The sequence below is a fragment of the Emys orbicularis genome, chromosome 1 (genome assembly GCF_028017835.1).
Source record: "Emys orbicularis isolate rEmyOrb1 chromosome 1, rEmyOrb1.hap1, whole genome shotgun sequence".
In the NCBI taxonomy this organism is placed as follows: Eukaryota; Metazoa; Chordata; order Testudines; family Emydidae; genus Emys; species Emys orbicularis.
Window position 1 is genome coordinate 252863230 of NC_088683.1, and position 271392 is coordinate 253134621.

At 42.5% G+C, this 271392-nt stretch overlaps 1 protein-coding gene across 1 annotated transcript; it reads left to right on the top strand.

Moving 5' to 3' along the window:
- Nucleotides 1-19583: 19583 nt before the first annotated feature.
- NCK2 (NCK adaptor protein 2) lies at nt 19584-193106 on the top strand. The gene is made up of 5 exons (XM_065416012.1): nt 19584-19642; nt 86012-86085; nt 135987-136228; nt 167312-168033; nt 192072-193106. The coding sequence occupies exons 3-5, from the start codon at nt 136003-136005 to the stop codon at nt 192264-192266; spliced, it is 1143 nt and encodes a 380-aa protein (XP_065272084.1). The 5' UTR covers nt 19584-19642; nt 86012-86085; nt 135987-136002; the 3' UTR covers nt 192267-193106.
- Nucleotides 193107-271392: the final 78286 nt, after the last annotated feature.

Genomic DNA, 271392 nt, shown 5'->3' on the forward strand with positions numbered 1-271392 from the left:
CTGCGCACTCCGGTGTATCAAAGCAAGTTCAATATAACGCGGTTTCACCTATAACGCGGTAAGATTTTTTGGCTCCCGAGGGCAGCGTTATATCGAGGTAGAGGTGTATTAACTTCTGAAGAGCCGCTTGCAGCTCCGGAGCCGCCGGTTGGCCACCCCTGATTTAAGCACTTAATGTGGGATACACAAAAGATACTTGACAGGTTTCAGAGTAGCAGCCGTGTTAGTCTGTATCCGCAAAAATAACAGGAGTACTTGTGGCACCTTAGAGACTAACAAATTTATTAGAGCATAAGCTTTCGTGGGCTACAACCCACTTCTTCGGATGCATCCTGTTATTTTTACAAAAGATACTTAAGTATCTAAATCCCAGACTTAGGCACCTAAGTCCCAGATTTAGCTCCACTTTGATTCACAAAACTCCTGCCAAACCCTATAGGTGCCTAAACTGACTCAGTATCTATTTCCAGGGTACAAGTTCCTTCAGTGCATAGGTTTTTGCTTCTTCTCTGTCTAGGTGCCTATCTCCTACCTAAGCGGCAGAGCGATCCACAAACCAGGGGGAAGACAAGTGTTTGACTACCTAACTTGTGTGCAGAGCTCAATCCAGTAAGTGGCCTCTGAGTATGCCTACTGTATTGAGTCACATTCAAAATTGAGGAGGAGGAAGACGTGGTACCCACCTTATAACTTTTAGCTCAATGATTAAAGCACTCACCTGGGATGTGGAAGACACAGGTTCAATTCCCCCCTCTTTGACAGAGGGGGAGAAAGAGTTTGAACGACGCCTCTCAAGGGAGTGCTCTAACCACTGAGTGGAGGGACATAGTGTGATGTGGGGCTCCCTTAATCTCTCCTTTTGCAGTGGTTCCACTATGGATAAATAATGAAAGAGTGATTGGAGCAGTGGGACTGGACTGTGGGTCTCCAACCTCCCAGGTGGGTGTCCTAACCACTGGACTACAGAGTCATTCCCCCCTCTTTCTCTGGCCCACATTTTAGGATTCACAAATATTTTCCTGAGTACAAGCAGTTGTCCAAATATTCACATACAGGCCTAGACTGTGGCTTTTCCACAAGCCCTGAGTGAGGATTTGTCTACTCTAGAGTTTGAAGTGCTCTTTTAACATGAGTTAACTGTTGTCCCAGGGCACAAACATTTGTGATTTACCCTAGGACTTGGCCTCAGGTAAACCGCAAATGTCTAGACTAGCACTTACAGGCATATGACTTGACATAGTTGGTAATCAATGAATGTGAATTAAAAAAGGACCCCAGACTCTAATCTAGACAAACCATAGAGCTGCACTGCCCCAGGAGCAGACATGGGACTAGCATATGACTCAGAGAGTTCTCCTTGCTCCCTATCCCTGGCACACGTTATTTCCTCCTCCATGTTGGTTCAGCTGAGTTTGCTGGCACATTTGGAGGGCAAAGCTCAGGAGGGAGAGCAGCAGCCCATGGATGCTCCTCCCCCCATTACGCAGTGTCCCATGTTATGGAGGGCTCCTTGGGAAGGCACATAAAGCAGCTCTCATCTGGCCCATAGATACATATTTCTGCAAATAGCATCAGTTATCAAATGTGAATAATTTCTTTGAATATATTCACTAATCTGTTTTATTCTCTTCTGTTAAGGTTTTTATGCCATACTCCACACCATGATATCTGAGTGCCCTTCAGCCTGCTCTTTCATTATTCAACTAGCACCACTAAAAGATGTAACTAGGAAATAACTTGGAAATTACAGCTGAAAGGGCAGATGGGCCTCTTGTAGACAGGGCCGTCGTTTCCCATACGCAAAGTACGCAGCTGCGTAGGACACCAGGAAATTTGGGGCAACAAATTTCCTGGTGCCCTGCGCAGCTGCGTGCTGCTCCAGCCCCTGCTCTGGCTCTTCCCCATAGGGCCGGCTCCAGGCACCAGCCTGGCAAGCAGGTGCTTGGGGCGGCCACTCCAGAGAGGGGCGGCAGGTCCAGCCATTCGGCGGCAATTCGGCGGACGGTCTCTCACTCCCGCTCGGAGCGAAGGACCTTCCACCGAATTGTCGTCGCAGATCGCGATCGCGGCTTTTTTTTTTTTTTGGCTGCTTGGGGCGGCCAAAACCCTGGAGCCGGCCCTGCTTCCCCAGGGCCCCCACCCCTGCTCCGCCCCACCTCTTCCCCGCCCCAACCCCGCCTCTTCCCCGCCCCAACCCCGCCTCTTCCCCGCCCCCACTCCCCTGAGGACTCCAGAAGCAGTCAGGCTTGCACTCACTGGTAAGCAGAGGGACCCGGCCCCAGCCTGCTCCGCTCCCCTGGCTCCCAGCCACGCCGCTGGCGAGTGCTGGGGGGCAGTACACCCCTCCCCCCAAGCCTGGGAGCCAGGGGAGCAGAGCAGGCTGGGGCCGGGTCACTCCACTTCCTACAGAAAGTGGCCAGCCCCCCTCCCACCATCCCGGAGGCCTGGGGCCAGCCCCCCCCCCCCCCGTGGAGGCCTGGGGCGGGGCCCCACACAGCCCCCCGTGGAGGCCTGGGGCCAGCCCGCCCTGCTCCCCCCGCAGAGGCCTGGGGCAGGGCCCCACACAGCCCCCCCCACGGAGCCTGGGGCCAACCCCATCCACGCGGAGGCCTGTGGCGCCATACAGCCCCTCCACAGGGAGGGCTGCGTAGGGCACCAAAATAGCTAGGGATGGCCCTGCTTGTAGATATAATCTTAAATTACAATTGAAAAGACATATGGGCCTGTTGTCGATATAAAGATGTTGTAATGTTAAAAGAGAAAAGGTCCTGACAAGAGTTAATTCTACTACCTTTTCCCCTCCTCTTGTGCTGGCACTAACCATAATAGCATTTCCATTATGTGCCGTTTCTGGTATATTGCTATCAAAGCACACAGAAATTTTCCATTGAGTGGAAAATTGGCACGGCTTTCTTGTTTACAACTGCAAAGGTAACAATTTTGATAAAGTGCTTTTCTATAATTATACTTCTATTCGCTGAACTGGGGGGAAAATACCTACTATTCAGTTAACCTGGCCAATACACCTGTGTGTAAATTTTATCCTTAAAACCAGTACTGATTTTGTTTTTCATAAGCATCTCCATTCAGACAGGGCTGTCTCACAGTTTCTTCACTTCCTGGCATCAGCAAATGAAAAAGAAAAAGGTTAAAGGGCTCTCCCACTGCAAACTCAGTTTAAGGCTTTTCACTTCATGCTCTCAGTAGGTTCAACTTTGGTGGGCTAGTGAGATACATTGCCTTGATTTCTGTCCAACAGGTTAGAGGCAGAGTGTGAAACTATGGGATGGAAGGTAATCAGACAGTTGTTATGTTCTCAAAAGGTTCCCACAGGAGTCCTTTCTGGCACCATGTGGTGTGTATTCTATTCACCAATAGCCTCTGAAAGGATTGTGTGAGTTCTGAGGCTGGAGAATAAACAGACCCTGCTCTGTTGTTATTCATGATCACGTGATAACTGTTGTAAAGATTCACACCCAGAGCAATTTAGTGCAACACTGGTTAAAAAAGTAAACTTTTAATACGGCTGAGAAGCAAATGTATGCTGTCTAAAAGCACCTGGAACACCCCAGAATAATTAGCTATAACTATGGGAATAATATTTTGCACTTCTATAGTGCTTTCCATCTGAGGACCTTAAAGTGCTTTACAAACATTAATTAAGTCTCACAATACCCTTAAGAGGTAGGTATTATTATAATATCTGTTTTCCAAGTTGGTAAGCTGAGGCACAAAGATTAAGGCTCACATTTTCAGAAGTGCCCACTGATTCTGGGTAACTCAAATTTTGGATCCCCAAATTGAGACATTTGGGATTTTCAACCCAAGGCATTCAAAAATCTTAAATCACATCCCCAAATACCATCAGATTTAAATAATAACAAATGGGTTGTTTTTATTTGCTTTCTAGTATTGGAAGGTTTAAGGTTCACATTTTAAAACTTTTCTCCACAGCCTTGAGGGCTAGAAACTTGATTACTTTAATGAAAGTTGACTTTGTTGGGTAATAGCCTGATTCTAGCTGTTGAGGATTTAAAAAAAAATCCACACAGTACTGCAAGACACAATACAATGGAGAGAGTTGTTAACACTGAACACCTACAATTCCAGTGAGTGCTGTGAATGTCCAGTTCTTTTGAAAATTAGGCCTAAGTATCCCAGGTTAGTTACCCAAGATTAGTGGATCTAAATGTACAGCATCATGCTGGTCACTTCCCCTACGGATACTTCTTCCAGGAGTATTCCTGTGAATGAGGTGCCCCTGGACTGCAGGATTGGGGAAAGAATAGGGAGAATGCAACCACTCCCACCATCATTCTTCCCCCTGCCCTTCCCACCAAGAATACCCCTTCATGGAGTAGAACCTCTCCCCTCCCCTCTGCTTTAGAAAGAGTTCCAGTGCCAGCAGCTGTCAAGGGAAGCCCTTTCAGCTTGGGCCCAGATCCAGAAAGGGACTTAGCCTTTGCGACTTAGGCACCTAGGAAATCACAGGAACACTGAGATCTACAAAGCCCAAGACTCCCCCTACAATGCATGGGGAGAGATAGGTGCATTAGAATGGGTTCCATGAAAGCCGGCATGCAAGGTGGGGAACTGCCTAAGCTAGCTAATGGGAGATGTCAACAGGAGGGGTGTGTCCTAAGCCCCACCCCTCTCACAGAGATAGATGCCTGTCTCTGCTAGCGATCCATGAACGGGAACCCCTCTCCTGGAGTCAGACGATTTAGGCGCCTACATCATTTCTAGTAAGAAAGAGTTAGAGGCCTACCTCACTCCATACAAAATGGTGATCTTATAACGTTTAGCCCAACGGTTAGAGCACTCACCTGAGAAGTGGGAGACTCAGCTTCAATTCCCCCCAATCCCTGAGTGGGAGAGAAGATTTGAATAGGGGTCTTTGACCACTCAGTGATGTGGGGCTTCCTCTGTCTCTCCTGGTGAAGCTGTTCCACTATGTATAAATAATGAAAGAATGATAGGAGAAGGGGCCCTTGGTATCCTACCTCCCAGGTGGGTGCCCAAACCACCTGGATCTAGAGTCATCCTCACTTTTTCTCTCTCTCTCTCTCTCTCTCTGGCACAATGACTCTTTACAGATTTATACAAAGTGGAACAGCTTTCACAAGAGTTTGAGAGAGCACCACATCAGAATAGCCCACCATAACTCACTCTCTGTAGAGGTGGGAAAACCCTTTTCAGATCTTTGCTCTCCCTCAGGCAGAGGGGGGAATCAAACCTGCAATCCCCATGTTCCAGGTAAGTGCTTTGACTGGTGGGAAGAAAGTTACAAGGTGGTCACCACTCCCTTTGAGTAGGAGTTTTGTGGATTGCACCCAGATTTAGGTGCCTCTGTATCTTTGTGGATCAGAGTCTTGGTTCTGTCCTGATAGGAGACTGATGGAGAACTGCAGAGACATAGAACCTCTACACTGACAGCCTGGACCCCCAGCAAATTCCCTGTGATCCACATTTTTCTCAAGGAATCTATGGCTTATGGTAGTCAAACCTGCTGAGGAGAAGGGCAAATCCCCCTCTTTCCCCTGATGGAATGATCTCAGAGAGAACTATCAAGGATAACCAATATTAATATAAAGTAAATGAGATGCAATTAGTGCACTGGAATAATTAGTTGATTATGTAATCCATGAGGGCCACTAGGCCCATTCACCGTGCATACTGAATTTACCCAAGGAAGAACTTAGATGCTCTGGTGATGGCCACTGTCGAAAACCCTAAAATAAATAAACAGAAAAAAAATCACAGTGTGCAAAAATGTGACAAGCTACTCTACTTGTGTATAGTTAAATGTGAATGCATAGGTAACAGTATTGTGAAAGTTAAAATCAGGAATATAACTTATTGTTAGTACTGAGTCGGGTCTATCCATGCAATAGATGGCTAGACTTCATTTCCATTCTTTTTTATGTCACACCTGAAATGAGTATGGTTGTCTCTACCTAGTCCCTGTTGTCTACATCCTGAAATTCTCACACTTTGGTAGTATTAAGCAATCTCTGTTCAAGAGAGGTTTGGCATTGGAAAAAACATGATATTTCAAATCAGGAATTTGCAGAACTATGTGGATCATTGTATGGAATAGTACATTTCATCTTCATTTGCAGTATGGGACTGAATCAAGTATAAGCCCTGATTCTTTCTTTTACTCTGGGGTAAGTCCCTTGACATCATTGGAGCTACTTTTGATTTACACTTAAGATAAGAATCAGGCCTAATTGATGTAAAACCTATAAATTCAACAAATCCACCCAAAAACTAAACAAATAGCAGTTCACATATTTCTGTTAAGAGCTGGAGTTTTGCAACTGAATCAGAACTGACTTGACTACTCGGAGTCATAAAATTATAATATATCACACATATATAATATCTTTCATCTGAGGACCTCAGTGCTTTACAACCACCAATTTGCCCCACAACAGCCTTATGAAGTAAGTATTATTATAACCATATAACAAGTTAGGAACACTAAGCTACAAAAAGCTTAAATGGCTTAGCCAAGGCTAGCAACCCAGTGACAGAGCCAGAAAAAAACGCCACAGGAGTCCTGATTCCTGGGTCTCTTCTCCAACCACTAGGTAATACTTGCCTGTAAAGAAGAGCAAGTAAAAGATGGGTATGGGTAGTGGAGCAGCGCTGACATTATATATGCTCTAACATTTGCTGTAGTAGAGCTGCTCTACTTGCATCAGCTCTTTTGAAGCAGATCAGTGTAAAACTCTAAAAATCAATTCTGTAACCATATTGTACAACCTGATTGTTTTATTCAGCTCCTGTGTGTGACAGCTAAAATTAAATTTATATTAATGTACTTAAAATAATAACTGATGGACTCTACTGGTTATCAGTTTCACTTATAAAGCTATTACCTTTTAAAGTAAAAGAAATCTTACTTTATCTTAATTTCATTTAATGACTTACATTAAATCTTTTCATATTGTTACACAGGAGGCAGATTCCTAGCATCAGGCTTTACAATCAGTATTTCCACTGTCTTTTCAATAATATTTATATTTGACCCAATGATTTTATAGAACTCCTGTTATTTTGATTTTCTATTATACATAGTAATTTAGCAATTTGAATTATAATTGGTAGAGTTACAGGACAATCTCAATTTCAATCATATATTATTTCTTGACTATTTTTTTCTTTCAGTTAATTCCACTGTTAATTAGTTACAGCTGTAATTGATTGTACGGATGCACTATTCATTAATTCATTAACAGTGGTGACCAACGTTATTTTTTGAGTGACAGCAAAATACCATAGTGCACAATATTTTGCAGTAATTATGTGCTGGCTCCATTGGAAACAATGGTTCGTCACACTGTACACCTGATTGGATGTCTTTACACTTTTTTTTAAATGAAGTTAATTTATGCTGAATGGTTTGCCTATGTAACAAAACTTGTTTAAAAAGAATACCCAAAGGAGAGTTTATCATACATTACTTTATAAAGTATGTCCCTGTACCCAACACTACAAAAAAAAAAAAAAAAGAGTGGAGTTTTGTTTCTGTGACAGAATGCTGGGAATCTGTAATTAAACCAGCAGGCTGGTCACTGTTTAACTAGCTAGACCACAGGGAGGGCCTGATTAAGGAGAAGAGTCCCTGATTACCAGGTCAGATTGGGGCTGGGAAGCTAATGAGTTAATAGCCCCCTTAACAACGAGACTGGATAAAACAGCACAGGGAGAAAGTAGAGGGAAGCAGGGCCCAAAGAAAGGAAGGAGAGCAGGGCCTGACATAGGATTGCCTGCCAACTGTCTAATTGCACAAACCCAAACATCCTTGCCCTCCCCCTTCCCCACGTCCACGCCCCTGCCCCACCCCTTCTCCGAGGCCCTGCCCCCACTCACTCCAGCCCCCCAACCTCAGTCGCTTGTTCTCCCCTATCCTCACTCACTTTCACCAGGCTGGGGCAGGGGGTTGGGGTGTGGGCTCTGGACTGGGGCCGAGCGAGGGCTTCAGAGTGTGGGAGGAGGCTCCGGGCTGAGCTTGGGGCAGAGGGTTGGTGTGCAGGAGGGGATGTGGGCTCCAGGAAGGCGTTTGGGTGCGGGAGGGGGCTCAGGGCTGGGGCAGGGGGTGGGGTGCTGGAGGGTTTTGTAGTGTGGGCTCCAGCCGGGTGGCGCTTAGCTCTGGTAGCACCTGGAAGCAGCGGCATGTCTGGCAGTGGCTCATGGCTGCCAGGAGGCTCTGTGCGCTGCCCTTGCCTGCAAGCACCGCCCTCGCAGCTCCCATTGTCTGCGGTTCCCTGTTCCCGGCCATTGGGAGCTGTGGAGTCGGCGCTCAGGGTGGGGGCAGCGTGCACAGACACCCCCCCCCGGCCACGCCTCCTCCTAGGAGCCACTGCCGGACATGTCGCCGTTTCCAGGAGCAGATTGGAGCCAAGGCATGTAGGGAACTTGCCTTAGCCCCACTGTGCCGTCGGACTTTTAGCAGCTTCAAATCTCCTGGATTGGCTTCGGTAGCCTCCGGGAGCTTGAGCCTGATTCTGGGAGACTCCCAACCAAACTGGGAAGGAACAAAAAGAGAGGAGACATGTTTAACCACCCACCCTTTTAGAAGGTCTAGTGAAGCTAGATAACATTGTGAATACTGTAACTTCACTACTCTGTAAAGGTGGTGGAGTGAAACACTATAAATAAACTTCTCTGTGGTATCTACAAAAGGGAATATCTCCAAGCAGTCTGTGTGGAGCTAAGAGGACAGGAGAGGTGACACCCCATCACAATATTCTATAATGTTAAAAAAAATTAAAAACTGTGTGACCTTGTGAAATTTATTGAAATTGGATTCTTTATAATGAGTACATGGCAGGTTTGATTCTGACAATTTCCAAATAGCATTGTTTGCCAGATGAAGAAAGGTAGAAAAAACCTGACTTCTTTGATACCTCCTCCTGTTTAGATTTTGAACATAGCTGCGTTTCATTACTTTTTTTTTAAATTGTTCCCTCTTGAAATGTGAAATACAGGTTATGTTTTCAGTCTGTCTCCTGTGCTGGACAAAACAGATGTGGATGTGATCCATGTAGGATGCAGATTGAAGCTTAGTTTACTGATAGCTGGCAGCCTGAAATATGTATTCTAATATAAATTGGTGCAAGGAATGAAGCCCATAACAGTGCTGGAATTTAATAGTGGTGGATTTCTTAAAATATCCAACGTAATTCATTGCCAACCCCAAGCGTCCAAAAATCATGAGTCGGGACTCCAAAAATCATGACTTAAAATCGTGATTTTAAAAAACATTGGGTTCTTTTTTATCTGCATGCTGATTTCTAAGCCATGATGGGTCAGGTTTTCAAACTTTTCTAAAAAATAATTGGTACTAGAAACATTTTTTTAAGAAAAATTGCATTTCTCATGTAATCACATGACTCCAGGAGCTGATGCTTTACAATACATACCAAATATCATGAGATTCTTGATAAAATTGTGAGTTGGCAATGCAGAACCTTACAGGAAATATAGGCAGAGGCCATTTCCATGATTAGTCATCACTCTTTGTATGGGAGTTGTAAAGGCTAATAAAGGAGTATATGTTCCCCTCTAAATCTGTGTATTTCCCATTAATATTGACTAGAGTTACTCAGGCTGAAATCCACCCCAAATGCATAAAGTTGATTATTGGTGCCTTTTTAAAATATAGTTCATGCAAAACAGTTGGGGAGATGAAATCCAACCCAAGCTCATTGTGCAGGGCTGCTGTGTTGCCCTGTCGCCACATCGAGCTATACGCAAACATATAGACTGGAATAGTGGTGCCTCTGTGCCATTAGCATAGGATCCTGTGGCCACTGGATCCATATCAATGTGGATCTGTGGTTCCTCTCCAGCCCCACTCTCATTATGGCTTCCTACACCAACCTGTCACAGGCCAGAGCACAAATCCTTTCAGTGGCATGCAGGGGCTGGATAGGCACCCTTGTGTAGCTGCTCTGCCAGTAAGTCCCCCATGAAGCCTGTATCATGGCTTAAGAAGTGATACAGATTTATTCATGAGTGAAATGTAGCTGGCCCCTTATTTTCCTGAGCATATGTGATCTGTAACTCAGTTGAGGGCACTAACTCTATGTAGTCAAACAAAAGTAGGGGCATTGCCAGCAGATCGAGGGACGTGATCATTCCCCTCTATTCGGCATTGGTGAGGCCTCATCAGGAGTACTGTGTCCAGTTTTGGGCCCCACACTACAAGAAGGATGTGGAAAAATTGGAAAGAGTTCAGTGGAGGGCAACAAAAATGATTCGGGGGCTGGAGCACATGACTTATGAGGAGAGGCTGAGGGAACTGGGATTGTTTAGTCTGCAGAAGAGAAGAGTGAGGGGGGGATTTAATAGCTGCTTTCAACTACCTGAAAGGGGGTTCCAAAGAGGACGGATCTAGACTGTTCTCAGTGGTGGCAGATGACAGAACAAGAAGTAATGGTCTCAAATTGCAGTGGGGGAGGTTTAGGTTGGATATGAGGAAAAACTTTTTCACTAGGAGGGTGGTGAAGCACTGGAATGGGTTACCTAGGGAGGTGGTGGAATCTCCTTCATTGGAGGTTTTTAAGGTCAGGCTTGACAAAGCCCTGGCTGGGATGATTTAGTTGGGGATTGGTCCTGCTTTGAGCAGGGGGTTGGACTAGATGACCTCCTGAGGTCCCTTCCAACCATGATATTCTATGATTGAAAATGTTATTGACCTCTTTAAATTACTAGAAGAGACCTGTTGTATTCTGTTGTCATGGGTAAAGATCTCATATAACTGTTTTTCTACTAGTAGGGATGTTAGCTTGGAGTCCTGAGCAAATTCCTGATCTCAGAGGTACATCTTATCCACCAGGAAGTATCAATAACTTAAGATCTAAGAAATATTCATGTATAATCTCTTTGTGGCAAGGCCCATATATATGCTGTGTTCTGTGAGGAACCTAGAGATCAATAAAGAACAATCAGTAACATTACATATTCTGCCTACCTACATTTCCTTCTGCAGTTTCAATTGGATTCTGTGTTCTTCGCTTCTTGTACTAAACTTTTGTGTAGTGTTGCTGTGTGCTAGACAATTATAGTGTTCCATCTATGAGGTGGCTGCACTTCTGTGTTGGGAACTGTGATTCTTGAATCTTTATAGTTAACCCAATGATACTCAGACTGAGCCTCAAGAGCCGCAAGTGGCTTTTTAATGTGTCTCCTGTAGTTCACTGCAGCACATGACATTAAAACGGTGTCATTTAATTATTAACCAATTTAAGTTAATAACCAATCAGGAGGCTTTTACTATGTTATTAACCAATTGTAGTTGATAAAATAATAATACTTGGTCAGTCATTTTGCTGTGAGAATTATATATAAAAATAGTAAATGAAACAATGAATTCACGCTACTGTGGCTCTTTTGGATAATGTTGGTTGCTAATTTGGCTCCTGAACCACTGAGGTCTGAGTATCACTGAGTTAACCAGAAGGATCCTAATGTGCTTGGCAGAAAGGTGCTATAAGTGTAAGATCATACTATATTATTATACCAGTCTGAGTCATGTCATTGAGCAACAGTATCTTGAATTCCAAAACAATGGGAAAGATTAGTTATGAGCTTTGAACAAGGTTCAAAAGGCATATTTCGCGGGGCTGTCACCTTCAGATAAACGAATGAGTCAAGGGCCTTGACATTTCTAAAGCCCAAAAGACAAGGATGTTTTGCTTACAGAAACACATTGAATTTTAGCACCTGTCTGAAAAAGATAGTGATATAAATTATCATAATAAAATATCATCTGCTGATAGATTTAACTCACAGAATTATAGCATCTTTGGGTTGTTTCGTAAACTGAATATAAAAATTTGGAAATATTTCCAGCTCTACGGACACTCTCCTCCCCAGTGGTTTTTGTAAATGTCATTGAAGATACAACAGTCATGCAGCAAGTGAGAAAAGCAGCTCTGTTACTGTCAGGCTGAATTAGAATCATTGTACAAGTATACTTAAGTGACTCAGCAGTAACTAATTGAGTATTACAGATATGTTCTTCCCATGTAGTGCCCACTTAATTCCCCGTAGTGTTAGTGGGAGTTAAGCAGGAATGTATTAAGCAGGAATTATGTACCATTGGAATTAATATTTGGTAACATATTTCATCTAAGGTCCAGATTTTTCTTTGGAGAAAAAAGAATAGGCTTTCAAAGTTTTAGTTCATTTCATTGACAATTATGATGTTTTCTGCAAATGAGTTTCTTTTTTAGATTAGGCAAATTAAAATTTACTCCTCTAAAATTTGTTCAAAGTTGCCATTATTTGAAACCTATATGTGATTTTTTTGTGTGTGTCAGTGATGCCAATAGACTAAAACCAGACAGAATGGAGACAGAATATGTTTGTTGTCTATATGTAAATTGGATCAGGATGCTTTTCAAAATTGAAAAGAAAGTTTGGGATCTGGTAAAATGACTTCTTCCTGAAGTCCACACCAAAACCTCCTATTGGCCTATGGGGAACATGCACTAGGTCATTTTCCAGATGGAATGGTGTTAGTGACTCAACAAAGGTAAAACAGGCAATTAGTGGCAGAGCTTGGAAAAGCTCCTGATCTCTGAGGTGGTAGCCATGTCTTATCCATTATCAAATATAAATAAATTAATATGTCTTAGATCTTAAATTAGAATCTCTACATGGCAGGGACCACATCTATGCTGTTTTCTGTGAAAAAACTAGCACAGAACAATAAAGAGCAATAAGTAACATTATCTATGAAGTAGAAAACAGTTAAAAGAAAGAAACATCTATAAATTTTGCCTGCTCACTGTTAGAATTAGAATTTAGTGTAGAAGGCAGTCAACAGCTCAGAAAGTTTGAGAAACCCTGCTTAAGTGTAAAACGAATACTCACCATAGTGAACACACATTATTGTGTATAAAAATGCAAAAAAAAAAAATCTCTGCACATATATAAGAATGGTGCAAACATCTATAAAGAAAGACAAGGAGGGAGAAAAAAGAAGTGAAAGGAAAAAAGAGAAAAATATGAAGACAATTAAAAATAACTGTACTATGCAACTCACAAATTTGAAAATGGGTTTACTGTTTTCATGTAGACCAGGAAGATGTCCATATGTTGTGCAACCTCAGCCTGTTTGGAAGTAGCCATGTCCAGTAGTTCATTCTTTTTACAAAGTTGAAGATAGAGCTTTCTAATGCCTACTGGGTTTTCTCTTTTATTCTTACTGTACAGTTATAACCAGACGCTAACGGTAATATTTATACTCTTTTCTCTTTTGTATATATTATTTCATAATGATTGCACCATTCTTATATATGTGCAGGGATTTTTTTTTTTGCATTTTTATACACAATAATGTGTGTTCACTATGGTGAGTATTCGTTTTACACTTAAGCAGGGTTTCTCAAACTTTCTGAGCTGTTGACTGCCTTCTACACTAAATTCTAATTCTAACAGTGAGCAGGCAAAATTTTTAACAATAGCCATTTCAGAAATAACAGCTAATTATAATGTTTCAGAAAGTGAACTTCAATTTTCAAGAAGATGAAACATTTTAAATATAATTAAATATGGTGGTTTAGCCTGCCTTGCTAATGAAACATGGACCATTGAATTGGAGATATTTTCAGCAGACAGGCAATTGAAATACTTCATTGTTATCGCCCCCATCAGAAGAGAAACTTGATTTGTAGAGATATCAGGATGAAATGGGATGAGAACTTTCAAACTTCTGCAACTACAGCTGGCTACCTCTCCTTCAGAGGCAGTCAAAGAAAATAAGTTTACATTTATTGATTTTTTTTAAACTAAATTTTACATTTTTTACTTATCCCACTCCCCTTCCACAACCCTTTTGTGGGTCATAATAACCTACAGTTTGGAAAACCTACTTTAAAGAATCATTTCTTAATAGAATTAAATATACCTTAATTTTGTCCTTTGCATTAAGACAATATATTCATTTCAATCCCTCCTTAAAACACTAAAACAAATCATATGAATATTAATTCACCAAAACTAAATGTGCTTTTTAAAACTGTATTTTAAAATATCTATGATATCTATTTAAATATCTAAGATATCTATAAAAAGCAACAGAGGGTCCTGTGGCACCTTTAAGACTAACAGAAGTATTGGGAGCATAAGCTTTCGTGGGTAAGAACCTCACTTCTTCAGATGCAAGTCACTTGAGGTTCTTACCCATGAAAGCTTATGCTCCCAATACTTCTGTTAGTCTTAAAGGTGCCACAGGACCCTCTGTTGCTTTTTACAGATTCAGACTAACACGGCTACCCCTCTGATACTTTTATGCCACTTTTAACCATTATTTGGTGTACTGTATATCTGAACTTTATAGTCTGTTTAATTTAGATTGTAAATTCCTTGGTGCAGGTTTTATATTCCTCTGTACAGCACCTAACACACTACAGCACTCAAAAATAATAATGTGAAGGATTGGGTGCGGTGGGAAGGGTCAAAACTGAGTTTATAATAGGCAGCTTAGCTTCAACCTTAACTACAGCAGAAATGATCCATCTCTCTGTAACAAAAGCCCTTACACAACTGATTCCATTGAAATAGTAAGGGTATGCAGGATCAGTCCCTAAGAAGGAATGCTGTCCCAGGTCATCGTTGGTCTAAAGGGTAACTACTCATTATTCTTTTCCATTTCCTGGAACCTTAAGCATTGTCTCAGGCGAGGGAGCTGCACACTGACTGATACTTAGAAGGCAGGCAGCTGGGCTAATCAAATTCCAATGTGAGGGCGGAGAATTCAGTCAGGTAAGAAAAGGGTCTTTTTGCTGCTTCCTGGTTCATGTAGACAGAGCCATAGTTGAAAGTAACAAGGAGCCAACTGACTTCTATGGAGTCACATCAGGGAGGAATTAGGTCTAAAGTATTCAGAAAGTTAATTAAAAGTAGAAATGAGTAGGATAAGGGAAGAAACTAACAGATGTAAAATGGAATTATCCACATATTTTAGGAATAATTATAAGACACCTAGTTTAAACAGGAAAAGGATTTAGATTCGTGAAGCAGAAAGATCCTAGGAAAAGTAATAATTTTGAAAAATTGGCCTGTTTCAGAAGCTGAAAGCCCCTATATGGTAGATAAGTACTAAGTTCCCTCTACTGTTTTTTCCTGATTAGGGAAGAGTCCGTGGAGGTTTTTCATTATCCCATGAGTTTAGTTTGGAGCTGCCTGTGACAGGATTATGTATTATTGTCTCAAGAGCCAGGAAAAATGAACTGGTGAGAGAGAGACTGAGCCAGTATTGGTAAGTGCAAGCCCTCTTTCCTCAGAGCAAAATGTAAATTTAGTTAAAATTGTGTAGTTATTAAGTTATTGTAGCATTCATAGGAGTACTACTGCATAGTTGCAAAATGACTTTTATTATAACTTGGTTTTTACTTGCTAAGCACCCAGTCCTGCAAATTACTCCACAAGGCCAGACCCTTCCACTGCAGAGAGCCCCAATGACTTACCAAACAGGCAGAGGGGTCTGCCCCCACAGAAACAGTTCCAGGATCAGGTCCCAAATCATACCTTTTCGAAACAAATCTTCTAGGGTGAAATTTTCCATGTTTTGCTTCTGTCCAAATATGGTGGGTTTTTTTTCCATTTTATTTTATTTTTAGTTTGTGGAAAATTCCTTCAGCAGTTTCTGAGTTATCAAAGCTTAACAAAAAATCTATCCTGATACATTTGTTTACAAAAATGTGCCATTGAATATGTATGCAACATACCCGCGTGCTACTTGTTATGAATGCATCCCTACCTTAATACAGGTTGTAATGCAGAAAATGACAGAACTTTTCTTTAAACTTCCAGCTTATGCGTAAGTAGTCATTACTGAGGAATGCAGGTTTTGCTAAGTTTACAAACTTTCATTTTAAAATTAATAATAGCATCTATCACTTACATAGTTCTCTACTTCTTACTGCATAAATATTAACTAACTAATCACCACAGTCCCCTAATGAATAAGGCTGTATCATCACTATTTTTCAGATGAGAACATTGAGACACAAAAAGATTGTGACTTGCTCATAGCTAGGGCCCTACCAAATTCACAGTCCATTTTGGTTAATTTCATGGCCAGGGTTTTAAAATTAGTCAATTTCACATTTTCAGATGTTTTTATGTGTAATTTCACAGTGTTTTAACTGTGGGGAGTCCCAATCCAAAAGGCAGTCAGGGTGAGGGTGTGTGTCACAGGGTGGGAAGGTTGAGCCGTGCCCTCCCTGTGCCAGGGGGGGCTAGCAACTGAAGCTGTCAGCTGGGGGGGTGGGGGTGGGGCTGACAGCTGGAGCCAGGGGAGATCCCGGATGTGGGTCTGACCCACCCTGGGAGTGGCCCCTGCAGGGGAAGAGGAAGTTTTTGTCCCTCCCCATCCCTGACTGGGACTAGCAGCAAGGTAGGAGCCCCCAACTGGGCACCAGATTTCATGAGGGGGATTAGATTTCACAGTCCATGATGCGTTTTTCAGGGCTATGAATTTGGTAGGGCCCTACCCATAGCCCAGGAGTGATCAGTACCTAAGATTAGAACTAAGGGGTTCCCATCTTCTAATCTTGTATGATCATTTTATATAGATGCAGTGTTGCCAACTCTCGTGATTTTGTCATGAATCTCATGATAATTACTGTTTTTTTTAAAAGCCCCAGCTCCTGGAGTCAAGTGGATATGTGATGAATTCAGCCTTCACTCTTAAAGAAAAAGTAAATTTTCTAGCCCTCGTGGCTGTGGAGATAGCTTCAAAATGTGACCCCAGTGGACCCTAAAGGCTCAAAAAGCGGAAGGCAAATAAAAAGATCAAATCTATTGTTTTTACATAATCTCATGATTTTAAAGCCAATCTCATTATTTTTGAACATTTGGGGTTGGCAATATTGTGAGTCCTGCCAACCCCTTGGGTACCACCACCAGGAAATGGTGCATACCTCACCAGATAAGGCCAAAAAATTCTTGGGTACCAGGCATAGTTTGAGGATAGAGAAAGGTGCAGTTCCTTTTCTTCCCTCCCATTGCTTGCTGGTCCACCTCTAAAACTAACACTGGAATTTTTCCGTCTCCCTCCCACCCCACAGTAGCCCCCTACCTAGCAGTACTAGCAGCCTCAACCCACAGTACCCAGGCATTATCAACCCCCACCCACCTTCCAGTAGAGCCAGCCTCCCCTACAAGACTCCAACCAGCAGCTCCTCCTACCCTGTTATCACCTACTCCCACAAAATAGCCCCTTGCTATTCCCGCATAGGGTGGGTCATTGATGATTTGCTGGTATTTTGAGAACTACAGACCCCAAAAGGTTGAAGACCACCGTATTAGACCGTGCTGCCTCTCATATGTAACAATGAGTTCTACTACTACTACTACTACTAACCCCTCTGGTGTTAGTAGTAAAACACCCATTGACTTCTATTGAAGGAGGATTCGCCCATAGTTATTAACATTAAAAAATACTGAACTGAGCATGGGCAATAGACATTTTCATGATATGTTGCAGCATGCATTTAAGATTTGGCCTAAATTTTCAATTATTTTAAACATTTATAAAATATAAGACCAACAGACATTTTTTTCCATTTAAAAGTGTATATAACATTGTTTGTTTAAAAACATTCTCCAAACAAACATATTTGAAACCCCAACATTGCTTTACTAAGAACATTAAAGTGAAAATGACTCTTAAGGCAAAATGAAACTGATATGGTAGTGTTAATGATGTGGGCAAAGACATTTGTTTTATTACAATATATATAATTGTTAGTGTCAAACAATTAGGAGCTAAATCCTGCCAATGCCTCTACCTGGGTGGAGCCCCACTGACTTCAATGGGGCTGAGTGAGAGCATGTTACTGAACCTACAGTCAGTGCATGCATTGACAAAGGGGTTGCTTGACTCATTTAAGGTGTATCTGGCATGAGCATTTCTACCTGGCACACTTTACTCAGATAGAGATGCAGTCATAACAGGACGGGTGTGTTGCATACTTATGCAGTGGTATGTCTTTTGTGGAAAATGTCTCAGTGATTTCAGAAGTTTTCCTGTCTTCCACACAGTTTTTTGTTTTTGTTTTGGAGAGGGGAAGAGCAGAGGAGAACCTAGGAAAATTAAATACAAAAATCTGTTAACAAAATATAGAAGTTGAATGTTTACAATGGCAAAAAAGCCAGGAAATGCAAAATTTATGGTTCTCATGGGAAGCAGCAATGCTTATTTTCTCATACTATGCATGCTTTAAACGTTATTACTTTACTGTAGCATCCCAACATAATCCAAAATACTAGATGTGTAATATGGACACATTAAAGTGATGAGGATTTAACTTGGGCATTTCCTATTTTTGTGCTCTTAAAGTCACAACTGTGCTATTGCAGTAACCAGATTTTACATTTAATTTCTTGCACAGAGGCAGCACTCCCATTACCTTTTAACTAAGGAGCTCTCTGAGCTGGTGTATTCCCTCCGCTCCAGTCCTGCCTCCAGGAGGCAGAGCTTCTGCAAGTGACCTCACAGCTTTGGCCAATCCGCTCGATTAGACGCTGTGATGCTATTCCTGAAAGTTCCCTTCCCTAGGGTGGCACTTCGGGGAATAACATTGAATGCTTTCTATTTTTAGTGGGCAGGCCAAGCGCTTTGTCCCCAGCCCTGCCAGCTAACCCCAATTCAACTTGTCGGGAAGGAGAGGGAAACATTTGCAGGTCGGCAGGAGAAATGACTGAAATCCTCTCGAGTGAATCCCTGACAAAGGATGTGTTAGGCAGAGAGTCCCTTGCGAAGGACGCCTTAGGCACATATCACGCTGCAAACTCTGTAGCGCTGCTAGAGTCAAATGAGGGTGGGTGGGGGGAACGGCTTTGTGCGGCTCCATCTTTTCTCTCTCACACCGTCTCTCTCAGTCGCTCCAGGTCAGTTTTGCTCAGTTTACAGTCAGAGCGACCCGCTTTGGCTCCCCTCACACCGGCACACGCAGCCTGGGCTCGGCGAGGCTTGGCCCACACGCCTAGGGCAGCACAGCCCTGGCGACCCAGCTCCTCCTGAGTCCTGGCCCGCCCCGGCTCACAGAGCTCAGGTATGCCCAGCCGTGGGCCCGATCCTTGCCGTCCTGCAGCGTTAGCGGCTCCGCCCTTAGGAGCGGGCCCGGACACCCCAAACTTTGCGGATTGGGGGGCAGAGGAGGGAGGGAGCCGGCCCCCGAGCCAGCCCAGCCCCGCTCCCGGCCGGAGCGAAGGGGAGTCCAGGGGTCCGCCCCTCCCGGCCGATCCCGGCCGCTGCAGGCAGGAAGGGAAGGGGAGGGGTGTGTAGCGGGGGGAGGGGCTGTTGCTGCTGCTGCCGCCGCCGGGCTGAGGAGAGGCAGGAGCGCCGGGGCCTTGGGCACGTCCGGCTGGCCCGGGGGAGGGGTGAGGAAGAGGAAGGGGGGGGACTCGGCCCCTCACGAGGACGCATCCGCCCGGGAGGGGGCAGAGCGCGCGGGGGAGCCAACCGCCGCCGCCGAGACAAAGAGCGGAGCCCGCCTGGGAGACCCCCCCCTCCGCCGCCGCCACTGCTGCCATTACTGCTCCGCTCCCGCCCCGCGGCCGGAGAGCGCCGGGCCCCCGCCCGCCACGAGCCAGCGCTGCCCGGCCCGAGGTGAGAGCGGGGCCAGCCGGGAGGGGACGGCACCCGCCGCAAACTTGTGGCGGCCGCTGCTGGGGAGTTGGGCGGCCCCGGGGGGCGCTGCCGGGCCTAGAGCCCCTTTCCCCCTCGGTTACCGGGCCTGGAGCCCCGCGCTGGGGGGAGCCCCAGGGGGCGGGGTGGGTGGGACTCGGCTGGGCGGGGGCGGCGAGCCCGGGGCCGCAGGAAGCCGCGGGAAGGCGGCGGGGGGAGGGTGTTTCGCTGCCACGTTCGGTCGCTGGGGCTGCGGGGAGGCCGGTCCGGGCGATGGAGCCGCACAAGCGCCTTGTCCGCGCGGAGTTGGGTTTTTTTTTGTCTGACAGCTGCTGCTGCTGTTTTGTAGCAGGGTCCGTGCTGGGGAAGGGGCAGAGCAGAGCCGCGCGGCGGCTGCGTCTCTAGCCGGGGTCTGGGACTCCGCCGGGCTCGCCGCCTCACCCTGCTCTGCGGGCGGACACGGGAGGCGAGCTACTTCTAACATGGCTTAAATTAAGTGCAGCCCAGGTCTTGCTGTGTAGCTCAGAGCCCGACAAGCAAAGGGGCAAAAAACAATGCTCAGCTAGGACTCAAATGATAACCCCGTCAATAAAATAACCAGTCTTAATATGTCTAGTTCCTGATGTGATAATAAATCCCGAATAAAGATGGTATGAGTATAATAAAAGCAAATTGGCAAAGGCAAAACGGATTATTTGCATTTCTGTTTTTAATAACTTAATCATCTGCAATTTACTAGGAATATTTACGTCAAGTAGCACCTAGTACTTATTTCATCTTAAATGTTATAGTTTACTTTCTAGTGGAAAGTTGGTATCGTATAAAGTTTTCAGAAGAGTTTAATGTGGTATTTGAAACATTGACACACATTAGTATTCAAAAATTAACAACTGTGATTTGTTTACTAGGGCGTGGAACTCCGTTTTTATATGTGGTAATACATGTTTATAAAACATGTTTAGAGATTAGACCCTTTGTACCTATTTAATAAATCAAACCCAGCACATGACACAATTAAAACAAACAAACTAACAAAGCCAAAACAACCTTCAGATGCTACAACATAGGAATATTCTGATGTTTATATATGGTGAGTTTTAACTTTGCATATATATCTAAAACTGTATTTCACTTTTGTAGAAATCGTGTTACATTTAATGCCATTAAAGTCAGTACATTGTGGTAGGCTGATACTTCCCATTTATATTAGTGTTATGGTAGCCAGACTAATAATCCGTAATATTGAGCAATCTACAGGGGCTGGGGACGGGGGATCAAAATAATACCTCAGTTATTTGATTTAGGTTAATAAAAAACAATCCAAAAACAAACCTACAGATAGCCTTCTGTGAGACTCTGTGTGGGCAGAATAGGTTAGTAATTCAGGTTAGAATTGCAACTTTGATTAATCTTCATGTAATGTAGTTTGCATGGTATTTCATGTCTCCTGTTAGAGGACCATTGCACTGTAAATAGCTGTGTATATTGAAATGAAGTTGTGAACTAAATATTGAATTTAACTTAAAATTGTTCTTTTTTTTCCTGTGTTGGTTTAAAAATTTGAGTGCCATATACACTTTTTATTTAATTTTGCCCTTTGTGTATCTGGATTCCATTTCTGTTTCCACTTTCTTGTTTGGGCTGGAGTGGTAGTTGTCTCTGAAGGCCATACTACTGCTGTAGCAGCTTACTGTACAATAGGAAATCAGACTTCTTTTCAGTGATGGCACAGTAGTGTTGTCCTAATGCCATATATACAAGTTAGCTCCGCCATGTTTGGCTTCTGTTCTCCAGAACTTGGGCCAGTAGCTTAGAACGGAGGAGAAGTCTAGGTTTTTAAGTGCTTACCAGATGAGAGCTTCTTAGAAAAGGTCTCTTTTTAGCTTAACAATAATTCCTCTGGGACATGTCATTACCCTGCTGTCTGCTGCAACTGCTCTTAAGCAATCTTAGCCTGTCATCACTGCTTAGGAACTATGATGCCAATACATCTTATATTTGGATTGTAGACATAACTGTAACTACAAAATAAGAAAATGTAGGTAGCTTAGTGATTTTAGTGCTTCTGAAAGATATTGTCTTTACAACTCTGAAAACTGAAATCTTCTGTCTGACCCAAGCAATCAGGTTTTTAAGTTTATATTTCAAGTTTTGCTATCCCACCAGCATGTCCCAATGGAGAGCGTTTCAGTCTTCATAACTATTCCTTGTTTTCTTTGCTGAGACTTCCAACAAGGAGGCCAGTTGTGCAGAAGATATTTGTGAGTAGGGGTGGAGATTGGAGGCACTCTTGCCTACTATCATCAAGACTAATATTTGCAACTAATTGTTTATAGGTCAGTGGACAGCCTTAAGATGGTAAACATTTTGACACTGCCTGTGTTAGCTGTATTTGAATCGTTGCCCAGAGGTGAAAGGCATATTCCAGCTTCTTGAGCCATATAATAATCTTCCAAATCTTCTTCCCCTTGCTCTCCTGCAAAAGAAACACAAAGGTTGTAATTAGACATCTACCTTCTGCATGGTTCCTTATATTGACCTCTGGGTAGTAGGTGTCTGATAAATTTGAAACTCCAGCATCTCACTGGCTGCTGTAACAGAGGGAATTTACTATCTCTTCTTCTTTTTCCCCCTTCATTTCCCTTGAAAGCCTCCTGATAGCTCTGTGTAGTTGGGTGAGGAAAGGTCTGCACCAGTCTACACCTCTCCCAGCATCTCCTGGCTGCTGCAAGGGGAGAGAGCAGGACAAAGGTCTGCTATTCTTTTCTTCCCTATAATTTATTCTTCTTGCGTTCTTTTCCACTGTTGATAACTGTTGTATGTTCCTTTGCTGATATCCATGGCTTTCCTCAGCAGCAGCCTAAAATTTGAGATTCCAGCAGCTTCCTTTTTGGCTTCAGTTCTCAACAGCAATAGTGAAACTGACTAGAGTTGTCTATTTTTTAACACTGCTGCTTCTTGGTGGAGTTACTCAGGGTGCTGCTGCTTGGCAAGTTATGAGCTGCAGCAGCATCAGAGCTGCCTAGAGACTCATGGAGACAATACTGTATTAGTGTATATTTGGCTCAGGGTTGAAAGGCTGTCTTTAGGCCCACTTATCAGGGAAAACTTTCCACTTAACCTGATAAATGGATTTTTCAAGGCATGGCTGTAATCATTACTTTTTCTATGTTAGGAATTTTATTTGTGGAACTAGTCAAAAGATTTGAAGTAATTTCCCAGTGGTTTGCTATAAATTTAGTTTCTCTAGTGTTTTTAGTTTGAGTTCAAAATGAATTTAGTAGTGGTGAAAGATCCTGGATAGGCCTCATTGGACATGGTGCTCCATCAAAATAGCTCAGCCTGGTTTTGGAGGGCTAGCCTCTGGGGATGAGCCAAGTTGCTGTGGAGGAGAGCTGCTTTTTCACTTTCCTTAAAGGAAAATACCTAAAGAGTGCATTTTCTTTTTATCATATTTAAGGTATGCATAAATACCACAATGCCTTCAGTTTCCATAGGGTGAGATGTTGTTGTAAACCACTCACAAGTTAAGTAGGGTGGTACCTCTATCAATATTTGGATGGAATATCTCCATGGAAAACTCAGCTGGTCTTGGTCATTTAGTAGGTAGCATTATTTCCTCTAAGTGCTCACCTACATGGCGAGTTGCTACATGGCAAGCCAGGGTGAGACTATAGCACACCAGCTTGCTGTTCAGTAATGTGTCCTGTGTGGACATTATTGCAGCACAGTGAAAGTCCTGGAGTTCAGCTTGGCTTGAAACTATAGTTTGCCAAGTCTCTCACTTCAGGATTTTTGCTTGGCTAACTATGCTTTCAGGCCAAGTTGCTCTCCAGAACTTTCAGTGCACTGTAGCAGTGTCCGCACAGGATGTTACTGTGTGGGAAGTTGATGCGCTATTCACAACCTGGCTTGCTGTGCGGTAACTTGATGTATAGAAAAGCCAGTCAGCTAAACCAATTTCCCATGCTGGTACGGCACTGTTATGAGATACCATCTTCTGGAAGAGATATTAAACAAGGTCCCAATGACTTGTGGTCATTAAACAACCCATAGCACTTTTTGCAAGACTGAGTGTTGACCCAAGTGTTCCAAGCCAATTTCCATTTTCGATAATTCCATTTTATCTACGAAAATCTGCCTGCAGTTGCTATTAGATACATTAACCAGTTTATCATAAATTATTCTGTAGTGGTGGTCTGTATAGGTAAACTGATGATATATTTCACTTTAATAGTGGGTGAAGCAATTCTTTATGGTGTTTAGTTTTTTTAAGTGATTTGAAATTTCTCATGGTGAAGGGGCTACAGAAATGTATGATTTGTTATTTTTAATTAATACAAATGAAAAGAATTCATTTACAGTGCATGAAAACATGAAATGGAATAGAAAGTTGAATTACAAGAACAGATCTGTGTAAAGTATTCATCTTCCACATAGTGGATGAATTTGTTTCCATTGTTAACAAAAGAATGGATCCTAAATTTTGAACCCATGAGAAAAAACACTTCTTGTATAGTGAGTTGGTTCAACAGAGTGTATTTTTAAGATTTAGTAGGCTTTATTAAGTGTATAAGCTCAAGTGTGGATAAAAAAAAATCTTGATTTAAATTAATAATGTTGATAATTGCTAAACTGTTCTAAATATGCATAGAAACAAGAAGAGTGCACCAGCCACTTTCAGTAAAGTGTTGAATTTGAAAAATACTGAATGTTATGAAAAATTTTTGGTTAGTTACCTAAGTATCCACTGTATTTGCTAGGCTGTAACAGAGTGTTTTGTGAATGTCAGAAATAAGCTTTATATGGCAATGTGATTTTCTTTCCTGCCTGGTGGATGAGGTCAGCGTCAAAACTGACATAGGTTTCAATGTGGTGATATTCAATTTGTATGTATTTATACTGTGAAGTAGGTAAACCTCAAGATGACCATGCAATGGTCTAGGAAGGACAACTTTCAAAGTCTTCTAAGGAATGTAGATATAAATATATATTACATTAATGTAGTGTCTGAGTTGGAAAATTTAAATACATAGAAATCAGAAAAGTGATTTCTTCAGCAACTTTAACCTCAGCCATGTTGCACCTGTGAAGTATTTTAGGTAATTGTTTATGTAGTGCAATGCAGATATTGAGGTATACAGTATGTCGAGTATGGTCAAGATCCATTGATATAGGAAACATAGTATAGGTCTGCTTTCAAATCGGGAAGGGCCCTTTGAAGTGAATGCTTTTATTTTTAAATAAATGTCTTTACTCCTGCTTGAAAAGCAGGTTGGGAGCTAGGATATGGTCCATAATCTGTCAGAAGCACAGTTAGTCTCCTAGCTTGGATACTGTGGTGGGCAGCACACCTTCTCCTTTTTGCCACCTTGTCAAAGGATTCTACTTGGATTATTTTTTAAGCGCTCATAATGGGTTGGATGCTGTACAAGCATCCTATCCCAAATATCTTAGTTTGAACTGATCAACAATAAAAGAAAATGCACTGGCAGACCTAAAGGGACGTTTTGTTTTACAAATTTATTTTATTGTGTTTTTTTTAAGAAGGGGAGAGTGATAGCATTTTTCCTGATGCGGGTTAATATTTTGGGGATGATGAAAGGTCCAGATTATTTGTGGCTGTTTTTTATTTTAATAGAAAAAGGGATACAGGTGGATTTAGAAGCTTTTTAAAGGGACAGAGCTTGAGGACTGTGTTCAGTAAAGCAAGTGCACTAAATCCCATCCTTTGTTATAGTACGTGGGTAGGTGCTTTTCATTTTCTCAGCTGCTAACAGCTTCTGCTTTACGCAGGAGTTGGCTGCTTTCCTTAGTAATGGCAGCAGTCTTCTTACAGTAGCTGTGGGTCAGGCTGACACAAATATGGGTTTTCAGTCCAACTTGGAGCCATCAATGGGAAGATGGATGGGGGGCAGGGGCTGGTAAAGGGAAGTGTACTGCTTCTTATGCTGTGGCAAGAAGCTAGATTCTACTAGCACTGGAGGTTGCTAGCTGCTTAGTGCTGAAAGTTACCAACACTGATCTCCACAGAAAAGGACTGAGTTTGTTTTTGGAATGATTGCATCTATCAGCTATAGTGTCTTTTATTTATTTTTAAAAGAGGTCATTAAATGTTGAAGAGCAGCTGGCTGTTCATAATTGGCTTAGATAATTTTGAGAAGAAAACATTTTTTAAAAATTATATTAAATATATCAAATTAAATGTATTGTTATAAAGATCTGAACAGCAAAGAAATACCATGTTTTAAAGCCTTCCATTCCATATGATTCCCAAAGTACTTTAAAAACTATACAACAGTTACTTCAGTCATCACTGAAGTTTTAGCCACCTCTGTGGTAAAATATATCAGTTTAACAGCCCTCAGCTACACTACACTAGGAGTATAAGGCAGAAAACGAAGATCGCTAAATCCAGTTGACATTACAGGAGTAATTTAGGAAGGCAGAGTTTAACTTACCATTTTAATAGTAATTTATTTTGAACTTCTATCTAAGACTATCAAAGTATCTTAGAGACATTAATGAATTAAGACTGCCACTTGCTGAATCATAGCACCACTTCTTAGAGGAGAACTGAGTACAGAACAGAATGTATCCTCTTTAGCTTTAGTTCTGATGAGATGACAACCCAATGTAGTATAGATGTAGGGTCTTCCCCTTCCTTTCTTCAAATTGCAGTGTGTTTTGATTTGGTGTTTTCTATTTCTCATCTTCATTATACATCTTGGTTGGCATCCAGTGTCAACCTAAATGAATGCTGTTCGAAAGAAATTCAGTGCTTAGTTGAAAAGCTGGTGCCATTTTGTATAGTGACCAGGGAAGGATTTTTCAACTTTTCAGTGCAAAAAGCAGTGCAACATATCTGTAGACAACATTTTGGGGCTGCACTTTGTTAATCTGTCATAATGACAAACCACATGTTCATTTTCCTGGACGTATGATGTACTTCCAAACATACTAAAAGGGTTATTAAATTTCACAACTATTGCATGATGAACTGGCAAGGATTCTGGATTCTATGGAGTGGAAATACAGACGGCTATAAGTTAATGTAGCCCCACAACTTAGCAAAATTTATTGTAGAATTCTTTCATCTCTTCAGTGGAGCAGAAATACAAGATCCCATTGTAATTTAAAGTTCGCATTTGTCCAACAACTAACGTATAAAATTGGATTGGCTGGAAAAAATGCTAAATTCAATAAAATTGGCATTGAACATTTACTTTTACCAATTAATACCACATTTGTTTCATTTTAAGACTCCCTTTTAATCAGTTTATAAATTTATAAACTATTGCAAATGTGTACAATATTTACTTAACTCCCTTTTAGAAAAAGTACGAAGCAGCAAAAATTTGAGCATATTGTGTCAGAAGAAAGCATTTATTTGCTTTATTTAAAATTTTTGAAGCGTTGGCAACTACTAGTCAATGTATCAACCACACTCTTCAGTTTTGCAATTGAGGGAGGAGCATGAAGCTGACACGTGGAGGTCATGGGAAGGAGAGGAGAAGAAACCCAGCAGTGATACAAAAGTTCCTATTTTTTGTTGTTTCGCTTTGACTAACATTTATCAGTAAACTTGCAGTTGCAGTTGGGCATCTCTTTTGGCTTAAACCAAAACTCAGAAGTTTTGTAAACCTAGAAAAGAATCTATACATAACGACAGTGTAACTTGAAGGCATAGTACTTCAGTATGTACTATTGCATGGCAACTCAGTTTAAATAAGATGAAACTGACAGTAGTATACAGGTTTTATGGTACAGTTGTGTATTCTCTTATCAGTGAAAAATGTTGTCTATGCACCTTCTGTAGCATTAAAGAATTAGAAATTGGTGGCAGCTAGTTGTTGCAGTTACCCTCTTCCCATTTGTTCTGTTTTATGGTACCATATCCTTTATTTAGTCAGCCTTACACAGATTCCCCCATAATCCTGTTTAAGACTTACTTTGTCTTTGTAAAGAAAATATTTAACAATAAGCGCTTACTTAAATATTTTTGTATTCAACCTTTATGCTTGAAATTCTCACTGTTTTCCTTTAGTAGCCATAATATTGTATCCATTTTGTCATTATTTTTAATTAAAAAACATAAGCCTGTTGAAAAGAGACAAGAAAAAATAACCATTGACAAATTTTATTTTTGATAATATATTTTATTTGACAAATTTGACAAAGTAAGTCAATGGTCAATGGTTATTTTTTCTTGTCTCTTTTCAACAGGCTTATGTTTTTTAATTAAAAATAATGACAAAATGGATACAGTATTATGGCTACTAAAGGAAAACAGTGAGAATTTCAAGCATAAAGGTTGAATACAAAAATATTTAAGTAAGCGCTTATAGTTAAATATTTTCTTTACAAAGAATGTGAATCATTAAGAATCTAATTTACCAAGTGCTCAGTTTTTTCCTGTTTTTAATTTTTTGATGACTTGTCACTGCTTAGCTCTGTCAGGTTTTGTAGTCACTCTGACTCTGTTAACAGTGCTGCGATTGTACAAAATATTTCTATTGTGGACTTACTTTTACATGAAATTTTGAATTCCATTTAACATCTGTAAAGAGGAAAGTTAACACTATTATCTCAAATAATAAACATTATAATAAGGGATCTGCCCTCCGCTTGACACTGAATGATTAACATTTTCTTACATCAAAAGACTTTGTTTTATAATATTAAGGATTCTGAATGACCTAATTTGAGAATATTAGGAGTTTAATCAGATATCTGTGTAAGGGTTATGTAATTTGTATTTGTTTTAAAATTGGGATGTAATCAAGCTTGTGTTTAGCACAAGTATCAGAAGATGACCCATCTTAATAAGCACTCAGGCTATTAAGGGATGCATGTGGAATCTTAATGATCTGAAATTATATAGTCTTACTTTAAAAGAACACTAGCCTGTCCATTAAGCCGTGATGAGTAAAGTTGTTTGCATGGCCGGTGTGTATTTTTTACCTTTACTGTCGTGTAATATCATTGTTAATAGCCATTTTATAACCGTTTACTCTTTTTCTGTTTTAAAGATGTGGATGTTCATTTTGCTAAATTTTTAAACTTTTTTCTTTCCCCTCACAGAATTGGGGAATCAGAAAGATAGTCTTACTGTGATTTAAAAGCAGTATCAAAAACATTCTTAATTTTTCTTTATCATTTGCATTCTAACTAGCACATTGTGACACTGATCTGCGAAAACGTAGGCACTTTATGCCTGGTGAGTAGTCCTATTGAAGTGAATGGGACTACTTATAGTGCAGGGGTCGGCAACGTTTGGCACACGGCTAGCCAGGGTAAGCACCCTGGCGGGCCGGGCCAGTTTATTTACCTGCTGACGCGGCAAGTTTGGCCGATCGCGGACCCCACTGGCCGTGGTTCGCCGTCCCGGGCCAATGGGGGCGGTGAGAAGCCGCGGCCAGCACATCGCTCGCCCGCGCCGCTTCCCGCCGCCCCCATTGGCCCGGCGACGGCGAACCGCGGCCAGTGGGGGCCGCGATTGGCCGAACCTGCCGCGTCAGCAGGTAAATAAACTGGCCCGGCCCGCCAGGGTGCTTACCCTGGCTAGCCGTGTGCCAAACGTTGCCGACCCCTGTTATAGTGTGTAAGGTTAAGAACATTTGAAAGTCTTTGCAGGATCAGGGCCTAAGTTGCATTGTAGATCAGATGTTCTCTAGTCATGCATTCTTTAATTTGTCAAAGTGCATATGCAAAATTGTATGATGAACTTTTGGTAGCCATGCAGTTTAAGTAGTCAACTTATATTTACAGCCAGATTCTGTACCCCTGCATAGTACCTTGCGATTGATTTAATGGGTCTGCTTGTGGAGTGAGAATACCCTTACTCATTAAGTACTTTCAGAATCCATTAAAGAACATGAATGGATCAAAGAGGGCTTAATCCAATGCCTGCTGAAGTCAATAGAGAAAGAGAAGGATTGATAATTGGGGGAAAAATAGGAAAAGGAACATACTTTCTGTACTATAAGGATGATTTAAAAAAAAAAAGGAAAACTAGGCAAGGGCAAAAAATAGGCAATAGATTAAAAAGCAGAAACATTAATTTGAAAATAGGTATCGGGTTTTAAAAATTGAAAAATAGAAATTAAAATAAAATAGAGCATGGGTTAGAACAAAATAAAAAACCATTTAAGTTGACCATTCAGTTGTCCTCTTAAGTCAATGGGATTGTTCAGAATGTACAGTATAAAGATATAAGTATGTAAATCTTAGCGGGATCAGGGCTGAAGAAGTTTTATGGTCTTGAACACTGACCTTCCAAAGGGTACCCAAATCTTTTTATTTTCTAAATGGGATATATTAAAAAAAAACCACAATAGATATTTTAAGTAGAGTACAAAGACTTCTTTCCGATCTCCAACAATTGTTAAATTCCTTTAATTTGCCTTTCAGAATAGGTCTGGTCATGATTTATTTTTGTTCTTTGATTTCCTTTTTTTGACTACTGAAATAGGGGTTAGATACTTGGGAATTTGGATTCTCCTGAAATTTACTTTGGTTTAAGGAAAAAAACAAACAAGTCTGTTGTAGCACAATGTAACGCAGATGATGAAAAATGGTTGTAGCTTATAGTGTCATGGCTGGGAAGGATTAATTAAAATGGATATAGTTTAATTTTTATATGTATTATATAATTTTACCTTTAATATAATAGAGACCACTTTTGCAGAATTGCATTCAATCATTAATATGCTTAATAGATAACATTAGAAGCAGCCTAGAATTCAATAGGCTATATTGTTGCCAAGTAAGAATGAAAATCTGGTATACCTTCACTTGAAATTATCTGACTACAGCAGAGCCTCAGTTTAGCATAGTTTCCCACATGAGGAAGTAGCTTAATGAAAAACATTTAGGTATGGGGATTCTTTTTCTTTGTTGCAGAATCATATTTTTGTAACTTAATACCTTTCATGCATTGTTTATGCACATTCGATTTGGATGTGGGAGGAGTACATTATTTGGGCCAGTTTCCATTTATTCTACTAGTACAGGGGTCAGCAACGTTTGGCACGCGGCTCGCCAGGGTAAGCACCCTGGCAGGCCGGGCCAGTTTTATTTACCTGCTGACGCGGCAGGTTCGGCCGATCGCAGCCCCCACTGGCCGCGGTTCGTCGTCCCGGGCCAATGGGGGCAGCGGGAAGCGGCGCGGGCGAGCGATGTGCTGGCCGCGGCTTCCTGCCGCCCCCATTGGCCCGGGACGGCAAACCGCGGCCAGTGGGGGCCACGATCGGCCGAACCTGCCGCGTCAGCAGGTAAATAAAACTGGCCCGGCCCGCCAGGGTGCTTACCCTGGCGAGCCGCGTGCCAAACGTTGCCGACCCGTGCACTAGTATATGATCTGAACTGTTCCATTGGTCATAGATAATGATTTTAAGTGTAAGGCACTCAGGGTTGTGTTACAATTGTTTGGATTATATTACAGAGAGGATCGCAAAAGTCTTAATGGCAGTGTTAGGCCAGTTTCCTAGACTCTGTTTTTTTATTTTTACTTTCAGGTAAGATTGCTTTTCGGCCTGAAGGTTGCATAAAATCTAGGGGCATCATGACCACCTTCTCTTTCTTTATTACTAGATGGGAAAAGACTCTCAAAACTTTTTGGTTTTATAAAATGGGGTTAATAGTGTGGAAGAACCTGAGAGCCACTGGGAAGAAAGATACTGTTTTATTCCTCCCTCCCCTCCCCAGGGACTATGCCCTGTTTGCTTCTGAATCTTCAACCCCACGCCCCCGAACTAAAATTGAGCAATCATTGAATATACATACGTTTCAATACATTCATCATATGAACTAAAGGGACACTGACAACTATGCATTTTTTAAAAAAACTAATTAAAAAAACACTTTTTCTGATAGAGCACCTTTTTACAGAGTTTGTCCTGAAATTAGTGCTTGCAACTTTTTTTTTTTTTTTTTAAAATAGGGTTTTTCTGCTTTCCTGATATTTACAAAGAGCCTTTGGTAAGCTTTAGATAATTAAGTTCAGACCTTCTCAGGTCCAGCTTTTCTTTGTGCATGCACCTGCCTGCTGCATTTTTAGTTTCATCAGTGCATTGTTCCTACTTAACACGTTATTGAAGGGCTTTGGTGGAGAGTATCCATATGAGCTGTTTCAGAGCAGTGCATGAGAGTGATAGTGTCATTTTAGTGCATGACATGGGAAGTGTACGTGCCCATCAACAAAATAGTGAAACTGATTCTATAGAGTGCTATCAAATACCAAAGTAAACAAGCTGGAAGTTTTTTCTCCCTCCAGTCTTTCAGTTTCAGCAGTGTTAAGTATTAATCTGCTATTGGTACAAAATTTTCAGGTTGCGGTATGATTTTTCAAGCTGACAGTGTTTCTTGTAATGTGGATATGGCTGTGCCTTACAAATTGTCGTTTGAAGCTTATCTGAAGAAGATGGGGGAGCTCTCAATATGCTGTCACAGGAGGAGAGATTTAGTTTATAGACTTAATCGTAAGATCTGTCGCTTCCCTACATAACAGCATAAGTAAGACATTTTGGAGGGAGGAAAGTGCAGGTTTTCGTACCCATTTTTAAATGTGGCTTTTTTGGGAGGCTATTAACTCTAAAATTACAAGACTTGGGTAATTCATACTACTTCCACTACACTGGACTTGTAGATTGCTTACGGTTTGGGAGAAACAATTGGCAAATCACATGATATATATATATACAATCCATTGTGGAAAATAGTTGTGTGAGTTTTTTAAATTATTAGTACAGAACTGATATTAGAATAAACCATTTTGGGATATTGCTTCAGGTTACATAGTGAAAATAGATTTGATATCTTACTCAAATTGAAGGATATTTCATAACTTTTCTAGATGCCCAAACTAGTATTTATATAGCTATATACCCACAAAGATTGAGGTAATTTTTGTATGATTCTGAGGATTCATATAAACTTTATTTTAGAGGGTTTTTTATAGTAAATGTAAAAGAAACAATAGCATACAAAAATTTTGTGTAAAGGTAAATATTTGTCAAAAGGCTGACTTCCCCCCTCCCCCCAGAGGTGGAAACAAATGAAAGCTTGACATATGAGGGATGGTGTGTGGTGGGGGCTGTGAAAAAACTGCACTCAACAGAAACTGATTATTTTAATGATTTATCTAAGGTACTACTGCCATATTATCTAAACACCATATTTTGATTAACGATGGTACTAGGTGTAGATTTAGTGTGCTGTGGCAGTGCTTCCATTAAGGCTAAACTTAGCCTGGTTTATACAGATTTATGTATGACTAATTTTTATAGATGTAACTTTCTTAATTTTAAAATGCTTAACTTCTATGTACTATAAAAAAAATGCAGCATATTTATATAAGTTATTAGTGGTGCTGTTTCTGTACTATATGTTATTTCTGGAACTTAAAAATTTAAACATCTTTTCAAAAGCTATTCAATTAAAAATAGTCTTAAAACTATTCCACAACCTTCAAGAATATTTTGTTTTAAGACATTAAAATCTTTAAGATTATAATCAGATTTTTACAAGTTGATCAGCACACTATGTTTTACACATTGTTCTTCAGCTAAAGTATATAGTCCTAAATCTATATAAAAACATTGTTGAGTAAGAAGGCATATGTATTTCCTATGTATCTGAATTACTTGCTTACTATAGAAAGAGAGCATGCCATTACATCTGTTAGATGTATTTTTGCTTCTTACATCAACAAGAATATCTGATTGCTAATATCTGATTGCAGATATTGTCAACTAATATCTGATTGCAAAATCTTTCTTGCTATTGAATATATAAGATACCAAGAACACAGCTTGATATTTCAGATGCCAAGTGGAGTTTACAGTTCTGGCAATTGAAATGAGTTTGACAAGTAAACTGTTGCGAGTGGATAAATATAGAACCTCCCAGTGCCACTTCTAGGAAATTTCTGCCCTACAAGCATTACTGTTCTGTAGCGTATGTATCTGTGACAGTTTAAGGCATCCATGCTCTAACAGGGTTTTTTAATTGCTGATATAGATTGGGAGCAATATGGTTGTATAATACTATTCTATAACAGGGTTATAGTCTAGTCCACCCTTACAATGTTTGTCCAGTCCACCCTTATAATATATAAAAAAAAAAGAGAGAGAGCGAAAACTGATACTGAGAGCCCTGGCAGACACCTGTCTTAAGGCACATTTCTCTCATGTAGATGCACCCTTACAGTTGTTTTGGCAAATAACATTTTATTTTAACAGCACTGAAAAATTATGCTCTACACCTAAACTTTCAGCCATTTCAAACCCAGTTAAATAGATTAATAATTCTTTTGGAGATAGATCTGCTGTAAATAATTTCTTAAATGATTAGTTGGGGGTGGAAGGAGATTCTACCACCAACTCCATAACTACTGGTAATGCAGATCTCTTTTTCTTCTCTCTCTGTAGCTCCTGTTATTGTCTCCTCACTATCCTTCGACATGGAATTCTTGTAGTAGAGAATGGGTCAGTTTCCTTAGCAGTTTAATCTTTGAAATGTGGAGATTGGCTAAGGTTATATCTTAGTGATAACTACAACATGTCTACATAAATAAAAACACTTCATAAATATTGACTAGTGCCAATATTATAAATCTGTAATTGATTCTAGAAGCATTTGCTTTTATTTATGGTAGAATTTTAGTAGGCATGTCATTTATTTATTAAGAGAAAATTGAAAAACTACTACTTGTCCTTAGATTCTGGTCATTGGTCAGTCTTTTCCCACCACCGTTTTTCTTCTGCAGCATTTTTTGCATAGATATAACTAGGAATAGTGTCAGTCTGGTGAGGACCACTGAATGCCTTGACTCTGAATGACATATTTTGGGATCACATCTAACTCCATTGACATACAAGATAGGGAGGACTAAATCACCAGTTAAAAGAAGAAAACATTAGATTGTAAACTTTGGTCCAAAACCTATTTCTTATTTGAGAAGTTAGTTCCATTGACTTAAATAAGAATAACGTGAGCATGATTTGACCCTACAGATGAATGCTCACTAAGTGTACTTTCTATACCAGGGCTCTCAAACTCAATTTACCTTAGGGCCAGTGCCAGTCCTCAAATCCTCCCAGTGGGCCAATAATGTCACTGAAGATGGTGTTCAGAAAAGAAAACGTTTATATTATATTTTTTATTTTGAATTTCTTAGAAATAATAAATCTGTCATACAACTTTATACAATTCTTCGCCTGCCAGAGAGTTTAGTGTTTGCCAGACACCTGGCAACGCTTCAGTTCTGTCAGTATGTTGATGTTTGGCCTCAGTGACAGAGCAGTTGAAACCTTCAGGATTGCAGCAAGGTGTGCATCAGATAGTTGTGTTCGGTATTTTGACTTGTTTATATTAATTGTGGAAAAAAGTGACGCTGCCTCCATGGCTGACTCTGCCTGGCGACTAGAGATGCTGTCTTCATGGCTGACGCTGCCTCCATGGCTGACTCTGCCCGGTGACTAGTGATGGTGTCTCTGTCCCTCTCCCCCAGCCAATGGGAGCTGCGGGGGGCAGCACCTGCAGCAGACATTGCCGACAGCATGTCTGCATGCGTCTCTCCTCCATGGGCCGCAGTGGGGAGGTTCTCGGGCCGAAGATGAGACCCCTGTTCTATACACTTAAATGATCAGAATGCTCAGAGGTGTCTGAGAGTATTGAGATGAGGATACATTTAGCTCCTCTATGAAGCAGAGGTACAAAAACAATTATACAGGTGTAAAACTTGTTTTCTTTTTTCATTAACACATATTCTGTCCTGGCATCAAGGTATTAGGTTGGGCTCAGCTAGAGACTAGTTTCCCAAATATTTCCTGCTATTAAACCTTACCGAAATACTTTCCATTACATATAGTAACATTTTCACATTTAGAAAAATCATAAATGTTTTATACTGTTCTGTATTAAGTAGTACATTTTGGGTTTACTGCAAGTGGTTTTAAAACATCTAACTTTAGAGAATCTAAAATGAATGCCATGTTTTATAACATTCCTGTGGAGAGTTTTCTATGCTTCCACAACTAATTTTTATTCTCTAATCCCATTGTTCTCACACTTTGTCCTTTCTCCTTTACTAATTACACTGTACAGCCTGTTATGCAAACCTCTTTTGAAGCCTGGTTTCCTCTTTCATTTTCTCAGCCCCAAGTAATCTCCCTTCTGCCTTAGAGTGGTGACCAGTATTAGGTTGCCACTGTAAATTGCCTTAGAACTACATGTGCTCTCATTAAGCCCCTTCTGAAGTTATGTTGAGGTCGATAGGCAGTTGAGTAAGTCCTGCCTGGTGCTGCTATGGAGTACCCTGTTAAAAACGTGCATTGTAGGGTCACTGAAGCGGCTGTTGTACGTGGATCCTTAATCTGGAAAGAGCCATTCCATTAAAATAACTGAATGGCACAGAATATTGGGATGAAGGTATATTTATTTTACCCTGGTTTTAGTTTCTCATTTTTCTATGTGGGATAGTGCTTTAGTGATCTTTAGATGATTGCTTGTTTTATTAATTTAAAAAAATAAATAAAATAAATAAATAAAAAAATAAATTAATGGAGATATCCCATCTCCTAGAACTGGAAGGGACCTTGAAAGGTCATCGAGTCCAGCCCCCTGCCTTCACTAGCAGGACCAAGTACTGATTTTGCCCCAGATCCCTAAGTGGCCCCCTCAAGGATTGAACTCACAACCCTGGGTTTAGCAGGCCAATGCTCAAACCACTGAGCTATCCCTCCCCCCACCACTGAGCTATCCCTCCCCCCCCTTTAAGCTATGGGTGCTCATGGTGCGCTGAAGCCAATAGAACCAAGGGCCTTTGTTCTTTAGCAATTACGTTTTATGGGCTTCATCTTGCAATCTGTACCCTGGGTGGAGCCTTGCATCTGTAATGGACCTTATATCAGGCAAATCTGCACCACTGTGGAGTTCCATTATGTGGAATAGCTTGCAGGATAGGAGCCTGAACTAGACCACTACACAGAAATAACTGCATGGTGAATAAATAGGGATAATGAGTGGAGTTTGTGTCTGTGGGAGGGGAGACATCAGTAAACACAAGGATGGAAGTTGCCATTGCATGAAATTTACCCTGTTCAGAGGGCTAGGATCAGACCTATGAACCACTTATGTGACATATAAATCTGGTGCGGGCCCTCTGCCCTGGGGTGAATTTCACTTACAAAGAGCAGGAGCGATGGTGAGCAGCAGCTTTCTGTGGTGGCCCCTCCTTTCTTCCCTTCAAAAGACTTGTTGGTTTCTTAGAACTGAGCCAAAATTTAGATTTCCATTTCATTGGAAATTTCAATATTCTTCAAGTGATTGCACATGTCCATTCCATTATAGGTGTTTGTGTGCTCCAGTGCACAGTTGTCAGAGAGGTTTTTTTCCTCTTAGTGATACCCGTCGGAGTGGCCCGAGTGTCCTCTGCTGCCTTGTGCATGCATAAAGGGAAGACTTGCCCTTGACCCCTCTTCCTTCCTTCCTATTGCCCATGATGGTTGCTGGAGCTCCCTGTCCTTGCTTCTGCAAGTCTTTAGGCAAGTCCTGTAAATATTACATGTTGTGTAGTTAATTAGTCGTTCGTAAAATAATTGTTGTTTTGTGTGGTTCTGGCACCCGGTCTGGGTAATGGCCTTGGCACTGGAGATGTTCTGCGTTCTCTGGATTTCAAGCCCTGCCACTCTTGTGGTAAGGCAATGCCTAATAGTGACCCTCTCCTCAGCTGCCTTAAGTGCTTGGGGAAAGGCTCACTAAGGGCAGGTCTACACTACAGCCGGGATCCACGCTCTGAGATTGATCCACCGGCGGTCAATTTAGCCGGTCTAGTAAGACCCGCCAAATGGACTGCAGATCGCTCTCCAGTCGACACCTGTACTCCACCCCCGATGAGAAGAGTAAGGTAAATCAACGGGATATTTTCTCCCGTCGACCCCAGCGGTGTAGACCCTGTGGTAACTTGACCTAAGTACGTCGACTCCAGCTACGTTATTCATGTACCTGGAGTTCCGTAGCATAGGTCGACTTATATGTAGTGTAGACATAGTCTGAGTGACAAGTGTGCCATTTGTAAGGGCTTTAAGCCCCATTCTAAAAAAGATAGAGCAGCCAGACTAAAACACCTGCTGCTCAAATCTGCACCGTGTCCTCCATCTGAGTCATCTACCTTGGTCAGGGTACTGAGCGCCTCGCCAGTGGCTGCTGGTACCAAGACACAGCTTGGCATTGCTGATGCCAAGGAAGAGGCATCAGAAATACGATTTGGTGCCAGACTCATCAAAAGACACATAGAGGTTGACCTCTCTAAAGATTTGGGAGTGCATTTAAGGGGGAAGCACTCCCCAGACTACACCTCTAAATAGGGGAGTTCGTTGATTCTTCAGCCCACTACAGGCCGGTCAAGATTGGCTCCTAAAACACCTTTGTCAGCATCTCCTTGTGCCATGGTTCTACAGACTGTCTTCCCAGTGAGAAACTGTTTAAGGCTGCTCCGGCACATGACAGCATGCACTTATGTGGTCTAGTACACCAGATTGTGTCTCAAGGCTGGTTGGCAGATGTGTATTCTCCAAAAAGGCACCACATAGATACATTAATGTACATACCAAGTTACATCCTGTCTTCTATAGATTTGTGGATAGACCCAACCAATATCTGCAAGGGAGTTGCTTTCACCCTCAACAATCTCTTACCTTAGTCATGGATGCCTGGGTTGCGGGAGCTCACTTGGGGCCCCTACAGACGCAAGGTGGTTGGTCTTCCCAAGATCTCAGTCTACACACACACACACACACATCAGGAAGTTGCGGGCTATCCAATTAGCTTGAATAGTGTTCCGTCCTTGCGTCAGAGGGCGGGTGTATTGGTGCTGACCAATAATATGACTGCTGTGTTTTATATAAACAAGCAGTAGGGAGACGGGTCTGCTCTACTTTGTCAGGAAACAGTACTATTCTGGGACTCCTGCAATGGCAACTCTGTTTCTGAAAGTGGCCTACTACTTGGGGGTTCAGAAATATGCTGACAGATCGCCTGAGCAGGATATTTATCATCACCTTGGTGAGACATAGAAAAATCCATTTTCCAGCTTTGGGGAAAGCTGTTTGTTTGCAGCAAAGGACAATGCAAAATGTTACCAGTTCTTTTCTGGAGCGGGACACAGCCTGGGTTCATTGACAGAGGCTTTTCTACTGGTCTGCTGTATGCTCTTCGCCTTAATCTGTCTTCTATCCAAAGTTCTGTGCAAGGTTGTACAGGACAAGGCCTGTCTTATACTGATCGCCTAGTTAGCTGTGTCAGCATTCCACCCTTCTGTGGATAACTGTTCCCTTTTTTCCAACCCAATCTCACTATAAGGGGTTGAGCAGACTGTTTCCACATGTACAGAACTCTATTGCAGTGGTCTCCAAAGTGGGGTGCGTGCAAGAGGATCCTTCGGGGTGCACGGCAGGAGCAGCAGTTCGGGCGGCTTCTTTTTTTTTTTTGCTTGGGGCAGCAAAAATGGTAGAGCTGGCCCTGCAGCACAGCGGGGGGGTGCGTGCTCAAAATTTTTTTACTGATGGGGTGCGCGATCAAAAAAGTTTGGAGACCACTGTTCTATTGCACCATGGAGCCTGAATCTAGTCTTAACAAAGCTGATTAGTTCCCCCTCTCAAGCCTCTGATGACCTGCTCTGTGGCATCATTCAGTGAAGGTAGAGCTTTTAGTAGCCATTACATCAGGCAGAAGACTGGTAGAGTTGAGGATGCTAGTATCAGATCCTCCACATACCGTTTTTTTATGCAGATAAAATCAGTAAAAAAGCTTTCTTACAAAAATGGCTTCCTCTTTTCATATCAACCAAGCAATTTTCTTACTAACCTTCTTCCCAAAGGTAATAAATGGGAGGAGAGAATGCATACTCTAGGTGTTCTTCTAACACTGCTTTAGCACTTTTATCTGGAACGATTACATTTTTCAGGTTTGTCTCAATTGTTCATTGCTTTTGTGGACAAAATGAAGGGCAGTCCTGTTTCCATGCAGAGGATTTCATCGTGAATATCTGGTTGTATTTGCCTGTATTACCAGTTAGCTAGCGTGAAGCCACCGGATTGAGTGTTTGGCTAGATTCCAAGCAACCTCTGCAGAATTTCTGGCTAACATGCCAATATGAGACATTTGCAATGCGGCAACTGGGTTGTTATGTAATACGTTTGCCTCTCACTGCACAATCTCTCAACAATCTAGAGATGATGCTAAATTTTAACGAGTGGTCCTTAAGTTCCTGTTCCAAACCCAGCTCTAGTTGGTACTGCTTGTGAGTCTCTTACAATGGAATGGATGTGCAATCATTTGAAGAATCAAAAATGATTACTAACCTTTCTGTATCTATTGTTCTTGAAGATGTGTTGCACATGTCCATTTCATGACCCACCCTCCTTACCTCTCTATTGGAGTTTTTCCAGTAAGAAGGAAGTGGGAGGGCAGGTGGATGACGGGTTCCTTGGCCCTTTATGCCTGTGCGTAGTGCATGAAGTAGCAGAAGGCACTAGCGCTGCCCTGACAGGTACCACCAAGAGAGAAACTTTCTGACAACACTGCACTGGAGTGCACAAACACCTACAGTGGACTAGACATGCGCAAGACGTCTTGAAGAACAATAGATATGGAAAGGTTAGTAACTGAGGTTTTTTTCACATTTGTTTTTCTTCTGAATCAAGGCAAAAAACCAAAATGTTGCATTTTTTTGACTGAATGACAAGTTCTGTAAAATTTTAATTTGTAAAAAAAAAAAATAATTAATTTTGACATTTCCATTTTTGATCAGAACAAAATGTTTTGACATTCCTAAAATGAAATGTTATGGTATGTTTAACAGAACTGAGATGTTTTGTTTTGTGTTGGTTTGACGTTAAACTGCATCTACTAATGGTGCTGCAGTGCCTCGTGTGTGTTGTAGTTCTGATGCCTTGTGCTGTCACTGTTGACTATGGGTTGGCTACCTGGCCTGACAGCATCTACCATGAGGCACCACACTGTTAGTAAGTGAAGCTCCAGTCTACCTTGGGAGATATAGGCTGACCAGGGAGCCCTGCCCAAAGGATAGAATGGTGGCGTGAATCACCGAACTACAAATGTAGTTAATGTCAGATTGACTCCAAACAAAATGCATTGGTTCAATTCAACAAGCCAAATTGTTCTTGATTTGGGCTGAATCAAGAAAATCTAAACAAATAATTTCAGCAAAATCAAAATTTTCCCATTGCAAATTTATATTTTGCAGAAATTTCATTTTATATCAAAATCACTTTGACAGTAAATATCTGACCAGTTCTATTTGTGATCTTCTATCTACGTCCCTCTCAGTTTAGTGTCCCTCTTTAGTTATTTTCCTCACCCAAACCCTTCTTCCTATTATTAAGAACTATCTTTAATCTTTTGGCAGTCACTTAAATGTAGCCTGGAATTTTTACCTCCCAGATGTTCTTCAGTATCTTTAGCTACAGCTTCTGATTGTGAGGCTCATGTGTAAGATTGGAGGTTTCAAGCTGCAATTAGCTGAGTGGAAAAAGGAGGGCAAGTTGGAGATCAAGAATCCTGATCTAACACCTCTTAGGAAGGAGAGACAAGGATATATAAATTGTACTCCATAACCCCATGTGTGTGTGAGTGTGAGAATGGTTCGTAGATCTTGTTTTTAAAGTAATCTTACTGTCTTTGTATGTGTTTCTGATGAAAAGTATGCACAATGTAGGTTGCTGAGTCATTGTCTCCTCCCATCAGCTATTTACGTCTTGACCCCTCCCATCAGCTATTTACATTTCTTCAGTTTGTTTGTCCTTGTACCAAAAAGCAGCATAAAAGTCATTTTCACATAAACTCACAGGGTGAGTAAACTTGCTCATGGAGGAAGGGCTTTAATTTTCCTTTGGTATGTAATTTTTTATAATTGTGTGGACTAACAGAATGTGCTCAGCTAAGATTGATCACTGATGTGTGAAATGACAATTATAGCAATGGAGAGTTTTCTGAGGTGAATAATATATTTTCATGTATAGCTCACAGCAGTGAGTTTAATATGCTGAAGGCCACATTTTCTGTTCCCTGTTATTGAAATTTAGTGCTCTTGATCACTTTGCTTAACTTAATCCAAAGCTTTATCTGGAAAATGTTCAAGAAAAAAGCGTCAAAACAAGATAGCAATAGTCTTGGAATATGGGAAGAATTATCTTTAAATATAAAATATATGTGCAGAGGCTTGAAAAAAATGTAAGGAACACCTGGTAGCTCAGTGGCCCCCAAACTGTGGGGCATGCCCCCCCAGGGGGGCACAGAGGAATGTTCGGGGGAGGGGGAGTGATGGAGCCTGGGCCAGCCTCCATGGAGGGTGGGGAGGGAGCAGTACCCGGCCCTGCCACGCCCCCACCCACAGGTGCAGCCCCCGCCTGGGTCCCCGGATCCCGGCCCCTGACCACGGCCCCACTCCCGGCCCTGGCTCCTGACCACAGCTCCTGGAGAGACGGAGGTGGTGGACAGATTACATTACAAGTAAGGGGGGGTGTGACATAAAAAGTTTGGAGAACACTGTGGTAGCTTGAGGCTAAACCTGTTAAGAGTGCAAAATAGCTTTGTCACCACATACTTTGAGATTTAAAGGAATAAAATAGCTGTGTATCATGTCTAATTATAACATTGACAATTTTTTAAATTTAATATATGGTTTTAAATGAAATTTCCTGCTTCTTTTCCACTGGATACAGGATATTTATCTTCTACTTAGACAGCATTGCTTATCTTTCTATCCATATCTTGCATGAATCTCTCATTAGAGGATTGCTACCAAACTGACGTTAGGTGCTTAAGGATTGAGTGTATTTCCATTATTCTGCATTTATGGGACTGATTTTGGTTTTGCTCCAGCTCAAGGTCACCAGTGGAATTCTTCAACCATTCTGTGAACTGAATTAAAATATGAATCAAGACAAGCATGTGTGCGCAAATTCACTTGAACTACCCTTCTTAGAATTGGATTTAATGCTACAGTAAGAAAAGTACTTCTCTATGGATGGGAATAAAGAAAATATTGGTTAAAGTAAAAGCAGTTATAGCTGAGAATCAAGCTTCCTACAAATCCTAACATAGGAATTGCCATCCTAGTGTAACCCTTCTGCCAGGTGGAGTTGGCAGCAACGAGGGCTGGGTTCAATATCTAGGGGGCTCTTTTTATTAATACAACACAGAACTGGCTCAAGCCCAACCAGTAGTCTGGGACAATTGCACACTACCTCTGGGCGCCTCTACGAGGCAATACTTCCCCTCTTACAAACACTGAGTCTGTGTATAGAAAAGAAAACTTTTAATAAAAAGGAGAAAGGTACCCGACATTCATTTGGGAAAACACCACAAGCATGATTTGAAAACACGACCATGAGCAAAAAACCCACTCCGAGTATGTTGGGCAGTGTCCTTTTGCTCAGTTTCTCACGTTCAGGTGTGAAAGCCTACTCACAGTTGTCGTCTCTGGTCAGCGAAGACCCAGAGTTAAGAGTTGCATTTGTGTGAGTTCACTTCCAATGGGTGGGCGTGGAGGCATCACTATGCCTCAGTTGCTGCTGCCATGCCATTCACTCTGCATCTGCATTGCTGCCTGCCGTCATTCCTCCGCTGTGTCGGTGTGCCGTGAGTTGCTGTGTCGTCATCATCCGTTCTGCCACTGGCTGCTGTGTTGTCATTCACGCCGCCACCGGTCTTTCTATTGCAATCTCTGCTGTGTCTTGAAGTCCTACCACTTAACACAGCTCTCAGTGGGAGAGCCTCACTGCTAGTGCAGGCTGGGTAGTCTTTCACTGTAGACACTGTCCCATAGCAGGCTTATAGACTTGGGGCTGGTCCACACTAACCCCCCAGTTCGAACTAAGATACGCAACTTCAGCTACGTGAATAACGTAGCTGAAGTCGAAGTACCTTAGTTAGAACTACAAAGTACTTACCGCGGGTCTACACGCGGCAGGCAGGCTCCCCCGTTGACTCCGCGTACTCCTCTCGCGGAGCAGGAATACCGGCGTCGACGGCGAGCACTTCCGGGATCGATTGCTTACTGCCGAACCCGGAGGTAAGTATAGACATACCCTTGGTTATCAGTGATTTCAGCTCTAGTGATCTGTAACAAAACAAAAGACTCTTCAGTTGAGTCTAAGCAGCTTTGTCATTAAACAGGGGAGAGGGGGAGGGTCAGATGGTGTCTAGGACTTTTAGGTAGAGCCCATATCACCAGGTGGCCCCCTCACCCAGGGCAGGTCAAGCACAGCCCTGCCACTCCCACTCACGCAACAAGGGCAACAATCTTTCATCACTCCTACACCAAAATGATTGTCAATCCAACAATAGCCAAAAGTGATCACTTGGGCAAAGCAACTCCGTCATGCTGTGCACCTAGGCAGAGTAAGCATGTCTGTGCAAACAAGATCGGTTCCTGAAGTCTTTTTTTCCCAGCTCATCATTATATGCCAGGGGAGAGCACATTCAGAACCTGCTTACACTAGATCAGCCCAGTTGTCCATCCAATCCAGTATTCAGTCTCTAAAAGTGGCTACCACTAGTGACTTCAGAGAAAGGTGGAAGAAACCCTGCAATAGGCACATATGAAATAATCTGCCCCCAGGGAAAGCTAGTTCCTAACTCCCATTAGCTAGAGGCTGGTTAATGTCCTGTAGTGTGACTCTTTAAGTCCCTTTCAAAATGCTTTTTTGTTTCTTAAAAACATTATTTTATATCTCTGGAAATCTGTTTTGCTGGCACTGATGCAATTACACCCATGAGAGCCTTAGGCCTTGTCTACACCCAGCCGCTAGTTCGGCGGCTGGGAATCGAAGTTCCGGGTTCGATTTATCGCGTCTGGTCTGGACGTGATAAATCGATCCCGGAAGCGCTCGCCGTCGACTGCGGTACTCCAGCTCGGCGAGAGGAGTACCGCGGAGTCGACGGGGAGCCTGCCTGCCGCGTGTGGACCGCGTCTGAACCGCGGTAAGTTCGAACTAAGGTATGTCGACTTCAGCTACGTTATTCACGTAGCTGAAGTTGCGTACCTTAGTTCGAAGTTGGGGGTTAGTGTAGACCAGCCTTAGTGTAGACAAGACACACACATTTTTACCATTGTGACTTCTAGACTTGTCCTGAGCAAGGTTAGATAACACAGTAGTAAAAGCACTTGTATTCTATCTACACTTCTGCTCCCACAGTTGCTACTACCAGTGGAGCTGTGCCAATGGTAATGCAGTGGTGAGAGATTTCCTGAAAAGCACAAGGGTAGACATAGCTTTAATATCCACAGGGTTTTTCCTTTTGCAGATGAGATGAAGTACAATTTAAAGATTCCTTGAAGTACAAATTAAAGATTCCAAAACACTAACTCTGTGCAATGGTGGGTAAAGAGGGAAGAGATTTTTATGAGTATCTACTTCCATGCAGACTATAATGATCTTGCATGACAAGATTGGAGAGCTTTGTCTTATCTAGGCTTGCCATTCCTACAGTGGATTTTACCTCTCTGGAGCAGGTCTAGACCTGTCCAACACTAAACAAAGGCTTGGCTTCCTCTATATGAAAAGTCTCCAGTTCCATGTGCCTCCTGGCAGCAGCAACAAGTGGTGTCTAGACATGGTCCTTCTCAAACTAGAGTATATAGGAAACCTTTAAAACTGCTAATTTGACTCAAAATTTTCTTCCTTTTGTTTCCTCTTGCTAGGAAGCTTAAATGGGTCAGACTTACAGGGGTTTTAGCTTACATTCTGACTCCAGTGGAATTTTGCTTTACAGAGTACAATAGCCTTTCCTCCTCTCCCACTTACCTCATCCCCAAGCTCAGCATGCCTGAAAAGCCCAGTAAGAATGAAAAAGGTACTTTCTCTGCTCTCCTCCCCAAACCTTACCAGGTAGAGGAGTGTTCTGTATTCTTTACTCTTGGAAGCCTCTTCCTGACTGTTTCAGCTTCTAGATTCCGCTCCTCTGGATTTTAGCATCTGCATTGGTAGCACAGTGCATATCGTGCCTGGGGACAAGAACACTGGCTGTCTCCTGGTGGCTTTTACAGCAGTCCAAAAATGAGCTGACACTCTGGCATCACCCAAGGAGATTCAGGCAGCAGCTCCACTCTGGGTTGACTGGAGGACTCAGCAGCTTAAGTGGCTGGCTCTCAGCTTTGCAGTAGACACTGGCACTACCACCTTTTGTGGAATCTGGACAAGCACTATAGCAGTTCCTATGGATCAGTTGGTGTGCTGCCTTTTGGCATCCACCTCAATTGCTGCTGACAAAAGTTTGTTCTTCAGCTACTCACCAATGTTTCATTTCTGCTGGAGAGGAAGTGCTTTTCCTCACTGGTACACTTCCGTTTTGCTACCTAGCAGCCCCATCCATGGAAGCCCTGCAATAGCTCATGGTGGCCTCTAAGGATATGGCAGTACAGTGAGCAGCAATGAATCTCTGAGCCCAGGTCGACAGATTTGGGTTTAGGGGCTTGGGCTACCGCTCTAAAAACAACGGTGTAGTCATTGCAGCTCCGACTGGAACTGAGGCTCTGAAGCCTAGGGAGAGGGCGGATTTCAGAGCCTGAGCTCCATTCTGAGCTGCAGTGTCTACACAGCTATTTTTAGCACGATAGCCTGAGCCCCAGTTTTTCAACCTGAGTTCAGACACTTGCTGCCGCAGGCTGCATAAACATACCCTAGTAGACCCCAATACATTTGTCTGTGGCTTTCCATCTCAGACTTCCCAGCCACCTTCTGTCTTGGAGATGATGCAGATATAACCTGTTTTCAAACAAGCTGCCTCACAGAACCTGCCCAGTTGGAATCAGACCATTGCCTTGACTAGTTTTCCTTTGAAAGCTGAGGGCCCAAAGTGTGTCAAGTAGCACCTCTCTCAATCTCTCCTTAGATGAGCCTTTCCCAAAAACCTATGCCAAAACTAAGCATCTCACCCAGAGGAGTCCTTGTCAGGAGAGTTCTCACTCACTGCCAAACTCTGTTCTTAGGGTGCCAAGACTGTTCCCAGCTCAGTCCAAAGAAGCAGCCTAAGCAAGTCCTATGGTAGGAAGCTTTTATCCCTTGGAAAAGGGAATAACTATTGCACAGTAACTCAGGGTGTGCTTCTATTGGAGACAAGACAGATATGTAAATTTTTTACTGGTGCAGCTTTTGAGTGTAGGCCAGGCCTAAAGCCAGAGGGGCTTTATTCACCACTGCTTTACACCTTGTGAAGTCGTTTACACCTGTGCCAAGTGAATGTGAAATCGGTGAAATTGTTGTCCTGTCAGAGTGTTAGCATTTTACATGCACTTTGCACCTTTGAGCATAAGATAAGTGACTATAAGGCAGTGGAAAATCAGGCTCAAAAGTTTTGTTTACTTTCATGAGAAATCTTAGGAGGGGCAATTACTTCTAACCATCCCTGTATAGATGATTTCATGATAATGTTATATTGTAATATTTAAAAGACAGGGAGACTGGCATACAGATATTTTAAACGGAAAGAAAGTGAGCTCTTTTGCTGGCTGAAATAATCATCTATAGTGTCTCAGCTCAGTCATTTGATCTACAGTCCTACTTTAATGGAAGACTGTAGCTAGAGAGCAGCCTCTTCATCCTCCCAGAAGAATTTCTACTTGTAAGCAACCTTTCAAATACAAGTATCAAGTGATTTATGATAAAGCAAAATGATCCTTTCTATAAAGTTTAGATTTTTCTGCACGATGCAGGTCGATAAAATGGCAAATTACAGTCCATTAAGAGAGAAAGCATTGAAAAGCACTTTCTGGAGACAGAAAATTCCCAGAAAGCACATCTTGTATGGATATTTGAAAATATCTGAATAATAGGTATTGGGGGGGAAAGGAAAGATTTCTACATATCACATTGTCCTTCACATTCTATACCTAAGAGCTCCAATTATTCTGATTAGCAAAGTATATTTACGGAAGGAAGGTTCACTTTCAACTACTAAATTGGTTCCTAATTGCACTATTTGGGGCTGTAGATGTTTTATATTCATAATCATCTCACAATTTAGTTTATATAACTAAAGATAATTTATAACATGATTCTCTTTTTTCCAAACAGGAAAAACTGATAATTGTAAGCAGCAATGTATACATGGTTGATGGCCAGCTATTTGATAGACATGAGGAGTGGGTGGCAACTAGATTATGCAAACAAGCTATTTTGGAAAACAGAATGGCAGAAATAAACGAAGTAGTTTAATAAACAGTGTTAAAGGGACATCTTTCACTGCACAGGGCTTGGATATGGCTTTTCTAAACTGAAGTGTTCTAAGCGATTTATTGCATTATAAACAGATAACTTAGCTGAGTGTCAAATGTTCCTCAGTTGTTTCATCAGCAGGAAAATTAAATGTGGTCCAGGTAGTGAGATTATAATGGTTCAGTATAGCTGGGAACCCACTCCCCCAGTGCAGAAATGTTGAGGGGGAAAATGCCTCACTACATCACCCAGTAAAATAAATACTATATAGAGGTGTATGATATAGCAGTGACTAAAGCCAGGAGAAAAAAATAAGAATACCATGAAGTTCATGTTCTAATTACAGCTTTTGCAAAAATACAAAATAAATACCAAGAACAATAAGCAGTTTGATTAACTGCCACTCATGATGCAAGTTGAATAGGAAAAGGCAAGCCTATATATATATTACCATAAGATATATGGAATTTTAGAATATTTTTACATGTGTAAGGTTTGTCAAATATTGTTAAACTATCGATTAGTAATTTCTTAATTAATTTTACTGTTTGGTACAATGGTAACTGTTTAGAATATAGATATTCAGGCCTGTCTGTAAAGGTCTATACTTTAGGAACTTGGGTGTATTTTTATCACTTAGCTAGTTACAGTGGTATAAAAACAAAGAGTCAAAATCACAGTCCCCTGTGTAGAGGCCTTCTCTCACTAGGATAGTCTGAGGCCTTGTTCTTAGGCCAAGGCCTTTGGCTAAGCAGCAGGGGCAGCCATAAGCTGGGAAGCGAACGGTCACATCCTCACATTCCAAACCAGTCACCGTGAAATAAGGTAGTATTGGGCTGTTAGGAAGACGATCCTGTCCTGATAGTGCCCATCACCACCAGATAAAGAAACCGATCTTAAGATGGTTAAAGAAAACTTAGTTTGATAGCATTCTGTCTGGCAAGAAATCACTTACCAATGGTTGTGAAACCCTCATTTCTGTATTGTTTTATCTTTATGGCCCCCACTTTTCTATTCTTAATCTGTCTGGTTCTCTAATTGTTTCTGTCTGCTGTATAATTAATTTTGCTAGGTGTAAGTTAATTAGGGTAGTAGGATATAATTGATTAGAGAATTATGTTACCATATGTTAGGATTGGTTAGTTAAATTTCAGGAAACTGATTGGTTAAGGTATAGCTGAGAATATTACTATATAAAATATGGTCAAACAGGAAGTGGGGGGGGGGAAGAGAAATTGGAATCTTGTTTGCTAAGGGGCGGGGAACGGGATTGGAGATTAGGGACACAGGCAAGGCTCTGTGGCATGAGAGCTGGGAAGGGGTACACGGGGTAAATACTCTGCGGCATCAGAGCTGGGAATGGAACACTGGGGAACAGACTCTATTGGTATATAGAGATAAGCCTGACTGGTGTGAAAGGCTTCGGAATATGCTTGCTTGGAAACTAACCCCAATAAACATCTCATTGTTTGCACTTTGGACTTCTGGTCTTCTGCTTTCTGTCTACGTGACAAGAACCAAGGGAGAGGGTGAAAGGAAAGCCCTCTAACAGTAACATTTAAAAATAAATACCATTTTCATCATTCTTGTTGACTACCACATTTTCATACCATATATTACCGCCTCATAGTTGTGCTATAAAATTGACTCCGTTCTGCAATCAGCAGGTTCTCTCAGGTCTCCTGAGGGAATCCCTAACTCATTTAAGGATGGTATTGTGGTTAAGGCATTGGACTGGGACTCAGGAAAGCTGAGCTCAATGTCCAGTTCTGCCACAGAATTCCTGTATGACCATGGAATACTCTCAAAGCCTCTGTGCTTCAGTTCCCCATCTAAGAAATGGGGATAATACTTCCCTACCACGTAATGGTTTTATGTCCAGGTAAAGAGCTTGAAAGATAGGTAGATTTACCAGGTTGGCAGTGGTCACATCAAGCACAGGAAGCATGATGGAAAGCAATTTAAGTTTAGATACACCTCTACCCCGATATAACGCTGTCCTCGGGAGCCAAAAAATCTTACCGCATTATAGGTGTAACCGCATTATATTGAACTTGCTTTGATCCACTGGAGTGTGCAGCCCCGCCCCCCCCCGAGCGCTGCTTTACCGTGTTATATCCGAATTCGTGTTATATCTGGTCGCGTTATATTGGGGTAGAGGTGTAATAGAAATATTATCAATGCTTGGAATCTCACATTTATTCAATTGTTCTCACTGTGACTTAACATTCTTCTTAACTGGATGAAGGAGGGTGCCATGAATATCCCAGGAAGCCATAGCCTTGCTGATTCTGGGCTCAGAGCAGCTTGGATGGATGGGCTTTTTTCCCTAGGGTTGAAGTCTGAGAGCTCACCCTCCTCTGATGTGGAAGATGACGAGAAGAGTTGGTGACTAAGAATGTCTTGCACATTATCCTGTCTTGTACTTCCTTCAGTACAAGAACCTCATATAGTTACAATATGTTGTACAGTAAATCCACTGAGGAAACAAACTAGTCATATGTCCGTCTCACCTCCCAATTCATTGATACAACCGCTATTTTCATTCATACCTATCCTTCTAAAAATCTGCCTCCATTCAGAATGAAATAAACCGAAGTATTTTTGGAAAATCTTCTTAAATAAATGGATAATAAATACTTTGAGTAGCAGCTTGCTGACTCCACGACTAGTTCCAACGTTTTCAGAATTCATGGATGCTGGACCTTCCGACCATGTGATTAAAAACATTCTTTGATTATGTTGGATGGTTTAAATTCACTGAACTGAGTATCTCACAAGTATTTCAGGCCAGGTATTTCAGGAACTTCTTTTAAAAGTTGCTAAACACAAATGGAGTCAATTAAAAACATCTGACCGCTTGGGGTCAAAACTCATTTAGAACTCTTGGTGTAAAAACCTCATTTAAATAGTTTATTTTTTAATAGTGTAATCCAGGATTGAAAAAAATAACAGAAGTTTACCATCCTGAGGCGTTGGTCCATTAGCCAGCATAGAAAGTACCTGTGCTGCTAGCCCTCTACAATTTAGAAGAATAAGACATTTGTGGACTGTTTTTTGTGTAATATATTTAATGGTTATTTATTGTCAATCAACTTTAATTAAATTAACAAAATGTAACTTTGTATCTTTCTTTTCTTATACATCTTTCCCTGGCTGCGCTGTGCTTTTTCTTTCCTGCTCAAGTTTATAGTGTTTCTCTTCATGCTACTTCTGCAGTGTACATTTTCTCCTCCCTCCCTTCTATCTCCATATGCCCTGTTATTTATCTCTCCCCTACATTGTGTGCTACATCTTTCCCTATGTTTTGTTTCTCCTTTCCTACTTCTCCTACCAAAATCTATCTCCTTTGAGTTATCACATTCATCTCTCCACCTACCATTCCCTCTAGCACAAAGGGTTTGAAAATATTACAAGATACCTAATAGCCAGACGACTAAACCTGCTCTCTGAGCAAACATTGATATGAAAGGTGGGGATGGGTAAGTGCTTTTAGAAGCAATACTCAATTGAGAAACTCAGCCCCTCTCACCCAGAGGTGCTGGAGTTCCTGCTAAGGTGCTGTTCTTAGACTCCTCCCGAACAGTGTTCATCTTTCATGTTGGCTTCTGGATAGTACTGTAGTTTTCTGACACATTTTACACACTGAGACACATGTCGTTCTGGAAGGAAGAAGGAGCTTTCTCTCTTTCTGTTTAGCATGAATCTGTAACCCTGCAGCTTTTTGGATGTTGTTAGTGTTCATCTATTACTTCACCACTCCCAGATGCTAGATGGTGAGGTGTGTATTTCTACTATTTTAATACCTTTTAACTTTTTGGCTAGTCCAAGGAAGAATGTATTCTCTGCTTTTACCTCTCACCTTCCCTCCATTTTATAGCTCCACTGCTGCTCAGAGTGAAAACAGCTGTGTTTTTGTTTGTCATTTTTACTGCTGCACACAGGGTTACAAATAGAGGCAGTGAAATGTGACAAAACTGGTCAGTTTTCACTTTGATGCAGTTTGGAAAAATTTTGAGGAGCAGAAGCAGCACTAATACTGTGTGTCTTCCAATACTATATTGGGTTACACTTGGTTTAAAAGGTTTTCTTTGCACCCATAAGGATTTGAAGCTTTTTTGGGGGGGGGGGGGAATGAAAGATTATTCAGTAGAAGCCAATGACACTTGTTCAGGAACTTTAAAGACCTTCTCTCACTTATGACAAGTGTTAGTGTGAAAGTTTTGCCATTGACTTTAGTGGGTCAGAATTTTGCCCTCTCTGTAGTCACTTCAAAGAAGTTGTTGTTTTATATAAATATGCATGCAGGCAGTCTTTGAAGTTTGTGTCTTGTACTTATTACTCTATCTGCTCCTTCAATACATGTGTATACTTACAAAAGGCATATTATTTACTTCATAATTTGGCATAATAAACTAACAATTACTGTAGCTCATAACAGTTGAGTCATGTAAGTACATATTCAGATACTTTAAAACACTCATATTGCATACTTTGATGCTGGCCAAGGATTGTGCTATTTCAACAGCTTTCCAGAAAGTCCTCTCACTATGTGAATTAAAATATCCCTCGGCAGAATACTCTCAAAGGGCAGATGAAGAAACAGTACTTGTCCTCTGTTGAGGTGATTCTCCCTCCCCGGAGGTGCCAAAAAGCTTTGCTTGTTCAAGCAGAAGAAATTTGCACCTTATTGTATCAGCTGTATTGAATTTCGCCCTTGAACTATAGATGCTTATTTGGATCTGTTAGTATATTATTTGGATCTGTAATTATACCCTATTAATTTGCAGAATGGAGATCTCATGTTAATGTGTTAATTTTTCTTTTAAAGGCAGACACAATCAGCTATTAAACTACAAAACTGAAATCAGTATGAGAAGCTTAGCTTTTGTTTTTTAAAGTTTCTGACTTTTAGCTTTGCATTATAGATATGTAGCTCTATCTTCATAAAATGATACTAATTGTCAACAATAGGTGCATAAAATTCATCGCTAAGATAATTTTGTGTTGGAATTTTTTAATGGATTATTGAGACAAAATATTAAGATCTCCTTTTTTTCATTTCAAATGGGAACCTAATATGGATGAATACGGTCTGCTGAAGAAATCCCTGTATCATTCATCACTGTTCCAGAAAACTTGAAATACTGAACGTTGATTGACATTTCAGAATCTGTTGTTAATTCGGTTGATGAGCAAGGAAGATAAGATATTTTAGTTGAACAAATGGTAGTTCATATATTTAAACACACAATCTTTTATGTAGACTTTGTGACATTTCAAGGCTATTTCTTTCTTTAGGACTTTGTATTGAATTGGTGGCCGTGGGTGAATGATAATGAAAGGTAGCTCATTGGAGCTCATAAGGAGGCAAAACTGGAATTTACAATAACAGGTTCTACGGTACACATTTTACACATAAAACATTGAATAAAATAATGGTGAACCCTATTAACACTGTTCAAACACATAGACCATTTTAATACAGTAAATACAGTACAGTAATACAGGATAACAGTGTCAATTACACTAAACTTAGGTAAGGGTGGCGGCTGGCTTTTCAGTGGCTGGCTTTTTGGTTGCTGAAGTCTTAAAAAAGGATTTTATTGACCTCTGTTCTTCTGCATGAATATTTGAACGATAGATCTCCCTGTAGCAAGCCACTGCATCATTGAGAGCCCTGGAGACTTAGGGCAGGAAGCCAGGAGACTGCCAGTGTCATCCTCATCGTTGTCCTTGCTTTCTTCGGATATTCGTTGTTGGTCCAGCTCAATCAGTTCCTCATTTGTCAGTTGCTCAGCATGAGACTCCTCAACAACTCCTGTACATCCTCCTCCTCCTCCACCTCCTTGAAGCCGACATACTTCTCCAACTTGACAATTTCTTGCTCGAGAGCAGGAACAGCATCAAATCCCATGAAGCTGTGGACAGCATCTGGCCATGCATGGCACCAAACGCCGTTCATACATTGTGAAGTGACCTCTTCCCACGACGGATCAATGTTTTCCACGCTGTTTAAGATGTTATAGGACTTCCAAAACTCCTTTACACTGGGCTTTCCTTCATCTTCCGTCTCCTTAATCAGCATGGAGAATGTCCTCCATAGGTAATAAGCCTTGAACGTGGCCGGCGGATGCAAGTACAGTACTGTACTGTACGGTAGGGGAATGTGTTCCAATTCACGGCGGTCTTGATCTGTGGATCAAGACCAGCATAAATCAGAACATGTTCCCCTATTGATTAGCGACGGATATCCAAAACAACAGATAAGGGGGGATGTGTACCGGGGACCTCCTGTTATCCTATCAGGCGAGGATGGATGAGCCTGGTGAAGGGGAAGGGAATTCGGGTAACTATGTGGATGCGTTTTTCTTTAAAATATTCAAATTTAAAGATAGTGTGTGGCCGATCCCCAAATTAACAAGACAAAAATATTGCCTTTTCATTATTCTACTTATATGAGAAAGGTAGAGGTAGAATAAACAGAGGTAGAGTTAGCATCTTCTTTTCATTTCCTGTTGGGCTAGGCATGGGGAGCGGGGTATATGCAGAGCACTTTGTTTACATGCATAGGGATGTCCTTTTTATCCTCCTGAGACATCTCAATGAAACTTTCATGGGGAATACTCCACAATCCTCTTCTAAAGGTTTCTATGAGTGGCTGCCTTATTTCTTCCTCTGCTGTAGGACATTTTCCCACACTACTCTGGAATGAGTTTGGCTGGCACCATGACAATCAACAAGCTAGCAGCGTACAAGCTGGGGTAGCTTTAGGATACCAGTAGCAGCTGTGTTCTCTGTGCCTTTGGGATCCTCAGGAGAGAGATATTAGCTAAAATCACCACCGTCTGTGGAAAATAGTGCCACTATTCAGTGCCATTGTCCATACTCACACCATGAAATAGGGACCAAAATGTTATAGCTTCAAGCAATAAAAAATCCTTCTCTCACTCCTTCCCCCACCCCACTCCTAGCAGTCCATACTCTCCATGGCCAAAGCACTTCAAAGCTGAAGTGTCAATAAGCATTTCTTACTAAAAGTGTTTGTGGGAATAAGGGAAGGGAGTTTTGAAACTTATCTTCATCTTCCCTTTGTGTCTGTAAATCCAGTGATACACTTTTTTTTATCAGCAGCAGCTTCTGGTGCCCACTCTTTGCCTGCAGAAATACCTGACACTGATGGGGGAAGAAAGAAGAGGACAAAGGAGGACATGTACTGTGAAATCCTGCAAGCCAGTGCTGCATTGGACTATGAACAAAGGGCTTAGAGGGACAATATGAGTGACAGCATAAAGACAGAGAGGACAGGAAAAAAGCCCAGCAGTCCCAGCAGGACAGGAAGCTGGAAATGCATCAGGACATAAGAGGTCTTCTCAGGCAGCAAACCCAAATACTGCATACCCTGGTATGGACCAACAGGTCCAAAGATCCCAGACTTCCCACCCTTTGCAGTCCTTAGAGAACTCCATGGTCTCTGCTACATACACCCACCCTCCAACATACTACACAGCATTATGGGGCATAATTACCCTACCACTCCATACCAGGGGACAAGCTTTAGTGATATGTGAGGAACGTGGTTGATGTACATGTAGCCACAACCAAGTCCATTTGAGTACACAAATGTAGATAAATGTTTACTACCTTCCTAATTTTAAATTTTCACTCTGTTTGTCAAACATTTGTATAACATTGACTGACTGTGCTGGTTTTTGCACATTGATTTTCTGCACCGTTTCCCCCCCGCCCCCTCAATAAAGTTCAGTTTCTGGAGAATCAACTACACCGCTACCTCGATATAATGCGACCCGATATAACACGAATTCGGATATAACGCGGTAAAGCAGTGCTCCGGGGGGGGGGGGGGGGTGAGGAGGGGCTGCACACTCCGGTGGATCAAAGCAAGTTCAATATAACGCGGTAAGATTTTTTTGGCTCCCGAGGACAGCGTTATATCGGGGTAGAGGTGTATTGCAGAATGCTTAGTGGTAGTCAAAGTAAATAATACTTGTTAATGTACACTAAATACAGGACACAGGATTCATAGCTTCAGGAAAGCATCCAGTCATTTTTATAAATGTATAACAAGCACTACACATTTCTTAGTAGCTCCTAAAGCTCCAGGCCCAGAGAACACTCCAGCAGAAAACACATCTGTGACTGACTGTTAAAGTGCACTTCCAAGTTCTCCTTCAACTGCATAGTTCTTGTAATCGCCTTCGTGTCTGGCTGTTCAAAGTTGACAGCTGCTCCACCCTGGTGGTAGCTTTTCCCCCTTTGCCTCACAGATATTGTGCAGTATATAACAGGCAGTTATAACCATTGGAATATTTTTCTTATAGAGATTGAATCTAGTGAGTAAGCACCATCAGCATCTCTTCAGTCAACCAAAAGCACATTCAACAATCATTCTGCACTTGCTGAGCCACAGCTGAATCTTTCATTGATGCTTTTGAAGTATCCACTGGTACAGCTACATGAGCAAGGGATAGGCTCAGAATCATTATTAGCATTTCAGTATTGCTAATATTAATCTGCCGGTTGTGAAGGAATGTCCCTGCTTGCAGCTTTTTGAACAGTCCTGTGTTCTTAAAGATGCGAGTGTTATGCACCTTCCCTGACCAACCCGATTCAATGAAACATCCCCGGTGATCAACCTGCTTGCATAACCATAGAAAAGTAGCACTTTCTGTGGACGTTTGCTGTAGCAATGTTGGCTTGGACCAAAATAAGGATATGTGTGATGTCAGTTGCTCCACCACAGTTTGGGTATCCCAGTACTGCACCATTTCCCGTATGTTGCTGACAGTCACTCTCCTGAGCAGCAGGAGATGATTAATGGCCTACACACTTGAATGACAAGAGTTCCCATTGTGGATTCTCCAACTCCAAAATGATTGCCCACTGACTGGTAGCAATTTAGCATTGCAAGCTTTCAGAGGGTGATCGCCACTCTCTTCTCCACTGTCAATGTAGCTCTCATTCTGGTGTCCCTGCGCTGGAGGACCAAGACAAGCTCAGCGCACAGATCCAGGAATGCAGGCTTTCACATCCAAAAGTTCTGCCGCCCCCATTGTGCCAAAACTGCATTACATTGTGATCCCCCTACTCAGAAGTGGTACTCTGCTGTCTGCAGCTGCTCCATGAACACCATCAACAACCTTGAATTGTTTTTCATTGTGTCCCTCAGCAAACCATCTTTGGGGACATCCTCCTGTCCCTGGTTGTTGCAGTACTTCCTTGGTGGAATAGAGGAGAATGATGCAACTTATTTATACTGTCTATGAGACTAGCGCAGTTATCTGTGGGCTCCATGCTTTGGTCAGAGATGGCAGACACTGAAAAGTGCCATGCAGATTTGTGGGATATTTTTAAAAGGGCATGAAAATTATGGGATAGGGATGGCATTATGGAATGGAGAACGTTGAAGGCTGGGACCTTGATCCCTGGCTCCCAGAGGTCCCTGGACAAGTTGTTGTTATCCCACAAAACGTTGCTAAAATGTCTGAAAAGTCATTGAGCCAGATGGTGCATGTGTTACACTTGGATGTATACCTGTGGTGCACTGCAATTTACATTGACACAAGCACTCCTGATGAGTATGTGCAGCACTGATGCAAGCAGACAAGTATGCATGCTCCTGAGCCATAAACGTTGGCAGCTGTAACTTACGTTGACATCATGGCCTATGACAGGTTGCAGAACTGTATGGTGCTATAGAGGAGAAGAGCAAACACAATTACAAGCTGTGCTAAAGGATGACAACTCCCCTCTTTTTTTTAAAAAAGGGAACTTATTTTTCAAAATTACTTTTATTTTCTTGAGATGCTCCTTCCTTATTTAGCGCTTTGTACCTTAAATGCAGTGTTTTCAGTCCTTTAAGTTAAATAAAATTAAAAGATACTATCCAGTTTTAGTTTTTAAGCCTAATATGTAGATTTAAAAAGCAAATAAACTTGGTTATTATATTTTTTTTAATATATTTGTAAATATGATTTGTCATCCTATGGGCTATCATGTTGCTTGCGTTTGGAGGTTGAGCCGGTTGAGAATTTGGATGTGGAATTCTTCAACTGTTATAAGATTACTTGGGGGGTTTGAAAAAGGGGAAAGAAGACAGGGCACGGAAATGTAAGAGAAAACAAAGGGGATTCAAAATCAACCAGGAAGAAAGAAAGCAGGGGGCAAGAGGAAGAGGACAAAGTAAACACTTCATAGAACATGGGAAAAAGAGAGAAATTAGAGGGAGAATATGTTGGAAAAAGATGGATAAAAAATGTTGATACTAATTTTTTTCAGTTTATTGTCACACCATATGTAAGTGAGACCTAGTAGAGAAGTAGTCGGATTTGCAGTGCATTTGTGACACAAAACAAAATGCATGCTGCTGCTGCCGTGTGTGTGTATTGTGACCAGATGCAAAAATGAAATCTTTCATAACATTGAACAACTGTAACAAATAAAATTCCTTAACTGTATTATTTCTCATTTAAAAATCTGAAGCTTCCAGAAGAAGTTTGTGTTTGTGGTTCAACCTTCCTGCTTGCAGGTTTTTGGTTTTTTTTAAAGTCTCATTAGTTGTCCTTTTAAAATTTAATTTTGCAAGCTACTTTCAAGGAAGATGTTTTTGATTGTGCAATTTTTTTCATGGCAAATAAATGTTTACTGGTAAATTTACTTTAATTTTGGCAGAATTTTATTTGTTTACATTGATTTTTGGTAGCCCTAGTTATGATATAACTTCAAAGAAATGGAATAAGAAACTTTTGTCTGTCCTGGTTCAAATCTGGTCAATGGTGGCAGAATCCATCAGTTGTCAGCTGTCTAATGACCTGTGTGTGAGTTGTTAGTGGCGTTCTGGTGGTTCTTGGACAAGTATGCTCACCTCAATAGAGCCATCATCACAATTCAGGCTGGCTGGGGCTCTAAGCACAGCCCTTATGGGGGCAATGATGCCCTGCCCTCCTGCTGTGGCCTTTCTACTCCTTGAGGTAGTAGCAGTATTTGACAGTTCATACTATTTAGCAGTACTGTTTCAGGTTGTCTGTAGACTCAGGCATCACTTATACCAGGGGTCGGCAACCTTTGGCACGCGACTCGCCAGGGTAAGCACCCTGATGGGCTGGGCCGGTTTCTTTACCTGCCGCATCCGCAGGTTCGGCCGATCGCGGCTCCCGCTGACCGTGGTTCGCCGTCCCAGGCCAATGGGGGTGGCGGAAAGCGGCGGCCAGCACATCCCTGGGCCCGCGCGGCTTCCTGCGACCCCATTGACCTGGAGCAGCGAACCATGGCCAGTGGGAGCCGCGATCGGCCGAATCTGTGGACGCGGCAGGTAAACAAACTGGCCTGGCCCGCCAGGGTGCTTAACCTGGCGAGCCGCGTGCCAAAGGTTGCTGACCCCTGACTTATACACTCAGTTCATGTGTTAAACTTTTGTTTTCATACACAGTGGCGAGGAACCTAATTTTGTAAATGAAAGCAAAGATTCTGTTTATAATAATCACATCACAGTAGTCTGGGCCCTAGGCCCCATGGAATAGACCCATAACCTATGCTTAATCCAGGCCTGATTGGATTTCCTGTTGATAGTTTGTAGAAGTACCAAGTATATATAGAATGAACTATCCACGAGTCTCTAGAGGTGGTCCCTCCAAGACATGGTTGAAGCAGGATTGGAAGCTTTCACTGATGTAGTCTGTACGTTAATTCACAGATTGGCTAAAGAACATTCAAGCCTCCTGAGCTGATATTATTTTTATTAGCATTCAGTTCATTTTTAACTTACTTAATAATTTATTTATATATTTGTAAGTGGTATGAGATTTTCTAGCTATATTTAAAAGGAACAGCATCAACAACCTTGAATTGTTTTTCACTGTGTCCCTCAGCAAACCATCTTTGGGGACATCCTCCTGTCCCTGGTTGTTGCAGTACTTCCTTGGTGGAATAGAGGAGAATGATGCGACTTATTTGTACCGTCTATAAACAGTTTATATGGCTTCAGCAAGTTAGAATCTGCCCTTTACATTTGTGAGGCAGTTGGATGAGATTTTTTTTCTTTCTTACTCACAGTGGCTGAGATGCATGGAACATAAAAATGTTTAAAATTACCTTTTGAAAATAAGTACTTTAAATAGACTTTTAAAAATGGTAAAGTCACTTCGCCTTTGGAAGCATGTTTTCTTATAGGTCCTTAAACGAAACCGCAATCCTTTGAGATCACAATGGTTTTGTTATGCAGAGTTAAATAGCTGGCTTTTGCACTGTTGGGTGTTTTAAAACAGCAAGTAAAGTGAGAATCCTGCAGCAAAGTTTGCAAGCTGAGATTGCCATATAATTGAGCGCTAATACAGAAACATTTAAGAGGAGAAAGTTGTGTTTTTGTTTTTTAACTCTGAGATCAGTGGTTTCAAAAATTATTAGTTTATAGGGAGAAGGTTTATGTAAAACAGTAGCTAATATAAGCACTAAATATTGTGTCACTGTTCCCTTATACTTGGGGAAATTTTTAGGTGTTGCAGAATATTATTTTTTCTAATAATATCAATAGTACTAATTAGAAATCTGTTTTCCCTTTTTATTTATATTGCTGGCATATACTGTGTCCTCCTAATTTTCTACTAACAGTATTATTTCATTTGTGCTTGCCACTAGAACAGCTTTCTAAAAGTTGGGGTTTGTGTATTAATATTGTGAAATGACTATAATTTGAAATAAATTGAGCTATATTGTGTGAACATGTAGTCCAGTGCTGCTATTTCCTATTAGAGGTTAGTGTTGAACAAACAAAAATTGGTGAACGTAGAACCCTAAAGAAAAAAGAGAGGTTTATGGTGCAGAAACTAATTTTAGAATGAGAATGTAAATTTTTGTAATCAAGACATTTTACATTGAGAGGTCCACCTGATAAGAGCTAACTAGAGGGACAAATTTGGACAAGGTATTAGTTTTGCCTTTTTGCCAGCTGAATGCCAAAATGCTTCTCACCTCCCCCTTCACTTACAGATAAAAGGCCATGCATGTAGATTTTAGCGCTCTAGTTCTGGTTTCAGTTTTGGAACTGGTTATATATCTAATCTGCACTTACAATTATTTCCACTTCTAACTTCGGCAGTTAGAATTCAGGGATATTCAGACAAAAATGACATCATTGGATTTGTGCCCAGACACAGTATTCAAATAGCTTTGGAGATGTCATTAATTTGACAGCTGCCATAGGAAATAGTGTTTCATTGCATTGTTTTAGGGTTGCAGTATTTCTCTCGCCATTTCTTGCCACTGACTTGGTATGATAAAGATTGGTATGATAAGATTTATAGATAAAATGTCACCAAAGTGCACTGAGTCAAATTTATACAAGCCAAATCAAGGAGATAAAATTGTAGTGACAGTTGTGATTTATTCATCATCATCATCATCATCATCCAGTCTCTATATTTTTATTTGGGTATTTTATGGGTCGTGGAATATTTGGTGGTGGTACAGTCAGTGCTGATACCAATGCCTGTAGCAAAGGTTGCCTTTCCATTATAACTCAAATTATGCTAAACTTTTCCATGCTTGCTCTCAGCCTCCCTATTTTTGGGAAAGTTTAGGCAAAAACAGTTCAGCCATTTCTGGTAGTGAGTTGGGGAAAAACAGGTAGATCTTCTAGCGCCTCTGTGTGTTCCTACTCAACTAGTGTCCAGGTACCACAAGCTTGTTAAAACCCTTTTGAAAGCAGTAGAAGCCTCACGCCTTATTCTGGATCTGAGAAACCTGAATAGGTTCATCAAAACCTTCAAGTTCAGGATGCTGATCTTGGGAGCCATCATCCTTCCATGTCCAAAGGAGACTGGTCTATATCATGAGACATCAATGATGCCTATTCATTAGACAGTCATGCCACAGTATCTCAAGTTCTGAGTGAAAAAGACATCTTTCAGTACAAGGTGCTGCCCTTCACTCTATCCATGGCTCTGAGGGTACTTACAAAATACCTAGCTGTCATGGCTGCACTCCTAAAAATCAAGGGAGGTATGCCATCCCCTCCCTGTACAACTGGCTCATCGAACAAGATCCAGCCAGGAACTCACAGAAGCCATTAATCTGATATGTCAGCTGTTTCAGACCCTTGGTCTACAGACAAATTGGGACAAATCTATCCTTGTCCCATCACAAAAGATAATATTTATAGGAGCAGCACTGAATTTCATGACAGGACAGAGATCTGTGCATATTTCTTGTACTCTGTATTGTAAACTCCAACCACATTTAACACTGTTTTTTTTTTTTCTGGTGGCCATCACCTGTGATATGATATGCCCATCTATGCATGAATCCTCTGCAGCACTGTGTGTCTGTGTCACATCCTGTATGTGCAGAGCTTGAGCAAATTACACATAATTCCCAAAAATGCTCTTAGGGTAACTCAGCTGGTGGGAATCCTGAGACAATTTCCTTCAGCCTGCAGCTGCCTCACTGTGATCCAGGCTGGGTGTCAGAGGCATGCTTGTAGAGGTTAGAAGCTCATGGTCTCTTGCTCATGGAGCAAGCACATAAACGAGGCTAGATGACAAAGTCCTTTCTATCATCCCTTTAAGACCAGCTGGTTCAGGTATTCGCAAAAACACCATAGATATATACTACCTGAACAAGCAAGTTAGAGCTAACTCTAAACAGTCTGCAGAGAAACCATGGAACTTTGTTAGTAGTGCCTGGACCATCCCATATACCCAGTTAGTCTGTATCTGGTAGGAGAGGAGAATGCAAAACCAGGGTAATTCAGAAAGGCTCAAGACCAGAATAATCAGTCTCTGCAGCTCTCATTGGTAAACTACTTTTTCAGCAGATGGGAAAGTGTCAAAACCAGATCCCTTTGCCTCCAGAGAATGCCAGGTGTCCCCTCCACTGCTTGTGAGCCAGTAAGGACCAAGTGTTCTTTGACAGATGCAGTCCTCCTAGTGTTGAGCAAGGATCTGCTGGATGCATTTTCTTCCATCCCCTTCATTTGTTGTGTGGGTTCAGAATACATGCTGGGATAGGACAAACGTCATCTTTCCAGCAGGGTCAAGGCAGCATTGGTACAATAACTAAGGCTGCGAGTCTGTCACGGAAGTCACGGATTCCGTGATTTTCTATGACTTCTGCAGCGGCCAGCAGCAGCAATTTGGGTGTGTAGGAGGGGACAAAGGGCTGGGAATGGGGGCGGGGGGGGGGGCGCTTACCTGGGGTGGGAGGTCCCCCTGCAGCTCCTAGGTGGCCTGGGTGGGGGGGGAAACTCCGCTGCCTGTGCCCATAAGCCCCACCCCTGCTGCTTCCATTGGCTCCGGATCCTGGCCAATGGGAACTGCAGCAGCCGGCGCTTGTGGTGGAAGCAGCAGAGGAGCCCCTGCCTCTGCTGCCTAGGAGCTGCAGGGATGGAGCTGGTAGGAAGCCTCCCCCCTCCCCCCCCCCGTGGGGGTCCTGGGCTGCGTGTCATGGCCCGGTCCCCTCCTCTCCCAGTACCAGCAGGGGTCCTGGGTCACCCCCCAGCACCTCCAGTGCCCTGAAACCCCTCCCCCCCCCAAGCACCCCCAACCCCATGCCCAAGTTTTAGTCACAGCGGGTATTTTTAGTAAAAGTCATGGACAGGTCACAGGCCCATGAATTTTTGTTGACGTCCGTGACCTGTCCATGACTTTTACTAAAAGTACCTGTGACTAAAATGTAGTCTTAATAACCTTTTAAAGCTGTCTAAGAAGCATGTCTAATTAAGGCATGTTGCAGTCCAGGATACTCCTGCACCCTCATTCAGATACCAGAGACAATATTACTCACCTTTTTTGTCATCTTTCTACTCTCAAAGAAGACCTAAGTATCAATAACAGCATCCTCCTAATTTCTGAGGCTAGGTCTACACTACAGCGGGGGGTCGACCTAAGATACGCTACTTCAGCTACATGAATAGCATAGCTGAAGTGGCGTATTTTAGGTCGACTTACCTGGCTGTGAGGACGGCGGCAAGTCGACCGCTGCCGCGCCGCCGTCGACTCCGCTGCCGCCTCTTGCCGCGGTGGATTTCCGGAGTAGACGGCAGAGCGATCAGGGATCGATTTTATCGCGTCTTCAGTAGACGCGATAAGTCGATCCCCGATAGACCGATTGCTACCCGCCGATCCGGCAGGTAGTGAAGACGTGCCCTGAGTGTCAATATATGAAAAGATCCTCCAAACCCAAGGTGAGTCCAAAGAATTCTTCTCTGACTCCTTCTTTGCCTAATTTTAGACCTCAAGTTTGACATTACAGCCTAGAGCAGCAAACGAGTTTAGACTTTTATTCTCTACACTTTGGAGAAGTTTATTATTATTATTATTATTATTTATTATTAAGACAAACAACAAATGGCAAAACATCAATATGGACAGAGGGGTGTTGGATGTTATAAAAGAGGATTACACCGTTACAGGTCAAGACCATTCCTCCATTCCACCATCTCTTCCCTTCCCTTTTCAGGGACCCATCTCATGCCAGTTTTCTGAGGGCAGAAGTCCATTCTCTGCTATTACAGGGCGATAAAGGAGGTTCTGGAAGGTCTCGGGAATCAAGGTTTTTACTCTAATTTTCTAGTTCCAAAAAAGGATGGAGGCTTCCAACCAATCCTTGATCTGAGAAAACTAAACAAATACATCAGTAAGTTTCACTTCAGGATGCTGACTATCAGTTTAGTCATCCATTCTCTTTCTTCTCTAGATTGAGAGTGGCGTACCAATCTCAAAGTCGCTTACTTCCATATTTCCATTCAGCCATCTCATGGTAATTACCTTCATTTTGTTCTAGGGCAGAACCATTTCCAAGACAAGATTTGACCTTTCGACAGCACCTCGGATTCTTATAAATGCCTTTCTGTAATAGCAGCCTTCCTGAGAAGACAAGGAATTTTCATGTTCCTGTATCTTGACCACTGGCTTCTGTCTCACTCCAAAGACAAGTTGAACAACAACATTCTCTTTACATATTTTGTATTTCAAAATTACGTTTTCTGATAAACAAGAAAAAAATCTATATTGTGCCCAACACAAACAATTCCCTTCATAGGAGGAGTTCTCAATATTCTGGAGTCAAGAGCGTACCTTCGAGAGGAAAAATTCCAAAAAACCTGAAATCCAGCATACAGTGCTTACTCCAGAAGTACTGGTTTTCCTCATCTTTCTGGGTCTTGTGACATCAAAAACGTATGACATACACCTTATGCAAGGCTCAGAATGAGATCTTTTCAACAGTGGGTTTCAAGAAATTTCAGACCCACTATAGTTCCAAGGAAAGTTTGGAATCCTATTCTGTAATGGATGAACACTGAGAATACACTGAAAGGAGTGATGTTCAGTGCCCCACCTCCTTCAGTAATAATGACAACAGACTCTTCCAAGACAGACTAGGAGGTGCATCTCAACAAATTAACAAGAGATCTCTGGAATTTGCAAAAATTGCAACTTTACATCAGTGTTTTGGAATTAAGGGATATCAATTTAGCACTGAAATCTCTCCTTCCTCAAATTCAGAACTGTGTGGTTCAAGTCACAGTAGACAATATGGTGACAGTATATTATATAAATAAAAAAGGAGATGTCTGTTCATCACAATGTTGCCCAAGAAGCAATAAAACTGTATGGGGATGGTGGTGCATACATCACAAAATTTACCTGATTGCATTGCATGTAACAGGATCTCACAACCAACTGGTAGACCAACTGAGGAGAGACTCCTCTCAGGTTCACGAATGCCTCTGAAGGAATCAGTGATTCAGGACATGTTCCATCTCTGAGGATTTCCAAACATATAGACCTCTTTGCCACTAGCCTCAATACTACATTCCCCTGCTTATGTCTGAGAGCAGGGGCAGACATTCATTTGTTGATGGATGCTTTTCTCATCAGTTGAGGGATGTATGCTTTCCTGCCTTTTTTTTTTTTAATTAACATTGAAGGTGGTAAAAAAGATCAGACAGGACTCAGCCAAAATGATACTAGTTGCTCCAGTATGTCTAAGACAGCAACAGGACACAGACTTGTTTCTCCTCTCCAGAGGGAAATGCAAATGCTTACCGGTATCACCAGATCTCTTATCATAACAAGGGGGAAAAGTGTACCATCCAGAACCTGAAGCGCTACGTCTCACGGCATGGGCGACAGGACTCTGACAACTTTTGAGAACTCTTTCTCTTGAGCATGTACTACATAATTAAAAAAAAAATCATCTATAAAATGGTATGATCTAAAACAGGGGTTTTGAAACTGGGGTTGGGACCCCTCAGAGGGTCCTGAGGTTATTACATGGGGGGTCGCAAGCTGTTAGCCTCCACCCCAAACCCGGCTTTCCCTCCAGCGTTTATAATGGTGTTAAATATATAAAAAAATGTTTTTAATTTATAAGGGGGTCACACTCAGAGGCTTGCTATGTGAAAGGGGTCACAAGTACAAAAGTTTGAGAACCACTGATATAAAATAAGGAGATTTCTCCTATGAGTATCAGGGTATGTCTACACTACGAAATTAGGTCGAATTTATAGAAGCCGGTTTTATAGAAATCGGTTGTATACAGCCGATTGTGTGTGTCCCCACATAAAATGCTCTAAGTGCTCTAGTCGGCGGACCGCGTCCACAGTACCGAGGCTAGCGTCGACTTCCGGAGCATTGCACTATGGGTAGCTATCCCAGAGTTCCCGCAGTCTCCGCCGCCCATTGGAATTCTGGGTTGAGATCCCAATGCCCGAATGATGCAAAACAGTGTCGCGGGGGGTTCTGGGTACATGTCGTCAGGCCCCTCCCCCTCCGTCAGAGCAACGGCAGACAATAGATTCGCGCCTTTTTACCTGGGTTACCTGTGCAGACATCATACCACGGCAAGCATGGAGCCCGCTCAGCTCAGCTCACCGTCACCATATGTCATCTGGGTGCCGGCAGACGTGGGACTGCATTGCTACACAGCAGCAGCAGCTAACTGCCTTTTGGCAGTAGACGGTGCAGCATGACTGGTAGCCGTGGGGCTGGCAGCCGTAGGGCTGCATTGCACCAGCCCCTTGCCTTTTGGTAGAAGATGGTATATTACGATTGGTATCCATCGTCATCATACTGCAGTGGCTGTCGATCATGGGCACCTGGGCAGACATGCTCAGTCCTATTGAACTGTCTTGACGATGATGGCTATCAGTCGTAGTATGCTATTTTCTGCCAAGTGCCCAGTATTTTCTGCTAAGCACCCAGAAAAGGCCGAGGGCGATCTGGGTGCTGGCAGACGTGGGGCTGCATTGCTACACAGCAGCCCCTTGCCTTTTGGTAGAAGATGGTATATTACGACTGGTATCCATCGTCATCATACTGCAGTGGCTATCAGTCATGCTGCACCGTCGGCTGCCAGCTTAAGATGTAAAAAATAGATTTGTTCTGTATTCATTTGTTTCCCCCTCCCGCTGTCAAATCAACGGCCTGCTAAACCCAGGCTTTTGAGTTCAATCGTTGGGGGGGGCCATTCTGTGTGACAGTTGTTTGTGTTTCTCCCTGATGCACAGCCACCTTTGTTGATTTTAATTCCCTGTACCTGTACGCCATGTCGTCACTCGCCCCTCCCTCCCTCCCTCCTTCCCCTGGTCCGTCAGATACTAGTTTCGCGCCTTTTTTCAGACCAGACGCCATAGCTAGCACTGGGATCATGGAGCCCGCTCAGATCACCGCGGCAATTATGAGCACTATGAACACCACGCGCATTGTCCTGGAGTATATGCAGAGCCAGAACATGCCAAAGCAAAACCAGGAACAGCCGAGGAGGCGATTGCAGCGCGGCGACGAGAGTGATGAGGAAATTGACATGGACATAGACCTCTCACAAGGCACAGGCCCCAGCAATGTGGAAATCATGGTGTTACTGGGGCAGGTTCATGCCGTGGAACGCCGATTCTGGGCCCGGGAAACAAGCACAGACTGGTGGGACCGCATCGTGCTGCAGATGTGGGACGATTCCCAGTGGCTGCGAAACTTTTGCATGCGTAAGGGCACTTTCATGGAACTTTGTGACTTGCTTTCCCCTGCCCTGAAGCTCCAGAATACCAGAATGAGAGCAGCCCTCACAGTTGAGAAGCAAGTGGCGATAGCCCTGTGGAAGCTTGCAACGCCAGACAGCTACCGGTCAGTCGGGAATCAATTTGGAGTGGGCAAATCTACTGTGGGGGCTGCTGTGATCCAAGTTGCCAGGGCAATGAAAGACCTGGTGATATCAAGGGTAGTGACTCTGGGAAACGTGCAGGCCATAGTGGATGGCTTTGCTGCAATGGGATTCCCAAACTGTGGTGGGGCCATAGACGGAACCCATATCCCTATCTTGTCACCGGAGCACCAAGCCACCGAGTACATAAACCGCAAGGGGTACTTTTCAATGCTGCTGCAAGCCCTGGTGGATCACAAGGGACGTTTCACCAACATCAACGTGGGATGGCCGGGAAAGGTACATGATGCTCGCGTCTTCAGGCACTCTGCTCTGTTTCGAAAGCTGGAGGAAGGGACTTTCTTCCCGGACCAGAAAATAACCGTTGGGGATGTTGAAATGCCTATCGTGATCCTTGGGGACCCAGCCTACCCCTTAATGCCATGGCTCATGAAGCCGTACACAGGCAGCCTGGACAGGAGTCAGGACCTGTTCAACTACAGGCTGAGAAAGTGCCGAATGGTGGTGGAATGTGCATTTGGACGTTTAAAAGCGCGCTGGCGCAGCTTACTGACTCGCTCAGACCTTAGCGAAAAGAATATCCCCATTGTTATTGCTGCTTGCTGTGCGCTCCACAATATCTGTGAGAGTAAGGGGGAGACATTTATGGCGGGGTGGGAGATTGAGGCAAATTGCCTGGCCGCTGATTACGCGCAGCCAGACACCAGGGCGGTTAGAGGAGCACAGCAGGGCGCGGTGCGCATCAGAGAAGCTTTGAAAACGAGTTTTGTGACTGGCCAGGCTACGGTGTGAAACTTCTGTTTGTTTCTCCTTGATGAACCCTCCGCCCCCCCCCCACCCGGTTAACTCTACTTCCCTGTAAACCAAGCACCCCACCCTCCCCTACCCTCCCCCCTTCGAGCACCACTTGCAGAGGCAATAAAGTCATTGTTACTTCACATTCATGCATTCTTTATTAATTCATCACACAACTAGGGGGATAATTGCAAAGGTAGCCCGGGATGGGTGGGGGAGGAGGGAAGGAAAAGGACACACTGCAGTTTAAAACTTTAACTCTTATTGAAGGCCAGCCTTCTGGGATGCTAGGGCAATCATCTGGGGTGGAGTGACTGGGTGGCCGGAGTCCCCCCCACCGTGTTCTTGGGCGTCTGGGTGAGGAGGCTATGGAACATGGGGAGGAGGGCTGTTGGTTACACAGGGGCTGTAGCGGCGGTCTCTGCTCCTGCTGCCTTTCCTGCAGCTCAACCATACGCTGGAGCATATCAGTTTGATGCTCCAGCAGCCGGAGCATCGACTCTTGCCTTCTGTGTGCAAGCTGACGCCACCTCTCCTCTTCAGCCCGCAACTTGCTCTGTTCATCCCGCGATTCAGCACGCCACCTCTCCTCTCGTTCATATTGTGCTTTTCTGAAATCAGTCATTGACTGCCTCCACGCATTCTGCTGTGCTCTGTCAGCGTGGGAGGACATCTGTAGTTCTGTAAACATGTCATCACGCGTCCTACGCTTTCTCTTTCTAATCTTCACTAGCCTCTGTGAAGGAGAAACATTTGCAGCTGGTGGAGGAGAAGGGAGAGGTGGTTAAAAAAGACACATTTTAGAGAACAATGGGTACACTCTTTCACGGTAAATTTTGCTGTTCACATTACACAGCACATGTGCTTTCGTTACAAGGTCGCATTTTTCCTCTTATATTGAGGGCCTGCCGGTTTGGTGTGAGAGATCACTCACGCAGTGCCAGGCCACAGATTTCAGCTTGCAGGCAGCCATGGTAAGACAGTCTTTTGGCTTTTTTAACCTTCTTAACATGTGGGAATGGTTTCAAACAGTAGTGCTCTCATTTCCCATACCAAGCACCCGTTGGGTTGGCCATTTAAAATGGGTTTGCAATGTAAAAGGAGGGGCTGCGGTTTCAGTGTTAACATGCAGCACAAACACAACTAACTCCCCTCCCCCACACACCCAATTCTCTGGGATGATCACTTCACCCCTCCCCCCCACCGCGTGGCTAACAGCGGGGAATATTTCTGTTCAGCAGAGCAGGAACAGGCACCTCTGAATGTCCCTTCCCCTTAATAAAATTGCCCCATTTCAACCAGGTGACCGTGAATGATATCACTCTCCTGAGGATAACAAAGAGCGATAAGGAATGGATGTTGTCTGCATGCCAGCAAACACCGGGACCATACGCTGCCATGCTTTGTTATGCAATGATTCCAGACTACGTGCTACTGGCCTGGCGTGGTAAAGTGTCCTACCATGGCGGACGGGATAAGGCAGCCCTTCCCAGAAACCTTTTGCAAAGGCTTTGGGAGTTACATGAAGGAGAGCTTTCTGGAGATGTCCCTGGAGGATTTCCGCTCCATCCCCATACACGTTAACAGACTTTTCCAGTAGCTGTACTGGCCGCAATTGCCAGGGCAAATTAATCATTAATCATTAAACACACTTGCTTTTAAACCATGTGTAATATTTACAAAGGTACACTCACAAGAGGTCCCCTGTGTGCCCTCAGGGTCTGGGAGCACGCCTTGGGTGAGTTCGGGGGTTACTGGTTCCAGATCCAGGGTGACAAACATATCCTGGCTGTTGGGGAAACCGGTTTCTCCGCTTCCTTGCTGCTGTGAGCTATCTACATTATCTCCCTCCTCATCTTCCTCGTACCCCGAACCCGCTTCCCTGTGTGTTTCTCCAGTGAGGGAGTCATAGCACACGGTTGGGGTAGTGGTGGCTGCACCCCCTAGAATGGCATGCAGCTCCGCGTAGAAGTGGCATGTTTGCAGCTCTGCCCCGGACCTTCCGTTTGCTTCTCTGGCTTTGTGGTAGGCTTGCCTTAGCTCCTTAATTTTCACGCGGCACTGCTGTGCGTCCCTGTTATGGCCTCTGTCCTTCATGGCCTTGGAGACCTTTTCTAATATTTTGCCATTTCGTTTAGTGCTACGGAGTTCGGCCAGCACTGATTCATCTCCCCATATGGCGAGCAGATCCCGTACCTCCCGTTCGGTCCATGATGGAGCTCTTTTGCGATCCTGGGACTCCATCACGGTTACCTGTGCTGATGAGCTCTGCGTGGTCACCTGTGCTCTCCACGCTGAGCAAACAGGAAATGAAATTCAAACGTTCGCGGGGCTTTTCCTGTCTACCTGGTCAGTGCATCTGAGTTGAGAGTGCTGTCCAGAGCGGTCACAATGAAGCACTGTGGGATAGCTCCCGGAGGCCAATAACGTCGAATTCCGTCCACACTACCCCAATTCCGACCCGCTAAGGCCGATTTTATCGGTAATCCCCTCGTCGGAGGTGGAGTAAAGAAACCGGTTTAAAGGGCCCTTTAAGTCGAAAGAAAGGTCTTCGTCGTGTGAACGTGTCCAGGCTTAATTCGATTTAACGCTGCTAAAGTCGACCTAAACTCGTAGTGTAGACCAGGCCTCAGATAAGGGTTTTAATCCTGTATTTGCTGTTATTCACTGTATTTTAGAGTACTTGCTTGTCCTAAAGAATAAGGGATTATCCATTGCATCCCTTAGAGTGCCTTTAGCTGTAATAGCCACTTTTCATAATCCTATAGATGGAAAATCAGTTTTCTCATTATATTGTAAAAGGTTTTCAAAGGGTCTGTTGACTATCTGCCAGTAAGAGACACTGTTTCTCTTTGGGACTTAAACTTAGTTTTAACACACCTTGCTCTCTATTTCATCTTTCCGTTAAAACAGCCTTTATTATAGCAGTTACATTGGCTAGAAAAATTAGTGAATAGCATGTCTTGATGGCAGACCTTTCATTTACAGTTTTTTATAAAGATAAAGTAGTGCTCCTGCTGCCTCCCAAGTTTTTACTTCAAGTAACTTCTGATTTTCATGTTAATATGTTAACTTGCCAGTATACTTTCTAAAACCTCACACTCATAAAAGTGAATCAAAGTTACATTTCTTGGATGCTAAGTGTTTTATCTTATTATTTAGATAGAATTAGAGAGTTCAGAATCTCACATAAACTGTTCATTTCCTATGCAGATAACTGTAAGGGGAAAGCTGTTTTTGTTCAAACTTTAACTAGATGGGCAGACAGTGCGTAGAAGTGAGTTACAAGAATGTTTCACATTCTCCGCTTACTGCTATTAAAACACATTTTATTAGTGTAGTTGCTATTTCAGCAGCATACTTTAGACATGTTCCAGTAATTTAAATGTGTAAAGCAGCTACATAGAGCTCAATAATTTTTTACTAAACATTATGCATTAGGCATAGCTGCTAGGTCTCATACTCAATTTGACAGGACTGTTCTGTAATCTGTTTAATTAGGACACCTTGTCCCACCATCCACTTAATATGCACTGCTGACCAAACTGCCCCAAAAGTTGGATTATGCAGAGGTCTCTAGAAGAAATGAATGTTTCTTGAGGTTCTTTGAAATGGACTCTGCATATTCACACACACCACCATCCTCCTTCCCCTTTTCTGCGGAGTCCTAATTATTCTATGTTTTGCATTAGTGATGGAAGGAATTAAGGTGGTAGCTACTGCCATGCCCTTTTTATAGCCACACCCCTCAGAACACTCTAGAAAGCTGAGGCGACACGTGTGCATGTCAGCACTGACATTCTAACAGACACTACTTACAGAAGTTTCCACCATTCAGCGGTGCCAGTTGTCGCATATCCCAAAAGTACATCTTGAAGAACCTCGGTTACAAGTAACCGGCCTTCATTTCACAACTTCATCTCTAAGTCATTTGAAGTCCTAGAGTAGGAGGTGGAAAGAGACAAAGAGCCAGACAGTGATGATCTGCTGGCACAGTGATTCTTGTTAGTGGGCCTCATTCAGGTGTAGGGAGAGGCTGGTCAAAGGCGGAGTGGCCTGTTAGTTGTTTTCATGACATCCTCTCCCCAAAGTGATCAGTCTTGGGGATTCTGAAATGCCAGTCTTCCCTTATGTGGCTTGTTGAATTGAAAAGAGAGGCTTCTTAGCCTTGTCCTTGATGCTTATGGCTTACAAGTTTTGCTTGCTCCACCTTGTAGTACCTCCTTCCAACATGCACAGATAAATCAGATGCGAGGAGCATCTTGGAGCCATGCAGCTTAGTTCAGTCAAGTTTGAATTAGATCACTATTTATTTTTTTCAAGTTGAGGCTCACTAACATTCTAATTCTATATCACAGAGACTGTTTATCTGTGATTCCTACCCCCTCATCCCCAAATGTAAGAAATCCAGATGCAAAAGATATATTTGAGGAAGCTGGTATAATCTCATCTATGTGAAAGGTCCTAGAAAGACATTGTTGCCAGTTCATGAAAAATTCATTATAAAATCACTATAGAAGAAATTAATGAGCAAATATTAGCTCAACAAAAACGTCCCATGATGCATTGTTTTCTGTCCCAGCATTCTGTGGGCTTCCAACTGCGTTTCATGGCATTTTTCAATGGCCCCTGTTTACTGTGTGCCCACCATCTCTGTGCGAAAGGATAGATCGTGCACTGCTCTCTACTGTTGTGGTAACTGTCATTAACGCTTCATGGATGGTCATGCAGTATATCATGAGCTTGCTATCTGAACAGGAATGAGAGTTGCCTGACCTGTTGCATGCCATAGAAAGAAACAACACCAGATTACTTTTGGCATTCATGGAGTAGCTGAACACGGGGGACTGCCACTTTTGGGCTCGGGAAACAAGCACTGAGTGGTGGGATCGCATTGTTATGCAGGTCTGGGCTGATGAGCAGTGGCTACAGAACTTTTGGAAGCGGAAAACCACCTTCCTGAAACTGTGTGCAAAGCTTTCCCCAGCCCTGAGGCACCAGGACACCAAAATGAGAGCAGCCCTATTGGTGTAGAAGCATGTGGCAATTGCTGTGCAGAAGCTGGTGATTCCAGACTGCTACCGATTGGTTGCGAATCGGTTTGGAGTCAGTAAGTCGACCATTGGGGTAGCTTTAACGCAAGTGTGCAGGACCATTAATGGCATCCTTCTCTGAAGGACTGTGACTCCTGGCAATGTGTGTGGATGGCGTTGCGGAAGTGGGCTTCCCTAACTGTCAAGGGGTAACAGATGGAATGCATAATCCAATTTTGGCCCCAGACCATCTTGCGACAGAGTACATCAATAGAAAGAGGGTATTTCTCCATGGTATTGCAGGTGCTTGTGGATCACTGCGGGTGTTTCACTGACATCAACACGGGGTGGTCCTGGAAGGTGCATGACACATGCATCTTCAGGAACACCGGCCTGTACAGAAAGCTGCAAGCAGGGACTTTTTCACCAGATCAGAAGATTCCAGTGGGGGATGTTGAAATGCCCATAGTGATCCTGGGAAACCCAGTGTACCACTTACTCCTATGGTCCATGAAGCCTTACATGGGAAACCTGGACAGCAGCAAGGATGGCTTCAACAATAGGCTGAGTAGGTGCAGAATGACGGTGGAATGTGCATTTGGCAGATTAAAAGCGCGCTGGAGATGCCTTTATGGCAGGTTAGATCTCAGTAAGGAAAACATTCCAATGTTCATAGCTGCCTGCTATACACTGCATTTGCCCAGGGGTGGAGTGCTGAGGCAGGTCACCTGGCTGCTGATTTTGAGCAGCCTGATTCCAGGGCTTTTAGAAGTGCACAATGGGAAGCAATTCGAATCAGGAAGGCTTTGAGGCGACATTTTGAGACAGAGAACCAGCGAAGTGTATTTCTTTCACAATTTGTAGAACACAAAGCTTTGTTATCTTTCAGAGATTTTGTTTTTATTAAACACCAGTTAACACACACAGTGTCTTGGTTGGAAGGGAGGTACCAGTATAGGGAAGTCTCTCATATCTGTGCCTAAATCCAGATATTTTGGAAGCTGTCCAAAGGGGTGGAGTGAACAAGAAACCGAGAAGTTCCAGAAAGTTGAAAGGAACGTGTGGGAGGAGTTTGGAGAGGGCATAGAAAATATTGCTGTATGGGCTGTGGGAGGCGAGGGGGGGTAAGCACGCATCTGTTCTGACTAATATGATTAGGGACGTTAGCATCGCTGTTTGCTCCTCCATTACTTTTATCATCAGTGGCCTTTTGAACGTTCTCCTGATTTTCTTTTCTGTCCCATCTTTCCATTTCTCTCCACTCCCTGCTTTCCCTTTTTTCTGCCTCAGAGAATTGCAGCACCTCCTGGAACATGTCCTCCTTGCTCTGCCTTGGTCGCTTCCTTATCGGGCGGAGGCACTCCGCTGGTGCGTAGGGGGTTCCCCTGAAGGCCACTTCTTCAGAAGCACAAGAAACAATATACAGAAGCATGATTGTTAGTGCATGCATAGCGTTGAATCATTATTGTAAAAAATACATCTCTTTATAAAATATCAAGCACTTTCTCACTGATCCTTGGCAAGCGCATGTCTCAGCTAACACCCTAAAAATGGTGAGTTCTGCCCGGGTGGGTGGGGGTTGTTGAAGCTGGGGTAAAGAGAGACTTTGGTGATTCCAGGGTAGCAGTGCAGGCACCTAGGGACATTATTGTAAATTCTGCCACCATTTTTCTACGGGGAGGGGAGGGTTCATTGAATCAGATTTCTCACTCCTGAGGGTATGCAAGGGTGCATCTACTGTATGTGTGCGGCTTCAGACTTAGTCCCTGTGCTACTCCCCTGTGTGCCAGTTTGGTCCCTGCACAAGTAATTGCAGAGTGGCGCAGGAAAGTTTCCTACAGTGGGGGGAGCTCTGCCAAGGAACCTTTGGTAGAGGATTGGCAAGTACCTCCAGGAAAGCTTCTTAGAGATCTCTCTGGAGGATTCCTGTGAAATCTCGGAGTGCATCAACACACTTTTCCACCACACAGCTTAGTTTCACAGGGTGATTTGAAGCACACTCAAACCCAGCTAATCTTCCACATTTCCATCCCTTCACCCAATCCTACAGTATACAAAGCAAAGAACAGCTGTACATCATATAACTGAACAGCATCAACACAAATAAATCATTTACCAGGGGTGTCCTCTCCTGCTTCTTGCTTGCCAGAGAGGGAATGCTGGGACTGGCCGAACACCTTCCGAGTGGCGAAGAGTTCCTGACTCGCCGCCACACCGGATGACCCTGACGTGGGTTCCTCATTGTCCTTCAAGTTCACCTTCTTGTCCACGACTTTGAAGTGCTGACCAGAGTGGTCCAGATGGGTATTCTGGGACACCTCCTGGAGGCTATTTATGGCAACAATACCATGCACGGTGTCTACACTGACACTTCATCGATAAAACTTTGCAGCAAAAAGTCCTATGTCTCTCGTTGAGGTGGTTTTATTTTGTCGCCAAAATAGAAGTTTTGGGTTTTTTTTGCCAAAAGTCGCATTGTAGTATGTACATCTCCACTGTTTTGTTGAGAAAAGCTGCCTTTTGTCGACAAAACTCTGTAGTGTAGACAAGGCCAAAAGTAAGTAACCTCCGCCTTTAAGTACTAAAAGAACTTGGCTATTTCTGTATATCTTTTGTTACATGGTGACACTCTGACACCTTAGAGTATTGCCATTTCTCCATATAAAAATGCCTAAACCAATTTAAATAAATTTTGTTTTAAAAAATATGTTCTGTCTGGATTAAGTTACTTTGACAAGTTGCAGTTTGATGCAAATTACAAAACAAAATTTATAGTGGAAATGTTAACATTTAATTATAGTCCATATCAGTATAATTTATAAAGGAATTCATTTAGGTTTCTTCTGGTCCTGTTTTTCCGCTCGAAATAGTTTTGTAACAACACTCCAAAGAGCACGCACAATATAGGGTGCCTCATCTCACTGATTCAGCTTGTCAGTATAGTGAATTGTCAATTTCCTTTGAAGGTAAAGGAAGTCACGTTTTTAATGAACTTAAAACAACTCATTCAGACCCTAATTATTTAAAAAGTTACTTGTACTATATATGAAGTTAACACTTATATTTTAGTAATGGATGGGGGTGGCATATTGTGAAATGGATTTAAAAACATCTACTGTGTTTTTCGAAGTGCATGGCATCATGCACAGGCCAGAGTTTGAAGAGAACATGAGTTCACGTGCAGGAGTAAAATGGGAGAGTATAGGCCAAATGCACTTTTTGTCTCTACTAATTAGGCCAGCATTCACATTTTTCACTTTTTTCAGTAATCTAAGGAACCAGCAACTGTCTGTTTGCTCAGCAGTGAACTCTTTTTTGTGCTGCAGCTCACATCCCCGCTTTTATTTTTTCCTGTTACATAGTATGAATGTTTTAAAAGAAAAATTAAACTGACTTTTGTAGACTATACAGTACATGGATGGACTTCCAAATTTGTTTCTTCCGATTATATCAGAGGATATATAGCAACATGGCAATTAATGACATTTCTGCCTTTTTTATGTAAAATAAGATGCAAAAATATTATGTAAATTGAAGTTTTTGCCTCTTGCTGCCTTAAGTTGTATGTTCTTTGCCCAACTTTTAAAAATAGTATTAAATGAATGAAGGGACATTTTTTTAGTTCGCAGATGCATGCTCTCCCCCCAACCCCCCGCTCATTTTCATAAAGGATTGGCAAAGAAACATTGGATAGCTCCATAGACATTCTTCATTTTAAAGGGAAAATATTCAATATATATCATGTCTTGAGTGAACTTATACTTAAATAAAACAATTTCCCCCCCCCCATCTATTGGGCTCCAAACTTTGTCACCTTTTGACTGACAAGTGTTTATCTAGGTACTGCTTTATGGACACTAGTTATGTTTGCCACAAATGTATGGATAGCTCCCCTATTCAGATACACCTCTACCCCGATATAACGCAACCCGATATAACACGAATTCGGATATAAAGCGGTAAAGCAGTGCTCCGGGGGGGGGGGGGGGAGGGGGCAGCGCACTCCGGCGGATCAAAGCAAGTTCGATATAACGCGGTTTCACTTATAATGCGGTAAGATTTTTTGGCTCCCGAGGACAGCGTTATATCAGGGTAGAGGTGTATATTTGAAATGCCTGTCTAGCAGGGAGGTTTTACTGGAATGTTTGTAATAGCCTTAGACTAGAAGTATAGTTGATTAGTAGTATATTTCAGTCAGTTGCAAAGAAGGTAATGTTTAATAGGGATAATTGGCTTTCGTGGTGCAGTGAACTGGCAAACTGCCCACATGATCATCCTTGCAGGAAGAGTGCATGGTAAAATGTTGCTTTACAGTTGCTCCCCAGAAAGCTACTGGTTATACGTCAAGCACTGAATTTTACAATAATTATCAGTGTCACTTGAACTAATTATCCTTTGAATTGAAATCCCTAGGCTACACAATATAGGTTTATGGGTAGGCTATTGATACTTAATATTAATACACCACAATGAGATTATTTTAGTTTGTGTCAGAGAGGTTGAACGAGGAGAATCAAGAATTGTGAAGGCCTGAAAAGATGTCATTTAAAACAATCCTTACAAGAGGGAACCTAGATTTTTAGCAGTGGGGATAAAGAAGGGGCAGATTTTAGATCTGTTAATCTATCTCCTTTCTCACTGTCTTTTTTTAATGTACTTTGTAAAGTATAATTACAAAAATGCTAATTCAATCTTAAACTGTACCTCCTAAAACCATTATGAACTGTGTAAATTTAGCTATTTTAAGTTTATTATTGAATATTTATTTCTTGATGCTTGGAGTACAACAGTCATTTTATGTCTGATACTGTTAGCTGATATTGTATCAAAAACTATTCCTGCCTCTTTGACTGTGATCCTTGCCTCAAGACGGTTCATTAAATCCTGTTTCCACAAAATAAAGTTCAAACTCCTTATCCTGGCTTTTAAGATGTTGCAAACTGAGTGCTCAATACTGTAAAAGATGCAAACAATAGTCTTTGCCCTGAATATCTTAAGTTTGAAAGAGAAACGAGACAGTGTGAGATTGTGTTTTAAAATATATATTACACCTGCCCTTCCTCCTCCTTCCACGTTTGTACCTTCGCTTCCATCTGATGCCCTCCTCTGTGTATGCTGCTCAACTTGTTGTTCTCTTATTTGTATCCTCAAGCCTTCACAGTAAATAAAAACAATTTTATTTGAGTCCCATTACCTTAATTTGTGAGGCACCTTAACGTGTTGTCTTATATATCTTCCTGTATTAGATTTTCCTCATTTCCTAATCTTTGTTTTAGAGTAATGCCAGTGGTATGCATTTGATTCTGCTATTGGCATCCTTTGAGAAGCAGGTAAGTTTTGCAGTGTTTCAAGGGAACTGTTTAATCTCTCTTATGAGTCAATAGAAATACAATTCACAAAATCCTTACCACCTTTGAATAATACTGTTCAGGAAACTTAGAAACAATTTAGAAAATTAAATGTGTAATGTGAACAAAAGAGTGGCTATACTGGGTCAAACCAGTGGTCCATCTAGCCCAGTATCCTGTCATCTGACAGTGGTCAATGCCCGATGCATTAAAGGAAATGAACAGAACAGGGCAATTATCAAGTGATCTATTCCCTGTCGTCCAGTCCCAGCATCTGGCAGTCAGAGGCCAAGAGACACCCAGAGCATGAGGTTGGCTCCCTGACCATCTTGGCTAATAGCCATTGATGGACCTATCCGTCATGAATTTATTTAATTCTTTTTTCAACCCAGTTATACTTTTGGCCTTCACAACATCCCCAGGCAATGAGTTCCACAGGCTGACTGTGCGTTGTGTGAAGAAGTACTTCCTATGATTTGTTGTAAACCTATTGATTTTATTGGGTGCCCCCTCGTGTTATGTGACAGGGTAAATAACACTTCCCTAGTCACTTTATCCACACCATTCATGACTTAAAGACCTCTATCATATACCCCATTAGTTGTCTCTTTTCTAAGCTGAACGGTCCCACACTTTTAAATCTCTCCTCATAAGGAATTGTTACCTGCAAAAATCTAGGGCACCCTGCCTATACCCTACCAAGGGGTCAAGGTGGGACCTGGTCAATTTTAGGGCACCCCACCTATACCCCACCGAGGGCTCAAGGCGTGACCCAATCAATTTAGGTACCCCCACCCTTTCTCTTCCGAGGGCTCAGGGTATAAGGCACCTATCCTTACCTCCGGGGCTCAGGAAGAAACTTGGTCAATTTAAGTACCTGCCCTTTCCCTCGGGACTCAGGGCTCTACAGGTCTGTGGAACCTTTTCCCAGTGAAAGAGCTTTAAACAGCTGTGCTCTAAACATCTATTTATTAGCAACACACAGAGAATACGGATACCAAGCAAATCTCTTATGCTCACCACTCCCAATATACAGACAAATTTCACCCGATGGCCAGTCAGGATTGACTCATCTGGGGGTTCCTGCTGATGCCTCTGCACATAACGGTCGTGCGGAGGGGTCAGAGTTCCAGCAGCTTGATGTTAAAGGTAAAAGTAAAGGTAAAAGTATAGGTAAAAGTATAGGTAAAACTAGCTACCTCCTTCAAATTGACTAAACCTATCTCATTATCCCACACTTCTAAATAACAAAAATTTTAACCAGTTATGCACTGGGACCTATGTGTCCTCCTTCCTACCCAAGTTCTTTACATTTTGTCTTTCATGCCCAAATTGTAACTTAGTTGTGACCACCTCTATTTGTGCAGATGGTCAGCATAAAATGCTGGTCAGAGCTTATTTTACCATTTGTTGAGTATCTTTCTATATTCTCCCTAATTTCCCAGCACCTTTACAACCTTAGTGGTTATAACTCTCCTTAGGGACATTCCTGAGGTGGGGCTGCTTTAGCAGCAGCAGACCATTCCTTTTTTCTTCTTTTCATTTCAGTTTTAATGGTGAACTCCCTGAGTTTCAACCAAGGCTGGTTTAGTATGTGGGGGTTGATCAAGTCTCAGGCCTACAGAATCTGTCCCATACCCTTAATTATTTTTGTTACCCTTTTCTGTACCTTTTCCATTTCTAATATAACTTTTTTGTGATGAGGCGACCAGAACTGCATGCAGTATTTAAGGTATGGGCGTACCATGGTTTTACATGATTATGATATTTTTGTCTTATTATCTATCCCTTTCCTAATGGTTCCGAACATTTGGCTAGCTTTTTTGACTGCTGCTGTTGCATATTGAGTGAGTGTTTTAAGAGCGCTATCCACAATGAATCCAAGATCTTTCTTGAGTGATAACAGCTAATTTAGACCCCATCATTTGTATGATATTTGGGATTATGTTTTCCATAATGCATTATTTTGCATGTGGCTTATGTCCAGAATAGGAGAATAAAATGGAAACATTAACGTTTTAAATCCGTTCCCTATAAAGATTTTCTTGCTTTCCATTGTCAGCATCTCCCGCTTTACTTCTGTGTGGACAATAAGTGTTTGGCTGGCAAAACATATCTTAACCGTGCAAGATATAAGAAAGAATAAGTAATATCCTCTTTGGATCTTCATACTTTTTTTATCCCGAGCCAAAGGATGGACTGTTAATTATGATATTTAAAGTCCCAGAAATTTTGAACTATTAAGACTTTTTCTCCTTAGCCCCAAATACTTCTTGAAATATTAGGACTTACCCTTTTCACAGATGAGAGCACAACTTATCCCATATCATTTTCTCAAAACAGGAGTTCATTTTATTCATGAGGAGAAAAGGTTTTCCAGGTCATCCTGAGTTTTCAAAGCCCAGCTGCTCATGTCTTGTCTTATGGCTTTTTATCCTATTTACAATTAATATTTTAGAGTTCTGTAAGTGTTATTAAACCTTGTATCGAGGTAGGTATTCTCCAGTCCAAACCTTTGTTTCTATATTCTGTAATCCTGGGGAAATAATTTTTTTCTAGTCATTGAAATATTCTTGTAATGAGTATTTTATTAGTAAGTTCAATGCTTCTTTATTCATCTTTTTTTTAATCCAAATTCCCATCCTTAAATTGCCAGTAGTTTTGCAGCTCACACATTTCCCATCTCTGCCTGTGAAGATTTTGGTTGGGGGCAAAAATTGGTCATTTGAAGGAGGTGGTTCTGAGTTTAATATATAGCAGGGTAGCTTCCCATGTCCAGCAAGCTAAAGATTTTCACAGGATACAAAAACCAAACTAGAATGGAGTCAAGAGAAGATGGTGACCAGCCTCCATCTTGTGCTTGTGTGCCTTTCCCTCTGTTGTTTTTTGTGTCAGTGTTAGGGGGTTGTGTATACTTCTGGCTAAATCGGCACTGCTGCAATCGGTGCAGCGGTGTCGATTTAGTGGGTTTGGTGAAGACAAGCTAAGTCGATGGCAGAGCACTCTCTCGTCAATGTCTGTACTCCACCTCCCTGAGAGGCGGAAGGTGAGTTGTGTCTCCTGTCGACGTAGGTCGATTTACAGTGGTGTAGACCAGACCTTACTATCAAATTAGTAATAGCAAAGAGGTTTTTGTGTCGTATTGTTTTTCCTTTGAAATGTTTACACTATCAGGTGGTCTTATTATTTTGACCTGTTTTTCTGAAGGCTGATTGAGGTGTAGAAAATGGAACTACGGTTGTCAGTTAAAAATGCTGGATTATTTTCCTTTTAGATATTTGGAAAAAATTAATCCAGTCCCCTCTAGGGTTGCTAACCCTCTAGGGTTGGTCTGGAGTCTCCAGGAATTAAAGATTAATCTTTAATTAAAGATTGTCATGCGAAAAAACCTTCAAGAATATGTCCAACCAAAACTGGCAACCCTAGTCACCTCTCTGATCTAAATTACTTCTTTTGCAATCAAAAGTGAGAAACAAACAAAAAACGGCCTGGGGATGTATAAAATAATCAATAATACTGTTTTTGAAGCAAAATTTCACACACACACAATTATATCTGCTAACAGATTTATCAATGAACTGGGATACAATAACTGGCAAAAGAAAAAAGAAACCAAAGTTAGTACCAAATGGGCACAATATTTTGTGGAGACATATTAATTATCTAATAGCTACTTAGATTTAAAGTATGTGGAGGACTGGGAAAAAAGGGCTAGGATTAGAGGGAGAATTTGTGAGTAAAAATAAACATGTTTTTTCCATGTTATCCAGGGTATACTTCTGGTACAGACCTAACAGGATGTTACCGAATTTTTAGCCAGTAAGGGGTGTGTGTGTATTTCTGCCCACTCCACAGCACTAATTAATATTGCTTCATTTATTTCCTCCCTTCAAGATCGCTCTTAATCTTACAATTGCGAATAGAGAGTGCTAATTTCCAGTGAGAATTACAGTAAATCCAAAAAAGGGCACAAAAATCCTCTGCTTTTCCCCTTTGTCTACTGAATCTCAGAGCGACAAGGTGCGTGAGGTAGTATTGGACCAACTTCTGTTGGTGAGAGAGACTTGCTTTTGATCTACACAGAGCTCTTCCTCAGGTCTGGGAAAGGTACTCGGAGTGTCACAGCTAAATACAAGGTCAAAGAGATAGTTTAGCATAAGTAGTGAGCACATATTCTAAGGGACCATTCAAGGTGAAGTGACCTGTTAGCACCTTTGTACTCATAAGATAAAAAGAGGCGTTAGTGTGTTACAGATGGTTATAAAACGCCATAAATCTGATGTCTATATTAACACCATAGAATCATAGGACTGGAAGGGACCTCGAGAGGTCATCTAGTTCAGTCCCCTGCACTCATGGCAGGACTAAGTATTATCTAGACCATTCCTGAGAGGTGTTTGTCTAACCTGTTCTTAAAAATCTTCAATGATGGAGATTCCACAACCTCTGTAGGCAATTTATTCCAGTGCATAACCACCCTGACAGTTAGGAAGTTTTTCCTAATGTCCAACCTAAACTTCCCTTGCTGCAATTTAAGCCCATTGCTTCTTGTCCTATCCTCAGAGGTAAAGAAGAACAATTTTTCTCCCTCCTCCTTGTAACAACCTTTTATGTACTTGAAAACTGTTATCATGTCCCCTCTCAGTCTTCTCTTTTCCAGACTAAACAAACCCAATTTTTTCAGTCTTCCCTCATAGGTCATGTTTTCTAGACCTTTAATCATTTTTGTTGCTCTTCTCTGGACTTTCTCCAATTTGTCCACATCTTTCCTGAAATGTGGCACCCAGAACTGGACACAATTCTCCAGTTGAGGCCTAATCAGCACAGAGTGGAGCAGAAGAATTACTTCTTGTGTCTTGCTTACAACTGCTAATACATCCCAGAATGATGTTTGCCTTTTTTGCAACAGTGTTACATTGTTGACTCATATTAAGCTTGTGGTCCACTATGACCCCCCAGATCCCTTTCTGCAGTACTCCTTCCACGGCAGTCATTTCCCATTTTCTATGTGTGCAGCTGATTGTTCCTTCCTAAATGGAGTACTTTGCATTTGTCCTTATTGAATTTCATCCTATTTAGTGCAGACTATTTCTCCAGTTTGTCCAAATCATTTTGAATTTTAATCCTATCCTCCAAAGCACTTGCAACCCCTCCCAGCTTGGTGTCGTCCACAGACTTTATAAGTGTACTCTCGATGCAATTATCTAAATAATTGATGAAGATATAGAACAGAAGCAGACCCAGAACTGTTCTCTGCGGGACCCCACTTGTTATGCCCTTCCAGCATGACTGTGAATCACTGATAACCACTCTCTGGGAACAGTGTCTAGCAAAGTAATGAATTTAAGCTCTCAGGCTTGTCTTTTGAAAGGGCTGTTCAGGTTTCCTTTGAGGATGAGCACTGATAGGACAGATATAGTGGAATCACTTTGTGAAAAGTGTTCACCCACAGGTGGCATGGGGTTTTTGTCTTTTATCATTTTCCTGTGTCAATTCATTAGAGAGCGTGGTAATTGTCTGGCTTCACCCACATAGTTATCAGGGCATTTAGTGCACTGGATGAGGTACACCACATGATATGATAGGCATGTGTAAGACCCAGAGGTCTTGAAAGGAGTGTTATGAGGGGTGTTGATCATTGTAGGAATGGAGATATGTCTGCAGGTTTTACATCTGTTGTTCTGGCAGGATCTGGTGCCCCTTTGAGTTGGTGTGGCCTGGTCTATGGGGAGCTTGCGTCTGATGATGAGCTTGGAGAGATTGGGGGCTTGTTTGAAGGCCAGAAAAGACGGTTCAGAAAATATTTCTTTCAGGATGAGGTCCCTCTTGAGTATGGATTGTAGTTTGATGTTACGACTTATGGTTTCCAGTTTGAAGTAGTAGGTGACAACTAAGTGTGTTCGGTCAGAGCGGGTTTTATTTCTGTATTGAAGCAGGTTCTCTTGTGGTATTTGGGTGGCCCGTTCCATGATGCAATCTATGCATCCACCAAACAAGGGGACTCCGCCAGAGAAGTAATTTTCATTAGCTAAAAATTACACCATAAAAGAAAAGAAACCAAACAAAACTGTCATTTTCGTTCCTTGCTTGAATTGGATTTTTTGTTTGTTTGTTTGTTTGATTAAAACTGGGCTAGCTATTTCTGTGGGTATGTGTTAGCATTTTGGGAGCACAGTACTACCAATCATGAATTAATGGATTTGCAATATGTGAACTGTCAGACATCCTACAGGGTTTGAAATGTAATTAAAAAGGGCAATGACTGTTCAAGCCCTTCATAGTCCCTTCTAAAATATTATTCTATGACTAAAAATATTTACTCAGGTATAATTAATACTGTTTATTATATGGCATTTTTAAACATGGTGGCAAATTAATATACTATTGTAAAAAGGAAAGGGTAGAAGTTAGTTGCTTTGACAAATTTGGTCATCTTAACTTACTGTATTTTTACTTCAGTTTATACACAGATGGCCTCTCACAGTATGCTGTTTTTATTATTTGGATGGACTACAATTCTTCACAATCCTTCTATATATAGCTCTTCTTGCTGAAAATGAATAATTTTTTGGTGTATCGGATCATACCAAATTAAGTCTAACGAATTAACTTAAATAAATTGTGCCACACTATACTTGCCCTGCTGTACAGATTTCCTTATGAAAATTTCATACAACTTAATCCAAATTGCATAGATAAAAATCCCGAGGTAAATTTATTGCTAGAATTGAAATGTCTGCATCTTTGCTGTTTCAGTGACTTCTTGTGAACATAATTTTATTGGAGAATCCTGCCTTTCGCTGTCTGGATCCTTTAACAGTGTGCCAAAGGTGAGTTGACTCTGGCCTCATTCTCATAATTTAAGATGATAGGAAGCTAATTGGATGAATTAGTTGGTACGCTGTTTATTTAATGCACTTCAGTGCTTATAAATTGTTAAGCTACCAAAAAAAGTGTTAAAGCTTTTTCCTCCACTAATTTGAGCCAAGTACATTTTAGCTCTCTCTTTCATAAGTGAAGAGGGTCAGATTTAAGAATTAGATATTGCTGAGAGCTGTATTTGGCTCTTATCCTATATTTTCTGTTATCTTGCTTCAGGATTTTTTTTTACAGTGCTCAGCCATAGTTTGTTAGCTTTGCTTTATTAACAGGCTCAGCATTGATTCCTCATGGTTTCCTAAAAACTAGCTCCATAAAATAAATACTATTGTATACAATGTTTAAAGACAAATAGAATTTTGTTTATCACTTGCTTAATGTACATGGCCTTCTTATAAAGGAGGAGCAGAACTGTACTTGGTACATTTTAAGGATATTTTGGGGGACAGTCTCCAAAGACATGAGGTTGCCTGATTAAATTGTGTTTTATACAAGATTCATTGTACAGAAGAATTTTGTTAATTTCTATTTTCGTAATCCACACACCACACCATTTGTACATGGCAACTGTACTCTGTCACCATGATTTGGCAGAAATTTATTACCAGAATGCTGTGTGAAGAGGCTTCATCTTACTAAGACCTCGGCTTTACAAAAAAATACGACAGAACACTGAATAGTCTTGTGGCTGCTGTACAGAGCTGGGAGTCATAAGATCTATGTTCTGTTCATGGCTCTGCCATATATTTCTTAAATTATTGAGAAGAAATAATTTAATCTCTCTGCTCCTTAGTTTCTTCATCTATAAAATGAAGAGGGATGTTGTGTGAGACTGAGTTCTTGAAAATGTATATAGCATTTGAAATCTTTAGATGGAAAGTAATATGGAAGTACTGAATGTGCTTTTAATTTGTTTTGAGTTCTTAAGAACCTGAATAATGATAGAAACTAAACATCACTTGTTAAATAAATACACAAGTGTACTTAGTAATGCATTATTTTTACTTTTTTATGTTTGCTTGTTTGTAGTGGCTAACTTAAACATAGTAATTTGTTATGCGTTTTTAGCATAAATTTAGTGACATTTTACTGTATGTGAATTGGCAAAGATGCATCATAACAAAAGGGAAAGCAAAAAAATACCACTGACTTTACCAAATCTTTTTTAACAATACGTGTTGTTTTTCATATGAAAGATGAAATGCCACTATTTGTAGTAGTATACTGTTACATAATAGTCAAGGATTCACACACCACTTGCCATTTCCTGGTAGACCTTGTGCGTCGATGTTAGGTGAACCACTTAAAATAAGAACAAAAACAAAACAATCCTTGTGAAATTAAGAAGGGGTATGTGTATGTGCCCACATAAGTACATTTTTGGGGGGGGGGGGGGGGGGGGGATACCGCTAGACTTTCTTCTTATAGTACTGGTAGAAGTACTTGAACTAGTTTGGTAGAAGACAACATTAGAAGCTTTTTCTACACAAGGCACTGACTCATGTTTAATCTTAACCTGTGACTAGTACAGTTGCCATTTATGGGATAATTTACACAATTAAAGTTAAGGACATGCTTAAGTGCTTTGCTGAATCAGGTCCAAAATATGTACTTAATTCAAATTTGGGTTCACATAGGCAAAAAAAATATTTTGTGATATACATGGTATATTTTTTGTAGCCATGTGTGGTTTTTATGCTTTTCATAAGTAATGTAGTAACTGCACATGTTCTGAGAATATCTACTTTCATATTTAATACACTAAGTGTCCTAGTTTTAAATGTAAGTTGTAACATATACATGGTCAAAATAGTCTGTTACATTGAAGAACACAAAGTTTAATGTATAATGGTTTTCAGTAAATTTTATTGTATACAGATACTTGTTTGTCTAAGAAATTCAATTACCATATATACTTGTTCATAAGCCGAATTTTTTTAGTAAAAAAGGGAAGCACCAGAGACGGGGGTCGGCTTACGAACGGGTATAGAGTGGGAGAGGTGGGACACAGCCCTTCCCCCCAACAGAGGGAGCAAGGAGAGGCAGCACAGCCAGAAGGGAAGAGGTGGGGCCAGAGTCTCTCTGCTTCTGGCCACACTGCTCTCCCCCCAGCCTCTGAAGCAGCTGCAGCTCCAGGGCTGACAGGCTGCAGCCATGCTGCTCGGCCCCGCCCCCCAGAGCAGTCTGTGGCCACGCTGCCGGAGCACACTGCAGCCATGCCACCCGGCCCAGCCCTGTGGAACATGCTGCGGCCGCGCCACCCGGGCTGGCCTGACGGAGCAGGCTGCGACCGTGCTGCCCAGCCTGCCGGAGCAGCTCCAGCCACAGGTCAGAGACATCCTCCCCTGGCCCTCCCCAGATAAGGTGGGAAGGGATGGGATGGGGAGAGTGTGGGGGTCCTGGGCTAGGGGTGGGGTCATGTGGGGGGTGGTCATAGGGGTTACTCCCCTGACTCCCAGCTTCTCCCCGCTCCCCCCCCCAAAAAAATTTCCCCACCAGTTGCTATCCCGGCCTGTCAGGGTAAGCAGCTGGCGCGCCGGGACACTTTGTTTACTTAGGTTTACCTCCATGCCTGTGGACGCTCGAGGTAAACAAACCATCTCGGATCACCAGCGGCTTATCCTGATGGCCCGGGAGCCAAAGTTTGCTGACCCCTGAATTATAGGGTCATTTTATGAACGGGTTCTAAAAATTTTCCATTTTTACTTATCCATCTTGGGAGGGTTGGCTTATAAACGAACCGGCCTCTGATCGAGTATATATGGTAATATCATTTGAAGTACAGAAGTAGAATAATCTTCATTTTTCACTTGTAGAATTATTTCTGTCTTATTCAGAGAAATTCTTAAATGCCACATTAAAGAACATCTTGTGATGATAACATCACTAAATTCTAATCTAAGATTTTTGAGAGAGACTGATTTGCAATAATTTGTTATCCCAGCATGAGGGTGTAAATATAGTCTGTTTTAGAATGTAATACTGCCAAGACTATTACTCTGCAGTTTTAAACTGGGAAGACTTGTTACTAATTTCTTTGAATCAAAAAAAGGGTTACATTTTACAGTTTTACGATACAAGATACTTGCTAAAGTATTTTGGATAATAGTCATATGTATACTGGCAAGGATAATTTGGTTATAGACACAGAGAAAATGGATATATGGACGAATATTTTATAGGTAGGTTTTTTTTTAAGAGCATCTTTCTTCATAATCCTATATGCTAAGTAGGTCATTTAATGATATACATGTGTGGAGAAGAGAGAATTTAAGGCCATGTCTACACTGGTACTTATGTCGGCAAAACTTTTGTTGCACAGGGATGTGAAAAAACACACCCCTGAGTGACGTAATTTTCATTGGCATAAGTACTCGTGTGCACAGCGGTATGTCGGCGGCGGAGAGGTTCTTCCACCAATATAGCTACCACCACTCACTGCGGGTGGTTTAATTATGTCAATGGGAGAGCTCTCTCCTGTCAGAATAGAGCAGCTACACAAGAGATCCTTACAGTGGCATGGCTGCGTTGGTACAGCTGTACTGCTGTAAACTCTCTAGTGTAGATTTAGCTTAAATTGGACAAGATTAGGTGTAAACAGGTACAAATGAAAATAGTCACAGCCTCAAAATACTCAACAGGCTTACCAAAATGATGTCACGTTGGGTTGTGATCAAACATCTTCAATAAGTATTTCTCCAGGGCTTGTGTAGGACCAGTCAGTAAAGTGCTGAAGTAACTCTAAGTAGAGGTTACTCAACACCTTGTGGGATCAGGGACTTATTATAGTATCTTAAATGTCAACTCTGTAGTTCATTAAAGGAGAAGAACCATAAATAACATTTAATAAAGCTAGCTGATGGCAATGGATGCTGGAACGCTTCCTGGAGCTTACTATGTTTGGGCATCAAGGTGGCTGAGACTGCTTCAGGATTTATATTAAGTTAAAACTTTTAAAGAAAATATTATGCACTCTTCCAGCTTGATGCTATACACATTTTGGTGTAATACAAATTGCTAAGAGGATAAAGAGTACAAACCAAATAGGTACATGGTGCCATGTCAAAAAAGAAAGATTCAGGTCAGGTCTACACTAAAAAGTTAAGTTTACCCAGCTATGTTGCTCAGGGGTGTGAAAAATCCACATCTCTGAGCAACATAGCTAAGCCAACCTATCCCCCGCCGCCCCGCCAGTGTAGGCAGTGCTAGGCTGCCAGAAAAATTCTGCCACTGCCTCTCAGGGAGGTAGATTTGAAGCACCACAGCTGTGCCGCTGTAGCAGTTTAAATGTAGACATAATTTCAGTCAATTATGTCAAGCAGCACAGATGTACCTGGTGTAAATCTAATCCTTAAATGCAGCTCTAGGTTTATATGAAAAAGATTTATTGAAATTTAATTCCTTTTATTGATTGAAGTTAAGAATACTGCACTAAACCTCTCACTGTGACACAGTATTTTTAAACCACTGTTTTAGGCAATGAAAATTTATTAACAAACTATAAATACACCTGAGAAAAGAGTTGACAGTGTGTTATACATTACATAAATTATTTAATTCTTTCTCTTGATCAAAACAGTTAGCCAGTTTAAACAGATTTTTGTGTGTGAGTGTAATAATCAGAGAAGTCCTTATTTGAACATCAAAACCATGTTTGTTTTTAAGTAGTATCAGAAATGGATCATTCAAGAGCACTTGTTTGTACATTCAGTGTTTGCACATTTGGCCAATCCTCATTACATTTGTAGAACTATAACATTTTCTGTCATTGTCAGAACCAAGTCTAGAACTTATAGTTATAATTTGATATGGAGCCTTTTCACTCTAAGTATCAGCATCAAATGCAACCCTGATCTGTTGTGACAGATAGTACCCTCTTATGGCTCTGAAGTGGTTTCTGTGATACACTGTTGTGATTTCAATCCAGTTTCTAATTATCAGATTCCACAAAACCGCCATACAATTGAAATTAATTGTTGAGAATTCAGTTCATTTAAAAAAAGGTAAAAGGGGAATTGTAATTTTTTCTTGGTGAATACAGACACCCTGTGTGTAGCTTACTAGCCAAAGTTGCCTTTGTGAACTCTATAGCTCTTAAATGGATTTATCAGATTTCCTAGTTCTGAGACATACAGAAATTATGGGTTTATGCCTGTAAAGTGCTGAGTACTCTGGCCAACCCAGCAAAGATTTAAGCATATACTTAACTTTATTCATGTGCTTAAAAATTAAGCATGTGCTTAAAATGCTTTCCTGGATAGGGGTCAGAGTGTTTAGCACCTTAAAAAATCAAATCTTAACTGATTTCACACAGGGAGCCAGTTGCAGAAGTGGGAGCTGGACCTAAACTCATGGTCTAGACTTATTAACATCCTAATGTACCAAATTGATGGGGATTTTGTTCCAATTTTATAAGGTGATACTCTAAGTAGGAACAACCCAGAATTAAAGTAATCCCATTTAAAGCATGTAACTGTGGCAGGTTTTGTGAGTTGATTATAGATACACTTATGTCATGGGACAAGTGATTTGGCTTACAGTGTGATGGATATCTCTAAATGCTGCATCACTACTAGATATCTGACACAGTTAAGTAACATCAGAGGATGAGTGTCCCAGAATGCTGAAAGCATCATGATTGGTCTGGTAAATAGTTTATATCTTTGCTTTATCCAAAGGATGGGTGACTGTTTACACAAGCTGAAGATTTCAGGTTGTAAGAATTGGGCTCACAACTTTGTGATTGGGGATTTTGGGAGAATTAATTGGTTTCTAAGTTGAAGGTGTTAGCCACTCTGGGTCCCTGGGGTTTAAAGTGAAAATGCAATTAAAAATAAACATGCACATTTTCAGTTGTGCTTTGAACGTGCAGTCTACATTTTTGTAGTAACATTTTGCATAATTAGACTATATAGTGGGGTGGGGGGGGGGGAAGAAGTGAAGCTATCATCATCTCACTCATTTCATTTAAGCCAGCAGTGGTACGAAATGTAGATGTAGCACATGTGTGTGTGTATACATACATACACTTTCCAAAACCAGGAGACTCAAAATAGAACCTCAAATATATATGTAACTTGTCTATTAGGAGCAGTATTGAGGCCTCAGAACAGCTGTCAGAGGGTAGCTATTTTACATGATTCTCAATTTAGATCAGATTTGAACAATGAGGTTGCCATTTGTACTGATTCACTGCCGGGAATGTTATCAGTAGGAACATGGATTTTTCATAGCTGGAAGGATTGAGAACATGTCAGTTGACCTTTGATTTATTACTCACATTTTGTTATCAGGATTTTAATATTGATGCTAGACACCATAGTATCTGAACAATTTTCTTCCCTCTGAACAGATGGTAATTAAAATCTTAAGTGTATTCACACTTCTTGTATGTGTGCAACAGTGAGAATGTGCCATCTCTTCAGTGACTAAGAGAAAGAGAAAATATAATAATTTCTAGGTGGAAGGGAGTTGAAGTAAGCAGTAGCCAATGCCAAATAGCCAGATTAGGATTGCAGCTACATGTCACTGCCAAATTGTAAGGATCAACATTCAGAAAAGTATGCTATGGAGAGTTTCTTGTGAAAGACTATCCTGTACTGGTTAAGGTCAGTATTGATCCAGGTACATGTATTGAAAGGTGCTTGTAGGGAGGATTTGACTTCCCACCTTCTTGAGGTCACATGATCTGTTTAAGACATCCAAAGGTTATATAAGGAATAATTGTCTTTTCATCGATATTATGTTTCTGTAATTGAAACTGACTCAATTTTAAACCTCAATTAATTTTTGGTTAATATCTCCTATGGAAGAAAATTTGATATTTCAGGTCCTGCTCCAGCAAAAGTTCTGTCTTCTACATGCATAAACCTTCCACTATTTGGCCAACAATTTTATTGTTCCAATGGAATGTCATGGAAGATCATGGTTGTGGAGGAAAAGGGAATTTTTTAGGTAGCTAGGGCAAATTATCTAGATGACTTTTCATATCACCTCATGAAAGCCTCTCTGTGTTAGTGGTGTTTAGTGGAGAGTTAAAAAGGATCTCTGTTTTAACTAAATTGGTGCATAGCATCCACAAATGCTCACCTACGTGGCTGAGAAGCTCATTTGGAATGTAGGAAAATATCCAAGAGATGGTGCTACTAAGAGAAAAAAATAAATGCCAGTTTGCTAGAACCAAGGGCCATGAGGAAAGCACTCTGAATTTTTAAGAATCCTTTAAAAACAAAAGTTAATGTCAGGTAGGAAAGACCGTGTAGTAGTTTTTATTTATGTTGGCATGCAAGGATGGAGATTAGAATATTCTTATGTGGGGGAAAAAAAATCTCCTGGCTCCAATGGCCAATTATATTGCAGGAAATCAAATCACCTAGTGGGAAGTCTGAACCACCTTCCCCTAGTGCTTGGGGATCATGGTTTCCACAAAGTGATGCCCTTCTTAAACCAGTTCTTGTCTTCCTTAAAAGCCAGACAGCCTCAGTAGTGCAACCAATGACCTTCTGGTGACCTGTGGAAATATAATCACCATTCCATATATTCTTTGGACATTCTGCCTTATAAGTTTGTTTGCAATATCTAGGTAGACACATTCTCTGATAATAAATCTCATCCATTTCTGGCTCATATGGGTCCTGTTTGTAGAGCTAGCTAAAATGCTTTGTGTACCAAATTGTCTTTCCCAAAAGATGGTTCTACATCTCAGTTTGAGGACTGTTCTACTATCCAGATGATTAGAAGGTAACACTATTTGTTGCAGAATATATAAAAAAGGTTTCCTTTCAGTGGTGTGCAAGGCCATTTCCCGTTCCCTTAGAAAATCAAGAATGCAACCACAATAATGCGTTGACAAAGGCATCATCATTTTGACTGCTGAGCTTAAGACTACACACTTAGTCCTACCCAGGAGAAAGATTCAAGACATCTGGTTGATTTGCAAATTTTTCTTTCCACTTCTTTGGGGCAGCATACATCTTTAAGTCTGCAGTTAAAGCAAAGCATAGTATTTCCACATAGAACCTAAATCGAAACCGTAGCTATCTGTGAGTTAGGTGTCATTAAAGTACCTTTGCCTTGAAGCCATAATATAACACGTGGTTACTGAGCCTATGGCTGTCTTTTTCACACCATTTTTATCTCTCTCATATGTGTGTGCACATGCACGCACACGCTTTCCTTGTGTTCTCCAGCAGCAGGACTGTGTAATAGCGTCTGTTCTACCTTAATCAGAAAATGGGGTCTGTCTAGTTTTTTCTTCCCTTTCAGGCCTTTGGCGTATCCTGAATGTTAATAGAACTATAAAATTCTACCTGGAAAAACCCTAAGGATTTTTTGATCCTCTAACAGATTAGTCATCCTGTGGGACAGGCCTAGGAACAGTGTCATAGTCTGTTATCTTTGCTCTCTGTATTTTTAATTTGTGAGTGTGAGAATTTACATGAAAAGTGCTGAAATGACACTCCTAGATACTAAAGTCTTGGGCCTGGTCTACACTAGAAAATTAGGTTAGTTAAACTATGTCGGTCAGAAGTATGAAAAATCCACACCCCGTAGTGACATGGTTAATCTGACCTAAATCCCCATGTAGACAGCACTAGGTCAATGAAATAATTCTTCTGTCTACCTAGCTACTTGCCTCTCTGGGAGGTGGATTACCTATACCTGCGGGAGAACCCTCCCATCGGCGTAGATTGTGTCTACACTTACATTTATTATCTGCATAAGTATAGAACTGGCAGCCCCAACTTTTTCACTCTTCCCTGCCAATGTACTTTGACCATCCCCATCAGGTAGCATCTCTTGGGTGAGAAGGTAATTTGGATTCCATGGTCATTCGGTCCTTGGGCTCCCTGTAGAGCCAATTAACAAGGATGCTAATTAGTGCAGATTGTGGTGTGAGCACTTCTCTTCAAATTGCCATACCTCAAAAATAGGCAGGATAAATTGATTTGACTGGCAAATAAAAATGGTAAGCATTGGCTGTAATAGAGTGTACATTAATTCAGTGCTCATCAAACTAAATATATTTAGAAAATATTTACAAGGTGTTATTTCAGTGGGAAACCCCTGAGTGAGTGTTTTAATTAACAATTAGTTGTAGTGATATCACTTGACTTTTGTCCACTTTGCTAGTGTACTAGCAATGAATTACTACAGAATAGCTATTTCCCCATTGTACTTTAACGCTTTAAGTATAAGGCTTAGCCTAACTGCCATTAGTATAATTTCATATACTATGCACTGTTTGTAGTTTCTCCCCTCCCACCCCCAATTCCACTTTCCTAGCGAGTGTTCAAAATCCTTTTGTTGTCCAGCTTAGCCTGGTCACCATTAAAAAGCCAAGTTGCCTCCGCACAATAGCAGACATATTGCAGCAATTTCTTATTCTAAGTATAGGAAAGTACTGTAGTATCTCAGGTGCTTTGATATGGTAACTGTAAATGTTGCCTTTTTAATGGCAGACCATTCTATTTGCTTTTGTGCATGTAGATTTATTTTGTTTAAAGTTTGGCTACTTGCTATAACATAATCTATCTAAAAAATCAAAGTATTTTCTCTGTTCAGTACTACACATTTTTATTTTATATGTTTTATATATATAAAAGTAGTGTATAAAACTGACCAGGTTAGTTGTATGTGGATTGTGTCTGTATGATCACATCAAGCCTGTTTAAGTCAGACAATTCATGGATTGAAATGATCCAACACCATCAAATGTATGCTGCAAATATTATGCCTAACTATAATTCATGCAAATCTCCCTACTTGCTGGTTAGGGAGTTAAAATATATTTTTGTTCACTACATATCTTATAGCAAAATAAACACAATTAATATTCGCTGCGCAAGGTGATGAATTAGGTCATTTTAAATATTTACTGGTGTCATTTTATTTATGATAGAGTCAATAGTTCAGAATCTACTGTCTTAAAGATATCAATAAAAAAGAAATAATTATTTTTTGTTAAATTCCTCTAGTAACTTCTAATTTAATCTCCTGTGGATAATACAGATTTTATGCAATACGAAACTATCCAGCTGAGAAGATATATTGTGCTTAATATATAATTTAATTTAAATGAAAGTGACTAAAGACAATAGTATATTTAGAGTAAAATAAAAAGGATTGGTTCTTGGAGCAATTGCCCCTGTGCATTCCACATCTGGTGTTCATGTCCCCATATGCATATGTGCTGGAACTAAGGGTGCTGCCACACCCCTTGGTTTGAAGTGGTTTCCATCATATGCAGGGTTTACAGTTTGTTCAATGGCTCTCAGCACCCCCACTATACAAATTGTTCCAGCAACCCTGCCCGTATGTGTGAGACTGGCATCTTTCTGAATAGAAGCATCTGTTGGGGCTGTACCTACACCCTATGTGCCAAGATCATAAAGGGTAGGATAGACATAACCACTCTTCAGTTCCTTCTTATCACCTGTGGGTGCTGGTGCTGCAAGTCCACCACAGTACCAATACTCACTGACAACACCATGGTGATGTACCATATCAACAAACAGGGCAGTTCTGGTACTCCGACCTCATGAACTTGTCAATATGGCCTCCGATCATGCTCCCAATATTCCTGACATGATCACACAGTAGGAGATACAGTTCCTGCATCTGGATCTTACTTTCCTCTGTCTCATGCCTGGATGCTGGCTGGCTGCTTCTTGGCAGTTCAAAACATTCAAGCTTGCAGCAGGAAGAATTACACTAGCTTCACCTGTGCTGCTAAATGGAAGAAGTTATCTGGTCTGTGGAAAATCAAGGAAGTTCTACTTGCTGCCATCCTTGACTACCTGATTTCCTTAAAGCACTTAGGGCTCTCTGGTAGTTCCATTAGAGCAGGGATCTCAAACACACGGCCCACAGAACTATTTCCTGCGGCCCGCCATAGGCGCCGACTCCCCTCCTCTGCCCCTCACTCCCTGCCTCCCCTCCTCCCCAGCACGCCACATCCCTGCTCCTCCGCCTACCTCCTAATGCTTCCAGCAATTTGGCGGCACTTAGGACTTTCCAGGAGGGAGGGGGAGAAGCGGAGACGTGCGCTCAGGGGAGGAGGTGGGACTGGGGAACGGGTGGAATAAGGGCAGGGAGGGGGAGCATGAGCTGTATGCTATTCTGGCTTATGCATCATCAACAGAACTTTTGACTATGAGTCTATTCCAACCCCCTTTGACGTCAATGATATGCTTTCTATTGATTTCAATGGGAGTTAGACAAGACCCTAAATTCCAGTTGCAGAATATAGTACTGGTGAAGAAGCATAAGAGAGAGAGAATACTGCTGGACTGAAATTACAAGGTACATTTGCAGACCTGTGTAAAGGGGTCCACTCACCCCAGGAGCACCTCCTTGTGGGTACTCCACCCTTTTAGGCCTCTTGTAAGAATCCCTAATCCAGGACAGAACCACAGGGTTTACTCTCCTCCTGACCTCCTCCTTGTCTCTAGCCAACTCCCTTTCCCTCTAAGGGAGTGGTTGCAGACCTCCACCCTGCAGCTGCCTTCCTGCTGTCACTTCCTGGCTTTATCATCCTAGCCCAGGTCTTCCCCCGCTGGGCTTCATCTTCCATTAGTTCTTATCAAGCCCTGGCTTTCCTCCAGGTGCAACATATAAGGTTAATTGGCCCTTTCTGGCCCACATTTACCCAGGGCTTGTGTGGGATGGACACCCCATCGCAGAGTGACAGAATTTTTTTTTAACTTATACAGTTAACAAATTAACGCTGCCAGCTAAGTCGCCAAAAATGAAATGACTGTTGAAATTAGCACTGACTTTTCGCATTACAGTTTAAAAAAAAGTTAATACGTTGACTTTTAATAGCATACTATATTACTCTTCATTTTTGACTGTACTTTTGTATCGTTGTATGAAAAGGTTTCAGCGATGCAGCCCTTGGGCCAATGAAGTAGTCCTCATGTGGCCCTCATGGTGATTTGAGTTTGAGATCCCTGCATTAGAGTCTACCTGGTAACCATCTCCACTCATCACCCTCCAGTAGAAGGTCACACTGTCTTCGCCCATCGTCCATGGCTAGGTTTTCTCAAGGGGCTTAGTCATACTTTTTTTGCCAATCAGACATCCCATCCTCCTGGGATCTCAACATTGTTTTAACAGATTTGATGGTTCTCTTTGAACCATTGGCATCCTGTTCTTTTCACCTGTCTATGAAAAACACCTTTGTCATGGCCATTACCTCTGCCAGAAGAATGAAAGAGATTCAAGCCATTATGACAGAGCTTCCCTACACAGTACTCTATAAGACAGGGGTGGCCAAACTATGGCTCGTGAGCCACATGCAGCTCTTTTACCATTAAAGTGTGGCTCCCGGAGCCCCCCTTAGCACCCCCCCCCCATTCTCCACCTCCAGTATTGCGGGGAGGGGGAGCTCAGGACCTCTGCCTTGCAGCAGGGTGAAGTGGTAAGGGCTTCTTCCCAGCGGGGGGGGGGGGGGAGGGAGGGGGAGGTGTCTTGGGGCTTCGGCCCTGTGGGGTGCACCTGCCAGGGCTCAGGTCTTCAGCAAGAGTGGGGCTGAAACTCTAACCCACAGCTCCCGGCAGGTGTGCCCCGGCTCTCGAACTTCTGAAGATTGTCGTATGTAGCTCAGAGGACCAGTAAGGTTGGCCACCCCTGCTGTAAGAGGCAGATGCCTGTTGTAGAGATAAGATCTTTGCCCAGGATGCTGAAGGTTCTGAGTTCAAAGAAAAGGGCTGATGTTCCAGTGGTTAAGGCATTGGCTTAGGATGTGGGAGATCTGGGTTCAGTTCCCTGGTCCACCGTGGACTTCCTGTATGACATGAGCAAGTCTCTTAGCCTCTCTGTGCTTCAGTTTCAATCTGTAAAATTGGGGTGGAAATTTGTTGTGTGTGTTGTGTGGATAAATACATTGAAAGATTGAGAAACTCTCTAAGATCTACTTATGGAAAACACAATGTAAATATAGGCATCATTATTTTAGGACAAAGTGACTGACTGAGACCTCACCGGAGGTTATTGCCTAAAATGGTTTCTGGTGTTAATCTTAATCAGTTGATTCACCTACCTGTCATCTTGTCCAAACCTCTCACTGCTAGGGGAGAGCCAGAACTTCATACCTTGCACACTGTTAGCTGTCTCTCGTACTACCTGGACAGAATGAACCTATTTAAGAATTCTCCTAGACTGTTCCTAGTGTTTGCCAGCAGAATGAAAGAGCAACCTATCTTCTCTCAGTCTGCATAAATATTTCTCAGACTGCATTAAGATTAGTCATGTGGTGGCCCACTTAGATCCACCTACCTGGATTAGCACTAATTCCACCAGACCTCAGCTAGCCTCTGATGCCTCTCTATGAGGTGTCCCAGTCTCAGAGATTTCCCAAGCAGCTATGTGAAGTTCAGGTATAAATGAGATGTAAGTCAGAGGTGCAGTTTGGCCTTGAAACTTAATGAACAAACTGGGCAGAATTTGTGCCCTCTCTTCTCCCTCCCCCCCCCCCCGCTTCAAAAAAGGGTATAGAATTCAGCTTTTAGTGACTTCAGAAATATTCTGAATATTTGAAGTAACAGTAGTTGAAAAATTTAACAAATCTAGACATACATTCTCGATTTAAAACAATGAATAATACATCTGTGAACCAAAAAATGTAAAATTTGTGTGAAAGCAAATTTCCACAGGTTGTTTGTAATGCTGCTGTAGAGTTCTGGAATTCAGTAAATTTTATGGAATGTTTATATACCTAACACAGCAAGATTGATAAAGATCACTTAATCCCACTAATCCAGTCGGTTTCTTTGAAGAAAAAGAAGAGGGCAGAATATTTTTTTTCTTTCTTTTCAGAGATGCTCGCTTTATCCTTCTGATCAAACTCTAAAATACCTGCATCGTTTCTACTTAGAACACAAAAAGTGAATACAGTATATGATTTTTTTTTATTGGGGAACAGAAGGTCAGCAGTTCAGTTTTATTTTCAGTATATTCTAGACAGTATAAAGTGAAATCCCTTGAAAAGTGGCTAATAGTGTTCCAAGGAATTAGCAATAAAATGTAGCAGGGTATGTTGGTTCTGAGCTGTGTCCTTTCATGTAAGATCAAGGTTAAATTCATGCATTTGAGAACTGTGTTCTTTGTTTCTAAAATCAGTGAATGTACTAATGCTTCTAATAAAGTTTAATTCAGAGACCAGTGATGTTTGCTATGGCAAAGTGAAACATGAGGAAGAACAAATTAGGACCAGATCATTTTAACTATTTCAAATGTTGAGATTGCTAAAGATTTAGTGAAATCTTAACCAGGCAGGGAAGGGTTCTTTAACATTTCATAAAATTTTCCATATATTGTCTTCAATATTGCCAGCCTAGGCAGTAGTTTCTCATTATTTTACCCTTTTATTTTTTTATTTAAAGATTAACAGAAACATTGCTCTCCATTTGAACTGACAGAATCACTATAGTTGGCATCAGTCTATGATCAGCAATAAGTCTATTGGGATTTATCTTCCACAGAGCATGTCACATCAGTATAACATACAGATAAACACTTCAATTTTTCCTTCTAATTTTTTGTTTCCTTTTGCATGACTTAATGTATATAATTTTCCCTCTATTGTCACATTCCCTTCAAATTTATTCTTTGGTCTTTTCATTAAGGGGTTATATGAAGGCTGGTAGGTCTAATATTAAATCTTCCAGCTTTGTCTTGTGTAGTGGGCTCTCCCTGCACTCCCACTTCATTCTGCCTACTTATTTTATTTTTATAAATTTCAATATGCTGTCTGTTCAGAAGAACGAAGTAGACGAGAGGAGTGGAAACTTGGCAGGCAAAAAACAAAGGCTTGTCCTTATTTATAATTAGGGAGAAGCATCTACATAGCGACATTGATTGCTGGCCACTGATTGTTCTACTGGGGCTATTCCCAAGTAGGGACAAGGGCTTGGTCCTCCTGTGGGAGGTTTTCTTCACTGCAACTTAACTCTTTAATTGCCATGTAGTTCCTCTAAATCTTAAAGATGACTTGGAAAAGATACTTTTAAAAGTTGTGATTGTGCCCTTTTTTCCTTCTTATTTTGTGTACAGAGGCCTGAAAGATGGTAGAATCTTTAATAAAGACATTTTTTTCTGAAATGTTATCTAATTTAAGTGATTGATTAGGTGTTTATAAAACCATATGACTTTAAAAATTCCTACCTACCTATTGCTCAGTGTTTGTTCTATACTCTTGTGATGTAATTTCAGTAGTTCTCCAGTCTCCATAACATCATCTTCCCCCTTTTTTAAATCATTCAGGTAATCTTTAGGCATAGGTTTTTACCAATGGCCGTTACCTTGTTACTGTATTGTTGTTGTTCAAGTGATGGTCCCTATGTGTATTCCACACGTGGGTACACATGCACGCCATGTGCTGGAGTCCGGAAATTCTTCAAAGCAGCGTCTGTTGACCCGCACATGCGTATTAGCTCCCCTGGTGTTCCCGACTGAGGAGGTAGTGGGTAGTTTGGGTCAACGCCTCTCCAGTTCTTTCTTACCCCTGCATGTCCTGAGTTGGAATCATGTCCTCCGTCACTCGATATTTAAACTGTAATATAAAACACTTTAAAATAGTTTTTCTGTCAGTTACATCTCAGATTTCTTCCCAAGATTGTTTCTGAGTTCCACATCAATCAGACAATATGCTTACCTGTATTTTCCCCAAAACTCCATGCTTCTTCCAAAGACAGGACACTTCACTTTCTCAACGTCAGGCTGGTGTTCTACCGGCAAAAAATCAACCCCCCTAGAAAATTTCTGACATTCTTTATTGCCAGAGCAGAAAGATCATTTGGACAAGCCATATCCTCCCACAGGCTTTCTAAGTGGGTTTCAGGATGCATCTTAAAATGCTACAAAATAGCAAAAATTCCCCTTCCTGATGGTGTTACAGCTCAGTGCATGCGAGCACAAGCTGTCTCCATGGTATCCCTATTGGACGTTCCACTGTAAGATGTTTGCAGAGCAGCAACTTGCAGATGCAGTTGTAGGAAGGGAAGTACTACAAGCATCTCTGCTGCAACCTCCCTCACGCCCTCTTCTCATCTGAACATTGCTTGCCAGTCACACACATGTGGAATACATATAGGGACAATCACTTGAAGAAGAAATGGAGGTTACTTATCGTAACTGGAGATTCTTAGAGGTGGATGGTCCCAATCTACATTCCATTACTTGCCCTCCTTCCTCTCTGCTTCGCATCCAGTTGGCTTGCTGTAAGAAAAGGAACTGGAGAGGCTTTGACCCGCACTGCCTTTCGTGCCCACTGCTTTGAAGAATTTTTGGGCTCTGGTGCATGGCACGCATGTGTACCATGTGTGGAATACAGATAGGGACCACACATCTCGAAGAACCTTCAGTTACAGTAAGTAACCTCCATTTACCATTCTCAGACTGATCTTAAACTTTTTCTCCTTGATTATACTAGTAACCAAACTATTTCCAAGCTCATTTCAATCTCATGGGCTATTTGGTGTGACTTGTCCATGACAACTTTTCAACTACAAATTATTTTCCTAGCATAAACAGGTCCGAAGAGAGGTTATCTAGTGTCAGTAATACCAAGTTGTTTCTGTAGAATAACAACTATTTGCACTTTGTAATTCAATTTAAATATAAACGCACCCTCAGCAAGTTCACGGATGACACTAAGCTGGGGGGAGAGATAGATATGCTGGAGGGTAGGGATAGGGTCCTGAGTGACCTAGACAAATTGGAGGATTGGGCCAAAAGAAATCTGATGAGGTTCAGCAAGGACAAGTACAGAGTCCTGCACTTAGGACGGAAGAATCTCATGCACTTCTACAGGCTGGGGACTGACTGGCTTAGCGGCAGTTCTGCAGAAGAGGACCTGGGGATTACAGTGGGTGAGAAGCTGGATATGAGTCAACAGTGTGCCCTTGTTGCCAAGAAGGCTAGCGGCATATTGGGCTGCATTAGTAGGAGCATTGCCAGCAGATTGAGGGAAGTGATTATTCCCCTCTGTTCGGCACTGGTAAGGCTACATCTCCAGTTTTGGGCCCCCCACTACAGAAAGGATGTGGACAAATTGGAGAGAGTCCAGCGGAGGGCAACGAAAATGATTAGGGGGCTGGGGCAGATGATTTATGAGGAGAGGCTGAGGAACTGGGCTTATTTAGTCTGCAGAAGAGAAGAGTGAGGGGGGATTTGATAGCAGCCTTCAACTACCTGAAAGGCGGGGGTGGTTTCCAAAGAGGATGGAGCTCCGCTGTTCTCAGTGGTGGCAGATGACAGAACAAGGAGTAATGGTTTTGAGTTGCAGTGAGGGAGATCTAGGTTGGATATTAGCAAAAACTATTTCACTAGGAGGGTGGTGAAGCACTGAAATGGGTTACCTAGGGAGGTGGTGGAATCTCCATCCTTAGAGATTTTTAAGGCCCGGCTTGACAAAGCCCTGGGTGGGTTGATTTAGTTGAGATTGGTCCTGCTTTGAGCAGGGGGTTGGACTAGATGTCCTCCTGAGGTCTCTTCCAACCCTGATATTCTATGATTCTATGTATGAGAATCAGAGAGAGGCTATTTGCAGTTGTGAAAATAGATGTGAAAAATTCTAAATAAGAAATAGGAATATTCTTTTTTTTTTTTTTTTTTTTTAATGAAAGACAGTGTTATTTAAGAATCCTCATTTTCCAAAACAGCTGAGTGCTTACTGAGTAAATAGGAAAGGCAGATCTTAGTGTTATCTATTTTAAATGGTGTCACATTGATTAAGCATTAGCATCTTGAAATGCCCCCATGCAGGAAATTTTGTGTCATAGCGGTATCACTAATGACATAAAAATTAAATCTGACTCTGGGGAGGTAAGCAGATTTGAAGGTCACATCATTTGACACAGATAACTCCACACAGAACAATAGAATACTATTGCATGTGTTTAATGGAAAGTTGTAACTCAATTTTTTCCCCCCTTAGGCTCCTACAGTAAACCACTATCTTGCAAAATCACTTGGGATGTGTCAGACAATTGGTAGGCTCCAGACTGGAGGCTTCTGCAGACATATCCTGGAAAAGGGGATCTCAGGAGTGAGATTTAATGAAGGGGGCTGAGTAGCTGAGGGAGTCATGACAGCCTTCTCTGTGGCTCTGAAATATTTCAATTTGACTCTAAATTTTGTGACGTTTCATTGTCTCCGTGATGTCCAGATTCAGTTTTGAGAGGGTTCTTTTTTCCGGTCAGTGTTGTGTAAACTGTGTTCTTTCTGGTTTGCGCTTCATCAACAGCAATTAAGATTTTGTAGTATAAATTTTGTTAAAATCTAGATCAATAGATCTAGAATATTACTGTAGTATCTGAGCACTTCCCGAAATGTTTAAAATAAATAAATTAAATACCCCCAAATGGCCCAAGGTCTGCTTTTCTTTCCTATAACCCCAGATAATTGGTCAATTAAAAATATTCTTTAATATATTCTGAAGGTAGTGAGATTAGTGGTTATTCTTATCTCCTCTGATGATAGGTTCCAAAGTCTTGTCCTGCTGTGTCTTCTACTTTCATCAGCTTCATCCCTGAGGTGGAACACCTTCATAATTCCAGAGGAACGTAGATATCAGGAAATCCTTGTCAGCAGTGAGCGCACTCTGAGATATTGAAGGTCAATTTCATGGACGGACTTTGAAAGTTAAGCCTGTGACTTTAAACTTGCCCAGTATTAAGTGGAGAGCCAGTGTAGTGAGCGCAGCACTGAGAAGATGTGCTTTCAGCAACTGATGCTGAAGAGAAGGCAAGCTATTGTGATCTGGAATAATTGAAGCTCTTCTAATGTTCTCAACTTATTTACCATTGTGGGCCGCATATGCAGCTCTCTGTGTTATATGGGCGGTATCCACCCAATATCTATACTACCTGTATGGCCCTGAGGATGTCACATGGGCCACAGCTGTGCGCTGATTGGGCTGCAAGTAGGCCGTGGATTGAGAACCATTGATCTACACAGACCCTAAATTTGCCTCTGTCTTGCCTGTGTTCAGCTTCAGCCAGCTGTTTTTCATTCAGGTGCTGATCTCAGCCATACATTAAGATAGACTGAGATAACACATGTAAGTGAAATGTGGAACTGGATTTTGCCTGCATACACTGGCATTTTAGACCATGGCATGGCATGTAACAATTGCACCCCATCCACCCATGCTTCATATAGTGATGATGTCCAAGTTGGAATAGAAGCTGTCTCACTCTCCCCAGCTGGATTGACTCTGTACTATTAGCAGTAGTAATTTTTGTCACTGAAGTCAGCAGATAGATCTGTAAAATACACACACAACCAGATCTGTTGAGTAACAGTGCTATTTTTATATTGTAAGTTTTCCAACTATAATCACATTTGAAGTAAAAAGAAACAAAAATCCGGATAAAAAAATAGTTCAGACATTTCTAAATTCAGATTTTATAAACAGAGTCCATAAATATAGTAAATAAACGTAGCCCATAAATAAGTACTGGAAGCAGCAGTCTGTGCAGGATACTAGTCCTCTCACTGTTCAAACTTTGTGGCATTGTAATGAGAAAACACTTCAAGATATAACCATATAATGGACAAAATGCATGGTTAATCTGTAGAATGTTCTGGATCTCCTTTAGCAATGCAGTTAACATTCTGCATTTACTGAGCAGTTCACAGAAGTCAGATAATTTTCTGTCAGTTTTCCAGATTATGTTTAATTTTACATAAATCATCTCTAGGTGGTGAAAAAAAATTGTGTTCTTTTAAAGTAAACTGAATTCTCAAGACTGATTTCAAGTGTAAAAGTATAATTAGGCAGGCCAAAAGAGAATTTGAAGAACAATTAGAAAAAAAACAGAGAAACTAATACCAAATTTTTTTAAAGTACCTCAGATGCAGGAAGCCTGTCAAACAATTAGTGGGGCCACTGGATGATCAAGGTGCTAAAGAAGTGCTCAGGGAAGATAAGACTGTTGTGGAGAAGCTAAATGAATTCTTTGCATTGGTCTTCACTGCATAGCATGTGAGGGATATTCCCACAACCTGAGCCATTCTTTTTGGATAACGGATGTGAGGAATTGTCCCACATTGAGGTGTCAGTAGAGGAGGTTTTGAAACAAATTGGTAAATTAAACAGTAATAAATCACCAGGACCACATGGTATTCACCCAAGATTTCAGAAGGAACTCAAATATGAAATTGCAGAACTACTAAGTGTAGTATGTAACCTATCGCTTGAATCAGCCTCTGTACCAGATGACTGGCATATAGCTAATCTGATGCTGATTTTTTTTTAAAAGGCTCTAGAGGTGATCCTGGCAATTACAGACTGGTAAGCCTAACTTCAGTACCAGGCAAATTGGTTGAAACTATGGCAAAGAACAGAATTATCAGACAAATGAACTCCTCTCCAACATACTGTGTTCATCTATTTTGTAAAGGGAAATCATGCCTCACCAATTTATTAGAATTCTTTGAGAGTGTCAACAAGTATGTGGATAAGAGTGATCCACTGGATATAGTGTACATGGATATTCAGAAAGACTTTGACTAGGTCCCTCACCAAAGGCTCTTTAGCAAAGAAAAGATTCATGGGATAAGAGAGATGGTCCTCTCATGGATCATTAACTGGTTAAAAGATAGAAAACAAAGGCTAGATCAGTTTTCACAGTGGAGAGGTAAATAGTGGGGTCTCAGAGGTATCTGTGCTGTTCAACATATTCCTAATTGATCTGGAACAGGGGTCGGCAACCTTTCAGAAGTGGTGTGCCGAGTCTTCATTTATTCACTCTAATTTAAGGTTTCGCATGCCAGTAATACATTTTAACGTTTTTAGAAGGTCTCTTTCTATAAGTCTAATATATAAGTAAACTATTGTTGTATGTAAAGTAAATAAGGTTTTAAAAATGTTTAAGACACTTCATTTAAAATTAAATTAAAATGCAGAGCCCCCCGAACCGGTGGCCAGGACCCGGGCAGTGTGAGTGCCACTGAAAATCAGCTTGCGTGCTGCCTTCGGCATGCGTGCCATAGGTTGCCTACCCCTGATCTGGAAGAAGGGGTAAATTTTGAAAACTATACAAAATGTCTCAACATAGTTAAGTCCAAAGGAGACTGTGAAGAGTTACAAAGGGATCTCACAAAACTGGGTGATTTGTTAACAAAATGGCAGATGAAATTCAGTGTTGATAAATGCAAAGTAATGCACATTGGAAAACATGCTCCCACCTATACATACAAAATGATGGGGTCTAAATTAGCCGTTACCACTCAAGAAAAAGAACTTGGAGTCATCATGACTAGTTCTCTGAAAACATCTGCTTAATGTGCAATGGCAGTCAAAAAAACTAACACAATGTTGGGACCCATTAGAAAAGGGATAGATAAAAGGACAGAAAATATCATAATGCCACTATATACACCTCTACCCCGATATAACACGACCTGGTATAACACGAATTCTGATATAACGTGGTAAAGCAGTGCTCGGGGGGGGAGGGGGTGCAGTGCAGTCCAGCAGATCAAAGCAAGTTCGATATAACGCAGTTTCACCTACAACAAGGTAAGATTTTTTGGCTCCCGAGGACAGCGTTATATCGGGGTAGAGGTGTAAATCCATTGTACACCCCACCTTGACATTGCATGTAGTTTTGGTCACCCTGTCTCAAAAAAGAAACATAAGAATTGGGAAAAGTACAGAGAAGGGCAACAAATTGTTTAAGGGTATGGAACAGTTTACGTATGAAGAGTGAGTAAAAAGACGGACTGTTCAGGTTGGAAAAGAGAAGATGTGGGGGGAGGGGGATGGTAGAGGTCTGTAAAATCATGAATGGTGTGAAGAAAGTGAATAAGGAAGTGTTATTTGCCCCTTCATGTAACACACAAATCAGGGGTCACCGAATGACAGAGGCCAACACGGGGGGGGGGGGGGAACATGGGGGGTCGTGTGTCTCCTTCCCCCCCCCCCCCGATTTCTGCCAGGGTTTACACCAAAACGTCAGAACCATCTAGTGAGGAATGCGGCACTTATTTCCTTTGCCTTGCCTAGGAGCTGCCTCTAGCCTGTGTCTTTGCAGAGCTCATTCTTCTTTTTCTCCCCCCTCCCCCCACGGCTGGAAGCAGCTCTCCTCCTCACCTGCACAGTGCTGAAAGGCAGCTAATGCCTCCAGGCTGCTGCTGGTCAATAACATAACCCAGCTGCTTCCTGTCTCCTGGCTGCAGAATGGGCTGGATGGGGTTAAGGAGGCATTGTGCACTAGGGCCCTGGGGAACCTGCAGAGTTTGCTGGGATCTGGCAGAGAGGAGAAGGAGGTGGTGATATTGAACCCCAGCCCGGGGAGAGTACGGAGTGGGGTCCAGTGCATCCTGGCTCCTTTCCTTTCCTGGCAGTGGCACCAATGCCATCTTAGGCTGGCGGTGCCACCTGCTGTTCCGCACAGAGAGCAGCAGCCAGGTAGGGCAGCCTCCTGCATGTGCTTCTAGCTGTGGGGGTTGAGGGGCACAGACAGGCACAGGGCTCAGCCCGCTCTGGACTAGGGTGACCAGACAGCAAGTGTGAAAAATCGGGACGGGGGTGGGGGGTAATAGGAGGCTATATAAGAAAAAGACCCCAAAATCTGGACTGTCCCTATAAAATCGGGACATCTGGTCACCCTACTCTGGACAGCCCAAGCTATCTGCTGAAGGTGGGGTAGGAGCGAAGGGCATTCAGAGCTACCCCAGGCTGGCAGAAATCAGGGCGGTCTCAGTGCAGCATGGATGGTCTCCAAGGCTGGCTCACAGGGCATGTCTCCCTAGAGCAGCGATTAGCTTGCCCTGCTCGTGCAGTGTTTCTCCGAGGGTCTCAAAGCACTTTACAAGCTGCAGTGCACCACTGGGAGTGAGGTGGGGATCCCGCATTATAGAGAGGTGGAGGCCGTGCATTTAACCTCATGCAGCTGTGCAGGCGTGTGTGTGTGTGTGCGCGCGTGCGCGCATGGGCTGCACCTGCAGCCCTGAGAACTGGGCCCAGCTGCCTTGTTCAAGCTCACAGAATCAATCACAGAGTCAGGAATAGAGCCTGGGGGGCCGGGATCCTGCAGCTGAAGGCCAGGAGCCTGTGGCCAAAGGTGGGGCTAGCCAGGGGGGCCGGGAGCTGGCTCTGAGCTGGGAGATGCTAGGAAGCTGCTCTGCACTGAAGAAGCAACTGTGAGGCCATGCTGCAGTCCACAAAGCCGTATGGCATGCCCCCCACCTCACATACCTCGCCTCTGCTGGCAGGGTTCATAACAGAACCTTTACATTGTGCTCCCCCACCCCCATCAACAGTTACACATTGCTCCTGCCAAGTGAAATTAATAGGTAGCAGGTTTAGGTTTCACACAATGCACAGTTAACCTGTGGAACTTGTTGCCAGGGGATGTTGTGAAGGCCAAAAGTATAACGGGGGTGAAAAAAGAATTAGATAAGTTCAGGGAGGATAGGTCCATCAGTGGCTATTATTGGGGACGCAACCCCATGCTCTGGGTGTCCCTAAACATCTGACTGCTGGAAGCTGAGGCTGGATGACAGAGAATGGATAGAGTGTCCTGTTCTGGTCGTCCCACTGAAGCATCTGGCCCTGGCCACTGTGGGAAGATGGGTTACTGGGCTAGATGGACCATTGGTCGGACTCAGTGTGGTCATTCTTATATTCTTCGTTCTACGTTCAGGATCATATACAAGGAGTGAGGGGTGCTTCTTTTAAAAATATTCAACTTTCTTTAGTAGTGATTCCTGTTCAGTTATGTGCATGACACTATTACTAATATGCACTTTTAGTTAGGTTTGGGGCTCTGTGTGTGTGTAGTAAGCCACATTTTTTCTTACATTTCTATGTTTATAATCTTTTTGAGTCAGTCTTAGTATGAACTTGCTTAGAGCAGTGGTTTTCAAACTTTTTTTCTGGGGACCCAGTTGAAGAAAATTGTTGATGTCCATGACCCAACAGAGCTGGGGATGAGGGGTTTGGGGTGTGGGAGGGGCTCAGGGCTGGGGCAGAGGATTGGGGTGCAGGGGTGAGGGCTGCGGAGTGGGGCTGGGAATGAGGGGTTTAGGGTTTGGGAGGGGGCTCTGGGCTGGGGCAGGGGGTTGGGGTGCGGGAGGGGGTCAGGGTTCTGGGCTGGGGGTGCAGGCTCTGGGCTGGGGCCAGGAATAAGGGGTTTGGGGTGGAGGAAGGGGTTCTGGGTTTAGGGTGACTAGATGTCCCGATATTATAGGGACAGTCCCGATATTTGGGGCTTTTTCCTATATAGACTCCTATTACCCCCTGTTCTGATTTTTCAGAGTTGCTATCTGGTCACCCTATCCGGGTTTGGGGGGGGGGTGGAGGGGCTCAGGGCTGGGGCAGGGGGTTGGGGTGCGGGTGCAGACTTACCTCCGGCGACTCCCAGTCAGCAGCACAGCTGGGGTGCACTGTGGACCGCACTGCTCCCTAGAAGCGGCCAGCAGCAGGTCCGCCTCCTAGGCAGAGGCGTGCAAGCACACCTCCCCCCAACCCCCAGTTCCCATTGGCCAGCAACTGGCCAATGGGAGTGCGGAGCCAGTACTCGGGGCGGGAGCAGCGCATGGAGAGCCTCGTGGCCTCCCTGCCTAGAGGCCGGACCCGCTGCTGGCCGCTTCTGGGGCACAGCACAATGTCGGAAAAGGTAGGCACTAGCCTGCTTTAGCTGGGCAGCACCACCGATGGGACTTTTAACATCCTGGTCGGCAGTGCTGACCAGAGCAAGGCAACCCAGTGCCTTACATGCCGCAATCCACAGTTTGAAAAACACTGGCTTAGAGGATGGAAATAGGTAGTTTAATAACATAGGGCTTGGAGAATTGAATTTTGGTGGTACATGACTCTGATTTATCAGCAGCTGTATTGCTGGATTACAATCTTACCTCATTCCTCTGGCTCCCAGTCAAGCCATTATCATCTTTTCTGGTTGCTCTTCAGATTGCCTTATCTTTTTCCTGCAACTTTCTTGGTCACTGACATTGAGACCACTGGCCAATTAAAGAGCCCTGGTGTGAAATTTGAATGGTAGTTACCTGGAACTCAGTATCCATATTCCTCTCTGTCTTCACTTGACATTGATTTTTAAACTTGTCCCTCTCACAGTCCTAGCTCTCTGACCTCTCCTTCCTCCTCCTTTGTGGCCCAGTAGACATGCTGTTGAGCCTGTTAGGGCTGAGGTATGTGAGACAGTATGCTTTATCTCCTTTCTAAGTCTACTCTATATGTTTTGATTTTATATATCATTTGAAGCTTTGTTCTGAGGTAGTTATGGGGCAGTTTGAATTTCCTAGGACTTTGGAGACAAGAAGGCAACAGCTTAGATTCCTTAAACATGCAAACATTTTTGCTTTGAGGCAGGAAATTCTGAGATGTGGGGCAGAGCTTGGGTAGAGCACTGCTGGGATATCGCCTGTTTAATCTCTGAGCCTACCATGGAATTAGTGAATTCAAGAAAAAGATCCAATACATTCTATGTACCTTAATTAAAGTATGCACCCATGAACAACTGTATATCTCTGACATTAGTAGGCTGAATTATATACTAGGCGCTTTATACTGTGATTATGTCACCACCAAAATTGTCTAATAATTATCCAGTTTTTAAAGTATCTCACATACCTTTTCTTCATAATCTAAGCTTCAAGTTTTTTAAAACAGGGGAGGGCGGGGGTGAACTCCAGTCCCTACAGTGGAAAAGATACACTCAGTTCACCTTTTGAAAAGTAACAACCTAAAACAATAGTTCTGAGAGAAGTGTTAATCCATTCATCTCAGTTGTTAACTCTGAAGTATAATCATGTATGTGTTTTGGATTAGTGTGTGTCTGTCAGTCTGCAAACACCATTTTGATTGTAACATGTACTGTGCCTTCCCTTTGGTTTTTAATCTTCATATTGATCTGAGCTATCAAGGAGGCCTCAGAAGTGACTGTGTCTACTGGTAAAGAGCTAACAATGGAGAGCAATCGAGTCATTAACTTGGATGGTCTTGCATCCAGATGGAAGCACCCCAGAACAACAAGCTGGCTGCTGCCCACGGAAACCAGTTTAACTAGTCTGGTCTGTAAGTGGGCTTTAATCAAACAACAAATCACCCAACGGGGACTTGAAGCCACTGAAGCTACTTTCACATGACAGAAGGGGTTGAAACTTTTTAAAAAGGAAGGTCATCTCACTGGTCATTTGAAGAAGATACCAGGGCAGGAGGAGAGGGAAATGTCTTGGAACCCTGAAAGGGCTGATCAGAATCCAGAGGATTCATAGAGCGCTGAGGACACTGGAGAAAGGGTTTTGTGTGCAGGGGTTTTGTTATTTTTCTGTAGATACGTTGTATATCTTTTGTGTTTTGTCTGTGAGTAAAGTGTTTAGAAATTTCTTTGCAAAGTCTCTGTCCCACTTGATTTTTCACATACTCTCTGAAGGGTGAACCAGTAATCCATAGGATTTTTAGCTTCGGTGGAACTCTGGGAAGCATGCAGTTGCTACTGGGGTGGGCTAGCACTGTTTTCAGGGCCTAGCCAGTTGAATTGTGGAGTCGTATATCTCAGGAAGAGATGCTGGATAAAGGATCTGCATCCCAAGAATGTGTCTAGAAGACCAGAGCTTGAAATAACTTGATGTTGTCCTGACCCAGCCAGTCTTAAGAGCATGTGGGATCCAAACTTTGGGTCCCCTGGGGAGACTCCACCAGGGGAGGGAGGGGATGGAGCTCAAGCAGGATTGTAGTAGTGTATATAAATGTCAACATGAACTATTATACTGCTGATCATTTTAGAAGAAACATCTAGTTAATATGCTAATTTATTAAAATAATGGCAGATATTGGGGCGGGATACAATGGGGAACTAGTTACTGTCAACAGTGCTGGGTGGAAAACAAGAAATTCAACCCCCCAATTCACCCCTTAATTTAAGTCACCTCCACCCCTGCCCGAAAGAGGAAGGAAAATGGGAGATATATCCTCTCTTAAGTATAGAAGCCTTCACTGCCTGCTGGGTGCCAAAAACAAATAAAAAAAAACCCCAACCACACAAAATGCAGTCCAGGTGTTTCTGGGTATCAAAAACCCCAACTGCTCAGTTGTGAAAACCTCCAGTTCCACGGCTGACAATTTAGACAAGGCAGTTACACATTGCAGTGCAAAAATCTGTGGCACACTAAAACTCTATGGACAAAGTAAATGAATTGAATCTAATATACATTTTAATAACATAAGTTGTATTGTAATGAGTGTGCTGGGCAGGGGTAGGGTGACCAGACAGCAAATGTGAAAAATTGAGACGTGGTGGGGGGTAATAGGAGCCTATATAAGAAAAAGACCCAAAAATCGGGACATCTGGTCACCCTAGGCAGGGGACAAGTCGAGAGATATATGTCTAGAATACTGCATATGTCCACAGGGACAGTTTATGTATATGTTTCAACACACACACACTCACTCACACTCTCTCTCTCTCTCTCTCTCTCTCTTTTAATTGTAGAGTGCAGAAGGGCTATGGTCTGCATTAAAGTAAACTAACCTTATTAAATGAACCGAACAGAGCCAAGTTTGCTAATTTTTTTTTATTGCTCTTCCAATTTTATATCAGTTAAAGACTGTTAAACCACTAGTAGGGTACAAAACAAACTTCATTTCTGTGCTCTAATGGAGCTACAAAGAAATTCGTTGTCTCAAAAGTAGAACTGAGGTTTCCTGTTTGCAGTTGTTTTGCAACACAGGATGTGAGTACTATAGGGAGGCTGTAGTTGCACTAGAGATTTTGGTATCAGATATATTGCAATGCTGGAGAGAAAAGCAGATAATGGTTACAGTTGTCATAAAGCATCCGTTTAAAAAACAAAACCACCAGCAACAATAGTATGAAAAGCAATTGAAAATCATCAAAGAAGAGACAATGTCTGAAATAGTTTTCTGGTAACATTAAATAGAATATCTTGAGATGGCCTGCATCTCAGATGATCAGTAGTTGTGGTGACAAATCCAGAAGAGAAAAGTGAGATGTCCGTGATTATTTAATATCAGTTATGTGGTAGAAAAAATTATCTTCACATGCTTTTTGTTAAGCCAAGCACATAAAAAGTGAAAAAACATCTCTCAAAACATACAAGCTAGTGCTAGTAAGTTTTAAAAAAGAAAAAAAAAACCCACCTTTCTGTAATGTAAACTGGCTTGTAATGAATAAGAAAATGATTAGGTAAGCATAGATTAATAGATTTTTAAGGCCAGAAGGTGATCTAGATACATTAGAAGCAAGAGGAAGACCAAGGACAGGGTAGGCCCATTACTCAATTGGCAGGGGTGGGGGGAACAGAAAATGTGGAAATGGCAGAGGAGCTTAATGACTTCTTTGTTTTGGTTTTCACCAAGAACGTTGGTGGCGATTGGACATCTAACATAGTGAATGCCAGTGAAAATGTAGGATCAGAGGCTAAAATAGGGAAAGAACAAATTAAAAATTACTTAGACAAGTTAGATGTCTTCAAGTCACCAGGGCCTGATGAAATGAATCCTAGAATACTCAAGGAGCTGGTTGAGGAGATATCTGAGCCATTAGCGATTATCTTTGAAAAGTCATGGAAGATGGGAGAGATTCCAGAAGACTGAAAAAGGGCAAATATAGTGCCAATCTATAAAAAGGGAAATAAGAACAACCTGGGGAATTACAGACCAGTCAGCTTAATTTCTGTACCCCAAAAGATAATGGAGCAATAAATTTGCAAACACCTAGAAAATAACAAGGTGATAAATAAGAGCATGGATTTGTCAAGAACAAATCATGTCAAACCAACCTGATAGCTTTCTTTGACAGGGTAACAAGCCTTGTAGATGGGGGAAAGCAGTAGACGTGGTATATCTTGACTTTGGTAAAACTTTTGATACTGTGTTGCATGACCTCATAAACAAACTAGGGAAATGCAACATCGATGGACCTACTATAAGGTGGGTGCATAACTGTTTAGAAAACCGTTCCCAAAGAGTATCAGTGGTTCATAGTCATGCTGGAAGGCCATAACGATTGGTTCTGGGTCTGTTCAATATCTTCATCAGTGATTTAGATAATGGCATAGAGAGTACACTTACAAAGTTTGCAGACAATACCAAGCTGGGAAGGGTTTCAAGTGCTTTGGAGGATAGGATTAAAATTCAAAATGATCTGGACAAACTGGAGAAATGATCTGAAGTAAATAGGATGAAATTCAGTAAGGACAAATGCAAAGTACTCCACTTAGGAAGGAACAGTCAGTTGCACGCATACAAAATAGGAAATGACTGCCTAGGAAGGAGTACTGCAGAAAGGGCTCTGAGGCTAATAGTGGACCACAAGCTAAATATGAGTCAACAGTGTAACACTGTTGCAAGAAAAGTGAACATCATTCTGGGATGTATTAGCAGGAGTGTTGTAAGCAAGACACAAGAAGTAATTCTTCTGCTCTACTCCGCCCTGATTAGGCCTCAACTGGAGTATTGTGTCCAGTTCTGGGCGCTACATTTCAGGAAAGATGTGGACAAATTGGAGAAAGTCCAGAGAAGAGCAACAAAAATGATTAAAGGTCTTGAAAACATGACCGATGAGGGAAGATTGAAACAATTGGGTTTGTTTAGTCTGGAAAAGAAAAGACTGAGAGGGGACATAACAGTTTTCAAGTACATAAAAGGTTGTTATAAGGAGGAGGGGGAAAAATTGTTCCTCTTAACCTCTGAGACTAGGACAAGAAGCAATGGGCTTAAATTGCCGCGAGGGAGGTTTAGGTTGGACATTAGGAAAAACTTCCTAACTGTCAAGGTGGTTAACCACTGGAATAAATTGCCTAGAGAAGTTGTGGAATATCCATCATTGGAGATTTATAAGAGCGGGTTAGACAAACACCTGTCAGGGATGGTCTAGATAGTACTTAGTCCGGCCATGAGTGCAGGGGACTTGACTAGATGACCTCTCGGGATCCCTTCCAGTCCTGTGATTCTATGATCATTTAGTCTGACCTTCTGCATTGTACAGCCAAGGAACTTCATCCAGTAATCGCCACGTCAAACCCATAACTTCTGTTTCAGCTATAGCATAACTTTAGAAAGATATCTAGTCTTGATTTAAAGGTGTAAAGTGATGGAGAATCCATGACATCCCTAGGTAAGTTTTTTTCCAATGTTTAATTAATCTCACAGTTTAAGAAAAAAAATTGCACCTTATTTCTAGACTGACTGTCCCATTTGTGTCACTGCATTCGAAGATCAGTCCCCCATCGTGAGAGTATGCATTCTTTGTTCATAGATGTGTGTATGATCTTGCATATTTGCTGAATTAAAATGCATATTGTTCAAATGAGCTCACCTTGGGTCAGCCTGTACCCCTAACTTAACCTCTCCACTTATTTTTGTATAATGACAGATTTCAGAGTAGCAGCCGTGTTAGTCTGTATTCGCAAAAAGAACAGGAGTACTTGTGGCACCATAGAGACTAACAAATTTATTTGAGCATAAGCTTTCGTGGGCTACAGCCCACTTCTTCAGATGCATAGAATGGAACATATAGTAAGGAGATGTGTATACATACAGAACATGAAAAGGTGGAAGTAGCCATATCAACTCTAAGAGGCTAATTAATTAAGATGAGATATAGTCACCTACTACAGGACAGGCCCAACAAAGAAAATAACAGATCACCACTAGCCGTCACCTTCAGCCACCAACTAAAACCTCTCCAGCGCATCATCAAAGATCTACAACCTATCCTGAAAGATGATCCCTCACTCTCACAGATCTTGGGAGACAGACCAGTCCTCGCTTACAGACAGCCTCCCAACCTGAAGCAAATACTCACCAGCAACCACACAACAAAAACACTAACCCAGGAACCTATCCTTGCAACAAAGCCCTATGCCAGCTCTGTCCACATATCTATTCAAGTGACACCATCATAGGACATAATCACATCAGCCACGCCATCAGGGGCTCGTTCACTTGCACATCTACCAATGTGATATATGCCATCATGTGCCAGCAATGCCCCTCTGCCATGTACATTGGCCAAACTGGACAGTCTCTGTGCAAAAGAATAAATGGACACAAATCTGACATCAGGAACCATAACATTCAAAAACCAGTAGGAAAACACTTCAACCTCTCTGGTCACTCAGTAACAGACTTAAAGGTGGCAATTTTGCAACAGAAAAGCTTCAAAAACAGACTCCAACAAGAAACTGCTGAACTTGAATTAATATGCAAACTAGATACCATTAATTTAGGCTTGAATAGAGACTGGGAATGGCAGAGTCATTACACAGATTGAATCTATTTCCCCATGTTAGGTATCCTCACACCTCTTGTCAACTGTCTGAAATGGGCCATCTTGATTATCACTACAAAAGTTTTTTTTCTCCTGCTGATTATAGCTCATCTTAATTAATTAGCCTCTTAGAGTTTTTATCTCCTTTAAAGATATCTTTGTTACATCAAGAATTAATACCTGAAGGACAAAAGTTCCTTAATTGAAAGTGGAAAATGAAAAAAATGTACTGTATTGTCTATAATCTTACTTGGATATTTATCCTAAATAATCATCATTCATCATGTCAGAATCTGAATTCCCAATTAATTATTTTGGTAAGCTAGTGTTCTGCCCATTTTATTAGAGAACATATTGTACCCAGTAGAGTTGAATACACCCTGGTTTAGGGCATTGTTTATTGCAGAAATTCTCAAACTTATTAATAGTGTAGACTCATGGAGACTCTTATCGACCACCTGTGCTTCCACTTGTAATTGTATATCTCTGTGGCCACTACAGTAATTCATTATAATTGCATAGTAGGAATATGGAAACATAGAAATTGCCCTATTGAATCAGGCCAGTCCAAGCACTCAACAATAACTAGTACTATATACTTCAGAGAAAGATATAAAACACTCATAAGAGACAATTACATAATTCCCTGCTAGTAGGGAAACTTCTTCCTAATTCTAAACTGTAGTTGGTTTATATCCTGGAGCATGAGCATTTATAGCAATTATACATTTTTACCCTATTCACTATAACTCTGTTGGGCTTCATCTTGCAAAGTGCTGAGCACTCCAACCACAGTTCATCAGTGTACTTTAACACATGCTTAACTCTAAGTCCATTGACTTCAAAGAGTCTACAGATTACATTAAGTTAAACGTGTTGAAGTGTTTCATTGAATCAAGGTCACAGTGCCCAGCACCTTGCAGGTTTGAGTCCATTATCCACAGAAACGTTCTTGTAATATGAGAAGAGGTAAATAGGACTGCTTGCTTTACCTTCACAATTGTTTTGCATATTTTAAAAAATCTCTTTTTATTAGTCTGTCCTCTAAACTGAATAATCCTGATCTATCTTTTCAATAGCTCTTCGTATGGAAGTCCCCCCCCCACCCCCAATGCTTCTAATGATTTTCATTGCTAGTGCTCTCTATTTTTGCTGTATCAATTTTGAGATGGGGTGACTAGGATTGTACACAGTGTTCAAGTTCAGGACATACCATCTTTCTTGTATAATGACCAATTTTTTATGTTTCATCAGTATAAAATAGCTATTTTTATCAATAGTGTTGATCCTGTTTTTACACATCTTAACTTTTTTTTGTGCTGGGGGGTGGGGGGAAGGGGAGGAGTGAGGGAGGGAAGACCAGTTTGCCATTTAGAAGATGTTAGGCTGACCACAGTGATATCTGGGTCTTTTGCTGAACAATTACAGTTAATGTAGAACTCAATGTGCAGGAGTCGTTTTAGAGCTTTCTTGCCAGTGTGTATTACCTTGTACTTGTCTTCACTGAATTTCATCTTTCTTTGTGCAGTATAATCATCAAGTTTTGTCAGGTCCCACAATTGTCCCTTTCAGTAGTTTCTCATCTTGACTAATCTAAATTTTGTGACATCTGCAAATTTTGTTGTATTGTTTGAAAATTGTTCACCTACTTTTTCAGACTATCAATAAATGTGCTTGTACAGGTTGTGCTTTGTAGCGAAGAGCCTTAAAACCTTTAGAAGCAGCCAAAAAAGAGGGTTATCACAGAACCTGTCATCTATCTGTTGAGCACCAGCAAGGGCTGGGAACTAGTGGTCTAGTTTTAAAGCACAGGTCGAAGAGTCAGATAGTCTGGGCTCTGTCACTGAGTTTTGTTACCTTAGGCGGGTCACTTAAGATCTCTGAACCTCTGTTTCCACATCTGTAAAGCTTAGTTGATAAATTTGCAGATGTGTGTTGGATAATAAAGTACTTTGAGATCTTTTTGTTGAAGTTGCTATACAAGTATCCTTTTTTTGTTTGGGCCTCACTGATTAAAACTGATTTTGTTCTGTGAAATGAAGACTTTAGATCTGCTTTTTTCTTTTATGTCAATTTTTTTAAATTGGTAACCAGAGGTATTTGACAAGAACCTCTGACAATGAGTGTTTTTTTTTTTAAATAATTAGAGCTGCATGAAATATTGTATTTTTTAAACAAGTTTTTGTATGAATTCTTCAAGTTTCTGTTCACATGGGGTTTCACCCTTTGAGTTTTGTGTTCAAGTGAACTCTAGAACTGAGACAAACTCATAATCATCTGAAGAGGTACACCAATTTTTTCGTTATTTTATGTTAAAAACTGTAAATATACCCAGGCTGAGTTTTCCTTTGTGTGTGTGTGTGTGTGTGTGTGTGTGTGTGGTTTTATACTTGAGAGAGTTAGATTCATGTAATAAATCAGCTCTTTAGATACTCTTCCTAATGGGAGTAAGACTGCACCATGAGCACAGCTGCTTAATATGACAGTGAGTGTTGTGGAGAGAGTGATTTTGCCATCAAGCATTTCCCCAAGACATGAAGTTTCACCCACCTGCTGTGGGTCATGAATGAGTAACTGAGTGGGCACTGGACATGTATATATTATGATGAGTAGGTCTTTAACAACACATGGTGGAGTACTAGGGAGCATGATTGGTTTAATTTTTCTGGAGTGGTGTGCTCAGCTTGTTTGAGAAATGCTGCCCTAATCAGCATAGTCCTAATTGCTCTCAAATGTCAGGTTTTATTTTCCAAGCATAACTATAAATAACTGCAGTAACACGCTAACTGAATTTAGATGTATATTTTTGTAACACATAGCCTCCATATCAGTTAAGTACATTACCTATGGTGTTAGTTCTGAAATTAAGACACAGATGTCTTGAAATTTATCCAGTTTACTAAACAGACAATGTTTTTTGCTAGTTGAATCCTTCACTTTTTACTACTAGTTTTTTTTATGTTTCCCAAGGAGATGAACTTCAAACAGTAATGTAAACCATTTTTCAGTCAATTCTTACCAAATGAGGATGCATCCCTAGTTTTATAATTGTGAAAAGAAAAAATCAAGCTTACTTTTTTCTCAGCAGGTCTTCAAAGATCACCCCTACTGCCCGTTTTTACTACCCTCTTTAGCCTGGTCAACTTCAGTCTTTCTCTCAAGACCAGAGAGTTGAAAGTTTTCACAGCTTGTCTCAATAATTCCATTGGTGAAATTTGCAAAATGGCAATTTGGAGTAACTTTTCAGTATTACCATCTCAGTTTGATAATGAGATTAGTCTTTCTTTAGTCAGGCAGTCCTCATTCTCTCTAACTGTGTTTCATTCATTTCTTTTTCAACTGCTGGTTAATATCCAGAGACACACATAGCATCTCAAAGAGTATGGCTTTGTGGAGGAAATATATTTGAATAACCTCCATTCCCAGAAAGTAACCTGTCTTTCCTTTACAACACTGATTCTAACGTCCTGTCTACACTGCTATTATAACTGAGTCAGGACCCCGTTAAAACTCTGCTAAAAATTATGTTCATTAGAATCTGACTATGTTCAATAATTGGGCTGAAACCTTGAACTCAGGTCTTTAACCTAGTTGAGGAATGTCTATGAACACAGGGAATATTTAATGGAAACTCCAGTTGGAGTAACATATGTAAGAAAAACAAATAACCACCCATCTGTTGCACTAATAAAGCTAAAAACAAAGCTGAACCCATATTGCAAAGTAAAACATTCTTAATACTCACATGGCGAGAAATGGCTAAGTTCCATGTATAAATTGACAGCTGTGTTTGCAATTATATTTTTAGTTAAATAAGCATTTCCAAACACGTGCTGAAGTCTTTTAGAAAGTGACATCATTGACCCCAGCCATAAGGGGATCAGGGGCCAGATTCTTTACTTTGATCCAGTCCCTTTGCGTTGCTTTGGCAGTATAAAGAGGCCAGAAAGCAGTTGTCCCAGCCAGTGTTCCCTCTAATTTTTCCCACACATGTGCGGAATGAATTTTGTTATGTGCACCAGTATGGAGGTGATGTGTGACACTGTGGCAGCTCTGGGACTGGGGCTGCGGGATAGGCCAGTCCTGGCTGGTCGGGCTCCCTGAGCATGGTCGCACAGCTTACAGGGAACTTAGGTCCCAGCCAAAGATTTTCCTGGTGTGAGGGAGTCTCATTAACATTGCTGTAGGACTCTTTTGCACTTGACTGGATTGTTTAAAAATATATAATATACATAGCAGATCTTCAAAGGACACTGATGCTTTGGATGGATGTTTAATTCTCTTGAAACTTTGCTGGTTGGGTTCTCCCCCATGTGCAACCCCCCCAACCTATTTCTTTTGTTTATAGTCTGTTATATAGCATCTCTCAGTATAATATGTGAATACCTCACATACATTAATAGAATTGCCTTCTTCTTCAAGTGATGGTCTGTATTGTATTCCACTGAGGGGAATATGCATCTTTCTCAAAGCCAGAGCTTTTGAAAGTAGTAGTGTCCATCAGTCCACGCATGGGCCCTTGCACTACCTCATGGTTTCACCTGAGGTGATAAAGGGCAGGGTGGATCGATCACGACTCCAGTTCCTTCTGACCGCATGCATGGTCTGAGTCGGAGCTCCTGCTTTCTTCTCGTCCTTGGTGACATATTTTGCTGAAAATCATTTTATTTCTCTCTTAGCTCAGTATTTTAAAGTCTTATACTGTTTCTGAAAGAATTTGTTGGATTTCTTGTTTCTGAAAGTTCTACAGGTTCTCTGGACTTGGGAATTGCTCCTATGGTTCCCCTTCTGCTAAGCACTTTCTTGTTTTATTTTAAACACTTTCTTGTTTTTTTTGTTTGTTTTTTAATTGCGAACGGATGCCGCTTCAGCGTTTTTCTTCTCTCCCTCCCTCCAGAACCCTGGTCTGGGTACTGGAGTATGCAGAAGAGGCCAGAATTCAAGGTCTGCTCTTCGTGTCCTTGCTTGTTCTCCCTCAATGACGAGCCCCAGCGTTGTCTCTTCTATTTGGGGGAAGCCTATCCTACTTCCAGGTGCACATTCTGCCTCTCCTTCCTTGCCCGTCCGTGGGAAGGCAGAGTCCTCCATTTAAAAAAGCACTTCCTGGAGGTCATGAGGGGCCACAGTTGGCCTCTGGCTGGAGGATCCCCCCGTACATCAACCAGAATAATCGAAGAGTGCACCTCTTGCTGCGGAGACACAGTCCAACTCCGCTGGTACCTGTGCTACGGATCCCACATTGGGGCCTAGCCATGAGCCACGGAAGCATGCATGTAAGTATGGCAATACTGACCAAGAAGGGGCACATCATTCCAGGGCTCACAAAAGCGATAAGAAATCGCAGTATTTGCCAGATGCATTGGTCCACAGTTCAGACCCACAAGGCTTGGAACCAACACCCTCAGTGTCTAGGGCACTGTGGGTACCGATGCAAGTGACTTTACTGGCTGCAGCACCACCTGCAGTTTCAGTCACCTGGACTCCAAGTATACTCAGCACTAATGCAGAACTGCTCGAGCGGTTTGTATTGCAACTGGGACAGTCTCCACAGGCAGAGGTACCACATCCTACAATGAAGTCTCAGTCCCTGGCATCGGATTTGCTGCCATCGGGACGTGTCCATATGGTACCACCCTCTCCGTCCACACTGCCAGCGTTGCTGGACTCTGATTCCTTCTCAGAAGCAGAGGAAACCGGTCATTCTATTTGCCTCTCAGGGGCAAAGCTATCATAAAGTCCAGCCGACACCATGACAATACCCTCTCTTCCCACAAATGAGAGGACGTTAGTATCTGGCTCCTTGGCACCACAAGTGCAACAGCAGGATCAGCCAGGGTTGGCCGTATTGGAACTCCTGGGCCCAATATTCACCATCAGTACCATCCCGTTTAGTACAGGGGGAATCCCCAGTGCTGATACTCTGCCTCTCACCAAGAAGACACTCAACTGGGATTGGATGATGCCTCGATCAGCCTATTCCCGTTGGTACTAGCAGAGCTGGAAGGATCCTGATTATTGTCCCCGGACAAGCCCATGGCGTCAACACCCTGCTCGCTAACAGGCAGGGGAGGTTACTTACCAGTAATCATTCTTCCTATCTTCCCCAACCATCATAGTCATAATGGACACATCACTCAAAGGCTAGGGTGCCCACATGGCAAAACACATGACCCAAGGCACCGGAGAAGTCGACCAGAGAAGTCAGAATGCACAGCAACATCCTGGAGCTATGAGCAGTTCGCAGGGCATGCCATGCTTTCCTAACAACTATCCGCTCTCAACATGTCCTCATCATGTCGGACAACACCACTATGGTATCTTACACAAACAAGCAGGGAGGTACGCGATCCCCTGCGATGTGTGTGGAGGCCATATGCCTCTGGAAGCGGTGCATGTCAAATTACATACTCCTTTCGGTAACCTATCTCCCGGGAACCCAGGATGTGATTGCCGATACCCTCAGCAGACATTTCACTACCGACCATGAGTGGGAGTTGCACGATTCAGTAGTCATGAACATTTTCAGTTGATGAGGAACCCCGATCAGGGACCTCTTTGCATCTCACCAATGCCAAGTGCATCCAGTATTGCTCGAGGGGTGGATTAGGCGCCCATTTGCAGGGGGACACCCTAACTGTCAACTGGTCAGACCAGTTTAACTGTGCCCTCCCACCACTGCCTCTCCTACCATGTGCTCTGAACAAACTCAGATGGGAGAGGGCAATCGTAATCGTGATAGCATCATTCTGACCACACCAGTTCTGGTTCACACTTCTTCTCCGTATATTGAAATACCCGCCGATACCACTACCAATGTTCCCTCAGCTGCTCACACAATGCAAGGGCAGACTCAAGAAACCAGATCCGAAGGTGCTCCACCTGATAGCTTGGTTTTTCAATGGACGCATCTGCTAACGCAGCAATGCTCATTGGTGGTTTACGACGTTGTCTCCAATATCAGAAAGGTTTCCACACCAAGATCTTAGGCCATGTGGGCCCGTTTCACTACTTGGGAATGCCACAGAGACTGCCCCCGAAGCAGTGGATACTCCTGTGTTCCTAGACTACCTTCTTTCATTAAAGGCTTTGGGACTCGCCCTCAACTCTTATCAAGGTGCGCATACAGCCATTAGTGCCTTTCACCCGCCTGTTGAAGGGCACTCTATCTTCACCCACCCATTGACTACTAGAGGGCCTTAAATGCAAGTATCCGCCCGTTCAAGCTGTCATCCCTCAATGGGACCTCAACCTAGTCCTCCCATCATTAATGAATCCTCCCTTTGAGCCACTGGTCTCCTGCTCCTTATTTCTTCTCTTTAAGAAAGTAGCCTTTTTAGTGTGTATTACCTCTGCTAGGAGAGTTAGCGAGCTGGGAGCCATGATGGCAAATCCACCTTTCCCGACATTCCACAAAGACAAGGTCTCACTTCAGTTACATCCCAAATTCCTATCAAAAGGTGGTTTTAGGTTTCCACCTCAATCAATCCATACATCTGCCTGCCTTCTTTCCTACACCATGCTCCTCTAACAAGGAACAATGCCTTCACTCTTTGGATGTACGCAGAACGCTGGCCTTCTCCCTTTGGAGGACACAGCCAATGCATAAGTCTTCAAGCCTCTTTGTGGCCATAGCAGAAAGAATTAAGGGACAGGCCATTTCCACACACAGGATCTCAAAATAGGTGTCAAGGTGCATTATGCTCTGCTATGAACTAGCAGGACGATCCCCATTGGATGGGGAATGAGCCCATTGCACTCCACGACGTGTCCCTCATGGATATATGTAAAGCAGACACGTGGAGCTCGGTGCACACCTTCTCTTCTCAGTATGTCTTGCTGCATGATTCGACAAAGGATGCTTTGTTTGGTACAGTGGTCCTTCGTTCCATGGTTCAGTCATCCTCCTCACACCTGCCACATATATAGATACTGCTTGTCAATCACCCTCAGTGGAATACATCACTCGAAGAAGATGGGGAGGTTACTTACCAGTAACTGAAAGTTCTTCGAGATCTGTGGTCTCTATCTGTACCAAACCCACCCTCCTTCCCCTCTGCTGCGGATCTGATAAGTCTGTGGTAGAGAAGGAACTGGAGATGTGGTCGGTCCACCCTGCCTTTATCACCTCAGGCGAAACCACAAGGTGCAGTGAAAGGGCACAAGGTGGACCAACGAACACTACTACTTTCAAAAGCTCTGGCTCCGGACGTATGCCACATTCACATTACCCTCAGTGGAATATAGATAGCGACCATACATGTCAAAGAATATTCCAGTTACTGGTAAGTTACCTCCCTCTCTTAGCCCCCTTGTGAGGTACAAATGGGAATATCGAGGCAAACACTAAAAACCTGGCTCTACTGAAGTCATTGGCAAAAATCTTGTTGTTTTCAGTGGGGACAAGATTTCACCCAGAGAGGCTGACTTGCTTAAATACAGTGTGTTGCAGAGATTAACAGTTTATCTACACTAGAAATTCTACAGCAACACATTTGCAGCATTGCAGCTGCGCCGCTGTATCATTTCAATGTAGAAACTACCTATGCCGATGGGAACAGTTCTCCCATCAGCATAGGTAATCCACCTCCCCAAGAGCGGTTTCTACACTGGGACTTAGCTTGCCTTAACTACGTTGCTCAGGGATGTGGATTTTTTGGGTCACTCTAATTTTCTACTGTAGATCAGCCCTAAGAGAATCCAGATTTCCTTATTCCCAGTTTAGTGACATAGGCCTGGTCTACACTACGAGTTTAGGTCGACTTTAGCCGTGTTAAATCGAATTAAGCCTGGACACGTTCACACGACGAAGCCCTTTCTTTCGACTTAAAGGGCCCTTTAAACCGGTTTCTTTACTCCACCTCCGACGAGGGGATTAGCGATAAAATCGGCCTTAGGGGGGTCGGAATTGGGGTAGTGTGGACGGAATTCGACGTTATTGGCCTCCGGGAGCTATCCCACAGTGCTTCATTGTGACCGCTCTGGACAGCACTCTCAACTCAGATGCACTGGCCAGGTAGACAGGAAAAGCCCCGCGAACGTTTGAATTTCATTTCCTGTTTGCTCAGCGTGGAGAGCACAGGTGACCACGCAGAGCTCATCAGCACAGGTAACCGTGATGGAATTCCAGGATCGCAAAAGAGCTCCAGCATGGACAGAACGGGAGGTACGGGATCTGCTCGCCATATGGGGAGATGAATCAGTGCTGGCTGAACTCCGAAGCAGTAAACGAAATGGCAAAATATTAGAAAAGGTCTCCAAGGCCATGAAGGACAGAGGCCATAACAGGGACGCACAGCAGTGCCGCGTGAAAATTAAGGAGCTAAGGCAAGCCTACCACAAAGCCAGAGAAGCAAACGGAAGGTCCGGGGCTGAGCCGCAAACATGCCGCTTCTACGCGGAGCTGCATGCCATTCTAGGGGGTGCAGCCACCACTACCCCAACCGTGTGCTATGACTCCCTCACTGGAGAAACACACAGGGAAGAGGGTTCGGAAGAGGAGGATGGAGAAAATGTAGATAGCTCACAGCCGCAAGGAAGCGGAGAAACCGGTTTCCCCAACAGCCAGGATATGTTTGTCACCCTGGACCTGGAACCAGTAACCCCCGAACTCACCGAAGACCCTGAGGGCACACAGGGGACCTCTGGTGAGTGTACCTTTGTAAATATTACACATGGTTTAAAAGCAAGCGTGTTTAATGATTAATGATTAATTTGCCCTGGTAATCGCGGCCAGTACAGCTACTGGAAAAGTCTGTTAACGTGTATGGGGATGGAGCGGAAATCCTCCAGGGACATCTCCAGAAAGCTCTCCTTCATGTACTCCCAAAGCCTTTGCAAAAGGTTTCTGGGGAGGGCTGCCTTATCCCGTCCGCCATGGTAGGACACTTTACCACGCCAGGCCAGTAGCACGTAGTCTGGAATCATTGCATAACAAAGCATGGCAGCGTATGGTCCCGGTGTTTGCTGGCATGCAGACAACATCCATTCCTTATCGCTCTTTGTTATCCTCAGGAGAGTGATATCATTCACGGTCACCTGGTTGAAATGGGGCAATTTTACTAAGGGGAAGGGACATTCAGAGGTGCCCGTTCCTGCTCTGCTGAACAGAAATATTCCCCGCTGTTAGCCACGCGGTGGGGGGAGGGGTGAAGTGATCATCCCAGAGAATTGGGTGTGTGGGGGAGGGGAGTTAGTTGTGTTTGTGCTGCATGTTAACACTGAAACCGCAGCCCCTCCTTTTACATTGCAAACCCATTTTAAATGGCCAACCCAACGGGTGCTTGGTATGGGAAATGAGAGCACTACTGTTTGAAACCATTCCCACATGTTAAGAAGGTTAAAAAGCCAAAAGACTGTGTCTTACCATGGCTGCCTGCAAGCTGAAATCTGTGGCCTGGCACTGCGTGAGTGATCTCTCACACCAAACCGGCAGGCCCTCAATATAAGAGGGAAAATGCGACCTTGTAACGAAAGCACATGTGCTGTGTAATGTGAACAGCAAAATTTAACGTGAAAGAGTGTACCCATTGTTCTCTAAAATGTGTCTTTTTTTTAACCACCTTTCCCTTCTCCTCCACCAGCTGCAAATGTTTCTCCTTCACAGAGGCTAGTGAAGATTAGAAAGAGAAAGCGTAGGACGCGTGATGACATGTTTACAGAACTACAGATGTCCTCCCATGCTGACAGAGCACAGCAGAATGCGTGGAGGCAGTCAATGACTGATTTCAGAAAAGCACAATATGAACGAGAGGAGAGGTGGCGTGCTGAATCGCGGGATGAACAGAGCAAGTTGCGGGCTGAAGATGATAGGTGGCGTCAGCTTGCACACAGAAGGCAAGAGTCGATGCTCCGGCTGCTGGAGCATCAAACTGATATGCTCCAGCGTATGGTTGAGCTGCAGGAAAGGCAGCAGGAGCAGAGACCGCCGCTACAGCCCCTGTGTAACCAACAGCCCTCCTCCCCAAGTTCCATAGCCTCCTCACCCAGACGCCCAAGAACACGGTGGGGGGGCCTCTGGCCACCCAGTCACTCCACCCCAGATGATTGCCCGAGCATCAGAAGGCTGGCCTTCAATAAGAGTTAAAGTTTTAAACTGCAGTGTGTCCTTTTCCTTCCCTCCTCCCCCACCCATCCCGGGCTACCTTGGCAATTATCCCCCTAATTGTGTGATGAATTAATAAAGAATGCATGAATGTGAAGTAACAATGACTTTATTGCCTCTGCAAGCGGTGCTCGAAGGGGGGAGGGGAGGGTGGGGTGGTTGGTTTACAGGGAAGTAGAGTGAACCGGGTGGGGGGGGGGGCGCGGAGGGTTCATCAAGGAGAAACAAACAGAAGTTTCACACTGTAGCCTGGCCAGTCACAAAACTCATTTTCAAAGCTTCTCTGATGCGCACCGCGCCCTGCTGTGCTGCTCTAACCGACCTGGTGTCCGGCTGCGCGTAATCAGCGGCCAGGCGATTTGCCTCTACCTCCCACCCCGCCATAAATGTCTCCCCCTTACTCTCACAGATATTGTGGGGTGCACAGCAAGCAGCAATAACAATGGGGATATTCTTTTCGCTAAGGTCTGAGCGAGTCAGTAAGCTGCGCCAGCGCGCTTTTAAACGTCCAAATGCACATTCCACCACCATTCGGCACTTGCTCAGCCTGTAGTTGAACAGGTCCTGACTCCTGTCCAGGCTGCCTGTGTACGGCTTCATGAGCCATGGCATTAAGGGGTAGGCTGGGTCCCCAAGGATCACGATAGGCATTTCAACATCCCCAACGGTTATTTTCTGGTCCGGGAAGAAAGTCCCTTCCTCCAGCTTTCGAAACAGAGGAGAGTGCCTGAAGACGCGAGCATCATGTACCTTTGCCGGCCATCCCACGTTGATGTTGGTGAAACGTCCCTTGTGATCCACCAGGGCTTGCAGCAGCATTGAAAAATACCCCTTGCGGTTTATGTACTCGGTGGCTTGGTGCTCCGGTGCCAAGCTAGGGATATGGGTTCCGTCTATCGCCCCACCACAGTTTGGGAATCCCATTGCAGCAAAGCCATCCACTATGGCCTGCACGTTTCCCAGAGTCACTACCCTTGATATCACCAGGTCTTTCATTGCCCTGGCAACTTGGATCACAGCAGCCCCCACAGTAGATTTGCCCACTCCAAATTGATTCCCGACTGACCGGTAGCTGTCTGGCGTTGCAAGCTTCCACAGGGCTATCGCCACTCGCTTCTCAACTGTGAGGGCTGCTCTCATCCTGGTATTCTGGCGCTTCAGGGCAGGGGAAAGCAAGTCACAAAGTTCCATGAAAGTGCCCTTACGCATGCGAAAGTTTCGCAGCCACTGGGAATCGTCCCACACCTGCAGCACGATGCGGTCCCACCAGTCTGTGCTTGTTTCCCGGGCCCAGAATTGGCGTTCCACGGCATGAACCTGCCCCAGGAACACCATGATTTCCACATTGCTGGGGCCTGTGCCTTGTGAGAGGTCTATGTCCATGTCAATTTCCTCATCACTCTCGTGGCCGCGCTGCAATCGCCTCCTCGGCTGGTCCTGGTTTTGCTTTGGCATGTCCTGGCTCTGCATATACTCCAGGACAATGCGCGTGGTGTTCATAGTGCTCATAATTGCCGCGGTGATCTGAGCGGGCTCCATGATCCCAGTGCTAGCTATGGTGTCTGGTCTGAAAAAAGGCGCGAAACTAGTATCTGATGGACCAGGGGAAGGAGGGAGGGAGGGAGGGGCGAGTGATGACATGGCGTACAGGTACAGGGAATTAAAATCAACAAAGGTGGCTGTGCATCAGGGAGAAACACAAACAACTGTCACACAGAATGGCCCCCCCCAAAGATTGAACTCAAAAGCCTGGGTTTAGCAGGCCGTTGATTTGACGGAGGGAGGGGGAAGCAAATGAATACAGAACAAATCTATTTTTTACATCTTAAGATGACGGTGCAGCATGACTGATAGCCCTCGGCATCTTCTGGGTGCTTGGCAGCAAATACTGGGCGCTTGGCAGTTATAGCCACATTTTTCCTGTATGATGACGATGGCCTTCAGGCCTATTGCACGATCTGCTGCTCAGGGAAGACTCTGCTAATGTGCGATGGGCGCTTGGCAGAAAATGGCATACTACGACTGATAGCCGTCATCGTCATTGTGAAGGCAGCAGAATATGACTGGGGGGATGGGGGACTGGGGGCATACGGAGTTCCAGCCACTGCTGTACGACGATGACGGTTACCAGTCGAAATAAACCATCTACTGCCAAAAGGCAAAAGGCAAGGGCTGGTGCAATGCAGCCCTACGGCTGCCAGCACCCAGATCGCCGATGAAGGCTACCAGTCATGCTGCACCGTCTACTGCCAAAAGGCAGTTAGCTGCTGCTGCTGTGTAGCAATGCAGTCCCACGTCTGCCGGCACCCAGATGACATATGGTGACGGTGAGCTGAGCTGAGCGGGCTCCATGCTTGCCGTGGTATGTTGTCTGCACAGGTAACCCAGGTAAAAAGGCGCGAATCTATTGTCTGCCGTTGCTCTGACGGAGGGGGAGGGGCCTGACGACATGTACCCAGAACCTCCCGCGACACTGTTTTGCATCATTCGGGCATTGGGATCTCAACCCAGAATTCCAATGGGCGGCGGAGACTGCGGGAACTCTGGGATAGCTACCCATAGTGCAATGCTATGCGGTCCGCCGACTAGAGCACTTAGAGCATTTTATGTGGGGACACACACAATCGGCTGTATACAACCGATTTCTATAAAACCGGCTTCTATTAATTCGACCTAATTTCGTAGTGTAGACATACCCAGAGACTATGGATGTTATTGTGGTTAACTTTAGTTCCTCATCCCAGTCTATCAAACGTTTGTAATAATTAAACTTATGAATGTAGAAGTGCCACTTGTGTCCTCTTTGACCCTTTCTGAAAAGTGCAGCTTCTCTTTCCTCTTCTAAAACCAATTTTCCACTTTTTTGTGCCCCCCAGTAGAGCAGTTTTATATCTTTTTGCGCTGTATTCCTTTTTCCTCCCTCTTCTTTTTCAGCTATATAAATCCAGTTCAACAAGATTTTTAAGCACATGCTTAACTTCAAGTGCATGAGTAGTTCCATTGACTTCAGTAGGACTACTCACATACTCAAAGTTAGGTACAAGCTTAAACACCTTATTGAATCATGTCCTATGTAGGCAAGTCATTATAGTGGTTTTAAGCTTGCCTTCCCTGCATCTCTATAAAATCATATAGTGCAGTGGTCGCATTCTGAACATAACTTGACATTTTGGCCAATTCTACATTAGGACAGCTACCTTTTTTTAACATCTAACACCAGATCTTGGACCATGTTTCCCATCCTCTTTCACTGTTCTGATAGCACAAAAAGGTCAAAACTGCCCTAACAAGGCTGCTGGGAACTCCCTGATTTAGAGGAATCCCTTGGTAATGTTTTAGAGTTGTCAGTGTCGTCTTTACATTTGCTCTTCCCCCAGACATAAGGTGCATTCCTGGGTGTGGCCAGGTGACAAGAGGGAACCTTTGTAGCTAAAGAGAATATAGATCAGTTCTTAGACTGCTCTAAATTATGCAGTGAGCCAGTTCAGCTCTCTGGTCATCCTCACGATCAGAGGAATAAAAAACTTAGCTGCCCTCTTCCAGGCTCCCCAGTGCACGTACACACTGTGTCCTGTGTTCAGCACTGCTCGTCTAAATCCAGGAATCTGCTCCCTAGCATTAAATATGGTAGACCACTGTTTCTTCCAGTGCTGAAAATAGTTTTCGTACTTACATAAAAAGGAGGAGCATAAGGTAACCCTTATCACAAAAAAACAAGGTTCACACAGCTGTCTCTCCTATATCAGTGAGAGCACAAGGCTGCTGTCCTTGACACCTGATGTCAAATGTGGCAGATCTCAGTAAAGAGAATCTTTGTCTTAACATTTTTTGTTTATAGAAAGACTTGTAATCTTTCAAGTAGGTGAGAAATTAAATTTTAACCTTCCTTTAGGTGTGAGCTAACCTCTATCAAAACCCCAAACCTGGTAATTGCTGCTCTTCTGCACAACCATACCGTCAATTAACCTCACTAGTAGCGTATTAGTAACTTTCTTTATGTTCTGCATATCCACTGGAGTAGTGAGAATTGGCTGTCCCAGTTCACAATTGCTGAAAATAAAATAAACCAATCTAAACCAGAGAGAGATTGTATTGACAGCACCAACAACTGGAATGGGATCAACTACAATCTCCCTATGGCTACATCATGTTATTGATCTGTGAAGTGTTTGTCCATTTTATATGAACTGAGGGCAGGGATGTCAGTTTATCAGGAACTTGGTTCAAAAGCTCAAAACTGTACTATGTCTGTCATTATCAGAGGGGTAAAATTATTTTAAAAATTCAGTTTTCAAAGGATCTTAATACCACCTATTCCTTATTCTTCCTCCAGCAGGCTGCAGCTATTGTGAATTGTAAAGACCCCACTTATTGTCTGTAACTAATTATTTAAAGTTTCAAAACCCTTTCTTAAATTCATCAAAAAGAATTATCTATATAGATTCGTGTTCAAACTCACCATCTCATCTCTAGCTGCTGCATGCTTCCTACTCTGTGTCCTGTGCTCTGCCAATTGAGAAATGAGGATGTAGACAAACCTCTGAACTCTTTCAGTATTTCAGAAAAAATTTCATGCCATGATTTCCATGTTAGCTACAAATTTTTGTCCTGTCCATTGTTTTGAGGTGACAGTCAGTTTACTTTGTCTTTTTTTAGTTGGAAGAATGGATCAGCAGTATCCAATACCCAGACAACCATAACTCAGTTCTGTAATAAGCAACAGAGGGTCCTGTGGCACCTTTAAGACTAACAGAAGTATTGGAGCATAAGCTTTCGTGGGTGAATGCCCACTTCATCAGACGCAAGTAATGGAAATTTCCAGAGGCAGGTATAAATCAGTATGGAGATAACGAGGTTAGTTCAATCAGGGAGGGTGGGGTGCTCTGCTAGCAGTTGAGGTGTGAACACCAAGGGAGGAGAAACTGCTTCTGTAGTTGGATAGCCATTCACAGTCTTGTACTTGTATATGGCAATATACAAAAACCTGTAGGAGAACACATCAACCTCCCTGGCCACACAATAGCAGATGTAAAGGTAGCCATCTTACAGCAAAAAAACTTCAGGACCAGACTCCAAAGAGAAACTGCTGAGCTCCAGTTCATTTGCAAATTTGACACCATCAGATCAGGATTAAACAAAGACTGTGAATGGCTATCCAACTACAGAAGCAGTTTCTCCTCCCTTGGTGTTCACACCTCAACTGCTAGCAGAGCACCCCACCCTCCCTGATTGAACTAACCTCGTTATCTCCATACTGATTTATACCTGCCTCTGGAAATTTCCATTACTTGCGTCTGATGAAGTGGGCATTCACCCACGAAAGCTTATGCTCCAATACTTCTGTTAGTCTTAAAGGTGCCACAGGACTCTTTGTTGCTTTTTACAGATTCAGACTAACACGGCTACCCCTCTGATACTCAGTTCTGTAATGGCATCATGCTATAATCATACAGTCATCATTAGGACATCTTAGGCCTGGTCTACACTACCCCCCAAATTCGAACTAAGGTACGCAACTTCAGCTACGTGAATAACGTAGCTGAAGTCGACATACCTTAGTTCGAACTTACCGCGGTTCAGACGCGGTCCACACGCGGCAGGCAGGCTCCCCGTCGACTCCGCGGTACTCCTCTCGCCGAGCTGGAGTACCGCAGTCGACAGCGAGCGCTTCCGGGATCGATTTATCGCGTCCAGACCAGACGCGATAAATCGAACCCAGAACTTCGATTCCCAGCCGCCGAACTAGCGGCTGGGTGTAGACCTGGCCTTAGTGTTTGTGGTCTCTAATTATTTGATTTTTAAAGATACATTTGTCTTTCCATACTTCCCCTTCATTTTGTCACAACAGCTCTGAGTTTGCATAGCTTGTACTGTAGGTAGGTACTACACAAGTTGGATCTGGAAATGAAGACCATCATAAACATGAAACCTCCAAAATACTATTTTTGCAATCACTTTTCAAAATTAGCCTCAATTCAAATATTATAATTTCCTGAGTGGAAAATGCCAAAATAATTGCTTTTATTACCTTACAGCCATATAAGAGCTCTTAAAATAGTTTGTAACATGTTACAATTGTAATAGTGTACTGGTAAAAACAAGGTACTAAAGGCAAATGATACAAAGAAAATGTGCTCAGCGTTTAGAATTGAAAAGTATTTTAATAACTGTTTCTACCAGATTGTAACACATTTGAGATGTCCACACATTTGACTTCATGCTTTCAAAAACAGATACTGTACTATCCCTGAAAGATCAAAAAGCAATAATTTGATGCTGTTTAATATAGAAATCTCATGTGTTACTTTTCAGTCAAAGATCACCAAGGAGTTGTTGAGAAGATGAAATAAGGCAGACTCTTATTATTTATTTGAATGTTACTGTACTTATTATCTCTTGAAACGTATGCTTTGCAGGCTTTTTATTATTATTATTATTTTTAAAGAAAGCGCCTTATTTTTTAGGGCTAAATAGTTCCTAGACCTTACTCAGCATGATGTGAGTAAAGGGGAGTAAGGCTTCTCCTGCTCAACTGAGTAACAGCTATTCAGATTACAGCTCCAGTCATAGGTGGACAGAAGGAGCTACTCACCCAGTCTTGTCAAACCTCATGAATCAGTGGGCAGAGAGTGATGGGGGGTGAGACGAGCCTTGGCTGTGTGTTCACCCTACTTGCTGACTCTCTCTTCTGCCACCTCCTGCCATGCCACTCCAGGGTACAAAAGGGAAGAAGGGCTTCTAAGATGGCATAACTATATTCTATCCCTGACCCGGGTCATTGAACAAAGGCTCAAAAAGCAGTACAGTCAAGTCTTTAAAATGTTATAGACTAGAAGAACATCACTATTTTCACTGCTGAACTACAAATTCATTATGTAATTAAATAGACCCAAAATGTCACAGCTTCCTCTTTGGTGGGGGAAAGCCCACACTCTTCTTTTTAAACCTAAGTATTTTGAATGTGTGTAAGGAACATGTTAGAATGAAGGTCATTATAGAATGATGTAATGTAGAAAGTGTGATAATGAGGATGGAAAGGAAAAATCTTATTTGGACTGTACTACTAGTTTTCTTATTAAGAACAGGATCTTAAAGAATGTAGGAACAATTTTATAATTGTGTGTATAGAGACTAAATGTGTTATATATGTTAAGTTTAAAAACTTTTATAGCTATTCTTGTAGCCTAATAACATTGTATAATATTCCAGAAGAAGAAAGTTAAACACATGCTATGACTAGAATTTATTCCCAGGATATCCTAATTTAGTGAGAAAATAAAATAATGATATTAGTTTTAAGAAAGGTCAGTTTGATTATTGTATTGTTTGGCAAGCCACAAAGGGATGATTTTTTTTATATTCTTCTGTATATGCCTGTTTTTTCCCAAAGGAGTGTACGTTTACACGCTTTCATGTTGAAATAATGGAGGGGGGTACAAGTATAGTGTGTTAATGAACTTTTTCCACTGTTTTGTGGCAGAGGGACTCCATGAAAGATGACAGAAGAAGTTATTGTTATAGCAAAGTGGGATTACACTGCACAACAGGACCAAGAACTTGACATCAAGAAGAATGAGCGTCTTTGGCTGCTGGATGATTCCAAAACATGGTGGAGGGTAAGAAACGCGGCCAACAAAACGGGATATGTGCCATCAAATTACGTGGAGCGAAAGAACAGCTTGAAGAAAGGCTCCCTGGTTAAAAATCTAAAAGACACATTGGGTAAGTCCGATGGTACTTTTGCTGGGGTCTGATAGAACCAGTGACTTTTAAATTAGGGTGTTAAAAATGAATTTGTCTTAGAAAAAATAATGCTCTGGGGGATTTTGTTGTTCTCATATTGAGGGATAGTGTTGAATGTTTCAGAAAAAAAATTTGATTGAAGTAATCAGTAAAGATTTCTCTCATATCCATGTGAAGATTAAAAAAAGCAAGAAACATTTTTTTCTTTTAATTCAGATGCCACATGTTCATAGTGATAGTGCTTGATTTTTTTCATTAACTTAAGAGCATTTTCTAACTCTTCTATTCTCAAAGAAAGTACAAGTGGAAGCATGGAATTGAATATCAGAATATTTCAGCCATTATCTATATCTGCCCATCAATTCCTCACAAGAATGCATTAGCCACATAAAGAAAAGTATAACTGCTTACATTTTTAAGAAGTTAGGTTGTGTTTTGGGGAGGTGTATTTGGAAATCAGATAATACATTGTATGCACATGTTTAATCTTTTCACCACTAAATTCTTTGCTTTCATTTGCAAAATACACCAGATACGTGACTCTTGCAGATTGAATAAGAAGCATTCTATATTGGATTAAGTACAGTAGTGTAAATCTTGAAAGGGTTTTACTGTGAAATTAAAACACTTAACTGGGGCACTGTTGTGTTGTTTTTTTAAATACGACTCACACAGGGCCTTATATATGCAATGTCCTTTAATACCCAGTATGTCCTCCCTGTGAAGGTACTTATGCATTGTGATCAAGTCACCTCTGTCTTCTTTTTGATAAGCAAAACAAAATGAGCTCCTTAAGTTTCACTGTAAAGCATTGTCTCTAGTTCTCAAAACATTTTTGTTTCTCTTTTCTGCATCCTCTCCAATTTTTCAACATCCTCTTTAAAATATGGATGCCAGAACTGAACACAATTTTCCAGTATCAGAGCTAAAATTATCTCCTTCCTCTTCACAATTCTGGTTATACATCCAAGGCTCACATTAGCCCTTTTGCCACAACATCATGCTGTGAACTCATGTTGAATTGCTCGTCTCCTATGATCCCCAAATGCTTTCTAGGATACAGTTCAGTTCTGTAGCTTTGGCTTGCACTTGTTGGTCCTAGATGTATAACTTTGCTTTCAGCTATATTAAAACATATTTTGTTTTAATGGGCTCAGGCTGCCAAGTGATCCAGGTTGCTCTTTATGACTGTCTTGTCCTCATCATTTACCATTCCAACACTCTGTGTCATCTGCAAATTTTGTCATCAGTGTTTTAATATTTACTTCTAGATCCGTGGTTCTCAAACTGTGGGTCGGGACCCCAAAGTGGGTTACGATCCCATTTTAATGGAGTGATCAGGGCTGGCTTAGACTTGCTGGGGCCCAGGGCTGAAGCCCAAGCCCCACCGCCTGGGGCTAAAGCCCGAGGGCTTCAGTCCTGGGTGGCAGGGCTCAGGTTACAGTCCCCCTGACTGGGGCTGAAGCCCTTGGGCTTCAGCTTTGCCCCCCCCCCCGCCCAGAGCAGTGGGGCTCGGGCTTTGCCCTCCTCCCGAGGGCACCAGGGCTTGGGTGGGCTCAGGCTTCTGTCCCCCCCTCCTGGGGTCATGTAGTAATTTTTGTTGTCAGAAGGGGGTCACGATGCAATGAAGTTTGAGAACCCCTGTTCTAGATCATACATTAAAATATTGAGTAATGTCAAGCCCTAGTACCAGTCCCTGCAGAATCCCACTAGAAAGGCCCCCAGGATTCCCCATTGATGACTACTTTTTGAGATCCATCAGTTAGCCAGTTCTTAATCCATTTAAAGTGTGCTCTATTGATATTGTGTAGTGCTAACTTTTTAGTCAGAATGTTATGCAGTACTAAATTAAACACCTTACAGAAGTCCCAGTACTGTAGAACTTCAGAGTTACAAACACCTCGGGAATGGAGGTTGCTCGTAACTCTGAAATGTTTGTAACTCTGAACAAAACATTATGGTGGTTCTTTCAAAAGTTTACAACGAACATTGACTTAATAGAGCTTTGAAACTTTACTATGAAGAAGAAAAATGCTGCTTTCCCTTTATTTTTTTAGTAGTTTACGTTTAACACTGTACTGTATTTGCCTTTTTGTTGTTGTTGTTGTTGTTGTTGTTGCTCTGCTACTGCCTGACTGTATCCTTCCGGTTCCAAATGAGGTGTGTGGTTGACTGGTCAGTTCATAACTCTGGTGTTCGTAACTGTGAGGTTCTACAGTATATTACATCTATATGGTTATCTTTGTCAATCAAACTTATAATCTCATCAAAGAATGAAATCATGTTTGTTTGATAAAAACCTATTTTCCATAAAATCATGTTGATTAATATTAATTACATTTCTATCCTGTAATTCTTCATTATTAATTTCTCAGCTTTTCCATTGTTGATGGAATTCCCCTGATGTCTTTAGCTTCCCTTATCAATTTTCTGCACTTCATAATGTTTGATTTATAGTAACATATTTTTCATATGTTATACGTTACTGTTTTATTTCTAATTGCACCCTGCACTTCACCACTGAACCAGGATGGTCTTTTAGCCAACGTTGTCCCCTTTCTGAATTGTGGAAGCATAGCTTTTTAGCCATCTAATAACTGCTCTTAAAGAACTCCCAATTTTCATTCACATTTTTCTGCCTAAATTTTTCCTCCCAATTAATTTTGCTCATAATTTTCTTTGGTTTTGGGAAATTGGCCCTTTTAAAGCACCAACTATATAGATTACTGGTTGGCTCTCTTCTGTTTGCCCATATTGAATGTAATTAGGTCATGATCACTGGTCACTAGGCAACCACCAACTTCCATTCCAGTGATTGATTAATCTTTATCCATTATAATGAATTTGAAAATAGAATTGCCTCATGTTGGGGGCAATATCTTTTGTGTTATAAAATTATCTATCATTTTCAGAAACTTTAATGATGTTTTACCACTAGCTGCATGAGATCTCCAGCACGTCGCCTAAACTGAAGTGCCCCAGAAGAACACAATTTTTCATGTTTCAGTTTGTTATTATAAATCTACCACACAGATTAAATGCCTCTTTCTCAGATGAACTATGAATAAGATCAAATGTTCCTCCAAGGATCACTGAAGGAAATGATGCTTTTATTAATTTTTGGCATAGATTTTAAGGCCACAATGAAGCATTATGATTATATAGTTTGGACCTCCTTTATAGTATGGACCAAAAACCCCTCACTCATTAACAACTGGAAGTGAAGTAAACTAAAATCCAATCAATCCAGTAAAGGATATACTGAAGTCAGGGGTATTCTGGATTTTGTCCTTACCAGATTCTATGGAGAGTTTGCTTACTGTGCATGATTTTTATGTAGGTGGGTATATATGTGTATGTTGTCTTTGTCTGAGTGTGTATGTTGTCAAAGGGTCAACTTCCAGATACATCAGTAACCACACCTGTATCCCTGATCCACCAAGGTATGTAAGGTATTACCATCATATTTTGTTAGCAGCTGTGGTGAGAGCAGTAAAATGAGCATCTTTTATCACTAAAATTGACTGGACTGAAGGCTAGTCAAATGTTACTTACTAGCTCATTCTGCAGCCAGGCCCCCCCACCAAGAATACTTTGTCTCTGGCTCTTGCATTTCATCCTGATTTTTGTAGCTGCATTATCCAAAAGATCAGAGGGGTAGCCGTGTTAGCCTGAATCTGTAAAAAGCAACAGAGGGTCCTGTGGCACTTTTAAGACTAACAGAAGTATTGGGAGCATAAGCTTTCGTGGGTAAGAACCTCACTTCTTCAGATGCAAGTAATGGAAATTTCCAGAGGCAGGTATAAATCAGTATGGAGATAACGAGGTTAGTTCAATCAGGGAGGGTGAGGTGCTCTGCTAGCAGTTGAGGTGTGAACACCAAGGGAGGAGAAACTGCTTCTGTAGCACCTCAACTGCTAGCAGAGCACCCCACCCTCCCTGATTGAACTAACCTCGTTATCTTCATACTGATTTATACCTGCCTCTGGAAATTTCCATTACTTGCATCTGAAGAAGTGAGGTTCTTACCCACGAAAGCTTATGCTCCCAATACTTCTTTTGGATAAAGCAACAGAGGGTCCTGTGGCACCTTTAAGACTAACAGAAGTATGGTTGTCTTGGTGGGTCATTGGTAGAGTTGCAGTCATAGATGTATCTGGGGGTTAACCCCATTGATGGCTTTGAAAATCAGGATCAAGACCTTGCATTGTCAACACAAGTAGATAGGGAACCAATTTAGGAATTGGAGAGCAGGGATAATGTGCTCATGTTGACTCTTTCTGCTGAAGAGACACCTACATTCTACAAAAGCTGGAACCTCTACATTGCTTCCACCTTCCGCTCTAAACACACACAGTTAAAATAATCCAGTCTGGTGGTGATGAAAGTGGATCATCGTCATCAGATTCTAATTCAAAGAGAAGGGGTGAAGTCTCCTAGCAATTTAAAGATGGAAGAAGGCATTTCTTGTCACTACTACTACAACCCAGCGTTAGGGATGAGTCCAGGGTGTGTACCACTTTGAATAGGGGCAGATTTCTTCAATGATAGGATGATTTAAGTGTCCTCACCAGTCATTGAAACTTTTCTCCCTCATGATCAACATCACTTCAGTCTTGCCTAGATTTATTTCCAGCTAGCTGTTCTTTTTCCAAGTGTTGTTCTCTTGCAGACCTTAGCCATCTTGATAGCATTGGTTGTATCTATAGAAAATATTAATACAGCAGGATATCATTGATATAATGTTGAGAGACAGCCCACAATGTCTTGTTGCCTCTCCATGTGATCTCATATACTGAAGCAGAGAGGAGATGGGATAGATCCCTGTTTGACTCCTCAGATGAAGGATTTTTGGGAAGAAGAACAGCTGGATGTTGCCACTCTATGAGCTCTATTAGAGAGGAGTGATTGGTGCTATTGTAGTGTTACTCCAACTACGTAAAGCAGATCATCAAGATTTTGTGGTAAACTGCTGTTTATTTAGTATGGGTACTGAGTCCCATATCCAAAATAAAAGAACTTGAAAGGGAACTCAATGTATACATCTTGTTTTATTTTCATTGAGTAAATTTCATTTATGCCTTATATTATGATCAGATAAAATATTTGAGACTGTAAAATAGTCACAAACCTAGCATTATGGGCCTAATCCAAGCCTATAAAGTTAACTGCATTTTCATAAAAATAAAATGTGTTTTAATAAAATAGTAGGTTACTGAGAAATGAAACCCTTGGGCTAAGGAACATTTTCTGACATTACAATTTCTAAAGAAAAGTTTCTACAAAAAGCCAAGGAAAATAATCTGAAACTGTAGTGAGCAAGTTAATGAAAAAAAAATACCATGGTACTCATTTATTGCCTGAAGCAGGAAACGTGAAGGTAGAGAAATGTATAATAAAGCATTGTGGTGGGTACTAGCACAACTCCCATTGTAGGGGTGCTGTTGAAGTGTGAGAAAGAGGTTCCAGATTAGCAATTACTTTCAGGAATTTGAGGATAAAAATAATCTCTGTTTTTAAAATGCTTCATAGAGACACCCTCCCTGTACCTTGCTTTGCCAGATGCAGATGATAGCCCCTTGATCTAATCATATATGAAATGTTCACAGCAGTACTGAAAGCAAAATTGCTGTATAGTGCCATGCCAGTGAACTTCAGTGCTAGGTGGCAAATGGAACAAAATTTATTCACATTTATCAATTTATAATTACATGTACTGTATTGTAGTCCTTGTGTGAAGTTATCTTATTAATATGTGAAATCTAACTTATACCCTACCACTTAAAGGATTTGCCACTGTAAGTCTGAGCAGAACAATTTGTTATAAATCATAATTTACTATACGTTTTCAAAGACTTCTGTAGAATACGTAGAATTACAGTAAAATACTGTAAAATTGAATAAACTGAAGTCCAAGTGGTTTGATCCATGTTTTTAGCAAGAACACTACTGAATTAATTCTATTTTTGTTGTTACAGTAGCACCAAGATGTGCTAGGTCCTATACAGTGTATGAGAAGTTAGTTCCAGATCAGAGTTATAATCTAAATAAATCATATGAATTCTATTAATTTAATATAAATATCTTTGTATTACAAGGTTTTAGGAACAGTTTATTGCTAAAAATCTACCACAGAAATGAAATGCCTTTCTCAGATAAACTGCGAATAAAATCTAATGTAAAATAAAAGCACCAACACAGTGTGTGTGTAGATCTATTTTATAGGATTAAGGACACTTTCCCAGGCCAGGGAACAGACCAGTTTATCGTTTCTTAGTGATTTCCTGTGAAGACTTCTGTTACAACTTCAGAGTTAAAATTGCTTTGAGATTTGCACTTAAAGCTGAATTAAAATCCCTTTGTTTTATAATTTAATGATTGAATTTAGTCTTCAAATTTAGAACAATAACTCATCATTGGACAATTGAATTTATGTGTATTTTGTATTAGTAAAATATTTATTACCTTTAGTAGAGGAATCCTTTTTAAAAGCTCCCTTTTTGAAATATTGCTTTCTTTTCCTCACATTTGTTTCGGTTTCTGGAGCTACACCATGGTACCCATGAAGACTCAAATTTTATTACAATGTGTGTGCAGGTAGACTTCCCAGTTTCTGGCCCTCAGCCCTCTGGTCAACCTTTGAAATTAAATAAATTTTTATCTCCTTATTCAGGATAACCTAAATAAGTTTTGACAAGATTAGCTGATGGCACTGTCATGCTTCTTTGGTGTAATGATAGTAGAACTAAAAATGCAGAAACATCTTTCTATTATTGCTGTTTCCATCTTTCTTCTAATATCATAATTCACTTGGAGATTTTATTTGGCACCTTGGGCGTGACATTTAATCTCTCTGCAGTTCAGTTCCTCATCTGTAAAAGAAGGATAGATTTAGGTAGCATAAAAGGCCTCAATCAAGATCAGGGCCCTGTTGTGTCACATGGAAACATGTAAGCGGACAGTGTGACTGTATCGGTGCGATGACTCACCTGCGTGGCACCTCCTGCTGGTCGTCCTGGGAATTAGCTCTTCCAGCCCGGAGTGCCCTCTGCAGGCCGGTGTCTCGCCTGCCACTGGCCCCCCGTGTCCCTCCCGGACTCTGGTGCCCCTCTACATCAGGGTTCTGCCCCAGCAGTAACCCACAATCTGGGTCTCCCCACCTAGGGGAACCCCCAACCCTCTATCCCCACCTTGGCTCAGTGGCTACTGCCAGTCATCATCTAGCCCCCGCTCTCCGGGGCGGACTGCAGTCTGTAAACCACTCATCATCGGCAAGGGGGTTAGGACCTTCTGCCTTTACCTATCCTCTGGGCTGCCTCTCTGCAGCCCCAGTACCCTTTTGTAGGCCTTTAACTAGGCCTGCAGCCTGAGGTTTTGCTAGGCTGGAGCTCCCCAGCTCCCTCTACCCTTCCCCAGCACTGTTCCACCCTAGGTACCCTTCTCATCTCCCAGGCAGCCAGGTCCTTCTCTCTCAAAAAGCTAGAGAGAGAATGTCTCCCAGTTTCTGGCCCTCAGCCCTCTTATAGGGCCAACCGTGGCCTGATTGGGGCGTGGCCCCACCTGTGGCTGCTTCCCCCAATCAGCCCAGCTTTTTCCCCGCCCCAGCCCTCTCCCAGGGCTGTTTTAAGCCCTTCAGGGCATGAGCGGGGTGACCACCCCACTACAGTGACGCTGCCTCGAGTCATCTTATTACCTTTGCCTCCAGCATGAGGGAGTCTTTCCTGTGGTTGCTGGATGTCAGCTCCTGAACACCACCAGTTTCTCTGCCACTCAAACACACTCCTCAGAGCTCTGCTTTATTGTGCCTTGCAGGTTACAAAAGGTATACCAAAGCCCCCAAACCCTGCAGCGTTCAGGCCCTGTCACTGGACACTAGCAAGTTTGCTGTCCCCAAAGGGAACAGTAATACACATCAGCTTTTTTGATTCAACAGAGGGTTCACACTTTGCCTGATAACACAGCAGTGAGATGTATTTGTAATAAAAATGAGAATAAGTATATTAACAAAGAGCAACGATTCACAGACTCAAATGAATAGAGAGTAAGAATATTGGAAACTGAATGGTTACATATGAAACAAAAGTATAACACGCTTCTAAAAGTTTAAACTTAGCTTTAATAAGCTAAAATCCTTGTCTAAATAATTTCTCATCTAAAGCAACTTTCCAGCATCACCAGCAAGCATGGCTGGGATCTACCATTCATGGATGCAAAAAGCTCTGTCCTTCTTGCTCCCTGAGTGATGAATAACAGGGTGCTGCAGACATAGTCCTGTAAACCTTTGAAGTATATGCTTTTGAAGTGAACACCCAGAGAAAACTCTTCTCCCTTGTTGTTTGTTTTCCTGTGTGCTCAGTTCCTGTTGACTTCACAGTTCTCTGTTGATTTGGTATGTAAATGTAGCTTCCAGTGTGTTTTGCTTACAATGCTTAATTTACATCATAGACAGGGATAGGTGAATAGATCTCCGTTGTCTGGCAGAAAACCCGTTTGTCAGCTCTGCCTGGTTACATAGTTTAAAATGGTTATACTTAGACTTCAGTGGTTCAGGAACCAAATTAGCAATCAACATTATCCAAAAGAGCCACAGTAGTTGGAATGCATTGTTTCATTTACTGGCTGGGGTGTGTTTGTGTGTGTGTGTGTGTGTGTGTGTGTGTGTGTGTGTGTGTGTGTGTGTTACACACACTCTCACACAGCAAAATGACTATTCTACAATTGGTTAATACAATTGTATTTATACTCTCACCGCAAAATGACTGTATTCTACAATAGATTAATAGAATAAAAGCATCCTGATTGGTTAACATCTTAGATTGGTTAATAATCAAATCATACAGTGTTTTAATATCATGTACTGCAAAGAGCCGCAAGAGACACATTAAAGAGCCACTTGTGGCTCCGAGCCGCAGTCTTGATGTCACTGGTTTAAAACATATTTTAGTATGTACACATAACTCCTTTCACACCAGCTGTACATATATCTTGCAATGCCTATACTGACTAGTGTGTCACTGGCTTTCATGTGATACTTTACACGGCATTATTTTATGGATACATTGCATGAAAGTGGTGTGTTAGGTGTAGTGAGTTTGTCAGGCCTCATAGGTAGGGCCCTACCAAATTCACAGTCCATTTTGATCAATTTCACAGCCAGAGGGTTTTAAAATTGGTCCATTTCACGTTTTCAGCTGTTTACATCTGAAATTTCACAGTGTTGTAACCATGGGGGTCCCAATCCAAAAGGTACCCAGAAGTGTGTCTGATCCCCTCCCCCTCGAGGGCTGCCATGCAATGGAAGGACAAGTCCTGTCCCTCCCCAGCCCAGCAGGGACTCACAGCTAGGAGCTCCTTGGCTGGGGTGCTTCCAGGAGCAGGAGGATTTCAGACCCACCTCCACAAGTCTCTTCCAGCTGCAGGAACCTCCAAGGCTGGAGCTTCCTGCAGCAGGGGAAGGCACTCCGAGGTGGGTCTGATCTCCCCATGAGAGCGGCCATGCAGGGGAAGGACAAGTCCTCTCCCTCTCCAGCCCAGCGGGACTTGCAGCTAGGAGCTCGATGACTGGGGCGCTCCCAGCAGCAAGGTTAACATCAAATTTCAAGGGGAAGGGCTTATTTCACAGTCCGTTACACATTTTTCACAGCCGTGAAATTAGTAGGGCCCTACTCATAGGAGTTGCTCTTACAGAACTGTGAACCCTTTGCCAGTTGCCATGGAGTGGTTTTGTGGGTCACAGAAAGTCCTTGCTCCAAATAGAATACAGGCTAAGGCCCTAATCCTCCAAGAAGCTCCACATAGGAGGAGCCCCGCTGAAATCAGTGGTGCTCCTCATGGATGTAGGCCTCTGCTTGATCAGTACTCTTTGCAGGATTGGCAGCTAAAAAGAGTGGGAGGAAGGTTGAGAGAAAGGGATATAATATTCAGACAGACTGATCCAGGGGATGGCATGAGCAAACTGATCAGGGTAAAGGCATGTATTTTTAAAAATATTTGTGTTATTCTATGATTACTTAGTTTTAGGGATGATATTGGGGTGGGACACTTGAAGTTGGAGTGGGTGAGAAACTGAGGGAGACAGAGGTAGAGAGGGTAACAGTTGACAGCTGGAGAGTTGTGATGATAGGCAGAATGAAGGATGACCAGCAATCAGTGGGAGAATGGGAAATCAATCTTTCTAAGTTGAGTGATTATGTGAGCCGGCCGTGAAGGTTCCACCAAGCTATTGGAGAGGGGTGCCTGTTGGACCTAGTGCCCCATGTAGATTCCTATCAATTTGGTGAGTGTAACAGTGGGGACAGGAAATCCCTCACTTCCCCCCGTGTCCTTAGGTGCAGCTGTTGCTGACTGATTTAGTGAAGGTTTTCTCAAAAATAACAGGAGTACTTGTGGCACCTTAGAGACTAACAAATTTATTAGTCTCTAAGGTGCCACAAGTACTCCTGTTATTTTTGCGGATACAGACTAACACGGCTGCTACTCTGAAGGTTTTCTGAAATTCTGTGGAATTTTCTCAATTATTCTTAAGACCCTTTTGTCCACAAGATCCACAGTTCCATTAATGAGCGTCTCCCAACCAACATGCAGCCTACGTAGGCAGAACCAGACCATTGAGTCACTGACAGAGAGGGCATGGCTAGCCACACATAAGATCCTGTCAGTTTTTCATTCTGCCTCCATAGCTGCAAGAAAGCTTTAAGCAGACCTGCTGCTGCAGAGAAAAAACATCACACACACACACACACCCCAAAGAAAAGAAAAAAGAGCTTGCTTAAGTATAGATTTTTATTCAGTAGTACCCAGTTGTGCCTCTGAGCTTCACTTCTCCCTCCCTTTTGCTGGAGATGTAAGGGTCCAGTTCCTCTCCACTGCTGGGACTCCATTGGTGCTCCTGGCCTACCTCTATGGAGTGCAGCAAGGAGGAGAAAGACATGAAGGTAAAAAAGATGTGTTCTTGCTCCACCCCACTGGTAAAGTACCTGGATGGTCTCTGCATTTACAGCAGTGAGGAGAAACTTCGAATAATTAGCTTGTGGCAGAGGTCTTCAAGGTGCCCTCCCCTAGATCAAAGTGCTGGCACAGGAGTCCTTCACCGGCATTTTTGTCCAGAGTATATCAATACTCATTGTCCTAAGAGGGTTTAAGAGAAGAAAGAGTTCTTGCAGACACAGGAGCCCTTGAGTAGCCACCTGGTAAGACGGAGAATTTTCAGTCTAAACAGGAACCAGGAGGTGGAAAAGCCTTTTCAGTGAGAATTCTGTGATTTCTTAAGAAAGCAGTTTTCATTCTAGATCAGTTTAGATCAGTGATGGGCAACCTGCGGCCTATGGGCCGCACGAGGTCCATCAGGGTAATCCGATGGTGGGCCACGAGACTGTTTGTTTACATTGACCGTCCGCAGGCATGGCCACCTGCAGCTTCCAGTGGCCGCGGTTCACCGTTCCCAACCAATGGAAGCTGCGGGAAGCGGCGGCCAGCACATCCCTGCAGCCCGCTCCACTTCCCACAGCCCCCATTGGCCAGGAACGGCAAACCGTGGCCACTGGCAGCTGCGGGTGGCCGTGCAAATGTAAACAAACTGTCTGGCAACCCGCCAGCGGATTATCCTGCCGGGCAGCAGATTGCCCACCACTGGTTTAGATTCTAGATCTGCCGCTAGAGGAAACTTATAAGAAAGACAAGGTCAAGCTAATTGGCTAGTTTTTGGGTGGTCTCACATGAAGAGGATAGCGCTATTCTGAAGGCATCATCTCCACTTGTGTGCATTTAGGAAGGCTTCTACTAATTTCTCTTGTTTTAGAACTTGGCTGAAATTTAAGCAGTGGTGCAGGAAATGTGGTCTCTTTCTGTGTCTTCTATATTGTAGATCTTGGAGTTCTTCCAGAATGTTTGAACAAGAACATCGCTATTTCAACCTTAAAATGTCAAGTGTCTGCACTCTCTAGCATCCTTACCTCCATAGGCAGGAAAAGGATTTCTGTTCGTGCAGATATAAAACATTTCCTCAGAACTACATCCTTAAATCATCCTTCTAAGATTCATTGAGCTTTTCCATGGGACCTTAACTTGATTCCTTAATGCCCTGACCTGACATTCCTGTGAACCCCTCAAGAAGGTAACTATTCATTTCATTGTTATTAATTTGGCCTGTCTGGTCACCATCTGTTCCTCCCAGATGGTATCAGAGTTTGGGGCCTTTTCTACTGAAGAACATTACTGCACAAACTCATTGAGTATCTTGCAGATAACTGTGCCTTTAGTTGGCTTTGGAAAGAAAACAGGGAGCCAATGGAAGTTGCAGAGCACTTGTGGTGGAGATGGTACATAAACTGAAGTTTCTGTGGTGCCTCCACCTTTACCCTAAATTCAGTGGATTATCAGTGGTGGTGTCACATTAATGAATCACATTAATGAATGAACTAGATTTTCATACAGGAAGGAGAGCTATAGTCTGCTGGTATTCTAAATTAGTTGTTTTAAAGAAAATAGTGATAAAAATCAGTTTATTTCTTTATAAAGACACAAACAAATTAATTAAGTTAACAAAAATATACATTTAGCACTACTGTGCTACTCAGTATTTAGGATTAGGTTTAATCTAATTTATGTGCTGCTGCTTCTGCTTGGGTGTGTGTTTGTTTTTTTTGAAGGTAGAAGGGGCAGAGGGGAGCTGGGATGTTATCTATGTGTTTAATTCCTGAGTATAGTGGGTGAATGGAAAAAGTCGCGAGGTACTGTTTTGTTATTCTGGAGAATAGTTTATTTTGATTGTATCTTTCAAACAGTTAACATGTTATCCCCAAATTAATTTTATATTCTTTTAATTTATAATTTTCTTAAGATTGAAAGCATTGATACTACATGTATTTTTATTGGTTGGTTGTTTCTGGCATGCCCACAGCATGCTAGACACTGTATAAATACAAAAGAAGGCACATTCCCTGACCCACATTGCTGTCATTTAAATTATGCCTTTTTTGTATTTTGGTGACGTTGCATTAAAACATCTTTAGTGGAATGTGATGGAATGTTTATTATTATTTTGTACTGATTGCAAGTATTTAAATGCCATATTTCACTATAATATCTGGATGCACAATATAGTTTAAGTTACAAGGTTTTGCACAGTATTTTTAATAAGTTAATTGAGTGGAATTCATAGAGGACTCAGTTATAGTGGTGTTTGACCCATAGGAATCTTTTAAACAATATTCCTTGCCATATTTTAGTAGGATTGTCACATGACTTAAACCAGTCTGATTGTAGAAATGTCTGAATAATTTCACGTTGAGGTTTCAACAGGGTCTTCTAGCTTTCTGATTGATATGGCATGTCTGTACCTGACATAATGAGCTTCCGAAAGAATATACACAATTATCTTTATTAGGACTGTAAGCCTCCATTTCTATATCATAAATAGAGTTGGCAATTTCTGGAATTTACCGCAGCATACTTCAAACAGAATGCTATTTTTTGGGGGGTGAGAGAATAACCTGTCAAAATATTGAACCCAGTATGTAGACATTTAGCCTTTGAAAACTCATTAGGAAACTGTTGGGTTTTTCCCAGCCTGAGGATATGCTAAAATATGTTCCACTCTCTCTTTCTCTCTCTCTCTCTCTCTCTCTCTCTCCCCCTCCCCCCACCCCTCCCTGTGAAAGGGTTCTATGAGTGTAATAACTGCTATCCTTCACACATGTTCACTTCCTGTTCAATTCTAATTGGTTTTATTAATGTCAACCTAACAATGTCGATTAATAGAATATAAGGTGATTTTTTTCAATGATCTCCAAACTATAACCAGCAAAAACTTTTAGACATCTACTTGTGATTGACAGTTGAAGCAGTTTTTAAGCAGAAAGTGTCATTGAGATGAGTGTTTCCCTAAGAGAAGGGCACCAAAAGAGGGGGGGAAGGGGATAAATGAAAAATATTCCAAATAGCTACAATATCTGTTTCATTCAAAGGAGAATGTTGGTTTCTGACTAGAAATTGAGTTATTTGGCTTTAGGACATGCGTCTGACGAAGTGGGCATTCACCCATGAAAGCTTATGTTCCAATACATCTGTTAGTCTTTAAGGTGCCACAGGACTCTTTGTTGCTTTTTACAGATCCAGACTAACATCGCTACCCCCTGATACTTGGCTTTAGGATGTTCATCTACTATTCATTTCATAAGAACATAAGAACGGCCGTACTGGGTCAGACCAAAGGTCCATCTAGCCCAGTATCCTGTCTACCGACAGTGGCCAATGCCAGGTGTCCCAGAGGGAGTGAACCTAACAGGTAATGATCAAGTGATCTCTCTCCTGCCATCCATCTCCACCCTCTGACAAACAGAGGCTAGGGACACCATTCCTTACCCATCGTGGCTAATAGCCATTAATGGACTTAACCTCCATGAATTTATCCAGTTCTCTTTTAAACGCTGTTATAGTCCTAGCCTTCACAACCTCCTCAGGTAAGGAGTTCCACAAGTTGACTGTGCGCTGTGTGAAGAAGAACTTCCTTTTATTTGTTTTAAACCTGCTGCCTATTAATTTCATTTGGTGACCCCTAGTTCTTGTATTATGGGAATAAGTAAATAACTTTTCATATGGGACCCTTTCCAAACCCCTAATCATTTTAGTTGCCCTTCTCTGAACCTTTTCTAGTGCCAGTATATCTTTTTTGAGATGAGGAGACCACATCTGTATGCAGTATTCAAGATGTGGGCGTACCATCGATTTATATAAGGGCAATAATATATTCTCCGTCTTATTTCTCTTGACTCCTTCCCTATGAAAAGCCACAAGAAATACTGCATTTAAAGTTAAGACATCTAAGTGCTGCCTAATAGCTATGTTAATCTCCTGCCAATCTCTTATATTTATTTTATATATCAGGGCCATGGTGGGAGGTCGTATCTCAGGCCTAAACAATAGGAAGACTGGTTTTACTCAGGGCCTTCAGTAAGGCCATTTTTCTTTTCAGAGATCCTTTGTAGATCTGGCTAGATTACCTGATATTGAATAATAGCTATTTTCTGAACTATAGGCCTTCTGAAGTTAAACCTCTTCTCTGGAGGCCTTCTTGCTGTGTCCAAGTTAGGAAATAATTTTAACCACTCAAGATACAATTATGCAGGCCCTCATATTGAATCCTTATGACTAGAGTAGAAAAATTTCAATTGAAATGTGTTTTGTCTGAATTTGTTGATTCATCAAAATCTAATTGTCCTGCATAACCATGTTGATTTCAGCTAAATTTGCCAGAAACCAGATAGGTTTCTGATGGAAACCTGCCTGCCAGCCAAATTTCCTAGTGAAACCTGCCTGGTTTCCTGCTAGTTTGCCTACCTGTTCTCCTTGGCAGCCTGCTTAGTGGGTTGCCAGGGAGCTTGGGCTTCCAGCTCTTTGGCAGCCTGGGCTCCCAGGGTCCTCGGCTCCCAGGAAAGACAGGCAGAGAACAGTAATTCTATTTTTCAGAAAAATTAGAAATTTTTTATTTTCATTCCAAATCAGAACAAACCACATTTCTAAATCTCAAAAGACTCTGTGAAGCGAAATTGCCGTTCTCTGTGCAGCTCTACTTATGACTGTGAAAAGAAAGTTGTATTCTGATTCAGAAGTCCAGACAATATGAATTCCTGGATTGGTTGAGTAATACGGAGCAGTCCATTTTCTGAAGTAAGAAAAAGCTTTTAGTATATGTAAATATAGAGAATAGATGTAAAACAAAGTAGTAGTTACTGTTTGATGTTTGTTTTAGCCACGGGTGTCTATTTAATTATCCTTATCAGACATAGGTTAATTTTTAGTTGGTTTACAACTATACATGATCATATGCAATACCTTCACAAGAAAATGGATAAAACTGTAATGCTGTTATTAATTGAATAACTAGCTCTGTACTACTATGAAAGATGAACTTATTCATGTATAAGAAACATAAATCATAGCAAAGTATTGTCAAAAACTTGTCTTGGGGGGAAAAAACGGGTTGCACTTACTCAACAGCTTTTGCTACCAAATTTGCAGATATGCATTACACACATTGTATTACTTGTAGAGAAACTGATTTTATAGGATATGGGAAAGAAAGGGACACCACAAAATTGAAATCTAGTAATTTTTAAACAAAGAGTTAAAAGTAGTTTCAGGTAATACAGCTACTCCTGAGCTCCTGTTTTAAAAGTTTACTATTAAAAAATGTTATCGCCTGCTGTTTTTGAAAGACCCACACAGACAATTAGAAAAATTAATTGCTGTCAAATGCAAAAAAATAGTTTTATATCTAATCTCTCTAGTACTTGTAACAGTAATAGTTTTTTTTAAATGTTCAGACCTAACTGTAATTTTTAAATAGACACATTTTTAAGCAAGTTCAGTGTCTGTTTTGAAATTAACATTCTGGAAGTATTTTGGCTAGCATTTCAGGATATCGTCTAAGCTATTTTTCCCCTCTCCTTTACCCTACCTTCTATACTTTTGTTTTCTGCAGATACCAAACATTTCTCCCACAGCCTTCCCACCAGCCAGAGGTCCTGGTTTAGGTTTATTCTTTTTCCTGGAATTGATTTGATACACAAATGAACTATAGTAACTGAATCATTCACCCACTCGGTTTGTACGTGATTTCCACACATGTTAAACATGTCATATTTTGCACAGGCAGATTGCAGTCTATGAGTTTAGGTGGCAGGTGAACAATGAAGTTTCTTGCCGTAGCTATACATTATTCAAAATTTTGCTTTTGATGTGTCTTGATGTAGAATTGTGACTTTTGTATGGGGAAAGTTAGTATGTTTTGACAAAAGTAATGGTTTATTTAAAATATTTCAGAAGACACAAAAATATTTAGATTAGTCATGGCCTGAGAAAACTGAGGCACTCCAGAGGGATCTAACAGAGTGAGATGAATCGACTGCAAGATGCAGATGAAATTCAGTGTTGACAAATGCCAGGTAATCCACACTGAAGAAAATAATTTGAACTACTCAGGAGCTGACCAGAGCATGGACAAATCACTTAGCCATTGGGTCAGGAAAGAAGGTTTATTGTGTTTTCAGTGTCTTGAGTAAGAAGAGGATTCAGCGTTTAATGACAGCTTTGGATGTGTGGGGAGCATGAGTGGTGTGGGAAGCATAGTTTTGTCAACAATAAACAGAAAATGGGATGCTTTTGGAGGAAAAAGAAACTTTATTTAATGTTTGAAACTAAACTGCTCAGAGTATTCATGAATATAATTTAGAAAACAATTTTGTGGTTTTCAGGTTTTAGACAAGATGACTAAAGGTCTCTTCAATCTCTGGTTTCTATGATGCATGTTAACTAGCTCAACTTGAAATAGAAAATAAGATTACAGGTTAAACAAATTTGGGGTATTGATTAGGACAAGGGAGATACATTGTGTAGTCACTTCAGTGTTTCTACTCTTCTATTTATCTGAACGAGTAGAAATAGTCAAAGTGCAAAAATGTGATAACTCATCAGTAACAACCAAGAACACAAATATTCAGGAGCATGAAAAGACTTAGTAAATATAGGCTTGCTTTGTAAATGTGCTTTTGTCTAGCAAAAATATTACATTGTATAAACTATCATTAGAAAATGGAACATAAATCTAGAGAAAAGGATGTGTTTGTCTGCTGCTAGAACAGAATTGCCAGATACGTGATGAAAATCACAGGTTCTCCTTCCTGATATTGCCTCCACAGAGGCCAACTGCAGGCCTAATCATAGAATCTCTTTTGAAGTTACATTTGATGAATGTGTGATGTTCCTCAAGCCCTACCTCCTTGGGCTCAAGGACATGCTACCCCCACTCTGAACTCAAGCATATAAATAACCCATCCTAATGGTCCCCCAGCTCCTCTCTGTCTGCCAGGTACCTCTGTTTCCCTTGTGTTGTGTTGTGTTGTGCAGTAGTGAGGAAAGCTGTTAATTCTAATTTCTATATAGTTCTTGTAGGTTCATTTAGTAGTAACTTCAAGTTTTTTTGTATAAACCAAACAACTTTATCAGTCTAACCATTAAGGCAGATACAACAAAAAACCAAAGGTTTAAGATATGCATATCTTGCCATGTCAGAAAGCCTGCTTCAGATGGTCATGTTCTCCAAGTCCTTTTTTGAAAGCGAAAAAGGGCCACCAAACAAGAGTCCAAAATCTTCTCCTTTGGGGTCCATTAAGAGTGCAGTCTTAGAGGCCTTTGTTAAAAAAGGGTTTCTGAGCACAAAGTGGTGTGGCTATGAAACCCACTTTGGTGCCAAAGCCTGCTGAGTTTCTGCAGTTAGACTAGGGGTCCATCTCAAAAGAAGGTGGCCTGTAAAGATCACTTCATAAGATACTGCAGACTCCAAGATCCAGACCCCTTTGAGCTTTGGAAAATTCTGCTCTGACTTCCAGTGGCTCTAAAGAAGTAACAAGGTGCTGGTAGGAAAAAAATCACTGGCTGGGGCTTGTTGTGGTTTGCCTCCTCAGAACATACACTTTTTGACAAAGAAAGGGTCTCCTTGGATCCAGGCCATTTGGTTTTGTCCTCTGCTCTGAAGTGCCCATTGGATTGTAGGATTGATCCACCCTTTCCCTGGATTACCAACAGATTCCTATTAAAGGTGTTAATAAAGGGGCTCTGAGGATTCAGCAGTGTTGTCAGTGCCAGACACTGATTATTCCTTTTTGGGCTTGATGCCCTCAATTCTGTTGAAGTTTTCTTTGGAGTAGCTGTCCCCTCAGGTGCAAGAGAGTATCTCAGTACTGTGGGAGCCATGGTTCTGAGAAACTCCAGAGCCTTGTTTGGTGCTGTGAGGGTCTTGGAGCAGACAAGAATCTGCTCCTGGCCTTTCTCATAGACTCATAGACTTTAAGGTCAGAAGGGACCAATATGGTCATCTAGTCTGACCTCCCGCATGATGCAGGCCACAAAAGCTGACCCACCCGCAACAGAATCTTCCAGCCTGCGACCCCTGCCCTATGCTGCGGAGGAAGGCGAAAAACCTCCAGGGCCTCTGCCAATCTACCCTGGAGGAAAATTCCTTCCCGACCCCAAATATGGCGATCAGCAGTACCCCGAGCATACAGGCAAGATTCTACAGCCGGACCCTCATTTTACCCGCGATGGCACGTTAATGCCTAATTGACTAAAACCACGTTATCCCTTCAAACCATTCCCTCCATAAACTTATCAAGCCTAATCTTGAAGCCAGAAAGGTCTTTCGCCCCCACCGTTTCCCTCGGAAGGCTGTTCCAAAATTTCACCCCTCTGACGGTTAGAAACCTTCTTCTAATTTCAAGCCTAAACTTCCCCACTGCCAGTTTATATCCATTCGTTCTCGTGTCCACATTACTACTGAGCTGAAATAATTCCTCTCCCTCCTTGGTATTAATCCCTTTGATATATTTAAAGAGAGCAATCATATCCCCCCTCAGCCTTCTTTTGGTTAGGCTAAACAAACCGAGCTCCTCGAGTCTCCTTTCATAGGAAAGGTTTTCCATTCCTCGGATCATCCTAGTGGCCCTTCTCTGTACCCGTTCCAGTTTGAGTTCATCCTTTTTAAACATAGGAGACCAGAACTGCACACAGTACTCCAAATGAGGTCTCACCAGCGCCTTGTATAACGGAAGCAGCACCTCCCTGTCCCTACTAGAAATACCTCGCCTAACGCATCCCAAAATCGCATTAGCTTTTTTCACAGCCACGTCACATTGCCGACTCATAGTCATCCTGCGATCAACCAGGACTCCGAGGTCCTTCTCCTCCTCCGTCACTTCCAACCTATGCGTCCCTAACTTATAACTAAAATTCTTATTAGTCATCCCTAAATGCATCACCTTACACTTCTCACTATTAAATCTCATCCTATTATTTTTACTCCAATTTACAAGGTCATCCAAGTCTCCCTGCAGAATATCCCGATCCTTCTCCGAATTGGCAATACCTCCCAACTTTGTGTCATCCGCAAACTTTATCAGCCCACTCCTACATTTGGTTCCGAGGTCAGTAACGAATAGATTGAATAAAATCGGACCCAAAACCGAACCTTGAGGAACCCCACTGGTGACCTCCCTCCAACCCGACAGTTCACCTTTCAGTACTACCCGCTGCAGTCTCCCCTTTAACCAGTTCATTATCCACCTCTGGAATTTCATATCGATCCCCATCTTTTCCAATTTAACCAATAATTCCTCGTGCGGCACAGTATCAAACGCTTTACTAAAATCGAGGTAAATTAGATCCACCGCATTTCCTTTATCTAGAAGGTCTGTTACTTTCTCAAAGAAGGAGATCAAGTTGGTTTGGCACGATCTGCCTTTCGTAAACCCATGTTGTAATTTGTCCCAATTGCCATTCACCTCAAGGTCCTTAACTACTTTTTCCTTCAAAATTTTTTCCAAGACCTTGCATACTACAGAAGTTAAACTAACAGGTCTGTAGTTACCTGGGTCACTTTTTTTCCCCTTCTTAAAAATAGGAACCACATTAGCTATTTTCCAGTCCATCGGCACCACCCCCGAGTTTACAGATTTATTAAAAATTATCGCCAAGGGGCTTGCAATTTCTCGCGCCAGCTCCTTCAATATTCTAGGATGGAGATCATCCGGTCCGCCCGATTTAGTCCCATTTAGCTGGTCAAGTTTGGCTTCCACCTCTGATACTGTAATGTCAATCGCCCCTCCTTTATTCCCCTCTGTCCCGCTCCCTCTATTCCTAAGCCCTTCGTTAGCCTTATTAAACACCGACACAAAATATTCATTTAGATATTGTGCCATGCCTAGATTATCCTTAATCTCCACTCCATTTACATGCTTCAGCGGTCCCACTTCCTCTTTCTTTGTTTTCTTCCTATTTATATGGCTATAAAACCTCTTACTATTGGATTTAATTCCCCTCGCGAGGTCCAACTCTACACGGCTTTTGGCCTTTCTCACCGCATCCCTACATGCTCTGACCTCAATAAGGTAGGTTTCCTTGTCGATCTGCCCCCTTTTCCATTCTTTGTACGCTTTCTGTTTTTTCTTAATCGCCCCTTTGAGACGCCCGCTCATCCAGCTAGGTCTAATTCTCCTGCCCACTAACCGTTTCCCCTTTCTCGGGATACAGGCCTCGGACAGCTCGTGCAACTTCAGCTTGAAATAATCCCAGGCCTCATCTGCCTTTAGCTCTCTAAGTATGTTAGCCCAATCCACTTCCCTAAGTAGTTCCCTTAATTTATTAAAGTTGGCCTTTTTGAAATCGTAAACCTTAGTCACAGTTTTATTTCTGTTAATCCTTCCATTTAGTTTAAACCGAATTAGCTCATGGTCACTCGAGCCAAGGTTGTCCCCTACTACCATTTCCTCAACTAGGTCCTCACTACTCACCAGCACCAAATCTAAAATGGCATCCCCCCTCGTCGGTTCAGCTACTACTTGCTGAAGGAATTCATCTGCTAGCACGTCTAGGAACATCTGAGCCCTATTATTGTTACTAGCATTTGTTCCCCAATCTATGTCTGGGAAGTTAAAGTCCCCCATGATCACACAGCTCTTATTAGTTTTTATTTCCTTAAAAACATTAAATAGTTCTCTGTCCGCATCCAGGCTAGATCCCGGCGGTCTATAGCACACCCCAAGCAGTATCTCAGGGGAGGCTCTGGTAGTTCTTTTACCCAGTGTAATCATTGCCCAGACAGACTCTGTCTTATCCATTCCATCACTTATTATTTCTTTACATTTTAGTTCATTATTCACATACAGTGCCACACCCCCACCTTTACCTTTTTTCCGGTCATTCCTAAACAGCACATACCCTTCGATACCTGTACTCCAGTCATGACTACAGTTCCACCATGTTTCAGTTATTCCTACGATATCAGGTTTTATTTCTTGGACCAGGAGCTCCAGTTCCTCCATTTTGTTACCTAGGCTTCTCGCATTGGTGTATAAACATCTTACCGTATGCTGTCTATCCTTTCTCCCATTAGTTATGCACTTTGGTACGGACCCCCTAGTGTCCATCCGCCCCCTCCTTCTAATGTCCAATTCCCTACCCCTATCTATATCTGTGCTTATCTCTTCGCCCTCATTTTCAGTGTTGGAATCTGGCGTGGAGATCAACTGGACATCTCCCAACCGTCTCCCCCTTTCTGTTGAAGCTCCTCCTCAAATGGTGCCAGCCACCTATGTTATGTCTCAACCCTATTTGTGCCTGTAAACTAGAGCTTGCCAACCCTTTAAGGGGAAAATTTAAAGGGAGGAAAATTCAACCACTAGTTGAATGGTGCCTCTCAAATTAAACGATCTATATACAACTTTTGTTATTAGATATATTTACATAAAACAGGATCTTTGCTACTTTGGAATTGATCTGCTCCCACTGCTTTTTCTTCACTTGAAACTAACCCTTTGTGATTTTTATATTTGCCTTCGCAGCAACTAATTGTTGTGTTACAATGATTATGACTTCAAGTGAGGTGTAAGAAACAAAAGTAATGGGGATCTCCAAAATAAAGTTGCTTTTTTCATACAAATGCATCTATTAATGAAACCAGGGAAAGAAAAATGCCAAAAATGTATCAGCACAATTGTTGCTAAACAGTGTATTTTAATCTTCTAAGCTCATGAAGTGATTAAATGATTTCCTTTCCAGGAAGCACATCACTGGAGCTTCAGGAGTAGGGCTATCCTGACACAAATTATTAATGCAGTTTTCTAGAAGTAGAAGGGATGTTTTGGCCAGACAGAGTATACATACATTTTTTTTAGGGAGCTGTGATTACATCTTTGTTATCATAGGTACACATAAATTCTGATACTGTCTTAACTTTGTTTTTACATTATTATGGCCATTCTGCTAAATTCCCTTTTTCAGTTACAGAATCATTTGTCCAGTAGAGTTGCACATAATAAACAAATGAAAGTTAGAGATGTTATTAATCCCTCCCACTCTGCTTGATGCCAGTAGGCGACTTAACAGTTAGTTCAGTTCTACTACTGTTAACTTCCAAGTTAAAAAAAAAAATTGCCTTGCAGTGATATCTAACTTCTCTACTGTGGTACTGTATCTAAGTACCAATCAGTGACTGACTGGCTTGCTCACAGAACCTGGTTATCAATAGGTGCATAAGTTCAAACAGAAAGTAAAACAGTCTTTTTTTGAGCTTTGAAAGACTTCACTTGTTTGTTGTTTTCTTTTAGTTTTTCTACCTTGCTGTGGTTTGTGGCATGAGCCAGAAAAAAAAGTACTGAAATACAATGCAAGAGGTTGTTTTTTTGTTGTATTTCTAGCCCAGCCTAAACCAGAAAGTTTTGGAAATCTTGTGAAAAAAACAGCTTATGAGATTTCCAGCCTGAATTTGTTTTCCAAGCAAAAAAGCTTTCAGATCATCTTTTAAAATATCTAATAAGCCTTTAAAGTGATTTTGGAGGTTTTTTTACACTTCAAAATCCTAGCTTCTTCTTAACGCACATTGTCACAACAGATATACCTATCCACAGTTCTGTTTAAGAACTGTTCTCTCAGTTCAGCTCCACCCTTTCTAATTAGCTCTTCACTTTGGTTTTGAAACAATTGTCTTCTGGCTCTCTAGCTGCTAGATCTTTTTGTTTCATGAATTATTTTATCCATGCCTGATCACTTTCTTCTAGGTGTCGTTACAGACATGAACTTCTGTGAACTTTTGATATTTAATCGGCTCTTGCAGTTTAGTGCTTAAAGAGGATATGTTTGCTATTCATATTCTGTGACCATTAGGGTGACCAGATGTCCTGATTTTATGGGGACAGTCCTGATATTTGGGGCTCTTTCTTATATACGCTCCTATTACCCCCACACCCTCTGTCCTGATTTTTCACACTTGCTATCTGGTCACCCTAGTTACCATAGTGCAGAGATTCTAAGAAACCATGTTACTTCTCTTATTTATGAATTGTATCTAAGGGCTTGTCTTCACTACCCGCCGATCCGGCGGGTAGCAATCGGTCTATCGGGGATCGACTTACCGCGTCTAGTGAAGACGCGATAAAATCGATCCCTGATCGCTCTGCCGTCGACTCCGGAAATCCACCACGGCAAGAGGCGGCAGCGGAGTCGGCGGCAGCGCGGCAGCGGTCGACTTTCCCCCGTCCTCACAGCCAGGTAAGCCGACCTAAAATACGCAACTTCAGCTACGGTATTCACGTAGCTGAAGTTGCGTATCTTAGGTCGGACCCCCGCTGTAGTGTAGACCTAGCCTAAAATTCATACTCTTAACTCTGAAGGGTTAATTGTAGTTGACTTTCCAGTGGTTTCCGTCTCCATATTGTCTTTTTGTGTTGATTCCACTACAGCAGTGTGGCGTTAGTGAATTCTTAGGCCTGGTCTACACTACAGAGTTAGGTCAATGTAAGTCAGCTTACATTGGCCTAACTCTGTAAACATCTACACTAAAAGGTAGCTCCCACCGAAGTAACTCACCTACCACACTGACTTAATAACTCCACCTCTGCAAGAGGCGTAGCACTTAAGTCGATGTAGTTAGGTTGACGCAGAGTCAGTGTAGACACTGCTTTCCTTACATTGACTGTTGCTGCCTTCTAGAAACCATTCCACAATGCCCCACACTGGCAGTTAAATCGGTGCAAACGTTCCTGTTGAGGATGCGCACCACCAACGAAAGGAGCTTAGAGTGGACATGTAAAACTGATTCAATTACTGCGGTGGCTGTATGTCAACATAACTTAGGTCGATTTAATTTTGTAGTGTGGACATGCCCTTATTCATAATGAGGTCCACAGGCCCATGACATTGGGCACTCTGCTTGCTCTATGAAGCCTTTGGAGGCAGACCAAACCTCTCATTCAGAAGCAGGGGAAGTATGGCTCCATCTCTGAGAAGCTGCCAGATTCCATCTGCCTCTCCAGCTGCAGGCAGACAGACCAGCTCCTCCTGCTGCAGAGCAAATTTAAAGAAGAAGGAAAAGTAAGGCGGGGGAAAGGTTTAAAATCTCCAGGCTGTCAGAATCTGCCTTTATAGGCAGAGATTATTTCCTTTCTCCTCAATGGCTGGGATTCTCCATGCCCCCACCCACTCAGAGGGCAGCATGGCAGAGAATGCTGAGTGGGAAACCAGATGTTGTCTCTTCTCCATCTCCTCTGCTGATTAAATGCCTGCATGGGGATCTGTGCCTTTTCTGTAAAGATCCAGGCCTTTCTCAAGTGCTCAGACAGGCAGGATTTCATAGAATCATTTCCAGCAGCCTCCTTCCCGGGAAGCAGTGGCAACACATCAGGAGTAAAATGCACTAGGCCTGGCACAGACAACAGCAGCAGCTCCAGGTCCAGGACCAGCAAGCAGCAACTCCCTCTTTTCCACCAGCGTGGTGGGAGTGTAGGTTGAAGCAAAGTATCAAAGATCCAGGGAATCTTCCCACCCAGCCTCTGGAACCCACGCTCACAGCTGCGTCTGCTGACTGCAGAGCCTCTCCCCCACCCTTCTGCAGTATAGATCAGGCCTCAGAGTGCAGCATGGCAAATCAATGCAGAAAAGACCAGGCCATAGAAGTGCTGTTTCCTCTAGGCACACATACACACAACCCCCACATAGGGAAGTCTCCCTGCTAAGAGAGGAAGCCCAACACTCCAAATCAGAGCTAAACACTCAAATAATAAAATAAATACATCCCTCCCTACCACATACATGCACAGAGAATAGACTTTCAGGAAAAGTGTACTGAGTATTGTGAACTACAGTTTTGAGGTCTGTAGATACCTTAGATAAACTTTAGCTAGCTATCCCTCCTCATATACCCTGTGAGCATGTAACAGTGGGATGGGGATTTCCTGCCATGGTTAAAGACTGGGACAACAACAGGGCTGTTGTCTTGCAGGTTGCCATGTCTTAACTATTGGGCTTTCATTCCCAGTCGTTGCTGTGGGTCACCAGGCCCTAATGTCCTGGTTATTGCTCTTAGCTTCTATTGCAGGTTGCGAGTCTTCACTATCACCTCCACCTCTGTCTCCAGCACGTGGCTATGGAGTGATAAGAGGGACAGCAGTGTAGATGTGGAAGAAGCAGCAGACAGTGAGGGGCCTTTGGCTCACCATTTCTTTCTTCTACCCTACACGTCCCCTGACCTCCATTTTACAAGGCTAGAAGGTTTCTTGGTGTGCACAGTCAAAATTTATCCCGGTGTCATTACCAAAGATAAGTGTGCCTTTTCCCCCTGTGGTCAAGGGCTCATCATTTCTAAGTGGGAAAAAATTTTTATCTGAAAGAGTGACCTCCTTACTATATAGGTCCTTCACAGGCAGCTAAGTCCAGGCAGGCATAATCTCAGCCCTCTCCTTCGGACAGCAGGCCAACAAGGATAAGTAAATAAACCAAAGAGAATTGTCATATGACACCCAAAGTGCCCCTGCATGCTTTCAGAAGCAATGCTAATATGGGTGGACAGTATAGCAGGTATGGTCTCTCTCAGCCTATTAAATAAATCTCACAGCCTAAGAGCTTTTGCCTGAGAAGAAGTCAGGGCATGCAGACAGCTATCCTAGATTTCCTGTGAATGGGGGCAATTGAACCTGTCCCTGCTCTTCAGAGGAAAAAAGACCCTATTCCATATTATTCTCAGTTTAAAAAAAAAAAAAGTTAGAAGGTTACAGAGCACTTCTCAACATCAAGTGTCTCAACAAATCATTTTAAAAAAATCAAAATTCAATATGGAGACCTTAAAATCCATACTATCTGCCATCGACCAAGGGGACTGTATGACATCTATACATGGGAACAATGCCAGTCTCCATATCTCAATTCAGCAGTCTCACAGATGCTTCTTAAACTTTGCTCTTGAAGCACAACATTACCAGTATAGGCTGTTTGATTTAGCAGCGGCACTGCTCTGTTTACAAAAGTGCTGGTACTGTTAATATCACGTCAGAAAGGAAGTGGTCTCTATCTACCCCTTCCTGGGTGACTTATCCAAGCCTCATCCAGAATCACTCATAGACTATACTACCAAAACAGGATGCTCCAAAGCCACAATTTTGTGAAAGTCTCAGTTAACAGTCTCATCTTATTCCCAATCTGTGAGTGGGAACGATTACTGTCCTCTACGAAGTTGCTTGTTGCAGAAAAAGCAGAAGCAGAGAAATCTTATCTAAACAGTCAACCTGTCAAGGGGAATACCCATTCATATGCTTCTGTCTCTTCTGGGATCATTGGTCTCCCATGTGGATATTCTTAGTGGGCCAGTGCTCACATGAGGCCGCCACAGAGCTTTGTCTTATCCCTCCCTAAACTATTCCTTATCCACCCATCAACCCACCCTAGGAGGATTCTTGGGTCATTCACAGGGGGTCAAGGACCATCCAAGGAATCTGGTTCAAATGAGAGTAAGCACAGCATAAACTGGCGAGAGCTCAGGACAATCCAATATGGTCTCAAGGCTTTTGCTCCCATATCCGGACTTGTCTGTCATGATCAGCACTTGAGTTAATACCTCAGCCATGTCATATGTCAACAGACAAAGGAGAAACAAAGTCTACAGTCCTTCAAAGAGAAGCTCACCTCCTGATGACTTGGGAAAAGGAAAATGTCCAGTCACTTTACTCCCTTCCCAGCCAAAGCAAAATTAAATATTACGGCTGACTGGCTCAACACGCAAAAGTCAGATCATCCAGAATGGGAACTACACCTAGAGGTGTACATCTCCTGGTAAAGAAATTTAGTCTCTCAGCAACAGGTCTGTTTGCCTTCCACCTGAATCATGAAGTTTCAGTGTTTTTTCTCTTACCAGTTGAGATCACAGAGCCAAGGCAACAGATGCTTTGTTGCAAAGATAGCCAAAGGGGACTCTTATATGCCTTTTTTTCTCCTCAGCAGAATGCTGCAGATGATCAGAAGCAGCACTGGTAATTCTGGTATATCTTTCTGGCCAAGGAGACCTTGATTCTCTGATCTCCTTGACAGGGTACAAAGCCCTCCCATCAGTTTTCCATCTAAAGGGTTATGATATTACAAGGCCAATCGTGCATCAAAATTCAAACCGTGTGAGTCTAGCTGCCTAGTTCTTGAACAGAGCCTCTTAAGCCAAAGAGGTTGTTCAGAGGGCTGATATCCACAACTTTAGCTTCCAGAAATAAATCTACAAACTCAGCATATTTAAGTGCCTGGTTGACCTTTAGCCATCGGTCCCAGGACAAATGACCCCCCCCCCAATCATCTTCATGGTACCACAGATTCTCAAATTTCTTCAACATGGATTTGGGTTAGGCCTGTCAGTTCTGACTTTCAAAGGTCAAGTTACTGCTTTGTCTAGCATCCTCTGTGCAGTAGACAAGACAGAGAATTTCATTTTACCCAAACGTCTTGCATTTTTCTTATGAGAGCTGCATCTCTTCTACATCCTGCTGGTGTGCATGAGAAGTTCTTTTATGAGATCTTACTTGATTCTGTTGCTCACTCCCTCAAAGCTGTGGCAGCTTCATGGGGAAAAAAATCATGTGCCTTATAGAATAAAATCTGTAAACACCCATCTGGTTATCTGTTCATATGACCTTCAGAATTCTGTAAGTTGGACGTTCTCATCATCCGATGCTGCCATCAGTAGACTGGTGCTTCTCCCTGTAGTATCCCAGTGACTGTTAAAAAGGGTTATCCCCATTTGCATCTGTACACATGTCTGTATATAGTTCCCCGATGAGTTTATACTGCTGTAAAAATCTCAATGTCATGAATCTGTGGATCTCATTACGAATATAAATAGGAAAATTTATCCGTGTCTTACCTGAAAATTTCCTTTCTTGGAGTAACGAGGTTCACAGACCCAACCTATCCTTGACTGGGTTGTTAATTGGAAAAAGATATTGAATTTTTAATTGGTACTCAGTTTGCTATTCATTGAGTTCTTTGCTGTTCAGAAGGACTGTTCTATTTAGTCTAAGTGCTTAATTTTCCTTAGAGTGCTTAGTTTTTCCTAGGCTTATGGAAGAGTCTCAACTAGCGGTTTCTCAGAGGTGGAGCCACACTGCCTCTTTTTGACAGATTTGGTCTGCCTCCAAGGCTGTGCATAGAGCAGAATTCCCACTTTCCTGGATCTGTGGACCTTATTATTCAAGAAAGGAAAATTTTAGATAAGTTTTCCTATACTTTAGTACCAGAAATTGAGGTTTCCTGGAACTACTAGAGATAAATATTTTGAAATCTCAACTACTAGTGTGGATTGTTTTTGTGGGAGGTGGGGGGGGGGGGGGGTTAAATCACATCTCAGTCATTACATTTGTGCATGAAGAAGTAATGAGGTAATTAACTTCAGACTTGCATTTTGTCCATCTTTTCTACAGAGTAACAAATGTTTTGTTTGTACATAACCTCCCTAATTAACTTCACTTAGTTCTTGTATTCTTTTGGTTGACAGTCACTGCTAAATAGCTGAGATTGGAATTTTTCATCAGAGATTGGACCTTAGCCAACTTCCTACTGGAGTTTGCTCAAATAGTAGAAGTGCTGTTATCCTGTTGTATCCCACAGGGCAATAAACTGGTCTCTCTGCTGTCATCTTGCCAAGGAGCACAGCCACTCATTTCCAGCTGAAGTGATATGGTTACAGAAGGATTAGCAGGATGTGAAAGCTGGATGAGCAGGCTCTAACAGGGAATGGGTAACCACTTGGAACAGGTCAGAGAAGCCTTTTGAAATCCTTGGAACTTTCTTCAGTCAAAAGTTATAGTTCTTGATCTTAGTTAGATCAGCTTAACTAGTTAATTTCTTTCTCTTTTTGAGGCTGCCTAAATATACTTACAGTCTAGCAGACGTTTATGTATGTTGCTCAAAAGAATAACCTGTAAGAATATACCAGGTGGGTTCATTTGCACTAGACAAACACTTGTGCTGAATTGCTCTGTTTGTAATTAAGCAATGATGTGGTCAAGCAAAATTGGTATTGTAATCACAGTAAAATTATATATATGGCTACTTCTGATGAGACAATTTCTTTTTTTAAATACTGCCACACTTTTGATTTACATTGCATGGTTTATAGACAGTTTATATTCATGTCGTCTTAGATAAATTGCTCCCTGCTAGTTGAATAATGCTCATTATAGGATCCTGGAGCATAGAGCAAAGTACAAAATTGTTAGATTTTGCATCACCTTTGTTTTCTGTCCATTGTGTTTGATTTCTGAATGCTGACTGGCTCGTGCTGTATTGGGGTTCATCTTAATAAATAACATCAGAATTTAACTAAATCATTTGAAATTCAGAAGAGCAAGCTACTACTCTTCTGTACCAGTCTGTTTATATATACTTAGGCAGTCTTTGGTACAGATGTTTGAAAATGATCATGTCTGCAGAACTCTGGAATTTTCTGATTGACATTCTGAGAAGCCACACGAATGCCAAAAATCTCCAGTTAAACATACACACACAACTTCCTTTTTTAATATATTTTCCATTTCTTAATATTGAAGGTAATTCAAAATGTACATTTATTGAAAATTATAGAACCTGAAGGTTAGTTGAAGTCACTCCACCTATATAGCCTCATACCTGGAACATTCTAGGTGCACAGTTCAACAGGAAACTTGTCAGTTAGATAGTTTCAGCTGAAGTTTGTTGGAGACTGAAGAATGAAGTAGGGCAGAATGTAGTTTGTTCAGAAGGACCCTTTTCACTGTGCTAACTTGTTTTTTTATTTTTACTTTTTTCCAGACCAATTTAAGTGCTTATAGTTATAATTAAAATATATGATTGACTGATTGGATTTTAGAAGACATAACATCCCTGGAGGACTAATTGCTTATGTAAATGATGTGTCTTTCACCACTCTGTGTTTCTCACTTACCATTAAGTGACTTTGTAGAGAAATACATTAAAGGACAAATTAAAGCTTATATTTAGAAGCTGAACCAATAGACAAACAGCAATTTCTTAAAATATTAAGACATTGATATTTCCCGACAGTCTGTTTCCAATGTTATAGTTATGACCTGTATGTCTAACATTTTTGTTAATGACAGGGAAAGCACTTGTCTAATTTTATAGTTATGCATTATAGAAACTAAATGTTTTTTTTTTTTCTATTTATATCCTACATGCCTACTAGAAATTTCTCTTTTTATTTAACAGGTTTGGGTAAAACAAAAAGGAAGACAAGTGCACGAGATGCCTCACCTACTCCTAGTACAGATGCAGAATATCCATCCAACGGTAGCAGTGCAGATCGGATTTATGACCTTAACATCCCAGCCTACGTTAAATTTGCCTATGTGGCAGAGAGGGAGGATGAGCTGTCCCTTGTTAAAGGATCCCGAGTCATTGTTATGGAAAAGTGCAGTGACGGCTGGTGGAGAGGTAGCTACAATGGACAGATTGGCTGGTTTCCTTCGAACTATGTGGTGGAGGAAGTTGAGGAAGCAACTGCAGATTCCCCAAGTTTTCTAAGTTTAAGGAAAGGTGCATCCATGAGTAATGGCCAGAGCTCGAAACTACTTCATGTTGTTCAGACATTGTATCCATTCAGCTCTGTCACAGAAGAAGAGCTCAATTTTGAAAAGGGGGAAACAATGGAAGTCATTGAAAAACCAGAAAATGACCCAGAATGGTGGAAATGTAAAAATTCCCGAGGGCAAATTGGTCTTGTTCCTAAAAACTATGTAGTAATCTTAAGTGATGGTCCTACCATTAACACTTCCCATCCACCTCCGATAAGCTATACAGGGCCATCTTCTACAGGACGGTTTGCTGGAAGAGAGTGGTATTATGGGAATGTTACCCGGCATCAAGCAGAATGTGCCCTAAATGAGAGGGGAGTGGAAGGGGACTTCCTTGTTAGAGATAGTGAATCTTCGGTAAGTGACATTCAACACTTGAATTTTTATTATGTGCTTCATATAAATAAAAAAACTACCACATGGTGTATGGTGTTTGAAGTAGCAATGATGGTAATGAATAATTACCTTACATTAGTACAGTGTCTATCCCAAAAGAAGTAAGCAATTTACAAACTTTACAAAGTGATATTTTTGCTATACACTCGGGTCACTTCATTCACTACTGAGGTGCAACCATCTTTGGAATGAAACACAACAATTGTGAACTAGTTTGTGTACTAATTGTGGAGTCACAAGTCATAATTCCCTAGTAAAGATTGAATTCCATTTTGAACTTAAAGCAGGGATTCTCTTGTTAGGTATGAAAAATACAGCATATCCTCCCCAAATTTACCACACTTACTCTGAGTATAAAAATTAATTTAAATTGGTCCTTTAAGAAATTTAGCATCTGTAGCAGTCTTTTCTTTGTCTTGAGTGATCTTAATAATGAAATAATATCTTCAAACTTTCCATATAGTTAAAATTTCTTGAAATCTTGTGTATAGGTTATATTTGAAGAAATTAGGTTGTAATTAAAGATTTTATCTAATTTTTATGATTATAATAAGCTGCAGACAGAGTCAAGTAACTCTTAAGTTGAGCCACAGTGACATCAGCGTGATGTTGTAATTATGTCAAACTAAGCATTACAAATGCAGGAAATTCAGAAAAAGGTTACTCTTAAATGTGTTCCACATATCCTAAGATATGGAAATACATAGTTAAATCACTCAAACCACCTGAACTCTGCCTTATAGTGACATCATGACAAGAAAAAAATGTAGTTAAAATCCCTTAGTGTGTCTTTTAAAAATAAATGTTCTCTAATCTGGGACTACTAATACTAAAAAGCCTTAATCATTATCATATGGTTATTGCATGGCATCAGCCTAACTCAGTTTTAGGGTTTATCTACGTACTATTTATGTATGCCGTAACTGTATCAATCTGAAACCATCATAAGTACAATCCCATAAGGTGGATACAGTATAGCACTCTAAAAGTATTTATATTCCCATAGATTTAGGGTTCCAGTATTAAAGCACCTTTATGCCAGTATAATTGCATCCACACTATGAGTTATACTGATTTAACTATACTGGTTTCAAAATAATAAAGTTAAAGCAATATAAAAAACTGTGTAGAGGCCAGAGCTTAATACAGTTTTGTGTCTGAGAATATATACCTTAAATAGGCCCAGCTATTGGAGCATTAGATCAGTTGTATTCATCATTTCTACTTAGAACTTCTGACTAAGATTATTTTTCATATTACCTGTTAATCTGATAACTGTTTCTGTGTTGTTTAGGTTCTGTAAAATGACTTCACAGAACATGTTAGTTAGGGTCACCAGACAACAAATGTGAAAAATCGGGACAGGGGTTGGGGGGTAATAGGAGCCTATATAAGAAAAAGACCCAAAAATCCAGACTGTCCCTATACAATCGGGACATCTGGTCACCCTAATGTTAGTGTAGGTACTAGTTGACAAATTGTGGCTTTTCATTAGTTACTATTAAAAAATCTAAAATTACCGTATATACTCGATCATAAGCCGGTTCGTTTATAAGCCGACACCCTCCTTCCCCCCCCCCAAGATGGATAAGTAAAAATGGAAAAATTTTATAACCCGTTCATAAGATGACCCTATAATTCAGGGGTCAGCAAACTTTGGCTCCCGGGCCATCAGGATAAGCCGCTGGTGGCCTGAGATGGTTTGTTTACCTCGAGCGTCCGCAGGCACGGAGGTAAACCTAAGTAAACAAAGTTTCCGGTGTGCCAGCTGCTTACCCTGACGGGCCGGGACAGCAACTGGTGGGGAAATTTTTTTTTGGGGGGGGGGAGAAGCTGGGAGTCAGGGGAGTAATTACATGACCCCACACCTAGCCTGGGACCCCCACACTTTCTCCATCCCATCCCTTCCCACCTTATCTGGGGAGGGCCAAGGGAGGATGTCTCTGGCCTGGCTGGAGCTGCTCCGGCAGGCTGGGCAGCGTGGCCGCAGCCTGCTCCAGCGGGCTGGACCAGGCAGCGCAGCCGCAGCATGTTCCAGCAGGCTGGGCCAGGCGGTGTGGCTACAGCCTACTCTGGGGTGGGGTGGGGCCGAGCGGCACGGCTGCAGCCTGCCAGCCCTGGAGCTGCAGCTGCTTCGGGAGTTGGGGGTAGAGCAGTGTGGCCAGAGCAGAGAGACTCTGGCCCCATCTCTTCCCTTCTGTCTCTGCTGGCTGTGCTGCCTCTCCTTGTCCCCTCTGTTGAGGGGAGGGGCTGTGTCCCACCTCTCCCTCTCTATACCCGTTCATAAGCCGACCCCCGTCTCTGGTGCATCCCTTTTTTACTAAAAAAATTCGGCTTATGAACGAGTATATACGGTAGCTTGTAGAAATTGAGAATATTTTAGTTCTTCATGCTTCTGTTGAAGTACATTTTGTATTTCACATGCTATAATTAGTGCTGGCCAGGTAAAGGTCAATTTAAATCCAGCTCTTAAAATAGAGTCAAAAGTCTGCCCCTCCCCCCCCCCCCCCCCCCAAAAAAAAGTTGATGCAGAATGGCCAGGTTGCAATCATAGTCACTTCTGAACACAGCTCTTGTTACTCAGTTCTTTATTGAGGGAGCATTTCCAGGATTAACAGAAATACCCTATAGTAAGTATAAATCTATTCTTGAGTTTACTGGAGTTTGTTTTTTTAACTCAGTGGTGTACTTTAAGTTGGGATTTGCTAGCATGCCTTGTTTCTGCCGGTAAGATTGTTGGTGTCAAGGGAATAACAATTTAAAGGCAAGAAAATAGTTTTTAAAAATTGATTCTACTTTTTTCTTTCGTTTTTTGATTAAACTCTCACAAAATATTGTTTTATTTTCTGAAACAGATTTGCTGCTTTATTCTTACGGAGGTTAGAAGAAGTGGGGACTGACATGTATTTCCACGCCCTATAATTCTCATTTCATACACAATAGTATTGATGACATACAGATGATGTCTTGCAGAATGATTCTGTGTAGGTTTCAGGCCTCGCAACCTAAGGGTTTTTCCTGGTAGATTACTGAGTTTTAGTTCCTTCTCTAGGGGAAACCCATCAAAATGTGCTGCTTCACAACTTAACTCTACCTCTCTGGGACTGTTAATTTCTGTTTCTTTTCCCAGATTTTCTAGACATGACTTTGTGCAGCTCTCTGTTAACTTATTTGCAAAATGGGGGGAAATAATAGTTGCCTGTTGCTGTCGAGGGGATATGAGGCCTCAGTTAATAAGAGCTATGAAGTGCACAGAAATATTAACAGCAGTCATTGAAAGAAGAGAACTTGAGGCTCATGGTATTCTGGGTCCCAGTCCTCAGTGATCAATACTCTAGGGTGATGAATATTTTGTAGGTCTTTATCTATTTTATGTGGATTCTGCCCATAAGGTAAAAATTATCTCTACACAACAAAGTATTATAGAAAAGTAATTTTTTTAAAAAGATGTAAATTGGGTTGGGGGCTGTATATCAGGAATGTCTAGCCCCAACTGTGCACCACAAATTCTGTCCCAGGCCCTGAACCAGCATACCAGTTTTCAGGCTGATCTGACTGTGCATATGGATTTTACAGCAGTTTGAAAATATTGCTAAACAGAAACACGTTTGCAACGTTTACTAACGTGACTACATGCTGCCCCATAATGACCACTGTGTTACAGCTCTTTTTTGTTGTCTAGATCTAAAAAGACTCTTTGACTTCTATCTGGAATATAGAAAATACATTAGCCTTTTTATTTAATGACCTCATATTTGATAAATTGGTGTCCAAAATGGTTGCCAAATGGTGGTTCTCACGCTCTGTAGTAAGATTGTTGCTTGTGGGGCATACCAAGACTCAGTCAAGGTATAGTCAAGTTAGTCAGCTGTAAGTCAGTGCCCCCATACAAGTCTTACTGGACAACCCCATGGAATTTACTAAGCTCTTCAACAAAACATGATTGCTACAACACTACACAGAAAGTTTAGGTTCAGGCGTCTTCTGAATTGACATTTCCTTTCTCTTTTCAATCCTGGTCTCTCTTTAATCAAAATGCTTCAGTCTGGTCTTGCAGATACTACATTTCTCTAAACAGAGAACTATACTTTTGTAGTTGGGATTAGTGTGTCTGCCTTTGGTTTAGTATCATTTAGGAATTATATTTTTGTTATGCATTAGGTTTAGGGTATGTCTACACTGGCAAGTTTCTGTGCCAGAAGTTATACCACTTTTATTAAAATGCTGGAATTAAACAGCTGTTGCATGTCCACACTGTGCTCCTTGTGACGCCGGAGCGCATCCACATTAGCAGCTCTTGCAACAGAAAAGACAGCAGTGCATTATGGTACCTGTCGCACTGTGCAACTGGCCGCAGGGTGCTTTGGGAAGGGTTTGCAATACCTCATGGGGCAGGCACAATGTCACATGATGCAGGTTTCCCAATCCCATTGTTCCATGGGCATCCTACTACATTGCCAGCTGCTTTTCAACTGAAGTGGGGAGGGGGGAGTGAGTGTGTGTGTGTGGGTGGGTGTGGAGGGGGGGAGAGAGACAGTGTGTTTTGGGGGACAAAGTGTGTGTCAGCATGCTGTCTTGTAAGTTCAGACAGCAGCAGGAAACAACCAGTCCTGAGGCCGGGGGAGGGGGAAACCCTGACATCAGCCACCACCTCCCTCCCTGGACTTTCTGCGTGCGCACACACACACACACACACACACAGACGCGCGCACACACACACACACACACCTGCCTCTGTGTTCAACAGCACGAGCATTCCACATTAATGGTTTGCTTTGTGTCCTGGAGCAGATCAGCACAGCACACAAGGGCTGTCAGAAATGGTGCTTTGAAAGGGGAGGAGCGCGTGTCTCCAAGGCGGCTGAGTTCAAAACAATGAGCAGAGCGGTCACTTGAGGCATTATGGGACAGCTCTGGAGGCCAGTTACAGCACAGAAAGCAATCAAGTGTTCACACTGGCAATAGAGCACTGGAGACTCTGCGCAAATAGCTTTACGACTCTCGTCGAAGTGGATTTTTTTTTTTTTTTTTTTTTTTTTTTATTGCAGCGCTGCAACTGAGGAGTTTCTGCACACAAAGTGGCTTGGCAGTGTGTACACAACTGCAGTTTGAGTACAAAAAGCTGCTTTACTGCGCAGAAACTTGCCAGTGTAGACAAGCCCTTAGTTATTTCATTCCAAATGTGACCTTCCTTAATTTTTTATCTTATTGCCCGTATCATTCCTTTATATAAGTTTTAACACGTTCTTGACTACTGCTGTTGTTTTAATAAATTCTAGAAACCATATAGTAAACCAGGATGCATAAATGTTGTTGAGAGGGAAATGGGTAAAGTATCATCTGTTTCAAGCTTCCAAAGGCTTATGATAGAGCAGTGTAAAAAGATTTTTTAAATAATTTTAAAATTCTTTGGTGATGTCTAATTTTCAGTGGATATACTTTGTAGTACTTCTTCGTAGTACCAAAAATTCCCATTACATCATGTTGTATGATTCCACTTGTTGGAGGAGCCTCTTCAAGCTGTGGACCTAGGTTTCCTCCCTGAAGGGGTCTTATCAATGTGGACCATCCTCTTACTATAGTTTCTCCCATACTTTCAGACCTGTCCATTGTAGGATTTTTTACTGCTGCTCACTACCGTAGTATCTGAGAGCCTTATGTATCCAAAATAGCTTTTCATGGACTTCATTGGGTCTTTGGTTCTTCCCCATTACGGGTTATGAGAATTTCTGCTTGGGATAGGTTAGGGTTTGGGGTTTTTTGGAGGGGAGTGCATGTGGCAGCTGATGTAAATATTATTCTGTTTATAGTGGAATATCTTCATCAAAAAGGGTAGGCTTTGAAGCATTTCCTAAAGACTGGATTTGTCTAATACCTTGTGGAAGATCATTCCACAGCTGGATCCCTTCAGCTGAGAATGCTTTGTCCCCAGCTCTCACATGCTTAGTTCCCAGAGGAGAGCAGCTGTGTTGATGATTTATAAATTAAGATGGAGACTGTAATGTAGCTGGGACCTGGGTGCACTATTTAATAATGAACTAGTTTTATTAGAACCAAAAACATTGTTTACTTATTTCTTTGGCCCATTGAAAACCACGAAGGCTGCTATGGTCACACTTTCCTATGTTGCAGGACATTAACCTTGTAATTATGGGACCATTCCAGGGGAAGCTAGTCATTAGGAACTAATGGGGTAAACACTACAAATAATGCCTTAGCTATTGGCCATATTATAGGTACTCTGCAGTGTGGCTAATAAATTGCAGGATTTAGTACAGCTGTTTGCCACTGGGGGACTTCTGGTGAGGCTGGAGCTACTACACTCCTTTCCCTGCAACACAGTGAGCAGAGGAAGGAGAGACAGAGGAAGGAATGCAGGATTCTGATGGGCTAATTCTGGTTTGCCCCACAAAGTATAGGGCCTCCCTTACCATTCAAGTTTCAAATCTGCAGCTGTGTGACAGAAGCACTCAAAATGTGACAAATGACCAAAACATGGAGTCTTTTATATTTTTCATCATCCCATAATTGACAGATCACAGTGGTTTTTAACATAAAAAAGAAACCCTGTTTTAAGCGGACTTTCCCTACCATGTGAAATACATAAATCAGTGGTTTTAAAAAGAAAATTGGGGAAAAATTCCATCATCTGCAACCATATGGATCTGTAGAGCTAATCCGATTAATTCCACCCCTGCTGAGGTAGAACAGTGGTTCTAAACCAGGGGTATGTGTACCCCTGGGGGTACTCAGAGGTCTTCCAGGGGGTACATCAACTCATCTAGATATTTGCCTAGGTTTGCGACAGGCTACATAAAAAGCACTAGCGAAGTCAATACAAACTAAAATTTCAAAGACAATGATCTGTTCAGACTGCTCTTTATTCTATACACTGAAATATAAGTACAATATTTATATTCCAATTGATTTATTTTATAATTATATGGTAAAAATGAGAAAGTACACAATTTTTCAGTAATAGAATGCTGTGACACTTTTGTATTTTTATGTCAAATTTTGTAAGTTTTTAAGTGAGGTAAAACTTGGAGGTACAGAAGACAAATCAGACTCTTGAAAGGGGTAAAGTAGTCTGGAAAGGTTGAGCGCCAATGAGGTAGAATATACAGTTCCTTGCACAAGTTTCCTGTTCTCACAATAGTTCCCTGTCATCATTGTTGCTGCTTCACATGGAGAAGCAATATTGTAATGAGGGGGAAGAGGAGCCTTTGATCCTGGTGATGGTGGATGTGAGGCAGGAGCGGGAGCCTCAATGCATGGAGAGTTTCATGTGTGCATCAACGGGGCAGATAAATTGGTGAATGAAATTATGGGTGATAGGTGAGAGTGGAGGGGAGGGGTGAGACAGTGAAGGGAAATTGAACATAAGAACAGCCATACTGGGTCAGACCAAAGATCCATCTAGCCCAGTATCCTGTCTTCCGACAGCGGCCAATGCCAGGTGTCCCAGAGGGAATGAACAGAACAGGTTATCATCAAGTGATCCATCCCCTGTCACCCATTCCCAGCGTCTGGCAAACAGAGGCTATGGACACCATCTCTGCCCATCCTGGCTAATAGCCATTGATGGACCTATCCTCCATGATTTTATCTACTTCTTTTTTGAACCCTGTTATAGTCTTGGCCATCAAGATCTAAGACCTAGACTAGATGGGAAGAAATTGGGAGTTTTAATGACCAGTAGAAGGGGTTAGAGAGGTATACATATAATTTTTTCCCACCCTGCCCTTTACAGTGAGTGTACCATATTTCTTTGAGTGCTTGCAGTGTCCATTCCACGTTAGGTGTGTGCTCACTTTGAGCAGTCACCAGAAATTTTTCCCTCAATGGTACCCATCGGGTCAGCTCTAGTGCCCTCTGGTGCCGAGCGCTCATAAGGGGTCCAGCCAAACCTTCTCAGTTTCTTTTTTCTGCCCATGATGGTCGCTGGAACTGCTCTTCTTGCTTCAGCAAGCTCTCCTCAGTGGAAGACTCTTCTCTGTGGTCTTAGTTTGCTACCTTCCCTTTGTTTCTTTCATCCCAGTTCTTTATTTCTAGTTTGGACAGCTGTGAACTTGTTGTACGTAGTTGGCGTTTTCACCATGTTAGCGGAGTCTTCATCTGCTCCCGGTACCAGACATGCCTCGGTCTCTAGGTTTCAAGCCATGTGCCTCCTGCAGCAAACCTATGCCTGTGAGCGACTCACACTCCAGTTGTCTGAAGTGCCTGAGAGAGACTCATATCTCTGCCAGATCTGCTGGGACTTCAAGGCCTGTACTAAGAAAGGCCGGGAGACGAGGTTGAAGTCCCTCCTGATGGAAGCAGCACCCCGACTCTCGTCATAGCCAATTCGGTCAGACTCAGCACCAAGCACGACGGCGTCGGTGCAGAGTGCTCCTCCCACCATGAGAGTCTCTGCACCGTTCACCTGTCACCAGTGCCAAAGAAAAAACATAAGACGCTGTTGGCTGAGAGGGGTGTTCCCCCAACTCTGAAGAAAGTCAAGTGTGGGGAGCACAGTGGAGTGTGACCTGAGTCTGACCACTCCTCTGACTCCGAGGGCGATACTGTTAACTCTGTCCTTTACGCAGGCTCCATTAAGTCCGGTCCTGGATCAACCTTCAGCACCAGAGGGACCAGCAGGATTGCGGTGCTGTCTACCTCGAAGGTGTTTGTTGCAGCCAGGGACTTGCGGGCGCTTTTGGTACTGCTGGCGATGGCGGTACAAGAGTCAGTGACGTCAGTGCCAGGGAGCAGAATGGAGCATGTTGCCCTGAACTCCCGTTTGGTACTGTTAAGGGGAAACTGTCCCTGCTGTCCTCAACACAGGTCTTCACGACTTGTCAGCGTTCCCCAGGACCAAGTGGTATCATCCTTCCAGGGTCCCTGGAGGAAGTCTCCAGTCTCAGAAGTGGAATCGTATCCCCAGCCAAGGAACTGTTCCCAGTATTCTCCCCTCCCCCCCCCATCAATTTATCCGGTTGTGGATCCATGTGCAGGGATATACCCGAATGCTTGGCACAGTGGGCATTGGCCTATGCAGATGCAATGGCCATTTTGGAAACTCTGGGTTTCCCCCCCAGTGCAGGGACTCCCCTCCAGGCGCTAATACTCGGTGGTCTCAGAGAGGAGAGCACCTCCCTCCCATTGAGCAGCACCGGACATGGACTCCGATACCAAACCCGGTTCCAATCCTCAAGATCGGATCAGAGCAGAAGAAGAAGAGGATCACCCCTGCTGGTGCAGAACTCCTCATCCTCTTCTCCAGATGAGGCAGTGTCAGGGGTGGGCATGTCACCTCCCCATGATGACTTCAGAGCTCATCAGGAGCTCTTGAAAAGAATGGCTTTCGAACCTCTTGCTGGAAGTAGAGGAAGTAGAAGTTAAAGAGCCCTCCCACAGCCTGGTCAATATTTTGACTGCGGCAGCCCTGTCAAAGGTGGCTCTCCCTCTCAATAAGGCCATCATGGGCCAGTTAAAGCTCTGTGGAAAACCCCATCTTCCTTGCCTTCCAACTCAAAAAGAGCCAAAAAAGAAGTTTTTTGATCCCTCTCATGGGTATGAGTACTTGTACTCCCACTCCCTCCTGAGTTCCTGGTGGTCTCAGTGGCCAACAAGAGGGACAGACAAGGGCAACAAGCAGCGATCCCCCCAGGCAAAAGACGCGGAGACTAGACCTTTTTGGTAGAAAGGTTTATTCTACAGGGGTTCTACAGCTCGGCATCTCCAATTAGCAGGCCTTGCTGGGGAGGTACAATTTCATTCTCTGGGACTTTGTTGAAATTCAAGGACTCGCTTCCCCAGGAATTCAGGCAGTAGTTCTCTTCTCTGGTAGAGGAGGGGAAGTCTGTAGTCAGGGCTTTCCTGCAGGCTGCCCTGGACACGGCAGACTCGGTGGCTAGATCCCTAGCTTTTGCAATAGTCATGCTTTTGGTTCCAATCCTCATGACTGCCAGCAGGGATCCAGCAGTCGATTCAGGACCTTTCACTTGAAGACGCTTCATTCTTCTCAGAGCAAACAGATGTGAAGCTCCATGGCCTGAAAGATTCCAGAGCCACCCTTAAGTCCTGGGTCTTTACACTCTGAAGCCTTCAACAAAGCACTTCAGGCCTCAACACTCCAACCATTTCTCAGCTCCACTTCCCCGTCAGGACCTGCAAAAGAAACGAAGCAGGTGTTTTAGACAAAGGCAGCTGCCCCTGTCTACCTCAGCGTCTCTACCTGACCTGCCCAGATACATTGGGGCAGCCAAACAGAACTTTTGATGGGATGCCAGAGGTCATTATACCAGTTCCCATGCCACTGGATCCTGTCCCCCTTTTGTTTTTGAACCGCCTGTCCCACTTTGGCATGACATGACATTGTCTGTTATCACCATGGAGTGCTGGGCGCTATACACTGTAGAATGTATACATTCTAGTTTATTTCCACTCCCCACACATTCCTTCCCTCCCTGTCCCTCTTCAGGTACCCTTCTCATGAGCAATTTCTGGTGCAGGAGGTGCAAGCCCTCCTCCAAGTGAGAGCTGTGGAGGAGGTTCCTCAGGACTTAAGAGGGAAGGGGTTTTACTCCCGGTATTTCCTAATTCCAAAGGCCAAGGTGGATCTCTGATCCATTTTAGACTTGTGCCATCTCAACGGTTATCTCAAAAAGCTGACTTCTGCATGGTCTCCGTGGCCTCCATCATCCCCTCCCTAGATTTGGGGGACTAGTATGCCACCCTCGACTCGAGAGACGCTTATTTCCACATCTCGATTTTCCAAGGCCACAGGAGGTTTCTCAGGTTCATTGTAAATCAGATTCACTATCAATTTAGGGTTCGGCCTTGTGGCAGCCACAAGCATTTTCACAAAATGCATGGCAGTAGTGGCAGCCTTCCTGAGAAGAATAGAGGTTCAAGTCTACCCATACCTCGATGACTGGCTGGTCAAAGGCCAGGCCCAGGTGGAGTCCATTATCCAACTCCATATAGTCGACCTTTCAGGTGCTGGACCTGCTTATAAATGAGCAGAATACCCTTGTCCCTGTACAAAGGATAGAGTTTATCGGAGCAGTGCTTGATTCCTCACAGGCAGGGCTTTCCTCCCAGAAGCCTGCTTCCAGACAATGGTGTAATTAATAGCCCAAGTCAAGACCCACCTGGTCATGACAACCCATTCCTGCCTTAGACTTTTAGGCCATATGGATGCGTCCACATAAGTAGTGCAGCATGCGAGGCTATATCTCAGATCCCTTTAAGCTTGGCTGACCTCAGTGTACTCACCCAGTCACCATCACCTGTACTCGGTGCTCACAGTTTCTGCCCCAGTCCTCGCTTCCCTCAACTGGTGGAGGGATCCTCTCTTAGTCCGCTCAGGCGTCCCTTTCACAAGACACCAGACTTCGTTATCCCTAGGTTTGGATGCTTCAGATCTAGGATGGGGGGCTCACCTACAGCACCTCAGCATGCAGGGCCTGTGGTCCCAGGAGGAGCTCTTCTTACATATAAATGTCGGGGAGCTAAGTGCAGTCTGCCTGGCCTGTAAGGTGTTTTTGCCCCACATCATGAACAAGAATGTTCGAGTGGTCACAGCAGGCAGGGAGTAGCTCTCTGTTCCCCATGTGAACACTGAACCACTGCTCTATGGCAGCCCAGCTCTGAAGGCAGCGCTCCCATAAGCAGCAGCGCAGAAGTAAACTTGACAATACTGCAACCATCCTACAATAACTTTGCGAGTCCCCCACAATCCTCTTTTGGGTCAGGACCCCTACCGTTACAACACCGTGAAATTTCAGATGTAAATATCTGAAATCATGAAATTTACTATTTTAAAAATCCTATGACTGTGACATTGACCAAAATGGGCTGTGAATTTGGTAGGGCCCTAGTAATCAGGCTATTTTTTTGCTGTTTCCCACCGAATCTGCACGCAAACAGGGAGGAGCAACGTCTCCACACACTGGACGTTAGATGCACCCTGTTACTATACATTGAGAGGATAAAACTATTCCATAGATCTACGTAGCTGTTTGTGGCAGTAGCAGACAGGATGAAAGGCCTTCCTATTTTGGCTGAGCGGATCTCATCCTGGATTCACACATGCTACGAGCAGGCGGGTGACCCACCACTGGCTATAGTGACGGCCCATTCTATGAGGTCCAGGACATCTGCAGAGAGATGACTTGGTCATCAGTACATACATTTTCTTCCCACTACACCATCACCCAGCAAGCTAGAGATGATGCCAGGTTTGGTCAAGCCATGTTGTGGTCAGCATGTCCATGAACTCTGATCCCATCTCCTGTGGTACTGCATGGGAGTCACCAAACGTGGAATGGACATGTGCAATGAATCTCAAAGAACAACAGTTATGTAAAGGTTAGTAACCATTTCCCTTTCATTCTGAAAGGGGGAATAGGAAGATCAGATCCCTTTTTCTTCCTACTTCCCCAGCGTCTTCCTTTATACTCCACTGAAATGCTTCCTGTGGCAATCCCCACAAAAAAGTCCCAGCTTTTTTTTAATGTTTATAATTTATTAATGTTTCCAACTGCACCAAAATACCAGATTATTCATAATACAAAAGCTAAATAAAGAGGGTTAGGGTAAAGGGAGGGTAGGGGGAAGCAGCATATCTATCTTCAGAGTCTACATTGATTATAGAACCCTAAAAAGTCAGCCCAAACTCCTTAGTATTTTTTGGGTATTCCTCTTCAGCGGAATCCCAGTCATTTGTTATCTGCGAGGTGAGCCAGTCATCAGTGTTTGATGCCTTCCAAACATTTCTGCAGGATTCCTTTTTTAGTGACCAAAGCTGCATGTTGGAACTATGCCATCTTGTTACCACGTAACCTTCAGGTATTAGGAATATATCCAAGAACAAAATTGAAGGGGGTGCAACTCCAACTTAGCATCCAGAGTCAGATTGGGCCAGTGAACCAACTCATACCAGAAGTTCATGATATAGGAGCACTCCCAAAACATATGAGCTAATATAGCAACAAGGAAGTTACATTTCTGACTGTGATCAGCATTCATGAGGCCCATTAGCCTATGTGGAGACCAGTATATTTCAAAAAGAGTCTTGGTGAATAAGCCATAGTCTCAGGTCTGTGCTTGCTTTTTTAACATTAAATACAATTGTATTCCATTGGGTTGGAAAAAAGTCCCCGTTTTTTACTTTTGAAAATAGGATCAACCTGCAGTGGAGAACAATAGGGATGGGGGAACAGCTTTCTAACTGCAGTCTCATCACTTACTTTGGGCACCAGCCACCTCTCTGTCATCCCATAGATCAGTACTTAAAGGTGGTCTGAAAAGAGTGGGAGGTCTATCATAAGTTGGAAGCAGCAGCTTTGGAAAGAGTGCTAGCATCCTTTGCTGACTTGGCTCAATTTTTATTTTTTTGCTGAGTCTGCCACCCCTTATGGGCCTCTCCCCACTTTAAACACTGCTATAGATAAACAGCAATTGAAATCACAGGAATCCAACACAGTTTTAAGAAATAGTGCATTTTGGACTGAAAAGCTGCAAATGTGTGTTTTTAATCTTCAATTTTCCCTTTTAGTAATTTACAGTTAGACTCTGTAATTCTCTTCCATCATAACTGGGGACAGTGTTTTCCCCAGAAATTGAAATTAGGGGGGATGTTCGAATTTACAGGGGCGGAGATGGCCAAAGAGAGGTGAGACCATGAGGGCGAAGGTGGGCTGTATGGCACCATAGTAAAAACTGAAAAATGTTTCATGACCATTTTATTAGATTTAACTCATGTTTTAAAAACATCACAAATTAAAGTTGGCTACTCAGGCCTATTATGAAGCACATCATCAACATCCTTCTTGGTTTCTTCTTGTAATTTTCCACAACTCTGTTAATTAACTTCTCGAATGCAGTGCGTTCAGCTTTGGTGGCTTCTCATGTCTCTGATGTTTCCAGTCCTTCATGATATGCTCATGATCAGGCAGAAGGCAACTAATGCGAGAAGTATGGGGAATAAGCAAGAAGAACTCGAAATGCTAGTAAATAAACTCTGACATAGTTGGCATCACAGAGTCTTGGTGGGATAATACACATGACTGGAATATTGGTATAGAAGGGTACAGCTTGCTCAGGAAGGACAGGCAGGGAAGAAGGAGGGGGTATTGCCTTATATATTAAAAATGTCTACACTTGGACTGAGGTTGAGATGGAAATAGTAGACAGACTTGTTGAAAGTCTCTGGGTAAAGATAATAGAGGTAAAAAACAAGAGTTATGTCATGGTAGAGGTCTACTACAGGCCACCTAACCAGGAAGAAGAGGTGGATGAGGCTTTTTTTAAACAACTAACCAAATCATTCAAAGCACAAGATTGGTGGTGATGGAGAACTTCAACTACTCTGACATCTGTTGAGACAATAACACAGCAAGGCACAAATTATCCAACAAGTTCTTGGAATGTATTGGAGACCATTTTTTATTTCAGAAGGTGGAGAAAGCTACTAGGAGAGAGGCTGTTCTAGATTTGATTTTGACAAATAGGGAGGAAGTGGTTGAAAATTTGAAAGTGGAAGGCAGCTTGGGTGAAAGTGATCATGAAATGGTAGAGTTCGTGATTCTAAGGGATGGTAGGAGGGAGAACAGAACAATAAAGACAATGGATTTCAAGAAGGCAGACTTTAGCTAACTCAGGGAGTTGGTAGGTAAGATGCCATGGAAAGCAAGCCTAAGGGGAAAAACAATTGAAGACAGTTGGCAGTTTTTCAAAGAGACATTATTAAGGGTACAAGAGCAAACTATCCCACTGCATAGGAAAGATAGGAAGTATGGGAAGAGACCACCGTGGCTGGACCGGGATACCTTCAATGATCTAAAAATCAAAAAAGCGTCCTACAAAAAATGGAAACTCGGTCAAATTACAAAGGATGAATATAAACAATTAACACAAATATGTAGGGACAAAATTTGAAAGACCAATGCGCAAAACAAGATCAAATTTAGCTAGAGACATAAAGAAAACATTCTACAAATACATTAGAAGCAAGAAGAAGACCGAGGACAGGGTAGACCCGTTACTCAATGACGGGGGGGAAACAATAACAGAAAATGTGGAAATGGCAGAGGTGCTTAATGACTTCTTTCTGTCAGTTTTCTCCAAGAAGGTTGCTGGTGATTGGATGTCTAAGGCCTTGTCTTCACTGGCACTTTACAGCGCTGCAACTTTCTCGCTCAGGGGTGTGAAAAAACACACCCCTGAGTGCTGCAAGTTTTAGTGCTGTAAAGTGCCAGTGTAGACAGTAGCTACTCCCCTTTATAGCTTTTTTTATTTTTTTTTATAGCTGTGATTACACAGCCATGTTACAGCACTGCTACAGCAGCGCTTTAACGTTGCTAGTGAAGACGTGCCCTAACATAGTGAATCCCAGTGAAAATGAGGTAGGATCAGAGGCTAAAATAGGGAAAGAATAAGTTAAAAATTACTTAGACAAATTAGATGTTTTCAAGTCACAGGGCCTGATGAAATGCATCCTAAAATACTCAAGAGCTAACTGAGGAGATATCTGAGCCATTAGCAATTATCTTTGAAAAGTCATGGAAGACGGGAGAGATTCCAGAAGACTGGAAAAGGTCAAATATAGTGCCAATCTATAAAAATGGAAATAAGGACAACCCGGGGAATTATGGACCAGTCAGCTTAACTTCTGTACCCGGAAAGATAATGGAGCAAAAAATTAAGCAATCAAATTGCAAACATCTAGAAGATAAGAAGGTGATAGGTAACAGTCAGCATGGATTTGTCAAGAATAAATCTTGTCAAACCAACCTGATAGCTTTCTTTGACAAGGTAACAAGCCTTGTGGATAGGGGGGAAGTGGTAGACATGGTATATCTTGACTTTAGCAAAGCTTTTGATAGTGTCTGGGAGGGAAAGTACACCTCATAAACAAACTAGGGAAATGCAACCTAGATGGGAGCTACTGTTAGGTGGGTGCAAAACTGGTTAGAAAACCATTCCCAGAGAGTAGTTATTAGTGGTTCACAGTCATGCTGGAAGGGCATAACAAGTGGGGTCCCGCAGGAATCCATTCTGGGTCTGGTTCTGTTCAGTATCTTCATCAATGATTTAGATCAGGGATTCTCAAACTGCAGGCCCTCAGGGGGTCACAAGGTTATTACATGGGGGATTGCGAGCTGTCAGCCTCCACCCCAAACCTCGCCTTGCCTCCAGCATTTATAATGGTGTTAAATATAGAAAAATGTGTTTTTAATTTATAAGGGGGTTCGCACTCAGAGGCTTGCTATGTGAAAGGGGTCACCAGTACAAAAGTTTGAGAACCACTGATTTAGATAATGGCAGAGAGAGTACACTTATAAAGTTTGTGGATGATACCAAACTGGGAGGGAAAGACACGAGAAGTAATTCTTCCACTCTTCTCCACGCTGAGTAGGCCTCAACTGGAGTATTGTGTCCAATTCTGGACGCCACATTTCAGGAAAAATGTGGACAAATTGGAGAAAGTCCAGAGAAGAGCAACAAAAATGATTAAAGATCTAGAAAACGTGACCTATGAAGGAAGATTGAAAAAAGTTGGATTTGTTTAGTCTGGAAAAGAGAAGATTGAGAGGGGACATAACAGTTTTCAAGTATATAAAAGGTTGTTACAAGGAAGAGGGAGATGAATTGTTCTTCTTAACTTCTGAGGATAGGACAAGAAGCAATGGGCTTAAATTGCAGCAAGGGAGGTTTAGGTTGGATATTAGGAAAAACTTCCTAACTGTTAGGGTGGTTAAGCACTGGAATAAATTGCCTACGGAGGTTGTGGAATCTCCATCATTAGAGATTTTTAGGAGCAGGTTAGACAAACACCTGTCAGGGATGGTCTAGGGATGCCATGAGTGCAGAGTACTGGACTAGATGACCTCTCAAGGTCCCCTCCAGTCCTATGATTCTAGGATTGCACAAAATTCTATTCAATGAGGAAAAAGAACGCTTAACTGTAACTGTTTGGACTGGAAGTAGCAAGAGATGAATTCCTACTTCTTTCATCCCTGGAAACATAGCACAAAGATTGGATAGAAACACTAGTCATGATAAAGAAGAATTTGAAGTCAAATCTTCATTCATTCATCGTATGATATTCCACTGTGTGTTCAAATTCTCTATTGTGTCCTGATCACATAGCAGCCCTATTGCTAGTAGTGCCTCACTCCACTCAGCTGTCAGTGTTTTATAAGACAGGCAGCTGTAAAAGCCACATAGAGATTGAGTACAATCTAGAAGTCGCTGTTGTAGATATGCAAGTCAACTTCTGGACTGAAGTCTTTGCTTCTTCCAGTATGTTTTCAATGGATATCTCTCTGATTGATCCAAGTGTAGCTTCTATTGCTGGACAAAGTTCTACTACTATTGTAGCAGATACCTGGATGGCATTGTAACAGTAGACTTATGAGCAGGGCTTTGGAGCTGTGCTCCGGCTCTGCTCCAGCTCCAGGCAAAAACCTGTAGCTCCACTGCTCCGGAGCAGCTCCGGGCTCCGCTCCAAAGCCCTGCTTATATGAGAGAATGGCAATAGTCTTCTTTGAACTTAGTAGCAAAAGTAGTCCCCCAGCCTCACTACTCTAGATCCGTCCCGTCTCAGTAGATACTTTCCAAAGTCAGTAATAACGGTTGCAGTAATTTTAATGCAACAGCCCAGGATCACTCATGAGAAAGCCAATGGGTTTCCCAGGTTGGACTAATTTGAACTTCAGTCCTAGTGTATCTTCTATTTTTTTTCAAGACGTTCAGTCTTATTGGACTCTTGTTGAAAAAAGAGTATAATGAAGACATTAAATTTATGGCTTTTTAAATGTCTTTTGCAGATTCTGTAGCTCGTACTAGTGCTAGCTGGAGTGCTAACTGGCCTCTTCAGTGTGCATAGGAGAGATTAGGGTTGCACTTTTCTCTGAGCAAAGCTTGTACTCCACTATGTCTTCCAAAGAAGTTTGCAGCTTCATCAAATGCACAAGCAGCCATCTGTTAGGGGTTCAGTTTACAAGCATTTAACTCTTCTGAGATGTGGGTTGTCACAGATGCAGCCGATGTGTCTTCTATAACCTGCATCTGTTGGCCTATACTGATATCAAGGTAACGTACACAATGACTTAATATTTGATGCCCATTTGAATTGGTGCATTCATCAGCCATGTATACACATATTTTTAATGTGGTGAGAGAGTTCTTCACTATTTCAGCTGCTTAGTCTTCCACTGTTGCACCATATGCTTCTAACCAGTCAGTTGAGTTTCTTGCAGAAAAATGGTGAGCATTTGCCGGTTTTGTTAGGAACCAGTGTCCGACTTCAGGATTAACAAGTGACAATGTGCTTAACATTGGCCTCCATTTTGTAGTGTGTGATATTTCTTGCTTAAATAGAAAGTATGATGCGACAGCCATGTTTGTTCGCATAAACTGTGTTGGGTCTCCAACATTCTTAACAGCCTCATTAAGTACTTCTAAAATTGGTTTTGACAGTGACTGGCTTATAAGGCTTTTTCTGCATGTCAGTGTAGTCCAGAGGCTTGGTATTTTGCAGCCTTTTCACATAGTTTGCCAGCATTGGCTTTGCTGATCAGTTTGGCAAACCAAGCTCCTCCACTTTTACTATATAAATCCATGGTACCCCCACATCTTGAATATTGCATGCAGTTCTGGTCGCCTTATCTCAAAAAAAGATGTATTGGAATTGGAAAATGTGAAGAGAAGGGCAACTAAAATTATTAGGAGCATGGAACAGATTCCACATGAGGAGAGATTAAAAAGACTGGGACTTTTCATCTTGGAAAAGAGACAGCTAAGAGGGAATGTGATACAGGTTTATAAAATCTTGACTGGTGTGGAGAAAGTGAATAAGGAAATGTTATGTACTCTTTCACATAACACAAGAAGTAGGGGTCATCCAATGAAATTAACAGGCAGCAATTTTAAAACAAAGAAAAGGAAGTACTACTTCATACAACGCACAGTCAACCTGTGGAACTTTTTGCCAGGGATGTTGTGAAGGCCAAAATTATAACGGGGTTCAAAAAAGAACTAGTTAAGTTAATGGAGGATAGGTCCAGGATGGTCAGGGATGCAACACCATACTCCAAGTGCCCCTAGCCTCTGTTCGCCAGAGAGTGAACAGCAGGGGATGGATCACTCGATGGTTGCCTGTTCTGTTCATTCCCTTTGAAATACCTTGTATTGGTCACTGTCGGAAGACAGGATACTGGGCTAGAGGGACCACTGGTCTGATCCAGTATGGCTGTTACCTAAAAATTAATTATAATATAATAATAAAAATGTTTAATATAGAAACTCCCCAAGATAACGATCTCTTGAGATAGTGACAATGTGAGATAATGATCTTGGCAAATAATGCATTTTAAAAATCTTGACCTATTAGCAAATGTATATTTATATAAGTTTCCCAGTCACAAAGCTGGCATTCTGGAGCAAAATCACGATAACATGTCCAATAAACAAATGTTCCTTTAACGTGCCTCTCCCTTTTCCCTCCACCGCATTCCACTCATAGTTATTGTCCTTGGTCAGTGGAGACCCAGAGTTCAGAGATTCTTTTGTGTGAGTTCACCTCCCACCTTGGATAGTGGTGGGGGAGAAGGCACTTTGCTCGTTCCTCCAGCTGCTCGCCACTTGCTCAGTCGCCAGTGGTGCTGCGCCATCACCTTCTGCTGCCACCTGCCACTGTGACCTCTGCGAGTCGGTCCCTTGAGGTTCCACACAGCTCTCAGTGGAAGAACCTCACTGCTAGTGCAGGCTGGATTGTCTCTTCCACCAAAACACTGTCCCCCAGCAGGTCTAAGCACTTATACCTGATTATCAGTGATTTCAGCTCTGGTGCTCACTTTAAAACAAACAAACAAACTCTCTATCGAGTCTAATCAGCTCTATCTTTAAACAGGGGAGAAGGGTAGGTCAAATGGTGCCTATGATTCTTAGGCAGAGCCCACACCACCAAGCAAATTACCTGTCCCCACCCCTTCTCTCTCCCCACTGAGATCTGGCATCCAAACCCACTGCTTAGCAAGTGCAGTTCAGTTGAGGGTGGGTGACCCCCTCATTCAGGACAGGCTAAGTACAGTCCTTCTGCCCTTTACTCATACAAGAAGGATAACATTCCATTACCCCCACATTCAATACTAAAGTGATTTGTAACCCAACACCAGGCAAAATCGATCATTTGGCCAAGACAGCTCTGTCTGCTGGATACCTAGGCAGAGTAGCTGTGTTCATGTAAATATAGTCTGGTCCTGAAGCCTTCCCCCAACCCCATCCTCCAGCTCATCACTAGCTGTCAGAGGAGAGCTCATTCAGACCTTGCTTACAAATCATAATTTGAAATTATTAGGTTGGCCAACATCGCCAAAACAAATACACCAACCTCATAAAAAAACAACAGCTATGTGAGGAAGATAGTCTCTGTTCATGCTTTTCAAACCTATTATGCTTTTTCAGGTACCAATGTTTTATCATCTATTGTTTATGCTTTTAAAGTGTGTACTGTTGACCGTCTGGGGGGCGGGGGGGGCGGGGTTGATGGGGAAATTCAGGTAAATCCCTGATGGGGAAGAAACACTCACAGGTTCCCTGCCGTGATGCTATGCTGTATAATCCTGCTGCAGAATCACCAGACAACCTTATAGGTTCTAGAGACTCAGATTTACTTGTAATGTGCTTTTAAGGAGTGTATGTAACTTCTGAGGCTTTTATGCAAGAGAAGTTTGCATGCAATCCATCTAAATGTAGCAGTTAATTCAAGTGGGAGAAGAGAGAAAATCTGCCAGAAGCTGAAAGAGAATGGCCTAAAAACAGTTTTAAAAATAAACAAACAAACTTGGAACAAATCGAAGGACAGCAGGGAACCAATTCAGGCTGCATTCAACCACCACACTGTAGCATGGTAAGATTAAGTTTAAAGAGCAATAGTTTACACAGATATTTTTTAAAACATTCTCTGAATATTTAACTTGTATCTTTGCAGTGAGAAGGAACCAAAATAAATACAAGTCCAATTATTTTCACAGATTCTTCTTGTATTCTTGTTACTCGCTAATTTGAGGCCAATAAAGGGGTTTCAAATTTTTTGCAACAGCTGTTCAAGCTCTTCCATCTCTTTGTACCGGATGATGGCTCTCACAAGAGAGTTATACAGGCTGTTCCACAGTTTTAAGACTGAGTTCATCAAAAGGGGTGCAACTTTACAACATGCTGTGGTGAAAAATAAGCGATGCTAAATTCTTCTATTACACAAAAATCTAATTAGCAACTCTGGGACTGGAAAAAATACGAAACATTGAGTATTCAATCAGAACTGTATTTCAAGTGTCAGAAAAAAACAAAGCAATGTGGTAATAGTGCAATGACATACTGGAGTTTGTGTGGCTACATGACATGGTAGCAAGTGTGGGCCAGTGGCTTGGGCACAGGACTGAAAATCACAGGGCATAGGTTCTGAGCTCTGCCCCTGACTCACTGTCATAACTCTGTTCTTCATCTTTATAAAGATAACAATAGTTATCCACCTTTGTAAAGAGCTTTGACATGTATACTTGAGATCATAGCTTTGAGGCTCTGCTAACAACACTGCACCAAACAGGAGGGCACTAAATCTCCACAAAGCACAAAAGGATTAGCTTAGTTGTTGGTTTTGCTTCAGACATGATGTAGCTTTTTCAGTTCCATATTCTGGCATTCTGTTTATACCTGTGTCTTCAGTTAGAATAGTGATTTTTTTCAGTTAGTATTTTTAAATGAGTTTTGCCTAGGTGTTACCTACAGAAGAAGGAATTAGAAGGACTTTAATATTAAGGTTTGGTCTTGTTTCTCAGATTCTCAGAAGCTGATGTTCTACTACTCCCTTCCATGCTAGCCCTACTAAATTGTTTCCTACAGGCCTATGTTGTTAGTTTTCATATTGAAAGTAAAGTTAGTGACATGCTATCCATTGCCAGTGCCCTTTGACACTTCTGTGATTCGTCAGTCACAGAATTTTCTGCAGAATTCATCCCTTGCTGCAAAATCGTGCTCCAGAGTCTCAGCTTTTATTTTTTTAAATGAATGGTTCTAGTTCTTATGATTGTGAAGATGATCTTTGAAATCATGAACAGATTTGAAACCAATGCAGTGCAGAGAGCCTGCAACAATAGCTCTGAAAACTGTGAACTGCCCTATTCATCTCAGTCAGGGCCCATGGACTCGGCAGTTCCACAGCATCTGGCTTGTGCAGGCAAGCTTCTGATATTTTGTATTCAGTTTCCCTTCTTGGTCAAGACTGGTCTGCAGCTGCCTCTTGCTTTCCAGTTTTCCTCACTAGGGGGAGTTAATTGGATTACAGTGAAAACTGCACTGTTCCTTTGAGCTCAGGCAGGAGGGGGTTAGAGCCAGAGCTAACGTACAATTTACAGCCAGGGAGTGGTGGCGGGGGGGGGGGGGGGGGGAGGAAGAGAAGGGGAATGGAATCTAAGAATTTATGCTGGCAAATAGCGCTGGTTGGAAAAATTCCAATGAAACATTGTTCATCAGAATTTGTGGATTCATTAAAAGCTAAACGTTTCACTGAGATAATTCAGTTTCAGCAAAGTTCCAGTTGAACCCAGGCAGCGATCCGCTAGAACCCTGCCAGCTTGCCTGTCCAGCTCCTCAGCAGACCACATTGGCGGACTCTTTAGTAGAGAATTTAGAAAACGTTGGTTTTCATTCCTAATTGAAACAAAACTAAATTGTGAAATATCAAAATCCTCAATGAAACTGAATTACCATTCTCTGCACAGCTCAACTGGCAAGTTAGGCTGGCTGGGGAATAGTGCAGTAGCTGAAGCCCTTGGATCCAGGGAAATGAGATGTAAAACCATCTACAAGCTCTGCACTCCTGTCCTCCAAATTTCTTTGACACATGCAGACAGAGGGATGGCCTGAACCCGGCTGCTTGGACAGCATCACAGGAGCAAAGTCCCAGGGAGTGGAGTTGGGCTGCCTGGAGAGCATAGTGAAAACCCATCCACAAAAGAAGTCACTGTCAAAAATAATCTCTCGTGAACGTTATGCCAATACAAATTTTCAGTTAAAATAGCCATAGTTCTGTTTTTGTGTGGGAGAAAATGGGAATAAATGGTGTTTCGTGACAATGGAATAAATTAATGTTATTGTGGAATTTAGGGGTTGTTGCCACAGAAATTAGGAGTTGTTGCCACGTGTTGTGAACCTGGTCTAATTATGTCACGAAGTACACAGGACTTAGAATATAGAATGCATTCACAGTGATGTTTGTTTGATTTACCATAAGAGTAAAAAGTTGATAGATGTCAAAAATAGTAAATGGAATAGTTCTGTTTTATCTTTCAAATAATTGTTAAGTTTAAAAAAAAAATGAATTTCACCGTATGTGGTTAGTATTATATTTGGGTGATTTGTATTGTATATGTGTATTCTATGTCCTATACTACTTTCTTAAAATGAAAATAAACAATAGCTGTTCCTCATATATTTTTTTAACAAAGTTAAAGGGTGGAAAGTTTTTTCTTTTGTAACACAGAGCAAGAAAGGCCCTCTTGTGGTCATGATTTTTAAAAGTCGTGGGAATTTTCCCTTCTGTGCCTTACCTCAGCCAAGCAATATTGTAATAAGAAAATTGACTTTAGGGAGAGTTTATCGATAGAAAAAACCATACATGACACTAGTCTTTTTCTGTTCTTGTCATTCTTATGATGCTAGTTTGAGCCAGTAAGTTTTGCACTATTTGCAATTTAGTCACTTGCTACTTTAGCCTATGTAGCTGGGGAGCTTTCCATTAACTGCACATATTAATAATGGGGGGAATTTATTTATTGAATAATAGATATTTGGATTTCTTAAGTAGCTAAAGCACCATACTGTGGAACAAAGAATAGAGTATGTTGTAGTTACTATATATCACAGTTTGCTCCTTAAACCACAAATTTGTGTTTTCTCTTTGACCACTTTGCAATAATTCCTTTTTTCTCTCTCTCTTTCAACAGCCCAGTGACTTCTCAGTATCTCTAAAGGCATCAGGGAAGAACAAACATTTCAAGGTGCAGCTCGTGGACAATGTCTATTGTATTGGCCAGCGTCGATTTCATTCAATGGATGAATTGGTGGAACACTACAAAAAAGCTCCCATCTTCACCAGTGAACACGGGGAAAAGTTATATCTTGTGAAAGCACTTCAGTGACGTTGAAGATAGACTATGCCGCCTAGGCCTCTTATAACTTTCAAGCCTTAGGTCCTAATTCACTTTTATAGAGCAGAGCAATCTACTCCCTGAAGCAGGCTTAAAGAATGGTCTCTTTCCAAAGTGTTTGCTCTGTTGGTTGTTATTGTCCTTTTTTGGTTTGATTTTGTTTTGTTTGCCTATTTTATCTTTTCGGTTCTGTTAATCTCAGATGACCTCCCCTCAGGTTGAAAATTTCACTTAAATGGGCGTTGTAAGCACTCACTTTCATGCCTGAGTTCTAAACTCCCCTCTTCTGTGTACGTTTACATAGTTAGTTCCAATAAACGAGGGGTGTTTTCAATTCAAAACAGTGTTAATCTGTTCAAATTGCTCATGCTGACAGAACTGTTCATTTGAGAGACATCGGGCACAGTTTGAATGCACTGAAGCTGCAGCTAATTAAGTGAGATATAGTAGACATAACAGTTGTGGCAGTGAGTTCTGTAGCTATTTTGCTTACCAAGTAGTATATTACAAAAATTCCTAGTTCCTAGAAGCACTCTTTACACTGTACTCTGCTATTACATTGCCTCTTTAACTCTTTGTAAAGAGTACACTAATTAAAGCATTTTGTAATAGTACTTCTTAATCTACTATGGTAAGATTGTAGTAAAAGAAAACTATCTAGTGTATTTTGGTCTGTAATTGCAACAGAGAGGAATTTTCTTTTTTACATTGATTGCTAGAGAAAGAATCATTGAATTGTAAAGGCTGAATGTTTTGGTAATCTACAACCAAATGTGCCATCCACATAATGCTTTTTCCTCTTGCCCTTCTGCTTGTTTGAATTAAACAATTATGTATTTAATTCTCGAAGTAATATGTATCTGTAGCTGATTGTTGACACTAATACAGAAGATTAATAAAAACTGATCTTGGGGTGGGGTGGGCGGGCTACCAACACTATTCTATATATAGATATATATATATTTGCTTTATAGAGAAAATCTTCAGGGTTTACAGATTGGTGGGATTGGTAGTAGGAGACACACAGAATGTTTATGAAGAAAATGCATTTTCTCTTTTCTTTACATTTAAACTCCTTTATGGTTTAAATATACAGTCTTGAGATGGCACATTCCTGAGATTGAAGAAGGGATCTTGAGATCTCAAATTCTTGCATACCCAGTTTTTTGGATATTGTAATAAAAAAGATATTATGTCAAGATGGAGTACTGGATTTATCCTTGAGTGGTAGTCATGGTGTTGGTTTAGTAAGGTGAAATAGTGTAAATATGGAATTTGTGTATTTTGGTCTAAGAAGAAAAAAAATTGAGCAACATACTGTAGGTAATGAGAAATACTCTGTAATGTTTTCAGTATTGATTACTATGATGAGGAAGACCGTAAACAGCTTTAATGAAAATGCAAAAGGAAGCCATTTCCTAAGGCCTTCACCTTTTGTTTTATTTGTTGTTTTATCTGTCATTGAAATATGATTCCTTCTTTACCCTGGGAATTCAGCCACTGGCTGAGACTCTGTAATGTGAACAGGATTTACACGGGTGCAGCATGATTTGCTTTGATTTAAATCATCTTTGCTATGCACTTGCACAGGTGGCTGAAAACCCAGTGTAAGAAAGGCTTGAAAGAGGGTTAAAAAAAAAACAAGATAAATCAATGGAGGATAGGTCCATCAATGGCTATTAGCCAGGCTGGGCAGGTCTGGTGTTCCTAGCAGCTTTGCCAGAAGCTGGGAATGAGCAACAGGGGATGAATCACTTGATGATGACCTGTTCTGTTCTTTCCCTCTGAAGCACCTGGCATTGGCCACTGTCAGAAGACAGGGTACTGGGCAGGATGGACCTTTGGTCTGACCTAGTATGGCCGTTCTTATGTTGAGGGGCAGACCCTGTTTTGGAAGTTTTACAAACCTATTGTTTTCTTATCACGCCTGTGTGTGCACGCTCGCGCTCTCTCTCTCCCCCCCTCTCTCCCCTTTTAGATTGCTTCATTTTTTCAATAGAATCTACTAGTAAAAATCAGACATCTGCTTGACTTTCTATAGGACAGCTCTGTAGTGGCACCACTGATTAAGAATGACCCAGATCTGTATAGTTACATTGCTGTCATAAAGAGTCCTAATTTGTGGGCTGACATCTCCAGGCAGTGACCAAATATTAGGAACATAGGAATTTCCATACCAAATTAAGGTTTTTTTCTTCACCCTTCTCTGGATTCCTTCTATCTGGAGAGCTAAACGAATACTATACTTTAAATGAGGGGATACCACAAGTTTATATAACGCCATCACAATCTTGGTGTTGTTTTCTTTCCCAATCTTTATACATCCTAACATTGCTTGTTTTTGACTGCTGCTGTGTATTGAGCAGAGGTGTTCATTGAGCTGCCTACAGTGAGAGGTTACAGTTAATTTATACCCCAGCAATGTTATATGAGTAGTTTATATTATTCTTCCTAATGAGTTTTAGCTTGCCTTTGTCAGTGCTGAATTTAATCATGCTGGTTTGTTGGGTCCCACAGCAGTTCCTCAGTCTCTTGTAGTCTGGACTGATATAAATAATTTTGTGTCTTCTGCAAGATTTTCCACCTCACTGATTCCACTTTTTTTACAGTTGTTTAATGATTATACTAAACAATACTGGTCCTAATAAAGATTGCTGGGATATTCTACTGTTAGAATATCTACTTTAGGAATAATTGGAAACTATTTCTGTTTCTCAGCCAGTTTCTACTCCCTGACATAACCTTTATATGTCACTCCATGACTGCTTAGTTTCCATAACAGCCTCTTGTCAGAAGTTACTGGGGTTTTGTTTTGTTTTTTAAGATTAAAGAAATTAATCCACTTGTTCTTCAGATCCTTTTTTCATTAACAGGGCTTAAAGAATTTTAGTAGATTAGAAAGACATGATTTTTCTTTACATAATCATTCTGGCTTTTCCAAATAATATCAGATTTTTCTAAGTGCATTCTATTTTTAATTATTTCAACCAATTTTATTGGTGCTGCCATTTAATGTTTTTCTTGCCTTTCACTTCCTTTTTTTAATTTAGTCATATGCACACCTTCTCTGAATCCATTAAAGTACACTGCTGTATCTAAATGCAGTAATAGTTCAAGGATTCTAATTTCCTTACTAGGGTCTTTTGGACTAGCTTCTTCTTTTCTTTTATTATTTGTTTGTTTTGTCATAGCACCTAGGGAGCCCTGGTCATTGACCGGGACCCCATTGTGCTAGTGCTCTACAAACACAATAAAAAATAGTCAAATCCTGCCCTTTCTCAATTTGAGTGTCAATGGTCTAGTATGATCTAGTATGGCATATTTGTAGTCTTATGGTTTAGAATTTATATTCCGTTGAATGGTCTTTTCCACTCAGAAATTTTCTCTCACAAGTTTCTGTGGATTTTTTTTAAATCTAGTGCTACGCCTCCACCTCTTTGCCTTATGCTGTTCATCTTGTATAATTTATTACTTGGTATAGCAATATATGCTATTGATTTTTTGCAGTCTACAATGTTTCAGTAATGCCTATTCTTCGAGTAGTGTCCCTGTGGATGCTCTACTTCAGTTTCACATGTACCTTGAGCCTTGATTGGAGATTTTTTGTTAGCAGCCTCCATTCAGCTCAGGCATGCACTCTATACAATCTTGTGCTTCACTCCAAGGGTATATAGGGCTGTGAGGGAAAACCACCCTCAGTTCCTTCTCTACTACCTTAGCCTGAGATGGAGCTGTGGCGTGTCCACCTCATGTGTGCCTCAGCATGTTTTTCTTTAGTTAGTTCAGTTTAGTGTTGTCAGTCTAAAATTAATTACATAGCAGTAAGAGGTTTGAGATTTTTTTCCTATCCTTTTTTTCTGGGGAGCTTATTTGGCCTGGCTGGGCATGCCTGGCTCACCAGGTTTCAAACAGTGCATTTCTTGCCGGGAGGCTATCCCAATCACTGACAGCCACTCTAAGTGTATCCACTGCTTGGGAGAGTCCCATATCTCCCAGAAGTGTAATTTTTGGCTGGCTCTCAAATCTAGAGCATGAAAGAATCGGGAGACCAAATTGAAGCTGCTGGTGATGGAGCACTCCCTACACCCCAGTACATCTGTCTCTGGACAGATCTGGGGCCCCTTCAACCTCAGCTAAGGTCTCCCTTAAGAGGGGGATGGCCACGGAGGACCCAGGGAAGGTTCAGAAGAAGAACTCTGTCTCCCACCACAGGAACTGGTTTCCAAGAGGTCCCAATCCTCCTCCTAAGTCTGTGGTGTGGGAGGCCTCAACCTGACTCAGTATCATGGAGGTGAAAGACTCTTCCTCTGGTATCGTCGGAGCAGGGAGATCCCAGAGCACTTCAGAAAAACACAGCTCTAGCAGACCCTCGGTACTGATTGTGAAAGACCGGGCGGTCCAAACACTTCTCTAAAATGGCACCGTCTACATCAAATTACCAATGGTGCCTTCCCACTCGTCTCCATCGGTACCAAAAAGGCTTTAAAAAGGGCTAACTTTTTGTATAATTATAGAAAAACAAATTGGGGGGGGGGAATGGTTTCTGCCCCTAAAATTGAGTCAGTTTGCCCAAAAATAGATATTCTAGTAATCGGGTTTTTGGAATTTAGACTAGCAACTTGCTTGGCAAAAGCAACTGGATAGCTATTGGTTATGATTTCTGTTCACTACTGGTCTAGGTTGTTTTGGACCAATAACCTAAAGTTGAAAGGATTTCTATGCCATTTTCAATCCCTGGTCCATCTAGTTTTTACCCCTTTGTCAATGTGTACAAGTCAATGTTTGTAAATTTTAATTTATAATTAAATTTAGGGCTTGTCTTCACCGTGGAGGAATGCACACTACAGGGGTATGATTTCTGTAGGAATAACAGAGCATTGTTTTAAGTAATAAAAATATAGGATGGACTCAGGAATGATTTTTAATTATTTTACCTTTTTCTCCTATGTAGGTTACTTTGTTACTTAGGTTGAATTTTTGCATAATAAGCCAATTCAGTGTATATTTTATAAATTTACTACAAGGGTTAAGCAAGCAGTTATAACACAAATGTAAATTTAAGTAAAATATGTTACTAGTTAAGTTAGCTTATAGTTTTGCTCACTTAATTTACAAAGGTACAAGTTGAGGTTACAATTGAGATTTAATCAATAATAAGTCAATGGTTCAATTTATCTGGCTTGCCAATTACTGCAGTTAGCAATTAAATCAAACTACAATGAGCAATTTGAGGAAAACAGTCCTCTTCAAATTTTATAGGAAGGTTAAGTGGAGAAGTTCTTCCCTTTGGCTTGAGCAGTTTAGCTCAGTGTCTGCTAGAGACAAGGACTGTTGCCTGCCTTGATTTTAGGGAAGTACTCTTAAAATAATTTCTTTATAGCTTCCTTTTGGCTACTTTTCTCCCATTAAGCTTCACTGTTCACAAGGATTACAGTAAGCTTGTCTTATTTAATGTATTTATCTCCCCACAATGCCTGCATCTTTCTGTGGCACAGACACCGTGATTTCTGAATTACCAGATTTATAGCAGTTTTAGAATGACACTGGTTTAATCCGGAGATCTTTCTGTTTCAATAACAGATTTATGGGTTTAGTATCTAGTTTGGGGAACAGTAACACAAAAAGAGACCCACGCACTAGTGGGTGTTAGAGCAATTTGAGATCCTCGAATTCCTCTACAGAAGGATTTTTCACACTTTCTCAAAGTCTCACATGATTGGTTTTAACTTGGAACAGGTTAATATTTACTGGTATCTTCATCAATTATAAAATGTAATTTAAGCTTTCACATGTGATGGGCTTGATCTTTTCTCTCTTTTAGTTGCACTTTAGGCTGATCTCAGCCAGTGTTCTCTCTTCCTTTGGGTGGCCCGTCCAAGGAAGAGGAGAGCAGGACACCACTTTGGGTGTTGTGTTGATGGGAGAGAGGCCCTCCTTCTGTCTGCATAGTTGGCATCTTTTGTAAGGGTCATTGATTCCTCTACTCCATCCCAGCGGACACTCTTGTCCAATTAGGAGTTCCAGCATGTTGGTTATATCTCCTTGTGGACCAGTGACCTGTCACCTTAATCTTGGAGTTGCACTGAAGATTCCATTCTAGCGTGTATGTGTCAAACCTATTTGTTGCTAACTGCAAACTGATATCTCTCGAAAACAGGACACAAGAAGATGCCATATGATAAGGAGTTGGTAGGCAAACTTCTACTTAGGTTCTAGATATAATGTCTTGATTGATTAAATAATTAATGGCTAGTCAGCATTCACTCATTTCAGCATATTCTTGTGACAGGAGATTAATTATGACACTTGCAAAGTAGTCTTAAGAATTGGAGATAGTGTTTAGGGCAAATCAGTGGCCTTATCCTAATAATCTTTTGCCTACATACCAAAAAGTTGCTTCAAGCATTCTTTAGAAATGCTGACGTGAACATTTGGCCTACCAAAGTTACCCAGGCCTAAATCCAAATATGGCCTATGTTCCTTAATTTTTAAAGTGCACTAATATGTTGCATATTAATTAGTCTGCATAGATCCTACTGGTGCACACTAATAATTAAACTACTCATTTCACAGTGCTTACTATTGTTGGTAAAACGATTTAAGATGACTGAAAGGTGTATTGATTTGCAGACGTAACTCAAGTTCTTAAACTATAGTAGGAACTGTAGATTCTTATATACCTTTAAAAAATATTTGGTGTCTCTTAAGAAGTGAAAAATTCCATATAAATAGATTTTTTTTTTTCCTCTTCATGCACAGTCCTGATTACTATTACAGCTGACCTGTTCCATTACAAAAGGCTAAAGGCTCTGTTGGAGGGAGAGGAGAGTCAGAATTGTTTATCCTAGCTTCATTGCTTGTTACTGTTCTGTAGAGGAGTGTTTTAGGTAACAACACAATTGTGCACTGAGAACTTCAGAAATGCATATTCCTGTGTAGCAAATCTCAATCCAATATTTACTTAATAGGTGAGCTACATTGTACAGTAATGATGTCTGATACTTGCAGAATCCTGTGAAATGAGCATATTACAAAAGCAGTAGGTTAATTCCCTCACTGCTGATTAGTAGAACCAGGCAGTGTGTACATTCAGATCTAGAACTACATCTGATTTAAAATCCAACAAAGAGTGCAGTTTGTGGACAGAAAGGGACAGGACATGAAATATAGGTGTTTTTTTTTCTTTTTAAGTAATAGTTTCAGGTACCACACTTGCCCCGGAGACCTCTTGACAATTTTTGTGATTTTAAAATTGTTTTCCTTTATATTAAAATGGGTTTTCTCTCCCGTTGCTGTGTGAAATAGCCACACAAAGAGACGAGGAAGCTGATTTTACCACAGAAAATTAATGATTCACAACAAATTGGAAAAATAGATTTTTGTTCCTGTAATTTCTTTCAGTTATGATAATATCAATGTTAGCTATAGGAGTAGGAGGTTAAAAAAGTAGACAAAAGTATGATTTTTACATTGACAGGCAGATTATCCCCCAGCTGTGGATGTCCATATCAATGGATGCTTCTGTTACCTGAGAAAAAAACTACAGGTAAGAAATATTTTTTTTGTCTTTGCTTGAACAAGTCTTGTATGTGGACTTTGACATCTGATATTGTGGTGGTATTTCCATATCAATGTGGTTTGGAAATTAATATGTCAAATTCTAAACCTATTGTTACCTGTGGATTCTTCTCTTAGTGGAGAATTAGATCTGCCTCTCAAGTGATGTATTCTGCTGTCTACAAGGTAGATCTTGTTCCCTTGTCCCCTATTCTGACAATGACCACCAACTCCATTCACTGGATCTGAGGGTTCTAGGCCTGAAGAAATGTCAGTGTTCACGTCAAGATACAGGAATGGTGATAGTTCTCAGAAGGGGAGAAGATAGGCTATTTAGGTCTCACTCCAGGAAACAGTTGCAACCCACTTTTGTTTCTGAACAGCCAGCATTTTCCCTCCTTCACAGCATATCAGATCAGCATCCTCTTATAAATTAGCCAGTCCTCATGTAACACCCACTGGAATAAGTCTCCTCGCTGTAATTGAAGGTGTAGTGGAGAATAATGGACCACACTAAAAGATTTTATTTTAAATTTTGATTTCCAGCGTTGAGTTCAGCACAATAGTAATTAGTGCTGTGAAGAACTCCTTGAGTGGAATAGTGAGAACTATTCACATCCTTGCAGTATTTGGGCCTTAGCTGAGATGAAAACAGGAGACAGCAGCACTGATAGTTTGGGACTGGGGATACAAAGGTTAAGACAATGTGACGGGGGGTCCCTTGGGAGAGTAGTGTAAATGTCCTGCGGGTTTCATAGAAGAGTTTTGCTTATTTTCATTTAAATATATACGAAAGTAGTTTATAAACCTTGCATAAGTGAGAGAGGAGGGCTTACAAATAGGTTCTATGCATAAGAGCTGCATGAGAGAAAGCAGACATTCAGGCCATGTTAAAAAAAGTCACACTATTGTAGCAATATCAATGTTGTTATATTGCTGTAAGTCCTTAATACAGCTGCTTCACTCCAGCACAAAGTGGGGTTTGCTTTGATGTTAACAGATGAAGCTACACTGGTGTAAGCCCCAGTTTGAGCTGCAACGGCACATCTAGTTCCACTAGTATGAATTTCCTTAATGTGGACAGGAATTTGCTCCCTACCTTGAGCAAAGACAACAAGGTAGGGAGCAAATGTTAACTGAAGAAAGTGATAAAATTCCTATTTTAGGGAAAGTTATCATATGTTCTATACTACCTGTCCTCGGGAGCCAAAAAATCTTACCATGTTATTGGTGAAACCGTGTTATATCAAACTTGCTTTGATCCGCCGAAGTGCGCAGCCCCGCCCCGCCCCCCTGGAGCACTGCTTTACCTCGTTATATCCGAATTCGTGTTATATCAGGTCGCGTTATATCGGGGTAGAAGTGTATCTAATCAGAAAAAGTTACCCTCTTTAAATTTACCTCTTTAACTGAGGGTTTCTTTGTTTTATTTTATCCCACCCTTAACATTTCTTTTAATGTAGTTTGTCTGTTATTTATCTAAGATTAGATTTTTAACAGTAAATGTCGGTAAACATCAATTTCACTATATGCACACAAACCAACAAAGGCTAATTCCATCGATAAGAATCAAAATATACAGCTATGCAAAGTAAGAAAAATGCTGCTTGAGAAGTTATTAGAGTTTGATTTAAGGATATTTACTTTATATATTTTGATATGTGATGTTGACAATTTGTGTTTTAATGGTTATAAACCCTTAACTTTTTGGATCTCAGTGTCCATTTTCATTAAGTAGTCTGACTGCCCCCATTGTCTGATCCTCCCATATTTTCCCGCAACTGTGCAAATTAAAATCAATAAAAACAATTTAAAAGCTTAAAACTCTTAATTTTGTGCAACTGTGAACATTTAAATTGATAAATTGAAAAAAAGTTTAAAAATAAGCATTTATATTATGAGTCAAAATTATAAAAAAACTAAAATAAAATTTCCAAGCCTATTTATATCCAAGGTGATGCTGACAGCACTTAGCTCCATAAGAGGCAGGAGTAGTTCATAGAAATTGCTGAATCAACCTCCAGCAGAAATGTTATGTGCTGTAGGAAGATCGTTAATCAGTTATTTTCAATTCTTTTTCCCCATTAGATCAGCATCTGGTGCCAGTATTGCCATTGTTGGGCTACTCTGTGAATTTCAGTTGGTAAGATACTGAGTCACTTCTCCCAGTAATAGCTAACATAGGCCAGACTTGCTATTTTTTTCCAGCATGTGTCCTTGAAAACCTTGTACTGTGGAATTCATAACGGTTTCAGGGAAATTTGTGGTCCAGTTTTTACTTAAATTCCTAATGCAGTATAGCACAGATACTATAAATCTAGTTAATCCTTTGATGGAAATTAGGGTATCCTCTTGTGATAATGGGAGAAGATTCTGACCATCTAGAGTGTCTAGGCTTAATAATCCCAACCCAAGTCTTCTGACCATGTTGATTATCTAGTCCGTGGTAACCTCTCAAATTTGTTTCAATATTATAACTGTACCTTGGGTTTTAAGTGTCCATGAATGAATGTGTATATTTGTATATTCACTCCCACCACGAAAATGCGCCTACACACGTCTCCCTCTGGCAAGCATACTAGTTTCCTGCAAATTAGCACAATTGTATTGATATTTTGTAGAAAACCTGGGATATTTTGTGTGCTTAAAGCTGAAGGTTTCATTGAATACAGGCCCAATGGGAGATAAGTTTATTTGAGACATTTTCACAACTTTAATGAGCAATATTTTGAAAAATACAAATCAAAGATATTTTTCCAGTTTCTGCTACTCTGTTGGAAGAACAAGTACTTTGTACTAATGGGATGAACCATGCACATTCATTAGAACAGCAGCAAAGAAAGGCAAACTGCACCAGCCTCTAAATCAAATAATTTTTTGTAATGTTAGCCATGTAACTCCGAAAGAGTAGGGAAGCCAGTGTTCATCCTCTTAACACACAGGAAGTAGAGTAACTTCTGATGAGGTGAAAGTGCTGCTTTCTAAGGGTATGTCTGTACTACCCGCCGGATCGGCGGGCAGCAATGATCCAGCGGGGGTCAATTTATCGCGTCTAGTCTATTGACCCCCGAGCGTTCTCCCGTCGATTCCTGTACTCCGAGAGAGAGAGGCGCAGGCAGAGTCAACGGGCGAGCGACAGCAGTTGACTCACCGCAGTGAAGACACTGCGGTGAGTAGATCTAAGTACGTCAAACTTCAGCTACGTTATTCACATAGCTGAAGTTGCGTAACTTAGATCAATTTCCCCCCCCCTCCCCCAAGTGTAGACCAGGCCATAGTGGCAATATGTACCACACCCCAGCCTTAACAGAATTAAAAAACAAACACAACTTCTGAAGTCTCTAAACCTCTAAAACCAAAATGTGTAATTATATTTATAGACGTAGATATAGATATTTAAAAGCATAGGAAGAAAAACAAGGGCACACCTCACACAGGCATTCAACGTATTTTCATATTTAATGCTTTGTGCTAGATTTGATGGCACTGGAGACTGAAATCTACTATTCTTTCTCTAAGGCAAATCCACAGAGTCTGACACTGGGTCTTCATTCTAGGTGGTTGAGCTCCCTTCTTTCTTACCTACCCTATACTCCATTCCTTACCATGTGTCTCTGTCCTTTTTCACTCCCCCCCTACTGGCTGCTTGTCCTTTTTGCTCTCTGTTCTCTCATTTACATTTTGTCCCTTACCTTCTTTTCTCCTGCCCCCACTTCTTCCTTTTCTCTTCTGTGGTCCTCAAACCCACCCAATCCTTTACTTTCTCCTTTGATCTTGACCCTTCTTCGATCTCCAACCTTATGGTCTTTGGATTCCTACCCTACTGTTCCACTCCTCCAGATGTGTATTGTGCAGAACTGGAATGGTTTCTGTGCCTGGCACTCTGCTGCTTTGCTTCAGGTAGAGCAAGGAGGGGAGAGCTGAGCAGCTGCACTGAGCCAGCAGATGTGACAGTACGAAAGCAGCATTGATCCACACTCCTACCACACATCAAGTCTGTTTTGTCCCTACCCCCCACTTCTCATAACCCAAGTAATCTCTTGCAAAGTGATTTTAGGTGCCTCAATATTTGGGTGTCAATGTCAGATACCTTGGACCTGATTTTCAGAAGAGCTAAGCAGCCACAATGCCAACTGAAGCTGGAAGTGGGAACTGCAGGTGCTCAGTACCTCTGAATATCAGACCCAAATTGTCTCAGATTGGGCACCCAAAAATGGAGGCATGTTTGAAAATTGACTGCATGTGTTTGGAGAGAGGGTGTTTTTCTTTGCAATTGTCAGGTGGTAACTTCTGCTGAGGAGGCAGCCAGGTAAAGCAGAAGAGCAGCCCCCATGAAAGTTGGGGTTCAGCAGTAGCCGTTTTCAGGAAACGGCATGGTTTTGCTTGAAGCAAATTGATGCAAAGTTAGCCTGACCAAAGTGTAGGCATTGTACTGGTATATAAATAACTTGAAAACCGTTGTGTTATTGTAAAATGACAGTACATTGGGATTATTATAATTATAGTGTCTGTTAATGCAGAAAAAATAAATAAACCTCCATTCCGAAGGCTGAAACTGTAAACAAAATCCTGTAATTAAAAATATATCAACCCACATACAAAAGGAAGGAACAATGCAAACCAAAAAGAGGAGTACAAAATAATTACTATATACTGTACAGTATTGATGGAGAACAGACAAAAGAAGCCATGTAGTGAAGGGATGATGGTGACAGATATGCTGTTAGTAATGTGCCAACCCAGCTGAATGTGGCTATACTTATGGTCACACTGATGAGCCAGAGGGGAGTTAAAAATGACTGCACAAAACCATTGTTAACAGGGCTGGCTTTGAGGTCCAAGGAGAGGAATATTGCATTTCATTTTGAAAAGTCTAGCCTTTTTCCTTGCAATGATAGGTGTGGGGACACAAACTGGATATATGCAGAGCAGTAGAATTGAAAAGTGCACGCAGCAGCTCAGCTCCACTTCTGCAGCAGGAAGCTGGGGACGCCTAAGGAATCTTTCTGTCTCCAGTACACAGATACTTTTTATTTATTTAAATGATTTAGTTAAGTTTTGATATATTTCAGAATTAGCTTTCTAACCCTTCCCAGAATCCTCACACCCCCCCCCCCGCATATCACAGTAGACAGAACCAATATACATTTGAAAATTTTCAGAGGCCTGCCCCAAACCGCAAAGGCTGGCTTTCTTTATTGCAATTTCCTGCCCTCTCTGAAGCTAGCTCTGAACTGGCTGCTGCTCGCACAAGTAGCTGCCATGTTACAGTTGTGGCCACAGTGGCTGTGCTATGGTAGCTGCTCTAGAGAGACATTACTCCGCTACCAGAAGTACATTGGGGGGGCATCATATAGCCCTTATTTATTGCTCCCTGTTAGCTGTTCCAGAAGTGCATGGGGGAGCAGGAAAGAGGTCCTGTTGAACTGAGTAGTAATCTTGCAACTCATCTCTCAACACTGATGCATGCCCTGCCCCACCCTGAGCCCCAAGTTTAAAGGGTTTGACAATTTGAAAGAACTTGGACCTTCCTTTCCACACATCAGCTCTTCCCATCTCCACAGAAAACAGGATTTCCCAGCCAGCCCCCAACACACACACACCAAAGCATCTGTTTTTTCCATCCACACCCCAGCTGACCATCCAGCCCACCCCCAGTGGCCACCCAAGAGCTACCCAACAGCCACTCTACAGCCAGAGCAGAATCTGCTTATCACCCCCATTGTTGGTCTAAAGCAGTGTTTCTCAAACTGGGGTCGCCGCTTGTGTAGGGAAAGCCCCTGGTGGGCTGGGCCAGTTTGTTTACCTGCCCCGTCCGCAGGTCCGGCCGATTGCGGCTCCCACTGGCCGCAGTTCGCCGCTGCACCAATGGGGGCTGCTGGAAGCAGCGGCCAGTAAGTCCCTCAGCCTGCGCCGCTTCCAGCAGCTCCCATTGGCCTGGAGCGGCGAACCGCGTCCAGTGGGAGCCGTGATCGGCCAGACCTGCGGACGGGGCAGGTAAACAAACCGGCCTGGCCTGCCAGGGGCTTTCCCTACACAAGCGGCGACCCCGGTTTGAGAAACACTGGTCTAAAGAATAGCCTATGGAGAATCTACCTGGAGCAATCTCAGTGAGGTACAGGAGAGCCAAAGGTGGGGATAGACTTTTGGATTTGGAAGGTGATGGTGGAAGGCTTGATAAATTTCTGAGGTCATAGGGTTTTTTTTTAAATAAAATATATAAATGGCTTAATTGACTAACTTCTTGTAGTCTTCTTTGAAGAAAAGTGTGTTAAGGAGGGACTTGAATGAGGACAGTGTAGTGGCCTTGCTGGCCAGCTCATCTACAAAAGTTCAGTTTATAATGTACTACATTATCAGCATCTGTATGTGTGACATTGTCGAAGGTACAATCTGGACTGACGAAAAGCTGTGTCCCCTCAGTTCTCCAACCAGGGGTGCCTTTACACTGCTTTGCTGTGAGAGTGACCACTCCTGGTCCACTCTCACACAGCCTCCAGCATGTAAATTACTCCCGTTTATATTGTATGAGTGCTGTAGCCAGTCACTCAAGAATTACTCTGCAACACCAGCAAATTCCCAGTCCCAGACATTCCCCCAGAAATGTATGTCTTGTGCTGCCCAGCTCTCTCTTGGACAGTATAAGCTCATATGAAGTCTGTCATTTCATTAATAGAAGATGATATGCACAAATCCTGTTATCCTGAATGGAGTTTCCCGAACACTTCAAAGACACTGGTTTAAGTAAAACAACAAAACAAATTTATTAACTACAAAAGATAGATTTTAAGTGACTACAAGTAATGAGGCATAAAAATCAGAATTGGTTACAAGAAAATAAAAGTAAAATGCAACTAGTACTTAACAAGCTAAGTGAATTCAAAGCAAAGGTCTCTCTCACCACGTTACAGCAGTCTTACTGGCTGAATTCCTTTGTCAGGATCCCTCCCCCATTCCAATGCTGCTTTCTTTGTTCTTCAAGTATTGTCAATATGAGTAGAGAAAGAGGGAGTGTCTGCTCCCCCATCTATAGCTTTTTCTCTTCTTTGAGCATCATCTCCAACTGAGGTTCAGGAGACTGGAAGTCTGTGTGGACGGGAACTCTCAGCTGTTCCTTTAACAAGATGTAGATTTTTGCCCACATCCTCTTTCCTGCCAAAGAATGGCCAGTTACTCAGGTGATGGTCCATTTGATTTTGTTGACACTTGGTTGAGGCATTGGCTAGCCTTTTGTCTCTGGGGAACTGGTTTGTGACTGCTCTCCAGCCTTGTAACATACTCTTGGAAGGGGAAAGAGTGAGGATCAGGACTGGTGCTTCCAAAAATTTCAACCTGCATTACCTCCCAATGTCTAAGAAACCTTACTAGTGACAGACAAACTCTCTGTTGCTCTGGGCGGAAGTAAAAAATGGAGATGCCCTCCCACCCTTCTGGTTTGTTCCAGCTGAAGTCAAGAAGTTTAAACAAGTTTTTAAAATTGATGCAATGCCAATCTTGTTTTACGTGATTAGAGAGTCATTCACTGGGCTAACAAACCATGTAACTGAGCTTAATGAAAATGGGAACGTTGAATGAAAATACTGTATCCTTTCAGAATGTTGCCCTGTTGTTTAATGTTGCCCCAGAATTTTGCCTGTCTGGCCCACGGAGGACTCCATCATGTCTCCTCCCTTCCCCAGCACACTAACTGAAAACCAAGGAAACTGACTTGTCCTCAAGCCTTGTCCTAGTAAACAATGTACAGTACATGTTTGCATGTATCTAGTACATACTCATATACCAAATATGTGTGCAGTGCAAGTCTGGCAATGTGTTTTTGGTACTATTATGCAAGTGAAAACACTAAACTCCTAAACCATAAATCTGTTTATTACATTTGTAACTATGCTTTGTATTTCCTGTCACACATTATACAGTTTAGCACATAAGAGTTTACTTAATATTTTGAAGATGTGCTTGCTAGACTTGTAACTACCACTTTGTACTCACTGCTGTATTACACATCTAGTACTATGGGTTTATATCCCTTAATTGACTGTTTGTATTGGACTTTGTTAATATTGCAGTATTTAATGGACAGTAGGCTTAGATGTGGAAAGGGGAGCTGAATTTATCACAGCCTTTACAAAGAGTTTTAAATCATTACACAGTAAGCATTAACAATTTATTTTGTATTTTTTCTAACGGCCTGAACCAAAGCACACTATAATTAATGGAAAAATTCCCACTGACCTCAATGGGCTTTTGAGCAGACCCGAATACAGTTCAAGGTTCACGCGACCTTTGTTTGACATCAGAAAAAGTTCAGGCACTTACCTCTAGGAGTTTGAGGCCTAGCTTCAGAGGAAGGAGAGGATTGGAAATGTAAGCCTCTGAACTGCTAGAAAAGCTGACTGAGTTGCATATATGCAGTTCCCAAACTATCACAAGTGTATTTCAACACTCTCATGGAAGGATAAAATTCACAGATCTTTGGTCACAAATCTGCGAAGAAGATAATCTTAAAGCCGATTTCATGGTTACTTTGACATTCACTGCTTGCGTGCTGTTTAACTTTCAAGTTTTTTCTGGTTCAGGAATCCTGTGGCCTTTTCAGAACCATCCAATTATTAAATCATTCAGTTCTCTTGTTCTAAGTTTTTCTTTGACTTATAATTTTCACCAGCAGCCTTGCTAGACTCAGTCTCAGATAATACAAGGTGCGTTTGTGCTGGGCAAAGGACTCCAACCTTCTGCTAGCAAAGATATTTTAAGGAATAGTACATCTCTTCTGGACTACAAGCCTCGGATCAGGCAAAAACACAATTTGTTAGTTTCTGATTTCCTTTGGTTCTTGCTGCCTTTTGGATACAGTCCCAACTGTGCAAGACTGATATAATAGCACTGTGTCTGGGCTCTAGTATTCCCATCACACAGGGATTCTGTATGTGAACTCTGCCTCTAATGAGCTGTCTTTAATAATAAACACTGTAGCAATTATGGAATCATGGGATAAAAGGGAAATCATTCCCCTTCGCTGCATAGTTGGTTTGCTGAAATTGCCAACAAAGGCACCAGTTGTGGTGGTGGTTTCTGTGGTGTGGACATGTCCATGAGGAACTACACCGAGACCATCGACTATTCCACATAAGCCACTGAGCACCTGTCACTCAGCTGTAACAGTGTTCTTTCAATTTAGATCCAGACCAAATTTGTGCTTGTGAGGGGGTATATATAAATCCCCTGAATCATCCAGTCTCCCTCTTATTGTATGTGTATAGATTTCAAACAGGAGGAGGGAGGTGCTTTCATTCACTGGTGGTGGTGGTGGAATTACACTTTGCGGTGAAGAAGGAAAAGCTGGTTGTGTTGCAAATGGGACATTTAGTGGCAGCTGAAAACCTTAGATGATGGTTCACACTGTTTCAGCATGTGTCAGACAAGTCTAAAAGCTTTCTCCTTGAGGACTGAATGTGCTATTGACTAATTAAATATTTCACCAACTTAGGCAGTTGGAGGTTGTTTAATTAAAATGGAGTAGGTAGCACATATTACATCAAACATTTATTTTAACGCTGAAAACTTGGGAAATGAGAATTAATAGATTCATGCAGGAGTGTACTTACAGGGGATTAATGACTTCTGTTAAAATGGTGATTTTTCATTTGAATACATTATTCTGAGTATGTACATTGAATGCAAAAAAAAATGACTAAGAAGAAAAATTGGAAGCAAGGAAAGCTAGCGCTGGATTGTTTTCTTTGCTTTCGTGACCTGGAATAAAATCCTGGGCTGAAGCTTCATATTGGATTATGATCATCATTATGGCCCTGCAGAACCTCACCTGGAGCCTTATGCTCAATTTTTGGTGGATCATAGTACAGGGGAAAGGTCACAGAGAGGGCAATAAAAATAATGGAGATCAAGCATTAGGAGAAGCAGCGTTATGTTTAGATGATGGAAAAGAAACCTGATTGAGGCAGGTATAGAATTCCAAGGCATTTAGGGCTCAATCCAACTCCCATTAGGGTGATCAGATGTCCCGATTTTTTGGTCTTTTTCTTATATAGGCTTCTATTGCCCCCCCACCCCCGTCCTGATTTTTCACATTTGCTGTCTGGTCACCCTAACTCCCATTAGGGTAAAAGCACACAAAAGACCAGATTTCACTGGAGAGACCAGATTTCATGGTTCATGATGCATTTTTTGTGGACGTGAATTTGGTAGGGCCCTACTCATAAACATGTAATACAGATATAGACAGATTGGGGCAAGGAATCTGTCTATATCTGTATTACAAAGAGCTTATAGTCTAACAAATGGAAGGGGTAGGGGACAGAAAGGATGAGGGGAAGGACAGTATAATTATGCAGTCTCTGGGGAGTCTAATACACGACTTTCTGAAAATCATGTCCCTTTTAACAGTCGTTCGCTGGGAACCCAAAAATCGAGGCATCCATAATCATTAGCTGCTTTAAAAAAAAAATCTTGGCCACGGATGTCTATTTTCCTAATCTGCTACCCCAAGCCTGGCCTTCTGTGATGTACTGCTGCTAAGAGATCTTCTGCACCTCTCCCCCATCCAGTATGCTCCCAGACCAGATGACATAGCAAAGTAGTGCCCAGATGGTTTGAGTATCTGTTTCTGCTGACCGTGTATGTGTACAGACAGCATGTTCTTCAGCCGGGATCAGGATACTAAATAGTAATGAAGAAATAGTCTGTCTTCTTTCAAAATGTCACTGCTGTGGTAGTCATTAGGTCTTTTGCAATTACACACATCATTTACTTGGACACACCTTTCTCTTTGAACCACACTGCACCACATCACTGATAATATTGCCAGTCACAGAAGCCCATTGTTCTGATCTTGTATTAATTCTGCAATAATTTGACACCCTACTTCTGGAAGGCTCACTGGAATCTATGGATGTGGATACAGCCTGCTTCTCGAAGATCCTCTCATTTACAACAGCTTAAGCCCCCAAAATATTATTATTTGACTGATAACTCTAGGTATGTTTTAAATGTATTAAATTAACAGGAAAACATCTTTTTGTTAATACAAATTCTCTTTTATTTCCCTCTTCTTCCTGAAGCATCCAGAATGCATGACTTCATCTGCTTTATTAACTTGAGTCTTGGAAATGCTGGCTTTGTCTCAGAAACCACTAAATTGTGCTAAGCAAACACCAGTGCTAGTCAGACTATATCAGGGTTTAGATTTAAAGTCTTACATGCAAGTAAGTTTCCCAGGAGTCACATTTTTATGAGATCATCTTTAATGATAGGGGATTGTCTGATTTGGTTAACTGGCTTGAACATGTAGGGCATCAGAAAGGCCAAATAAAAGATCTGTTGTTTGAAAGTATTTTATAACTTTTTTAAATTACATTTTGCATTAAAAGGAGCATTTTTAAATTGTGGCTTTGTAACCTTCTACCCTGAGCATGATAGTTTCTGTCCAAAGAAGGTGCCAAGTATCAGAGGGGTAGCTGTGTTAGTCTGCATCCACAAAAACAACGAGAAGTCCGGTGGCACCTTAAAGACAAACAGATTTATTTGGGCATAAACTTTTGTGGGTAAAAAGCTTCTTTCATCAGTTCTGAAGAAGTGGGTTTTTTTTACCCACGAAAGCTTCTGCCCAAATAAATCTGTTATTCTTTAAGGTGCCACCGGACGACTCATTTTTTGTCCAAAGAAATAATTCAACTAAAGTCCACTATTGAATCAGAAGTGTTTTTCCTGCAGAGAGAAAACAGATCCCTCTTTTGCCAACACAAACTTTTATCACTAATATAACTGCAGTTTTATTCAAAACACACTTTCCATAGATCATTGTCATTCTTGTATATCAAGTATATGTGCTGATGAAATCAGAAGAGAATATACTTTAATAGGCGTCCTATGTGAGCAGTTATATAGGGATTTCAGAGTATTGTGAAAAAAGTGCATGAACAGCATAGAAAATGACCAAAAACTTTTTACAAGGTTTTTTTACTGCTACAAGAGCGCTGTCTGAAAGATGCTCGGATTTAAAGTATTAATATGAAACTGAGGATAGCTTAAAATATAATACCAGTCACTTAAGCAATATTGTGACTAGGCACTGTGTGGTTATATAAGAACATTAGAACAGCCATACTGGGTCAGACCAAAGGTCCATCAAGCCCAGTATCCTGTCCTCTGATAGTGGCCAATGGCAGGTGCCCCAAAGGGAATGAACAGACAGGTTATCATCAAGTGATTCATGCCCTGTCATCCAATCCCAGCTTCTGGCAAACAGAGGCTAGGGACACCATTCCTGCCCATCCTGGCTAATAGCCATTGATGGACCTATCTTCCATGAATCTATCTAGCTCCCTTTTGAACCCCGTTATAGTATTGGCCTTCACAACACCCTCTGGCAAGGAGTTCCAGAGGTTGACAATGCATTGCATGAAAAAATACTTTCTTGTGTTTGTTTTAAATCTGCTACCTATTAATTTCATTTGGTGGCCCCTTGTTCTTGTATTATGAGAAGGAGTAAATAACACTTCCTTATTTATTTTCTCTTTATCACTCATGATTTTATAGACCTCTATCATATCCCCCCTTAGTCACCTCTTTTCCAAACTGAAAAGTCCCAGTCTTATTAATCTCTCCTCATACGGGAGCCGTTCTATACCCCAATCATTTTTGTTGCCCTTTTCTGAACCTTTTCCAATTCCAATATATCTCTTTTGAGATGGGGCGACCATATCTGCATGCAGTATTCAAGATGTGGGCGTACCGTGGATTTACATAGAGGCAATATGATATTTTCTGTCTTATTATCGATCCCTTTCTTGATGATTCACAACATTCTGTTTGCTTTTTTGACTGCTGCTGCACATGGAGTGGATGTTTTCAGAGAACTATTCATGGGGGGAGAGATAGCTCAGTGGTTTGAGCATTGGCCTGCTAAACCCAGGGTTGTGAGTTCAATCCTTGAGGGGGCCACTTAGGGATCTGGGGCAAAATCAGTACTTGGTCCTGCTAGTGAAGGCAGGGGGCTGGACTTGATGACCTTTCAAGGTCCCTTCCAGTTCTAGGAGATAGGATATCTCCATTAATTATTTTATTTATTTATTTATTTATTTATAGTAACTCCAAGATCTCTTTCTTGAGTGGTAACAGCTAATTTAGACCCCATCATTGTATATGTATAGTTAGAATTATGTTTTCCAATGTGCATTACTTTGCATTTATCAACATTAAATTTCATCTGCCATTTTGTCGCCCAGTCACCCAGTTTTGTGAGATCCTTTTGTAGCTCTTCAAGTCTGCCTGGGACTTAACTATCTTGAGTAGTTTTGTATCATCTGCAAATTTTGCTTCCTCACTGTTTACCCTTTTTTCCAGATCGTTTATGAACATGTTAAATAGGACTGGGACCAGTACAGATCCCTAGGGGACACCACTATTTACCTCTCTCCATTCTGAAAACTTACCATTTATTCCTACCATTTGTTTCCTATCTTTTAACCAGTTACCAATCCATGAGAGAACCTTCCCTCTTATCCCATGACTGCTTATTTTGCTTAAGAGCCTTTGGTGAGGGACCTTGTCAAAGGCTTTCTGAAAATCTAAATACACTATATCCACTGGATCTCCTTTGTCCACATGCTTGTTGACCCCCTCAAAAAATTCTAGTAGTTTGGTGAGCCATGATTTCCCTTTACAAAAACCATGTTGACTATTTCCCAACAAATTATGTTCACCTATGTGTCTGACAATTTTGTTCTGTATGATAGTTTCAACCACTTTGCCCGGTACTGAAGTGAGGCTTACTGGCCTGTAGTTGCCAGGGTCACCTCTGGAGCCCTTTTTAAAAATTGGTGTCACATTAGCTATCCTCCATTTATTTGGTACAGAAGCTGATTTAAAGATGACAGTTAGTAGTCCTGCAATTTCATATTTGAGTTCCTTCAGAACTCTTGGGTGAATACCATCAGCTCCTGGAGACTTATTACTGTTTAGTTTATCAATTTGTTCCAAAACCTCCTCTAATGACACCTCAATCTGGGACAGTTCCTCAGATCTGTCACCCAGAAAGAATGGCTCAGGTTTGGGAATCTTCCTCACATCCTCAACAGTGAAGACCGATGCAAAGAATTCATTTAGTTTCTCCGCAATGGTCTTATCGTCTTTGAGTGCTCCTTTAGCATCTCGATCGTCCAGTGCCCCCACTGGTTGTTTAGCAGGCTTTCTGCTTCTGATGTATTTAAAAAAAAAATTGCTATTACTTTTGGAGTCTTTGGCTAGCTGTTCTTCAAATTCTTTTTTGGTCTTTCTAATTATATTTTTACACTTCATTTGCCAGAGTTTATGCTCTTTTCTATTTTCCTCATTAGGATTTATCTTCCACTTTTTAAAGGATGCCTTTTTGCCTCTCACTGCTTTTTTTACTTTGTTGTTTAACCACAGTGGCACTTCTTTGGTTCTCTTACTATGTTTTTTAAATTGGGGTATACATTTAAATTGAGCCTCTATTATGGTGTCTTTAAAAAGTTTCCATGCAGCTTGCAGGGATTTACTTTTGGTGCTGTACCTTTTAATTTCTGTTTCACTAACCTTCTCATTTTTAAAAATATTTTTGAGGATACAGACTAACACGGCTGCTACTCTGAAACTTCTCATTTTTGTGTAGTTCCCCTTTCTGAAATGAAATGCTACAGTGTTGGGCCATTGTGGAGTTTTCCCTGCCACAGGGATGTTAAATTTAATTATATTATGGTCACTATTACCAAGTGGTCCAGCTATATTCACCTCTTGGACCTGATCCTGTGCTCCACTTAGGACTAAATCAAGAATTGCCTCTCCTCTTGTGGGTTCCAGGACCAACTGCTCCAAGAAGCAGTCATTTAAGGTGTCAAGAAACTTTATCTCACCATCCCTTCCTGAAGTGATAAGTACCCAATCAATATGGGGATAGTTGAAATCCCCCATTATTATTATTGAGTTTTTTATTTTAATAGCCTCTCTAATCTCCCTGAGCATTTCAGAGTCACTAACACCATCCTGGTCAGGTGGTCTGTAATATAGCCCTACTGCTATATTCTTATTTTTCAAGCAAGGAATTACTATCCATAGAGATTCTATAGTATAATTTAGTTCATTTAAGATTTTTACTTCATTTGATTCTATGCTTTCTTTCACATATAGTGCCACTCCCCCACCAGTGCGACCTGTTCTGTCCTTCTGATATATTTTGTAGCCTGGTATTACTGTGTCCCATTGATATGTATTGATAATTAAAAATATCACATACAAATCCAGATGTGTGCCTTGTGGCTCATGTTGTTGTGATTCCCTCCAAGACCTTTTCCACTTAGCTTATCCAGAATGCCTTGTCCAGTTCTGGGAGAATATTTCATCCAGTTCTCTGGGATCCAAAACACTCCATTCAACTCCAGATTTCATCACTCAGGTTCCTTTATTTGGCATACAGCAAAGCTATGGTGAGTTGATCAGACTCCAGTGTAGGGAGTGGGTATAGGACAGGGATCGGCAACCTTTGGCCCGCGGCCCGCCAGGGAAAGCCGCTGGCAGGCCAGGACGGTTTGTTTACCTGCAGCGTCTGCAAGTTTGGCCAATCACAGCTCCCACTGGCCGCAGTTCGCCTTCCCAGGCCAATGGGGGCTGCGGGAAGCGGTGCGGGCCAAGGGATGTGCTGGCTGCCCTTCCCGCAGCCCCCATTGGTCTGGGACGGCTAGTGGGAGCTGCAATCGGCCGAACCTGCAGACGCTGCAGGTAAATAAACCATCCTGGCCTGCCAGCGGCTTTCCCTGGCGGGCCACGTGCAAAGGTTGCCGATCCCTGGCATAGGGCATACTACACATTCAGAATTACACAGAAACCCTCTCCATATATATTTACAGATCTCATTGCATTTACTATATCATACTTTACATCACACATTTTTGGATTGGGCTGGTTACTTAGCATGCTGCTCAGGGATTAGTTCCTGCAATGTCAATACATTGGCCATGCTCAACCTCCTTTTTACATTCCTAACTTATCTTGTCCATTGTTAGTAAATGGTTCCCTAAATGTTCTCCCTCTTATCTTAGCTGTCTCATACATTCTATCTTTTTCAATCTAGTGATCTGTTTACCTCCCTTACTCTATCCTCCAATAAATGAGGCCTCCCTCCATGTGTTAATTACTCATGTCAGGCCAGGCTTCAGCTACACATGTTATAAGCATCACTGTTATAATTCATAGCATAGTAACAACTGATTCTTCAAAACCAGTGTAAACTTTATGGCGAACTATTATCACCATCTGGTGACAAATGAAGGATCCGATACTGCAAGTTGCTCAAAACTTTGCATGCTCAGGCCCTCAGGTTGTAATGTTCTGATATTTCGGTAGCCCATGGCTTACAGGAAAGTGGCACAGACCCCAGTGCTGCTCCTGCTTTGCCTGCTCAGGGGCTCACAGCTGTGCCTGTGAAACTCAGTGTCTTCACCTCCTACCTGGAAGTGGCTGCCCCCACGCCCCTAGGGTGACGAGGTGGGGGTGGGGACAGGCAGCCCAGATGTGCCTACCTTTAAGATGCAATACAGGCACAGTACAATATGGGGATTTAAAAAAAAAATTTTTTTTGTGTGTGTTGCTGCTGCTGTTTGATTGTTTACTTCCGATTCCACATGGTGTCTGGTTGGCCAGTCAGTCATAACTCTGGTATTCATATCTTTGAGGTTCTACTTTATCTTGCCACCCAGACAAACTGTACATAGTTATAAATGGTCATTTACACCAAACATCACAAATATTCTAGGCTACTACCAGTCCCAAAAGACCAGTCACTGACCCAGGTCAAGCTGCCTTCTAAATAAGAGTTATTGAGAGTTTAAAGCAGGTAAAATATATATGCAGGTGAGTCACAGTCTATAATTCCAAATGGGGGCAGAGATGTAATAAACTGCCAGTTTCCCAAAAGTCTTTTCAGGGTGCCCAGATTGTCTCTGGGGATCTCCACTTTGCATTCAGTACCCTTCCCTGTAAGAGTCCAAACAGTCCAGAGATGCAGGATCTTTCCCTGAATCCATACTTACGGCTTCTTTACACAGAAAACAAGCTGACAGGGTCACTGCACATATGGGCTCTTTCTTTGACTGGTGGAGAGAGAGGAGTGCATTTAGAGTCTTTGATCGCTGATCACCACACACAATGACCACTTGCCTTCAAATGCACAAGAATTACCACTTTCCTGGTGAAGTTCTTTATTTGCATTACACAAGCTTCTTTCTCATTTGGTGGGTTGTTTAATTACAGGGGTATATACAATGTAAATGATTGCTATTACATTATAACAGGCTACAGATAGGAGAAAACAATACATGTAACAGCCCATTAGTTTTCATGCAGTTAAAATGCCAAATACATTCTTATACAGTTAACAACCACTTTAATCTGTACTATTACACAAGTGAATTGGTCTGACTTTCAGCTGTTAGTTTGTCAGTTTTCAGCAGAGCCTACAGCTTTGATCAGAGCTGGCATCAGCATCACAGTTGGTATGCCAGGATTAATTCTTGGATATTCATATTAACCCTGCCAAAATATGGCATTCTCACCTAACCGCCAGCATGCTTTTTTCAGGATAGGGTTAATATACAATAAACACTGGATAAATCAGGGGGAAAGCATTTTAAAAGAAAATTCAGCACTGGTGGGCCGAATTGGATTCCCCAAAAGTCGCTGTATTTTGGGTGAAATTCACCCCCATGCAGGGGGCCAGCACAGATCATGTTGATGATGTAAGTTTGCCTTGAGTTGGCTTTCTGTGCAGGGGTGAATTTCGCCCTTTGAGCATATGCATATAATTGTGGACATGCTACGTGTAGATTTAAATTCCATCTTTACTATCTTCCCAGCAAACATTTAAGTAAATGTTGCTTTAAATGGAAAATTATTTCTTATAAAATTGACATTTATCGTGCTTCTCTCTCGATTGACATTTTTAGTGTCTTTTCAGATTTGTATATGCGCACCCATTTCTTTTCCAAAATTTGCACTAACTAATTACTTTCTCTGTGTAACTATAGGAGCAGCTAACGGTGAAGAAGTGTATTTATTTTTAATGAAAATGCATTAATTACAATGCAGCAATTAACTCTTTTGGAAATAGCTCTTCCTGGTACTGTGTAGCATCACCTGGAAATTATGAGTGAGCAAATGCAATCAAAGGATTTCTGGAATTGTTTGTCCAGTGTCAGATGTGCCACCTGTACCTGTACAATTGAGGGAGTGACACACCTTCTATTCAATGATATTGAGGATTCCAGAGGTGAGACCCAGATTGCCTGAGTGTGATTGTTACAAAAACCTCACCAATCTACTATCCTCTGAATTGTCTTTGAGTACTTAGTAAAGCTACAATCAGGGAAAAGAGTCTGTCATGTCAGGTATTATCAGAGGAATTACATCATTCCATGAGTGTGGTGTGAACAGGCATAATGAGTTGGATATGTCTTATCAATCTTGTCCATGCTGAGTACAATTGGAGAGTCTCAGGAAAGCTGCGTGGAGATGAGAAATAGAGTATTCTTATCCTGTTTGTTAGCATGACCACTGCAAGAGAAAGTCTTTTGCTGAGAAGGGAATGTGTGTAACATAACATAAGAATGGCCCTACTGGGTCAGACCAAGGTCCATATAGCTCAGTACCCTGTCTTCTGACAGTGGCCAATGCCTGGTGCTTCAGAGGGAAAGAACAGAACAGGTAATCATCAAGTGATCCATCCCCTATGGCCCATTCCCAGCTTCTGGCAAACAGAGGCTAGGGACACCATCCCTACCCATCCTGGCTAATAGCCACTGATGGAACTATCCTCCATGAACTTTAGTTCTTTTTTGAACCTTGTCATAGTCTTGGCCTTTACAACATCCTCTGGTAAGGAGTTCTACGGGTTGACTGTGCATTGTGTGAAAAAATACTTCCTTTTGTTTGTTTTAAATCTGCTGCCTATTAATTTCATTTAGTAAGCCCTAGTTCTTGTGTTATATGGAGTAAATAACACTTCCCTATTTACTTTCTCCACACCAGTCATGATTTTATAGACCTCTATCATATCCTCCTTTAGTTGTCTCTTTTCCAAGCTTAAAGTCCCAGTCTTATTAATCTCTCCTCATATGGCAGCCATTCCATACCCCTAATCATTTTTGTTGCCCTTTTCTGAACCTTTTCCAATTCCAATATATCTTTTTTAAGATGGGGTGACCATATCTGCACGCAGTATTCAAGATGTGGGCGTACCATGGATTTATATAGAGGCAATATGATATTTTCTGTCTTATTATCGATCCCTTTCTTAATGATTCCCAACATTCTGTTTACTACTTTACTGCTGCTGCACATTGAGTGGATGTTTTCCGAGAACTACCACAATGACTCCAAGATCTCTTTCTTGAGTGGTAACAGCTAATTTAGACCCCATCATTTTATATGTATAGTTGGGATTATGTTTTCCAATGTGCATTACTTTGCATTTATAAACATTGAATTTTATCTGCCATTTTGTTGCCCAGTCACCCAGTTTTGTGAGATCATTTTGTAGCTCTTCGTAGTCTGCCTGGGACTTAACTATCTTGTATATTAATGGGCAGTCACAGAAGGTGTTTGGGTTCTTCTTCATTAGCCGTAAAGGAGGCAACAATTGTTTGATTGCTGTAAACCGAAAAAAAAAATCTAAAACGCTGGAGAAAACCCATGCTGCTCACCTCTCACGATTTACATGAGGGAGACTCAAAGGTTTTCACATCTATCTGGATTTTAGAAGATCACCCACCCATCAAATACTAGTGAATAAACACAACTATGACATAGTTGGCATCACAGAGACTTGGTGGGATAATAAACATGACTAGAATATTGGTATAGAAGAATATAGCTTGCTCACGAAGGACATGCAGATGAAAAAAAGGAGGAGGTTTTGCCTTGTATATCAAAGATGCATACATTTGGACTGAGGTTGAGATGGAAATAGGAGACAGACTTGTTGAAATTCTCTGGGTCAGGATAAAAGAGGTTAAAAAAAACCCCAATAGTGATGTCATGGTAGGAGTCTACTATAGGCCACCTAACCAGGAAGAAGAGGTAGATGAGGCTTTTTTTAAACAGCTAACAGCACAGGACTTTACGGGGCACTTCAACTACCCAGACATCTGTTGGGAAAATAATACAGCAGGGCACAGATTATCCAACAAGTTCTTGGAATGCATTGGAGACAAGTTTTTATTTCAGAATGTGGAGAAACGAGTGGAGAGGCTGTTCTAGATTTGAGTTTGACAAATAGGGAAGAACTGGTTGAGAATCTGAAAGTTGAAGGCAGCTTGGGTGAAAGTGAGGGAAAACAACAGAATAAAGATAATGGATTTCAAGAAAGCAAACTTTTTAGCAAACTCAGGGAGTTGGTAGGTAAGATCCAATGGGAAGCAAGTCTAAAGGGAAGAACAGGATGAGAGATTTGGCAGTTTTTCAAAGAGACATTATTAAGGGCACAAGAGCAAACTATCGCACTGCATAGGAAAGATAGGAAGTATGGCAAGAGACCACCCTGCCTTAACCAGAAGATCTTTGATGATCTAAAAATCAAAAAAGAGTCCTACAAAAAGTGGAAACTAGGTCAAATTAGAAAGAGTGAATATAAAGAAACAACTCAAGTATGTCGGGACATAATTAGAAAGGCCGAGGCAGAAAACAAGATTAAACTATCTCGAGACATAGAGGGTAACAAGAAAACATTCTACAAATACGTTAGAAGCAAGAGGAAAACCCAGGACAGGGTAGACCCATTAATCAGTGAGGTGGGGAAAGACAATAACAGGAAAATATGGAAATGGCAGAGGTCCTTAATAACTTCTTTGTTTCGGTTTTCACCAAGACAGTTGGTGGTGATTGGACATCTAACATAGTGAGCGCCAGTGAGGTAGGAGGCTAAAATAGGGAAAGAACAAGTTAAAAATTACTTAGACAAATTAGATATCTTCTAGTCACCAGTGCCTGATTAAATGCATCCTAGAATACTCAAGGAGCTGGCTGAGGAGATATCTGAGCCATTAGCGATTATCTTTGAAAACTCACGGAAGATGGGAGAAACTCCAGAGGATTGGAAGAGGGCAAATATAGTGTCAATCTATAAAAAGGGGAATAAGGACAACCTGGGGAATTACAGACCAGTCAGCTTAACCTCAGTACCTGGAGAGAGAATGGAGAAACTAATCAAGCAATCAATTTGGAAACACCTAGAAGATAAGTAGTAAGTAGATAAGTAGAATAAATCTTGTCAAGCTAACCTAATAGCTTTCTTTGACAGGGTAACAAGCCTTGTGGATAGGGGAAAGTGGTAAATGTGGTATATCTTGACTTTAGTAAGGCTTTTGATACTGTCTCGCATGACCTTCTTATAAACAAGCTAGGGAAATATAGCCTAGATGGAGCTAGGTGGGTGGAAAACTGTTCCCAGAGAGTTGTCAGTGATTTACAGTTAAGATGGAGGGTCATAACAAGTAAGGTCCCACAGAGATCGGTCTTGGGTCTAGTTCTGTTCAATATTTTCATCAATGATTTAGATAATGGCAAATACCAGGGATGGCCAAACTTACTGACCCTCTGAGCTGCATATGACAATCTTCAGAAGTTTGAGAGCCAGTGCGCACCTGCTGGGGTTTGGGCTTCTGCCCCATGGGAGGCATCTGCGGGGCTCAGGGCTTCAGCCCTGCTCCTTCTGAAGCCCCAAGGCCCAGCAGGCACACCCTGTGGGGCTGAAGCCTGAGACCTCCCTACCCACTGGGCAGAAGCCTCTATCCCACCAGCCTGCTGCAAGGCAGAGGTCCCGAGTTCACCCCTCTTCCCCCAAGACTGGTAGGTGGAGAATGGAAGGGGGGGGAGCAAGGGGGACTCCGGGAGTCGCACTTTAACTGTTAAAGAGCCACAGTTTGGCCACCCCTGGCAGAGAGAGTACACTTATAAAGTTTGTGGATGATACCAAACTGGGAGGGGTTGCTAGTGCTTTGGAGGATAGGATTAAAATTCAAAATGATCTGGACAAACTGGAGAAATGGTCTGAAGTAAATAGGATGAGATTCAATAAGGACAAATGCAAAGTACTCCACTTAGGAAGGAACAATCAGTTGTACACATACAAAATGGGAAATGACTGCCTAGGAAGGAGTACTGCAGAAAGGGATCTCGGGGTTATAGTGGATCACAAACTAAATACGAGTCAACAGTGTAACACTATTGCAAAAAAAAATTAAACATCATTCTGGGATGTATTAGCAGGAGTGTTGTAAGAAAGACACGAGAAGTAATTCTTCCATTCTACTCCACACTGATTAGGTCTCCACTGAAGTACTGTGTCCAGTTCTGGGTGCCAGATTTCAGGAACGTTGGACAAATTGGAGAAAGTCCAGAGAATAGCGACAAAAATTTTTAAAGTTCTAGAACACATGACATATGAGGGAAGGTTGAAAAAAATTGGGTTTGTTCAGTCTGGAGAAGAGAAGACTGAGAGGCGACATAACAGTTTTCAAGTACATAAAAGGTTGTTACGAGGAGGAGGGAGAAGAATTGTTCTTCTTAACCTCTGAGACTAGGACGAGAAGCAATGGGCTTAAATTGCAGCAAGGGAGGTTTAGGTTGGACATTAGGAAAAACTTCCTAAGTGTAAAGGTAGTTAAGCACTAGAACAAATTGCCTAGGGAGGTTGTGGAATCTCCATCATTTGACAAATACCTGTCAGGATGGTCTAGTTATTACTTAGTCCTGTCTTGAGTGCAGGAGACTTCACTAGATGACCTATTGAGGTCCCTTCCAGTCCTACACTTGTATGATTCTATGATCACTATGGTATCTGTCTCAGAAATGTATGGCTGCTCTTGTTTCATAACCAAAAATCCACAGAGAAAAATTTGCTTTGATGGTGCTGGTTTTTGACCATGCACCTTCTATTAGAATTAATGTCAAATGCAGAGTGAAAACCCTTGTCCGAAAATGTAATCTGCATTATTGAGGCCCATGTTCTGTTACTGGACTCTCAGGTTTTGGAGGGAGACTTGGGGCTTGCCTATGTAACCCACACACCTCCTGGGTGTGGTGGTCTGTCCCATCTAGTGGCATCAAGACCACTTAGAGAGAGATTAAGGAGTCTGCTCTACAGCCTTAGCTAACAGCCATATGGCTTTTAGATCATGCGGTAGAGGTTCATGCACTAAGCTCCAGAGGGCCAGGTTCAATCCCACCCGCCAACAATTGGGGTCTGTCGGTGTTACACCTACACAGACACTTGGTGTGCAACAAGCCAGGTTGTAAATCTACAGTGCATTAACCTGCCATGCACCAACTGCCTTGTGGACTCTGCTACCGTACAGTAACCATTCCAAAGTGTGGTTTGATGTAGAAGTGCACAACCGGTTCCACAAGCAGGTTCCATATGGCGCAGTTGGTGCGCAGCAGGCTAGCATGCTGTAGATTTCCACCCTGACTTGTCTCACACTGAGTGTCTGTGTAGACAAGCCCACCCACTCCACACAGAGATGGAGAATGCTTCTGCAACAACCCCTTTTCCGGACCTAGAACCTGTCATGTTATGCTGCACAGGGTAATCCACAGCCTCCTTTAGCCAACATTGGCCATGACACGTGTCTTTGGATGGAGTGTCAGCGTGGTGCCAACCAGCCAGTGGAGGTTGTAAATGGAGCTGTGTGAACAACTCATTTTTCAGTTTGTTCGGTGAGTCCAAAAAAATCACAGGGAAAAAAATCATTTTTGGCTAAGCTGAGCATGAAATTTTTAGTGGAAAAACACCCAAAATGTTTTGTTTCAGTTTTGAGCATTTTCAAATGTTTTTTAATGTTTTAAAATAATTAGGGCTGTCAAACGATTAAAAAAATTAATCGCGATTGATCGCGAGATTAGAAAAATAGTCACAATCACAGTTTTAATCACACTGTTAAACAATAATAGAATGGCATTTATTTAAATATTTGTGAATGTTTTCTACATTTTCAAACATATTGACTTCAATTACAGCACACCTTACTTCTGCGCTGCTGCTGTGGCTCGGGGTGCCTGGCGCTCGGCCTGCGGCTCCAGGCAGGCTCCGTGTGGCTGCATCTTGTCAGAACCCACAGCCATCCCGCAGCCCTCTGGCCACTCCCGGCTCACCAAGGGCACCATTTCAGATTTTAGTTTGGGTGGAGAGACAGTGCGTGTGTGTGTGTGTATGTGGTGGGGAAGTGTATGGGTGTGTGTTGGGGGTGAAAAGTGTGTGTGTGTTGTGTTTTGGCGGAGCGCTGTCTTTTTAAGCAGAGAACTCAGGAGCCTGAACACTTTTTTGGCCAGCAACAGCAGCAGCAGACAGACTCCCCCTGGTCCCCAACCCCAGCTTAGTGGTGACGGGCTACACTGGTGGGGGGAGGGGGAACACCCCAACATCAGTCCTTCCGCCCCCACTCTGCGCAGCAGACAGGAAGCAGGTTCCCAGTCCGGAGCAGCTTGGCCAGAGGCGGCTCCATGGCAGGGGAGGAGGAGGCAGGAGCACCAGTGGAGCAGCACCCCGTGCTGTGCCCCCCCTCGCCCACCTCTAAGGCCAGCCCTGGGGGAAGGGATGGTGTAGGCAGCGGGGTGCCTCCCTCCCTGCCTGGCCGCCACCGAGATGTGTGATTAAAGCTCGATAAAGAAAAAAAAAGTGTTACTTTGTGTTGTTATCGCATATATTAAGTGCAATTAACTGACAACCCTAAAAATAATTATAGGAAATTTCAAAACAAAGTTGTTTCAAATTGAAAAATCAAACCATTTTGTTTTGAAAATGCTGGAATGAAATGTTTGGATTATTTTCCATTTTTCTTTTTTACTTCAACAACGTGGCACAATGGCCAGACATTCACTGAGTGTTTTAGTGTCACTGAATCTCCACTTTTCGCTGAAAAAAGTTTTGGTCAAAAAATTTCACCCAGCTCCAGGTGTAAATTAGGGATCTCCCCGGCCTCCCAGCAGGTGGAACATCCATTGAAACTGTTACCAGGGCATTTCCCTACACCTCCACCATTTCCACTGTTTAAAAACTGCCAATCATGAAAAAAACCAGTGGGAGTAGTAACTCAGTCTAACCATGTCTGTCTGTCTCAAGCCTCATTCCATACAAGGTTGGCCTCTATTTCCACATATTACAAGAGGATTAGCAAGTACAAATATTGAAAATTGTGTCTATCAACATATTCACGTGAATTTCCAAAGATGTCATGCAACTTCCTAGTTACTGACCCACATTGCATTAATTCTTCCTCCCCTGCTTGTCCTGTACTTGAGATGAGTAAGAAGTGCAGCATACCTCTGATTTCTATGCATGGGTGATGGATTACTGTCATTTGTCAGGTTATAAGAAGACTGATGAATTGGCCAGGCCCCGTTGGGTTCATTTTCCAGCTGCATCTCTACCTGCCTGTGAAGTTTCTGAACCCAAAGAGTAAGCAGCCCCCAGACCCACACAAACTGTGTTCTTCACACCACACACAGTCAACTTGTGGAACTCCTTGCAGAGGATGTTATAAAGGCCAAGACACTTACAGGGTTTAAAAAAAACCACCTAGATAAGTTCACAGAGATAGGTCCATCAATGGCTATTAGCCAGGATGGGCAGGGATGGGGTCTCTAGCCTGTTTGCCGGAAACTGGGAGTGGGCGACAGGGGATGGATCACTTGATGATTACTGGTTCTGTTCATTCCCTCTGAGGCACCTGGCATTGGCCACTGTCGGAAGACAGGATACTGGGCTAGATGGACCATTGGTCTGACCCAGTATGGCTGTTCTTATGAAATACAAAGCACTAACCATGCTTTGCAGTGCATAAAGGCTTGATGGAACTTTGTGATTCTTATACAAGCTTAAGCAAGATGTAACTGTAATTAACTAGCTTCTTAATTTTAATATGCCCTGTCTAGTGTTCACTGGAAATAACCCTTGCTGTTTACTTTTGAGTCCATGCAGACCCCTAGCTGTTCAAGGTGCAGTAAAGCTAAGTTCTGACCCCAATTACCATTAAATTAGTTTTTTGTAATCCCAAAGGTTTTTGTATTGGAAAGCAGCTTTTTATGCCAGTAGGCTGTTGGTGGAATGAGTGATGCCTGAAGATTTGACCATATGGAATATTTGTTTGGAGCTACTTTACATTTTATTTTACAAAAATTAGCACACTTTATTTGCCTAAAAGGTACATAGTGCATGAAGTTCCTCAGAGCTTTAATGGCTCGACTGTGAGGATGACTCTGAAGGTTAAGTGAGGAGGGCTGAGAAGCCCTAGTCACAGGTATCTGCTACAGATCAAAGTACTTCATTCTATTCCATCTGAAAGATTTTTCATTTCTAATGTTACCCAAAGATCCAGAGAGATCTAAAAATGGATGTTTTCAGTCATCAGTTGAGCTTCTGGAATCCTCCTATAGTGTTCTTTATAACAATAAAAATCAGCATTACTTGCATTTTTATTCAAAACCTGCCAATATTTTGCATATGTTTTTAATGAGATTATCTTAATGTATTTATTTTAAAATTTTTAAAGTGAATGTATTGTCCATGCAAAGTTGCAATTTAACTGGACACTGTTGTCATCTGTTCCTAGAAACGGTACTGGTGCTGCAGCAATGGACGCTTGCCTACTCTGCTCCATTGAGGTGACTCTACCCTGACTCAAAGAAACCCCATTCTGTGCTTGGCCTCTCCGCAGAGGCTCCTGACAAGGGTGATACCAATGTAGATGGTGGATTTTGTGATGTGGAAACTGGTGGAACTGGACTGAGATTGATAAAGTTCAGAGACCACCAAACAATCATGAGCTGGTTTAGCCTTTTGACCACCTCGACCTGGACTGGATTTGTTAATAGGGGGCAGGTTACATACCCTATCAACTATTCCCTGAGCCCTCCCGCCTCCCTCATTAATATCCTGTCTGAGAGGTTACACTCCTTTTGCTGCCTAATTTAACAACAAACCTGGGGGGGTTTCCTCTACCCAACTCTGATTCTTTACAGTTTCATTCATTCTATGGCCATATTTAAAAAAGTCTCGGCCCCACACAGAGACCACGTTTGTTGTAATCATAATTCCTAGACTAGACCGAATTGTCTCCTTTTGAATCACTTTCAGGGATCTCACTGTTCTACAAACTCTGGATGTAGAGGTGTTTGTCATTCAGAAATTATTTCCATAAATTAAGGACCCAGTTGTAGCAAATTGATTTGTTTCTGTCTCTAGATTTTTTTTCTCACAAGGGTAAAACTGCATCTCTCTCTTCCCCCCAGTTTTGTGAAGCTCTTATCCCAAACTTTTAATTTAGAGACCAGCACTAGCTACATCCGACTACAGATCTGGATCCATATTCAATCTTTGTCCAAAGCTGGGGCTGTAAGATTAGAGCCAAGGTTTTGGTGGAGACCATTGTAGAACTAGGATCTAGTCATGAAGCTGGGATCTGGAGCTGAACTTTTCCAAACTCCAGGGGAGCTTTGATCTGGAGTTTTGGTTTGGGTCTATTGCCACTACAATCCTGTGGTAGGTTTCTCTTTTGGGAGCAGAATGGTAGATGTTTAAAGCTCTTCTAATTGGGAGACCAAGAGTCATTTAAATATCAGTGCAATTTGGGAAGCCCTATGTGCTTCTATTTTCCCAGCCTCTTGTAATTCAACTCCCTGTTTTGCACCCTGTGCATCAGCTACTTGGGTAATGGATGGCAGCAGAACATATTAATGAATGGTCCAGAACTTGGTCTCACTGAAGTCAATGGAAAAACCTCCACTTTCTCCCTCACTCATGGGCGGCGAGTACCATAGGCAGGGGTAGGCTGTGCCTTCCCAAACAGCCTAGTGTGGCCCCGCTCACGCTCCAGCCCCAGGCCAGGCCCCTCCTGCATTCCAGCACTCTGACTTGGCTGGCCCGGGCTGGCTGGCCTGGCAGGGCAGCTGGTGCTGTGGCCGCACCACCGGGAGCACCGGGGCTGGCCACACCACCTCTCGCAGGGAGTTAGGGCAGCTGGTGCTGGGGCTGTGGTACCTGGTGCACCGGGGCTGGCCGCGCCACCTGGCCACCCAGAGCACCGGGGCCAGGAGCGCTACTTCCCAGCGCATTGGGGCTGGCCATGCCATCTGGAGCACCAGGGCCGGGAACGCTGCTGTCTGGCACACTGGGGCTGGGGCCTCACCCCCTGGCCACCCGGCACTGGGGCCAGGGCCCGCAGTGGGGAAGCTATGGGCTCCTTCAGGGAAGGGGGGACAGATGGGGAGGGGCAGGCCTGGAGGCTAGGCTAGCCTCCCTGAAAGGCCGGGTCACTGGCCACCCATGCTCTCAGCCTTAGGGAAGTCTGATAGCAGGACCAGACCAGCACAGTTCCTGTGCTTCCCCACTCCAGTGGCTAGCCACTGTGCAGGCATGTTGAGGGGAGGAAAATTCTTCAAACCCTCCCTCTTGTGCACCCACAGATTGCTAACCACAATCTGACCCTCTGTCTAACCCAGATGTAATTCAGTGGGGATTTATGAAACCCGGCTGTAAGACTGGATGCAATGCTGTTGAAGCCAAGACTTATTCCTTGGATGGAAGCGACAATGGCTTTTTGAACAAAATCATTTCTTAGATTAGATTAAAGAGCAAATTGGCTTGATTTTGCAAGTCATGAAAAGCCAAATTAATGAACTGCACTTGCAAACCAATGTGTTAGAAAGCAAATAGATCCCATTTCCCAGCCTCAGATACTTTACTGTCTCCCTGCAGCATGTAAAAATGTAAACATGTACTTAATACATGGGATGCATCGGAGAATACACATTGGTGTTTAGATGACAGCACTTCTGGAGTTATGGTTAATCTGTCTGCAATTATCCTTTCCCTTGGTCCAGTAACACATTTGCCTTCTCATCATTAAATGCCACATTTAAAAACCAACTAGGTTATACCAGGTTTCAGAGTAGCAGCCGTGTTAGTCTGTATCCGCAAAAAGAACAGGAGTGCTTGTGGCACCTTAGAGACTAACAAATTTATTAGAGCATAAGCTTTCGTGGGCTACAACCCACTTCTTCGGATGCATATAGAGTGAAACATATATTGAGGAGATATATATACACACATACAGAGAGCATGAACAGGTGGGAGTTGTCTTACCAACTCTGAGAGGCCAATTAAGTAAGAGAAAAAAAACTTTTGAAGTGATAATCAAGATAGCTCAGTACAGACAGTTTGATAAGAAGCAAGTGTGAAAATACTTACAAGGGGAGATAGATTAAATGTTTGTAATGGCGCAGCCATTCCCAGTCTTTATTTAATCCTGAGTTGATTGTGTCTAGTTTGCATATCAATTCCAGCTCAGCAGTCTCTCGTTGGAGTCTGTTTTTGAAGTTTTTCTGTTTCAAGATAGCCACCCGCAGGTCTGTCATAGAATGGCCAGACAGGTTAAAGTGTTCTCCCACTGGTTTTTGAGTATTATGATTCCTGATGTCAGATTTGTGTCCATTAATTCTTTTGCGTAGAGACTGTCCGGTTTGGCCAATGTACATGGCAGAGGGGCATTGCTGGCACATGATGGCATATATCACATTGGTAGATGTGCAGGTGAACGAGCCCCTGATGGTATGGCTGATGTGATTAGGCCCTATGATGATGTCACTTGAATAGATATGTGGACAGAGTTGGCATCGGGCTTTGTTACAAGGATAGGTTCCTGGGTCAGTGTTTTTGTTCAGTGATGTGTGGTTGCTGGTGAGTATTTGCTTTAGGTTGGGGGGTTGTCTGTAAGCGAGGACAGGTCTGTCTCCCAAGATCTGTGAGAGTAAAGGATCATCTTTCAGGATAGGTTGTAGGTCTCTGATGATGCGCTGGAGAGGTTTTAGTTGGGGGTTGAAGGTGACAGCTAGTGGTCTGTTATTTTCTTTGTTGGCCCTGTCTTGTAGGAGGTGACTTCTGGGTACTCGTCTGGCTTTGTCAATCTGTTTTTTCACTTCAGCAGGGGGGTATTGTAGTTTTAAGAATGCTTGATAGAGATCTTGTAGGTGCTTGTCTCTATCTGAGGGATTGGCGCAAATGCGGTTGTATCTTAGAGCTTGGCTGAAGACAATGGATCGTGTGGTGTGTCCTGGATGGAAGCTGGAGGCATGTAGGTAAGTATAGCGGTCAGTAGGTTTCCGGTATAGGGTGGTATTTATGTGACCATCGCTTATTAGCACAGTAGTGTCCAGGAAATGGACTGCTTGTGTGGATTGATCTAGGCTGAGGTTGATGGTGGTATGGAAATTATTGAAATCATGGTGTTTCACAGCAGGTTCCACTCATGCAGGAATGTGTGAGGGGAAAAAAATTAGGGTTCAGTTCCTCAGATGGTATCAATTGGCTTCAGTGGCACTTAGTGGATGTGACCTAGCTGAGGGTCTGAAATCTGGGTTTTAGATTAAAGCTGCTCTTGCTTTCTCATATTAATATGTGAAAAATAAAATGTGAAGGTTTAATGCTAAAAGCACTGTTCTGAATGGAAACGTTCAGGACGTCCATGTATTAACAAATAGAAACTCTGCATGAATAATACTCATGGTGTCATTCTGTTCTTCAGCGACTGAAAGTCACGTGGCATGGGATTTTTCAAAAGCATTCACTGTTGGTCTTATTTAGCTCTCCTGGAAGCTAAGGGGAATTTTACTGCTGATTTCAATGGGAGCAGAGCCAGGACGATACTGAGTGCTTTTGAAATTCCCACCCCAGGCATGTGAGGATTAAATGCTTTTTAAAACTCTCTGGTAGGTAACTAAGGACCTAGAGTGAAATTCTTGCCCCGGTGAAGTTGATGGGTGTTTTGCCTAGCACCTTCCCAGGACCAGGTAATATACATTTACACAGAGCTGTTCTATTGCCCCTCACCCACACAATGTCCACCTTCTGCAGTAGGTCTGCCATTGCACACCATGTGACCACTCACGCAGTGAGTGCAGCTAACTACAGGACTAGCGCAATGTGTTAAAAAGACGTGATGGCTTTCACCCTTCACTCCATCCGTGATTGTCAATGACAAGAGAAAATGGCAAGTCACTCCATATGACGGACCCACTGCTTCTGGGACTGTCCTCAAATATAAATTTTCTGGACCTCAATAAGGATGTAATCCAAAGCCCACTGAAGTTGATGGGAATATTTCCACTGACCTCAACAGGCTTTGGATCAGGCCCCAACTGATTCCTGACCCTTAGTTCCAACTGGCATATGAAGGACTCTGAAGCTGTTTAACAATGACCCTTTTTAGCAAATGTAAAGAGTGAAATGGTTCGACCTGGAAGAGAGTTAGTCACCAGTCCTCTTGGCACAAAGGTTTCTGACTGTGTGTGATGGGGCATCTGCCCCACACTGGCCTGTAAGGGGTTGATGGAGCCCTAGGGAGGCTGTGCAGAAGCAGCCAATAGAAAAGGGGCTGTGAAGAGCAGCTAATCAGGGCCTGGCAGGCCCATATAAGAAGAGCTGCAGGGCAGAGTAGGTTCCGTTGCTCCTTGGAGTTCAAGGAAGGAGGACTGGCTGCCTTGCAGGTGGAAGAAAGACCCTGGACAGAGCAATGCTGCTAACAGAGACATGGGGAGCGAGATACAGCTCTTGGCTGGGCATTGCAGGCTGAGGCCCTCAGGCAAGGGTGAAGAAGGTATTGGGGCTGCAGGGAAGTGACCCAGGGAAATAGACTGAGAGGTTGGAGGGGACGCAGCACATGGCTGCTATCTACGGGGTCCTGGGCCAGGACTCAGAGTAGTGGGAGGGCCTGGGTTCCCCCTCTCTTCCCCCCGTTGCGTGCCACTGAGGAAGTCAGACTGCTGTACTGTCCCCCGGAAGGAGTGTCACACAGCCAGAGGGCTGTGTCCTGAAGAGGACACTGTGGTCCTTGAAGTAACATGAAGTGGTGGGCGAGACACCACCATGAGTTGGTGTACTGACCCGGGGAGCTAATTCACAAGATGACCAGCAGGAGGTGCTAGTGTAGTGAGTCCCACTCTGTTACATTGTGGTAAAATGACTCATGGGGTTACAAATGAATGGAGAGGGGTTATAGAATAACGAAATCCTCAGTATTTAGGGGTTCTGAGAAACAACACAAAAAGTTAAATATCCAAAGACACTAATCTACATTTTGGAAACATGTGGCTACTTTTGAGCAATAGGTACTGGGCTTCTGGGACATAAAAATAGGCAGATGCAATATTTTATGGGGGTGGGAGGAGATTTTTCTTGATAGGAATCTGCTGGATTTTATCCTGGAGTGAGTGTGTCCTATCTAATTCTATCCAGAAATATGGGATTTGGTAATGGAAACATTGGCAGGACCATGATGACAAAGGGGCTTTCTGTAATGCCGGATTAATCCCCAGAGGTAACCCAGCAAATTGTTTATCCTAATAAAGTTCTGACTAAAGAACTAACATTTTATAAACACATGTTCTGTACACTTATTTCCTGTGTGCTGAGCAAAGCTAGGATAGCTGTCAAACATACACTGATGCTGAAAGCTTGGAAATTACTGTACAAGGAGAGACTGTTGAGACACCCTTATTTAGCAGCACTGAAGTACATTGCCAATAGGAAGGGGGGAAATGGAGGCTCAGCTGTGTTTACAAAGGCAAGAGAAATTTTCCTGATGTGAAGCCAACTCTGATATGAGCTATTAATTTAGCTTGATTTTGTGGGGCTAATTTTGAATGGGGTTTGAATGTCATGTTTTTGAGCCAGAGTATAAACAATTTACTTTAGTTCATGTTAGAGTTACATGATGTTGTTTTTAAAACTGGTGTCTAGTATTTAGTCTCTGCTACTTCTATAACATGGCTGGGATTGCTAGAGAACTCCAAATAGTTTACGCCTGATCAAGATTCCATGCCATTTAGGTACCAGATGCACAATGGATCTGAAACATTTAGTAATGCTACTATACATATTCGATTTAAAAAAAAAATCTTATTACATTGAAAGCAAAGTGATGTAAGTGATGTACAGCACAGATGTACAGATTCTTAATCCAATTGCTACAAGTGCCAAAAGGGTTTTACATTTGTCAATAAAGATATATATATTTTCTTAAAGGAAAACTTTTCTTATCGCTCTCCTTCAGCAAGATATGAGAGTATGTGCCTAATTTTAAGCATATGATGGGACTATGAAGTTGCCTTAAGTACCTTGCTGAATCGGGGCCTATGAAAGTAAAATTAATACAATTTATCTAGCCATGTTAATTATTTGATTGGCTCAATACTGGGCTCAGCTAAGTGACTTCTCCCTTGAGGAGGCCCACGCCATGTCAATGCTACAGTAATTGGAATATGTGCATAGCCCAGTTATTTAGTTTGGGAGCATGAACCTTCTGAGGTCTAGTCCTAGCTCTGAAAATGTCTTCACCTATGGCCTTGGATTAGTTTCTTAACCTCCCTGCCTCAGTCTCCCAGTCTGCAGATGAGATTGACGGTACTTCCTTATCTTAGAGAGCTTTGAGGAGGATTAATTAGTTATGGCCAAATTTTGCAATCTTCCCTAGGAGTTTTGCTCAATTAAGGACTGCAGAATTTCACCGTAGTTTTTGAGTAATACAAGGAGGAAGAAAAGTTACAATGGATCTTTCCACTGACTTTTAGTGGGTGTTGGATCAGGCTCTAAAAGTGTTATAGCAAGATAGAGATATTAAGTATCAAGCAGCTAAGAAGTCTGAGTTAAAGTCGTTAGCGGCTAAGTGTCAAGGCTTTAGAAATAAAAACATAGTTTGCCCAAAGCTGCTGTGATTGTGTTTGAGCTCTTCCAAAAAACCATTGCTATAACATAAAGCTAGTACTTTATGTCCAGCTACTAAGGCTTTGACAGGTACACAGAAGCAAATACTGGCTGCTTTTAGAGGCTATGAGGAAAGAGGATGATGGGGATTGCTTAACTTCAGAAGAAACAGTCCAACAAGAATGAGTTGGAACGATAGCAGCCTCGTGTCATTTGTGGTTTATTCTGGATGGAGCCATAACCTATTACTCAGGAACAAAATGACATGAGTCATGGCATACATGCAATATGTTTGAAACAATAGATTCGTAACGAGGAAACTGCAGCAGCAGTACAGTCAGAGTTTAAGACTGACTATAAAAGACCCGAGTTAGAGAATTACAGCAGCCAGGCAATTACAGGTGTGGCTAGAGATGTCACTGGGACATCAATAGCTATTTTGGATGGAATTTTCAAAAGCACTGGGTTTTGGCTTGCCTCTGCTCCCACTGAACTCAATGGGAGTATTACTATTCATTTCAATGGGACCAGTGCTGGGTCAATGTTGAACACTAATGGAAATCCCCCTGTCTGTTTATAATGATTTATTGACTGACTACTAAGTACCCAGGGCTGTGTTTCTTCCACATTTGCATGACTACATGTACAAGAACTAAAGAAAGATGCTGACCACACTAGTTCCAGCATGCTGAGGCAGTCTCCTGGAAAGTGTGCATATAAGTTACAAGGCCAAAATCTGCCCTCAGTCATGCAATTTCATGTGAAGGATCAGATGCCAAGGCATAACTAAAGGCCAGATTTGCCCCCGAATATGTGCCTGCCTGAGTTTTTGTCTGCCAATGCATGTGCTCTATTAGTGACTGATATGAGTGTCTGTTGAGGTTGTGTGTTCTACGTACAAAATAATTGCCTGAAAAATAAGTTTTAAATATTAATATGTAGTTGGCCAGGTTCTATGCCAATGGTACAACTGTGCAGCCCCAGTAAGACGAATGAGTTGACCAGATGCCAAAACGAAATACAAGTATATAACAAAAGTAAGCTTCCCAGCCCCGAAGAAGAGCTCTGTGTAAGCTCAACAGCTTGTTTCTCTCACCAACAGAAGTTGGTCCAACAAAAGATATTACCTCACCCACCTTGTGTCTTGAAAACAAAATATTGTCATTGTTTTTTGACCTGGATGTCACAACTGCAGAACTTTGGATAGGACAGAGACAGATTTCTAAACACACTCACACCAGTGCAAACCCAGTGAAGTCAGCAGAATTTTTCCTCTCGTACACCAGCCTAAATGAGATCAGAATTTGACCCACAGCACTCCTGAGAGTTTTAAAATTAGGACTTCTTGAAAGTGCTGCCTCCTTTCTCTCCTCAGCATCAGCCGGAGCAAGACTTCAAGATGCAGCGGAGCTGCTGGCTCCATTCCACCATGCTGCTCAGGGGAAAACTTTGATGAGAGCAAAGCTTCAAACCAGCTGATGGTTGCAGGGCTGGCAGCCCCGCTTCTCCTTTGAAGATCCACTCCTGCCAATTAGCAGGATGGATGAGAGCCAACCCAAGCTCCTTGCTCTTTTATGCCCTGCTCAGGCTGTTCTTGCCAGTCAGCTGACAGGAAGAGGCAGCCTTTATTTTCATATTGTACCTCCCGCCCATCAGCTGGAGGAAACGGTGGCTCACAGCCAGCTGAACTGTGTAAGGGACTTCTCTTTCCCCTTTTCAATTCTATGGACCAGCAGTGGGAAGGTAACTTTTAAAAAAAGTAGTCAAAGATTTAAAAGGAATAGATCGTTCCTGTTCCAATACAAATACAAATGTTTTGATGTGGTAGAGTGACCTGATGGCAAGGAGGTTTTCTAGACCTCATGTGCATGTTGATGGGTTGAAACTCATTTCAGCTAATTAGATCACGGCTTTACTCCTAACCATTTTCTAGACAGTTCCCTGCCTTGCAGAGCGGTATCTTGGAACCTTATTGGCCTACCCATATAAATAACTGTGTGTGTCCTCAGCTCAAAATCTGGTGACGCGTTGGGGAGGATTCCTGTTCTGAGCAAGCCATAAAGCTTTCAGCTACCAAGCATGCTTGTTTAAGGGGAGGCTGGTGGCTGGGGGAGGCAGGGAGATGCTTGGCATAGGGAAGGAGAATGGGGTGCATGGTGTTGGAATTGAACTGAAAATATTAACACACTCTTCCACTTCAGCTTTGACTCCTAAGCACTCATCGTGAACATTATTTCAGATGTTCAGCCCAAAAAATGAGGATCAGATCCTCCTCAAATCCTTAAAAAATATCTGCTTCTGGCCTTGACAGCAAGTGTGTCAGATTTCAACTCAGGAGTCCCTAATCTGAGCTACACCCCCAAGGTTTATAAACTAAATGCAGACAGCCCCTAAACTGCAGTGCTGAACAGGGCCCCACTATAGAGAGATTTTTATTCAGCATTAAAAATACATTTTGAAATTTTGGGGGACTGTAAAGATTCATTAAAGTGACAGACACCTTTGCCATATTTAAGAATTCTAATAAAGTAACCCACATATCAGATTGATAAAATAATACAAAACCTGATTCCCAGGCTGCTGCTGCTGTTGTTCACTGTCTTGATGACACTGCAATACAAATAATAATCTCCAGTCGAGGACTGGAGCCACATTGTGGAAGGCACTCCCTTTACACACATACATGGCTTGTCTACACACACTTTTTGTACCGCTTTAACTATATCAATGTAGAAACCACTATAGATAAATTAATACAGTTTTTAGAGTTTTTAGAGTTATACCCGAGGAAAGGTGCCTTGCACTTATGTGCTTATTCCTGGAAATTTACCAAAATAAACTAGACTGGTATAAGCCACTTCATAGTGATGTAACTCTGCTTGCACTAGGGAGTTTCCACATTGATATAGGTAAAATGGTACAAATCAGACCTCTAACCAAAATAGCTACATTGATACGATAAGTGGGTGTAGTCCAGGTCATAATAGATACAAAAGTTTTAAAGTCATGGTCTCTCATCATATGCTTAGAGCTGGTCAAGAATTTTCCAACAAAATTTTTGTTGGTCAAAAATGGCCAATTCAGCAAAAAAAAAAAAAAAAAAAAATCCTGGGAACACGCTAGTTTGGATCAAATTTCATCAGGAAAGGTTTGGCGGATCCAGGATATAATTTGTGGTCAAAACCAGAGAGAAAGAATAGCCCAGTGGTTAGGGCACTTGCCTGCAATATGCCTGATTCAGAGCAGGGACTTGAACCTGAGTCTCCTGCTTCCCTGGAGAGTGCACTGGACTACTGGCTATTTGGAGGGGGGACATGCATGTTCTCTCACACTGTTTTTGTAAAAACGTTCCAAAGGTCTCAGTTTTGCCGTGATGTGAAACAGGAAAATTTTCAGGGGATGGGGAAAAGCATTTCCTGCCCAGCTCTAGTTTAGATTGCAAGCTGTTTGAGGCAAGAAGTAGAGTAGAGATCTCTACAGACACGGGGATGTGACAAATGCAAGCTGAGGGAGGAAGGCCCAGGTAAGAGTGAAATAATCATATTTGGTACACATGGGCGGTGGGTGAAACTGGGGGAGGCGAGCTCCTTGTCCTGCCTCTTCCACCCACAGCCCTGCCCACATTCCACCCCTGCTCTGCCCCAGGCCTCACCCCCACCCACCACTGATTCCCATTCACTTCTTCATCCCCCCCCACGCTCACCTCCTCCCACGCCTGCCTGCCGCTCGCCCACCTGCTGCTCATCTCTTCACCCCCACCGCCAAACCCTTTCCCCGTCCGCCCTGAGCGCACACCCTGCTGTGCAGCTGGCTCGCTGCTCGCTCCTCACCCTGCTGCCCTCCCCATGACACCCTCTCCCCTTTTCACCTTAAAGCACTAGTAACATTCCCCAAGGGAACTGAACAGGCAACAGGTATAGCTCAGTTGCCAGATAGATTCTCCTCTGCCTGGCAGGCAGTTCGGTGTATGGTGTATGAAGAGACGAAAAGCCAGGCTACCTGTGCCAACCTGAAGCCTCATCTCTTCTTTTGAAAAAGTGCTGGTCATTGACAGCCTGCATTAAGGCAGTAGTTTAATCACCTTTCTTACACAGAATTCCCTGCCAGACTTGTTTACTTAAACTGAGTTTGAATAAACTGACTAGATCAAGAAATAAACTCACTGGCTATGTCAGCTCCAGCTTGAGCCAGGTTAGCAGTTCCTTCTTCTGGGTACAGAGAATAACTGAAGGGTCGTTATTTGGAAACTATTTTTAACCCCAGTAACACATTTTCCTACAATATAAAAGCCAGCTCAATGTGGCCAAAGGCTTCCTGGGCATTGGCAAATGCCTGTTAAATGGCTTCATTACCACTTTAATGGCCCTTTAACTAGGGTTACCAGATAGCAACTGTGGGGGAAAAACGAGACGGAGGGTGGGGGGTAATAAGCACCTATATAAGAGAGTCCCAAAAAATGGGACTGTCCCTTTAAAAATGGGACATCTGGTCACCCTACCTTTAACAGTTTCAGTGATCTCTGCTACTAGGTCTCTGGAAGGCTTTTGCACAGTGTAAAGTTACACAGGGATCCCCTCCACTCACCTCCTCACTCTCTTCCCCCTCCCCCCCCCATCTGCCACTGACTCCCCACTCGCATTCTCACACACGCACGCCCCACTGGGAGGAGCGGGGTGAGGAGAGATGTGGCCAGCAGTTGCGGGGACCTCCGAGGGGGAAGGGGATGGGGTGGAGGAGAGGAGAGGAGGAAGATTCACCCCAGGCAGCAGCAGCAAGCCGTGGGAGCCTTGGGAAAGGGTCCAAGCAGGGAGGGGAAGAGGCAGGAGAGGGGGCACCATGGCCGAGGTGTCGGGTGGCAGGGACGGCTGTGCTAGGGGAGGCAATGGCTCCCCTTGCCTATTATACCCACCGCCCATGTTGGTACCATAAGTAGAAATTACAGCATGCCCGCTACTTAGATGCTATTGTGTGTTTTGTAGGCCTCACAAGAGGAATGCATTTTAAGGAGGGATTTGAAAGAGGACAATGTAGTGACTGTGGCTTTTTTACAGTGAGCTCCTCTCATTCATTAGAGGTGGCATGGGAAAAGACACAAAAGGTGAATGAAGGAAAATTGGACTAGCGAACAATGAAAGGTGGTATTGTCAGTGGAGTGGAAGCAGGATATCTGAACATGGTGAGTTTTCTGTGCTGTTATGTGTGTGATCATATTGTTCATCAGGAATCCGTATTCAGATGACCCTTGGTTTATTCCTAAAAACATTCTGGGTTTTTCATGAATTTCCATGTGAATGAGGATTTGTAGGGAAGTGCATTATAAATTTGTGTCATGAATTATTCTTCTCTTTGAAAAGTTTCAATGGGCTAACCATGGTCAGAAAAGTGGCTGTCTGACTGGGGGCCTGAGTTGATCAGTCACACTCTGTGAAGAGCAGTTGGGTGAAGAAATGGTCAAAGGGAACAGTTTTTGATCTACTCATAGACTGAAGTGTGTTTACATAAACTGCTCAGCAAATGCATGCAAATAACAAATCCACTTGCAAAAATCTGAATTAGTTCATAAACCGTTTGCAAACGGAAAAGAGGTTCAATTTGTTGGCTTGTGTATTCATAACAAATAACTTGACCATCTCTAATATAGGTCAGGCATACACAGTAATAAGAAATGCCCTGTACGCTGCACTTCTGCTCAGATTGTGCATTTTCAGCAAAAGGCATGAAGGATTTAACCTACCATACCATGACCCCCATTAATACAACAAACTGAAAATAGGCTCCTAAAACAGAGGGCAAGTCTACACTACAAAATTAAGGGCAGGTCTTCACTACGGGGGGGGGGGGTTCGATTTAAGATACGCAAATTCAGCTACGCGAATAGCGTAGCTGAATTTGACGTATCAGAGCCGACTTACCCCGCTGTGAGGACGGCAGCAAAATCGACCTCCGCGGCTCCCCGTCGACGGCGCTTACTCCCACCTCCGCTGGTGGAGTAAGAGCGTCGATTCGGGGATCGATTGTCGCGTCCCGACGAGACGCGATAATTCGATCCCCAAGAGATCGATTTCTACCCGCCGATTCAGGCAGGTAGTGTAGACCTAGCCTAAGTTGACTTAAGTTACGTTGACTTACAGCCACTGCAGTAATTAAATCGCTTTTGCGTGTCCACACTACGCTCCTTGTGTCGGCATTGCACGTCCTCACCAGGAACGCTTGCACCAATTTAACTGGCAGTGTGGGGCATTGTGGGACAGCTTCTGAAAGGCAGCAACAGTTAATGTAAGGAAAGCAGTGTCTACACTGACACTGCGTTGGCCTAGCTACATCAACCTAAGTGCTACACCTCTCGTGGAGGTGGCGTTATTAAGTCGGTGTAGTGAACGAGTTACAATGGCGGGAGCTACGTTTTAGTGTAGCTGCTTACAGTTAGGTTGACGTAATCTGACTTCTGTCGACCTAACTTTGTAATGTAGGGCAGAGACTCTGTCAGGCCAATATGTTAAGCATTTGGGGTGAAAATCACTCATTTAGAGAGTGGGCACAAGGTTTATGCACCACTAATGTGGTCCTCCGCATATTGGTGAATTTTCTTCTTTCAGAAGTAAGTAAGAATTGGTTTCCATAAACCATTTTACCTGAAGGACAGATCCACCCTTCCCCTATGTACTACTTTTGCAATCCCTCCCTTCTCCCCACACCATCTACCTCCTTTTTTTTATTTGTAAAGAAACCTTGCCCTTTTAAGAAAATGGATGAACATTAAGGCCCCAATTCAGTGGGTCTTTAGGTGGGTCCAGACAAGCTGGTCACTTTGAAAAATCAGGGTCTAGCCTCTAGATGATCAGTCCAATTGAGAGACTTCTGGCAAACATTGCTTGATGTGCAGAACTGTATTTTCTTCAGAACAGCACAGTCAGAAACAGAGCCAACCTTACTGATGAGGATTGTAAACCTTAGGAATCTGATGTTTCAAATACCACTTTTGATCATCAACACGTGCAACTATAAACTTGTCATAATATTCACTAGGATGTAGTCAAAACTGGGTGACTGGGCAACAAAATGGCAGATGAAATTCAATGTTGATAAATGCAAAGTAATGCACATTGGAAAACATAATCGCAACTATACATATAAAATGATGGGGTCTAAATTAGCTGTTACCACTCAAGAAAGAGATCTTGGAGTTACTATGAATAGTTCTCTGATTCCTCTGAAAACATCCACTCAATGTGCAGCAGCAGTCAAAAAAGCGAACAGAATGTTGGGAATCATTAGGAAAGGGATCGATAATAAGACAGAAAATATCATATTGTCTCTGTATAAATCCATGGTACGCCCAGATCCTGAATACTGTGTACAGATGTGGTTGCCCCAGGGCCGCCCGGGGGGGGGGGCAAGTGGGGCAATTTGCCCCAGGCCCCACAGGGGCCCCCACGAGTATATCGGAGGCTCCCCCCCCACCTCCATCTTCCCTCATCCCCCGGCGCCTCAGCTGGTAAGGGGGCAGGGCTGCAAGCTGCAGCCGAGCGGCGGGAACTCAGGCCCCACTGGAGACACCACGCCGCTGCAGCACTGGACGCAGCGCGCTGAGGCTCCGGGAGAGGGGGTAAGCGGCATGGTAAGGGGCCGGGGCCGGGCACCACCCCAACCCCATCCTCCCCCCCAGCTCCGAGCTCTGCCCCTCTGAGCCGGACACCTCTGACTCCATCCTCCCCACAACCCTGACCCCCAGCTCCGAGCCCAGCCCCTCTGAGCCGGGCAGCCCCCAACCCCATCCCCCCCCACAGCCCTGACCTCCAGCTCCGAGCCCAGCCCCTCTGAGCCGGGTACCCCCCGACCCCATTACCCCCACAGCCCTGACGCCCAGCTCCGAGCCCAGCCCCTCTGAGCCGGGCACCCTCCTGACCCCATCACCCTCACAGCCCTGACCCCCAGCTCCGATCCCAGCCCCTCTGAGCCGGACACCCCCCTGACCCCATCTCCCCACAGCCCTGAGCCCAGCCCCTGTGAGCTGGGCACCCCCCAACCCAGAGCCCAGCTCCCCACCCAGCCCTGGGCAACAGCAGCACCACCCACAGGCAGCAACAGCCCATTGGCACCAACCATCACCATCACCCAGCAACAGCCCATTATGTAATTGCAAATGTGTACATACCATTAAAGCATTTAATGTTTTTAAATGTATTTTGTGTATTTTCAAATTATTACAAATTAATTTTTGAATGTATTTCACTGGTTATTTTTTACATTTCCAAATACATGTTACTATAGTATTGCAACTTTTTTTTTATGGGAGGGGCCCCCAAAATTGCTTTGCCCCAGGCCCCCTGAATCCTCTGGGCGGCCCTGGGTCGCCCCATCTCAAAAAAGATATACTGGAATTGGAAAAGGTTCAGAAAAGGGCAACAAAAATGATTAGGGTTATGGAATGGCTGCCGTATGAGGAGAGATTAATAAGACTGAGACTTTTCAGCTTGGAAAAGAGATGACTAAAGGGGGATATGATTAAAGTCTATAAAATCATGACTGGTGTAGAGAAAGTAAATAAGGAAGTGTTATTTCCTCCTTCTCATAACACAAGGACTGGGGGTTACCAAATGAAATGAATAGGCAGCATGTTTAAAACAAACAAAAGGAAGTATTTTTTCACACAACGTACAGTCAACCTGTGGAACTCTTTACCAGAGGATGTTGTGAAGGCCAAGACTATAACAGGGTTCAAAAAAGAACTAGATAAATTCATGGAGGATAGGTCCATCAATGGCTATTAGCCAGGATGGGCAGGGATGGTGTCCCTAGCCTCTGTTTGCCGGAAGCTGGGAATGGGTGACAGAATGGATCACTTGATGATTACCTGTTCTGTTCATTCCCTCTGGGGAACCTGGCATTGGCCACTGTCGGAAGACCGGATACTGGGCTAGATAGACCTTTGGTCCAACCCAGTATGGCGTTCTTAAGATATAGGAAAGCCTGAGACTATTGGATGCCGGAGTATCTGTCCTCTTTATATCAACAGCTTAAAGTCTGGAAATATTTACTGGGTTTTTTGTGTGTGTCCAAATAACTGATAAATTTGAAATGGAAGATATGACATGAGATGCTGGAAACTGCTGAGCTACAGTATTGTAAATTATTAGAAAAAGAATTTGGCTCAATATTAGATTTTTCTGCATTGTTCTTAATAATCTTTTTTATTTTAATAAAATCTTGGTTTACACACGTGGTATAAAACCATGTTTTGTATTCCCAGTTTGTATCAAACAAGCCACAGTGCAGTGGTGGTTGTAATATAACGCAACTGGCTGGCACAAAATGTTGTTCTGTTTAAAATCACAGAGAAGTTTGTAACTTCCACCGCATTTTGATATGGTAAGAAAGTTAATTGGCTGATCAAAATACTTGATCTATCTGCAGACTGCTTAACTTATATAAATCATTTGATTACTAATACCACAAGAAAGCAAGAATAATACATTAAGGGCTCAATCATGCAAACACCTATATATGCAAGCAACTTTATGCCCTTGAGTACTCCCACTGAAGTCAATGGGGCTAGCACATGCATCAGTGTTTTCAGGATCTGGCTCCAAAATAAAAAAAAATCAGGGAATTGAGTCTCTCTCCCATATTCTCTGGGGATTTTTTCAGGTTCAGATAACAACTAACAGCTAGATTCCCTGTGCAGCTATTTATCAGGACAATTTCACGGAGATAATCATTTATCTCTCTAGGTGCTTATTTGGGCTCATCATCATAGTACCTGAGCATCTCACAAACATTGATGTGTTCCTCCTTTTACCGTCTCTGAGGGTATGGAAATGTTAGCCCTACTCTGCAGACAGAGGACCAGAGACAGAAGGTCATGCAGGAAGCCTGTGGCAGAGCCAGGAATTGATTCAGTTTTCCTGAGTCCCAGTCCAGTGCTTTAATAAGACCCTCCTTCGTGTCCACCAGAATTAGAAACGCTGATTTAAACCAACACCCTATTCAGAACTGCATTAAAAAGAACAAAGATAATACCTGGAAATATCTCTAATGTAGCAAGATATGGCACCTGGATTAATGGTACCAGTAGATTGTGCTTAATAGCAACCCAGATGATGACCACTTCCGATTAATAGCAACATTTTGCTGGGAACCAATCCTGTCTCATTGACTGATTTGGATATTGGCACTGGGATGCCGCTTGTTAGCAAACATTATTTTGGAAGAAAGGTCCCAGTTGCAGGCAGGTTTGTGGAGCCGCAGGCCCAGAAGGAAGTGCTGGGATGGCCCTTCCCCAGTGGCAGCTCTGTGAACCTGCCTGTAACTGGTGCTCAATCTGTCCTAGTGCTTCCTTCTGGGGATGCAGCCCTGCAAACCTGCTTGTGGACAGGGACTGCACAGGAGGTACAGGGCTGTGGGCTTGGGGGGCAGGGCAATCGCAGGAAGGGGGCTGCAGCCCAGATGCCAAGGCTACCCAGTACCTCTCCCTGCACACTCCCTGTGCCCTGCAAGGGGCCTGCACCTAGGGAAGGAAGTTCTGGGACATGCTAAGCCCCAGAGAGTGCAGGGAGAGATACTGTGCAGATCCATGGGCCCCACTGCTGGCACTCCCTGTGGATAGCTCTGGCATCCCCTCCCCACTGCTGCCCCGCCCACAAGCAGATTTGCAGGGTTGCAGCCAGGGAAGGCCATGTCCGCAGTGCTTCCTTCTCCTTTCACGTGCTAGCAATGGCCGGATAACGGCAACTTTTGCTGGCAACTCAGGTCGGTTGCTAATAATGGAATCTACTGTAGTTCTAAACAACACAAGCTAAAATCTCCAAGGGAATGGTCCAAGGGAACGAGGATCAAAAGGTAACCCAGTCAATGTTACTCATTTGTTTGGCAGTGATAGCTTTCAGATACAAAAGTCTCTCAGGGAGGAGGAGCAGGCTGAGCTGAGGAATACTGTGGGCAAACATGATCAGAGAGAGTTTTCAGGGCTTTGCATCAGATCAGTCCTTCTTTGGGGAGCGGATGCGAAGGAATCAGTCGCGTTTGCTTTCAAGTCTGAGGAGAAAAAATAGAAGAAATCTATCATACGAGCCAGATCTTCACTTGCCCTCCCTCAGAGGTCATTAACCTTCAGCCGCACATATGCAAGGTTCAAAGGGGAAGCACTGAACCAGGGGAATTCTTCTTCCTTTCTCTCCTCCCAGAGATTTATTAAACTAACATTTTATAATTCAAAATATTTGAACAAGTGGGTCCCTCTCTCGCAGAGCCTTACAGATGCCGTCCATGAAGCAGAAGAACAAAGCAGGAGAATTGTGCTAAGCACAACATGCCCCCACCAAAATACTTTGCCTCCTTTGCGTAATGACCTCTGAGCAGGGCAGGTGAAGACCTGAAGTTTATGACAGATTAGTTTGTTCTCTATTGGAACTGAAAGCAAACACTCCCGATTTGCCTTTAATGCTGGCTGACCTAAATCAAAGCTGCTGAGACCTCTGCCTGATAATGTTTACCAGATGTAGCAGTGCAGAGATGTCGCCACATTATCCCCCTCAATATACTTTCAATTTGTTCTCTTGGAACTACTTTCATATTGAAAACTTAAGGGCCCAATGAAGTCCAAGGGTGTTTAACCTTTGCCTTCAATGAGAGAAAGGTTAGGCATCAAAATGCAAACTTAAATAACCACATTTCTGCAAAGCCAATACATTCAGACCATAGTTGTCAACTTTCACGTGGTAAATAACCTCCCCGACTTTCACAATAAGCCAAAAATCAAGCTAATCCCATTGCAAAACAAGCCAATCTCTAAGAACCCCAACACTCTATGTGACCCCCGGCGTGTAGTCTGGGACTGTGGTGGGCCCGCTGTGCACCCCGACTCTCTCCAGCACCCTTGCCCCTGCTTGCCAGGAGCCGATCAAAAAAAAAAGAAGCAACAAGTTGTTACAAGCCAAACAAGCTACAAGCCAAAAATTAGCCAACAAGCAACTCACAAGCCAATTAAGCCCAAAACAAGCCCACTGTCTGTTTTTTTTCCTCGCGGGCTTGGCATGTCTGATTCAGACTCCTGTTAGATGTCACCTGAGTGAAAAGGTTCTAGCTAGAGTAAAAGGAAAAGCGAATCTGACCGATTTTTGCAGCACTGCACACTCAGTTTGCTTGCAGCTCTCTGCCTGCTGAAATTTAGTTTGCAATTTCAGGCATAGGAAAAAAAGAGTTCTGTGCAGCATGCCGCTGTTGGCAAAAGGACAGAGCCAAGTGGAAGAAAAGAACAGCAGAAGCAGTAAATATTTTTGCTGACAGAAGCATCCGGAATTGGAAAATGTCAACGGGGGGATTCTCACTGGCTGCTGCAGGCACGGGCAGGATTTGGAGGTGCTGGGCTCTAAGCAGCGCTTTCATGTGCAGTGGAAAGCCACAGAGGGAAAGAAGTGGTTACAAGATCACCAGGCATTGAATAAAACAATGTAATTCAGACATTGCTTTGTAACCAGCAATTGCTTTCTTCAAGGGGCAGCAGAAAGCCCAATGCTGGCTGCAGCTCTGCGAGGAAGCCGTGCAGAGAATAATGAGAAAGCACACATGTTGGTACAGTGGGGTGATTGAAGTTTTGAGTCAGGAGAAAAGCAAACAAAGAGACATAAATGCCAGTTTCAAAGAAGCAATCTGTTATGCAAGCCTCAAGTGAGGCTATTGTGGAGAGGGGAAAAGAAGGAAGGGGGAAATATAAGCATTCATATTTCACAGAGCCAGCTGCCAACAGCAAATGAATACAAAAGCACTGTTACCCAATTGCTACAAATAATGGCAAAATCAGGCTGTGTATTGCATAATTAGATACATTCTACTGTTGTTCAGGCTCTAGCTCTGTAAGCATACTCAGCACTCAAGGATAGGTGAATAATGCTAAATAGGATAAAATCCTTGCTTCCAAAGAACTTTCAACATCCTTGTCACGCACGTTTGTATACACACCCCAAGGACCCAGAAACATGCCAGTCAAGCCGGCATGTCCAGTACCGTAGGCTCACGGGAATGCACTCTGCTAGGGAACAGTCACTCTTATTTCATAAATTGCTTTTAAAAAGCAGCATTGGGGGGAAAAAAGCACTACACCATGTAACACTGTGTTAAAATTAGGTTGACGACTCGTTTAGCAGCCATAAGAGAGCAGGGAAGCAGCCTCCAGTGTACAAAGTCTAACACAGCCTGACACATAGCCCATTGTAACATACTTAGGTATTGGTGGGTCGATCTGCAGTGCTTGTAATTTGGCCTAGCTCGAAGTCACACACCCAGAGAGAAGGGACATCAAACAGAAGCATGCACGTGACTCAGCCCAAACCTTCCTCTCCCGTACTCTGTTTTTTTCTATGTTGTGCTAGGTTACTGATTATTATGACAGAAGTATTGTATTAGATCATTGGCTTGGTGGCAAGACAGACTTAGACAAGACATATAGCCAGTCAGGCTCAACTGCTTCTCTGTTCTTTTTAAAGAAGAAATATGTTAGAATAACGACATGTATAGAGGACAGAAACACAGCAGGGTCAGTGACAAACATAAGAGCGGCCATACAGGGTCAGACCAAAGGTCCATCTAGCCCAGTAAACTGTCTGCTGACAGTGGCCAGTGCCAGGTGCCCCAGAGGGAATGAGCAGAACAGGAAATCAGCAAGTGATCCATCCCCTGTCGCCCATTCCCAGCATCTTGCAAACAAAGGCTAGGGATGGGGTGGCGAGTTGTATGGTCTCCAGGAATATTCCGAGTTGTATGGGCCCGGGGGCCTGGCTCCACCAATGTTCAGTGCCGGTTCTCTCCCCCGGCCCCGCCTGCCACCCCTGCGCACCTCCCTCAGAGCATCTCTCGGCCCCGCCTGCCACCCCCAGGTGATTTAAAAGGGCCCAGGGACCACCCCCGGCAGCGCAGCGGGGCTAAGGCATCTTTCTGCCTGCTCGCTCCGTGCCGCTTCCGGAAGTGGCCGGCACGTCCCTGCGGCCCCCGGAGGGGAGGTCTTCGCATGCTGCCCCCGCCCCGAGCCAATGCCTGACTTGTGTGTGGGTTGCTTTTGGGAGCCGGCTCCGCCTGAGGTAAGCGCTGACACCCTCACCCCCTCTTGCACCACAACCCCCTGCCCCAGCCCAGAGCCCACACCCCGTACCCAAATTCCCTCCCAGAGCTCACCCCCTGCACCCTCTCCCGCACCCAAACTAGCTCCCAGAGCCCGCACCCCTTCCCTCACCCAAATTCCCTCCCAGAGCCTTAGGCAGGTGTGGGGGGGGGCAGGGGGGCTTGGGACTTGGACCAATTCTGGGCACCACCAAAAATTATCCAAACCTGCTGCTAGTGGCTAGGGACACCATCCGTTTCCATCCTGGCTAATAGCCATTGATGGACCTATCCTCCATGAATTTATCTAGTTCTTTTTTTAACCCGGTTACAGTTAAGTCTGTTTTTTCCTCCCTTACTACTGTGGGTTAAAAGTCAACCAGCCATACATATGTCTCCAAAGCTATGTGTCTGTCTGCTTCTTCCTTAGTGCGCCCCTGCTCTTTAGGACATCCAAAGGTCACCATGCATGTTTGTTGTCCTTGTTCAGGATGAAATGACAACTACTCAAGGGCAGAGGTTCTCGTTCCCTTACTTACACCAATAAATGTACAATTCACACTTACCAATGGAATTGATCATCTGGTCTGTACCAGCTCACTGGAGTAGGTGTGCCATTGCTGGACTCACTGAAATATGTCGTGTTTAATCTGTTCCTTGGCACCTGCCCCAGTTAAGTCCCAGCATATGCAGAATGCCCTGTCAGCTTCTCTCACGTGGAATCATGTACAACGAAGAGCTGCCATGTCCCACCATTACCAAACAGCTCCTTTTGACTGCATGTTAATTTCAAGATCAAGTGAAAATTACTCTTCGCTTTTAAAAACCCTTCATGAAAATGCATCAGCCAACCCCATGGCTTCTCTCTCTCTTTCTCCCTCCGCCCCCACGTCCCTTTCCTCGGCTATCTCTGGCCACTGCACTGTCCTTGCAAATAATTTGTTCACAGAACAGCCTTTTCCTCTGCAGCTCCTCTACTTTGGCACTGGGCTAGTTGTCAGTCAGGATTGTTGTCACTGTATGATCTAGTCCCTAGCAAGGCTAGCATGGTGTGCTGCCCCTGGCCTCCTTGGTCTCCTCATGGCTCCAAGCAAGGAGTAAACCATGACAGGTCTGTATCTGTTGCAGTGTAGGCTCCCCAGTGTCCTGGAAGGGTGGAGTCAATTGTGGGGGAGGAGGGGGAATGGAGTCAAGTGCCCATGCCCTGCCTCTTCCTGCCCAACTGTGTGAGTAGGGGATGTAGCTCCTGGAGCCAATAATAGCACAGGGAAAGAGAAAATAATTCTGAAATTGTCTTACCTAAACTTATACTGCATTGTGGGATACCAGTGGTATGACAGACACTACATAAAATACAGCTGCTTTCTGCTGCGCTAGCGCGTCGGTTGTGTGGTCACATCTGGGGAGACAGCCTGGCAAGTGGTTCGAACCTGGCACTGGGAATCAGGGCTCTTGTTTTCCAGTTCCAGCTTTGTTCCTCGCTCAGTGGGTGGCCTTGCGCAGGTGGAGATTGACACTTCTGTGATGTTGACCACGCTTCTACTTACCTGCAGCAGACGGATATTAGTGCTTTCTGTGTGAGGCTTACATCACTAATGGGCCCTCATACGATTTCATCCCCAAATACTCCCAGAGACTGAATGGGGAGGAGGCTGCTTGTATACCAACTGTGCCTACGTGGACTATGGAAAACTGTCAACATTTTAAACAGTCATTTTCAATTTCAGTGTTTTTTCTTGGGCCTGTTTGCAGGGGAGGGGGCTAATTAGGAAAACGTGGTAAGGGCCTAGCAGCTGTCAGTCAGCAGCCAGCCAGTCTAGAATTTGGTGGAGCGAGTTGTGTCTCTCTATTTTAGGAGACAGCCTGTTTTGTCTCTCTCTGTTTCTGGGTTCTTGTGGGTTACCATTCTGAATTCTAAGAAATAAATTAGTGTTACATTGCAACCTTCCAGGAAGAGTATTTGTTTTTATCTAATGTCTCTGTTTGTATGCAGTGAACATATAACCTTTGTGCTCTCTGCATGCTGAGGAAAGGCTCTCTGCCCAGTCTCATATAAAGGATCACAAAGGGCAGCAATAGGACCGGGGCGGCTCTATTTATTTTGTAAAAAGCAACAGAGAGTCCTGTGGCACCTTTAAGACTAACAGATGTATTGGAGCATAAGCTTTCGTGGGTGAATACCCACTTCGTCAGACGCATGTCTATTTATTTTGCCGCCCCAAGCACGGCAGTCAGGCGGCTTTCGGTGGCGCGCCTGCGGGAGGTCCGCTGGTAACGCGGATTTGGCGTACCTGCCACCAAATTGCCGCTGAAGCCACGGAACTGGCGAACCTCCCGCAGGCATGCTGCCGAAGGCTCCCTGACTGCCGCCCCCACAGCGACCGGCAGGCCACCCCCCACGGCTTGCCACCCCAGGCACGCGCTTGGTGCGCTGGTGCCTGGAGCCGCCCCTGAATAGGACGGCCCAGTGGCCTGAACACATTGTACTAATGGTGTGGAAGGGCTGTGGCTTCTACTTAAGCCTTTGGCTTGAATTGCAGCCATGGGATGGCCATGCTGTAGCCCTGAGCCCAAGCAGGGGTTGAGATGGATTTTACTTTCCCAATGCACCAGAACTTCATCTGCAAAGAGTCAGGTTACTCAGGCTATAGGATATTAAATGGCTCCCCTCCAAGGGTTTACAAAGTGCTTGGAGATCCTTGGATGAGAGGCTATGGAAATGCCAGGTATTGTTCATTTGAATATTTTCTCTTTTCATTGTATTCCTTGCACTTTCTGTTAAACTGAGCTCAGAATACAGTAACACGAGCTGCTCCTAACCAAGTAAATGATGAAAGTCAGAGCCGTGTGTGTGCCCCTCTGTTAATTAGCCAGACATCTGCTTTAACAGGTATTATTTAAAGGAACCAATGAGTTTATCCCTGAAAAAGTCTCCTATCAAAGGGAAATTCAGTCACAGGAGGATTTTATTTTCTTGGGCAGTTCCCCAGCCATATGCTGTTGGTCATTTATTTTTAATGTAATATCTTCTCAAGTTCACACTACCTTAGTGGAATTGAGGTAGGACAGGAAAGGAGGAGGGGACACCACATCTCTCTTGCTTCCTAGACTCCCTAATAGATTTTTCTTTAGAAGTCCTCTTAGAATGAAAACCTGCCATTCTCTTTCATTCCCTTGTGCTTCACAAGCACAGTCGTGCTCCCCAGCACGTTGGTATGCGATGCACAGCTGCAGGCCAGCTTTTTTGCTGATGTGGACAGTGTCATGGGGATCCTGTGCAAAACACTAAATCAGATGCTCATTTCTTGACCCCATTTGCCTGCCCCTGCACCTCCCCAGCTCCCTCTTTTCAGTTCAGGAAAATCATTTTAGTAGACACATTCCAAATAGTCCCATAAACGAACAGTAATTGTGATAGGTGTCTATTATGGGTAAAATGCATCATATTTACCATAAAAAGTCAGTAGGTTGTCATTGCTATCTTCTCCCTGCAGTGTATTGTTCTCACCTAGCAGCTGTTTTAGAGGCTTGTCGAGACAGTGTAACATTTGCTTTAGAGGAAAAGAAAAACCTTGTAAAAATGGCATGGGTCAGGGGAGATATGGGGAAATCTGTAGCTTCCTTTTGCTCTAGACATGCTTGTTCAAGTCAAAGAATGTTCCCATGAATCCATGGACAAAGTAAAGCAGGTTAGTTAGTCTACAGTTCATTTTTTCCCGCAGGTTTCCTTGTTTTTGCTGTACATGGTGTTTTTCCTGCCTGTTCCTGGACAGTAGTGATAAGTTCTCCTGAAACTGCAGTTATCCTCTGTCCAAACTGTTCACAGGAAGTTCAGCGTGCTTCTGTTTTCACTTAGCTCCAGAGGTGCTGTAACAGGGCACTTTTTGGAAGTATGGTTCGTTCACGTCTAAAATCCAGTTTGTTCTCAGAGTTGTGTATAATAACCCCTTGCAAGCCTGAAACTAAAATCTGCCTCCTGCCTTTCCTTCTGACTCATGAACATCAGTTTACTGGCCATTGCATGTTTTCTTTTTCTATACAGTGGTGTTCTCTGCTTGAGATAGTTGCCAGCCTGACAGCTGTGAAGACTGAACATCACTAGGTACCCACAAAACAGTTACAGTGAGGCAATCGGCACTGCAGGGGTCCCCACCCTGTTCTGCCAACATGCCTCTGCCATTTCAATGCTAAGGTATCATGAGTGACAAGTGAGGCCTTCAGAGTACAATAGAAAGATGTTCTGCTTTGAATCCTCCACTGTTGTGGCTTATCTCCTCACCAGATACACTTGAGGGAATTTAATATAGGGCCAGATTTGGAAAGTGAGGCACCTAACTGTCATATACATGCAAATATACCTGAATTACATATCCAAACTGGGTGCTTACTTGCATAAATTAGATATGCCCTAATGTATGTGTCTAAATGGATGCATCTAACTTTGGAAATCTTACTCTTCAAAGCTTTAGTAGATAATTTGGACAACAGTCCTCTAGATTACACTCAACACCAGAATTTTCTGCGTGTGGTTAACTAATTTATTTTCAGAACAATATTCCGTAACGAAGAAATTGTGTGGCTCTATTTACACAATCTCATTTCTGAAAGAATTTTTTTTTTTTTACTCAGAATTATAACCATAAGAAAACATTGTTGTGTTGTACTTCACTTCAAATCTGCACATGTTTTATTGACTGCAAGTTCATAGTGTGTTTTAAAGGATAGCTAGCAAAGTCTGATCAGTGTCCTTTATCTTTTGACTGTTATGACTTTTGGAAGAAAAGTTGCTTTTTTTCTCTCAAGACACTTCAGTGAAAATGATCTTTTGCACATGTTCAGTGTATTGCATGTAACTTTTATTCTGCCTGATTTGTTTTATATATGCTGTTGATTAAAGACAGACCATAAAATGTCCCTAATTCCATAGCTAGTGTTTTTCGTCTTTTTATTTTCTTTCATGCCATTTTGGTGACTTTTATTTTATGCTATTGAAATAATATATCTGGCTGTGTGCGGTCATCTCTGTAGGAAGATAAAATATGATATTCAACAATCATAGTAAGGATATTCAATACATCAGCTTGAGGCAGAATCAGTTTATTCCTCTCTGTGATTTCCTCAGGCATCTGGAAATGTTGGGTTTGTTTGTTTGTTTGATTTTGGTTTTAACTACTTCTTTTTATATTATTAAATGCAAAAAAAGTATGTTTAAAAATAAAGGGTCAAACTCTGACCCGGTTTTCTGTGGGAACTGCAGTAGGATGGTATTTAAGATCAAACACTGTTTAGCGTTTTGCAGCAGAAAAACAAAAACGGGGTTTGCAACAATAGCTACAGGGTGAACTAAAGTCCCACTTATGTCTTACTGAAGGCATTGAAAGAAACCAAACTCGCTAGAGACAGCTCTAGGTCTTGCATATCTGATACTTTCTTTATTTTTCTTCTTCCAGCTTTTTTTTAACTAGGAATGTTTGCAATAAAGTAAAATCTTTGGGTTTTTTAAGAGATTATTTCCCCACCCCCACCATAATTTCCTCTTTGTAACATCCAAATTGATTGCTATGGAAATGTTTATAGCTTCAAAAAGAGGCATATGACTGCACATGGGAAATTAGCAGCAGGAGTTGAAGAACTTTTAAAGGTGCTGTGAAATGCTTTAAAAATCAAATCAAAGTTCCTTTTCTGCATATTGTTTACTTTAGTGGGCTATAGTCCTCCTAGCTCCTGTGTCTAGTGCTGTTACTTATGAATTTTCAGAGCTTTCGAGTTTCATCCTGAGGTGATCTGAAACAGCTGAAATTTTCAACTTCCAAGTTAGGGTTAATAATGAAAATGTGAACCAATCCTTAAGAATAGAATCATTGGCCCAATGCTTTATTGGCAGTGACTCTAGCCCAGTTACAAAAACCACTATTCGGAGACTAGAGTGTACAAGATTGACCTTGATGGAGAATCTGGGGTATTTCTCTGACTATGCCAAGCATAGGGGGATGACATCCTGACTCCACTAGAGTCAATGGCAAAAGTCCCACTGACCTCAATGGGCTAGGTTTGTACCTGGAAACATTATTCTTTTGGGGTTCTTTCATATCTTTTTTCCTTTGTGATCTTCAGCGTATCTCTATGATCACCTACCAAAGTAACTGTAACAGAGCAAATTGTGATGAAAATGTAGGAAAACTCTCCCCTTTTTGGCTGAGGAAGCAGGGTGCACAGTCACATAGATCTTGGTAGGAACAAGGCTTGCGTGCTGGGCCAAATTCTATCCTCCATTACGTGCATATAACACCCTCTGCAGTCAATGGATTGGCATCTAAGGGGAGAATCTAACTGTTTGAACTTTGCAGCCTTTATATTTGATTTTTTTAATCTTTCCTAATACAATACATTTCTATTGCCTTTGATCCTTGAAGCAAGGATCGTCTCTTGCCATGTATTTGTACAGCACCTAACTGTACCGAGCCTGACTGAGACTTTTGGTCACTAGTGCAAACACTAATTTAGGGAACAGTTCTTCTTCTAGTTACTGCTATTTAAAGTACAGTTCTACTTTAGAAGGTGACTATGTTAAACAAGCCACCTCCTTACTCAACATGTCTAGTCCTGGTTATCTTGGCTGAACTCTTTATAAGGTTTTCCCTTAGGGGCTGCTGTTGCTGCTGCTGCTTCTTTCTTCTTCTATAGATTGTATCATTGTGGCAGTACAATTCTTTTTCAAACTTGGCTTTCTTTTATTCTCCAGTGTCTCCTTCATTGTGACCACTCCATCAATTAGGACAAGTTACCCTCTATTTAATGGAATTTTAGAATCCATATGGTCCAGTCCAAATATAAAATCTCTTCCTTACTCAATGGATAACTCATACTGCAATGCAATTTGCAAACCTATTAATCATCTTACTCACTTGAAGACTGCTCAAGAGCATTCATAAGACTAGGAGGCTGTGACAGAGTGCTGGGAGCTCGCGGTGAGCCAGCACTCTGATCACTCTGGTAACAACTAGAGAGGTCTGATTGGGAATGGAATGGAATTAGCTAATCAGGCTGGCTGGCTGGGTGAGCTAAAGGATTAATTAGCCCATCTGCTCAGGACTGACAAAAAGGCACAGGAAGGAAGTGCATGGGAGAGGCACAGGGCTGCCTGAGCCCAGACTTAGAGAGAGCTCAAGGAAGGGAGATCTCTTCTCCTCTCAGGCCCTGGGGAAAGGGCTGAAGGTACACGAGACACTGTAAATAGTATTGTCGCACGGAACTGTAGAGGTGCTGGTGGAAGGATCTGAAATAAACTGTACAGCGTGGCGTTTGACTGGTTGGTGGAGTCTGAGCAGTTTCTGTGGGGCTAGAAGGTAGGAGAAGAGCATGCCCTGAGACAGGCTACTATCACTAGAAAATTCACCTCTTTGTAACTTTAGTATATTTGTCCCCTTATACAACTGGTTTTCGAAGAGGAAATGTCATAGTATCTAATAGAGCAAAGAAGAGATAAAATTGCTTGCCATGGGGAAAAAAAGAGAAATAATCTGGCCAGATGTTCCATGATGACAACAATATGTTGACCAATAGGTTGACAGAGCCTCCGCTTCCCCCACACTGAATCCTTCAGTTATTCTATGAAGAGTACACACTCTGCTTCAATACTAGCTTAGTCACTGGGAAGCAAGATGTCACTAAAATTGATTAACCCAAGGAAAATATCATGAGAAAATAAAAGAGCCTTCGAATATTACCAAAGGGAATCACCTGGTGGCATAAAACTGGCATAGCTAACTTTACACCCTTTGCCCCCCGCCTCTGCATAGGAGGCATGTTCAGGTGTTCCAAGGATGTGACAGGTGTAGCCAGGGTGCACTCTGCTCCAGTGATCTACAATTGGCTGAACAGTGCCTAGATGACTATTCCATCTGATATAAATTAGAGCAGCCCTATGGCTGCTCTGATTTGTGTTGGAGGTCAGTTTGGCCCTCCACTGACCCAGGATTGTGGGAAGTGGAAAGACTACTTTGCCTTCTCCCACTCATCTGCACTGAGCATTGAAACCATTCTTGCTGACTACGAGGACTTGGTTACCTCAATGGAAGCCTCTAATAATTCACATGAGGTTAAACTATTGAAATTATTTAGAAAACAGGTCCCAGAGAAATAGTCTCAGGCTCACAAGGATCCCTAAAGGTGCCGAGAAAGGGAGCATCTTGCTTTAATTTTCTTATAAGTGCTCTGTGTGAATTATTGAATACCAGGGCTGCCCAGAGGATTCAGGGGGCCTGAGGCAAAGCAATTTCGGGGGCCCCTTCCATAAAAAAAAGTTGCAATACTATAGAATACTATATTCTCATGGGGGCGCCTCCGGGGCCGGGGGCCTGGGGCAAATTGCCCCACTTGCCCCCCCGGGCAGCCCTGTTGAATACTGAAGAGAATGATCCATTTGAAACAGAAGGAACTCGACAGACCTTGTGCAGAAGACCAAGAGCAAAAGAGGCGATCAAGAAAATAACCAACTAGCAGTGCTAAATATAAGGAGAAAGGAAATCCTAGAGGTTGCAGTTTATGCTCCAGATAATACTGGGGAATGTGTCTATGCTATACTGAATATGTCTTCTATTAGCTGTTTGTAATTGCAGAAGACTGGAATGCTGCATTAGATCCAGCCCTAGACAGATCTGACGTTCCCAATTTCCAAAATCCAAAGAGAAGAGGCCCTGACTCTCAATTGTGCCATGCACTTTAGTCATTTATGCCAGAGCAAAATGAGTGTAAATCGTTACCATTCTGATTTGGCAGTGTTTGTTACAACCCACTTTATGCTCATGTAGAAGATGCCATAAGGTGCAGGTAACAGTGTATTTGGGCCAGAGGCTTTTCTAGAATTGGCACGAACAATAGAAATGATTGATACCTGGAGGAACTGTTAGCTGTTGGATAGGACATATTCTTCTTGCTTCCTCTACTGTGCTATATTTTCTAGGCTTTAATTTTTTCCTTATTTCATAGTCTTGATTGCAAAAGATAGGTGGCTGTAATATATTACCACCAGGCATATCAGGCCCGTCATCGTTTTTACCAGGGGCTTTAATGATACCATACATAAGCACAGGGCCGGCTCCAGGGTTTTGGCCGCCCCAAGCAGCCAAACAAAAAACAAAAAGCCGCGATCGCGATAGCGATCTGCGGCGGCAATTTGGCGGGAGGTCCTTCGCCCTGAGCAGGAGTGAAGGACCATCCGCCGAATTGCCGCCGAACAGCTGGACGTGCCACCCCTCTCCAAAGTGGCCGTGTCAAGGCTGTATCCCTACTTTGAACTTTAGGGTACAAATGTAGGGGCCTGCATGAAAACTTCTAAGCTTATCTACCAGCTTAGCTCTGGTCCGCTGCCACCATCTTAAGAATTCCCTCCCTGGGAAGCCTTGAGAAACCTTTCACCAATTCCCTGGTGAATACAGATCCAAACTCCTTGGATTTTAAACAAGGAGAAATTGACCCTTCCCCCCTCCTTCCTTTCACCAACTCCTGGTGAATACAGATCCAAACCCCCTTTGGATCTTAAAACAAGGAGAAATCAATCAGGTTTTTAAAAAGAAGGCTTTTAATTAAAGCAAAAGGTAAAAATCATCTCTGCAAAATCAGTATGGAAAATAACTTTACAGGGTAATCAAACTTAAAGAGCTCAGAGGAATCCCCTCTGTCTTAGGTTCAAAGTATAGCAAACAAGATAAGCACTCTGGTAAAAGGTACATTTACAAGTTGAGAAAACAAAGTAAATCTAAGACGCCTTGCCTGGCTTTTACTTACAATTTTGAAATAAGAGAGACTTGTTTAGAAAGATGGGGAGAACCTGGATTGATGTCTGGTCCCTCTCAGTCCCAAGAGCGAACAACCCCTTAAACAAAGGACACACACAAAAGCCTTTCCCCCCCCCAAGATTTGAAAGTATCTTGTCCCCTCATTGGTCCTCTGGGTCAGGTGTCAGCCAGGTTACCCGAGCTTCTTAACCCTTTACAGGTAAAAGGATTTTGGAGTCTCTGACCAGGAGGGATTTTAGTACTGTACACAGAGAGCTGTTACCCTTCCTTTTATAGTTATGACAGGCCGCCCCAAGCACCTGCTTGGTAAGCTGGTGCCTGGAGCCGGCCCTGCATAAGCAAGACACCTAGCTGGAGCTTGACTGATATGTATTCAAAGACTGCCCTATTAGAGATTATAATAAAAAAAAGTGATTGAAGAATATATGGAGCAAAATGCTGGTACAGTTATTTCATACACAACAATACAAGAGAACTGGAAGTCCTGCTTAAGAGGAATCCAGATAGAGAAATCAGTCACAAAACAAAAACCAGCAGTTAACAGAGTATAGTAGATATAGAAAGTAAAGTAGAACAATTGCTAGATTTGTATATGGAGATACCAACTGATAAGATTTAACAAGGCAAAAATTGACTTCAGCCTTCTGTTTAATAAAAAAGCAAAGCATGTCTTCTTTTATTTGAAGTTTAAAGATGATGAACAGAATATGAGGGCTGGTGAACTGTTAGCTGCCTACAGTTAAAAGCCCAAGTATCACACAGACTTATTCCAAACAGATTTGCTCAACAAGGCCTGCCAACTCGTAGCCCAGCAGGAATAGCTAATGAATTGTATACATTTTGAAATATGTGCATGCTATACAGACTTTACTAGAATTCATCACTTTAAGGAAATTAGCAAATTTTAATAGAGGTAACAGAGAAAGTCCCAAGAAATTAAAATGGCAGTAAAGTGCATAGAGGGAGATAATTTCTTAGGAAAGGGTGTCTTAGCACACACATTTTATTACATCCCTTTTAATTGAAACCCTGTCTTGCCCTGATATTGATAGTGGTGGTCTTAGAAGCTGAGGAAAGGGGCATGTGTGCACATCACGTTATTAGAGCTATGATTTCTTCAGAGAATGTGTGCGTTGTTGATTTATGTCACTACTAAATGTAGACGTAAAGGTCCATGCCAGCTCTTCACATGAAGGCCCCAGTTCAGCAAAGCACATAAGCACTTGCTAAATATTATGCCTTCAAATATGTTTGTACTTTGCTTACCACCATAGGGTCCCAATCCTGACAGGGCTTTCTGTCATGCAAATGCTAAATATGAATTAATAATAAAGAAAGAAGAAAAATAACTTAACCAATGCCCTGAGCCACTGAAATCAGTGGGAGTCTTTATCTGGGCCCTCAAAACAGTTTATATTTTCCTCTGGGGCATAAACAACTTGCTAAATTGACTAGAATTTGTTGTGTTTATAGCTAGAGTGGGAATGTCTCTTTCACACTCTGCTTTCCCACCCTCCTCTTTTCCAATTCATAATAAAGAAATGTAAATCAATGCATAGTCTGCTGCTGGCAGCAATTACTAATGAACATGACTTATATAACAGGCATTATCACAGAGACAATGAAAGCCCAGGTGACACTTCATAGAAAACTTTAAAAATTTATTTTCCTTAGATAAAACACCTGCTCTGTAAGCAAAATTGTGTATATTGTTTTCTCCTTGGTCTTTATTAGCTAGGACATTTACATAATACCAAAAGGCTTGTTTCTGATGCATTCACCTTCTCCTGCTGCTTACTCCTCTCCTGAAGTTTTAATCCTCTGTTGGCAAACTGATAAATAATTTCCACGAAATGCAATTATGATGTCACCAACAGAGGATTATCCCTTCAGGTGAGGCATAAGCAGCAAGAAAGTCCGAAAGAACAAAGATTATGTTTCCTTGTCATATGCCCTATTAAAACTTTTATTGCCTATAAAAATGGGAGGAGAAATGCACAGAAAAGGAAGCCATCATGATAGAATGAGATCATAGTCTCATATATTTACCATACACACCACAACTGCTATGACAGATAGATCATGAGCCTAGTCTAAAGCCCACTGAAGTCAGTGGAAGGGCTTTCAATGGGCTTCAAGTCAGGCCTGTGCACAATGAAATGGAATAATTAAAAAAACAAGTGAAAAAGGCAAGCCTGCTTTGGGCATCACTCCTCAGCTGAGCGCACACGTTAAATATTCCCAACCAAGTCCATGAGTTACCACATAGAACCATTTCCCGATAGAAATGGGCTGAGCAGCCCACACCACTTTCTAAGGCTTCATGTTCCACCCAGGCCTTGGCACGTTGATTAGACGAAGCTAGTCACAGGAGAAAAGGGAAAAGAGAGTCAAACCAGGCTTTTTAACCCAGCAAAATAATTGACCTGCAAGGTGTCACTTAGGGACGGGAGAGTGGGTAACAAGCCCACGCATTGGAGGGAAAAGCCCTGTTTTCTTTTAAGAAATGTTTCCTGTTTATCATGGTGGATCCCACTAGAAGATGGCTGAAGGAAATGAAATAAAGGGTGTGATTAATGTGAGGCCCAGGACAGCTGGAACAGATAGAGTTGGAATCAGCAGTCTGAGTCACTTGCCTATCATACAAAAGGGTTAGACTAAGATGTTCAAAGGAGACTAAGGAAGCTAGATACACAAATCCCATTGGAATTCACTGAGAATTGGCAGCCTACCTCCCCCCGCTCCTTTGAAAATGCCAATCTCGCTGCCTTTCTGGGGAAGTAGGAGGCTCCGTGTTAGGTGCTCTCAGACGGTTTATCACACGTGGGTTTTTTTCCAGTTTGATTGCTTGTGGTTTAATTGTAATGTCGTGGAAATGAAACCCTCTGCAACCTTTAACCCAAACAACTGGTGTGATGTGGAGGCTGGAGAGTGGGCCAGCTCACGTAGTTAATGAATGTTTATAGGGCTTCATAATAGCTGCTGGCATTAGAACAAGGGCAGTAAAAAGGGGATTAAATGAAGATAAATGTGAGACACAGGCAGTAACAAATACTCCAGCAGATGTGTGTGGAAATTAATGGTATGGTGATAACAAATTCTGATGCATCACAGAGTAAATGTGTCTCTTGATACCAGTTTTTAAGTGCAGAATGAACCTGATGGGTATGAAAGGAAGAGCTACACAGGTAGAAGTCTCATCACTGCAATACATTCGCTGCATATTAATGACCTAACGGAGACCAATTAAAAATTCTTTTTCTGTTATTTTGTGCTGCACAACCTTCTGACCAAAAGTATATTGCTGGCTGTAGAGTAGCTTCCCTAACAAATACATCAATTGGGTTTGAGAGGGGAAGATGAACTTCCAGCTTAAGCATAGGGTTGGTAGTCAGGAGATCCAGGTCATATTCCTAATGCTGCCACAGATTTCCTGTGTGATGTAGGGAAAATCTCCTCGCTTCTCCATGTCTGAGTTTCTCCATGGTAAATAGGGATAAGAATGCTCCCCTACAGTACAGTGTTTCACCAGATGTATTGTGTGGCTTTAATTTGGCTTTAATTAAATTAAATGTAATGTATAGGCATTACAGAAATGCAAAATATAATTTGCTACGATTTAAAAGCCGCGCTGTGTTTCAGCGTGCTACTTGAAAATAATTGTCTCCAGTTATCTACAGATAGGTACATAAACATTTTCAATCTGCTTTAACCCTGTTTTTAAAGAAACACACAAGGGTAATTTTTTGGAGGTTGGTCCTTCGGCCACTCTCCTTGTGTTCACCCGCTGCAGCCTGGTGGCAACACAACTCATTGAGTGTGGATTTTTCTGTCCGTGGCCCTTGTCCAAGATGGAGTAGGGAAGTGCAGGTTCCAGACACACTTCACCTATCTCTTTGGAGGCTACAGGGTTCTCGCCTCTTTGGGGATGTTTTTTGTGAAACAGACCATGCAACAGTAATTTAACCAAAAACAGGATCTATTAAGAATAGAGAGAACTGAATTTTTGAAAAGGTTCCTTAATGTATCTAGGTTTACACTTCAAGTTCTCATACACTAAACTAGATACAACATTTTCAGCCTAGTAACAGAGAAAACAACAAAGTGAATAGCTTACGTCTTGCGAAGGCAATTGTCTCCTTTAACCACTGTTTGATCAGCCCATCAGCATTGCTTGCTGTTCAGACACTGACTCCCTACCTTTGTCCCCAGGAGCCCTTATCAAGCCTCTGCCTCTGGGTCAGCTTCCATGTTCAGATGGCCTCCTGGCTGTCCATGTCTCCCTCATGAGTTAGAGTCCATCAAGGTGACGTTTCAGTGACCTTTACACAAAGGAATTCCCTAAGAGAAAAGTGTGTGTGTGTGTGTGTGTGTGTGTGTGTGTGTGTGTGTGTGTGTGTGTGTGTGTGTGTGTGTGTGTGTGTGTGTAACAAGATGCAGCAACTCTGAGAACAAAATATGTATTGTTTGCACAGAACAGGAAGGTTTTAGAGCAAAAGGAAAAGGTTTTAGAAATGTAAAGGTGCTATACACAGAAAGCAATGGCGTAACAGCTTCATACTACATACTGTACAGACTGCAACTAAGAATGTGTCTGATTTGTCACTCAAAGTCACCCTGCCTGTGTGCCCATGGCTGTTTGGTAAATTAAAAGGATCCTTCCTGAGATAATATAAAAATGATCTTCCACGAGGGCACAAGTGTCTGCTATAAATAGCACATTATGTTTAAACCTATCTATTCACTGTTGGCCGGTCCCTTTTAAAATGGGATTAGAGAGACTGAAAGAGGACGAATTTTTATGGAGCTCAGGTTTTGTTTGTTTGGATATTTTAAATTCTTACAGAGTTGTGTCATTATTTATTAAATAACCATGGCACCATGGTATCCGTTTGCTGATCTCTGAACAAAATACTGCTGACGTTTCAGAGATCTAGTGTGTCCTCACTTACGTGTCACGCAAGCGGGTTTTCATAATATGGTGTGCTCGGATAAGTGAGAAAGCTGCATCAATACAGTCCAGTTTCAGTTATTGGTGCGCAGTCTGTGAAATACATACAAGGAGGCTATAGGCAGCAGCCAAAAGAGGCAGAGACTGCAGGAAAACAGGAAGAGTTTCCCCCAAAATAACTACTTCAGTCACTGTATAGCCTAATAAATGTAGGAGTTTTTTTTACAGATACTATATGACGTTAAATCGTGAGTGTAAAAAATTAAGCCTGATTTAGGCTTAAGTTTTATTCAAATAAATTGTTACAAGAAATACTGAACAAACAGGGTTTCTCTTGTTCTTTCAGCTCTTGCTTGGCTCACATAGTGCTAACAACAGTTAATGTTCTAATCAGATTTTCCAGCAATAGCCAAATCCCCCGATTTTTAGATATCCCCTAGCCTAATATCTAGTCCTCCCCAAGGCTTTGTCTACACTACCTCGCCTAAGTAGGCATAGCCCTCTAGTGTAGATGGAGCATCCACCAGAAAAAGGAGGTTTTCTGCTGGTGTAGGAACATCGCCTCCCCAAATGACGTTAGCTATGCTAATATTTTCATCGGCAGAGCTGCATCTATGCTCAGGGTTTTGTCAGCATAACTGTCAGTCAGGGATGTGGCTTGTTCACACCCTTGACCGACATAGCTAGGCTGATAGAAATTTTAAGTGAAGAGATCAAGCCTACGTGATCATGAATAAAATCTACCTCAGAGTTTTGGTCACACCGACTCCTGCCAAACTTTTACATGGAACTTTGCTTGAAGCCACCAGTCAATTAACTGCCCATTTTCCAGCAATTCAGGCAAACAACTTTTCAACTAGGGTTACCATGCGTCCAGTTTTTCCCGGACATGTCCAGCTTTTTGGTAATCAAACCCCCGTCCGGGGGGAATTTCCAAAAAGCCGAACATGTCCGGGAAAAATACTCCCTGGCTTACCTTAGAGCGGGCGCTGGGGGCTGCTGTGCTCCCTGACTCCTGGGCTCTGTAAGAGCCGAGCTGCCCGAGCGCTACCGGCTTCGGGCAGCCCCCATGCCTCTGGACCCTGCGCCCCCGGCCGGGCACTTCCCCTCCCAGGCTCCGGGGGCGCAGGGTCCAGAGGCATGGGGGCTGCCCGAAGCCTGTAGCGCTCGGGCAGCTCGGCGCTTACAGAGCCCAGGAGTTCAGGGAGCACAGCAGCTGCTGGAGCCCGGGAGGGGAAGTGCCCGGCCGGGGGCGCAGGGTCCGGAGGCATGGGGGCTGCCCGAAGCCCGAGCGCTACCGGCTTCACGGTTTGCCGGGCAGCCCCCAGACCCTGCGCCCCCGGCTGGGGAAGCGCCGTCCGGGGGCGCAGGGTCTGGGGGCTGCCCGGCAAACTGTGAAGCTGGTAGCGCTTGGGCAGCCCTTTTTGCGTGGCTGGGAGGGAGGAGGGGGAATGCGGGGCGCTCAGGGGAGGGGGTGGAGTTAGGGCGGGGACTTTGGGGAAGGGGCGGAGTTGGGGCGGGGAAGGGGCGGAGTTGGGGCAGGGCCGGGGGTGGGAAAGGGGCGGGGCCAGGGTCCCGTGGAGTGTCCTCTTTTTTTATTTTTTAAATATGGTAACCCTATTTCAACTCTCTTTTTTTTCCTCCTGTTTCTGTCTAACCGTAGTAACTTTCTGCTTCAGTTACTGATTTAGTATCCAAGGACCAAACACTGCAATACATACTCAGGCTAAGCCTACACTATAAAGTTTTGTCAGCAGATTTATGTTGGTTGGGGTGGAAACAAGCAGTGTAGACAAGGCCTCAGACAAAACTGTCACTGATCTTTGCTTGAGAAAGATTTATGTATGACTTGTCCCAAAGCAAAGTGACCATTTTCTTGGCTTTTTGTATCTCTTTTTGTTGGCTTCTCCTTGAATATTCAGGCAACCAGTTATTGTTCTCCCAAATAGAAGAATTCTTCCATTGACTTAACTACCGAATCTTGGGGAGGTGGGTTAACTACAGCAACAAGAGAACTCCCGCCGCTGTAGGGAGTGTCTACACTGGCATGCTATAGTGGTGCCACTGTAGTGTGGTAAGTGTAGACATAGCTTCAATAATTTTTTACTATGCCTCTAACTGGTTAGGGGCATGTCTGGCTAAAAACATGGCTTGTGTCCACACAGCCAATGGTTAAATGCTGAATCTTCACAAGGTCCTGCCCCTACTAACTATCTTGTGTGGCACACAGGTTCCTGTAACTGGGTAGGCACACTGAGTACAATGTTCAAAGGCACCTACATGCCATTTTCAAAAGCATCTAAGTCACTTAAGAAGCTTCTTCTTAGCATATGCACAATGTGCCTCAGGTGGCACGTGATCAGGATTCATCAGCAAATTTGGTCGGCTGGTTGGATATCAGGTTCCCCAGCTTGGGCCGGGTACTGACAGGGAGTATGACATGAGTACCATTGAATGAGAGTGAGGCTCCTAAGTGACTGAGGTGCTTTTGAAAATGGATCTTAGGCTTCCAAGTCACTGAGGTGTTTTTGAAAATGTTACCCCCTGTTACTTTGCAGTGTCCATAAGGTCGCTGTATCTGTGTTACTGGAAGAGGTGAAGTGGATGAGATAATGTCTCTTATTGGGCCAACTTCTGTTGGGGAGAGAGACAAGTTTTCAAGCTTACACAGAACTCTTCGTCTGGCCTGGGAGAGCCTCACAGCTAAATGCAAGGTGGAATGGATTGTTTAGCATGAGCAATTAACATATATTCTAAGGGACCACTCAAGGTAGAGTGGCCCATTAACACCCCTGCAATCATAGGACAAAAAGAGGGGCTTAGTGGGTTACAGATTGTTGCTCAGTGTACTTTTCCCAGACCTGAAGAAGAGCTCTGTGTGCAGGGCCGACTCCAGGGTTTTGGCCGCCCCAAGCAGCCAAACAAAAAAACCAAAAAACAAAAAGCAACGATCGCAATCGCGATCTGCGGCAGCAATTCGGCGGGAGGTCCTTCGCTCCCAGCAGGAGTGAGGGACCGTCCGCCGAATTGCCGCCGAACAGCTGGACGTGCCGCCCCTCTCCGAAGTGGCCGCCTCAAGCACCTGCTTGGTAAGCTGGTGCCTGGAGCCGGCCATGTCTGTGTGGGTCGAAAGCTTGTCTCTTTCTGTCCAACAGAAGTTGGTCCAATCAAAGATATTACCTCACCCATCTTGTCTTTCTAATATCCTGGGACCAACCTGGCTACAACTACACTGCATGGAAGTGGTAAAATTAGTCTTCCCTGTTTCCATAATTTTTGAGATTAGCATTCTTTGCCATATGCATACAGAGTTTGTATGGCCGCATCTCTCATAGAGGCATACAGAGGCGGTTTCTGGATGATGGGAAAAACATATTTGCTTGAGAAGCAAGTGTGTGCCTATCTTGATTTATTGAGATAAAGAGGAACCATTCAGTAACAGCACCCTCTTCATTGGTAGGTTTGCCAACTCTAGAAACAGAGACAGATGCTTCCTTTGATCAAACTGTGCTATTAGGGGGGAACTCCACAGCTGGATTCATTTGGCAGATTTAAAAAAAAAAAGTCACTATTTGTCTCGAGGTTTCCATTCAGAAAAGCAGCAGGGAAGGATGAATTCTCAACCTTCTGCTCATGCTCTCAGTTCCTGCTTCCCTCCTTTCCACTTGTGGAAAAATAATAGGCAGGCAGAGAGATACCTGCTGTTCCTCCTCCGCTGGCAGCTTGTCTGTGCATACACTCTAGCTTACAATGCCTGACAGATTTCTTGATGATCCTGGGGAAGCCTGGCAAGATTAGCTATGTACACTGTGAGTGGAGGAGCAGCTCTGTTGTGAAGGACTCTGATTGCGTGTTTGCAGTCCAGGAACCCTTTCCAAATGCAGGATTTCAAACGACATTAAATCTCTGCTTTTAAGATAGTAAAAAGCAACAAATACAACAGTGTCAGGAAATGTTATTTCTTTGTTCCGCGCTGTAGTTAGGACCCTAACCACTGACTATCTGAACAGAAAGTTAGGCAGTAAAGTGTCCACCACTATTAAGACAGATGCTTCTCTTTAATATCAATTTCCCCTGGGGTAACCAGAGACTAGGGAATTTGGCATGCTCATCAGTATTCCTTCTAGTTAACTATTACCCCAAAATATAAATCCTTTGGTGATATCAATGTTTGGCTGAAATATTTAGGTATAATTGGCAGTTTCTTCTGCAGCATCCATGACTTATATGCAAAATTAGTATGTCTGCTGATTTTATGATGTGCTTGCCTAAAGGAAAATCCAGAAGGCTATGAATTGCTCTTTTCTGGAGGGCTAAAACTCAGATTTTATTCAAGCTTTGGCCACTGAAAAGGTGAGATGAATAATAACGGCATCATGAAAGTTACTGTATGGCATCCATAAAGCCTTGCTAGAGAATGTGATCTGTAATTCAATACCAGAAAGGCATAACTTAGCAACTGAACCAGTTGATATGCCCTCTCAGAGAGCGGACCACCCAGGGCTGGCTCCAGACACCAGCGAAGGAAACGGGTGCCTGGGGCGGCCAATAGAAAGGGGCGGCACTCCGTCCGTGATTGGGGCGGCACATCCGGGTCTTTGGTGGCAATTCGGCAGCGGGTCCTTCACTCCCCTTCTTCTTCTTTGGCGGCACTTCGGCACTCAATCGTTTTGTTTTTTTTTCCCTTCGCCTCTTGGGGCGGCAAAAAAGCTGGAGCTGGCCCTGGGACCACCACAATGCATTTCTTTAACACTGCATCTCATATTCTTCATAGAGATATTATGATGATATGATTATGGCATAACTATAATGTATTTTATACAAGATAGGTCATGAGAGATATCATTGAAAAGGTTATGATTTACTGAATATGATTATCCTATTATCCTGTATGCATGTATCATTTTGATATCTGAAGTTAGGAATATTGTCTATGTATCTATTAAAAATGTGTTCACACCTGGGGAATGCCCATGAGGCAAAAGACTGTCAGTCTGGATGGCTGGCTGGAAACACAAGTCAATGGACCATTAGGGAGAACAATAGGCCTCACAAGAAGTTTATCTCCCAACCTGAGAGCCTTCCTGAGGATGCTACAAACAGCCTCTGAGTCATGGCTGCTATGACACTACAGGGGCATGTGACCAGATCACCTGGTACTAGACTCCATCTTGGAAGACCAGTGTTTTTCCACTGAAAGGCATGGGAACCAAGCTGGGAGACAAAAGGTTCACATCATATGCAAAAGCTATTTAAGGCAGGGGAGTGACATCATTGTGGTTCTTCACTGACTCCCCGCCCAAAGGAGACTCTTGGAAACACCAGAGGACAAGGACTGAACTGGGGGGAAGTGTTGGACCCAGGCTAGAGGGGTTTCTAGCCTATGAAAGGAATACCTGGGGTAATTAAACTGCAAGCAAGGGCAGCTTGCCCCTTAGACTTTCTGCAACTGGTTTAAATAATCGTTTAGGCTAGGTATACTTGGTCCTGCTTCAGCGTGGGGTGGGCGGAGGGGTTAAATGGCATCCAGAGGTCACTTCCACCCCATACTTTCTATGGTTTGTATTACAGTAACAGCGAAATACAACAGTCAGTATCTGAGCCCCATTGAGCTAGGCACAGTACAGCTATATAGAAAGACATAGTCCCTGCCGAGGGGTACTCTTTAAGAGGGTTCCATCACCCTGTCTGGCTAGTTCTGTAGGTAATCGGTACAGCTGCAGCGTTGCCAACTCTCCCAATCTAATCACAAGAACGGAATTACGGGCACTGCCTGGAGAAGAACAGCCAATCCGTCGGAGCATTTCAGGAAGCTGGCAGCGCTCTCCCTCCTCCCCTCAGGAGCTGAGAGAAGATTTCTGAGCAGGGGGAGAGGGAGCTGCTGCTGACAGGATGCAGCAAAAAGAGCCAGCTGCCGAGCTTTCTCCTCCCTCCCGGGAAAAATGGGTCACTCTGCTCTTTGCTCCCTGCAACACCAGGCCTGGGAAGGGGGACAGAGGGTGAGAAACCCCTGGAGCTGCAGGAGATGCTGAGATGTATACAGGGGCAAGTGGCAGATGTGGGACGGGGGTGGGTGAGAGGGGCAGAATGAATTAGAATTTGGGGGGTTGGAATGCAGCTGGAAGCTCTGTGATATAAGGCAGCATTTGGTACAAATCTGTCTAATTTAATCTGAGTTGGCTTTTGCAGCGAGAGATTCTGCAGAGAGATCCCAAAATCACCTTCCCATATAAGCGCGTGAGAGCTGACAGCCCTGTAACAGTCACACGGCGTGGGGTGGGCAGGGGGAGTTCAACAATCAAGCGAGAACAAAAAACCCACAATATAATCTTTTTTTTTTTTTTTTTTTTAAGCCTAATGATTTTGGGGGTGGGGGGTGTATCATGATTTTTGAACTTTTGGGGTTGGCAGTATTGAGTCGCTCTGCAGCTCACAAAGCTATCTAGTCAATGGTGGCAGCACCATGTCCAGCAAAACAAAGTTACGGGCATTTTAAATCAGACTCCTCTCACCCCCACCCTATCGTGTCATGGCGATGTAGTATTGTCTGGTCTTGCAGCTTTGACAAGTTGTGGGATTGCACAAACGTATTGGTGATCCCGGGAGGCATGTGGTATTTGGAAACTGTACAAGCTGTAAGTCATTTACCTTTGGGTACTTTCTATTGCCTGATTTTTCATAAAGAAACAATTTTTAAAAAGCCTTCAACCTCTGGTGACCTTGCCAGGGAAGCCCTTTGGGCTAGCGTATGCAGAGGGGATAGAGTTTTCAGAGGAGAGGTAGTTATTGGGGGAAGTTGTGACGGGTTCCCTCTGGGGTGCCACCTAGAACTGGGGTGCCACTGAGCCCCCCTGACCCACCAGCCTGGGCTCCCTCTCACATTGTGGTGCTGTGATAAGTTGCCAAGCTTGTTCTTTCACCAGCACACACACAGGTAGAACACACCCAGCTGCAGAAATTACAGGCTGCTGTGATCAGCTCTGCATGGGAAGGCTACAGCTAAGGAACTGTCCAGCTGCTCAAGAGCACACCCCCCTCTGGCATGTAAACCCAAAATCATACCGCCTTGCACTGCACAGAGATCAGTACAGCGTAAGCTCATGAAATTCGCACCCTCCCTCAATGTGGAGAGGAAATATACATCATCTTTTTGCTCCAACTTATAGCTCCCACACACTGGTTTGAGATAAAGCAAAAACAAATTTATTAACTACAAAAGAGAGATTTTAAGTGATTATAAGGGATAGCAAACAGATCAAAGCAGGTTACCTAGCAAATATGCAATCTAAGATTAATATACTAAAGAGATTGGATATCAGTAGCAACTTCTCACTAGACCGTCCTTGACAGGTTTTTGGCCATCCTGTTCTTAAAACCTTCAGTGACAAGGATTTCACAACCTCCCTAGGTAACCTGTTGCAGTGCTTAACTCTCTATATAATTAGAAAGTTTTTGCTAATAGCTAACCTAAGTCTCTTTTGTTGCAAACTAAGCCGATTGCTTCTTGTCCTTCCGCAGTGGACATGGAGAGCAATTGATCACCATCCTCTTATAACAGCCCTTGACATATTTGAAGGCTGTTATCTGGTGTCCCCCCCCCTCAGTCTTTGCTCTAGACTGAACATGCCCAATTCTTTCAACCTGTCTTCAAAGGTCAGGTGTTTAAAACCTTTTATCACATTTGTTGCTCTCCTCTGGACACTCTCCTATTTGTTCATGGCTTTCTTAAAGTATGGTGCCCAAAACTGGACACAGTAATGCAGCTGGGGCCTCACCAGTGCCAGCTAGAGAGGACTAATTACCTCCCCTGTCTTACATGTGACACTCCTGTTAATATACCGCAGAATTACCTTTCCCTTTTTCACAACAGCATCATACCATTGACTCATATTTTTTTGGTGGTCCACTATCACTCCAGTCCCCAACCCTTTTCAGCAGTACTACCAACTAGCCAGTTATTCCCCATTTTATAGTTGTGCATTTGATTAGTCTTTACTAAGCGAAAAACTTTGTATTTGCCTTTGCTGAATTTCATATTTGTCGATTTCAGACGAACTCTCCAATTTATCAAGTTCATTTTGAATTCTAAAGTGCTTGCATCTCCTCCCAACTTGGCGATGTCTGCAGATTTTATAAACATACTGTACTCTCTACTCCATCATCCAAGTCATAAATGAAAGTATTGAATAGTACTGGACCCAGGACTGACCCTTGCGGGACCCCACTGGATACATTGTCCCAGTTTGACAGTGAATCATTGATAGCTACTCTTTGAGACTAGGCTTTCAACCTGTTGTGTAATTTCATCTAGACCACATTTCCCTAGTTTGCAAATCAATAATACTGACAAGCTACAGTACTAGCAATTTTGAAGTCCCTATGATCATGTTGTGACTGCAGTAAACAGGCCAAAAACCATAATGCTACTTCACCGGCATAAAGGTTTCACAGGTTACTAACTTGTAAATCTCCTAAATTAAGCTTGACTCCAATAAGGAGTTTTTAAACTATTTGTGATTTCTTTTAATTATTTAAGAAGTTACCAGCATCCCTTTATGGAAGTTGAACTCTATTATGTCTAGCTGGTGTATGTGATGTCTGTCTGAATTATTTCTGTAAGTCATGCCTACTTTGTGTGGCACTCTGTCCCCCTCTTGGGGCAGCCCATACAGGGAATTGAACTGCGAAGCCTCTGAAGCTCAGGACACACTTGCCCTGCCAGGGAAGGTAGGTAAGCCATGCCTGCTCAGTGTGGCACTCTGTCCCCATCTAGTGGTGGCTAAGCCACATAGGGTCTGTCTACACAGTAGCTGGCAGTGAACCTTCCAGCCGGGGTAGACGGACTTGTTTGAGTGCAGCTGGCACTAGCATGCTAACAATAGCTGTGTGGATATTGCAGCACCAGCAGAGGATCGCGCTAGCCAGCCAAGCTCAGACCCAACC

Coding starts and splice junctions, on each gene's coding strand:
- NCK2 (XM_065416012.1), top strand. CDS start 136,003: ATGACAGAAGAAGTTATTGTTATAGCAAAGTGGGATTACACTGCACAA. Junction 136,229..167,311: donor AAATCTAAAAGACACATTGG/GTAAGTCCGATG, acceptor TTTATTTAACAG/GTTTGGGTAAAACAAAAAGG. Junction 168,034..192,071: donor TTAGAGATAGTGAATCTTCG/GTAAGTGACATT, acceptor CTCTTTCAACAG/CCCAGTGACTTCTCAGTATC.